This window comes from Accipiter gentilis, chromosome 2 (assembly GCF_929443795.1).
Source record: "Accipiter gentilis chromosome 2, bAccGen1.1, whole genome shotgun sequence".
Classification (NCBI taxonomy): Eukaryota; Metazoa; Chordata; class Aves; order Accipitriformes; family Accipitridae; genus Astur; species Astur gentilis.
Window position 1 is genome coordinate 16853231 of NC_064881.1, and position 246582 is coordinate 17099812.

Here is a 246582-nt window from a genome sequence, read left to right on the forward strand (position 1 = left end):
TCCTGGGCCGTGTCTGATCCTGGTTCCCCTCACCAGGCCTGAGGCTGGGCTGACATCCTGTCCCGGCCTCAACCCGTCCCCAGGGATGTGCCTGACGCCCAGGGCTGCTCCAGTGCCCCCCAGCTGCCCAGTTTCTGGCTGTGGTGGCGGGACCCTGGCTGGTTCCCCACTGCTTGGCCCCACACAGTCATTCTGACTTTGACCCGCAGCAGGGCGTGCAATGGCATTTTAGGCTCAGGTTGCATAGAAAAACACACAGGTTCAAGGCAAACGAACGTCAGGCCCTGCATGAAAGATTCACCTCAACTGATTTTAAGGGCAGAATCCGGCTGCCTGAGTGTGAGCACCTGGTGCCACAATGAGGTCCCTTAGGCTCTGCCACCACCCGGCCTCCAGCGCTGCTCCAGCAAGGCACAGGTTTCCCACCACTCCTGCAGTCTATCCTCCAGCCTTGCCACGAGGTGGGGCATCTCTGAACGCCTATGCTGGGGAAACTGAACTGAGCCCTGACTGTCTATATGGTAAAAGCGAAATTCTTCTTCTATTTAAGACACCCAAATTTAGCTATGACAGATGTTGCCATGGGAGACAAGCGTCTAAGCTCCCAACACTGTCAGTGGAGCTCTAATCAATACAGTCAAGGGAGGTGAAGAGTTGCCCAGCCAGAAGTTGTTTACTTTTTGGTGGGCTAAATCACTACCTTGAGCGTCAGGGAGCAGCAAGAGTGGGTCTGCTTTGGAAGGGGAGCTGGGAGCTGAGGGTGGCAGCAGGGCAGGCAGGGTGGTGGTCTCGCTGCCCCTGGGCACTTTCCTGGAGCATCCGGGCAAGAAGAGCTGAGCAGACGTGGCAATGGGAACCAGCATTAGCCAAGAGCCCTGTGATCCCCCAGCGAGTCTGTAGTGGCAAGGCAGACCTGAGGCCAGGCCAGAAAGGCAAGTCAGGGAGCCAGGGTCAGGCTCAGGGAGCTGCAAGACCAGGCAGGGACACCCCCCCTTGCACTGCAGCTCTCTTAGAGACCGAGGGAAAGATCTCCCAAGTGAAGGAGGAGCAAAAGCCTGCTGAGGATCCTCAAGGCCAGACAGCTGCACCACATCTAAGCTGGTCTTGAGACTAGGCTCCCAAACCGCCAGGATTCAGGGGGATTTGCACAGGTGCCTGACAGCAAGCTTAATTGCCTGCACTGAATAGGGGTTTGATTCCTCTGTCCGAGGACAGGCATCTTGTGCCTTTGGGATGTCCTAGTGTACCCCTCCTGACCTCCAGCTGCTGCTTCAGAAGGGCTGGTGTCTCCTGTAGGTCCTATGGCATATCTGCCAGCTCTGAGTAAGTGCATTAGATTCTCTGAGGGATTTCAAGGGGCTATATACAGGAGCTTAGACACCAGTCCACACCACAGAGGGTCAACACCTAGTTGTAATCTGCAGCTAAATCCCACTCCACGTGTCCTGCCTCAGCTAACTGCCAGCAGCACTGAGAGAGAAGCAGCTCCAGAGGAAGTTCAGCTCAATTTTAGGTAAGTTGGACAAATCTCTCTTTAGAGGTGCCTTCCTCTCTTTGTGTAGAGGAACCTAGGTGATTGATTAGATAAGATAGCTATCCAATAACCAGCTAAAGTTGAATGAGATGTGTCCCACTCTTTGTTTTTAAAGATGTGGCTGTGCAAGAGATACTGACTGAAGACTACAGCCCATGATCCTAATGCAAGTTCCTAGTGCAAGGACTCACTAACACTGAGGGCAGCTACACTGCACGTACACCTACACTGTAAAATTCTGCACCTGGGTCTTCTCAGAAGTACCCCAGCCCTGGCAACATCAACTTCTAGCTCCTTGCCTCCTGTCTGCATCCTCTCAGGATCTACAAACTGAAAGCTCTCTGTTTTGTCTGCAGCACTTGAATCACAGAAGAGGCAAAGCTGTGTGTGCCCTAATACATCAAGGAGCACACAAAAAAAGCAAGGAGGGGCAATTTCCTCATTTTAATCCAGTAACTCAGTTGAAGCAACACTCAGTCAGCAGGTGAGAGACCAGGGTTCAGTGACCTGCCCTCAGCCCTACATACCACTTCTCCAGAGCCCTTTCCAAAGGCAGAGAGAAGAAACTGTAGACAGAAAGAATACATGAGAGCATCTAATCAGATGTGTAAAGCACTCATCTGAGAGAGGAGAAATCAGCACTTCAGTTTCTGCATCAGCTATTATTTATTTCATCAAATGGCTGCCTGATATAAACCACAAACATTAATTGGCACAGAGGGTTGTGGTATCAAAGTTCTTTGTTCTTTTTCTTATACCCCAAGTAACTATGGATTCCAGTGAAAAATGAGTAAAAATTACATAATTCATTTGCCTCTTTATACATCAACTCATCAAAAGCCTATTGAAATATTTCTTCCTGCTCCCTGCATCACACACCCCCACTAACGAGGGCTGGAAGTTTGTTAAGGTAATTAATACAGCAACACAGTCTTTCGGCATGGAGTAATATAAAGGTGGAGAGTGTAATGAGGACAGAGCCAGGCTCTTTTGAGTGTTGCCCAGTGACACGACCAGAGGCAATGGGCACAAACTGAAACACAGGAGGTTCTCTCTGAACATCAGGAAACACTTTTTCCCTGTGAGGGTGATGGAGCACTGGCACAGGTTGCCCAGGGAGTCTGTGGAGTCTCCATCCTTGGAGACACTCAAGAGCCATCTGGACATGGTCCTGGGCTATGGGATCTGGGCGGCCCTCTTTAAGCAGAGGGTTTGGGCCAGGTGCCCTCCAGAGGTCCCTTCCCACCTCAGCCGCTCTGTGAGCCTGTGCTTATTTCCCTCACTGAGCCTGGTGGAGCGCCAGTTGCTTTGTGTCAGTACAGTTATCTAAGTGCTTCAAGGCTGTCTCGCAAGCTGTGACCAGCAGCACTCAGGCACCAAAGTTTGGAGACTGCTGAAAACCCCCGCAGAAGAGAGAACCTTGTAAAAAGAAAATAGATTACTCAGGCACATGACACATTCTGCTCTGCCCCAGGGAAAACTACTGGAAAAGGTCACTGATTCAATTTATTTTTGATCCACTTTAAACTTTGTTTAAAAGGACATGATTTGGTGAGCTCATTTACACTAGGCTGAACAGCACAGTTAATATGCCTTGGGTGCTAATCATTTCAATTAACAAAAACTAATAATTTTGACTGAAAAATGTAAGCAGACTCATATTCTTCCTCACAGCCAAATGCACAGGGTCTCTATTAATTTCCGTCAATCCATGAAGTGCAGTTAGGATTGTCTCCTCTCTTTGAGGCCAAATTCAATATTTGGCTGCAACCTGCCCTCTTACAAAGTCTCACCTGTCACTCAGTGGGAAATCCACAGTCCTGGTAGTTGTTTCAGGACATAGTTCGTCCTTCCAACAAAGGGCATCCTGTTTTTCTTTGTTAGCTGGTCTTCCTTTCCTCAAAAACACCAACAAAAGCCTTACATAATTAAAACTGTAGCTCTTTTTTAATGTGTTTTTAAAGACAATCTGAAGGAATGCATTAACAGCAATGCACACAGCAACGTAAGTATAAAATCGTGCACAGATTCTCCCTTAAACAGTAGAAATGGTGAGAAACAAATTGTTGTGCTATGAAAACTGACTGTGCATCAGAAGCAAATTAAAGCAATCATTCTGAGAGCAAAAATGTCATTTTTTTCTGGAAAATTAGAAATATAATTAGTAGCATAAGTATTAGAAACAGTTAATAGCAGAACTCCGTTTAAAAGGTTTGCAGCCTTATTTTTCTGTAGCTCCCTATAGCTTAGTAGCTGGACCAAAATATTTCTAAGTTTAGACCCATGAAGATGCAGACTAAATATAGGATATAAAACAACACTTTATGAAAACAAAAATCCAAAATTTTCAGCTGTGGGTGTCTTTGGTAAGAGGTTCACTCTTAGGTGACTGGATGCAGATCTTACTCATTTCAGTGGGAGTTGTGGGACCAGGCATTTCTGAGCTCAAGGACACTTTTATCCAGCTGTGTCAATGTACATGAAGGAGTTTTGAACCTGCTCTTCATTTTCCCAGACCATTTCTTTTCAGCTTCTTTCTTCTCTCTGCTTCTCTGTCTAAACCTTTTCTTCTCCCACTCTCATTTAACAAAGACCTCACTCTATTGAATCCCACACATCCCCAGTCTGGAAACTGGCTCTCCTTGCTATACCATCAAACTTCCTAACTTTCATGAGACCAGGAGGAATGATATTCCCCTCTAGTAACAGTAGGAAATACCACAAGATGTTGCTCAGTGAAGTATTGGCTTTTTTCATTTCATGTCATCTTTCAGTAACATATGGAATGTAAATTCACAAGTTGTAATGACAAAACAGGAGGCAACAAGCACTGCAGACGCAGACTCCTTCAAAAAGTTGAGTAAGTTTTCATACTGCTCTGCCCTCACAAGCCCCCCAGGAGAAAAAGGGCTAGCCTAGCTATTACCGGGTATGGTCTGCACATCTTTGAAGATATTCCCCTTCTCCAGCTGCAGCAGTTAAGAACGTCCTGCAGAATTTAAATGTCGTTATTGGGGACAGTCTGCTTAAAGTTATCTAGTAAAGAGAAGACACTTCTCTTCAGTATTTCCATAAAGAACAAAACTCCAATAAAATTAATTGGGATCATTTTACTGTCATGGCCAAAGTCAACCTTAAGTGCAGAAAGTAACAGTAATCACAGAATAAACATCAGGCAACAATATTGTTTCTAGCTCAAATCAAGAAAGTTCATTTCAAAGTTGGAGCAGTTACTCTTTTCCATCTAAACTCTAACACTTCTTCCATGAAACTTGACCCACTGGAAGCAGAATAAGAGCTATCCTCCTTCAAGAAAACAACATATGACTACTCTTTCCTCCTATCTATGACTAATCCCAATTAGAATTTACTCTTTTTATAAATATTCAGGCATCATTTGACGCACTGTTGAAGGAAGATAAATCTGAAACCATTTCTGGATGAGGAAGAATCACAAAGATCATTCACAGGAGGCAAATGCACTCATCTGTGAGAAATGGGAAGTGAAAGCTCTACAAGGATGGAGCACTCTCAAACTATCTGAAGCCCTTGATGGATCTTTTCCCACCCTCTGTGATTAATAGAATGCATAAGCTATTCAGTCTCCAAGCATTTTGCTTGAGGAAGCTTTGATTTGAAAAATGAGACAAGTGCTTCCAATGCTGTCATTGATAGGAAATTAGGTGATAAAAGAGAGCACACTTAAGCAGCTCTTACATATTCATAATTAGAGCTGTCAAACCGCTATACTATCCTCTCTCTCTCCTTGCATTTACCCAAACGTTCTGTCAGGAGTAATGAAAACAGCAAAGCCAGGGGGATGTGACAGTACTAAAGTGCTTCAGAAGTAATCACAGGAGAACAAACTGGGGTGGTGGGTTTTTTTGGTCCAGACCACAGTACGGATATAATTATCAAGTCAGATGTATCTAATAGTTAATTTTCTATGCTGTGAGGTTTTGAGTTCCTTTTCTTTTAATGAATGGTACCATCAGAGGTTTCTCCTTCTGCTACTTGCCCTCTGTTTGGTGCAGTAACAGAGCATTTGACTTAACAACTTTTGACTGTTTTCCTAGAAATACATTCCAGGATGATTTTTCTCATGACTCTGAAAAAAAGGAGAAAACTATTTAATGCAAAATTATAATAATAAGCAAAAAAATAGGTAATTTATTTAAATATTATGAAAAGAACAGATATTTATATAGATCTTTTGTTTCCAAAGCCCCATACTGACAGAAGGGGCTCTCAAACCAGGATATCCCAAATGTGAAAGTAGGTATACCCCAAAAATGAGGGATTCATATTGTTATGAACTTCATTTACTTTTGTTCTAGTACTCTATTAGTTTAGAAGAACTCCAACTCAGCTCTGCTTTTTTTTGTCAGTCTTGTGCACAGTGTGGCAAGAAACTGCAGAACATCACCAGCAGCTGTGAGATGTGCTTGAACAGGTAGTTGCACAAGCAAAGCAGCATTTCAGGTTGCTCCTGACTGGACCAAATCTCTGCCACAAACATTTTCAGAAGAGCAGTATCTGCTCAGGGTGCAAATTCTCACCATTTGGTTCATCGCTACAAAAACATCTTCTGTGAGCACAGCTGCTCCTACAGAAGACAATCTTTGCTTCATTTATGTTTTTCCATACACCGTCTAAAGGTATGAGTCCCTCCTGTGCTGGAAGGTCATGCAAGCAAGCTATAGCTGCAGGAGCTCCAGTGCAGCCGAGGCCTTAACCTGATGTAAACCATGGTGCAGTGACTTCCAGCTGCCTTCAGTGCCCATTAGGTTGGCCCTTAAGGACCAGCAAGGGCAGATTACAATTTGTCACCTAGCATGTATAACTACTGCTGGGACCATTTCTAAATTGGAACAGAGTTATAAGGTTGACTTGAAACCCACCTGAGAGGTAGAGAGCATAACAAGGCAGTAATTGGTACACAGTAATGTTGGCCTCTGCTCTTGGTACAGGAAATGAAGACAAATGGCTTTTGCAATTGATACTTCAGGAGGATGTATGCATGAAGAATGGGATTTCTTCCAAAGACTTTTGCATAGGTCCATATCCCTACGCTAAAGAAACGAGACTAGCTTGTAAAAATTCAAGGGGTTGGCATCTCAGTTTCATATATCTTCTGAGAGGTATCACACGATTAGGGCTAGGGAAAAATAACTGATTCACAAATTATATTGATCATATGGAAATTGATTTTATAATAGTAAGGAATGGAAAAATCCCACACGCATGCAATTCTTCAGGAAGGGAACAGAGTCCAGGACAGACTGTCCGCGTGGTGGATGCTGAATGCCCCAGCGTGTCCGGCGATGACAGCGCCTGAATGTCAGACTGGCTCACAGCTGCACATCCCAGACATGTGCAATGGAAGATCTGGCAGACTAAAAGAAAGCAGCCCCCACTGGGGAACTAAGTCCCTTGATCTTTATCCCTAAATGTGTGCACCCAGATCATGTCAGAAACTGGGCAGATAGAAAGGGGGTTTACAATGAAAGACAGGGCATGCTGAATGCATAGCCTGTGTTCATCCATACCTGCAAACAGGTTGATTGAATGTGCATGCAGGTTTTGTTATAATGTACAAGAAATTTACTGTTTAACCAGACAAGTATAATATAATTTTCCCACATATTTGTGATAGTCCGCTTCTGCAAAGGTTTTGTGCTCAATCCACCATCCCAAAAGGCTTTCTTTAGAGTCAGAGAGAGGCAGGAACCACCGTGTTTTCCCTTCAGACTGGCCTGACTGGCACCACCTTGCATCCTTTACAACTGTAGGAAAAAACAACCATTTTGACTTGCAAAACTGTAAAGGGCTCTAAGGAGGACTGGACTTCACGGCTTGTTAGGCTGGATCACTATGATAGTCTTTCTGGGACAAGCAAGACACTATTCCTCATTCCCTTGTGCAAGTGGTGGGTGGATACTGAAACATTTCTGCTGTCACTTTTTGATTTTATATTATGTGGCTTCATGTTGAGCCTTAGTTTGCTGCTTTTTATAGCTCAAGTTAAGCAATACAGTTGAACAAATGTTACTACCCCCCTCCCCCCCCCCCCAAAAAAAAAAAACCTGCTGTGAATATTGATTTGCATTTTTGAACAAATTCACTGGGATTACACTCCTAGTTCATCTCCGACAAGTAATCCAGTGAATTCTCTAATGAGAATCAACCGCAACTGTAAGCAGGGAGCTCTGTGCTTTGAGCGTGGGGCAGGCTCAGGTCTACCAGGGAGAAGTGAAGGGGCTTTGGCCAACCACCTTAATACTGGTCACCCCTTCTCACATAACAGGACCCAGCTTTGGCTATGAAGACAATGACACAATCTGGCTTCCCCCTACACGCAGGTCGGGACACTACTTGTCCTCACACCTCAGCAGCACAACAGCGCTCAGGGAGGCCACGCTGAATTTCTGCCTCAAGAGTTGCAAGAGGAGGACACAAAAGATATTGCAGACCCTTTTGGTTTTTCTCATTCCCTTCATGGCTGGATCCACAGAGTTGACCTACAGATGTTTTGGGAATCACTCCTGATTTTCAGTAGCGTGAGCAGGAGCAGAGTGCAGCTTGGTGTTAACAACAATACATAAAGCATAGCTGTATAAGTGCTTTCCAGCACAGGGAGCCCCCTCGGTTTAATGTTATACTGAAATATATACAGTCTTTGACCACGCAGAATAAGCAGGAGAATATTGACAGCAACACAGCAGCGAGCAAGCAGAGTTAAATCCTGAGCCACTGAAGCCAACAGGAAATTTCTGAGGGAGCTGGACTGGATCGTTGTGTATTACCTCTTCACAGACATTTTAAGGACGTTTATACTGCTTTTATACTGTACCCCAGAGCACAGTGCTGCTGTACCTGAAAGCCTGCAGCTTCAAAGACAACAAAGCACAGAACTGTCTGCCTCTCCTCTTTCCCTCGCGTGAAAAACTCATTCATTTTTAATGTGATTTTCTGCCAGTCCATCCCCTGAGCTGACTCACTCCGAGGTCAGGTGAGCACCGGTGACACGTGGGAAATGGCAGGGTTCCACAGCCAGGGAGGTGGGGGCAGAAAATGGGACCACCACCCTCTTTCAGCAGCGCCCAGCCCCTAAACCCTAAAGTTATTGGGTGAAATACATCAAGCTGCCATGAAAGGCTCCAGGTAGGACAGAAGATTGCTTGGAGTAGCCTCTGTGAGCACAGGGTCCACTGGTCAACACCAGTCTCCCTGCCATGCACAACCCCTTCTCCAGATTACAGGTCGGATGACTGGCTGCATCTGGTACCTCAGGTCAAGGACTGAAAGTGGGTGAGACACAGGTGGGGCAAGAAGGGAGTGATCAGCAAGTCTGTGAGTTGACTGGCCTGCTTTCCACCTTTAGCCCTCAAGAGATGAGTAAAGATTTTCAAGGAATTCCTTAAGTAGTTTGATTGCCAAACCCATTTGTATAGAATCATCATCATCTCAAAGCACCGAAGTATAGAAGAAAAATAGACTATGAGTAAAAATGTAGCAAGGGAAGAAAAGAAACAGGAGAGTGGAGGAGAAAAAATAGCTTCTTCAGAGGAGATAAAAAGAAGGAAACAAGAAGAAAATACCACTCTGAATAGGGAATATATACATAGTACCTTGAACAGTCTCTAGCTGTCAAGGTCCCACACAAGAAAGATAGGATCATCCCTCCTACCTGTGACACCTACATAATGAGGGCTATACTTGAGTTACTCAAATTGCCACTAAGCTTACTGAAGAGAAACAAACACTTCCAGGGCAAGCTTTGTCTTGTCTCAAAGAAGTTATCCAGAATATCTCAGTATTTCTTCTCTCCACTGGCTCTAAACAGAGCCTAAACAACCAGCTCTATGTGGACACCTATAGTACAGACACCTAAAGCTAGTTGTATTTAATACCACAGTGACATCCCACACACTCCTGCATGGTCTCTTCTGCTTCTTGATGTTTGCTGGGACTCTTGAACATCATGTTGCCCACTTCTCAGAGAGAGATGCCCATCACAGACAAAAGCTGTCACACTGCCAAGCTGGAGATCAGCTGAATGCTTGGGAAACCAGGACCTGGCACATCACAACACAGAAGAAAGTAAGCTGAGATGTCTTGGGACATCACTGACACGCATTGCCAGTTTCTAGCCATAAAGCCAATGTCTGGGCAAGTAAGAGCCAGTGTATTCCTCCCACTGTGAAGACTGTGATAAATCATGTAGAAACAGCAACTATGTCCACTTCAACTTAGTCAAATACAACTGCCTGTGGTAATCTGTCCTTCACAGGCTGGGTTCAGCTCTTGTGTAAATCCACTGAAGTCAGGGAGAAGTCATAAAAGGAACAGAGCACAAGTCCTGGTAGAAAGACAATAGCAGGCATATTCAGTAGCATACTAATTCAGTTCACTAAATTGGGCACTTTCCCACTTTATTTAAATAATTATAGTGAAAGAGACATTTATAGAATGAAAAGTTTGGAACAAAGTTCGATTTAAACAAAACTGAATGAAATAAAAAGGTACATTTTCAATTGGCAGAAAGAAATGGGCTATATTTGGATTTTGGTCAGAAATTCAAGGACTGTTTTTATCGCCTCTAAATATGGCAGCAGAATTCTGAGGTCCCTGGTACTGGAAGTGATTCTGGAGGCTCATCTTCTTCGGAAGAAGATTAGGGTAATTTTCCACACATTTATGTTTATTAATAGAGGGGGGAAGAAAGATTTAACTGTCTCAGAATTGATGGAAACTTGTAAAAGCCTCAGTGCCCAGAAAAGCTTCTGTCCAGAGCTTGTACTTGCCACTCTAAGCGGCATCTTGCATCAAAGCATTGCTGTCTTCAGTCATCCACCTCTTCATCCCAAGAGAAGTTGAAAAGTTACCAGGAATTCCTGATCCATTCAAGAATGCACCTTTGAATCTGTTTTCGGGCAGGTATTCCAGTAAAATGATGCTGAGTTCAATTCACATGGATGAGCCAGGCCATGAACGGTGATGGTCCCAGTTTATGTCCATGGTGGCCTTCCAAACGGGGCTAGCAGAATCTGCACATCCTTGCTGAACAATGACATGGCTCAGCTATTTCCTTTTTTGGGGGCTGCCGGCCTGACTAATTGCTGGCATTCAGTATTTTTGGATGGATTTGGGCCAACAGCCAAGTGACCTTGAGCTCATCATGTTCTGCCAGCTGCTCTGTGATGTTGTCTGCCTACTTCTCAACCCCCTCCCAGTTCTCACCTGCAGAGCGCAGGGGTGTCAGCTCATCCTGACAGGACAACTTCCCTTGCCCCCTTCTGCCCAGCAAAGAATGGTCTTCAGACAGACAAGGTCACATTTCCCAAACTTGTTGACTTCAGTGGAATAACTTCAGGTTTTAACTGCAAAACAGACAGAGTGGGGATGTGCAGTGAGGACCACTGATGTGCTAGTGGGGAGCTCTGGGGCAACGTAGCTCTTTTAACACTTTTGTACAATCTCGTGCCCTCCACAACACCTCTGACCTGCAGTTTCAGCAGGAGACACTTGACAGGGCCGAAGAAGCAGTGAAAATGGGAACACTGCCATGATCCAGAGGTGCAGCTGCAGCTCTTCTAGGCACACTTGAGTCACCTTCAGCTCCCAGCTCTGGTGCTGACAGCAAGCATTTCTGCACAGACTGTGCAACTCTGCCCAGGACGCGAGGTGAGCACTTGGCTGCAGATGTCCTCAACGTCACAGCTCCCTTGTTATCTGTACTCGAGCCAGGAAATTTCAGGTGAGCTCAGGATGGAAAGGCAAGCCACAGTCCGCCTCTTGAACTGCACAACAGCAAAGGTGTAAATCAAAATGCTGAGTACATGGGACCTCTTGGTACTTTGGAAATGCAAGTGCAGTTGTTGGCACAATGGATGGACGGGATGTAAACAGAGTACACATCCCTCCTGAAAACCTCCTGTATATCTACACATGCACCAATCTCCCTGTGAAACAGCATCAGGTTAACTACCTGCATTCATAGAATCATAGAATCATTCAGAGGCTTTTAAACCTTGTGATCTTACTGGAAGAGGAAAGCTGAAAGCAGGGCACTTATTTATAATGAAGGCATTTACAGAAGCAAGACTCTTTTATCTCTTTACCGCATGGTACCGAATAGAGCATTCTGTGAGCATGCGTATCAGATAATTGTGAAAAATGTATCTATCTGCATTATCTTCATTAAATATCTCACTACTGTGAAAGAAAGACTAAAGGTCATCTGTCAAATGCAGTTGTGAGGCAGGAAAAAAAATCTCTCATGTTGGATTTCTTGAAACCTTTAGGCTCATGATATTTTTGTTGAACAGAGAAAATGTGATCAATGAATCATTAGGAGTCCTGTGCCTGATAATGGAGGTCAAGAGTACCCTTTGATGATGAGTTTAAGACGCTTTTATCAACCTGTCTCAAGATGGTTGATTGCTTTCTAATGTGATGAGACCCTCTCCAGCACTTGAATTTTAAATATTTAGAGATCTTCATTGTCAAATGCTTCTCAATAATGCTCCACAAAAAATGAATTATGGTGCAAATGAAACACAAGGTAGTTTTTAGTAAAACCAGAGAGATTTCAGTATTCTGTAAAGTCTAATCATGTTTTACAAAGTACTTGCTAAAATAAAGGTAATTAATAGGAAGAGACCTGGAAATTAATGAGGAACTAGGTGGATCTCATTTTCTTTTCACACTAAGTTTCTGAGTATGTAAATATACTAATTTCTAATTCTAACTGCCTCCAGTTAAATTCTGGCTCATTGTAACAGTGCATATGTGAGAAGAAATTAATTCATCTACGCTCAGGTCCTAAGGAGCAAAGCCATTTTCAGCCTTGATGCTTTCTGATACAAAATCTATTTTGCATCTCATTGGCTATATAGATTACATTCACATTTGTTTCACAATTCTGTTACACAGTTAGAGAAGTGCAACGTGATGTCTGACTAAATGAGAATCAGGCCATCGCACATACATTTTCACTCCTTTTTCAGGATCCCAATTCCCATTTCATTTACACCAAAGACAATCACAAGTAAATCTATTTAAATCCACTGGACTGTACAAATGAGAAAACAGAGTAAGGAAGATCTTAATTAGAGGAGATGAGCAGCAGTGTTTCATATTTAAATGGCTGCCTGCTTTGTAGAGTTAGAATAGATAAGATTTTGTTCATGCACCCTTTTCAAAATTCTGACAACTTAGGCCTTCTTCTTGAAAGACATTTCCAGTATCAGTTCTGAATTTATAACAAGGAGCAGAGCACAGTTTTGCATTAGGTCCTGCCAGCCCCAACTACTCATGGTATATGAGTTTCCTGTACCCTGTTTTCACCTGGTGATAGAAGACAAATTATTAAGTCACTAATTAGGCTAGTAGCTGTTCAAATTCATATGACTTCACTTTATTGTACAGCTATGTGACATAATGCTCAATTGTCTCATCTGCCATCTGCTTTGGTGTCAAGATGTGCTTTTTTCCGAGTGACATTCTGTTGTCAATTGCAGCATTCTTGACATTTCTAAATGTCTTTGTTCAGAAGTTTGTGGTCTACTTCGTGTTTCTACAAGAAAGTGTTGTTGATCACCATCAGTACTATGAGACTTGCTGTTTGTGGCAGCCAGAGGGATCACTCACCCTGCCATTTCTAGGGAGCACTCTAGAAACTTCTGAAGCTCTCCAGTCATTTTTCCCAATTCCCTGCCAGTTTCACTTCTGTGTGAAGGATTCAGAAGGCTTCACTTGCTCTGTTTGCTATTTTGCTCTTCACTTGCTCTACACGTTCAATATTCTTCTGACATTACATGCAACTATGACATCAGAAAAATTAACATTGGTCACGAGGCCACAGTCATCTCATACAGGTCAGGACTGCAAAGAGTTAATATGTTATTGAGATGCTCAGCTTACTGTTCTCAATTTTATTTAATATGGACTGGCTGTGTACTGTACTATATTATACTATGTACTGTATTGTATTCTATAAGGGGGAACCTCTCATTAGGAAGCAGTTGTGCACAAAACTATGTTATACTGGCTCATGAGCTGAATATGAATCAAGTGTGTGATGCTGGAAAAAAAAAAAAGCCAGTCTTATTCTTTGGGGTACTAAAAGGATGGGTGTTGGCAAGACCTGGGAAGTATGTGACTGAATTTCATTAGAGTATCAAAGCCTAAGAAAGATGTAGGCATATTTGCAAGCTTTCAGGGGAGATCAACAAGAATAAAAAGTCTGGAGAACCAACAACAGACAAGGATGGGTTAGAGGCACAATTATCATCACTGCGATTTCTGGAGGTCCTTCCCATTTGCAGTGCTGCAAGCATCTGATTTTTAAATTCTCAGCTCAATCCTTCCAGCCCATGAACACCGTGTTCTCTGGGGCAAACTTCTAAAGATTCCAGGGAACTGTAGGGAATAGGCGGGAAAAGCTGCCTTGCTGAGGGCTCATTCACAGTGCCCATGTGGGTATGTAATACAAGTTACAAGGATGTTAATAACTGTCTGAGTATCTGCAAGACTTTTTTAGCCATTACACATCCTTTTCAACAACTTAGCCTGACTGTACCCTCTGAGGGTACCTAACTGTATCTTGCAGATACTTAGACAATTATGAACATCTTGAACCTAACTAACTGTGCTATAACTGTACCCTCAGAAACAAACAACAGAGCAACTCTTTGGTCTGATGCTGTAAAGCTGTGGCTCTCTAATTAGTCCCACTGACAGTCTGTGCACAAAAGCGGGCTCGGATATCTGGCAAAGCTGATGCAACCCAAGGCAATGCCAAGTCACACCTGTCAAGGATCAGGCTGTAGACCTGTACTGCAGCAATGACAGAATTTGGTTCGTAAAAGCTTTCAGGATCAGGCCCTGCGTAGCTTTCATAATGTATTTAAATAACTTCTCTTAGACACTGCAAAAAAAAGTAGTTTGTACCATACAGAAAAAGGTCACAACAGCACTTACACTTCAACAAGAGGTAATTAACATATTATTTGGCCTTTCATTTGTCAGTTCTTATAAAGTGATGTACATGGCCAGCAGTTACACAAGGACTCAGTTGTACTAATGTTAGCAGAGAAAAATTTCATTAAGAAACTCTAAAAAGTTGCATGGAGAGGTTATTAAGTAACATAGAAGGTATTTGCAGGCTTCCACTTTTTTGCTTTAAGGTTCATGCTGAGAATGAATACACAAAGTTTCTTTGTGGGGCACTTGCCATAAGACACGTACATTTAAACAAAATATACATAAAATAATCTGTGTTCTATTCTATTGGCATATACGCTCCTTCATTTTGATACCTCAGTGAGATACACTATTGGAGGATCTTGCATTCAAAACCTGCAGTTAAATACATACCTTGCTTCAAACGCCAAAATCAGTAGGGCTTTTCATGTGCCTGAATACCTTCCTGAATCAGGCTGCAAACAACAGTTTTCCTGCCTAGTTTAGCTAAAGATGAAGCTGAGAGATGAAGCAAGGTAGCAGCTAACACAAGTTCTTTGTCCAAACAGCTCTCATCTAGCATTAGCTCTTACTACCTTGGCACGCCCCACTCACTGCCCACAACATATGGAAAACCTGACTCAATTTTGCTCTTCTCTGTCCTAACTAAAACAGTAATGTAATGGCATGATTTTAGTGCTGCTACAATGAAAGTTTGCTAAGGATTTAAAGTTAAAATGCGTCTTCTGGACTCTGAAAGCTCTATCATCCCATTCGTTTTTAGACAGAAGCATAACCTGAAAGCAACTTCTTAAAAATTGTCATGCTATCACCCTGAAAGACAGCAGAACAAAGAAGTATTTCAAGTGATTTTTGGGGACTTGTACATCTGGGCATCTTGCAAAGAGCAAATTTGCAACAATCTGTTGAATTTTCCGAAATTATAATGAAACCAACTCAGAATCATAGTCTGTATCCTGTTTGATCACATCTCAGCAAAGCTGTATGCAAAAAAAATTGGTGGTTTTCTAAAAGGAAGGGATCAAAGCTCTAGTTCATAAGGTTCTTAAATTCAAGCTTAATTTTATCTGCCTGGGTTTAAACTTCAAAATCCAAACAAAGGAAAATGCAGGCAGTTAGCTTGCAAAACAAACGTACCTAGCTGAAGGTAGGTAGGAAGGCAGGTTTACAAGCATATTTTAGTTCTATATGTATGCAATGTTTAAATAGCGTAATTTACGTGGAAAATGCAAACTCAAATGTGAAGGTATAAAAGCAAGATTAATTTTTTTTCCAAAGGACAGCAATCAATATCACAGTCAAAGTGCATTTTTCCTACAGATAAAACAAAGATCTCATGCCACCTTGAAGACTACTGCTGAATCCATTGAGATGATGAACACAAATCTTTGAATTTCTGATCCAAAACCAGTCTTTTTAGTAACAAAGATATTTGATAGAATCCATCTACTTTTCTTTTTGTTCAAATTGTTTGTTTAGAGGGTTTATTTAGAAGACACAGGCGTAGTGTCAGATGTTTCCATCATAATAACTCATAGCCTGAACAAGAGCATCTCCCAAGACCTGTGAATATCCTCAGTCCAGTCCTAAACCATCTACAGGGGTTTTTTTTCTTTCTCTAATCAGCGAAAACATAATGAGAATACGCTTTGTCTAGAGCTGTTTTGCACAGCTTGAGTAAATTGGAGTGAAGGAAAAGCTGCAATCATTCAAATCATTCATTTAAAGAGATGTTGCTCTCCTCCTTCTTCCCTACTGATCCTCTAAAACTCATTTATGAAGTACTTTTCCACTTAGCTTTCCTCTTCTATCCTCTACTCTCTCCAATTGTAGATGTCTGTATTTTCATTGATGTAGGACACAAAGCCCAGTAAAGGCCTTACCAAGTGAGTGAAAAGCAATTGCTTTCCAATACGTAACACTGCCCACACCAAATGTACAGCTGGGATTTTCCATGATCCTCTAATTGATGGGTAACATCAATAATGGTTGAGTCATAAGCTTAATTCACAACTCAACTATTTCTCAAACTTACCATCAACTCTTTCTCAAACTTACCATCAACTATTTCTCAAACTTACCACCACCTGTTTCTCCCACTTACCACACCATTCAAACTTATCGCACCATTTATATCAGTGCATTATAGAAAAGTTAAGCCTGGCTTACTCATGCAATTTAGTAGGTACTTTTTCCAGGTGCCCAGGAGTGCTCTGTAGACCTGCAAGAGAAATTCATGCTCTGACACGCCTCAGCACAGCACACGGCTGTTCTGTCCACTGACAAACTAATCCAGAGACGGGCGTGGACTAGACTATGGTTGCCCCACAAATCAGGGGAATTCAAGCTCAGGACATCACAGAAATAATTAGAAATACTAATGGACATGATCAGGGTAGAGCAGGGACTATGAAGAACAGCTTCAAATACAGGAGCAATTAAGTAAACACAGTAGAAATAATAGGCCTTGGAGATGTAGCTGAAATGTCTGCATTAACACTGTGAAGAAGGAGGAAGAGCTGAAGGGAATGAAAAGGGATGAGAGGAAAACAAGACTCCAGGTGACGGGTTACGTGGAGCACCTCCGAGGCGCTCCAGGTTGGGTCTATAGGGAGCAAGGCAAGTGCTAGGAAGCCCAGAGAGGAGGCTGGTGTAGGATCATTCTCAAGAGAAAAGGAAGGTGTCCTTTCTCAGAATTTAGAATATTTGGACAGCTAAAGAATGCAAATGCCTGGCCCTGTAAATACTGTAGAGAAAGGAGCAACAGCACAGCACAGCAAACGTTCCTATTTCCATAAAGCAACTTGCGCTAACAGGTAGTCCCAGTGGCAAAGACTGAACATGAGTTGTATGAGACATCTGCAGGTTTTAAACCAAGAGTTAACAGTACTGTAAGATTAAGTCATTCATGCACCCTTGGCTAAAGAAGCACATCTTTTCTTTTGTCCCTTTCATTCATTACGTGAAAATATTTATTTATTTTCATTTTATTGCTCCTAATTACTGCTACACACGGAATTGCCTCATCCCTGCCTTAAAATTTCCTCAGTAACTGAGGAAAATCACAGACTGAGCAGTTCCCACAGTCCTGTAGAAGGATTCTGGGAACTGAGATTCTATTCTATCTTACAGGTGTGTCCCTTTTCCTGTAGTGCAGCAGCTGATGAACAGAGGCATGCTGCAGAAAAGTAAAAGAATAAGGATGCACTGTGCAGAACAGCTGATTTGGTTTTGTGGCAGCATGAGAGAGGCTCTGAACAGCTCAGAGGATCTCATCCCCTCCAAGGACCCAAGAGATCTGACTGCAGATTAGGACGGGGAATTTCCTGCCCCAGCTCTGAGGGCTCTGATTCAGCAGCAGCAGGGAGGTTTCCTTGGGACAGCCAACATCATTCCTGCTCCCACTTATCCCCACCACCACCCCTCTGAGATGCTCCCAAAACCTTTGTGGGAATGACTGAGTGACCTATGTAGCAACTGCTTTAGTTCATAGTATATTATGATAAAGTAACACCAAAGTGCTGCCCATTTCCCTTAATGCACCAGGCTGAGCGCTCTGGTTGCTACAGGGGCAGTTATGGGAGATCTCTGCTGCTACATGAGCAGTTATTCCACCTTTACAAGACAGACTTTTCCAAGAAGAGGTTTGGTAGGCTGCTGTAGGCATGAACCACGATTGCTCCTCCAAGGGAAGCCATCCCTGCTTGTGAGTCAAGCTGTGGCTAATTCCCTCAGGGACAAAGCCAGTTTGAGAGATTGCTGTTCCCTCTCAAACACCCAGCCATGCATTCACACTCCCACCCCACCCCAGCAGCTACCTCCCTCAGCTATGCTGATTCAGCTACCTTGTGAGCATGGTCTAAAACCTGTGAATTCACTGTGTCAATCTCTAGGACTTCTTTTTCAGTGCAAGAACTATTTTAAACGAATCTGTTGTCACTGGGTAATGATGTAGAGTCACACCCTTAGGCTGTATGACATTCAAAATGAAAAATATTTGTTTAACAGAAATTCCCCTAATTTACTCTGAACCACAGCATACATCCTAGGTACAAGCTCATACAAGTTTACAGATGATTCTTGTCTTACGTGAGTCACCTGTGGTTACATGTGGTTGAAAACCTCCCTAATATCTTGGACTGAACCTATAAAGTGCCATATTCCTTTGTACAAAAAGATCTAAACCAAGACTTTTTTCCCCTTTCATTGATAACTGTCAATTGAAAATGCATTAGCAAGACCTTGAAGTGACTGCAACCGACGTAACTGAAACATCAAATTTGAAGTGCAGCACTTACTTGGACACCTACAGCGTACATTATCAAAGCAGCTTGTGGGAGGCACAGTTGCACACACAAACACTTTTGCTGCTTCGTGGCAGGACCTACATGTACATTCCCCATTCCTCATCACACCACCTTCAACATGTATTTCATCACGTTGGTGTTAAAGGTAGCTTTAAGAACAAAATAGTCTGAAAACACATTGAGGACAAAATTCTATCCTGACTCATCAGCCTCGCTGATGAATGGAAATGTGGAGAATGAAAGGTTACAAACCGTGTTTGGGGAGCCGTTTTCTTGCTGGCTGTCAAGTAGTGCCGAGGCTTTGAGGACACCTTCAGCAAGCAGCACTTCGGCATACATCTCCACATCACCCAGCAAGGGTTGGGAGAAGATCCAGGCAGTTGCGGTCCGTGAAATGGTTGTGGTGTGTGTATGAAATGATGCTTGGATCTATGCCTAGCCTCAGGTCGAAAGTTCTGCAAGAATTCACGGAAGAATCATGATTCTAAATGCATTGCATTGTCTTGCTTTGAAACCAGGTCTCATCCTTTTTCCTTTAGCAAAAATCAACATTCAGATCACTCTTGCACATATGAATGCTGCATAGGCTGAAACACATGCATGCAGTATTTGTACATGCACATAAAAGACACAAATTTTCTATTGAAAACATGTCCCAAGAAGCCTTTTCTAAGGCCACTGCTGGAAACTGGATCGTTTCTGATTCACAAAAGCATTACAATACAGGAGCTGGCACGGTCACGGCCAGCAGACTACAGAGATTTACCCTACTCTCAGATTTGTAGTATTGAACCTCTTGCTCCATTTGATTTGTCTTGTGTCCTTCTGTCAACAAAAATCAATAGTGACTATGGCACACCTTTTGTGTCATGGATGAAGACTTACATGTTCCGTCTTGCTCCCAATGTCGAAGACATTTCCAAGCATGAACTCAACCCAAGAACAAAGGAACCATTTTTGTTCTTCTGGTTGCAAGTGTAGACTTAATCAAGGGCAAATCTCTGTGCATGACAGATTTCTTCTAAAAGAAGGAAATGTGTTCATTGGCTTTTTTTTAAACTTGTAGAAGTAATCTTCTGTCAAAAAGTAGGTCTACTCTAGACAGGTGATAAGAAGGACTGACCCTGGAAAAAGAACACATTACTATGTTGCCATTCTTTCCATCACTGTCTGATAGTTCTCACTCTGTTATTTAAATTCTCCTAAAAAACACCTAACAAAGCCAAGCCACACCATTGCTGGTATTTCTAGTATTAAGACCATGCTACAAGAAAACTTTCTCAGAGAAATCAGGTCACTGTAAAGCTCATAAAAAAGCAAACCACATCACAATCTGTTTTCAGCCTGATTCCCTAATGCATAGCAAGATAGGCATCAAGCAGTTGGGAAGGCCTCAAATTAGCTTAGCTTTGTTTTGTTTACCCAAAATCAGTTCAGTGAAACCACACACTCACAGCCAGTCAACTGATCAAAATAGATTATGGTCTACCAATCACTTTCCACAATGCCTGCAGTCATCCAAATCTCCCTGTTATCTCAGCAGCTATCTAGGTTCTGGCTTCTGAACCAAAAATCAGGCTCTACTCAGTATCCACTTGTACCTGCATCCCCAACTACCCAGCCTTAGGTTTTGGGACCACAGCTACAGCCTCCTGAGTTCCACCTTCACAGTTTTTCACAAATATAGCATTCTGCTAAAATCACATTAAATCTTTGGACAGGAAATCCTGCTAAAATCACATTAAATCTTTGGACAGTAAATCTAATCCTGCTCATTTACAAACCAACCAGCAACATTTTTAAGCATGTGAGCACAGATAGTATCATCAACATCAATAGGACTTGCTTAGAATTAAGCATGTCCCTTAGCATATTTCAAGTAAGGCCTTACATTGGTGAAACCATAAGAAGGAACTACCCATTGCCTGTAATCAGTAATTTAACTCTTTCTTGAATAGTAAAAACTGTGACTACCAGGTGTATTTTTGTTACACTGCTGAAGTCAACCCTGATATTCGATAAAAGATGGTGACTCAGGTCTTTGCAATTTTTTTATTCCTTACAAACAGTTTTTTCACATTATATGGACTAGTGAATACGAAAGAGTCTTTGTTGAGCCAAATTTTCATGCCTGTACTTCATTATTTGGACGGCAAAAGCACTTACATGCCCCAGCAAATAACATACATGCTGAAATACATGAAATACTTTTTACAGTCGTAAAAAAAAAGTATTGGGAAACAGAATTTGGTCCACAAATGGTTGCCCTTAATTTAGCTCCAGTGAGCAAACAACTTCTCCCTTATAGGAAGAAATCCTACAACATAGATTTTTACTTCAAAGTGTACTGAACAAAGTCAGTGGAAAGGAATGATTCGGAGACAGTGCGGGTATTTTAAGGGCACTTTCTACTATTTGCCAAAATTACCACCACTTTGGGTTTTCCTGATGAAAGTGTTCTTCACAATGATCCTCACAGCAGGCTTAGGAATCAGTTGAATCATCTTGTAACTACATCTACTGCCATCCAGAGGTAATTGGCAAAAGTTTGAAGAGTAAATCTAAGTTAATGGTATCGCTAACAGAGAGGCACAAATACTGTACATAAGAGCAGTTCCTACCAAACACAAACTTCAAGCTGTAGCCCAACTGAACAGAAACTACAAAAATAAAAGTTAGGTAGGATAATTGTTTATTCTTTTCCAACAGAAAAACAAAACCAACAGCGTATCACACTGATGTTTTAGTTCTTTTGGTGCATCACATATATTCTACATTATGCTTTCTATTAACCTTTCAGACAAGTGTTTCTGCAAATTATACTCTGCCATCCTATGTTTTTCATGCAGACCTCAACTGTGGTTAAAAAAAAACACAACCCAAAACCCTGCAGCCTTCTTCACCCCAAAGAAAGCCTGCACTTTGACACAGCATCCAACTTCTGCCTGATCATCTCACAGTAAAGAAAATAAGCAAACGCTAAGGAATTAAGCACATACACACACACCCTGCAGCAATGAAACACACAACAAAGATCAGTAAAAGGAGGAAAAAGGCCATTAAAAAAATTCACTTTTGAACTCCATCTGAGACCAAGTACAGAATTTCCTGTTACCAATCCATAATCATAAGTGTGCCCCTATTAAACTACTATCACAGAGTAACATGGAAACAATTGAGTAAAAGAGCAGTCCCTTTTACCACACGGGGACCACTCATACAGTAAACAACAATTTCTGGAATACATACAAAGGCTGGAATTCAGTTCTACACAGCGGTTGCCAGGAAGTAATTTTTAGCTTCTGAGATTCTTTTTTCCCTTCCTTAGCAGGTTCACACTATCAGGTAAAACCAGAAGACCAATTCCTGGCACGCACTCCTTCTGCTATTCCAGTGATACACATCATTCATGCTTAAAGCAACTTTGGAAGTGCAAGAGGTATTACCAGTTATGTCCTCTCAGTCCCAGACATTTACCTGAAGGCTCCTGGGCTTTGTACAAATATAGACCAAAAGAACTCAAAGGGTTAGCTGCATAAGGATAAAACAAGAGGGTACAGGGATTAGTGTAAAGGTATTGACCAGGCTGCTGAAACAGTGGACCTTGCAGTTCAAAAGTATAAATGTATGCCTAAACCTAACGTTAAATAGTGCATGTGTATCTTTTCAAAGAACTGTCTTTAAAGTTAATTAATTTATCTGTAATTCCAGGTGAAAGTATGAGCTGTCCGAGACCGGGAACAAAATCTTATCCAATGCAATGCCACCTTGTGGTAAACGGGAAAACTGCCTGTGCCGTCCGGCCTGGGTTTAAATGCATAGGGACTCTCTCTGCTGCTCCATAGTATACAAATCACGCTCAGAACCGCCGACTTGAAAAGAAAAGAAAAAAAGATTTTATCACAGTTAGACTTACAAAGTACGACTTGTGATATGCTAGGCATTAGAATTTGAGAATCAGCTATTTGTCTTCATTTTACGAGGCTGGCGCTTTTATTTTCATTCCAACAATACTGCTGTGGCAATATACTCGGAATAATTTCCGTCACTCCGAATATAATGTAAAGGCAGAGACGTGACATAGCTTAGTAGAGAACCGTATCTAGTACAAAAACTCCCACCGCTTTCCTTGGCTGCAGTTAAGTGCTATCATGAGCTATCATGGGTTTAGGGCACCAGGATCAGCTCAAAATGTCAGGGCCGTACAAGCCAAATCGCTGTGTAGCTATAAAAGGATTCCTCCGTAGCCCATTTGTTTAAAGATAGCACGGAGGTATCTTTGACCCAGCCGACCTTTGGCTGCACGCAGTATCGCCCGATGACCTCACTTATCATCACGCCTGGTGAGACACCTGCCCGCTGATTCTGCTTTCCAAAAGCTGTTCCTCCCCTCCCTTCCCTGCGGGGAGACCCGCCCGCAAGACCTGCGGCGCTGCGGTACGCTACTTGGAATTTTGGTCCTGCGGTACACTACTTCAGGTTCGGTCCTGCGGCGGGCACCTGGAGGCACTGCCCTACAGCAGCGACTCTCTTCCCACACGCTTCCCGCCTCAGCACCGCTCGTTCGGGGCGGCCCCCGCCGGGGGGTCGCTGGGGGTGTCATCGGCATCATCGGAGGCGCCTGCCCGTAGGTCACGGCCGCAGGCGGCCCCTGACAGGAGCCGAGAGGCATTAACGGGCGGTGGCGCTCCAGCAGCCGGCAGAAGGCCCGGGGAGGGTCTGTCGGGAGTCAGGGCCCTCCCTGGGGCGGGGGCTGCGGCCCCCAGCGCCCTCCGGCTGCCCCGCGGGCCGGCGGCAGACAGGACTACAGCTCCCGGCAGGCAGTGCGCCGAGCCCGCCCCGGGGCCTCCCGGGCGCCGCTCTTCCGGCGCGCTGGGGCGGAAGTGCTTTGCTGCGCTTCCGGGGGCGACCGGCGGGAGCTGCCGGCACGTGTGGGAGCGGCGCGGCGCGCCGCGGCCCGGCCCGTCTGCCGCCGCCATGGCGGCCGTGCGGGTGGAGGAGGTGCTGGCGGCCGCCGAGGAGCAGGAGGCGGAGAAGCGGCGGAGCGTCACGGTGGAGAAGGAGCTGGACCTGGAGTTCGACCTGGGCAACCTGCTGGCCGTGGACCGCAACCCCCCGCCGGCGGCGGGGCTCCGCGGGGCCGGCCCGCGGCGGGAGGCGCTGCTGCGGGCGCTGGCCCGCGACAACGCGCAGCTGCTGGTGGCCCGGCTCTGGGAGCTGCCGGCCGAGCGCGCCGGCGGGGCGGGGGGGGCCGCTGGTGGCGCGGCTGCCCGAGCCGGCCTTCCGCCTGCCGCGGGAGAAGCCGCCGCCGCGGCCGCGGCCGCCGACGCGCTGGGAGCAGTTCGCGCGGCTGAAGGGCATCCGCCGCCGCAAGCGGACCTCGTTGGTGTGGGACGAGCAGGCCAAGGAGTGGCGGCGGCGCTGGGGCTACCGGCGGGCGGGCGGCGACCCGGCCCGCGCCTGGCTGGCGGAGGTGCCGGAGGGCGCCGACCCGCAGGAGGACCAGTTCGCCCGGCTGCGGCGGGAGAAGCGGGAGCGGGTGGCGCGCAACGAGCTCAACCGCCTGCGCAACCTGGCCCGCGCCCACCGGGCCGGCACCGCCGCCCCCGCCGCGCCCCTCCACCCCACCGGCCACCAGAGCCGGGAGGAGCTGGGCCACGTCGCCCGCGTCGCCCGCGTCTCCACCGCCTCGCTCGGCCGCTTCCAGCCCCGGCTGCCCAAGGAGCCGGCCGAGCCGCCGTCCCGCAGCGGCGGCAGGAAGCGCCGCTTCGACCCGCTGCTGGGCAACCTGGCGGCCGAGCGCAGCCGGCAGCTGGAGCTGCTGCGGGACATGGGCAGCAAGAGGCCGGTCCTCGACATCACCCGGGCCGTCAACAAGCAGCTGCGCCAGGAGGAAGCCGAGGCCGCCGCCGCCAAGGGCAAGAAGCAGTCGCAGCGGGGGAAGCGTGGCCGCCGGCAGCAGCGAGCTGGCCGCAGCGCCAAGAAGAGCGGAGCCCGGCGGCAACAGCAGCAGCAGCGGCCTGTAGGCAGTGGCACCGGCGGTGGTGGCGGCAAGAGAAAGAAGGCGTGAGGGACAGAGGGGCTTCGTGTAGCACGGGGCTGGGGATGCTCGCCAAGACGCAGGAAGGGACTGTCACTGCCGGCCTCCTGCCCGGTGCTCTATTCCCACACCTATTTGTCAATAAATACGTTCTGGCCTTTCTAAAATGTCCTGCGTTTGGCTCTTAGCTGGCAGTCAAGGAGGGCTGTCTTCTCCATCCAAGGGAAACTGGTGCTGAATGGCAGGGGGTCAGGAGCCCCGGTTCCCCCTGGGCTGGGGCTTTTACAGGGACAGCCAGGTAATGTCACTTTACAGCTGGCCGTGGCTGCAGCATATCCAGGCAGGACTGAAGCTGAGCAAAGCTGTCCCTTGCTTAGGTAGCTGGGATCGGGCGGGGGGGCATGGACCGCAGCCGTGACCTGTATTTTGATCGAGTAAACGGGCCTGCTCAAATACAAAGGACGAGGCTGCTGCTGTCTGGTCTGGGCAAATGGCCTGACGGTGGAGCTCTTGTGCTGTAAGTCAACTTCTGCTCAGCTCTGTAGTACTCCGGCTCGGTTACAAAAGGAACATGAAAACAACCGTAAGATTTTTTTGCGAGACCTAAGAAACAGTACAGATTTACTAGAGGGGTCTGTTGATTAAAAAAAGAAGTCAAAGCTGGTGATCAGCCATTGAATTTGACAAAAAAAATGTTTGTATGGAACAGCAGGTTAAAACCTAAATTTCTCCCTGTATTAATGTTAATCCATCATTTCATAGGAATAGTTTCACAGTGTTTTTCTTTACCAAGCAGTTTGAGAGTAGATAATGGAAATTATCTTAGACTTATGCTTATTATTCTTTTGAACTTTCTAGTGTCTCCTGTACACTTGAAATAAATTAAAAAAAAAAAATAATTTGCTGTCCCAGTGTGTGGCTTAGCTACAGGAAGGATGCTGTTCCCTGGTAAGAGCGGGAGTAAAACAAGTTCCAGCAATCTCAAGCAAATTAAGTTCTCAAACTTTCAAGTAGTAGACTTGTGAGTGATTAATGATAACATAATGTTTTGCTGCAAATGAGTTTTTGAAAAAGCTAGGTGACTCTGCAGCAGTTCTGTTGTCTCATTCTGTAGCAGTTTGGTAGGATGGCAGCTTGAGCACGATCAAAAAGCAAAACCTTTGTCTGTAAGGCGGCTGCTGGGGGCAGAAGGGGTACGTAAGCCTTGGAGCTGAAAGGATTTGGGTGGTATTGATGGACTGACTATAGTGCTTAAGCAACAGGCTTTGTATCAGATGTGTTCTTTGCCTCTCAAATGTTTCTCGCCACTGGGCTGAGCAGTCTGCACTGCTGCCGGCTGCTTTGGAATTGCCGGTGGCCAGGAATGATCTCATGGGCACAACCCATTGATACCAAGCTGTCAGTGTAAGTAGCTAGGCCAAGCAGGGGCAAAAAGCACTTGGGAACGTGGAGAAAAAGTTGCTCTGAGATACGTTCCAGACCGCAGATCTTCCTGCGGTTTCCACAGGGCATGTCTTGCACCTGCTCAACCAGAGAGCGCAGCTTTTCTTCCCCAGGTGCACACACACACCCACACACCCCCGTAAGTACTTTACGCTGCTGACAACGTTACCGGTGAACTTTCCCCACTAAAATCCTGGGCAGTCTGTGCATTTCCACCAGCCGTGAGGCAACTCGAGCGGAGGCGCGGGCGCCCCGGGGGTGCTGCCGCTCTCCGGCTCTTCCCGGAGGCCGGCGATTTCACAGCCCCCGGCGGGGCCCTGGCAGGCCATGAGCAGCGGCGCGGCGATAGCTCTTACTTCAGCAGTGCAAAGTCCTCGCTTTTGGTCAACTGCGTGACCGACAGGGGCGTCGGGAAGCGGGTGGGAGCCCGCGCTGACCCCGGCGGCCTGCCCTGGGAGGAGGCGCTGCCGCTGGCTCGGCCCCCGGCCCGGCCGACCTCCCCAGAGCCGGGGCGATGGCGGCCGGGCGGGAGCGGGCAGCCGGCCTCCTGCGGCAGCTGCAGCGGGCCGCGTGAGTGCGGCCGGGCCGGGCCGGGCCGGGCTGGGCTGGGCTGGGGCGGCTGAGGGCAGCCGCTGCCGCTGCCTCGTCGCGGGGAGGGCGGCGGGGGCCGGCCTCCTCGCCTGCGGCCGTCCCGGAGCCCGGCAGGGCCGCCCGTGAGGCCGCTGGTTTTCCTCCTTTCATCGGCAGGTGCCGGCAGCGGGGCGGGCGGCGAGGCCGGGCGGTCGCCGACGCGTTTTGAACGTGAAAAGCAGCGGCCGCTCCCTCCCGGGGGTCTCCTAATGCCCCCTCCCTAGCGCTGACACACACACACACACACCCCGCCTCGTAGGGGCAGCCAGCCGGCTGAGGGCTGGCTACCGGCACCCACCCGTGTTCTGCCGTAGGTGGGACCCCCCCCCCCCGCTCCCGGCCTGCCGCTCCCCTGGGCCCCGGGGGTGGGCCGGGCCTCCTCCACACCCAGGCTCCGCTACCAGGCCTCTGGGGGGTAGGGCGCGGTGAACGGGTGCCGACAGGAGACTTTGGGGCAAGGACAGATTCGGTTTTCTGCTTTAGCTTTTCCTTTTAACAACGCTCTTTTTTTCGTCTTTTTTTTTTTTTTTTTTTTTTTTACCTTTTCATTAGATGTCGGTGCCCGAGCCATTGCCACACCTATTCCCAAGGTAAGACTTAATTCATGTCTCCAAATTAATCTGTAGGAGACCATGACCCCAGAGAGCTGTACACATCAGTGTAACCTGGGCAGAGGGTGCAGGTGACAGGTAGGAAGGAGAACAGTTTAAAGCATAAGGTAAGCAGTCTGTTGTTTTGCAGCTGTACAACGATAGTGGTCGTTGTCAGAGAGATTCACTGTTTCCATGTAAGCCACAACTAATGCATCCTCTCCCTCCCTCCCCTTGCCATGAGGCAAGCTGCTCAGAAATTTGCTATGGCTGCTACTACTGCTGTCATCACCTGAGCCATCTCAACTTTATATCTGCTTTCAAGGGGAAAAATATGCATCTGTTACATTAGAAAAGAAACAGGAAGCAGTATGAATAACAAGGAGCTATTCACAAAGGTCTGCTTTGGCTTAGGGAATGTAATCTCCATAGGCTTTTTATACAGCCAGTCCCAAGAACACAGCTCACTTAGGCCAGGTTGTTGCTCGCCTAATAAGAGCAGGTGAGCTGCGCCAAGTGACCGAATCACCCCGGGAGGAATTTCTGTTTGCATTGACTGTAGGGAGTCTATTGGAATAGCTATCTGTGTGCTGGTCAGTGTCCAGGTCCAATAAAAATGTGTATCTTGGGCCATAATTTCAGCAATGTGTAATTCTGAGAGGCTTAGTTTCACATGCTTTACTTAAGACACTTTTTAAAGAATTACCGTTGCCATTTTACATATGGAAAAGCTAATATATGTTCAGATACATATTTTGCCCAAGGCCATCGTACAGCAAGACCATAATAGCGCAGCTGAGAAGCAGAATCTCTTTCTTCTGCTTGTCTGCTTGATGACCTACACAGTCAATTCAAACTAAGCCCTTGTTAAATAGAGGTCTTAATTAAGAATCCTCTCTGTAAGTTTTAGGCAGCAATTGAGTCTGTATGTAGCGAGATAGTATCAGTCCCGTAGGTCTCTAAATAGTGGGAATTGATGTAACAGTAACTGTAGCAGAAAAATGTTCATTGTGTTTCTTGACTGTTTGAAGAAATAGTGCAATTTTTGAACTCGGTAAAATTCTTCCTGGAAGTTAAGTTTGGCTCAAGAATATAACAGCAGGGCACCTATTATACTATCAGAAAGCAAGAGAGTAAATGGCTTGGACATGTTCTTAGCCTGTCAAATTAATGACTGGGAGTACAGCAGACTCAAACTCAGGAGAGGTCAAACATGTACAGCCTGGCAAGACATGGCAATGAAAGACCTGATAGCAGCTGGCCTGGGCTTGAATAGAAAGTGCATAAAGGATTTTAATACATCTATCTGTTACTGTCGTGGGTCAGTGCTTCAGTGCACCCCAGAGTGTCTGTAAGACTCATTATCATGGCCTCACTCATTGGATCTGAATCCAAATCACATATTTTCAATTAATGTAGCAGACAGAAGGCATGACTTCAGCAGGAAGAGCAGAATGCCTCATCTGATCTTTTCTTGGAGAAGAATGGGCTGTTTCAGTTGATGCAGTTTGCCTCACTGTGTGGCAAAATCAGGATATGCAAGAAATAGAGAGTTCTGTAGAAATTCATGCAAGAATGACATTGCAGAGAGAGGATGTGACTGAAATCATTTATGAATATCTTCTGTCTTCTACTAAATAAAGTTGATAGTGACACACTGATTCTTATTAAAATTCTGTTTATTATTAGCAATGCATGCAATTTCTTAATTTTCAAGCAAGCAATTCAGTTTCACCTGCAAGTTTAGGACTAGGCAGAAGTAAGAAGAAGTGCAAACACCTGTTAGTGTAACTCTCACACGTACAAAAGATGCTCTCTATCCGGACGCACGGAGGATGTCTCATGAATTTGTCTTAAAAGTTGTTCTGAAGGTTATCATGTAGCCCCTATACATTTGTAACACCTCTCAACCTGTACGTAGCAGCCTGTATGCTCTGCAGATACTCCATTCGACTTATCATGTGCTGTTCTAGTCTTGGCAGACTGCAAACAAATTCTCATGCAAACTTCCTGCTAACTTAGTTTTTATAAGAAGGATTTATCCTTGAAAGAAGGAGAAAACACACTTGTTTTGCTGAATTGTATAAATCAAATCAAGTACTTGGATCACTTAATCTCACAAACTACAAGGGATGAAATGGGTAACCTATACACAGACAAGCCAAGATGACCTGTGCAAAGTATTAGTGATTTTAAAAGCAAAGTAATCTGTCAACTCTAGTATGGAGATACAGATATAAGTCACTTTTTGATCCCTAATTTTACTGTTTCATTTCTATTCCAGTCCCTGAACGGCCTACCCTGGGAAATACAGACTATGCATTTGAGGTAGATTTAATAATAAAATACATCTGATTTAAAAGTAGTATTTTATATACTTACAAATATGGCATTTAACAAATATTTACATTAGTAAATATCTATATTTCACTTTGCTTGGAACTAGATGCCATTTCTCCATTTTTCCAGAAAAAATACGTTCTTTTTTCTGTAGATGGCTATTTCGAACATCCGATATGGAGAAGGAGTTACTAAAGAGATTGGCATGGTAAGCCTCTGTAGTGTAAGTCTGTCACTGGTGAAAAGTTATTTTCTAAAGGGCTGCTGGTGCTATCAATCCATTTTATAAAGGAAAGCTTATATATGGTGCATCTGAATCTCCATTGCTTTGCAGTGTGTGTAGCCATGTATACCAGTGTAAAAAGGTCGGAAAATACTGCTGGGTAAAGAACAGAAGCATGTTACATCAATGTTGCTGTGGTATAAGTGAGTACAGGAAATGAAGCTTAGTGGGTCATTAGATTGTTGATGATTTGCCAGGATTATGCAACAATATTTTTCTCTGACAGGGGATGTAATTCAAGAAGTTTTGAGTCCTGGTGACTCACCAGGATTTTCTCAAGATCACTTTCATCTCTTCTAGTGTTCATTAAAATGAATCAGAGACTTTCCATTAAATTAGGTGGATATTCGTTCAGCTCTTGAGTTTGCACTGTGAAAGCGTAGAATTTTTGTTTCAGCAGTGTGAGATGATTCACCCGAGTACATTGTTCCAGTTTGCCTTTATCATTGCATTTTCTTCATTTATCATTTTTTCCTCTCTTCTTGTCATTTATGGCATTAACAGTTCTCTCTTTCATTTGCAAATTTGTAAAGTAAATTAATAGTCAGATAGTAAATGAAGTTAGACAGAACTTCTGTCTTTAAACAGCATTAGGATTATTTAGAATTGCATGTATTGATTGTGTAGCTATTGTGACAATTAATTTAGCAAAGATTAGGAAGCAGTATTATTTTTCTTCTTTCTGCCACCTTATTTGATTTTTCATCAGTAAATTGATATTCTGTATTAAATTTTCAAGATTTTAATGCCATGCTTTGGTAGTCAGTTAGGGGAGAGCTAACCTTTGGAAGAGCCTTTTTATGTCACAGGAATTGTGTAGGAAAAAAATATTTCAAAAAAATATTTTACAATTTACTGAAGTCTTAAGTGGTTACACATGGTTTTCACTTGTTCAACATTTTTATCATTAGTTGTCTTCTATCATAAGACTTCAACTATATGTTTGGCAGCTTTGTACTTTATTCTGTTTTCTGCATCCTACTATGTATGTGGTTAATCCTCTTTTCCTTTAGCTGATACTGTTTCAAAGATTGTACAATAACCAACTATTTTGAGGTTGGGGTTTTTATTATTATTAAATGGTTCAGTTGATTTGGATTAGTTTTTAAGTAGTTCAGTGTATGATTTTATACCAGTTGATTGTTTTTTAATTTCATTGTTATCGTAGGACCTGCAGAATCTTGGTGCTAGAAGAGTTTGTTTGATGACAGATAAAAACCTCTCCCAACTCCCTCCTGTAAATGCAGTATTGAATTCCCTGGCAAAATATAGTATAAACTTTCAGATGTATGATAACGTCCGGGTGGAACCAACAGACCAAAGGTACTACTTCTGACAGTGTGCTTCTCCAGCTAGTGCCTAGGCTCTTGCAGCATGCCATACAGCTGTTTAAACACCTCCTTGTGACCTGTACGCTGGTCTTAATGGTTATTTTCTCTATGTGCTGCTTTTCTCCTAATTGGAAAGCTTTTCTTGTTTTCCAAGTTTCCTGGATGCCATTAAATTTGCTAAAAAGGGAGAGTTTGATGCCTATGTTGCTGTTGGAGGTGGGTCTGTAATAGACACTTGTAAAGCTGCCAACCTGTATGCGTCCAGCCCTACATCAGACTTCCTGGATTACGTCAATGCTCCTATTGGGAAAGGGAAGCCTGTCACTGTGCCCCTCAAGCCACTCATTGCAGGTAAAGCAGGAGGGGGTGGAGAGTGAGAGCTAGGAGAAGGGGACTCGTTCTACACTCTGTATGATATTTCTACTGAAATCAGTTTACCACAACTCATTCACTTTCCTGTGGGCTTACTTGTCCTCTAGTATGTAGTCAGCAGCAATTTTGCTGTTTACTTCAGTGGAAGTAAAATCACAGTTTTTGTCGTTAGTTAGTCTCGTTTAGCTGAGTTTGACTCCTTTTACTGAGAAAAGAGATCAAAGTGGCAGTTTCTCTTTGACCTGTTGGCTCCGGATTAGGGATACCTCTGAGATTTCCTGGATCTTCTATTTTTGGTGGCATTACTATTATGTTTTTATTTAGTTAGTTTGCAATATTATGCATTACTTACTATTTGTTGTTATCCCCATTCTTCCTTTTAAGTTCCTACGACAGCTGGAACTGGAAGTGAAACCACTGGTGTTGCCATTTTTGACTTCAAAGAACTAAAAGTAAAAACTGGTGAGGTGGTTTGGTTTTTTTTGTCTGCTATTCAAGACAATTGCTTTTCCAATATCTTCATTATTTCCCTGCCTTGAAAGAAGGGGATACTGCATGTCATTTCAGGTGTCATTTTGTTTGATTCAACTGCCACAGGCGAATTTGAAGAGCTTAAAGGTTTCCTCCTTAAATTAAATTTATGGCATATTAACATAATGAAATACCTATGTAATACAGTGGATTATAGTTTGAAGACAAAACAGGAAACTAAAATCTTTCAAGTCCTTAAATGGCAGAAAATGTTAATTGCAAAGGAAATTTCTACTTGCATTCAGGGTCAACCAACTGTTCCTTATTTCCGTTGGATTTTTCTTTCTGCTTTTAAGACTTCTGTTTCTTTGTTGTGTAATTGCAACCATATGTTCCTTTTCCTGACTTTTGAAACCTCAGGCCTGAGATGCTGTGCAAGTGAGGGGCACTGTCTTCCTTTGGCCTTTTCATCCCTGGCAAATAAAGATTAAGGCTAAAATGTCATCTTAAGCTTCATAGCTGTTTTGAGGTTTTACTTCTAAATAATGTGGATTTGATACGCTACACAGTCTACAGTACTTGGGACCCAAAAGGTGTGCTAAGGGGTTCTGACCATAGCTCAAGAGTTTTCTAGTCTCTACGTAGTCAATCAGTCTGTGTCTGTCTGTCTGTCTGTTTGTCTGTCTGTCTCTCTCAAAGCTACATCTGTGTCCCCTTAACCAAAATTTGAAGGCATGGTTATTACAGATGCTGAAGCAGCAATTAGCAATAGCAATTGATTGTAGACACAAATCAGTCTTGCCCTTCGATTGTTCACAAAAGGTACAAATCTAAGAATACTGTTGCAGATGCCATTCAGCACAGAAATTTCAAAAGTATAGGCTGCTCAGGGAGGCTTACAGGTGGAGAGAGAACATTGTCTGGTATGATGCACTTCAGGCAAAAGTCTCAAATCATGTAACTCTCTTACAGGGACTTCGTCATCAATAAGACTTGCATTCATAGATACTTCTTACTCTTCTTTCTCTCTCTGCTTTTATCTTCATAGTTTCGAATCATTTCCCCTCATTATTGTTATGTTTTGAACATTAAGCTTGTCTTGTCCTATTTTGTTGCAAAAAATCTTTAACTCATTTTCCTCATTTACATATTGCAGGTATTGCTTCAAGAGCCATTAAGCCAACATTAGGCATCATTGATCCTTTACACACACTGTCTATGCCTGAGCGAATAGTGGCCAACAGTGGCTTTGATGTGCTTTGGTGAGTTTTCTGTGTAGGTTGCTGCTTGAATTTATTACAATTTTGTGTCCTTACTATGATGACTGCAGAAAAAATGTATTTTAGGAGCAGGAAAGGATGATCTTTTTTCTTCCTTTCCTGTTGTTAAGGTGGTCTCTGTTATACTTTCCTCTTACTTAATTTCACTACCTCCCTGAGAATGTATGGAAACAAATCACTCGTTTGCAGAAATTGTAATGTTTTTGCAGTGCACTGGAGAAACCATTTACTTCCAGGATGGTTGTTGTCAGGGAAGACAGTCCAGGTGTCCTTTTTTAAGAAATCATATAGATGATTAATCACAATTGTGACAGCATTTAGCATGTCTCACTGACATGGCAGGGAATAGAGAACAAGGATTTTCTAATAAAAGCCATGATGTGTCAACAAAAATTTGTGAAGGCTTGTGGGATGCTGGCAGGTCTCAGCCCAATTACGACCATCCTCAGAACCTCTCTCATAATTTGCTTTTCACTTGGCACAAAATTTTCTTCATCTTAAACCCACAGCTTTTAACTGCACAAAACGCATGGAAGTTTCTATTTGGAGGGCCAGAGCTTACTTTGCTTTTGGGTGCTGTGTATATTGAAGTAATAGATGTATAATGAAACTGTGATTTCTCAAGCTTGGTGAAGTGTCTTGAACTGCCATGTCTGTAATGGAATTGAGGCATTTTTTCATAAATGGAAATGGTTTGTCTGTAGTTTTGTACATCTAAATGTTGCAATGTAGGTGGTGCCCCTTTCTTTATGTTGTCAGATTCACGAGTATCTGGGAGATGCAACTGTTGGCAGTTCTGCTTAGCTTAAATATACTCCTCATTTTTTAAAGGTCAATACTTCTAAAAGAAAGGTAGCTTACAATGCTTCCAGTGCTAAAGCCTCTTACTGTTCCTGTCCTACAGAAAGGAAGTGCACCCATTGCAGATGTACAGTGCTCTTCAGTGAAAACCATTACACCCTAGGATGGCAGTTCATCCAATCTAACTTTAAGCAAGGTGTGAGCTGATAGATTGTGGATGTGTTTGGATTGCCTTCTATGTGTTTGTTGGAAAGTGAAGGGCTCTGGAGGTGCCCGCCCACCATTCTCCCAGTTGTGTATGAGATTGTGTTTCTATTTTTGGCAACTGTTAAACACCGGAAGTAAATAAGAAGAACCTGCATTCAAGGGACAGCAGGGCAGTAAAATGGAGCTCTCCCACTTAAATAATGCATTTTTAAATCTTTCTTTTAGCCATGCTCTAGAATCGTACACGGCTCTTCCTTACAACATGCGCAGTCCCTGCCCTTCAAATCCAATCAACCGACCAGCTTACCAAGGCAGCAATCCCATCAGTGATGTCTGGGCTGTTCATGCTCTGCGCATTGTGGCTAAATATTTGAAAAGGTAATGGGTTTAACAGGCACCTCCCTCACAGTATGTTCAGTCTTCAGTGCCCAAAAAGGGATGCTTAGAAGAATTTGAATTTTAGGGAAATAAAATAAGGGAAACTACTACATTAAACCTTCATTTTCTACCCTGGATTTCTCTTAAATAAAGCAAAAAATTTTTCAAATAAAATTGAAAGTAAAATTAGGGTTACTAGGTTGTCTTGAGGAGGTAGCTTTTTAGTGCCTCTGTGAATCTTATAAAATAAGTCCTCAGTAAAAGGTATTTCAAGCTGCTCAGTTAATATTATGGGAGCAGCATTCACATATTTTTTCAAGAATCCTCTTTCTGTGACAGTATAAGGGAAATACGTAACAATATGAACAAAATACTGCCGGTGTAATTTCTATGACCTTGAGTGTAAATTAAGATACTTATACATCCATCAAGAAGGTAACCACATGCACTTATGAATGTGCAAAATTATGCATTTACTGAAAACTAGTTCATACTTATAACAGCTTCAATTTAGATTAAGTTTTGACTTAACTAGGAGTGCATTTTGATCCCTACCAATAAAGTTTTAGCCTGTATATAGCTTTTGTATACCATGTGCACTTCTATTAAAGATCAATGTGGGGGTTTTTGTAAAAGACTCTTTACAGTACCTAGCTAGTCAAAGTAGTTGTTTATTGTTCCTGTGGAATCTGTTCATGAGACTTTTTCTCCATGTTGTCAAACTACACAAGCAGTCTGATGGATAGGAAGGCAAGGAACCCTGTCCTCTTCCCACACAGATGATGGAATCCAGACCACTAATGAGATGGTGAGAAAGCTGGAGTGATCTTGGAGCCATACATAGGATTGCCAAAGCTCCTAAGTAGAATTGTTTAAACCACCACTGAGGTGAATATGGCCAAATTCACTCTGTTTATTCAGGTTTTAGAAAAGTGAAAGGAAACTTGCCCTTCACTCAACTGGTTTGGTCTACTTGCCGATCCAGAAGCAGGATTACTCTCTGACTGAAGTGTGAATTGATCCTATTTCTAGCATTTTTATCTCAGCTCATCTTAGAGGTTTTTATATATCTGTCCATAAAGAAGCCCTCTCTCCCTTTTCTATCCTGAATTACCAATCCACTTGTGAAGTCACTGATACTGTTGTCTCCATGGTGCACAGAGCCATCAGAAACCCTGAAGACTGTGAAGCAAGAGCCAACATGCACCTAGCAAGTGCTTTTGCTGGTATTGGCTTTGGCAATGCTGGTGTCCATCTCTGGTGAGTACAGGAACATATTAACCTCATCTGAGGTCAGCTTCTAGCCAGTCTTTGTTTCAGGTTGTCAAAGACATCACTGCCTTTGTTGCTGAATATATAGTAAGACATTGTAGCCTGGCCTGTGATGCAGGGGGAGCCGTGTGTTGTGAGAAATTGATGGGGTCTTGGCATTTATATGTATGAGGATTGTGTATTCTGGCTTGTGATACTCAAATCCAGTCATGTGAAAAATACAAATCATGACCTGCTTTACCTTCTTTAATAGTAAAAACTACAGTTTGAAAAAAAAAAAAAAAACAACATCAATGGCATTTAAAATGTTGGATTTCATGCCAGCTGTTCTGCAGTGAGACAGCAATGAGGTAATCTTGTGCTATTCCTGAACTGATGCAATTGTCTGTAAGTTTGTCTGTGGGGTAGGCATTCAGCAGGCTGAAATGAGCTGTGATTAATATTGCAAGGCAATGTAGTTTCATATGGGTGAAAATCTCAGAGAAGCAAAGTCTAAGCCTGATTTGTGTGGATAAGTTCTTAGCCATCATTCTCTTTGGAGAACTTCCTTTCATTCCTGTTGTTTGAGCAAATCCACTCTTTAATTATGCTGTAAAAATAATGTTTATTTTTCTCAGGCAGTGTGATTAGTTAGGGATGCAGATTATGCTATTTTTGGTATATCTCTATTACTTCAGTAACTGAGCATCTTTCAGTCTATTCAGTGGAGTAATATAACTTCACACTCACAAAGTAAGGAAGTACTGTTTTTTACAGCTAGATCCCTAAGGTGCAGAGGGGTGAGGGTTGTCTGTACCTAATATCCATACCATACCCATACCTAAATACCTTTGGAGTATCTGTACCTAAGAGACTTGCATTCAGAAGACTGACTGCACAAGGGACTGAACACAAATTTTCCAAATACCAGGAGAGCTGCCCTAACCGCTTTCTCTCTACTCTGTTCCAGCCATGGAATGTCTTACCCTATTTCTGGTTTGGTGAAAACTTATAAACCAAAGGATTATAATGTGGATCACTCTTTAGTGGTAAAACTTGGTTTATCTTTGTTTTTGTATTATACATTTCAATTCTCTGTTATCTCACATTAATGAGCATTAAAGCACATTGAAGTTGGAAGTACATGTCCTGTTGATGTGATTTTATTCTTTTTTCTTTTTTTTTTCCCCAGCCACATGGCCTTTCTGTGGTTCTGACATCCCCAGCAGTGTTTGCTTTCACAGCACAGATACATCCTGAGCGGCACTTGGAAGCTGCAGAGATACTAGGTAGGAATGTCTATGGGTACAACTTACTCATACAAATGGAATTGTTTCCAAAATGTCTTTTTGGGAGGGAAAAAAAATGTGTGCAAGCAATTGTAGTTGGTTGTTGTGGGGGAGGGTTAAGTTTTAAAAAAAAAGATTCTAGAGTCTGACTGAGTTATACATAATGCAAACTTAGGTAGAATAATGCTAAATTTTTATACCAGATGATGTAGTTAGAGAAGCAAGCTGGAGAAATCTGCTTCTTGGCTAGAAAACTGGACAGTTCTGAACTGACAAGTTCCCTGCTGTGGCAATGAATTAGGACAGAGTGATGTTCTGAATCACTCCTGCTCTTTTTTCCATGGCACACAGCTGTAGGTTTTGGTCTTTCTAATGTAGGCCTAAGTTTGTTTATAGGTGTTGGAATTTCTCAGTGGACGATGTCAAGGGAAAGCGTGGAGTAGCTATTCTGTGGACACATCTGTGATGCCTGAGAAGTGGGTTAATGAACAAAGTGGCCTTTTCTGCTTCTTAGCAGGATAAAAGCAAATGCTGCAAGCTGACAGCTCATTTAAAGGTTACCTTTTCATACACTGCTTTGTTATCTGTGCAGCCCATCACCAGAAGGCGTCCTAGAGAAAGGATACCTCTTCATTGCACCCTCAGCATGGCTGAGTGTAATAAACTAGCTTTCAGTGATGTAATCTTGGAGCTGTTAGCAGTCTAGCTGTGACAGCATGGTTCTGTGATGGGCTAATTTATTTATATCTAATGTCAGGGTTTTTTGTCTGCAGTAGACTTTGTGTTGTGGCTAAACTGCTGCTAATACCTATGCTCACTAATAAGCAATCACATTCACATGCACAGCACTATAAAGAGTAGAGAGAAAGTGGTTAGGGCAACTTTTCTGGTATTGGGAAAATTTGTGTTCAGTCCCTTGTATGGTCAGCCTTCTGTATGCAAGTCACAGCAATCCAGTCACATGTATGACTTCCTTGTATAAGTAATCGGAAAGCATTGTGGGTTTCAAGAAAGAGTGGGACTTTTATATAGACAATGAAAATATCACAATATTTTAAAGAGAATGTAAAACAACATGGTCAGAAAAACTACACTGGGGGAAAATTCTGTTTATTTTATAAATGTTGTCTATGAGGTTGTTCAGCCTTCCTCTGAAGTATGCAGTCCTACCTACGGTCAAAACCAGAACACAAACCTGGCTGGAATCACATACTAAGGTACAAAATGTCTGTGTTCCTACAGCAATAACACACAACTCAAAGTAGACTAAGAAAATGTTTCTGGATAACTGGCCAGCACAGCATATCAGAGAATTTGAATTCTGGCTCCTTGATTTTAAAACAAGTGGTTGAAAAGCAGTTCCTTTAGGGTTTGCGGTATGAACTGCTGCCATAAATTCTGTTTCTAAAAGCTCTGTTAATTTTCTCAGTAGAAATTTAAACTACGTTATTGTCTGCCTTGCTGTAAAGGGACTCTGCCGAAAACATGTCACGTGGAGTTGAATTTGTTAATTCCCACCTGGGGTGTTTACTTCTGATTCCAGTCCAGAGTCCAACTGACTACAGTAGCTGATTCAAATCTGTCATGTTGCCAAATGCAATGACTAAGAAGGTATTTTTTGACATGAAGCAGGTTACTAAATAGTTATTTTGTGTGTATGTACAGCTGTGAATTTGGGTACAGCCTGAAAAAGCTTAATACCTCCCTGGTTGGATTCTTAAACAGTTGAAATAGGTGTGCATGTAGCCAGAAATTTTCAAAGTGCAATCAAAGACTGAGGTATGCTTTAAGTTGAGCAAAAAGAAAGTACTCGAACTACAGCAATATTTTAAAACTGCCCTTCACATTTACCATAATTTTTTTCCCCTCCTCCCTTTCCCTTTTACTTTAATATCTGAAGATACTAGATTTATGTCCCAGTTACTCTTCTACAGCAAAACCCAGGATAAACTCAGACTGCATGGCATAATCACAATAGCATAAGACTTTGTACAAGACTTGTCATACATTGTTTATCAATTTCTCCCAGGCATTATCTACTACAGTACTGCCAGTCTTACTACCCAAATATCTGAGCTCCTCAAATGAGCTGGTTGGTTTCCTGTTCACTTAACCCCCTTTCAATGTTGCAGTGAACTGCATGAGGATCACAGAAAATCTTTTTCCTCTAGCTATGTTGTGCTCTTACTCATCTCTCAGTATGATGCTTAGACCTAACATAGTTCTGGTGTAACATCATTGATGTTACACAGAGAACAAATTTAGCTCAGCTTATGTGGAAAAGAAATCATGTGGAGGAACCTTCTATCTGGACATGTTTTTATTACTACTTTTAAGTAAGTCCTGAGCATTCATTGAAGAAGGGGAAGCAAGCTATTCTGTAAGAAATATTGGTAATCTTTCATTTTATATTGATGCTGTCATTACTGTGCAGTAGATGTTTCAAAGATACCAGTTCCTCCTCTTTAGTTCTACATTGTCCTACACAAGTCAGCACATACTCAAATAACATTAAGTTTAAGATTTACTTAACCCCTTGAACACTGCCCTGCCATCTCCTGTCTTTCGCAGCCTGCACGCTCTAGTCCTCTCTTTGAATGTGTAATTGAACAGAATAGTCGGTGGTTTCCATGTCCTCTAGATGTCAGCAAACTCAAGGCCTTAAAATAAAGTTAGCATTTGGCACACTGTCCATAAAAATAAATACCATTGACGTTCATGCGTTAGCGTCCGTCTTCCCAGCAGTTAGTCAGACTGAAAATGTTTCTCCCTGTAGGCACAGAGGGAAAGGAAGTTAACCTCATGTGGCGGTTAGTCTTTCTGGCAGCAGTTACCTACTTCTCCTGATCTTGTTTTATTTCACCTTTTACAAACTCTTCCAACTGTAAAGTGAAGACTGATTCCTCTTCTTGCTTCATGCTGCTTTTAGGGCAGTGACTGTTATGTATGGATATGTATTCAGCTGATATTATGATTAAATTAAGTCCAGAACAGGCTTCCTCCGCTCTCTCCACCCTACAGTCAAGGCATTATGTCTTATTTTAGGAGCTGACATCCGCACTGCCAGAATCAAAGATGCAGGGTTTATTTTGGCAGACACGCTCCGGAAATTCCTATTTGATCTGAATGTTGATGATGGCTTGGCTGCAATTGGTTATTCTAAAGCAGACATCCCTGCATTAGTCAAAGGCACTCTGCCTCAGGTAAGACAAAGCAAAACAGTTTTTCTTGTCAAATAAAATAGAACAGATTTTTGAAACAAGAGAATTGTTTCTTTTCAAGGAAATGTTATTTCTAGGTTTACATGAAAACAATTAAAGTGGAGAAAATTATGAATAGTCAACTGGTATTTTGTTTCTCTGCACAGTTTAGGTTTTTCTTTTCAGTGAGATGGAGTGCATGCTGCAGTCTGTTCTTCACATGGGTTCAGAAAGAATGGCTAGGTGTTTGGTTGGGGTTTTTTAAATGTTACATTTTTTTAAAAGGAGGATGTTTTTCATAGACCTTTGATCTTTGTAGAAGATACTGCTTTTTCATAACTATCTCTGTTAATTATGTGTGTGGGATGGGTTATAGATAAAGCCTTAATACCATGTGCTATCTGATAAGAATGATCGAGTTCACTTTGCATTAAACTTTCCCATATTGAGAAGTTGCACTTTTCTTCCCAGATGGCTTTTTTGTTCCGTTGGCCCCCATCAGAATTTGAAATAAGATCCCCTGGGATGATATAGATTAAACTTGTAATACCCTTTATTGTTTCAGTGCTCACAAAGACACTGCAAAAAGTAACACACCACTCCAAAAGCAAAATCCAGTGTCTTCCTTGTAAAAAGACAGTTTGGTTCATGTGCTATGGACTGTTCTGTCTACTTAGGATTTATTTCCACCAAGTAGCAAGGGAAGTAAACGCTACGGAGAAAATGAAAATTTTGTAGTTATTCACTTTTTACAGCAGTATTTCTTACCATGTCTAGTTCTTCTCATTCATAAATCCAGAGCAACTTAAAACAGAGGGTAAATATTAATATTCCTGGTTTATACTTGAGAAAAGGACACAAAGGTGCAACTATTTAGGATCACACACAACAGAGCAGTGGCAAAGCCAGGAAGAAAACTAAGGTCTCTGAGCACCCATCAAATGGGCTATGCATGTAAATTGTTACAGGGCATTTTGGAGGTTTGTTTTGATAAATATCTTCCTTTAAAACAATTTGGTTTGAATCATCACAACCACATCTCATTGAAGGCATGTTTTGCACAGCTGGGGGAGGCAGAAGTTTCTTCACCAAAAGATGTTGAAGGGGTTTTTTGTTTGTTTGTTAACTTAGCTCAAATTGACTTTTAATTCATTTACTGTCGTCTCATGGCATTGATGATTAATTGTACTGTGTAAAATGAGATGACCTCATACTTTCTCAAACCTCAGTTTTGTGTATGAGATGTAACATGATGAAAATGTATTGTTGTTCCTTAGTAGTCCAGTCCATTATTACCCACAGAGGTAGTCCATACAGTTTAGTCTTCAGTATATTTTTTCTTTTCATCTTGCAGTAGGCTGTCTCTGGAATACAGCACTGACCCATTCATGTCAGCAAGGCAGTATGGTGCAGTGGTGATACCACTAATAAGTGTGCAGAGTGTATTCCACACTGCAAAGTGCAGGCTGCAGGAGAACAAAACTAGTTTACTCTAACTGCCAGGATTTAGGGTGGGAACTCTGTGGTAACAAACATTTATGCTTGAAGTTAAAACAGAATTTTATTTTCCTTTCTAAGTGAGTCTATTGAAATTGATCCTATTTACAGACAGCAGTGAGTCTAGCAAAGAAGATGCTGTCCCAAGGTCTAAGGTGGCCAGCCCTGTAATGGTGTTTGAGGGGAGATGGGGAGGACTGAAAATGAGAGATGGCGGAAGGTTGTTCTTTAGCCCACCCACCCCCTGCAGACATCCAAGAGGCGTCTACAATGGGGCTGAACCACCGATGAGCCTGAAGCTGCTCATGTTTGGCACTAGACCAGTATGCGCTGAGTCAGACTGAGAGAGCTGGGGCTTTGCTGTCTGGGCACCAGCAAATGTCAGCAGGCTTGTGCAGAGGGAGTGCTGGTGCCTCTGTGTCAAGGCATACAGGAGGAGCATCCATTTGCAGCCTTCTGTCGATATAGCTGGGAAATGCTACAGTCTGTCAGGGTGATCGACTCCTGTCACCCTGTGTGACTTTACAGATAACTCTGTCCATGTTGGTGCACAGGGCTGCAAAACTGTAATTTGGCCCAGAGTGTCCTAATATAAGCCTGATTAATTTACTGAGTACTTGAGCACTGAGTCGTTATATTTTGCATATTGTGAATCTGAAAAAAAACAACATACTTTTGCCCTAGTGCTGTTTGAATTTTCCATTTTGTTTCAAAACTGCATGGAAGAATCTTAGCCTTTTCTTTGGCTGGATCTGTGTTTGTAGCAGCGCTGGTCAGGGATGGGGAAAGAGGTATCATTTGATTGCTACTGCTGCACCACCAAGGCTTCTCGTGTAGGTAAAGTTATGCACACAAAGCTGCGCTTTTCAGACTCGTCACAAGCCATGCTAACCATGCTGATCATGATTATGAACTGTGAATATCTCACAGCTGACTTCCTCACCATGCTAGACCAATATTTCACATGTTAAGTTCACAGTGCGGTGGCCTCTTGCTGTGTAACCACATCCAGCCTGTCCACAAATCGCAGCCCCGTGGATTGAGAGGGAAGTGGAGCGGCTGCAGCATTGCACTGCGGTATTGCCCTGGGTGGTGGTGTGTGCTCCGCTCAGGAGGCCGTCTGAGCCTCGCCTCACCCCAAGGCAGGGGGCTGGAGGAGCCCCTTCCCCAGCATCCTACCTGGTGCATGAGGCAAGGCCCTAGCAAGTGACATCCACTGTCTCACATGTGAAAAAGGGCAGGGGCAAATTTAGAGCTTTTACTGGGACAGCCTCTTCCATGAGGGAGATGTTGAAACAGGTTGTAGCAGAAGAAACCCCATCTTGCCAAAATACACCGCATTCACCTAAAGATAACATGTTCCTAGTGTAGGCCTGGCCTTTGTCTTTGCAGATGTTTAACTCTCCCCAATCTTTCAATAAATGTTAAAATGTTGAAAGCATAAAAGTACTAGTTAACGTACTCATACTGGTTATGATGTTAGGCCCTTTCAGCTGAGTGTTTCTGCAGTAACTGAATACCTACACTAATACAGCTCCTCATCCTCAGTAGCATGGGGCTTTTCTGAATTGCCATCCCTGCCTTTGTGGTTATTTTGTCAAGCAGAGCAGTGAAGCATATACCTGAGTTTCATTTCAGTCAGTGGGACTTCAGCACCCGAAAATTCTGTTGAATGACCATCCAAATGAAGACCAACCACAACTGGTTTGTATTCTGATTCCAAAGTGTCAGGCTTTTTATTAAGCCGTTTCACTATCATCCCTTGCTGTGTCTTTCTTGGAGTCTGAGTTGCAAGCACTGTTTGCTCTCCTCATCTACAGCAGTTCCTGGGCTTTCAGAGATGATGTATTTTGAAAATCTTGGTCCCTAAAAACTGAACTCCTAGTTCCAATGCTGGCAAATGAATTTTAATACGGACTGTATTCCTAGGATGATATCCTCCAGTGTACTGACATCTGTGAGTGACAAGACCTATGTTTGAAGTACTTGACTTTGCAACTGAACTGCATTCTAATGTTGCTTCTGTGTATTTAATTATGGGCAATTTTAACTAATATATTTCTGAAAGTACTGTACAGTTGATGATGCTTCAGCCTTAACTACTTGATTACTTATTTGCAAAACCCTGTTATTCTCTGTGCAGGGCATTAGTACAAAGGCACATAGTTCAGCTACTGTTTGACTAATTTTATTGTAAATTCTGTAATCCAGTTTTTCTTTAATCTTGCAGGAGAGAGTGACTAAACTATCACCACGTCCCCAAACAGAAGAAGACTTATCTGCCCTCTTCGAGGCTTCCATGAAGCTTTATTAGCTTAAACATTTTGTTCTGAAAAGTGTGCTCTAATCTAACACAAAGGTAATTTCTTATTAGATATGGGGCTGACTGTTTAGAGAATGGAAGAACTTGGGTGCCTCTGACTTCTTTTCCATTGTACACTGCCAAAAGGTCAAGTAATTCATCTTTAACTAAATAGTGCTTCGAAGTGAAGGCTTGACTGGGTTTTTTTCTTGCTCAGTAGTCAGTGGTATTAACTTGCATAAAAGTTGGAGCAGATTTCTCATTTTACTGAAGGCTTTAGAGGTGGTCAAAGGTGGAAAAATGTTTTAAGGGATGTTCTAAACCTTTTAGCAAGTTATGGCTTTTATTTAAATTGTCCATTTTTTTTTTTTTTAAAGGTCATGCTATTTGGGAAATAATTGAGGTAATTTTTAATTAGGGAGGGGGAGTCCCCTGCAGAAGATGTCAGCTTACTGTATTCTGTTCCACTTTATCATCTTTTTACCATCTGGCTTCGCTAAGAAGGCTGTTGAACTGGGGTACTTTTTTGTTGTTTGGTTAAGAAAAAAACTACACACTTAATACATGTTTGGAAAAGGCGTCCTGAAAGTTTGCTTTGTGTTAAGATTCTGACATGTATTGTCAGATATTTATCTTTCCTTTTAAGATATATGTGAAGAGTTCATTGGCAGAGTAAAACCAGAGTAAAGCATGGTCACATGCTCAACACGAGCCACGTAACAGCAGGACATCAACCATCACAGTCATTTTGTCTCTGTGGAGGCAACAGCTCCCTTTTCCTGCTGCATTCTGTGGAAAGAAGTTATCAACTGTATCGTCCTTCTCTGTGAAGCAATTGCTTCTGCTGAGCTCCTGCAGGTGCTGTCACTCAGAGTGCAGCCACAAGCTTAAGGAAGTGGCAATGTGCTGTGGTTCAATATTAGAACGTGGTGGTGTAGCATATGGCTGCACAGTGCCCCGCTGGGAACGCTGGTTAAACGTGGGAATGAGTGTGCATGTTCAGAGCAGTTAACCAGCTGGTTGACTGTCAACTGAGAAAGGGAAGTGGGAGAGGGAGAAATGAAACTAAAATTTTAATACTATTTTTCTTTTTTTAAAAAGCACACATGGTTGTGTGTACAGTTCATTTAAATCAGATTCTGCTTCATGTTGGACCCTTTCAGCATCTAATTCATGCAGCTACCACAGCACAAGACAAACACAAGAAGAACCCCATAACCTCTGGTGTGCTTATTTCTTTCTGCTAGGGAGGGAGCACTTTTCAGTCACCCCGTTGAAGTAGAAGGCTCTATACTTACACCTTTGCATTCTTGTGTTTGTCTGATAAAGCTAGTGCTGTCCTAGAATCTGAGTACAGACGCGTACTGAATATTGACATTGGATCTGTTATCATGCTGTTAAAATAGGTGGATGGATACTGGTTGAAGACTGGAGATTTTGTTTTTAACCACAGAACAGGTTTAGTGGCCGCAGGGACTGCACTGCCAGTATTCCTCAGCCTGTGCTGGGATACACATTTGATTTCCCCGTCCTTCTGAATCTTGTCCTCTGCTGAAATTGCTCACAAGAACCTCTGTCACGAAGGCTGATGTTGTAATAGCAAGGGACGAGGGATTCACTTTATTGTACTGTGCAAAGTTGCCATGTTTGAAAAAAACCTTTTTGTCAAACTCTTTTGTGTATACTCTTTTGGCCCGTTTCATCTCTCTACTCCTGTATTTTTCCAGGCTTTGGTAGCACTAGAGAGTCCTGAAGAGAGAATCTTTTCTTCCAGGAGCTTAAATCGTAGTAGCCCTGATTTGTTTGGGGAGAATATACTTTCTGGGGAACTGAACAGCACGTGGGTTGTATCACTGCAGCAGAACACTTTGGACTAGTTAGGAAGGTAGGGTATTTCCTTCCAGCACACTTCTTGTTTGCCATTTATGCCAGTATGGCAGTTATTAGCAGGCTGCGTTTTCAACTGACAGAACCTCGCAATTAATTTCCTATACCAGGTAACCCAGAGCTCTTGCTAGTTTTTAAATTAAGCCTCATCCCCCCCCTCTGATATAGTACATTTTATCCATATTTTATAGATAAGACAAAGGGTTTGATATAATACCTAACCCAACATAAGCAGGTGGTGCTGTAAGAAGGGCCATTTCTGTTTCCCACACCCCTTTGGCAGCATCAGGGTCTTCGACTGGCTTAAACTGGTTGTGAAGTCTCACTCACAGACATCAGCTACACACGTGTTTTCCCACTACCGATTATTAGTTACTAGTAGAAATTTTCTGAGGAAAAATGAAGGGATCTCATCGCCCCACAGTGCTGTCTTTCAAATAGTGATGGTGTGAGAGAGTCATGCCCTGGCTCCTGGGCAATGGTAGTTTTATTCACAGCTGAAGAGTTACTGGGATTTTTTGTGCATTGTCTTACTAAATGACTCTGTACTGAGACAACCTAGTTGGTCAAATATATCTGTATCTTTGAACATACCTATTTTGTGCATGAGCCTGGCATTTGTATGGGGAGCTAGGCTGACACTGTAACTGTGAACGCCTGGTGGTGTTGGGCATGTGTGTGAAATCTGGGCAGTGTGTTCTTGTGGCTCCTGTTACTGCTCTGTTACTCAAGCCCTCCATGACAGACCTGTTATTGCCTTTAGATGATAATGAAATGCAAATAACAAATAATATTGTACTTCCTATAAATACAAGCTTGTTTAAAAGTGTTTGAGAGCAGTGTTTAACTCTGTCATGTTAACTTCAATCCTATAAGGTAACTATGAACCAAAACCATTCAGAGAAAGTTGGTTTTCACTAGCTTCATGGACCATAATGATTCCTCCTGCAAAGTCATTTGCCTGCTGAGCTTGGCACTGTGCAGACAAAACCATTGTATCATGGATGACAACCGAGAGCAATGGTAGAGACATTCTAGAAATAAAAGCATCAGAACTGCCGCACAGTATTTCTGTGAATATTTAAGACGATTTCTGCATGTCTCTGTGTAATAAGTACATAGTTAGAAGTATCATTACATATTTCATGACAACACTATTGATCTTTGTATGTCATATTTGTTAGCAGTAGGGCTTGATTGAGTCCCTTTTCTTCTTTGTGGAGTCAGAGACTTACTTTCTCCCTTAAACAGCTGTAACTATATAAAAGGATTTGTCAGTCTTTTTATAAAGAAGAACAAATGCCCAGTTTATCTAGACCATGGTTTTTGAATAGGTTTTACATAAGCATAAATGGCAGCTATTCAGTCATGACAGAAGAATGGTTTGAAGAGGCTTTAGGGACTCCTATTAGAGTAGGAGTTACCACCTTCATGATTCTTGCTGTGGACAGTGACCTGCTACTTCTCTCCCCTAGTCCTGTATTCTCTGACTTCTGTGCAGGCAAACACAAATCCTTGCCCATCTGGTTACTCGTTCAATCCACCTACAGTGATAAGGTTAGCTTTGGGGAGCAAGTATGACTAAGCACATGTGCAGTGGTGGTGAAAATAGTTTACCGGTGGGTATGTTTTTACCTGGACTACAAAATGGAAAGTCTGACTCCTCTCATAAGGTACTGGGAGCTCACTGGGTTGCTGCTTGGCATCAATAGAAATGAGGGCAGCTGGTACAATAGTTTGTCCAGCACCTCTTTTCCTTTGCCTCTTGCCATTCCAGTGCTGATTTTCCCAGCAGTTAAAGCAAGAAGAGAATGAAGCAAAAACTGTGTAACCAATGTGCCTACATCTGCAAAAACTCTCACCATCACCTTGTTTGAATAAACTTGGAAGAAACCACAGGTAGGTTAGTGTGTATGCTCATTTCTCGTTGCACCACTGTCTTAACTTTAAGGCAATGTGCCAAAGCTGTCATGTGGTTCTGTCTTCTGTCTTGTGGTTGGCTTTCCATCCCTTGAGACCTGAAAAATGGATGAGAAAGAGTGATTTCTCTCTTAAGAAAGAAGAGACACAGCCAAGCTATGTCTAGGCACTTTCCATAACCCCTGAGTAAATCTGCTTAAGCATCACAGTGCTCCAGGACATGTACAGTATGCTTGGGGTTCAACAGCTCCAACCTCATAAGTACGTCACTGCATTAAGCGTGCCTCTGTGCAGAAGGGACAACGGCAACCTGATGCAATGCGGCAGGAGGCCTAAAGGTATGGTCTCTGTTTTTTCTCAAACCATCCCTGTGTGCTTCCTAAATAAAATGGAATCTAATTTAAATTCAAACACCAGCTAGCGAATACAGAAAGTGATGCGACTGTTTTCCTGATCTCTCCACGAGCTGTAGCTCACGTGGCAGTATGCAGACTGCTTGTTTGCCAGTGTCAGCCCTGGGCAGTGAGAAGAGGGTCTTCCATGCCTACCCACCCCTGCTAATCCTGCCTCGACACCTGGTTCCATCTTTGACTCATCATCAGGCCACCTGCAGAAGAAGAGATTCCTCTTTGAGCAATAGTGTGGCAGTAATGTCAGTGACTGAATTTGCAGAGGTCTCATCTCTCTTTGCACATGGGTTTTTTCTGCAGGCAGTTACCTTTGTACTTACCTTCAGTGTACGTGTGAGAAATCATGCAGGCTCAGTTTGTTACAAAATGTTTAGTGCGTATTTTTTATGTGTAGTTGTCCATGAAAATAAGCAGAAGCTTCTACTGCTGCTCTGAATTTCTCAGTGAAACTGAGACCAAAAAAAACCCCCAAAACCTGGGCTATCATTAGGAAGGCTCCAATTCCCTTAGATGCGACATTTCTGAATGCAGTTTTATATTTTACCAGTTCTAGGCTGCCATTAAATAACCCACTAAAATGCCATTCGTTTTCTTTTTTCCCCATTGTACTGAAACAGCTGCCACGAGTGAGATGGTAGAAAACATTGTACAGCCAAATAATAACAATAAGAGGAAGAACCATTTGACACAGCTCAATGGAATGTTAATCAGGGTCTTAAGTTAACTACTTTCCTAGTAATAGGAGAGGGGATGAAAAAAAATACTTTGTCTTTGGTTTCTTTTGAATAATTATATATACTCAGTTTTCAGAGAACTCTAAATACAACAAATGGCAGCAGATACTGTCCTTATTTCTCTGAACATGAGAATCGAAGGGGGAAAAGTTATCGCACATCCATGAGGTGGCATGGTTAAGTGAAAGCAGAGGAAATGTGATGTATCCTTTGGAGAGCCATGTTAATTCACATCACACTGTGGAGCCACAGAGCTTGGTTCTGCAGCCATGTATGCTTGCAGCACGTACGCCACCAGAGTCAACTGAGCGGCAACAGAATGATGGCTGTGCGTACACTGTAGTCTGAGCTCCTGTTAAATGTATAATTTAATACTACTGTATCATGAAATATATATATGATAGCACAAACACTGGTTTATTGATGTGGAACTTCTCCTCTGCGTTCCCTGACTTGTGGTGACTTTGACCTACTTTAACAATGCGCTTGTGCTTTTCCTGGGGTATGCTATTTGGATGTTTGACCGTACAGCCTTAAATTAGCAACTTGACATTGAAATGCTGATTTACACCTGCAGTCAAATGGATAACACATGTTAAAGACTGATTGTCAGCAGCTCCAATATGTTATCGCTTCATTCTGTGGTGTTGTCGCTTGCCTTTATGGGATTTAAGGACACCATTGTGTGGCATTGTTGGTATGGCTATGGACACAGCTGTGGGGGGCTGATGCTGTGTGTGGACTTTGTCATCTATCTAAAAGCTGACATCACTTTCAAAAAATCACTGTGAAAGTTTGGATGTTTAAGTGTTGCTGTATATTTCAAGACAGCATTGAAAATAAAGAAGCTTTTTTGCTGGCATAAAAAAACAGTTAACATTGAATAACCTGCTCTTCTGACCTTTTCACCTTGAGGAAGATTAATGGTCATTTAGATCAGAACTTCCCCCCTGATCAGGGGTCTGAATGCTTCAGGGATTCAGACGGACAAAGAAAGTCATTTCACCTCCAGGTCACCAGCACAGACCTCTGGTGTCTCTCTAGTGACCGTTAGATGATTGCTTAGTAGTTTATGTGCGAGAGTTGGTGGTCATAATCCATTTTCCAATGGACAGGTCCCTGCCTCATGAAAGCTGTTACTACGTGCTTCATCTGAGCAGCGAGAAATGGGAATTAACGTGAACAGAGCCTGAACTGCATTTGCCTTGCACGAATAAAGCCTCAGAGTCTCTGTAACACTTGTTTCAGTGGATCAGTCCTTCTCCAGGGTTGTCTTTCCAAGCCGGGAAGGTTTGAAGCTATGTCAGTGCTGGGCTGTGAGCAGTGGCACTTTCATGTTCCCTCCTGGAGGGCTGCAGCCTCCGCTTTCACTTCTGGAGCGCACAGGTCCTGTTCAGACACACTTGCAGTGGCACCGCTTGCATTTCTGGCAGTTAGGACATCCTAGAATAGCATGTCCCACAGCCTTCATGTAGCCATCTCCCAAGTTTAGCTCCTGGTGTGGTGAAGCTGTTGTACTTCATACCTACTGTATTTGTGTTTTAGATGGAAGTCCTAAAATTGAGACTACTCAGCTGGTAAAACAGCACAGAGCTAGGGGGCAGATTTTGATAGTAAAGTAACCATTTGTGACTTCCCACGTCAGAAGCGATACTGTCACCAACTGTAAAGCGCAATTCAGGGACCTACCCAACAGAGCTGAGCTAAAAACGCCAACGCACTGAGCAAAGGCAGCGCAGGGTCGGGTGATGGGTGCTAAAGGTCTAAGCATGCCCTTCTCTGGAGGCATCTGCATGTGCATAGCAAACAAGGCTTTGGTAAAAAACCTGCCATGTGTGCAGACATAAGCATGCAGCTGCTTACAGCTGAGATGTTGAGCCTTAATATAGAACATGGTTACAGGCTAGAGAGTATAAAAAGTTGAAGAGCTAGGATCTAGGAGTCTACCTCTCTCTGGCTGACCAAGTTGAGAGGGTATAGAAATGTCAGACTTTGGGGGAACATCTAAAATGGGAATATGCATTTTACAAAACATTTTAAAAACCCGAAGGATGTAGAATCTAAAACTGTGCAGTTATTAAGGAGAATGTGCCACATCTATTACAAAGCCCCCCAAAACTCTTTCCTGTTCCCTTTTGGTTTTCTTTCTCCCAGGCTTACCTCTGTACGGTATGTGTCATGTAGTGAACAGAGCAACTGAACAGATTACAACCAGAACTGAATTAATAAAGGTAAGTGTTTAAGTGTAAAGGCTAACAGGACAGAGGGAAAAGATAAGTAAAGATCATCAGTTCTGCGAAAAATCAAAGATCTCAGGGACTGCATGACTTGAAAAGGACTGACCTCTATGTAGCTTATGAGCTTGAAAATCCTCTCCTGTGTATTTGCAGCATTAACTCCTCTTGTTATCTGAGGTGATCTACTTTAATCAGATTCCTAGAAACAAGTCAGGTACTTAAAGCAGAAGATCTTTTGACACCCCTGCTGGCAGCATCAGTAGAGAGGCCAAGGACCAAACCAGCAGCAACACAAGATAACCCATTTCATCTCTCCAAAACCCTTTTTAGGATAATTGGCATCAGAGGGCGTCCCTCAGTTTCCCCTTCCAGACTCATAGCCGTACCGTGTATGGCCATTTAACGTGCTTGTCACACAAAAAAATACCTTGAAAGTCTCCCATTTCCAAGACCCAGCAATTCTGTATTGGTGCTCCCACTCTGTTCTAAAACCTCCTCTGTCACGGTGCCATCTCCTGTGCTGACATGCTGCTTCACGCAGGCACCATAACTTAAATCTGGATCAAAAGGAGAGTCATAAATTTGATCCTCCTTCTGTGCCTTTAGTGCAGCTTCTCTTACTTCCTATTGCTATTTTCTCAGTTTCTAGCACTGGGGTCTCTGAGTGCCAATAATGACGATCCTTGTTTTAAATTTAATCTCATTTTCACACAGAACTTAAGCCAGAGGAGGCAATGCCATCTGATACCCTCCAAAGCCCTTCATCCCACAGAGCACATGCGTTGCACGCGGCAAAAGGAGCTTGATGGCTGCGTGAGGACACGCTAGAGACAAGTAAGGTGACAGCTCAGGTTGCCTCATTCTTTGGACTTATCCATGGGAGAAATCCTAAGCAGTTTGTGCCTGGTTACCCAAGCAGTGGATTTTCCTCCGTATGGTGTGAGGCGTAGTATACAGTTAGAGCAAGAGGGCTACTGCTGCACAAATCCAGGAACCACGGGACAAGCTTTAATTAATGTGCTTGTTTGTCCAAAAATGGTTGTGTTCATATCAGGATCCAATAGCCAAAATAATCTTAAAATGTTTTAAAGGAAAAAATTGGGAGTGAAAAAGCCCCATCCAAAAATTGTTGTGCTTTGTCAGGGGAATAAAGACCTCACTGATCAATTAACTTGAAAAATTAACAAATCGAGGACAAATGTAATTAAAATCTTAATAAGCTATTGTTGTAGTCACCCAGTTTGGACATATCGCTCTTTTGTTGACATTTTTAATGCTTTCTGTGGATTACCAGTATATGAAAGCTTGTTAAGCCTCCACGTGCTCAGCCTGGCCCTAGCTTTAATGCTGGCTCCGTGCAATCCCTGCTGCTGGCACAAGCTCTGCGGGACTTGAACCTTGCAGTGCTGGGCATTGTGCTTCTCGCTAATCATTGTATAGACTTACTCAAGCGTGTTTTACAAGCTTAGGGCAAATTTGTGAATGTCCAATTATCTATATGTAACTTTTTTAAGAGAGGCCAACCAGGTTTGGGGTTGTTTTTCCTCAGGATCCTGCAGTATCTTTCAGTAACTAGTGGGAGGCTTTCAGCCTGGCTTCCAGGTCTGGCTGGTTATTTCCTTTCCCGATTAGCAGAGAAGTCTGTGCACTAACCCTTTCAAACTGCACAACTCTTGCATCCCTCTCTCCTGGTCCACTATAGTGAATTAAAAGTTCAAAATGTTATTTATGCCTTGATCTTATTCCCATTTGGGTAAAATCTGTTACAGCAGCTTCCAGCCAGCTGCAAATTAAAATGTTACTTTTGAAAATTCTTCACTTATTCACTGACCTTTCAGCCCTGCAGTGCTACTTTAATTTTGAACTAGTTTTGCAGACTGCTGTCAGGTGAAGTTGTTGATAACATAACTGTCCCTCCCTTTCATTTAGAGAAAAATAACAGATTATGTATGAGAAGCTCACTTTATATTTTGCTTTTTTTGTTGGTTTTCCTTTTCAGTCATTGGCAGTTGCAATTCTGTGGCCCTGAAATGAAACAAAGCGATTTTCCTTCCACAAAAAAATGCTGCTTGCATTGCATCACGCAGAAGTGTTTTAGAGTAAATGTCTGCAGCATGTGTGTGCAGTTTTATCCCATCTTATTTTTAAATGGTTAATTGCGCATACCTCTGGTTCACAATCCTATTCCAAAAATACCTGTGGCTTATCCTTATCATATTGCCCAGCTAACGGTAAGAAATAGGCTCAAGTGGCTCAGTACGGATTTGCTTTGCCTCTTACGCAACAGGGTACAAGATCCAGGGAGAAGCCAGAGACCTGCCTTGGGAAGAGCTCTGTCCTCTGCGGGCCAGGGAATCCCTTGGCGATATCCCTTGCATATGATGAGACTACTGGGATGCTTCCCACCAAATTCACTGGAATAATGCTGTGCTGGAAAGGCATTCATTTGTTTACAAAGGCCATGATAAACAAGGTCTAGAGGTTTCTGATACTTAGCTGAAATCACTCAAAGTTTTAATTACAGTTTTTGTAACCATAAATAATCTTTTTTTAATTTGACTTCTTTTAAATTTACCAACTCTGGCATACTTGGCAAACAGGACAAGCGTTTACACTTGTTTCTTCCAAATGTGGCTGAACAGATCCAGACCATGGGAAAAGCACCCTTGCCACCTCCCCAGAGGGACATTTCACCAGTTTATGGGATTTTCTGCCATGTTGACAAGGTTTGTTGAGCCTTCTGCGGTTTTCACCAGTTGTTTTTCCCTCAGCCTCAGTATACGTCTCTTCCCCTTCTCCACCCTTCCCTCCTTTCTGCCCACATTCTCCAAAATCAAATACCTTCCCTGTCCCAGACATGCAGATCAGGTTAGATGGATGTTTTGTCAGACACCATACATCTGTTCCTGTGTCTTGAGTTCTCCACCTCAGTTGTCCCTGTTCACCTTTTGTCGCCAAGTTCTTGCACCAGCAAATGTTTTGATCCTTTACTGATAACACTGGGAGTTCAGGTGTTTGGTAAACAGTTATATCACAGCCCACAGCAAGGAATCTGGATTCCGCATGTTGGCTTGGGAGTCTTCAGTCAAAGATATACCCTGGTGCAAAAACTTTTCTGGGTCTTCTCATGGCTGCAGTGGCACCACATGAATTAAATTAATAGTTTACTAACCGTGTTTAGCAGTGAGGAAAAAATTGAGCCTCCTTTCTAATATTTTATGTAATTTGGGGAACAAAAAATTATTCATAAAATCAATAACTGTTTGGTTTCCTGCTCCCACCACAGACTGGACTCTTGCTAGGTCAGTAAGAAGCCAGAGGGAGATACCATTTGAAGTCATCTGATGTGGCTCTGCCAGCAGTTCCTAGGTTGGACACTGTGGAGAGTATCTTCCTCAAGTCTAAAATTACTGCCTGCTGTTCTTCAGCAGGTTGCATGCAGCTGAGCTTTGTAGTACACTTCCTTGGCAGGTGTTATCACACCTATTTTGTACTAGATAAACCAGGACATTTGTCCAAAATAACTCACAGATGGGCAGAAAAAAAGTAGCCCGATATGTGCAGTCCTTCTCTTGAAGCCACATCAAGAGTTCCTTCAAAACCCTGGGCGTTCATAGTGCTCGACTGCCCTGTAAGATCTGGGCAAAATGAAGCAGCAAACTCTCTTTATGAACAGGGGAAGATTCATTCCCAGATGAGAATCCCAGATGCAACATATTATATTGGGCCTCCTGAGCCGTATTTTTCTCTCTGGAAGTGATGTGAGAGCCTTTTATCAGCACTCTGCACAGAGTGACTCATTCCCAGAGCATCGGGTACCTTGTAAAGATAGGTGTTCAAAGCCTACCTGCTCAAAACCTAACCTATAATGCAGTGAATGCCAGCTGGTAACCAGCTCTTAAGTCTCACTCAGTTTACACATTCCCACCACCCCCAACATGATGAAACACCAAATACTTGTTCTAATGTTAAACTCCAGCTATGATTTAAAAATATCTTTACATCATACCTATAATCAGGAAAATAATTACTCAGATGCAAAAGTGCCTCTTCTCATAGGACTTGGAATAACCAAAGGTGAAATAAAGGGTGGGTTAGATTGGTTATAGCCTTTTTTTTTTTTTTGGGGGGGGGGGGGGGAACTATTCAGTGTTGCTCTTCATTATTTTTTTTTATCCTTTTGAAAGCTTTAAAGCCTCCCTGCGTAACCGCCTCTGCTTCATTCACCACTGAATGGACGGTGCGCTGATCTTTTTCTCGGTGGGTAATGGATTTGGTTTGATTACTTGACACAGGAACAATAGGGGGATAAACAATTGCATTCGCGCCCGTGCAGCTCCCCATCTGTTGAGTGTGTGTGCCTTCAGAGGGAGCCGGGCAGGGACAGATGAACACGCCAGCCAAGCCTGATGTTAATGGCATCAGTCGTACAAGCAGAACATGTGGCGCAATAAATCAAAAACTAATTGAACTTTTGCTTGATTATATTGCCGTCCCACCTCCCGTTTCAAACACAGCACGGTTTCCTGGGACAATGCCCCCAGCCCCATAATGGCTTTGCTGCCCTTGGACAGCCCTCCCAGGCTGCCCTGGGAGGTGACAAGTAATACAGCTTCTCTTCCCTCATTTCTTTCTTGAAACAGTGACACCTTCCACTCAACCAAAATGCTTCCAGGCTCTGGATGCGTTGACCAATATTTATTATTTTAAAGAAGAAATATTACATTAATAGGACAGTGACAGCCCATGTTTGCTGGCATTTTCCATCCAGAACTGTTGGTGACTGTCCTGGTTTTGGCTGGGATAGAGTTAATGTTCTTTCTAGTAGCTGGTATAGTCTTAATGTTTTGGATGTAGTATGAGAAGAATGTTGATAACACACTGATGTTTTCAGTTGTTGCTAAGTAATGTTTAGATTAAGTCAAGGATTTTTCAGCTTCTCATGCCCAGCCAGCAAGAAGGCTGGAGGGGCACAAGAAGTTGGGAGGGGACACAGCCAGGGCAGCTGGCCCAAACTGGCCAAAGGGGTATTCCATACCGTGTGATGTCATCGCCAGTGTATAAACTGGGGTGAGTTGGCCGGAGAGGGATCGCTGCTCGGGAACTAACTGGGCATCGGTCAGCAGGTGGTGAGCAATTCCATTGTGCATCACTTGTTTTGTACATTCCAATTCTTTTGTTAATATTATTGTCATTTTATTATTATTATCATTATTATTTTCTTCCTTTCTGTTCTATTAAACTATTCTTATCTCAACCCACAAGTTTTACCTTTTTCCTTCTGATTCTGTCCTCCATCCCACTGGATGGGGGGGAGTGAGTGAGCGGCTGCGTGGTGCTTGGTTGCTGGCTGGGGTTAAACCACAGCAGTGGCAGATGTCAACAGGACAAGACAGGACTAGTTTTTGTGTTAATTACACACATGTGCTAGTAATGAAGGCTATTCATTAGACTGATACAATTTAATATCATTATTCACACTTGAAAGTGTTTCTGCTACATCAGTTGCTAGAGCCTGCAAGCCAAAATTTTTGAGCTTAGGTGTCCATGGCAGCAGTAAGTCACCAGAAGTTGAGGGGGCTGATTTTCATAGATGTAGAAAGGAACAATTTCTGATGGGAGCATTAAGGAATGAAAAGCTTTGGCAAGAAGACCCTTTACTGAAGTGCTGAAGTATGGAATTAGGCCCCGGAACCATCAAGTCATGTAGGAACCCCTCTACGACTGAGTCACCTGCCCTCCCTCTGCAACTACTGAAGTGTAGGGTGCATATAGACCTAGGTATGCCTGTGTGACATGCCCTTCTTTAGACATCTGCATTTGAAAATTTTACACTGAAGTCCCCAGGATTCAGGTACTAGTTTATGAACTTAAAAGGTAAAGCAGAAAATGTTTTTCTTAATACACCTAGAATCAGCTCCTCATTATATGGGAGGAGCAAATTTTTACGATAAATGTGTTAAAGTACACAAAGTATTAACCAACTCATTTTAACAATCCTTGCAGTACTTCTATAAACGTTTATTTGTCTATACATTGGCTGCACAGAACAGACTTTAATTTTTTGCCATTTATTGCAGAGGATTCTCCAAACTGCTAAAAGGAGACGTAAAGTAAAATGTTCCTATCTGAGTGGAGGCTTAAGTAACAGCTAAATTAAATCTTTGCATTAATAGTATTCATAGAAAGGCAGATGGGAGCAGAAAATGTTGCAATGAAGAATATGGAATGAGATGAGATCACAGCATCAGTCTGTCCTTTGTAGATCTGGACAATGATCACAGAGCCAGATTGGATTAGTGAAACCTATTTACCAGAAGTTCAGAGCGGTTGCATGAAGCTGAAAGGCAGTCAGGAGGGAGAGGTGGAAAATGCACCAGATTTACAGCTGCAGCGACGAAAATTTAGAAGTTTTCACCACTGTGATTTCATCCAAATGTGAGTACATCTAAACTGTAAACAACCGCTACAGTGTTGTCTTTTAGATGGATGGGGTGTTTAGCATCAGCAAAATCTTTGAAGTGAGCAGCTCATCTGTTCTGCCGAGCCGTGCCGTGTTCTGCTTGCAGTCCAGCACTTGCTGCTTGTTTCTGGAGCTAATCCATGCAGGTGCTTCAATATTGTGGCTGTGTAAAATCTTTGTGCTGGCAAAATTCGGAGATCTGGAATCGGTGTTGATATACCTATGAGGTAATTGCTAAAGTGACAGCTTGCAACTGTGTGGCTATTCTGCATAATAGAAAAGAAAAATGAAGTTCTGCAAGCAGTTAGCAGCTCAGATGAACTGGGTGAACTGCATGAATGTTGAATTTAAGTCTGCTGGCTCAATAAGTGGAACATTTCCAAAGCCATGCCCTGGAAATGAATGCATGATTAACATTAATTGCTTGTAATGAAGAGTAAGAACCGGACAAAGCCCAGTCTGCATTTGATTGAACAAATTAGTTTAAACTCAATGGCTGCATATTTCAGCAACAAGAAAGCAGGTAAAAGCAGGGAAAACAAATTGTGGGGCCAGATCAGATCTTTACTTGCAAGCTACGAGCATAAGCTCCCAGCTGCTTGATTTCAGAATATACGTGGAAATGGCAAAGTGAACCATCACTGTAATTGTTTTTGTTGCCCAAAAGCTGGGCTGTACATACAGACGTCCTTTTGCAGGCAAATCCAGAAACATCATCTGCAAGGATTCATTCTTCCCTTCCTGCTCCCACTCCCTGCAGAAAATCGTGTTTGCAGAGAGAGCCCTGCAGCCCCACTGTTTGCATTGCTGCCATTGTATTCCTGGGCGAGTGGGTCGCTTCTGGCTACCTCCGTGATTCACTCTGCTTTCAATGGCTATTCAAGTAATTGCATGTTTGCTGGTGCTGTGACTTCCCTTTCATGCCTTGCCTTTCTTCAGCCCCTGTAAGCCATTTGCCACTCGCTCTGGCAGACGACAGGCAGTGAGTTGGACTGTGGATGACAAGCACTCTGAAAATATGCAAATTTATTACTGTTAGGCACATTTATGTGTTGTTCCTTGTGCACCAGCCTGGGTGCCAATAACAACATAACAGTACTTGCTTCTGGTAGAAATCTATGTAAACTGTGCTCCTCACATTGTCCAGTAAAATACATAAATACCAGAGAGACAAGAAGATAATTCCTTGCATCAATAAACTTCTCGGCACTTGAGTGTTTTGTGTCTGAGCAATTAGTTTAGTCCTCACATGATGAAATCCCAGAGGTAAAGGTGACTGCAGCAGCTTCAAAACCAACTTAAAAGATGTTCCTAAGAAAAAACCCCACCTTCGTTATGTTTGTCTGGTTTTCATCCCACATTCACCATGGTTTAAAATATAAAACGTATCCTGCAGGAGAAGGCAGTAGGGATCCCTGAGGATATCACGCCATGCAAAACAGACCATAATTGAACTGACAGTTTAGCACGCTCTCAAGCTCTGTACAGGCAGATAACTTGGTTGTGATGAGCTCAGTGTGGAAGTACCCTGCGCTCCAACATGTCGCTGGCAGGGACCCTGGGCAAGACGGATCACCTCCCGTGTTACCGTCCTGTTTCACTGCGGGCAGAGCGTAGGCCAAAACTTTATTTCTGTCCAGTGAGGTCCTAATGCTCAGCGCTTAGATCCTCACTGGGCTATCGAGGGGTGGCTTATTAGACAAACACAAGCTGTCTAGGAAGAGTGACTTTGGTCCCGCTGCCAGCTCTGCTTGTATCGGAGCCCGGGAAAGCCCGGTCACTTGTTATTCCTGCTGTCAGAGGAGAGGAGTTTGGCTGCAGTAACGAGAAGCCTTGGATGACCTCCAGCTGCTTCCACAGCTTCAAAACTCTTTGCAAACATTAATGCATAGCAGCGATAAGCACTGCAACTCCTGGAGTTGAATGTATGCCAAAGATGTAAAGGAAAGCTCACCTGCTGAGTAAGAGTCACCTGTCAACCTATAACAAACCTTTCTGGCTCTTCAAAGCCTGTGGATTATACATGGAGCCTGAATAGGAAACCCCCATTCACATGCCTTGCCCTCAGGGTCAGCCTTTAGAATTGGAGTTAATTCTCTGAATTTGGCAGGTTTTTGCAGGCCTGTTTCTGTCACTGGCTGCTAAATCCTATAGCTCCTGTAGCCTGAACACAGGGGAGGATAATATTTTTAAAGAGCAAAGGGTAAGACGTGATGAGAGGGAGAGCTGGGAGTATCACAGAGATTTTCAGGCCAGTTTCAAGTCAAACCGAAACAGTGAGTGTTTAAACAATCTTCACTTTGTCCAGAAAAACCCTCATGCAAAACCAATCACTTCAGTCCAGTCAAAAGCCTGGCTTATGGTCCTGGCATCTTGTGGGTCTAGTGGCTAGTGATTCTGGTTTGCCTATGATTTTGGTGTCTTCATGGCTCTAAGAAATAAAATTGAGAAACAGACTTTAAGCAAAATGCCCCAAGTTAAAGAACCGAAAGGGTCATTTTGAGGATTGAAAAGAAAAGGCTAGGCTTAGTGCAAATGTTGTGCTTTGGACATCATGCAGTAAAAGTGAAATGATGTCACAGAGGTGTTTGAGCTTATTGAAAAAGTCCCTTTCTAGATAAAATGATAGGCCTCTCCAAAGTTAACGTATACACTAGTCATGTTTGAAGGTGACTGGATGGAAGGAGAAGCTCATTTCCTTCTGAAACATTGGCAGGTGGGAGGCCAGATCAAAACTCAGGAAGGAAAAGGATGGTTCCTCCTGGAAGCCTGTGGGAGAGGTGCAGAAACTTGGGGAAGGCTGTTGCCCTGTGCCCACAGATGTCTGTATTGTATAGCTAGAGCATGGTCTCTGAGGTGACATTAAAAAGGACTTTCTTCTGGGTTGTTTCAGCTGGAATCCTCCTCCTTAAACCCTTTCTTCTTCCCCCTCTCCCCACCGTGCCCTCAGTGTATTCTCATAGAGGACTTTCAAAGGCACATGTAACCTCATCTTGTCAACCTCCGCTGCACCCTGACTGTGTTCCCGTTCTTCTTTTCACAGCATGTAGTCCTGCCCGAAGACGAGCCAAAACTACACCGCACATCCTAACAAAGAGTGTAAGAAAAACCTCCCTTTCTCTCCCTCTTTTTATTTTTTTTCTTTTTTTTTTAATTCCAGTTGTCTACACTTATCCTTAAAAATGCCATGGATAAATGGAAAGCAGATCTTTCAGGGCAAAGAAGTGCATCGGTGTCCGATGCAGGGAGTGGGGTGGGAAACAGAAAGGGGAGTTTCTGTAAAGCCAAAGTTTATTTATAGAAGCACATTGAACTTCAAAAAATACAGTGTGTCTGTGCAGAGCCAGTCAAAATCAGTTCTTATCAACATGGGTCATCTGAGGGAATCACAGACTTAATTCTTATCCATAAAGCCTTAATAATAGTGCTGGAGGGACAGGCAGGAATGAAAAGCAAACAAATCATATCAATACATATACGCATTCATTAAGGAGCCAGTATCCTATTCCCCGGGGAACTGGGGAGAAAAACACCAAGCAATGGGCTGTAACCTTGACTCAAAAAGGAGGCTCTGAGCGAGCCACAGGAGGATGCTTGTCCCTGGATCCCAGTGGTGCTTGCCTGTCCTCTGCTCACCCTCGCTGCACGGGCACGGCCGGAGCTTATCCCCCTCCCTGCAGGTGAGATACACCCCCAAATTCAAATAACTGAACATTTTTCATGCTCTGAGAAAATGTTTTCCAAGCTGGGCCACTTTGACACATGGGCATCAGGCTTCTTGTCTTCAGGGCCTGTTTTCCCCCCTTAAATCCATTTGGCCCATTCACAACCCCTTCCACAACCTTTTCATTGCAGTTCTCACTTGCAGCAATGATGGTGTCTTTCTCTTGTGCGTATCAAAGCACTTTTTTCACACTTTGAGACTCTTCTGACAAAGTATTTCTTCTCACTACAGACCTGCCTCTTCTCTAGCACTTCATTGAAATATATATGGCCTTTCCTTTTTCCATGCCCTATCCTACTTCCCAGTCCCATCCTCATTTGTAAATAGCCTCCTCTTCGTATTCCTGATTCCCTGATCTCCCCACAGCACCGTAAGTCCCCCCTGCTTACCACACATACCCATGCACTGGAAAAAAACCTTGCTACATTCACTCCCATCCCCTCTCTTGGTTATTGAAGCGGATCACAGGATCCCAATACTTCACAGGATGCCTGAAGTGGTCTCCAGGAAGGGTCAATAACACACCTTTCATGTTTGGGTAGGAACTATGTATGTGTGTGTGTTTCCTCAAATTGTGAAAAATCTTATTTTTGTCCCATAACTCAGGCTGAAGTTTCAAAATGACTCTTCCTTCCAAATGAGGATGAAAGTCAGAGTGCTAGAGTGTTGCTCAAAATAAGCCATTTTGAGATACCCCTTTTTTAGACAGATACTTTTCCAACAAAATGCCCAGATTTCTAACCAGAATTTTCTCATAAAACCATTCAGCAAAAAATTTTCAGCTAGCTCTTACCAAAATCTAGGGCAATCGTATGTCTGTTATCATGTTCCGAATCTCAGCAGTTAAATAGTTGTTGTTTCTGCTGAACGGAAGCCTCTAATATTTAATTTGGATTGGATCAGCTGCTGTAGCAGCACTATACTCATAAAGGTCTAAGAAAATAAGATAAGAAAGTCCCTGGTTTGTTGCTGTATTTTTAGAGGATTTTTGTTTTCCTTTGGGGCTTTCCTGACCCCAATTAAAGATGTGCTTTGATTGGCCCTTAGTCATGATGCAGGCAGCATCATATTAGTAGTGGGAGCACCAAGCCTGAGGAATGGTCTGCAGCTCCAGCTAAAAAAACAAGCAAGGCTCTCAAACCAAAGCAGCTGGCACAGTCATCTCTTAGACTTGTGCATTCCCCTTCCGCAGGGTGATGCAGCTGCTTACAGCTCATGCACAAGCATTCAAATAAATGGCACGTACTGTAATATACGTGCCTGTGAGGAAGTTGTGATTGCCAATTTCTAGACCCACAGAAAAGTAGCAGAATGATTATTTATTTTTCACTTTTGCCTCTGCACCTGCAGTCAGTGCTGTAGAAATGCTTCAGCTAACATGAAATCTTCTGCTCTGGTGATTGCAGTGGATGCACAACTTTAATCCTCAGCAAGGGCAAAAATAGCAAGCAACATGGACATCTGCCAGACCTGTTTTTTTGTGGCAGAAATACTCAAGCAGTGTAGCATTAAGTAAGTGATTTAACATTCAAATGACTGACCCTAGGGGAGTAAATTCCATCACATTCAAGAACCCATCCCAAAAGCATGATCATGACTGTAGAAGGGTGAGAGAAAGGGGGAAACGCCTTCTTTTTTTTTAATTGGGTGTTTCACCAATATGCTTATTTGCAGTTCCTATTGCCCTAATGTTAGTTATTTCCAGTGATAGTAGGTCCCTCCCTTCTCTTCCCTTGCTCTTCTAGCTCCAAAATCTTTTAGGTAAAACTGTCCGGACACCAGTACCAGGCTACTTTTCAGAAAAATGGTAAATCCCTCTGTGCATGCTAGTGCTACCACATTAAAAATTAGATTGGCATTAGACCATCAAAAAGATCTTAACTCTACAAATCTGGCATTTCCCCCACTAACAAGCACATTGTTGTTCAACCTCTAAGCTTCAAAGTTTTATCCAAAGCCAGATGTTTAATTGTCACCTTTTCTGGCTGGTTGTCGGTTTGGCAGTGGGATTTGGGTCCAGGAGCAGGGTTGTTGGAACAACCCCTGCGCTGCTCTGCAACCCTCCTGGGTCCTCCATGCCCCCCACTTAACACAACTAATTCCAACAGTGGGTATGCCAGGCCTCAGTGCTCTCATGTGCATGGTAACGTCCACAAAAAAGAGACTTTGCTGAGCTCTGAATTCAGAGTTGGCATCCTGCAAACAGATTGAGCAGGTCAAAGGACTTACAGTTTCTAAAAACAGTAGGTTTTTAGAGAGCAGTTTCCTAGTTCTGCATAGTTTGGCTGACTCTGCTAGTCACACAGATTTAAATTTCCTGGTATGTCTAGAAACGAAAAGTGACTTCCAGCTGATCCTTCTGCCTTACCCTAGGTACCCTAGAGAAATGTCAGCTCCAGTTTAGATCAAAACTGCACTACAGCAGGTTTAGTTTCCTGACCTAGATAAGTCTTTACATATTACAGTAATGGGTGAGGTAGACAAAGTCACTGTGAAAACTTGAATTAGGAGATAAGGAACTCCAAAAGTGTCCTACAGCCAAATGCTGCAAAGATATTCACTGAAGATGTGCTATAGAGATTGCACTGTTGTCTCCAGCTGTAATGGAAAATGGCACTGTAACTTATTTATACAGATTCTGCTGCTTGAAGGCGTTTTGGCACTACTGATACGACATGTAACAAGGAATCTCAAAAACATAGACAATGTGTCTAAATAATTTCTGCTATTAATGGCGTTTAAAATCCTGCTTCCTTTCCCCAAACTAAATTTCATCCTTTGCAACACATAGGCAGATTGTTAAGTTTCAAGTCCACGGCGGTTTACACTGATCAAATAAGCCACTTTCAGGATTAGAGATGACTGCAGCCAGCATCCTACTTACCAAAAATGCTCTTTCCATGACCATGCAAAAGAAGTGACCTCAGGTGTCTCAGTAGCAGAGGGTTGATGACATTTTCTGTCACACACCAAAGAAGACCGAGTGTGACCAAGAGCACTGAGCATATTTCCAGAGCTGGTGGGAAAAGCTGAGCTTTGTGGCATCCCTTGGAAGCTGGAAGAGCTCGGTTCATGCAAGGCAGGGTCCAAGGGCTGTCACGAGAGACTCCATCAGCCGTAGCCTCGTCACATTTGAGATACAGACGGGTGTCTCCACCACTGTCACGGTGGTGATGGGGGTAATGCAGCTCACAAGGTTCGGGTGGTCAGGGCGTGCGTGGACACGGGAGCCCGCAGCCCGCGAGGAGCTGCTGCAGAGGGACGGCGAGGTCCTGGGACTGGTCCAGGGGCAGCTGGGAGAGAGCCAACACCAACTGCTTAAGCAGCAACAGGAGGCCTCAAACCACCAGCATCACTCTCGTTTCTGAATTATCGGAGCAATGCTGAGGCTCGGCTCTGTCCCGCGGCGCCAGATTCGTGGTCAGTACTGCTGGGCCCTGGCTGCAGCCTCCTTTTAGCACGTGCTTGCCTTCAAGGACACCGGTAGCCGCTTGGACTTTACCTTAACACTGGCCACATCCTTAAGTAGCTTACGGAGCAGCGACTGTGTTAGGCTGAGTGCCAAAATCCACAGAACTAAGAGAAAACCCCTCTTAGGTCTTGGATTAGGCTTTGGTTGTCTCGCCAGCCCTTTCCAGCAGTTTTTTTGCCTGCCGTTGGGCTGTTTCTGCTCCTTGTCCTGCTGGTCAGTAGTTTCTAGGTCATGTAGCCTTCTCCAGACTCCTGAGGGTACCTGGAATCAAAAGAGTAAAAAGTGGTCAGGTTGGGGTTTTTCTTTTTTCCTGTTTTGGAAAACATTGGTTTGCATGTGCTTTTTTATCTGTGTAAAAATTCACGTACACAGAATATTGCAGATTAATGGCAAACTGAATTAAAACTTACTTAAAGAAAATGGACAATTGTGTGTGAGGGGACATGCTTGAATGCGGTCTTGTTTTTATCTTGAGTGAATGTTAGAAGGCAGAGCAATAGATGGAATTAAGGCTTTTCTATGCCAAGAGCGGGCTGGTCAGTTGCTGGTCTCTGTCTTGAGACCAAATAACTGTATTTATATATAAGACATGTAGATGGCAACTATCAGTCATCAGTTAGATGCAAGTAACTGCTTTTCTCCTGGTCTCCTAACATAAGATCAACCTGAGTCTAATGGGAAACAGTTGGAATAGTTGCTACGTTTCTTGTTTCCTTGCTGGTTTGGATCTTCGCCCTATTTACCTTGTTCTCTGTATGACTGTAGCAAGTCTTCGGGGAAGAATAAAAGAAACCAAAGCATGAAACACTCTTTCCCTGCTGTCGGGACTTTAATCTTCTTGAGAAGATTGTTTCCACACCATCCTGGATATCAGTCCTGATGGATCCACATGCTTGGAGCCTATTCCTGTTTTTTTAAGCTCACATTAGCTCTGGCCTCCCCAGTTTCCTGTGGCAGCACAGTGAGTGCCATGACTTAGTCATGATTGATGTAGAAAAGAACTTGATGTTGTTCACTCTTGTTTTCAGGGACTCTGTTTAAGATACAGGGGGCCTAATGTTTGAAGGTGCAGCTCTCAGTGAGTTTTGTATGTGTGAGCTAACGTTTGTGAAATTTAATCTCTGCGAGCACAATTACTCACCGCCTTGTATACTCTGTAGTCATTTGCCAGGTATAAAATGTAAATAATTCCAAAAGACAGGAGAGGCCATGAAGAAATAGCATTCATAACTTAATTGCCTAAGTTTAACTGGTTGCCCAAGATATGATGCAGTAAGAAATTAAATTTGAGCTTGTCTCAGTAGATCTTGAAAAGGACCCCATTTCGGTCTCCTGAAGAGAATACAGAAAGGTGCAACTAAGTAGCTGGGTGCCAGAGAGACCCCACATGATTTTCCCATACATCTCATGCACGGAGGCAGGAGCCAAACAAAACAAACCCCACAAATCCCCCCACAGTCCCCACCCGACAAAATCCCCTTGGGATGACAGTAAAGCAGTGGGAAGAGCAAGCGCCATGCTGCTCCCCTGTGACCTTGCCAGACCACCTAACCTCCAAGACCGGGTGTAACGGGATGGTTTTGCCTCTTCCCCGTAGGTGGTAGCCATATCCGATCGTCGGCCCCATGGGGCAGAGAAGCTGCAGCCCTACCAGGGTGACCTCCTCCAGGTGCTGTACAGCGAAGACGAGGTGCGGGGCTTGGGCCGCCTGCAGAGCAGGCAGCGGGGACCCTGTCCCGCCAAGGGCACTGCCCAGCATGGTAAGTCCCCAGAAGTGGCTTTATTCCTCTGTGGCTTCAGAACATTTTTGGGTATTGCAGTCTTCCTGTTTGCAGCAAAGCAGGCACTTTGTTATGTACCTGAAGGATACTTCCATGCTTAAAATGTCCGCTGGAATTAATGAGATATAATGACTGTGGCATTGCAGAGTTCTCGCTTTAATCAGAGTCATAAATTCACTTTATTCAGAGTCGTAAATGCTCCCTTTCCAAAGGCTGACAATATTTTAGAGATGATAGATTGCGAATCACTGAGTTTGCTTGAGTCATCTTATTATATAGGATCCCTGCTCAGTTGCTCAGAACTTGCCAGCACACAATTGTTTGGGATGGAATTTTAGATTCTGGATGTCAGCCACAGACCTGATTTTGTTTTTTCAACCAAGACTTGTTCAGCATATTTGTGAGAACCCGTGAAGGAAAAATAGAGTTTGCCAAGGCAAAACCAAGGAAATGAGTAAACATAAACAGACCGGTCATTCAGCTCCTTCAGCGCTGGTGTGTTATGTTTGGAAGGGCGAAAATGGAGCAGGTCCATGCAGTTTGGCAAGGGGTGGCCTTTTAATCAAAAATGCATCTTTTGCTGCTCTCCCTTGAAAAACCACCCACATGCAGTCAAGTCATAAGCCTTTGAAAAAATCCCATATGGCACGTGTTAGGTAGAGACATTGGACATTTAGCTGTTAAAAGGTGCTAAATCTGTAAAGCAGATATTACCATGAAGGTGCATGTTCTTCACACCACCGCTCCGCAACTACACTGCTCATAAGCCATCCCATTTAAACACAGACCAGCCAAGAGCGGGACCTGGGAAACTGGGAAGGAACAAACTGAGCTTGGGACCATAGGGAAAGATCTCAAACCGGGCCCGGAGCCAAGAAATGGCTGAACAAAGAGCTGGGGCTTTGGGGCTGGAGCAGGGAGAGGTGGAGGAGTGGCTGGCACCAGCTGTAGGGTAGTGGGGGGCAGAGTGTCAGCAGGAGAGAAAGGAGGGACTGCTGGTCTCTGGTGTTAGGGGCAGCAAGAGGTAAAGGGTGACAGATAGGTGTGAACTGGAGAAAAAATGTAGGAATCCAAAAAGAAGAGCAGAAAAGGGGGAAATGGTTCTCATAGGGGGAGAAAGGGAGGCGATCGGGCAAAGAAACTGGGATGCTGAACGGGGAAGAGGGAGAAACTAAGTTGAAATTAGAACAAAAATAAAACAAAAAGGAATGACTGAGTGGAAGGAGGGCACGAGAACAGGACAGGACAAACTCACCAGGAGCGTCTGGACAAGACAAGACAGCTGCTGCAGGGCTGCCTAAGCTTGTGCAGCATGGCAAGGTTGTTTATCGGATCCCTGTTCCTCAAAGCACAGAAGGCGTGTCCTGCAGTAGCTCCCTACGGTCTGTCCATCACTGCCAGCAGACTCGTCAGTGATGCTCATCACCTCACACAGCCGATGGATCCCCCTTTTCTGGGTGCCTGCTTCACACCTCCGACTGCAGCACCTGGGAAGGCTCAGTTCCTGCTGCTGCACAAAAACCTCTGCCTTGACTATGAACAGTGCTGCATCCTCCTCAAGCCTCAGAAAAATTGGATCCCAGGAACTTCTGATCTTAAACTCAGTACCTACCTCTGTTTGCCTGGCGTAAGTCCTTGTCCTTCAAGAGGTGATGAAGCTGTTTTTTTAAAACATTTGTGCAGATGATGACCACAGTGATCACGATACAGAAGAGCTCGTGAAAACATGAATAGTTCTGCCCTCAGAGGATTCACTGGTTGGGAAATTAAGTATAGGACTGTGCACTGAGAAATGAAAGCTAAGGATGAACAACAGCTTTCTGAATGAACAATGTCTATATGAGTGAAGCAGAAAGACTGTGTAAAAATGGTTTCTGGTCACAAATTAGAGACAGAATCTCAATGTCTAGATCCTTGGGGGCGATGAAATAACTTTGATCCAATTCTGGTGTTTCATAGCTTTTGAGTGCCTGACTTTACAGATTTAGCATTTTAAGAGGAGGAAGGTAGAAGCGTTTGCAAATATTTGTATGAAAATAAAAACAGCTCTTTATAATTACATGCTGCAGTGTCTGGTTTCAGTATGCACTCTATTAATAATACCTACTCTGAGAATAGGGATCCATGAGAGAGTCCAGAAAGGTTTTTCCAGCTGTTTCTCAACAGCTGGAAAGCCAACATTGTGTGATATGAAGTGAGGTATATATATGGATATGTATCATCTGTTTTCATTAATCTCTGTACCAATGTGACCTCCACATAAATTTCACCCTTTGAAAACATCCTTCAACTTTCTTACTGGAAGTAGTTGTGCCTGTAGAGTTTTCCATGCTTATTCTGTAGACAAGTACTGTTAAATATTGAAGAGACTTCAGATTTGGTAAAAAACAACTTGAAATCAGGGTAATAGAATGAACAGTTTGGTTTCCAGAGTAAGTGAATAATGTGTAAACAAGAGCATAGATGAGACCATCAGCACATTTATTAACTCAGTTTTGTACCAAGTTTTTGTACAAGCACTCATCTTGGAAACATAGGGCAAGTCAGAATAACAGATGTGGAGCAACCCTTGTCCCAGGCTTGGGCATCCGTAGCACCTTCTGGAAATGGAATTCACACCACACCCAGCCACCACTGTCCTGAGGAGCACTTAGGAACCTGAAGCCATGAGGACTTACTTTTGCTTAGATATTTTGCTAAAAGTTTGCCAGAACATTTTCTATATCTAATAAGAAGAGGGATAGGCTGAAGGGAAGAATCAGAAAATATAAGAGAAAATAAAATAAAATAAAATAAAATAAAATAAAATAAAAGAAAAGAAAAGAAAAGAAAAGAAGAGAAAAGAAAAGAAAAGAAAAGAAGAGAAAAGAAAAGAAAAGAAAAGAAAAGAAAAGAAAAGAAAAGAAAAGAAAAGAAAAGAAAAGAAAAGAAAAGAAAAGAAAAGAAACAACAACAAAAAAATTATGGACAGTAGCCGAAGCACTGATGCCTGCAGCCACTTGCTGAATACTGTTAGTACCTAATATGCAAGATGAGAGGAGGTAATTGAATTAAACTTTGACGTGAGATATACAGTTAGGTACCTAATGGAATTACTGGCAGGGGCGGTAGTGGGAAGAGAGAGGCTGGTTAAGATATTTATCATGGCCAAATATTGCCCCCAGAAGGAGAAGGCAGTTCTGATTGCTAACTCATGCCTGAGACAGCACTATAAGCAGCACCTTGGCTATTTCTGATGTTTGCTGTCATTATTTATATTCCATTGGTCACAGCTGTTGTGAATCATATTCTATCCTCTGTCTTGGTGAATCTTAATGTTTCTGTAGATCCTTGCTCTTCACTTACCTGAATATCCTTTCAAAAAAACAGCAGACAACCAAAAATGGCAAGGAACAGAAAGAAAGGGGGGAAAAAAAAAAAAGAGATCTCCACATTCCCACAGCCAAATGGGAGAATTTGGGTCCATGAAAAAAATCTGTCATTCCTCACTCATTTATTTCCTTGGTACAACTAGCAGGAATGTCAGTAAGCATTTATCCATAGATAAGTTACTGGCTGAGCGCTCACGTGTAAATGAAAGGTAACCTGCAGGTTTGCGGACAGCAGAGAGAGGTGCCACTCAGCCCCAGGCAGACAGAAAGGTTGAAATCCCTCCCTGTGATGGGGTGGATGTAGCACACATCTCTGCCCAGGTAAGAATAACTCCCCAGGGCAGTGCAGAAAGGAGAATGATCTCCTAGGCAGGACAGACCGGGCAGCGGGGGCTCCAAGACACACAAAAACTGCATTACCCAACCTCTGCAGAGGAGTAGCAGATGGGACCGCTTTTTGTATATACATACACAGGAGTGTTCACAGAGGGGGAAGGGCTCCCACTTAGTCTGGTCTGCTAAGGACGGTTCACAATCTCATTTGAAAATCTAGGAGCAAGCAGTTGAGTGGCTTTCCAGAATGAATGACTTAAGCTATTCCAAAAATCACTTATTTTGACATCATAGTAGATGATCATAATAAAGAAACTTCTGCACTTTTGGCTATAATCAAATCTAGAGGGACTATAACCTGAATCTGGGCTCTCTTCATGTCTGGGTTTAATTGCATGGAAGGAGGCTTTTAATACAAGCTTTGCCAATGGGATAATTACCGATAATGCCATGTTTCTTATGCTTTGCAGTGGGAATTACTGAACAAGAGTCATCCAAGTCCTGTAACCGCCTGTTGGATGGAAAATCTTTGGTAAGTAAATACTTACTTACCAAAGTAAGCAAGACCAACTACCACTGTCTGATGCATCTTAAAACCTAGTACCTGTCAGCATGTCCCGCATTAACAGCATGTCAGTCTGTCACAGTAAGTGCAGATTTCACAGTCTTTGTTAAGGCTTTGAGACAGGATTTATGCCTGAGGATCCTTAGCTGGGAGCAGGGACTGGCACAGGACAGCTGCCCCTCAGGGAACCGGGAAGGGTTGTGGGATGGAAACAGGCAGGCTCCCATTCTGAATGCTCAGCCACCTGCAAGAGCTGAGAGGAATTAGCCTCTTGTTTCTCAAGGAATTTCACAAATTGGGAAGAAATTAATTTCTAAAGTGGAACAAGCATTAAATAATTCATATTCTCCAGAATGCCAACCTGACATGATAATCAGATCAATCAAAAATGTCAATGAATAGTTGATGGGAAAATCATCATACAAAACCTCAAAATTTGTTCTGTAATAGACAGAAAACATGTTTTGGTTAAAAATGGCTCAGCTTTACTAAAACATTTTGCCTCCCTTCTTTTTCTTACCAAAAAATGTTTTATAAAAACCAGATTTTCAAACAGAAAATAGTCCTTTGAAAAGTTTCTGACCAACACCAGACCATTCTATAGAAACTTCATGGCTTCAGATGCTCTTCTGGATGGCTGCAACGTACTTGCTAGCTGGTAGCTGGGCTACACTTGAGAAAAATGACTATACAATATTGAAGGATGGTCAATATTAATGGTATTCAGTGTAATGAAGCTAGTTGCATGTACCAATAGTTAATACAGTTAAGTTTCAAAGGATGCTTGCAAGAGTGATTTCAAACTTCTTTAAGTCTTGGGATACTTGCAGAGCACACCTAAACATGTCCAGTCTCAGATTAATCCCAGGGGAAATGGCCCTAGACAGCTTAAGACCAGTTACAGTAGTGACAATAACATAAAGAAATTTTTCAGTATTGCCAGTAAAATCAGTAAGTGTGTTTATTGCCTGAAATGATGAGAGCATGTCACAATTTTTTACTTTTTTTTTGTATTTCTGGGCAACCCACACTTTAGCTTACCATCTTGGAGGATATGCCAGTCTCAGCAGCCTGTTTATGTGAAAATGTGCCTCTGCTCTGGCTGGCAACTTATAATCAAATAAGACAAGGAGGAAGTCAATGATTAGGCACTTGTGCTGTCATGGCAGAACTGGGGCATGAATCAGGGCCCCCCACACCACAGAGCAGCACCCAGCAAAACAGGGAAGCATTTCTGAATGCTCAAGAAATGGAGATGGCTGGGACAGCTCCTTCCCAGCCAGCAGTAGAGGCAGCCTGTGAAGAGCTGCAAGAGGCAGGCTGCTCAGACCGCACAAAGCCTCCTCTCCTCGGGAAGCCAGATGTAAAAACTAGGGAATAAAAAGATCTGCAAGCCTCTCTCCTTCGACAGGAGAAGTTGTTCTTGATCATACAAGCTCTGTGCTGAGCTCAGTGAGACCGTTCACGTGAGCAATTAATACTTTTGTGGCTAAGAGTTGGACAGTCAAATCCTCAACCTGCTTTCTCTTGTTAAGAGATTTACAGTATTTCTTGATTTTCCTAAAACAGCCTTTTTTCTCAGACAAACCTGGGGTCCCTACTCATCAGTGCCATTTCCTAACGATGTGCTTTTTCTTCCCGCAGATTCCACCATCGTCAGTTGCCCACATCACAGTGAAAGCGGTGGCTGTCACAGACTCACCCACAGGCAACAGCATTTCTACGGAAGAGTAAGTCCTTTCCCACCTCTCCAGCCAAGCCTGGGGGGCTGCACATGGGGAGCTTCCAGGCAGGGAAGGGGACAGGGCACCTCCACCACAGGTCACCCACTCACCAGAAACACAAAGAGGTGCTCAGCTGCAGATCTACTCTGAAGTGGAGCTGTAAAACCTCGGTGATTTACAGTAAAGCAATGCCGCTTGCTTCCCAAAGGCAGGGAGAGACCAGCTAAAGGACATGCTGATTATACTGTCACCCATAGCCATTTATACAGCTGCCCCGGTGCCAATTACAGCTGTGTTTTATCACTAGAAAAAAAAGTGTCTAAATTAAAAATTTAAGTATTTTCCCCCTAAGAAGTTGCGTGGTTTAACCCCAGCCAGCAACTAAGCACCACGCAGCCGCTCACTCCCTTCCCCCCACCCAGTGGGATGGGGGAGAGAACTGGGGGAAAAAAAAGTAAAACCCATGGGTTGAGATAAGAACAGTGTAATAGAACAGAAAGGAAGAAAATGATAATGATAATAATAACAATAATAAAATGACAATAATAATAAAAGGATTGGAATATACAAAACAAGTGATGCACAATGCAATTGCTCACCGCCCACCGACCGATGCCCAGTTAGTTCCCGAGCAGCGATCCGGACCCTCCAGCCAACTCCCCCCAGTTTATATACTGGACATGACGTCATATGGTATAGAATATTCCTTTGGCCAGTTTGGGTCAGCTGGCCTGGCTGCGTCCCCTCCCAACTTCTTGTGCCCCTCCAGCCTTCTTGCTGGCTGGGCATGAGAAGCTGAAAAATCCTTGACTTACTTAGTTGAAACATTACTTAGCAACAACTGAAAACATCAGTGTGTTATCAACATTCTTTTCATACCGAACCCAAAACATAGCACTGTACCAGCTACTAGAAAGAAAATTAACTCTATCCCAGCCAAAACCAGGACAGAGTCTATATTTGCCCTAAGGCAGCTTAGACAATGTAATTAAATATTTTTTTAAAAAGCTTTATTGCCTTTAAGTGTAATTACAGAACAGCTTGACCACAGTACAAACGCACTCATCAGTAGGCAGTTAACCCAGACGCAGATCTGGGTGATATCTGGGATGCCGCCACTGCCACCTGAGGGACAGTAACAAGCTCACTGTCACAGTGTCCTCGCACTGCGTACACAGAGACGTAAGTCCCCCTCGGTGGGTGTAAGCCAGCTCAGCCCCCTCGGCCAGGTGGAGCTCACCCCGCCTGGGCGCTGCCACATCGTCCCCGGGGCTTTGGCAGAAGAGCCCAGCTCTGCCCCTGGGCCACCCACCTGCTTCTCGTCTGGTGGCAAGTGCTACGGAGGATGCGCTTCGTAGCGGTCCCACTTGTAGCCCATCTCCTTGTGTGAGTGTTCGCTCTGACAGAAGAAGGGAAGGAGGGCACCAAGCAGAGCAGGGGCAGCTGTCGCGTCCAAGCCCACTGCCCCGCACAGCCCCTGCTCATCCCAGACTTGCCAGTCCCAGGCACAGGCGAGGCACGGACATACCTTTGCAACCAGGCGGCCCTTGGTTTTCAGCGGCCAGTCACCATAAGCAGGGAAGAAGGGCCACGGAGGCGAATGCTTTACTCATCTCTGCTCTATTTGCTAGCCACAGGCAGCGCTGGAGGAAGACGGCGGAGTACGACCTGGCCCTGCCACAGGGAGCAGAAGCTTCCCTACCGCTGACGGGAGGCAACCTGTGCGGGACACCCAGCCTCCTGAGGAAGATGTGGATGAAGCACAAGAAGAAGTCAGAGTACCTGGGGGCAACAAACAGTGCCTTTGAGGCGGACTGATAAGGCTCAGCAACACTTGGGAAGACCTTTAGCCAGGACAAGGTGCTCTAGGATCGATGAGGGAACAGACACAGCACGGCTCATCCAGGAAAACGATATCCTTTTTATTACTTGATGCCATTGCCTCAGAGCGGTGGGAGAAAGGCTAACTAGGGTAAAAATGGTGAACGTGATGCAACTCACTGGCCTTTCTTTGTTGCAATACACTAAAATCCCACTAGATTTATGTCTTGACTCGATGCTGAAACTGCTGCTGGCCCACTCACCATTTTACACGTCCTGTCTGAATCAGCTCGGACTTGCAACAAGAAAAGCCTACCATGCAGTTTGTATATTCCTGCAAGGCAACAGATCGATCAGAGTGCCATTAAATCCCAAGGGTCTGCTCATTGTGTACCACTGCTTGTCCTCTTCCCCCTCTCATATCATGAGATAAAAAACACAGCTTACAATATGCTTATTTGAGTGACATATGCTAAACATCTTTTATTCTTCAGTGTTCGTGTTTCAAGACAGGAGTAAAAGAAGCAAAAATTTTAAAAGAATGGGTCAGAAATGAGCAAGTTTGCAAACACCATTTACCAAACTTTGCTATGTGACAAGCGATTGGTGTTTCAAAGTGTCCTGCCAGATCAAACTATGAGCAACTGGATAACCTCAAGAAATACTTTCTTCCATAGAACCAGCTTATATGTTAAGTGGTAGTCAGCAACTTACTCTCTACCCATGTGGTACGGGATATTTCACTAAGCGCACAAAATGCTAGGAGGAAAGAAAATATGTAAATGGTTCAACTAGGTGACTAAACGTAAGATATTTGCATATAGGATACCTGTGCTTATGAATACATGGATTTAATGGAATTCACTCAAAATTTTTTTTCAATTTAGAAATTGCTGGTCATGGCCTCTTGGGTTTTCCTCTCAAAAAAAAAAAAAAAAAAAGGTTTTACAAAAAAGGTTTCACCAGTGTTGTAGACAATATTATATACTGTTGTGAACAGTACTTGCCTACTTGCCTCATATGAGTGCTCCCCTGGTTATTAGACTCTTGTTTGCCTAAATACAGAACTTGAAATATAAAATTGGAGAAAGTGTACCTCCTGTTGCTCATAGCAATGACAATCTTCTCTAATCTAACTGCCAGTGCTCTAAAACATAAATGAAAAATAAAGGTCTTACTCTATGGCAGAAGCAGAGGAAAGAAGCTCCCATCTGAAACTTGCTTGCCTGCAGCCAGTGTAGTAAAACGCACCGAGAGGCCGTCACACACAGTGCCACGGTACCGAGGTGAGGAGGCTCCAGAGCCGTGAACCCACCAAAGGGCTGAACCCTATGTTGGCAGCGTTAACGGCGGTTACAGCTCCTTCCCCTCCTACCACAACCTCCCAGGCAACTTCTGCACTTGGGGTACCTGCTGACTTCATCCACTGCTTGTGTTAAGGTCATCTTCAACCTGGACTTAGAAAAAAAGCATATTCAGAATTTGTCTTACAGCGCAGGAGTGAGGGAGCCTTGGATAACAGCCTGCGGAGCTGCAGGCTCGGGCAGTTATCCCCGGTCAGGGGTCACCAGCTCAGAAGTACCACCTAGTCAGGAGGGAAAGGCTGCTAAAGCAGCCAGGTCCTCTGGCTTTGGGGTGAGTGGGTTGGAGCAGCACACAGGAAAGCTTTGTGGCTTGACAACCTGAGCAACCAAAGTCTGTGGGATGGGAAAGCAGCTGGAAAAACCCAGTAGCTTTACAGAGCAAATGTCCCTGGTAGCTCCAAGGAGGACAGCAGAGGACACCTACCTGGGGCTGGATGTCCTGGGGAAGGCAGTAGGATAGGGATGGAAGTTCTCGTTTAAAAAGGGACTATGGCTTTTCATACGGCCAGGGCCAACTCAGTCCAGAGTCTGCCAAGGAGGGGAGAGGCACTAGACCGTCATAAAATACCTCTGTCAGCCCTCACGTTCAGTTGTCGATCACTGCTTCAGTCACAGGCTTCTCCTTCAGAGGTGCTCAACAACTCACAGAGGACAGCCTTGTAGCTAGAAGTCACACAGACTCTCCCTTCCTCCTTACCAACAGCAAAATTACTTCTCTGGCCCAGCAGCCTGACAGAGGGATGATTTGCTCTCCTGCTTTTCTTTCTTCCTCCTGGGAAAGAAGGAGAACATAGCTCCTTGTAACCATGGACTGAAAGGCCCCAGCTGCTGGCAAGGCAAGGAGAAGAGGTGATGGTGGCCCGGTATTGACCGATGCCTGCTGAAGGCTGCACACCTGAACAGCACCAGAGTGCGTTTCTCACAGGGGTCCACCCCACCTTTAAGTTAGAGCCTGACACATTGCCCCCGTGTGATAGTCTGGATGGACACTGTGACCATGCCAACATTAGGTCCTCCATGACTGAACCAAGCTGGAGCCTCGGCCAAGATTTTCCTGAAATGTCTTTTACAAATATCACCAACCACCCTATGCCCCCTTCCCCAGCCCATAGAAATCCTGCCAGAAGCCTTAGCCTTGTAGGCACATGCTATTTTTACGCATATAGGTAAACTTAGTAACTGCAGTGGGACTACTCTCTTGCACAGCAATGCATACACTCAAGGAGTAAGGAGAATAACAGTCACCTGTTCCCTTTTTTTGGTTTCATTCCCTAAACAAAGCAAAAATAAAGAAGATGGACAGACACTGGGAAAAGTCCACTTGCTGCATTTGGGGTAATTAAGACAGTGAGCATTTGTGGTACCTGTCCTTGTAGCTAATGTGACCCATAGAGCACCCAACATACAGTCCAGGGCAGCAAGAGTTTTGTCTGTTGAGAGAGCTGTATTGTAGTATTTCATTTGTTAATTAATAGCTTTAAGCTGTATGAGGGTGGAGGAGAAGAGATGATTAATGTTTCTACCTAATAATTGCTGTATCTTGAAATGTGTATTTATGGTTTTCTTATTTATCTAATTTATAATTTGGACCTACAAGAGAAGGAGACATTTACAAGAAGTGTATTTAATTTCTCTGTATTCCAGGAGCTGCTGTGGAGATTTCTTGTATTGTAGTAGATACTTATTTTATTCGTTCAAATAAAATATGTCCTATTCATATAAAACAATAAAAGAAACAAGTAGCATGTGGTAACGTATGGGTCTCAGTGACTTCAAAGCTTTTTGGAAACATTTAGTGGAAAGTAAAGGCAGGCTTTATGATGCTGAAGGACATGAACACCTGATGGCAAAGAACCGAAATTTTGCTCCCCACAGGGAGAGCCTGGAAGTGTATGGTTGTGAGCAGCTGCACTGTTTTATGGGTGGTAGGATGATTATTTATTGTCAGATATTCAGAGAAAAGCCCTGGCGCTGCCAGCAGTTAGACATTAGATACAGTTTTACACACCTGACCTCAAGCGCGTTATGGACACGATGTTTAGTCTCACTGTGTCCCTGGGAGGTGAGCAGCATCACCTCCTTCCCATCAAATAAAAGCACCAAGACAGAGACTCCTCAAGGGTAGTTAAGGCTCTGGTAGATAATAAAACCAAGTGCTTCCCATCTTCAGTCTTACCAGTTGACAGCAAAGTCACTTAGCTTACCTCAAACACAACACTGTCTTTGGAGACCCTGTGCTCAACCACGGCCCAACCTGAGGTGGGTCACACAGGGACGCAGGAGCCCAGGCTAGGGGAGCTGACTCACGACTGCAAGGGGAAAGACTTTAAGACACAAAGAAAGAAAACATATGGTGTTGGCATCCTTCACCAACCTGGGATTTGGAAAGCCCATCCGTTGGGGGATGGCTTGTCCTCATGCCTGCCGCACAGCCTGTACCCCACGCATCTCTGGTGAAAAGGTGCCACATTTCTGGTCTTTCCATTACAGACAGTGTCTACATTTAAAATGAGCAACCAGGGAGTGTCCTTTCAGTAAGTGTCCACACCGCAGTACTTGGCACAGATTTTTTCCGGGACGTGGGGTAACAGCCTAGCCTCTGCTGGGAACTCCTCTGTGAATACCCAACCCTTAGTGATGTGTTAAAAATATTGGCATTAGTATGGAAGAGGATGTGGATATGCAATACATTTTCCAGTTGAAAATGTACAGAAAGCAATACTGGGTTGACTCCAGGGCACTGTCAGAAAAATCTGAAATAGTAATTAAAAAAATAAGTGAACATTTTTCCATCAAAGACAGAAAAGAAGTTAACTGTGCAGCTGAAAGCATCATCTCTGGCAGTGCCTGATACATGCATATTGTCATACTTTATAACACCTGTGAGAAGATGCATTTTTCAGACGTGTTTCATGTCATTTTACAATTTTGGGTTCCCCGGAACTAGAGACTAGAGACCAGGCACCGACCTGACTGAAATAGACAGCACGATGACACTTCATCACACTTACCATAATTTACATTTCATTTCCAAAAAAGGTTTCTAATTTCTTCTCACCATTTCAAAACATCTTTGTGATAGAGCTACTCATTAAAATATCCATCATTACTTTGCATACCACTTCATTTAAATAAACTGTAGTGAATTTAAAGCTAGGCTACTATATAAAATAATTCCTACTGATGCATGAAAAAAAAATCTCAGATATGCTTTGCCTGCCTTTCTTCCCCTTTTGCATTCACTTTACTAATCTTATAGCAAACAGGCTTGCCAGAAGAGTTAATCACAGACACATCGCTGTTTGGGGGAATACCACATACTTTTTACAGAAAACATTTTTACCTCGAACATTGGCATCTGCAGAATAATTTCACATCTGAGAGCTACCCAGCAAGAAAAGTTGCAGTGTCAAGACTTCCACACACAAAGAAAAAGGAAACAAGTCAGATTTATCAGCTGAAACTCTGTATGTGAACTCTACAAACAATGCAGGTGTCAAATACCCATCAGCATTTTATGAGAGATTTTTAAAATCTCAGCATTAACTCAATAGATTATTCACGAGTAAGCAGCTCGACCCTACGTGGTATTGAAAACCTCTTTTTTTTTTTTAAGTTGCCGAACTGTTATTTAAATGAATGGGCACACAGGTCACTAAAATAAAGAGTGAAGCATTTGGAAGGAAAAAAGAGTTGAATATTTAATAATGTTAGATGAAGGTCAAGAAAAACCAAGCAGCTGAGCTCCAAGGGACAGCTCAGGACGAAATGGAAGCATTTGTGAAAGATGTCCCCTCAGCCATTAAGCTGGATTCACTACAAAAAAAGGGCATAATTTTTAACGCCCTTATTAATAAGCCCCATGGAGCAGCCAAGGGCCCCACAGCTGACCCAAAGGCAGGAGATCAGCGCAGACACTGGCTGGCAGCCCCCAGTCCCAGGGGTTCCACCCCATCAGACCTCCCACCCTGCAGATTCACCTGCCCTAACAGTTCACTCTGCTTTATTTTAGACCAACATTTCCCTACTGCGCTGTCATGGTTTGCATAGCAGTGAAATAGCAAGAGGCAGCACAAAATCTATTTGCTTGATGCTCCCTTTTTTTGGGAGGGGGGTGTGCACCGGACCATAAAGCAGAAGAGACATGCAAAGGGCCCCGCAGAGTGCTCGGTCCTTCCCCCCACCACTGACGAGGCACTTTTCGGTGAAGCGAGCCCTGGTGCAGCCGTGCTGGGGGCTGACGCTGCGAAACCAGCCGCTCCGCCGAGGCGTTGTCTGCTGCGGCGCTGTGCCAGCAAAAGCAAGGGTGGGGTTCAGGAAGCAACAGCATCCCCATCAAAACAGTTGTCCGAGTAAGAAGGACCACTAAACACACAGCAAAAGCTTCAGAAGTTACAGGCCACCTTAGCCTGGGAGTGCAGTGACAAGCCGAGCAAGACTGTATTTAACTGCTAGACTGCACAAGAAGTCCTGCAAGTGATTTTTTTCTAATGAAGACATTAACCTTTCCCATGAAAACTGCAACCCTGTAGCTTCTTTATAACTCTGTCCCAGAGCCCTCATAATACTGGGTATCTGACACTTGTCCTTGTAAGTTAGGATGCAAGCAGCTTTTTCGATCCAATTTGAAGAAAGTTCGATAAAGATTATCTATAATGAGCCCTCATAAATGGGGTTCATCAACACTCAGAGTCTTGCAATGTCTATTCTTTCAATCAGGATGGTAACATCAAAAATCCAAGCTTGGCTAATCACTTCTTTAATTGTTTACATTATAAATAGAAATATCAAGTTATTTAGCTGACCACTATATGCTCGAGGTGGGTTAACCCATTAGTGGAAGAGATGCAAATATTCTAGGAAAAAAGAAAATAATACGAAATAAGCCTTTGATCATTTTCCTCCATGGACAGACCTTTTGACGCAGAAAGCACCCGCAGCGGGCACACGGGGCTCGTGTGCCTCAGTGCACTAGCCACACGCAGCAAAGGCAAAGGTCCATGAAAAGCTGCTGTGGGGTAGGCAAGGATGTGAACACACGATGCTATCGTCCAGCCTGGGGTTTTGCAAGGGAACCTTTATTTTGTGATGGTTGCACGCACCTCAGCTGACAGCCGACCGACACAGACTAAGGTAGTTTTTCCTTTTGCAGCCAGGCACAACTCCCTGACCAGCCATCGGGTCTCCAAGTGGAAAGCAGAGATGCTCAGTAACTATGTGGCGCCTCAGGTGATGCTCTTTCTTCCCTGACCTTTGCCACCTAAAGAAATGAGACAAACTCTACCAGTGTGACAGAGGTGTCACCCCACATGTGCAAAACAGCTACGGTCTGTTGGTATTGCCACCACTCTGGCACCTGTTTTGCCCCACGTCAGTCCCCCGTGCAGGCAAGGAGTGGGAACAAGCCACGGAGCAGCTTGCCGGGGACCCCAAGGACCGGGAGGGCTCAGCGCAGGCTGCCTTCCTCCCTGGCCGGCAGCATTCCCGGCCGTGCCGCAGCCAGCCCCACGTCCCTGCTCGTACCAGGGAGGACGTGCATGCGCAGCGCTCACGCGTCCATCGGTGCGAGCATGCAGAACAGGGTCTGGCCCAATTTGCATAGAGCCACGGCAGCTGGACACAGCAAGGGCCTCTCTGCAGACCATCGCCTCAGCTTCAGCTCCCAGCGTTAAAAATACCTTCTTACTGCGTGTGATCACTGCCGGGCTGGAGACACATGTGTAATGAAAGCTCAACCAGGGTATTCAGCAGAGATAGAAACCAGAAACCTTCTGAATCCAAAAAGCATGGGCGTCAGCAGCCTCAGCCCACACAGAGGGTCAACAAAACCCTTCCTCACCTGGTCCAGCCACTAAATCAGGTGCCAGCATCTCTGTGCAGATAGCACAGTAAGGAGGAAGACTGTTTGTTCAGGCTGATAATGACCTTTCTGCAAAAGCAAGAGAAATAGCTTGTTCACACAACTCTCGCTTTTCAGCGTGACCGGCTGGCTTACACCAGCCTTGCCACTGCACAACAGCCCCCAGCAAGTGTCCAAAGTATTGTATGAATTACCAGTGCAACCATTGCACACCAACATCGTACTGACACAGAGCACAGCTTTGAGACCAGGTCAGCTTCATGCAGATTTGCTCAGCTCTACGATATAACGTTACATTTCAGCAGGGAGAATAGGTCTCCACCTATAGCTGCTGACACCCACAGGAGCCTTCAGGTCACCCCACAGGGCTGCCCACATCCATACCAACTTTTGGGAGTGCATCACCCCCAGAAACCCTGCAAGGATGTGGGAGGGTGTTGGATGCTCTGCCCAGAGGGTGGGAAATCCCTGCCCTTCCTGGGTGTCCTCTAACAGAGAAGAGAGGCGAGCAACCACCCAGGTGTGCAGAGGTAAATGCTGCTTTACCCAGACAAGGGCTCCATCTTCACATCTCTGCCTATGTCACTGGTTAACCTGGCTGGCACCATCACCTTCTGCCTCATAGGTGGTTGCATTTTTATTAGGAGAGTGTTGGTATTAGCAGGCTTGCAAATTGCTGTTCTGCAAGACATTTAAAGGGTCAGCAAAAGCAGACTTCAACAAAATAAAAATATACTCCAGCTATTCCAAGTCCCTAAAAATAGGGTAGAAAAATTGCCGTGCTACAATAAACCTCCTTGCCTTTATACAGTCATAGGTATGAATTGCACCACAGCCACCAAGCTGAAACCTTCAACAACGATTATTAATAGAAGATGGGGAAAAGTAAGATTCAAAATTCAGACAAAACAGGTATAAATGTTTACACACAACTCCCGATGGCCCATTGACTGCTCAATTTTCAGTAGTTCACCTGAAATGCAAAGCCGGCACATGATGCAGTCATCGAAATGCTGAAGGAGGCTCTGGCCAGTCCAGACCTCCGGGACCGTGCCTTGCTGCTGTGTAAGCCTCCTCCGCAGGTTCCAGGGGAGGGGGGTCACCCTCCTGCCAAAGGAGAAGCCTTGCCATCACAAAGGGGGTCAACGGCGCAAACCTTGGCATAGTCTGCGTTTAGTTGCGCATGGTTTTGGAACTGGTACTTCTGGTACTTTCCATGAAGACACGTATTTTTGGAAGAACCTCAAGGTAGCTGGAATGCTTCCTTCCTCCAGGATCTGACAAATGCAAAAGAGCCAAACCCTCTGCCCTCTAATCTCCGATCTGATGCACCAGGATATACTATTTAACAGATGTTTGGGGTGAAGTTGGAGATAAACGAGGGTATGGAGTCAGTTTTATGCAAGAGTCAGATCAGCCAATTACAGTGGTCACTTTTGTCCCTAGAAATCACCAGGTCAACAGGAAAAACCCCTTGGCAGTTGTGCTGGTTTTGGCTGGGATAGTTAATTTTTTCCATAGTAGCTATTATGGGGCTATGTTTTGGATTTGTGCTGAAAACTGTGTTGATAACTCAGGGATGTTTTCATTCCTGCTGAGCAGTGCTTACACAGCATCAAGGCCTTTTCTGCTTCTCACCCACCCCACCAGCGAGGAGGCTGGGGGACACAAGGAGTTGGGAGGCGACACAGCTGGGACAGCTGACCCCAACAGACCTAAGGGATATTCCAGACCATATGACGTCATGCTCAGCATATAAAGCTGCGGGAAGGAGGAGGAAGGGGGGACATTCGGAGTGATGCCATTTGTCTTCCCCAGTAACCGTTACACATGACGGAGCCCTGCTTTCCTGAACGCCTGCCTGCCGATGGGAAGTGGTGAATGAATTCCTTGTTTTGCTTTGCTTGCATGCGGGGCTTTTGCCTATTAAACTGTCTTTATTTCAGCCCACTAGTTTTCTCACTTTCACCCTTCTGATTCTCTCCCTGATCCCACTGTGAGGGAGGTGAGTGAGCAGCTGCGTGGTGCTTAGTTGGCTAGGGTTAAACCACGACAGTGGTTCTCCCATACAGACCATGACAGATGACTCCCACATCATCTTCCTCGCATCCAGTTGTGCTTCCAGCTGGAGGGTTCTTAGCTGAACCAGAATATTTCAGAGAGAAAGTAGCACGCGCATGAAAACCCTGTAGTGGCCCTCTGTGACACAGGCCTTAGAGATGGATGCAGGCAGCACCTAAGAGAAACAACTTCACACGATGAAGGAAACCTTCTTGCCTCACTTGCCACACAGAGCAGTGCGTGCTGTGCGCAGCCACCCAGCGACGTGCACATTTCCTGCTGTGGCTTGACACCCGCTCCCAAAAGATGACGCAGGCAGGCCTGGGGGGCCAAGCCGGGGGGAGCCTGCCCTCACCCCCTCCTGGCCAGTGCTCAGAGCAACCCTGCCACCAAACCACTGTCAACCGCTGCAAAAAAAGTTGCTTTATTTCCTTTTATTTACCATGAGAAAACAGCACAAAGTCCATCTTATCAGGGCAAAGGCACGCACCTCTTATCAAGTTTTACCGCATTTGATAACCAGCACAGACATGGGGACCCAGCGGACACCATACATCCAGAAACGAAAGGACTTCCCTCATACTTTGGAAATGTGGTTATGTGAAGAGACGCCGTTGATGTTTCATAAATATCCTTACAGGATAGCGGGACACATGTCACCTTACGGCACACAAGGCTGAGTAAGAAGGTGCCCCTCACCACCACGATCACAGACGGACTGTGCAGCGACCCAGGGTCAGCACGATACCAGGGTCACTCATGTACCGCACGCTGCAGGAGGGAAAGCACACCAAACACCACCCCCACACCCCCCCCCGTGTCTGTGCCCACGTGAATAGCCAGTTCTGAGGCTTGGCTATGTTATTTTTAGGTGACACAAACCTCGGCTGGTTCTCGGTGCATGGTCTGGACATGGAAACGCCTAATGGGAAATGCCATTTCACACACCGAGGTGTGATGAGGAAAACATTCCCCTTCCCCCCTCATGTTTTAACACCTTCCAGTGCCATAAGGCATCCAGTTGTAGATTTAAACCACTTTACAAAGTAAAAACTAAATTTTTCGAGTTTCTCCTGCACAGGCTCTGGGCCATGTCTGGCAGCGCCCCTGCATGGCCCTGAGCACCACCAGGACAGGACAGGCAGCGCAGAACCAGGGCAGTGCCCATGCCCCTCAGCTCCCCAGTTCATTTCAACCCCTCACCAGCCTTATGAACTGAAACCCTCTTTTCTCACTTGCATCAAACCCAAGCAGAGTTTTTAACACCACTGCCTGACTGCTACTGGGTATAAGGTCACAGCAAGGCATCCTGACCAGGGCACAAGTCTGGCAACTAACCCGCCAAATGCAAGTCAGTGCTATAGAGTAAAGCCTTTGAGGTGGCTGGAGGTCATTCTTTCCAAGATCTATGTTCCACCTGCTTTGCAGCTGTCATATTGCTTAAGTAAATTAATAGCTGATAGCTTTATTCATGTTCAGTAAAGAGTCAGAAAGACTTTTTGTTCTCGGGTTTTTCATAGAAGAAAAACTGAGGTCCATAATCCTTGTGCTGCAATGTAATCACTTCTATCCTGCCATCACACACTTTGCAAATAAAAACATTGCAGCAAGCACTGCCTGAAAACATTCTGTCCATAGTCATTAGGCAAAAAAACTCCTACAACTCCCAAATGATCTCTCAGAGTTCCCAAATTAAAAAAAAAAAAAAAAAAAAAGTCAGAGGGAATGTCATGGTTTAACCCCAGCCAGCAACTAAGCACCATGCAGCCGCTCACTCATTTCCCCCCACCCAGTGGGATGGGGGGGAGAATTGGGGGGGAAAAAAAAAAGTAAAACTCATGGGTTGAGACAAAGACAGTTTAATAGGACAGAAAGGAAGAAAATAATAATTGTAATAATAACAATAATAAATGACAATATTAATAAAAGAATTGGAATATACAGAACAAGTGATGCACAATGCAGTTGCTCACTACTTGCTGATAGATGCCCAGTTAGTTCCCGAGCAGCAATCCGCCCCACAGGCCAACTCCCCCCATTTAGATACTGAGCATGACATCACACAGTATGGAATATCCCTTTGGCTAGTTTGGGTCAGCTGCCCTGGCTGTGTCCTGTGACAACTTCTTGTGCCTCTCCAGCCTTTTAGCTAACTGGGCATGAGAAGCTGAAAAATCCTTGACTTTAGACTAAAGACTACTTAGCAACAACTGAAAACATCAGTGTGTTATCAACATTCTTCTCATACTAAATCCAAGACATAACACTATACCAGCTACTAGAAAGAAAATTAACTCTATCCCAGCCGAAACCAGGACTGGGGAAAAAAAAAGTTACCAGGGTACAATGGCAAGTGCTTTGGTCCAGCCACCACCTGAACTTTAGGGGTCTGTGCATGTAGATTCAGCTTCAAACCTCATGACATCTCTCCTGAATAGGCATATCCACAGTCCTGCTGATATCAGCACTTGGTAGCCACACAGAGATGCTGGCACTTGAGAGTGTCAGTGGTCCTGCTCACTTAGCTCCAGAGATTTTAACTAAATTAGTATTACCTTTTCCTCCCATCCTACCAGACCTTGCACACTCACAATGAATTTTTCCAACGTTTTTAATTATTTGCATTTTCAACTGTTTAAGCAGGGCTTCCTCCAAGCACCTTTGCAGAACACATCTTTGCTATGAATGCAAGCAGTCTCTAGCAATAGAGCTTGAAGGAGGTAGAAGGACGGTGTAGACCAGGACTGCTGCCGACAGTTAGACCTGCTGCGGGCTTCTCCACCTGCAGAGCTGAGCTCCCACAGGGCAGGGAGGTGGGCTGGAAGGAGGGTGCTTGCACCACCCTTGTCGCAGACCCTGACATCGAACCGTGGGAAGTGAGAAGCTGAACAGGATCAGAGGCTGCAGGTGCTTCACCCCTGAAATTGCTCTTGCAACCACTAATACCCTTCAGGGCAACATTTCTTTTCTTTCTTTGCTGTGACCTGCTTATTTAAAGCTGGAAATAAGAGAAACATGTATGCTTACTCCCGCCTTCCCCGAGGGTAAAGAGTGCGATGCTGACCCATGCAGGGCCAGGCTGGGTTATAAACACAGACCTTGATGAGTCCTGGGCAAACCTTTACCAGCAGGAAACATTAGATGTAAAATTACTGACAGCATCTGTCATGAGCTGAAACTGAGGCTCTGAACCTAAAACCTCTTCTGAACATGATTTCCAGAGGCAGATTCAAACTCTGCAGCTATTTACAGACACGCTGCTGAGGGCCATTCGCTATATGCATGAGCTGGGAACACCCCAGGTGCAGAGAAATTCCCCCCACCGTGTATTTATATCCATGTTTACCACTGAGCCGCTGCTGAGGGAGGGAGTCGGATGCCACCCGCTGTCACCAAGCTCCTCAGGAGCTTTGCAGGGGGAGAAGCATCTGCTGCCAGCCAGCCCCGCGCCGCAGCCAGCCCCGGCTCTCCTCTCCGGGGTCAGTGCCGACGGAGCCCCTGCGCCTGCTCGGACCTTTGCCGTCTCCAGCTACGCCCCAAAAGCGCAACCTTGGGCAACCCAGGCCAAGCTTGCTGTTTTTCCCCAGCCAGCCGGACAAAAGCAATGGAAGATGTATTACATTTTACACATTTGCCCCACGCAATTAGAAACAGGCTCTCAGTCGAGGGGCTGTATTGTCACACTCAGCTGGAGCCAGCTAAGCTGATTTGTCCAGGCTTGCAAAACTCCCCTTTCACAGGCCAGTGACTACGGTCAAAGGACAAACCGACAAGGTCCCATCTTGGCCCCAGCTGCCAAAAAGTCCACCCCCTCCACCTGGCCCTACAGGGAGGTGGGAAGTCTTGAAGGGTGCTGGGTTTCTTTCTCCCTTGGGCTCCCTGTTGGACAACTAGGTCTGTGCTGGAGGAGTTTCCAGGCTCCCTCGTTCTCCTGTCCTGGGCTGGAGGTCTCCCACCCCAGTCTGGCTTGCCAAGTTGCTAAAACATCCGTGCCAGCACTGCAGGCCAGTATTTGCAAACTACACCACGTACAAATGCAAGTGTAACCATTGCTTACTGCTGGCCAAGGAAAAAAACACTTGCACTCTGGTAAGGGCACAAAAGGAGCATAAACTCAGCAAACACAGGATGCTCCATACCCGGTCACTGCAAGTTTGCTAAAGGAGAGGTTGTATTAACAACAACAACAAAAAAAGGGGGGGGGGGAGAAAAGAAAAAGCTCTCTCCTCTTCCCGCCAAAAATTATGCAGCAGCAGGTCCGCAGAGTGTCTGCCAGATGACCCGCTTGTCACACTCATAATTGCTTCCCATCTGGTGTCTGGAGCACACAAAGCCTGGCCGTTTGCCAGCGCAGGACGACGCACAAACTGGCCTACTTCTGGTGACACAGGCCCTCCAGACACCGCTGATCCGCTCGTTTCCGTATGGCTGAGGAGAACGTGGCATTCATTTGTAAATTGCCGGCGGCTGATTTATCCGGCTATTCGGGCCGCCACTCAGCCCAGCTAACACGCTTCCCCGTTGCTGCGTGGCACAGCCCAAGCCCCGGTGCTGGGGCAAGTCCTCCCTGGCACCACGTTGCCACAAGCGCACGCGTGCCAGCGTGAGAGGTAGGCAAACAAGGACGCCACTCAGCTTCAAGATGAGCACATCAAGCCAACTCATCCCTACAACTACATGCAAACACATACCCAACTGCTCTGATTTACAAAGGTGATTGCTTTTCCAAACTTTGTCTTTTCATCTAATGTATATGCATAGCTCATTTTGTTCATATAGTTCCTACAAAGACTTTTGAGGCACTTACTTTATGTCACTGCTTATGAGCATGGTCTTTCAATGGGCAGTTTTCTCTGGGTTTTCTTTGTCTGTTTTATGGGTTTGTTCTATTGATTTTTCTGTTGTTGTTTAAATTATTTCTTATTTAATGCCTACTGGTATAAGAACTTGATACCCTCAGAAAACTGAGCAAATATTTCTTAACCTATAGGATAAACCATTTTAAAGCAGAGCGCACAACACATGCTACAGCCTGCTCTAAAGTTCTGTTGGTTGTGCAACCACCAAACATCACTTTTACAAGGAGTGACCAAGATCCAGCAACTGGCCAATAGTCACTGAGGAAGTAAATGCTGAGTAACCAGAGTTCTCCCTCCCCAAAAGACAGAAGCACTCTTTCCCCTCAGACTATGACACAGGACAGTCACTGACGTACATCACTGCCAGCCAATACGCAGCCCATTCCCATCTTGCATGTGCTAAGGCCATTAACATCCATCTTCTCTGTAGTCAGACGGTGTGATGACACAGGAAATCAGAACTCAGGTAAATAATCCAAAGGACTCTCAAAAATAAACCCAGAGAAGAACCCCAAATTTCTGTAAAAGGTGGTAGCAGGTAGACAGAATTCCCTTTGCAACAGCAACTGTATCACTGGGATCACGCAGTCCAACAGCAGGCACCATCAGAGGACTCCTTTCGGTGCTGTACCTCACAAAAAACACACACACACCAATGAAGCAGAAGAGAAAATGGAATTAAAAAAGGAAACCAAACCACCAAGACAACTTGATACTGAAGAATGCCATAGTGCACATCTCTTACTCCAGATGGAAGCAGAAGCTGCACTACTGAGGTTTCTCCATAATCATTAAGGTGGAATACAGTCAGTACGAGCATTCGGATTTTTACTTTATACAAAAATGTAAGATTACGTATAAATGTCCAAAGCTTACCTGTTCTTCCAACACATCATGCTAGCAGAACTACAAGGATCCTATTGTTCCCTTCAGCTGCAGGGCAAGAATCCAACCCACTCAAGGGATAAGCTGGCTGTCTCCAGGGGAAGCCACACAGACCAGTATGCTGCAGCTTCAAGAGGGACCAATCTTTTGGCTCAGCTGGCACAGAAACAGTAATCTACAGCTTCCTCATGAAAGTAAGCATTTAAGCCTGCAAAGCTTCAGCTTATCCAAGGTCAAGGAAACTTATGCAAAAAAAAAAATAATTAAATGAGTGTAGCATTAGAAGACATTGGTGTATTTTCTGCCTAGGTACTGAACCTTTCTTTATCTGAATGTTTGTCACAAAACTAAATGCAAGACTCAGCTCGTTTCAGAATTTTTATTGTTTGCATCATGTTGGACCTCGATCACAAGTATGGTGCGTCTGTGGTCAGTTAATATCCAGTGTTAAAACCCTTATTTCATGAAGCTTGATTCTCTCACAACAATGCATCCGTTTTAGTTTGGTGCAACTCTAGTAAAGTTATTCTCATGTAAAACCACAATAATAGCAGTAGGAACTGGGCTTACTCTCACCAATTGGTTCCTAAAAGACCATTTCTTCCAAGTAAAAGGCAAGCCCATAAATAAAGCTTCCAGAGTCTTCGTATAATTAAACTTAGGGGTTGTAGTTCCTTCCAAGTTTGGCTTACTGACTCTCCATCTGCTCTACTTTCTTTCACTGCACAAAGTTGACAGAAAAATGAACTAGTTACATCATTAGACTTCACTTTCATCTACCTACACTTCGCTCCGATTTCAGACATCAGCAGCCAGCCACAAGAACAAATGCTCTACAGTCAGCCCACCTTGCTTGACCCAAGCGATGGAGAACCTCACACATGCAATAAACAAGCAGGTGTGCATGATTTTCATATAGTGGTGTGGTTATGACAGCCAGAACCCCAGCAAAGCCCCAGTAATGGACACAGTTTGCCTATACAGCTTAAAGCCAGGTGATACAAACTACCAGGATGTATTTCCAAAGAATTGGCTTGTGTTAGTCCCTCTTGTCCTTTTCCTTCAACAGATTATCTTATTTTAATTGCTTGTCGTTTATATTTTGTCACAAAATGGGGGAAAAGCAATAGATATTATCTATTGAATGCCCATGCTTCTAGCAAAATAAGAGTCAAAGTCTAACACTAATTCAGATTAATACATGTTTGTGAGTACTAGTTAGAGAAAAAAAAATAACACTGCACAGCTTACACTCGCATTACCTCCCAAGACCCAGGCACACACACTAAAATATCACTTCTACCCTATAAATGACAGGAAGGAATGTAAAAAACCTTTACACTAGCAGCACTCTTCATCCCTCAAATTGTCTCCTATACATAAATATTTGTGTTAAAGTTTTGAGAGACAAATACAAAGTGTTAACCAAATACACGTAAGGCTTACAAGTAGGTTGGGTTGAAGCATGTAATGTCAATGGACTCCATCCTGCAGTGTAACCCACTGAGTCCCATGATTGCTGTTTGTCTCTGCCCAGTCCAGAAAAGGTAGGTTTCTTGCCGTTTCACATGGACACATACATACATGTTGCTTTAACGAGCACCGAGTTTTTAAGTTCTCAAATAAAAGGCACTTACAGTAACCTGGTACATAGATGCTTTATTTCTGACATTAATATGGTCTGTATTGTATGTGAGATTCTCTTACATAAAAGAAAAGTTTGTAGTACAACAAAAACTAAGATAAACAAGGCATTTGTTGCACATTATGTCAAACCTTAAAACAAAAATATGGAGTAATATGTATTTAGGTTTCATGCAAGTTTGGCTGCTGCATGTACAATCTACTTATAAACTGAAAGAAATGCAAATGCACACAACATTCAAAAAGTAATAAAAGATGCCTGACATATGAAAGATTAAAACCTTCCTGCTAAAGCAACAAAGTGGGAGTTAACTAAACGATCCAACCAATACCAACACAAATTAATACTACTTACCATAAATCTATGCTTAAACTTGGTATAGGAAGTTTTGGTGATACCACTTCTACTGAAATATATCATCCAGATCCTAGATATTCATTCTCTCTTAATGTCTTATTTTATTTTTTATGAATTAAATGCTGTCTCCAGCGTTAAATGTTGCTGTTAAATCCATTCTGGTAATGCACACCTAAATCTAGTACTGCCAAGAATTCCAATTCCCTCCTCTCAATTTTCATAGGTGAGGAGTAATCCTGGCATGATGGGTATTTTCTGGTCCCTTGCTTATACAGGGTTCCTTCCCCCCCTTAAAATTTTGATGTGAATTAAAAACTGCTAAAAATGTTTATGCCTACTACTATCATAGCCAGGCAAATATTTAATATCAAAAAGCTCCTAAAAATAAGGATTGTATAAGCTTTGAGATGTTTAAAAAAGTTTAATAACCCATTACCTTCCTTGTGCCACTCAACATGTTAAAATTCTCCATTAATAAATTATTCTCTACCATCTTTGATATTAAAGTGATAGGAATACTTTCCACACCCTGCATAGTACTGGTTGATCTCATAAAGTTAACTAGAGAACCTGACATCATTTTTGTAATTTTACATACAGTGCATATGATGCTCGCTCTTTCCATCTCTCATAGCAGCAAGCCGATTCTGCCACTATCTGTAGCAGCACACCCGGGAGTGGAGAGGAAGAGTGTTTGAATTATAAATAACTAAAACTACAGTGTACAATTCTATTTACCTGTCAGTATTTGTTGGTAGCACACCATTATAACTTGCTCGAAATTAACCACATAAAAATCTCTACAACAAAAGCAAACCAAACATTCCTTCAAAAACAAACAAAAAAGAGACATAAAATAAGTGCAAATACCTAAAATAGGCAACTAAAGCAACTGTTGTGACCTGTATACCTTTAAATAAGGACAAAGATTTTTCATAAATAAAAGAATGATCTCTTTGCTCTTCAAACATTTAGTACGTATATAATGGTCAAACTTAAGTGCAGATACAATTGTTTTGAGAACCAAGGTGCCAAGTTTCTTTTCTTTTTTTTTTTTTTAAATATATTTAAAATGCATTAGTTTTTAGTTCCTATGCAGGACAAAGTACTCCTGGGTCACATATAGGACCCCACCATTCCTTTCTAAATATATTTAAACAAGGTACAGGAACAGTTTCTGTATAATACAGGTATACCTTGTAATTATTTTGTAGGCCAACATGATTTAAGGGTTATAGTGCAATCTTTATGCAGATGTAACATACAGTATAAATTTGTACACTTCACCGCTGTTAATTCTTCTGCTATTCCATACTTTATACTTGTCCTTTTTTCATTTTAGCTGTTTTAACAGGAAACAACGTTGGCTTCTAGACAACCTGCATACATATAAATATCTACATTTAAGCTTTAAAATGAAAATAAATTATAAAAACAGACTCCTTTCCGATTTACAAAATTTTCCCTGTTCCTACATACTGTACAATACATTCAACAATCATCTCATTTTGAGATTTATGAAGAAAATACTGATGCTTTACACTAAACCTAATTCACCCCCCTCTGCCTACTTCTAGTACCATTTGCAAATAAATATATTTAACACTGTAGTTAATTTCATTGTTTTGCAGCATACCAAAAAAATTAGTAGTGCAACTTTCTATCCTTCCTTTATACTCCTTTCCATTGTGTTTCGTTATATACTAGAAAAATGCTACATAAGCAAAAGCACATTCAGTCATGTATGTTGCTCATTTGGAAACCAGTAACAACCTATAAACCTACTCTATATTGAAAATGCACTAGCAGAAAAAAAAGCAATGCAAGTCAAAGGAATAAATATGAAAAATAGACCTAAAAACTGTATGTTGTCAGTACTGCAATGTATTTTACCATACTTTATCATATTTTAGGATGTTACTTTTTTAAATATTTAAGAAATTCATTGCAGAACTGTCTGTACTATCCCTTCGTAGAGAATACGAGAGCTTCATCTGTTCTTTGTCAGTCAAAAGAAGAAAGGAAGCTTTAAGGTAGCTTTAAGGTTTCCCTTGGCAGACTGTCTCAAAGTAAAGACTTAATTTACAAGTATTGTGCTGGAATAGCCTTCAACATTGTGTCAGTTTCAATGGAAAGAGATGGTTGTCAGTTGCAGTGACCATCACAGTATCAGAGCCCTTGAAGTGCTGTTGGTAGCTGTGTATGTGCTCAGATACCTTCTTGCTTGTTCAGTCATGATAAGCTGGTCTTCTGTTTTTCCATAAACAACTGCTTCCCATTCACAATTTGACTGCATAAAATAAAATTCAGTTAAAAAGATTATTTTAACTAAAATGCTTGAGCAATTCTCATACAACCTTTCAGAGTAATAATAAATTACCAAAGTCTAGCAATACTGTATTTTACTGAGAAGGATTCAGTTCTACAATACAATAACTAAAACCTGTGACAAAGCTCTCTCTCCACCCCTTAACCCAACTCCCCAGCAGTGCATCTGTGTTGCGCTTTTAAGTTCTAACACACAAAATGAAAAACGCTCTTATAAAGAGACCAGTTCAACAATTGATACATAAAAGGGAAGTTAATTAAGTCATCTTCTCTTTGGATATCTACCCCTTTAAATGTCCTAAGTTCAACAGGCAGAAAAATACATTATTGACAGTCGTCTGGAGACACCAAGGAAGGCAAAATGGTTTGGCAGCTATAAAAGAATACCGTGAAGGACTTCACTGAACCAAAGCAGCAGCTGTGGAAGAACGGTCAGATGTTTTGGAAATATATTAGAAACGGCAAAGGAATTAGGAATAAAATAATGAATGGAAGAATAATTGAGCCACTAGTCCTGCTTCTTCCATGGAGCAAAACCCGCACGTTTACATGATTTATTGAATCTCAGGCTGATTTGTAGCAGCCCTAAATTAGACCTGACACTAGCAGATTGTAGCATAATGAAAAATGCAAGATTCGCTCCCTCCCACACTGAGCTAGAAACTGATCCAAAGGATCAGTTCCACATATAGATGCATAGAGAAAATAAGCCATTTGAGTTTCTCTATAAATTTAGCAGGACTTGATTCATGGAAGGGACACAGGGTTAGAGAGGCCACTAAACTGAGAGGGAATTTCTCAGGGGAAAGAGCAAAAAGAGAAAGATGGTTCAATAAGAATATTTGTGAGTATAGTATGACTAAGCTCCCCTTTTAAGTATTCTTAAGAGCATAGTTCTGGGCCAGATAGATGTATTTGCCTTTGCTGCAATTCACAGCAGTTAATTCTTTTTTTTTTTTGAATATCCCAATTAAATGAGGCTTGTTCTTTCTTCTCATAAGAAAGGATCAGAAGGTAATACCATTATTTGTGTACTTAAAAACACATCATTGTTAAAGCAATTAAGCGGGGCATAGAAGATCAGGCTCCAGGTGCCCTGCTCTTTTTTTTTTTTTTTTAATTAACACAGAGCTGTAGATATTCTGAGAAGACACAAAAACTTGATAATTTAACTCCCTATGGGGCAAACTGGAACAGGTACCAAGTCGGATCAAAGAGAATCTCTCCCTAAACCTGGTGGTCAAGACAGAGGAAAAACTAGGTTACAGTTTTAACAGTATGGAAAATATACAGATGTATAAGAACAGGCACATTAGAAGAATAATTACCAAACAGAACCTGTGGATGAACTCTGCTTAATGAATCCCACTGGGCTTGTTATGAAGTAAGCACCTGCCATATTTGAGACACTTAGGTGCTATAGAGGTTTACTTTGCAACAAGTCAAGTCTTCTTACTGCTAGACTTGGATACCCAAACCTGTTTTGTTGGTCTGCTCTTATACTGATTGTCTTTCCCCATGTTTAAATCTTAGAGGCCACTCAGTGAAACATCAGGGCTGCATTTAAAGAACTCTGCTATGAATAAACACTTTATGGACAAATGACCAACTGGCAAGAAATAAGGATCATGGAAACACTGGCTGAAACTACATGACTGAATTGAACAATTCTAGACATTAGTACAAGACAGAAACAAACAAACAAAAACCTTCTTTGTTAACCTGCTAACAAAACTAACAGAATTCTTTGCATCCAGACCTGAAGAGCTTTCTCCATTTTGACATTTTTTGAAGCACATGCATTCATTTTCTTCTTAATTACTGCATTTGCTCTGTTTGCTGGATTTGTATCCTGTTTTTCTGATGTCGGGTTACATCTGTTGTCATGTATTTCCAACAATGGTATCATTAATAAAGATGTGGTATATGCATTTTCTGACTATTGACAAAACAGAGGGTAGGGAACAGGAATAACAATTAGTATTTAATAAAAGAAAAAGTTTTCAACTGCTGTGATCAGAGAAGCCAAAATGTAAACAAAGCAAATACTATCAGAAAGATCCTAGGAAAGAATCTGAAAAGAAAAAGTAATGAACAGCATATGAAGAACTAGCCTGGTCTATACTGGGATTCATAGTCAATACTGAGCACAGTAAAACATGTAGCTGCTAGCATGACTTAGGCATTACTGAATAGACATTTTCTTTCATATAAAGCCATGCTACAGCTGATTACGTTTTGTTAAGAACAAGACTTGATAAAGTGGTAACTACAGAACAGTTTTAAAGAAAAAAGCTTGTAATTCATTTCTAGTACAACTCTTGTGAAAGTAAGCACAAGGAGACTGCAGTAAAAAAAAATTAAGATCACATCAGTATCAGGGTGAGGAACTGCTTTAAGAACTGAAATAAGCACTGGATTGATCATTCCAGAAGAGTTTTATAAACTGATAGTGTTTATGGAAATAAAAAGAAATTAATCCAGCTTCACTATAGCAAAGCAGAAGAAAGGTATATGGCAACTATAGAGAGTGAAATTAGATGAGAGTAACAGTGGCGTATGTACTTGTTTACTTATAAAAACACCCCATTAAACTGCGTTAAACTACTTTTACATATTTATTCTACCTCAGACCTTACTCCTAACTTACTGTCACATGGACACACAATTTCTCCTTAAGGATTGGTACATTTTTGATTAAATCAGATACTACCACTGTGTCTCCTGCTAAGAGCAAATGTTCCTGTTGCACCAGCATCCCTCATTAAAACAGAGGAAAAGCAATTTTTTTCCCAGCTTGCTGCCTTTAATATACCACAACATCATAGTGTATCTTGGTTTTAGCTAATAACCTGAACATCAGTGATGCACAATATACCATGTCATAACAAGACATTACTAAAAGAACACCAGGCATTTTGTTTCTGCTTTGAGCTGCTGCAGCAATGCTGCTCCTCACAAGACAAGATGTTCTTGGGGAAGCTGGGAATTTCCACTAGGTGGCAGAGCACCTAACACCCAGCAGACAGACACCGAGTCTTGGCACAGAGCCTACCAGGCATTTGAGAAGGGAATTTAGAAAACCAGCTACAATAATCAGAAAGGGATATGACTTAAGCACCTGTTCTTTTTAAGGAATTTGGCTCCTACCTCTTGAATATAGCTTTATACCTGATCAAGAGTCACAGACATTTACTCTTTCAGAATTAAACACATAAATAAGTTAATTTAAGAACTAGATTAGAATAAAGTTTTCCTACAAACTACAAGACTAAAGATTAATCTATTCAATCACTCAACTGGAAAAATATTGGGCTACTTTTTAAAGGAATGAGGGAACAAAACAGCCCCATCTCTGAACTTTTGATGTCTTGGCTGTTGAGCCAGAAGCATTCAAATTCCTTCAGGCAGAGGAAGCCCACAAACCTCATCTTCTACGTGCTTGATACTTCTTAAAGTATTTTCCTACTATGTGAAATGGGAAAAGGAAAAAAACATGCTGGCTAATACGCAATTAGGCATCTTCAGAACACATCTGCCAGACTGTTAAGCATGCAAAACACAGGGGCAAATGCCATCTTCCTGGTCTCTTAAAGAACTTGATGATGCCATATATGCTAAAGTTTATAGGTAACCAGCATGGAAGCAGCTTTGCTGTAACAGCAAATCTGCAAAGCATCCACATTACTTTACCAATCCTGCTCTGAAGGCCTGCAAGGAAGAATTAATGCATTAGAGCCCAATGTTCAAGTATTGTTTAAGTACTTAAAGTAGTATTTCAAACTGAAGGTGACTTTCTAGATTTATGAATCTAGCCTCAATCCAAACACTTTATTTCAGTTGATAGAATGAAAGATACTCAGTTCTATATTAATATTGATGCCAGTGATGCTTTTCAGTAGTTTAATACTTACCTGTACATCTAAACTATTATCTTCTGTGAAGAGCTGGGCACCAACCTCTTCTTTTTCCCATGGATCTAGGACCAGTGATTTTCTGACTTTTTTAGAAGAGTTGTGCTGCAATAAACATTTTGCAGATAAAAACTGTAAAATATTATTTAAAAGCAGTTATTTCCTATTTGAAATTATTGTAATGTTACCTCCTGCTTGCAGCTTTTATACACAGTGTCATCTTCCTCCTTGAGAAATATATCTGTTCCAGTTTCCTCTTTCAAAACTTCCCTAATGTCTTCCTCCAAGAAGGCAAGTGGTTGTGACTAAGTTAATTAAAATTGGAGGAGAAAATACAGGAAGTCTATTAGTTTCTAGTTTTTACCATATTCTACTTTCAGCTAATGTAGGCCAGAAAAGAGATCTTGCAAAATATAGCAACAGATAAAAAGATTTAAGCTATCGTAGTTAACAACTACAGATCAACATTTCAAGGCTATGCAGATTTTTTAATTCATTTTACTCCACATTATTTCTAGCCAGATAAAACATATACATGCACACAGTGCCTCAAAAAATGCAAGGTAGCATTGAAGAAGACATACAAACTACTTGTTTGCATTTATTAGCAATGGTTATCCACTGACAAAAGGGATAGAAATACTTTATATATACACTAAACGCATACACGTATCTATACATGCATACAAACATACTAAAAAACTGTACTATAAAAGTATGACTTTCCCAAGTTGTTGGGAAAGGAATTTATATCAATCTTAACACAAATCTTTGAATAGGACATTGATAGTCTTAAGTACAGTACAGAATTTCACAGAAGCCATACAGATGGCTCCTTTGTGTACCAACAGGAGAAGAATTCCCTTAAGCCCTCAAAATTTGATTTTGAACAGGAGGTTAATAGTGGACAGAAACAGGAATGCCAAACCACTCCATTTGCATAGTGAGAGACTGTGAATCTATAGGGTAACACAGATGGTGCCAAGCCCTGTGGCAAAGTCTGAGCTACCTTCTGTGTTTGCAGAAAAGAAGTAGTCAATATATATTGGCTGGAATTTTTTCAAAACTTGAAAAGCATATGTCTACTGAATTCCAAAAGTTATTATGCATTAACATACCTTAGCTAGGCTAGGAGGAGAGCAAAAATTGAATTCATTTGGAACAAAAAGTAACATTATCCATAGTCAACCAAAAAAAAGTCTTCTGTGACAACCAGAAGAATCAGAGGAATCATGAATTGCTATATTAAGATTTTGGGGTTTAGGATGAAGAAAGTTGTAGACTTCACTAAACTAAGCCCCTAGGAAGGATAAAACACTCCCAAACATCTTCCCATAAAAAAATTCTCAGAATACTACCATGCTATGGTAAATATCTACCTTCAGTCCTAGCACTGTAGAGGAACCAAAACCAGAAAACAACTCAGCTCTTACATAGTCCAGAGGATTCAAAGATAATGCAGTTTTTCAAGTCAAATGTGAAAGTTATTTAAAGTAACAAAGTCACAATTACCTGCGCCAGTTTGCTCTTACTAGATTATACAGTTGGAGGACCCTTGCCCACTCACTCTCTTCACTTACAATTTTTCTTTTGAAAAACAGAATGTTTCAGTATTAAGATTAAAATCTCAGACAATGATGTTACCACCTCATAAGAGGTCCAGTGTTAGCACTTATGTAGCAAGGCTACACAAATTTAAAACAACTCACAAAAGCAGAACCAATGCATTTAAGATTACTATGAATCAAATACTATCCAAAAAGACAATGCCTCCATACTGCACTGAAGGATACTAGTCTAACAGGCAAAATCTGAAACATTTTGGATTCACATTCTAGCTGTTCTTTAGGATAATACGGAATGTCACTGAAGCAACAGCATTGTTAGAAAATGCTTTCTAAGCTCATGCTGGGACTTACAATATCTCAAAACAAGAGGGCATTTAGACTTTAACAAAGAAGAAAATAAACAATGTCATCACATACCGTAAGTTTGAGGGGACCATACTTTTTTTCCTGAGCAGCCAAAGCATTTTTAAAAGGAGTTGGCGTCCTTGGTGTTGAACCCAAAAGAGATCTTCTAATTGTGGGAGTTCTAAAACTATTCAAGCATAGAAAAGTGTTCATACATGCATTTTAATGTTTTACTTTTTCAACAGTAATGTAACAAAATGAATCTAAGAAGCATTTTAAATACCTCAATTTACACAACGGATATCACCACCATGAATCTGGAAGTATTAAGATCACCACAGCATTACCCCAGGTATATTAAACTTTAATTGGATTTTGTTCAGTGTTTTTAAAAAGGAAAAATTTAACTGAGTACAAGACAATTTATGTTAAGTTAAAAAAAGGAAGCCAGTTTGTTTGTACATAAGTATTTAAGTGTTAGGGGTTTTAAAACTCATTGACAGTATGCGTACAGGTAAACTAATTTCTCAATGTTTAGGAAAACTTGTTTTTATTTCAGCAACACCACCAGATGTTTAATGCAATAATCCTACCCCACATTTTCCTTTTGATCTTTTGGTGTCATTTCCTTGTGTAGAGGAGTCGTAATAAGAACTTTCTGCCCACAGATTGGAGTGGATGTAAATGCAGGATTTTCAAGGTTAAATTGTTCATTTCCAGAGCAAGTGTTGAAAAACTAAGTGTAAGAGAGAAAAAAGCCTAAGCAACTTTAAAGGACAGAACTTCACCACTGTACTGAGCAGTAAAAAAAAAAAAAAAAAAAAAAAAAATGTATATATCTGAAGGGCTTTTACTGACAAACCCCAATAAACGATCCTCGACTTATACTCCAAGATATCTGCAATATTTATTGCTGAAACCTTGATTTTCTCCTTAAAATCCCTGCTGCTTAATTAGGTCTCTATCAACAATTACTTGCATGAGAAAGTGTAAGCTGAGATATGAGTCCCTGCCCACTCCCCAGTTAGACTTCAAAACAGAGGAAATAGGTTATTTAACAATTTCTTTTTAATATATCTATACTTATGCAGATGTTTTAAGAAGTTTTTGGACATATTTGTTTAGGCTACAATGTATGACTAAGGAAAAAAGTACTTGTAATTTATAATCCACCCACTGCAATCTGTTTAGCTATATTTAAAAAGAAACTCACCTGTGATGGAGAAAATGGTAGTGTTTTCACTGGTGTATGCTTTAGTGCAACATTGACAGCATCATTACACAAGCCATCATTCAGTTCATTAACTGGTGACTGCCCAACACGCAATCTCTTCTTCTTTCTTAGGATAGCAGGTGGAGTGCTGAATTTTGTTACATTTGGGGTTGTTGGAAAAACTGCTTCTTCCTCACCACTGATGCTACCGTGTTTTTTGCCATCAAGCACAACGCTGACATTATACTGGCACTCAGTAGCCCCTTCATTGTGTTGAATCCGCATTAGTTTTACTGGAGCTGGCTTTACAGGAGATGCAACAGCCTCTGAAAGCTCAAAACTGGTGACATCACTCCACGCTACAGGATCCTATGAGGCAAGATACAAAACACTCGAACACTAGCAGGCTAATCCAAAATTATTTCACAACATCCAAGCCAATCTAGCAGCTCTCTACCTCCAGAAGCCATATACTGAATTATTCTCCCTGTATCTTTCACACAATCCTGAAACACTGAATATTTTAAAACACAATTCTTTTAAAACAGGCAATAAAACATCACTCAACATGGGTGAAACTACAGACAACTGCAGAATAAGGTAATTTTAAGAGTACACATATTGTGTAAGTTGATGTTCCTAAATAAACTTTTTTTTAGAATAAACACAGACTTACAGATTCGATAAGCTCTAGCGTCTCTGCAAATTCTGGAATGGTCTGTAGAGATGATAACATTGTATTTGCTTCCACAGCCAAATACTTAGGTGGTGAATTCTGCTGAACAGATGTGCCATGGGTCTCATCCATGCTGTAGAAGTCACTTGTTTGCTCCCCAAAGCTATTTAGTGTATTAGACACACAATCTTCCGTGACAAAACTTCCAGACCAACAAGGTAGGTTTCCAGCTTGCTAAAAAGTATGAAGAAACATGTTAATCTTATTCAGCTTAGAAGTTGAAGAGTCAATTATGTGACCACAGGGAAGAAAAAAAAAAATAGTATGTGGAAAGACTAAGCACAGCTACTGATTTTTGCTTTTTCAAACACTAATTATCTGTTTGCATTAATACAGTTAGTCTTCTCCTTACATTAACATACTCAACATTCTCAAATTGTGTAAGATTTTTATCTTCTCTCTCATTCATATCTTATACATGCCTGTAACTTAGGTAATTATGAGTTGTATTGGAAACCATCTCTGATGCAAGTTTCCTGTGTTCCTGAACATGAGTATATTACGAAGTCATCTTCACTACAGAACACAGGTACGTTTTAAGATCAGAAACCATTTCTAGAATGTGAAACACTTCTTGATTGATCTGATTATTATTTTTTTTAACACAGATTCTGCATTCATGGTTTACTTCTCAATGGTTATCCCATTTTAGTACACTGCCTAGTACTCAAGAATTAGATTTTTATTTTCACTGGAAATCTAAAAGCAAAGCAGATTCCACTAGATAAGCAGAACATTGCACTATTTCAAGAGAATGCCAGGAATAGCTCCACCACATAAAACTGGAAGTTCACCTGTAATCTAAATTAGTGACAAATATGGTTGGGTTGATTAGGTGTCTGATGTTCACAGCCCTCTGTCCCTGAGGAAATAGATGATTGTCATCTGCAAGTTTCCTAAATTCCACTGAAGTACATATAAGTTTGTACTGTACAAAATTTACATATTGTTTGTCATGTCCAAATGTGGATATCAAGTACTGCAAGCACCCACACAGAAGTTTGATAAAAATATAATCTACAGGATGTTTTGAAATCAAATAGGGCAAAATCTATGTATTTTTCACCTTTCTCTGTTGAACAGATGATTGACATTGCTGATCTATAAAACTGAATGGTGGTGATATCAACAGATGTGCTACCTCTTGAAGAGGATTAAAAACCTGGGTCTTAGGAACAACTGCCAAATTGCAGGTCATATTTCTGCTGTTTTCACAGTTTGGAAAACTGCACTAAAAATAATTTGCCTCTATTCTAATATATAGACTTTGTTTTACAATCCAGAAGCCATAGGTTTGATTTTCAGAAGGCTGGCTGAAAAAACACCACAAAAAACCCAAACATCCATTACTGAATTGCTGAGGATTAATCTCACTAAAGCATATTCAAATATTTACAGAAATTTACAGTCCTTACAGAAGACACTCGTTTTCTTCTGATTTCATTCTCTGCTGACATAAGTAGCAATTCAAGTTCTTTTATTTTCTTTTCTTTATCAGGATCATCATCAATAAATGACTGCTGAAAAATTTAAGAAAGAAGCCATTACTATTTTCCACCTTCATCACCCCTCCACAGTAAAGATTTTACATTATAACACAGCTAGATTTTAAATAGAAATCCACACATAGCGGGAACAGAGCTGTTCAAGCTGTATCATATTTTGTAATACAGTAGTCACTCAAGTAAAACAACTCTCGCAATTACCAGGAGATGGATCGGATGTTAAAGTGGTATACAAGCTAATATTTTAACAGGTTTCTAATATGGCCTGTAAATGCTCAGTGCGCTATAGCACTGCTTAACCAAAAGTCACTCAGTTCTATATCTAATAGAAGCAACAGCGTTGGCAGCTTGGTAGATGTGTTTGTGTTTTCATGCGCTTTCTAGAATTTTGAGTTATTTATCCTCACTAACGGTGCAAGAAAGTGTTTCAAATCAGCATTTTCTGACAGAGTGTCTACACAGGCAATCCTACCACTGCTATCAGAAAAGAAAATTAACTGATTGTTTTTGGTTGGTTGGTTCATTTTTTAACCTCCTTAAAACTTGCTATTATTGCTATAAATACAGGTAAGTGAGGATATATACCATGAGTTTCAAAACTAGTTATACTCCCCAGTTTAGGGAGGACTTCAAGGAACAGAAAATATCTTATACTTTTCTGTATAGGGCAATCCAGAGTGTCAAAGGTCATATGAGGCTTTGTTATGATTTGCATTCTTATACTGAGATGAGGGAAGAAAACACAACAGGAAACAGATGACCTGCACAGGGAAATTTAAGGTTAGGTACAGAGTTCTGCAGAATGCCTCTAACACATCTAGGACAAACAAAATACATATTATTCCCTTTGTTAAAATAATTCTTTTTACTAAATTCAAATTCACAAAAATTCTTCCAGGAAGTCACATTACAAACCAAGACCTACATTCAGACTGCAGCCCATAAGGAATTTCAGATATATTCTAAGTAAGCCCAAAGGAACAAAAGGAAATAAATATATCCAATTTTTTGTTGTTGTTTTAAAGTTTCTCAATACTTAGCATTTAGAATGTTGCAAAAGAGCATCTTCAGCCAATTGACAAAAGTTTATCAGTCAGAAAAAACTAAAACCTATTGAAAACAAAAAAGCACAGCCATAAGCGTAAGTCACAGTAAGTGCTTTGAACTGAGTCTTTCAGATAGGGTTATATTTATTACATATAAAGTAGTAAAATCTTGTCTTTAAATCTCTCAGAAGCTAGGTAATACTAACAGGTCATAATTTTAACCTAAAGATTCAACCAGTAGACTATGTTTTAAGCCATACTTCTGTCAGAAATAACCACAACTGTTGTGTTTCTGGGATGTGTAAAGACAGCTCATTTTTCCTACCTAGAACTACCAACTGAGTTAGTAAGCTTACTTACAGAGAAACACATAAATTTAAGTGAATGATAAAGACTTAAAGACATTTTGAATTTACAAGTTTTTAAACTCTTAATTTTACAGCATAATACATGGTACATTCTCTTAATTTACAATGCCTGTTAACAATTTACCTGAACTAAGTTGGAAGAAGCTGAAGCATGTTCTAGGCAGCTGCCTTCTGGTGAGGCATACTGGTAGGCTGGAATCTAAAAAGACATAAAACATTTTACAAACCCTAAAGAAAAGGAGACTATAAAATTATCTCTACTTTATTGTACATAAACAATTTGTTATGGTTTACAAATCCTAAATTAGCATAGTATCACAAAAATACTCAACAGATCTTCATTCTTTTCAACTTGTTTCTCGTTCCAGACCCAATAAATTATTTGAAATGGGGAAATACTAATTATTCTGGATTTTGAACTTACATGTGTCTGAACAGGTATATAAAATTGATTCTGAGTGTGCACGTGTTCCATAGTCAGACAAGGTTGGGGCTGAAGTTTAGATGAACTAGCTCTTTCAGACTTTATACCATCTTGTAAATATCCTTCCTGTTCCACCTTTCTTCGCATTGTTGAATTCCAGTGATTTTTAATTGAATTATCAGTCCTAAAATGAAAGTGTACAACAGTGACTGGTTTCCACATCTCAAAGTTTAATATATGGCATAATTATACAGGGTTTGTACAGTAGGTTAATCCGAACCCACAAATCCAGAAAGGTCCAGCAGCTTGGACTGAAAGTTCTATTATCAGTGGGGTTTTGGCATAATTACTAGAAAGCTACCCTTTTCAAAACTTCCTTCTACTAAACTTCAAGTCTGCAGGAAATTAAAAGTAGCAAAAGAGAAAGCCTTGGTTCTGGCTATTATCATTGTGGGCAAGAACCTTTTTTCTTGGATACTTGGAACAACTATGTGTTCTCTGTCACTGCATTATTTACCTTCTGCTACAAATTTGCAGAACACAAAGCTAAGGCTACATAGCACCCTGCTGTCCCACAGCATAATAAGGGCACTGTGGCTAGTGTTTGGCAGTGGAAGATACATCTAAAAAAAACAACAGCCTGCATTCCCAGCTCTGAGTTTTATGTGCAGCTTTGTGGAAGAACCTTCCACTACCTCTTGGTGTCCTTGATCTTGTATGGGGAAAGCAGGCATGGCAGAAGACCAGTACCCATTGTCACTCCCCTTGGAAAGAAAATGCCTTTGACAAGCAGGCTGAAAACACTTTTAACACTAGACAAGCATTAAGGCAAGAGTAGAGTATGAATGCATTACAGCCTAAAATACTAGCCTTAGAGAGGGGTACACAGAAATAAAGATTGCTTTAAGGCCCATTCTTCATTTAAGCTCAATTCCAAGAAGTATTCCTTTTTTCATCCCCACTAGTGTTAAACTCTTTACAAATCTTCTAGGTCTAGGATCCAATCTTTAGCTAAGTGTCTCATCTTGAAGTTACTTTCAGCAAGTAAGTTAGTGAATAAGGAATGCATCTGTCCTTGCAAACTCATCTTCCCCCTCTGAAATTCTATTAAGATGCAATCCATTCCCTTCCCATTCCTCCAAAGGGCTTCCTGTGATTCATGGATTGTGTACTTAATCAAAATGTCAAATTTTTAAACACACATCTCTAAGGACTCATTCTCCCAACATAACAAGTGCTGACATTCCTTAGACACAGCTAGACAGTCACGCCCTGAACACAAAGACTGAATTCAGAGAGGGACAGCTTAACATTGAATTTCAATTATCAGTACAAGGTAAAAAATTTCTTAAACTTTTCATACACTAAGATTTTGTTTTCCACAAGCATATAAGTTGGCAATCACACTTGAAACAAAGATAAGGAGAATAATGCATACAATTCATTCTTAGCTTAGAGAATACATGGTGACCAACTAGCTTTGCAATGCATGACTCCTAAGCCAGGACTTTTGAAGGTTACCAAGATGCTCTTTTTCGAGTGTCCTGTTTAAGAAGCAGTGTTCCACAAAAATAAATTTAAAAAGGATTTTTGATCTTAAACCAAAAAGAAAGTCACCCCAAATGCATATTTAATTATCAAGTCATAGGATGTTAAAGCATTCTTCCACTATTACTTATAGTTACTCTTCAGCTCTACTACAGTTTTTTTCTAAGTGATCAGGAGGATTTTTAAAGGAACCTGCAGAGTGTTAAAGGTCTTTTTATTGGTTTTATGGCTTTTAAAGAATACATAATCAAATGCAAAAGATCTTTAAAAATTTCATGATCTATCAAGATAAAGATGTTGTGACATAAGTTTCAACGGATGCTCTCTGATTAACAAATTACATTGGAAAGAGTTGTGCCATAACAGCTTTCCATATTCTAATATTTAACACAAATAGAGTTGAAAAGCACCTTCCAGGAAGAAGTTTTGCTATTTCAGCCCATCGGTTTCCCAAACGCTTGTGAGCTTCATAGATTATTCTGTCCTCCTCTTCTGTCCATGAAGACTTTTTTACTTCAGGATTGAGATGGTTATGCCATCTCTCTCTGCACTGCTTGCCTATTCTTCCTTTCAGGTGTTTTGCAATTAGAGACCAGCGCTTTGGACCATACTTCTGAACTAATTCAATAACCTGGAACACAGATGAAAGGATGTTATAATTCCAAAACCTAATTTTCCTAATCAGACTGAGAAGACCGATAAACTGCCATTTTAGAACAGGATTGTAATAGTCAACTTGATAAGATACTAGGCCTAAAGAGGCAGACAGTGACTTGGGATTTTAAAAATTATTTTTCAAGAAATCAAAAAATTGCTTATTAACTCTAAAGTCACAGTGTTTAGAATGTAAGTATATATTGATGAAAACTGTCATTTGGATTTTTCCTTTCTGTCACTCATTGCATAAGCTGACATTAGGAAAGACCAAAAAAAGAAGCTGGTAAAGATGCTTGGTTTGACTTTTTTCAACAACATGAGTATAAGGAAAAACCCCACACCTCTACTCCGAATCTCCATGCCATTTCTACGCGTTTTTATAAATTAGAAGTTTTTTCTTAAATGACTGATGAGAACCATAAAAAAAAAAAAAAGATTAGGAAGACCACATTCACAAGTTTACAAATACTAGTTTTAAACATCTTAAACAAGTTTTAAACAGTGGGAGTAAGCAGCTGATTTGAAATACTGTATGTGAAAGCTGTTATGTGCACCTCTCACCTCCCTAACAGGGCAGTCCAGGTTTTGCAGGCAAAAAGCTGCAGTGTGAATTAACAGAGATGGGGAAAAGGAGTCTAAAACACCATTGCTGGCTTCTTTAAAAGTAGAGTATGAAAGAATTTCCTTCATCCCCAACCCCTTTACGGCTAGTGGGTTTGAGGAACAACAGATGTAAATGAGACCTTTGATCTCTAGTGCTGTAAAGAGATCTCCTCTACTTGGTAAACTAGAGTAGTTCAGCTAGCAATCTAAGCAAAGGGAAATTAAATGCTTGAGCAGACCAGACATTCCATCTACTTAAGAACAGTTGCATATTTTTTTCTTCTCACACAGCATATTGTAATGTAATTATCTTTGTCACAAGATGCATCAGACATCATCTTTTTGGGTATGAAACCTAAGAAAAAGTACACATTCTTAGCAGTCATATGCTGTTTTTATTACAGTAAAAGAGTACAGTATCAATTAGTTTTTATTACCCTCTGATCTTCTTCTTTAGTCCAGGGACCTTTAATCAATTCTGGGTTTAGTACCTTCTGCCATCGATGCTGGCACTGAAAATCTGAACGATTCTGAAATAGTTTTAGAAGACCAGTATAGCTGTTAAACTCTTGAATACATAAAACTGTAAATATTAGCTAGCCAGAATTATTAGCTTACTCAAATTAAAAGACTCATTCAGACTTTTGTTCTAAGTACAATAGTTAAATTCTCCTTTATTATTTCTTCTTCCATTTGCTTATAAAAACTCTTCTCTAAAAAAAACAGCCTTGCACAAAGCTCTAATTACTTCAATGTTCTTGATAATCCAATTCAGAACTTATTCTAAGAAAAACTTAGAATTATTTTTGTCCTCATTACTGCACACCTTCTCTGAACTCTGTAATTGACATGCTTTTGATATTCTCTATAACGTATATAAGGAAAGAAATTTTTAAAGGAAATACTTTTTCTTTCAAATAAAATAAACCTTTTTCTAAGACTCAAATGAATATATTCTCAGCTCTTTACTAGAGTGTTAAGGAAAACAGATTTATATCAAGTTTAGCTAACACATACTAATTAAACAACATTGCTTTTTCTGCTCAGGACAGATGGTGCTTTTCTGTAGCTTTACTAAAGATCTTTTGAAATATTGTTCCCAGTTATGAAAGAGAGGTAAGCTTTCACTTAGCCTCCTAAAAGCTGTCTTTAGGAAAGTTCGGGACTCTCAGGGTAGTTGGTCCAATCCTTAGAAATATGCAGATAAGAGCCTGCCCCAGCACAACATACTAGTACGCCTTTTATAACACTGGGACATGACAATTTACTCTCTTCAGTGCAAGCTGCTGGATAGCAAGTACCGATTTCAAGGTTTTGCTGGACTTGTCTACCAAATAAAGGCATAACCATGCTAAGATGAAGTTAAACAAGAAGCAGTCTGCAAGACCAGAAAACACACCCAAAATGCTGTTACATCTAAAATTACATTGATCACAGTACCTTCAAGTTAATCGCAAATAAACATTGTATGACTAAAAGCACACTAGGGTTTGTTACAAAACATTACCATTTCCTGGTGGAGACAAGCTGTAAAAGACAGACTCAATACAGGATAGCTGTTCCCACTTTCGATGAAAGAAAAATTTTGAAATTGTGGCCTTTTAGTGTTTTTACCTTCCAGACATTTCTGAAATCATGACATATTTGGAGGAGAAGAGCAAAACAAATGATGGAATGAAACAAAATTGTTTCAGGTCTGCCTTAGCCGCAGTAAATTGAAAGAGAATACAAGCTGCATTCCCTCTCTTGAGGGTCACCTTTAAGCCATCGTCACTTTTTTTGGCAGAACAGAGGGAGGTTTACTTGTACACAGCCCAATAGTGAAATGGGGTTCTGAAAACACAGCAGTTTGAGTGCCTTTACATGCTAGTAACTCACGATATTGGTTTTCCTAGTAAAAGACCATCAGTAACAAGGCAAGTGCTAATTTTGCCAGCCTCTGTTATTTGGCTTTGAACACTGCAACAGGTTGCCCAGAGAGGCTGTGGAGTCTCCACCCATGAAGATATTCAAAACCCAACTGGACACTGTCCCAGGCAGCCTGCTACAGCTGACCTTGCTTGAGCAGGGGGCTCAGACTAGATGATCTTGAGAAGTTCCTTCCAACATCACCAGTTCTGCAGTGGGCAACCTGATCCTCCATGCATGTTTCCCATGATAGCTGGGGAGCCTTTTTTCAGCCTCACTTGGGCCCAGCTGAACAATAGCCTTCTGTCTCCAGAAACATTTGTTTTCAGCTGGAGAACTTTTTATTAAATTAAACTGTTAGATCTGTTAAATGTAACTCCATACTACACCTGCAAATCGGTATCATCAAATATTATATTTTTAAACAGTTTAATATAAAAACTTTTTGATATCTCTCTTTCCTCTGCCATTTGCTCATTTCACTGCTTTTTGGAAGAGGATAATGTACATGCAAGGAATAGTGATTTGCTTATGCAATCCTTAAATTTAGAAGCTTTGTGTTTGTTCCCTGATAGCTATACCTGGCCACCTAGGAAAAAAAAAAAAATCAGAAGCATCACAGTTGCACAAATATGATGAGAACAATGAAAAGTTACAGTTGTTAAGCATTTAGAATTCAAGTCTATTTTTACCTAGTTAGACAGGAATTTCATACAACCATATCATCCCACTCAATATCATAAGAACCACAAAGGCAGGGGCAGGGGGTGTAATTTTTTTATTTCTAACATTTGAATATTCAATACCACTTCCAGGTAGTGATTTCAGCCTTAGATTCTAGCCATGTTTTTATAGTAAGCATTTTATAACATTTAATTAGAAAAGAAACAAACATCATCTATTCTAGTTGTAGGTATTTTCTACCAGTGCAGCTCATACAGCTAAGGTGTCATTTAACATTTGAACCAAGATCTCTTTTACTCATTCCACCTGACCATTGGAACAGAAAAAGAAATTTTAAGGATCAGTAGGAAACTTCCAAGAAACCTGCTAAGGTTCCTTTTGTAGCAACCAAAGATATCATTGGGTGGAAAGATTTACATATGTTAGGAAAGCAGACATCACTGTAAAAAAAAAAAACCAAAACAAACAAAAAAAAACCCAACAAACACCAAATGAAAGCAAAAAAAACCAAACAAAAAAACAAAAACCACCCCACTCCCCTTTTCCTAAGGTGTTTAAGAAAACGATCCTGCTCCTTTCAAGCAGTCTTTCAGATGCAACCCCCTCCCCTAACTGCTTCAGAAGCAACCTGTGAACCGTAGATGTAACCACCACAAGTGATGCAAACAATAGGAAGCCAGAATACATTCCAGAATGAAAACAAATAGGAAGTGTGGACAGACAGAAGACATAAATTATTTTCAATCATTTCAAGACATTACTTGAGACCCAGCCTGAGCTGATAAGGTTCTCCAAGGCTAGATCTCAAGTCCAATTTACAAGCATCCTTTAAAATATTCTTTACTACTATGTGTTTCTGATTTCTATTTTTCCTTATTTCCAAACTAGATATATGACCAAAGTAAATAAATATTAAAAGGGAACTTAACTGAGAGATTCAACTTACCTGTAGATGACTAGCAATGAAAGCCCAATCATCTGTACCATTTTGTTCCACCAGCTTCTTTAGTCTTTCATCCTGTTAAGACATAACCTCAGCCAATAAATGTTACATCCTATCCCAATACAATACTTAATAATAACATATTTCATATGCTACCAATATCATATAGGAATGAAACTAAAGCCAAAAAAAGTATTACCTCATCACGTGTCCATTTCACCCTGTTACATATCTTCTTCAAACCTTTTTGCTGTGGTACTTCATAGTCATGATCCACATACTGAAGGTCATCATCTTCCTCACTGCAGAGTACAACAGAAGAGTGAAGAATATAGAAATAGAGTTTAAAATAACTCTAAATAACTTTTTTTCTAACTACTTGTAGCTTTTTTCCAATCTGTACGTATTGTTCTAAAATGACATACAGAATTTGCATGAATACAAGATCTGCCTCCAGCTGTAGCCTATATTCACCTTGTCAAAGGAACAGAATTAATTTTAACTTCAAGGCCACGTACCAGGATATAGACAGATAATTCATTCCAAGTCAAGACTTAAATTTGAAGCAAAAGCTGTTGTTTAAGACCATGTTTTTCTAACACATTCATGAATCTTTATTTTACACAAATGAGCTTATAAAGTGGTTTGCTAGCCTGCAAAATACATTCACGTTCCACCTCCATAACTCAAACAACACAAGAGTGCCCAATCATTTAGCGTCAACTTGAGGTTTTAAGTGGGCTCCTGCCTCGAATAAAAGCATTGCCTCAATGTTAAAGGAATGAGATACAAATCTTTGAAGACAGAAATATCCCTGTAAGTTAAGCGTCAGAGGGGAGGAAGCCAGGTAACCTCTGTGACTCCACGTAGATCACACTCCACCTACTGGAGAAATGCATACTTCACAGCCTTGATAAACAAAGCTTAACAACTAGCACAGGGAAATGTTTCATGGAAAGATCACTTAAACTTTTATGTCAGTGACTCACGTTAGCATAAATTCAAACACATGTGGAAACCTAGGCCTAACAACAAGATGAACAGTTTATCTGCATTAGTTATAGCAAAGCCACATCCAAATACACAGCTTTAAAAGCAGTTTCCACTGCAATCTTAATTTTTCTCCATTTTATTATCAGTATAAAGCACAATGTATCATAAATTCAAGTTCAAAACTAAATGTGTTAGTTCTGCTCAGCCTTGAAAATTACTTCCATTTTTCAACCAAAAGTGGAAAAAAAAAAAAAAAAAAAACCAAACACCTTTTCCAGTAATGGAATTAACTTGTGCTGGTGTCCTAAGAACTTATCAGATGGCAGATCTCTACATTATTTTCCGGAACATGCAATTCACCCACACAGCACGCTGATCAACCATTTTAAGTATATTTGTTATTTCCCATGAAGTATGTTCTCTGTGGCTAACATGAATATATGGTCATTCAAGAAGTGCACTACTTACTTGAAAGCATTACTACAGGATAGTATGTACCGAACTCTTGCAGACCAGGTGTACTTAACATTCCTTCTACACCCTACACCACATCTGGATTTGCCCTGCTTCACTTCATGATGCAGTAGAATTAGTAACTCGTAAGCATACTAAAACTTTGTGGAGCCAGTGAAACACAAAGCAGTAAGCTTGTCTAAAGGCCAGCTAAAGTTCTAAAGTTCTTCACAGTATTTAAAAAAAAAAAAAAAAAAAAGCTGCAAACACAATGATTGTAAGAGTTTTGCATTAAGCGGCTTAGGACTTAAGAAAATGGGACTTAAACTCACAGGTATGTAAGAGTTTTCTCTTCCCCCTCCCACAGGTTCTCAACAAACTTCAGCAGCATATCTTAGTATTATAAGGAGCATATCTTGGTATTATAATCCTGTTTCATACCAAGCAAGCCGTACAGTTTACTTATAACTAAAATTTGGCCTTGTGATTAAGCCCTTTGTCAAAATGATCTCCTCACCTACTGCACAGCAAACCAGTTCAAGAACAGCCATCAGTTACATGAAAAGTAGTGGGGTTTTTAAAAAAGAGGAAGGGTTCCACATACATGGCAGCAATGCTGACGAGAGCACTGGTACTGGATAACACAGGGTCCCCGCTGGCAGCAGCGGTTAAGAACCCTGCACCTGGAGTTCTCCAGCGGCACATGTGTCCTACAGCCAGACCGGCACAGCTGCCTGGCCACTGCCATACGCTTCACGGGTGCGAAGGCCAGCCAAGTGGGCACTAACCTCTCTTGCACCTTGATTCCACATGAATAGCTGTTTTCAGTTTTCAGTCTTGTTTAGACTAGTACACTAGTAGATTATAAATTAAATATACATGAATGGCTGGGACTACTAACTTAAGTAAGTTAAGTTTGATTAAAAAGAAAAGATTTTCAAACACATTGGGTTGTTATAGGTCATCTGACAATTCTTTTGCAGTTATGAAACTGTGCCAAAATACTGCGTGAAAGTGGAATGCAGCCACCAAATTTCATCAAATAACAAATCTGGAACAATGAAGCATTTCATGAGTTCTGTGCTGTCTTTGCAGCTCTGAGTTGAGAACGATTAAAGTAAAAAATTAAGCTTCCAAATGCAAAAACCAAGAGCAGTTCAACAAAATTAAACTTAATTCCATTTGGTGCAAAACAATTATACTTTCTCCTTACTCCACACCTAGGTTAACAACCTTGAAATCACCTTTATGTAAACTCCTAACTACAGCGATTTAATTTTGGAGATATCATCATCACATACTGACGCAGTATTCCTCTAAGACTACCAATCTCTAACCCAACATCCCTCTGCTATCCACAACCAGTTGTATTTTCAGTTATGACATCAAAGCACTCCATAGCCATGGGAGATAATACAAGCTAAAGCTTTGCAAAGATGCAACCATTGTTTGCAATACCACAGATGAAAGTCTCAAACTACTAAATGCCGATTAGCAGTAACAATAAACATTCTCCAAACTGATTCTTGCAGACAAGCTAAGTATAGACAGCTCCAGCTGTTAGCCTCTGGCGGCAAAGCTCCTTAATGAATCTTTGTTCCTTACACAACTAGAAACCCAAAGCACTGCTTTCTTGTTTTAGTTGCAGTTTTGCAGAAAAAGAATATTAATTTATGAACACTTTTCATGTCAGAGGAAAACGCAGAACCAGTTTTAATATCTGTAACTTTGAAACCATCCCCAATTCCATGAGAAGCATGCAATCACAGTAAACCCCAGATGCCACAGGTAACTCACGCATTAGTAGTACTCAATGAGCATTCTTTCCTCATCCTTTTATGTTTCTTTATCACTTTTCAGAAACCGATTTTCTATTTAGGACAAGAATAACTATAGCAATAAAACAGTTCTCCAGGACCCACCTTCTGAATACATAGTAAAGACACACCCATTTTCATATCAATAAAACAAAAGATGTATCAAAACCATCTGGGGCTGCTGCTGAAGCTCTCGAGGAAAACGTTCTCTCTCAGGAATATTTCAGGCTAGACTGCAACATGCTCAATCAAAGAACATGCCAAATCAGAGAAAGCAGGTGCACTTAAAACACTGGAAAAGTCAGCAGGCCTGAACATTAACTTTAACCGAACAACCCCAAACCTCGCATCGAGGCTGTGGCAAAGCCACTCGGGAGGAGAAAAGCAATAAGTATCGCTGCAGCATAAGGAAAGTAACCAGCAGGAAAAGCTACTGCGGAGACAACCTAGTCGTTGCTGACAGGCTCAGTGACCACAGAGAAGAAAAGCTAGGTAAGCTACAACAAAGACGGTCTGAGCGAAAGCACAGAAGCGAGAGCAGCCTCGAAGCGAGAGGCGAGATTTATACCCGAGAGCTGCTGCTCGTAAGCCGGAGGGAAGGCAGATACCTGTGCGGGTGCCGGGCGAGGGAGGAATCGGAGGGCGGCGGGAGGGAGGGAGGGAGGGAGGTGGGCCGTGACACCCGAGGCCCGGGAGGTGGAAGGAGCCCGAGAGCAGCGCCAGCACAGCTCGGCGGGGGGGGTGAGGGGCGGGGCGGGCCGGGCCGGCGGCGGCACCTGGCAGGGATCCCGGGGCGCGGGGGGGGGGGGGGGGTACCTGGGCGCGGGGCGGTGGGGTGGAAGGCAGCGGCCGCCCGGGAGGGGGCGGAGGGGGGGGCTGAAGGCGCAGCGATCCCCGGGCCGGGGCCGGAGCCACACTCACCTGCGCGGTCTCTTCGCCATCCTCGGGGCGCACCATAGGGGGGCCGCCACGGCAGCGGGGCGCAGCGCGAAGCCCCCAAGCCCCCGCCCGGGCTCCTTCTCTCACAGCCGGGCAGCGGGACAGGGCGGGCGGGGGACGGAGAGGGGCACTGGCGGCTCGGGAAAGCTGGAGACGGGCAGGGCTCCTCGGACGGCCCCCTCCTCCCCGCGGAGCTTCGCGATATCCGCAGCGCCCCGGCGGCCGCCCTCAGCCCCGGCCCGGCCCAGCCCCCGGCGCGTCAGACATGGCCCGGCCTGGCCCCTGCCCGCAAGGACGGAGCGCGCAGCGGCCCCTTTCTCGCCCGGCTGTGCCTCCCCCACTCCTGTCAGAGCCTCCGCGGGCTCCGGCGGCGCCTTTCCGCCCCGGGCTGCTGCGCTGCGGTGCGCTGCCCTGCCCTGCCTTGCCCTGCCCCGTCCCGTTCCGCCCCGCACGGCCACCCCCGTCCCCCGCTGCCGGCCGGCCCCCGCCGCCCAGGCTGCGCCGCCACCGCCGCGCTCGCGGCGGGCTTGGTCCGTGCCGCCGAATCTCGCGCCCAGCCTCCTTCCAGAGCCACCGTTTGAATCTGCGCAGGCGGACTGCCGCCCCATTGGCCGTCGCCGCCGCACGCGACCCGGGGGGGGCGGGGCCTCGCGCCAGCCGAGGGCGGGGAGGGGGGCGGGCGGCGGGGCATGACGGGGGAGCGAGTTTTCCCGGCTGGCTGGGCGGGGGGGGGGAGGGGAGGGGACCCCGGCTCCCCCTACCCCCTCCTCCCACCCCCTAACGCCCGGGCGCGAGCACCCGCGCGGCGCCAGCTGTAACGGGGAGCGGGGGCGGATCCTGACGGAAAAAAAAACGGTGGCCGCCCCGCGCGGCGGCGCAAAACCGAGCGTCTCCTTCGAGCCGGAATCGAACCAGCGACCTAAGGATTCCCGTGGGCCACGCCTCTACAGTCCTCCGCTCTACCAGCTGAGCTATCGAAGGGAGCTGGTCGGTACCGCCACTCCGCGGCACACAGCCCGTTCCGTCCGCCCTCGCGGCCATCGGCGCGCGCCACGGCCTGGGTCGGGGCCCCCTCCCCCGGGAACAGCCGGAGCGTAAAGAGCCGCTTTAGGCCGAGATCTGAAACCGCAGGCGGCCTGAGTCTGGCAGGGCGAGCGGCCCGCGAAGGGTTCCCGCACCCAGGGCCTCCTCCCTGCGGCCGGCGGGTCGGTTAGCGCTGGGGACGGGCACGGCGCCCTCAGCCCCTCACGCTGCCGCGCGGTGCGCGGTCTGTCTCGCGGTGCGAAGACAGCCCTTCCCCCCGCCCTCCCTCCCTCCCTCCCTTTGCTCGTCCGAAACAGCGGTGCCCGGTGGTTACAGGCGTGCCTGAGAAGTGTGGGTCTCCCCCCACCCCACCATCCCGCTTACCCCACCCGAGTGGCTGCTCTGCCCGCTACCCTGATTAAAAAAAGTCGCCCCAAACATCGCACCACATCCTCTCCTGGCTGCACTTACAGACACGTGAACTCGGCGGAGCGCTTAGGGAACGGGGTGCGAGCACCGGCCGTCAAGATGGGGGCTGGCACGTCAGAGAGCCGAAACGAGGAGGGCAAGGGCATCCTCCTGCAGCCCTCGGGAAGGCGCTCCAGGGTTAACGCTTAAAGGTGTTCACCCACAGCGTTCGCTCAGTTCTTGGGTGCTGATGTCTATTGCAGGGCCCATCCATCAGCTTTTTCCTTTATCAATTTTAATGTGATTTTTACTTTAACGGTCAAAACAAATCATCAGAACAGCATACGGCTTCTTATTCAGAATGCATTTTTTACATGGTTTACTTACGGAACACTATTTACCAGCACCACAGAGGACATAACCTCCTGAAGAGACAGGATCACCAGCCTGAAGTACAAGCGACGCTCAGGCATAAACTACGTACCTCCTAGGTACCCGCCCCCCCCCCCCCCCACCAACCCTCAGCTGGAAGCTACTGCTACAGACGACGCCCCGTGCGCCTGCAGTCCGTACATAGGCGCAAGCCCGTACGTGTTTCCACAGGCTCCTACCTGCGCAGGCCGCCCCTCTCCCCGCGAGCCCGCCGGGCGGCGCGGCGGGCGGGAAAGCTTGGCTCGCAGCGCCCCCTCCGCCGGCCGGCGGGGGCTCAGGCTCGGCGGGCGTGGGGAGGACAAAATAGCACCCCCAAAACCACAGAAAAAACCCAACCTACCTCCATTACAGACCTACTGTTACAAGGGCGAACTCGTATCGTTGCATCTTTCACAGAAAAAAAAAAAACCAACAAAACAACACGAACCCCATTCGCTGGGGTTTTGGTTCGTTTACTTACAAGTAGTCTTCGCCTTCTGCTTGCTGGTAGGCGTTGGGCACCAACCCGCATTCGCTGCGACTCACTTTTAGTACCCGGAGGTGACAACACCGCAGGTTTACCCCGCATCAGAGCTCTGACAGGAATCTTTGAACTACAAAAGCTGTAATCAAAAAGCATGCAGAATAAAAACCACCCTGAGACAGGATTTGTGTCGTCAGCCGCGTATATGAAATGTCGTCTTTTAGCATTCATTTATATTTAATTCAAAGTGAAAGGAGCCTGAAATAAAATATTTGTTGTTTAAATAAGTACCACCTTGTATATTCCCGTAGTAATACATGTCTTCTTATAATATGTAGGAAATAGATTCTGAAAGCATTAGCTGCGTCAAACTACTAAATAAGTACTGATGGGCCTGTTGTTAGGAAAAAAAAATAAAGATGCAGTTTGTTATGACATCCAGTAAACAGTCTCCCTGGAGTACACAGGAAGCACATAACTCACTTCTTTCTTTTTTAATCCTGTATGTATTACTGTCCTCTGTGACAAGGTCTAATGTTCCACGTTTCTTGTGCTCCTACGTGACAAAAAAAGGATGGAGAGCCATCCCACTCTCCATCTCTTCTCAGCTTCTAATAGTTTCACAAAACCAAGCCAGAGACCTAGCTACTTCACCCTTCAGAGACCCTACAAGAAGTTACTTTTCCCAACTGTTCATTTAAGAGCATCCCTAAGAAAGAAGGCACAAACTGGCATTCCATCTCTGTAGGAAGATATGGAATGTCTCCCCCAAGTGCCACCATTTTCAGGGACTGTCCCATCCCATCTGGGCTGTCATGGCCTACAAGCCATCAGGCTCAGCCTCAGTAGACTTGCATTAGAAGACTCACCAGCCTGCAACATCCGAGTCCCATTACACAAGAACTGCTTTCTGCCTTTGCTCGTCCTTCCTGAGACTCTGTTGTGACAAAGGAGAGCTCAATTCCAGCCTAGACCTGAAGAACACGGTCGGTTGCAAAGACACTGCTGCAGGTTCAGGGTGGCAGGGTGAGGCAAATGTCACCATCACTCCAAGCTCATGGACCTTGAGTCACAGTGAGCATACTTCCCATGGCATTTTGCCACTTCCCCATTGCCTTAGGACTGCTTAGTTGGGTGTCTCAAGAAATCAAAACCAAACATCACTAGAACTACCTGTTAGCATTTGGATCCTGCTTGGTTTTTGTAGTGTTCCCCAAGTGCTAACACCAGTGGGCATCCCGCTGCCAAAGACAGGACACCCACTCACAGTCTTACCCAGATGATTTGATAGGTGAAGTACCCTGGAAGAGACAGTGATGATCCTGTAACTTGCCCCATTATTTATTCCTTCTTGCTAAGTTTCCTGCTGATCTGCAGGGAAAAAAAATTCTATTAGGCATTCATCATGACCCTAACCAACAGCAGAACAGCAACGCTCTTCCTCCTGGAAAACAGGTCCCTTTCTGTGCAACGCCGGCGCTTCAGAAAATTCACCCAGCTGCAGTGGTATGAAGATACCACAATATTAGGCCATATGCTAAGTCCGTATGTGTTATTATCGGGCTCATTTGTTACTGCTCCAATTCTGTGAGAGTTCCATCTATTCCCTCGCAAAGCCTTTAATGAATAAAAAAATAGCAGTCATGATCCCATTTCATATTGTCACAGAGCTGAAATGATGGAAAAACTCTGAAGTCACATGCAGAAGTTTGTAATTCTTTGCTGCTATGCTCATCAGAATCTCATTCAGACAGCCAATTTGAAATCTATCAGGACAACTAAGCAATACAAGGGTATTCCCCAGAAGGCACAGAGCTTAACACCACTGACATGAAGTTAAGAATAATCAGTCTATCCTAAATGATCTCCCTGCAGGTTGTTCAGAAACCTTACAACTGCAGAATCCAGAGTCCCTGTGAAGCTGATTCTCAGCACCTACAATCAACAAGGCACACAACTGACTTCTTGCTACAAGAGCTTCAACCGTTGAATCTATCAAAATTCCTGCAAGGTAAACTTGGGAATTAGTTTTTTGAATTGTGGAAAACAAGTGGCTTATTTTCTCAGCAAACAATTTCCCAACTCAAAAGCAATTGCTGCCAGTCTCATAGGACTAAGGTCTATAAAGTAAAAGAAACACATGATTGCTAAAATAAAGACCAAGGTCAGTGTAGGTGAGCTTATAGTAAAAAAACTATACTTTCCTTTTAGTAGTCTTCAATGCCTTATCACCAGTTCCTCTAGTGACTATAATCCTGAGAGCTCTACACGGGCAGAAACACCAAATATGTCAATCAAAACCACATGCATTCATCAAGTCTTCAGCACAGCTACTTGACTTGGTCTAGGATTCAATGTCACAGAAACACTCATTCAGCACCCAACGTGATCTTGCTTGCATCAGCCCTGTGGGGGTTGAGCTTCCTCCCCATGTTTGGGGAAATTCCTGATGAAGACCACGAGGATACTCAACAGATACTCTTTTCAGTTAAAATAGTTCTCCATATCAACAGCACATTATTAACCGCATCTGCTCCATGTCTCAGTACTGAAGATAGCAGCTTGTCATTCGTACTTGAGTCATGTCACAGTCAGTTCAGTGAAGCTGCAGTTCAGAGCAATTTCAACTTGCTGTGTGCCTTCAGAGTCATACTTAGTCTTTTTTTTCTTCTTCTTTTTTTTAAACTTCTCAGTATCAAAGTTTCTGAAGGGCAATATTCTATTCATGGTTGTTGAAAATTATCTGCTTTTGCTGGAATTCTCTAAATGCTCCTTACAACATATTCCTGAGATGCTAAGTCTTACAGGATCAACCACTTCACCCAGCAGAGTTAGCAGGCTCTGTGCACTTTGAGTCAATCTACTTAAAAAGCCTTTCAGAGAACGGGAAAAGTGCTAATACCTCTGCCTAACTCAGTTAGCCTGTGTTCCGTTAACCATGACACAAAAGAATTGTACTTTGTGATTTCATGAATTTTGCTTTACTATATTGAGAGGTCTACATTATTCATGGTAGCGTAGGGAGGGTGGAAATGTAAGGCTTAAAGGCTACCTTATCACAAAAATATCAAAATAATTTAGTATATCTGGATGGCTTAGAATTTATATTAGTGTATTAACCTCTGTGACAGTTGTGCACAAAAAACATTCTCTTACACATTCCCAAAGCAGCCTATAGCAGCTTCTCAAGGAGGCTGCATGACTACTCAAAGAATTCTGAGGTGGCCTTTGGATCAAGCCTTGCACTAAAAAAAAACAACCACAGCTCCAAAGTTCAGGAGACCCATAAAGCAGTTCCAGGGATGTAGCCCTGCCAGGGACCTACACTAGGATCTGCTCAGGCATGTATACAAAGAACAAGTTACTTGCTGTAGAATAATTGTAGTTCTCAGGGATGAGATTATATTTCAGATCTCATGAGCTGCTCTGTATCGCTGCTTCTGGCAATCCTCAGCTGTCATTGGCTTGACAAGAAACTGAGGTCATGCTGAGCTCACACAGTCTCTTGCACAGAGTGTGAGGAAATGGTGTCAGTGCACAACTCTGATGGACACTGTCACTTAGAAGCCAAGTCCTAAGCCTCACCTCCTCTGCTTATGCAAGCACAGTGGCAGCTACACTGATCGTACTCATCTGAAGAGACAAATTTCTGGTTGGTAACCACTTCAGCTATGGTTCCAATGGCATGGGTATTAATTTATAGGAAGCATTATATAGAGAAACAGATTATTTTTTTAGGGGTTAAAAGTAGAGCAGCCTTGAATCAATCAAAGGGGGCAAAAAACATTCCCAAATCTACACCTGGACATTACCTATGATCTCACTATCAACTCTCCCTGTAAATAATAATGATACTGCTGCAAGATTAGATTATAATATTAATATCAGTTAACAAGCTTTACTAATTTCTCAAATGCCACTTGTTTATTTTGGGAATCATGGAGGAATACTTTTACTAATTCTGGTCAGGCATGCAAATGTTTTATAAAAATTATTTACTCCTTTCAGAAACATACATACAACTTTGGAGACTGAAGAGATCATTTAGAAGTCACCTGTTAATCAGGTACTAGCAATACATATTTTCCCATGTTGTTTTGGAATTATGCCCTAGAAAGTCATCATTATGAATGTAAGAGAAGTCAGCTTAATCCTTAGATTTTGCCAACCCCAGGAGTAAATAATTAGTGCTAATGCAAGGGCTTTGTAAAGCAGTCAGAGCCACGCTCAGCCAACTAAAAAGGTCAGGTGGGTAAGCAGTAGTCAGGCAGCAGTAACTGTCCCAGCAGCAGCCTGTGGTAGATTCAGGCAAACAAGCCTGTTCGATAGTATCCTGGTGATAAATGGAAAGCAGTGGCTTGACTTTCTACCCCCAAAATAAAAACCACTTAGTGTTCTGATCCCCTACTTTCCAAACAAGCAACAAGACTCTCTCCTTCCCACTCCTAACACTGATTACAGTAACAGGAATCGTGGTGACAAATCTTCCAGCATCACAACCAGCAATCCCAGAGACGCAGGCCTCTGCTTCTTGCACGACTGCAGTTTACCTCTTTTTCCAAGGCAGTGTTCCTCCCTTGCCCTGCAGAATTCCAGAAGGAGGAGAAGAATGAGAGCGGAGAGTGCTTAGAGATGCGAAAGACTGCCCACCCCCATCCTGGTTCCAGTTCTGCACTCAGCAATGAGTGTCCATGAAAGGTCCTTAGTTATTGCAAATGTATTTTCTGAGTTTGTGCAAGGATGAGAGTTTCAAACCTCATCCTTGAGGTTGAACCTCAGGGTTAGGGTTGAAAAGATCCAAAATGTTAAATAAAAAAAGACAACTTTCAGACTAGGCAATAGATAACTGGGCATTTTGGGGCTGCTGGCTTACTAGAGACCTGAGATAGTTCAAAGTTTCCAAACCAAGATGGGAATGGGCTAGCTCAGCTGACTTCAAATGCAGGGAAGAAAACAAACAAACAAAAGGTTAGTGAATATGGCAGGGTAAATAAGAAGTTAAGGTTAGGAGAAGCAGAAGGAGTAAAGAAATAAAGACTGGTATTTAGTTTTTTTCCATTGTACCATGCCTTGAATTTTCTTATGTTGAAAGCAAAAGGAAGCAGGTACTCTTGACCCTTATTTCCTGCATCCCTCCTGCTGTCTGCAAAAATAATTGCTATTTTCAGCATCTGTCTTCGGAAGCCAAGAAGGACCTTATTTTAAGAAAGACATAGTGGGGGGAAAAGTAGTATTCTTGTATGTGCAATGTTCAGATGTAGGACTTGGGTATGTACTGAGCAACACTTGAGCAGATTTGAACATACAAATAGTTAGAAATAGGAGTTACTTCATTCCCCACAATTTTAAGTTTGGCCCTTGCCTTTTCTGTGCGTTTTGGCTTTTTTTCTTGCTGCCACAAACCCTACGCCATCATGTGGCAAAAGTCTCACCCCTTCTTTCCCACTGGGTGGAAAAGTATATGTATTTGGCAGCTTCTGCTCCTAGAAGAAATGAAAGGTGGATCTCAGAGAAATCCCCAGATTTAGTGAGCCACTGCAGCTTCTAAAGCTCATCACCCTGGAGGTGGAACAACATGAAACATGGTTGCCCTACAGAACTACTAGGTGATTTTTAGAATCATTGATAAATCCTTATGTATTATCTTCTCTCTCCTGAATATGCCCACAAGTCTTCTGCTCTCTTAGGAATATCCCTTCATTCCTTTCTGTCCCATACATTCAGATCTCGGAAGAAGTCACACGAGGCTTTAATTTCTATCAGTCTAATTTGTGTGAAGTTGGATCATTTATCTATTGCCTCTTACTGTCTAAGAGCAGCAATATAAAAAGAGGACAGTAAGCTTACAAAAACGTCCATGGTAAAAATGATTCCGTATATAAGTCCAAATGGCAGATGAAAAGCAAACAGGAAAGCTAGCCCAATATCAGAAGAGACCTCTTTAGTATTTGCAGAGTCTGCACAAAGGCATGTGGGAGAGAAGAGAGAGGTTAGGATTAGGAGGTAGCATCCAGCAAGTATCTCTCTACAACAATGTGACAATCTGAAAGAAGCTTCATTTTAAAGAAAATCTTATATACTGAGTTGACAAAATAGCCTATAAAATCAAGTTTTCTTATTCCAAAAGAAGTTGCTTGAACCATGCCTTAAAGGTGTATAAGAAATGACTGTGCATTTCATGCAGCCAGGCTCCACAGATTATTGGCTAATAAGAACCACAGCACCTTCTAAACCTTCTAATTTCTGGTAACTTCCTTCCACCTGCCATCTTTCTTTTGATTTTTTACTTATTGAATACAAGTTTCCAAACAGCACAGACTCAGCCCAGATCTACAGGAACACTTTAGAAGTGAAATTAGATTTGCTGCCATCAAGAAAAGCCACTAGAAGTATTATTTCCATCAGAAAACAAAATTAGGTAGTAATTTAAAAAAACAGAGGTGGATAAAGTCCAAATACAAGTCTGTGCAGCTATCTCGTAATCATCAAATCAATGCCTTTCATTAACAGAACAGAGAATAATAGTCTCTTCTGAAGCCTCTTAAAGTCTCTGCAAGTTATTGCAACAGAGGTCATACTTACAGTGAAGCCTAATGGCTTGGACAATATTAACAAACATTCCGGATCACCCAACGTACATCAATTTAAGTAACTCAAATCAGAATAACCCATTTCAAATCAGTTGTGGCAACCTGGTTTCTGTAATGTCAGCTTAGCCATCAAGTCTACTATGGATCCAAACACTACTACTTTTCTTTACCTATCATTAAGCAGTAAATACTCAAAACATCACAAATCAGTGGAAGCCAACACATATTCAAGCCTCAATAAAATAATCTCCCCATCAAGCAAAGCGACACAGTTTCTATTAATTTTTGCAGTCAATATATGTGTTTGAATTGATCTTCATAATACCAAAAGCACCTTCCACAACTCACTACGCATGCTGATGAACATCCAAGGTTCACTCTCACCCTGATCCCAGGGAGAAAATTATGTCATAAGGGGTCTTGTTCTGGCAGGAAGCTGGGGTTTTGCAGGCACGTTAGAACAGATTTGCTATGTGGACATACCTAAGGAAAAAAAAACAAAACAAAAAAACCAACAAAAAACCAAACCCAACAACTCCAATCTAAAATTAAAAAAAAAAATTCAGACAGATACTAAGGCTGTACAATTAATAGCAGAAGAAAAATGAAAGCATTTTGAAAGAACTCTTAACTTGTTGCTTCATACATTCACTACTGGTTTTGGCTCAGATTATAAACACTGCATCAATAAAGATGAGTAAATTTCTAGCTTACCATTAACCATTTTAAGCCTTTGAAATACAAATCTTCCAAAGGATAATTTTCAATTCTTCATGATATGACATGCCATCAAAATTAACTCCGTATATTTATACCGATCAATTTAAAGAATGCTTTAATGCTAGCACACTTTGAATTAAAGCCTTTCAATAGAGGAAGAAGTAACACAGAGTTTTGCAGATGGGTTTTATGACTTTTTAGGCTCAAAAGTTATGAATACTGCCAGTTTTTGAAACAAAGTACCACATGTAGCTGGTGGAAAAAGCACAGAGATAATTTAAGTAGTTGTCAACATGTTCATCTTTGAGTATTGTGAAATTTTCAAAAGCCTAGTTCTTCCAAATTACACTATTCATACTAGCATATTACATGCATGTATTAAAACTTTGCTTTGAAAAACATTTTGACCAATGTTTCAAACCATGGATTGCAAGATATCTTAAATGTCATGTATGACTTGGTCAGTGCTTTTCTACACCTTCTTGGTAAGAACTTTGAAAAAAAGATTCAGATCTCAGGTTTTGGTCTCAAATATATAAAAACCTGTTTTAAAAATCTCTCAAATTCAAAGGTCCTATGTGCTTAATGAAATACTCAGAACAGGTATGAGGTCAAAAAAACCTTTTCCATAAAGAGTTTTTCTTTCAAAAAAGTTTCTTTTAAACAGAAACATAACTAAAGCGCGATGGATGACATCAGAGTTTACTTTTCTAAGATTCGTACCAGTTCTTCAACTTCTGTACTAGTATTCATGTATGCAATTATATTGCAATTTATATGTAGAATGCAAAAGTTAATATAATTACAACTAATTCATTTTGCAGCCCAGTCAGTGTTAATTAAACAGGCTAATGTGTGAAAGGCTAGACAAAAGTTGCACCTTATAAAACCAAAGCAGATGTTTTAACTTACAGTTTTAATATAGCAATCAAAGAAAATTCCAAATACTGTACAGTGAAGTGTAGTATAGTACACTATATACTGTTATAATACACTATTGTTACATTACAGATAAAAAAAATCAAATATAATTAGTACAGCAATCACAAATAAAACAAACCAAACTGTGCTGGATAACAGCCAGTACTGTGAAGATGATATAGTTTCTATGCTAATTTATTTTTAATTCAACATGTAAAGCACTTACTGTTTAAAAAGATTTGTTTTCTAAATATATACACTATTTTAATTCTTATTTATACATTTTAAATAGCATTCCCTCCTAAAAGTGCACTCTTTCATTTCTTGGCAATAATCCTCATTAAACATAAAATAATTCTGAAAATACCACTCATGTTTCAACCTCTTATTGCTCAACCGCAGGCATAAGGGCTCAGAGGGAATCCTGCATTCTAAAGATCTTAAGCAACTTCTTCAATTTTAAGAAGCTAATCTGATATCCACAAGCAAAACAAAGAAACCACTTACTGTTGTGGTTTTTTTAACGGAAGGATCAACTTCATATTATTATTATTTTACAAAAGCATGTAGATTCTGCTATTTGAAAATGGGAGCCAAACAAATGTAGAGATAACAGTGGCATCTTCTTAAATCATTCATTTTTCATACATTTCAGATTGAACATCGCTCTCCCAGTTGTAAGCATACTATGAATTTTATTACTTGGCATTTTCAGCGCATTGAAAAAGTAGCAAGCGGCTCTGCTAGCCTTGTGACAGTGACAGTAGATTCTACTTTTTGAAAGATTGTAGATTAAGCATTTTGGTCTTGAAAGTATGCCTATTGTACTGGGTTGTTAGCATACAGCCTTGTGGCACTGTGCCTCTGTGACGCTGCTAGAGCATTCTCTGAGAGGCAACCCCTGGCTCACATTTTGTATCTATCAGACGACTAGTAAACTATATGGGATTCACAAAATCAACAATATACATTGCTGGTTTGTGACTATAATAGTGAAGGCATCCCAAATATATTTATATGATCTCCTCTGAAAAGCTGCTATTTATTTCCCCTCACTGAAATGCAAGCAATTCACAGAGAAACAGCAGTATCAAAAAGTCAACCTTACTAAGCAGCCAGCCATTTGAAGTAGTAAAAATCTTGCATTTGCCCGGAAAACTGATCTGTTCTCCTGAGGTTTCCCATATGCTCATCAGCAATCTTGTTAATTGTCCCCCCCCCCCTTTTTTTTTTTGTACTGGGCCTATATTTTCAGTAATCATCTTTCATTTAGGTTATACATACTAAGCCATAGTAAAGTTTAGGATTTTCAAATAATTTAAGACTTCTTTGCCATGAGACACTGTGTAGAAGGTGATTGGCCCCCAGCCAAGCAAGTAATCAAGGCAAGTATGGGGGGGGGGGGGCGGGGAGGGGGTGAGAAAAGGGACACTCTTCACACCATTTCAGATGTCCTATTAGCACGGCTTCACATCCACGAGTCAAAGTCTTCCCTGCCCTTGTACCCCACCACCATTCTCCTGACTCTAACAGGGAAATCTAATAAGCACATGGGTGCTCTCAAGACAGGCACACAGATTTGCTTCAGCTTACATTTGCACCCACTGCTAGCAATCAAATGAAACATCTCTTCAAACTTACACTTCAGTGTTCTTTATTTCACTTCTCCTGTACAGTTACACATCTCACCAGCACGTAGATGAAGTTTAGCTTCACTTGAGAGTATCAAAAGCCATCTCTCTCAAGAACACTGGTATTTAAATGCGTGAGAAAGCTAGGTGAAATAAGAACACTGCAAAGAAATATGCACAATCCTGCTTTACACCAGAGGCATTCACATCAGCGGATCTTGTGATTTTGACACCATTTTACCATTCCTTTTTGAGACCATTTTGTTTTAGGAACTGGAAGGTTCTGGTCTAAGTGACTTGAGTGGACCTGAGATGACACTAAGGGCGAGTCAAACGGAGCTATTACCTGTGTCTATTTAGATAAGAAGGAAAATGTCAAATTACTGCTATAATGGGAAGTGTGTCAAAATTAAACCAAGTCTTTCCTCTTTCAGTAAAAGGCACACAAACTTCTGTAGTCTTACCAGAAAGGCATGAAAGAAGTAAGCATCTTCCCTTGAAATAAGGACGATGTGCAATAAATATTTCCATTTATTTCAAACTTAAAATTCTCTCATATACACTGCCCATATTTTTTCAGCCGAGGAAGACTTCTTTTGCTAAAGAAAAGGTTAAAAATGTCTAAGTGATGGTTACCTTGTCTAAATGCAAGAGATCCAGGAGATTCATCCCCCTCAGCCTCTCCTGACTCAAACTCCTTCCCAGGAACTTGCCACTGCTATACTCTTCTAAACCTCACACTGTGACAAAGCACAAGCCTCTACTCAACATTTTCTATATAGAAGTAGCCTTCAGACAGCTAGACTGATTCATGGGAGACTAAATGTTTTCAGAAGTCATGGCAGGCTTCCAGCTGCTGCATGTGCATCCTGTTTCTCATTGAATAAGCCCTGCCAGTTAATCAGTGCATCAGCAAGGTCAGTTCTGGTGAGCCAAACTACTTCATACATTCCAAGCTTCCAAATTGCTAACTAACAGATTAGCAATTTGAGATCTTAAAATTTTTCATTTATTTGTGAAAAGGTGATTCTTATTTTTAACCTGTAAGTTGTGTACTAAATCATAAAGTATTTATTCCCTCTACATAGAAAGTTAATCAACAGAGGCATTTTAATTCACTTTGACAAAATGGGGGCTTTTCTTTAAGTGACTTGCTTCAGTTAATTTTTACATACAAAAATAAATCCTCCCTCACGGGACATTCTATCATACTAATGCTTAGAACTGTTTAACTGGTTAGAAATGTAAAAAGTGAGGAGACTTTTCTGAGTACAAACATATACAATAGAAACAACATTTGTGAACTGGTAAAAACCCACATCTGCACAAACACAGACTTCAATATTTAAATGCTCTTAATTCCTTTGAAGCTGTATTAACATCTTTTATCCATTCAATGTTATTTTACCATTAGAGGAAGCAACAATAGTGCATTTAAATATGACTATGAAGACAGGAAGCAAAGTGCAGTATCAGATACACATTCCATTCTTAGGGAGGAAGCACAATAGCTGCTTCTTAAAAACTAGCACTGCAGGTCTGATGAACACGCTACTTAAGTGGATACCAGCTATATTATCACTGATGCAGGGAAACCTGCATCACAAACTGAAGTGAGGCTAATAGAGGTGGGTAGTCTTTATAGACACTGAAACAGCATGTATTCCTTGTTTCCATGGAGTAAACAGTGAGCTTCCAAAAGCTCAATTATCACTGAACACTTTAGGATAATGTATGTTAAGAGAACCATTTCCTTCCAATAAATTGTTAATTTGCTCTGAATAGGACAGCTGTTATTTAATTTTTGCCATTACTAAGCAATGTTAGCAATCAAAGTCTTTTAAAAGAAATGGATTTCCCATTGAACATTTGTTGTTTCTTGCAATTGCCAACTTCTCTCCTGTAGTTGTATTAAAAGTTGCACAACATCTGACCACCTTGGTATTTGAGAGGAAATAAAACATGCTATCCCTTACTAACTGAGCACCAAAATGGTTGTGTTGGCTCAGACAGCCATGCATAACCACACCACACTCACTTTATCTTCATCATACACTAAGTAGCCTTTTTTCTAACTTGCTTAAACTGACATACACAGAAATTAGAGAGTTTACTAAGTAACACTTATTCTAAGGTTTCTGAGAAGCGTATACAGCTGTATGAATGAAAAAGTTTTTAAACTGGAGGAAGTGCCAGCACAATGTAATTAAAGTACTGTATATGCTGCATTATCAAATTTAGCAGAAATTTAGTTCCAGTTGCTTTTTGAAATTTATGTATAATTCACATTTACAGTGTATTTTTGAGTGGAATTAAGTACCTGGGACAGGATTAACTTTGTCACGTTTCTAGTTTTGCCTGTTCTAGCCTTTTCAGTGACCTTAAACTAGCATGGTAAGAACCTTGCATGGGCTTAAATTTTAAGACTTTTAAGGAATTAAAAATTACAAAGAACTTTCAAGAACCCACATTTACAGCAGATATTCATCTCAGTGCATTTCCTAACAACTAATTTACAGGTAACAGAGCCAGCCTGGGCAGCAGTATGGTAATATTGAAAGCTATTGCCAATCACACGCTTATCATGCACTGAATAAGATGATATAATCTTTGACATACATACAAGATTTAATAACTAATCACTTTGTGTGGCCCAGCCAATAAACATTACATTTGAACAGTAATTTCGTCTACCCTTATTAGATTTTAACCTATCAAGAGTGATCCATTGGCTCAGTTGCACTAGTGATTCCTGCATCTTGACTATCCATCTCCTCAAGCTCCTCAACAGAATTTCCCTTTTGTGCTTTAGACCTTGCAGGGAATGTTGTTCCCACAGAATTCACCACGTTACCATCAGTTGATTCGGTATTCAAGTGTTCAGTACCACCTGGTGCAGAAAACGATTCGGGTAAGCCAGCCTGAAAGCTCCCAGTTTTAGCAGTTGAACTCACTGCCTCTACTTTTCTTTGAGCTAGATCAACTGATGCTGACTGCTCTGTATTCTGATCCCGCAAATGTCTATCCATTGAAGCCTGAATAGAAGAGACCATTTCCTGCAACTTTTTTCTCTGTGCCTCAATCAAAGTGGGGTCAAGCTGCCTGCTGTCTCTCATTGTCACAACTCCCGGCGCAATTCGGATAAGCTCACTGTTACCAGAAGCAGCTGTGAATACAGAAGGCTCAATTTTAGCAGAAGGACTGAAGTCCGTTTCTGTGCTATGCTTTCTTAAAAGTGGTGTTTCCCTGGCTCTTTGATCATGTTGTTGACTACTAGATGCAGTTCCTAGGGAGTGGCCCTTTCCTTGAAATGCAGTTATGTTATGTAGTTGTTCAGATTTCTTTTTCACTACTCCACCACTACCCAGCTTCAGCATTCCGTGTGAAGGACTTGCTTCCCTGCTTCTTGAAGTAGCTTCTGCTCGCACTTGACTTAAGGCCTCTTTAACCAACTCTTCAACATCAGGACCAATAGGAAAGTGCCCAGCAGCATCCACGCACAGCTCTAATCTGTCTTCTGCTGCATTGTACACAAAGTTTTTACCAGGCAGATGTGGAAAAGTACAGTGCTTGCCATCAGCCAAACCTATAAAGATAGAAAAAGTTATTCAACATACTAACATATTTTAAGGCATGCTCTGAATACACTGTAATTATTGTATTCAAACTTACTGCATCAAGTATGTAAAAACACACTGAAATTTACTACTGTGGGAGAAAAACAATTTAGGCTTGTATGCCATATGATAGCAATCACAGTATACCCCTAAGATGCTACTGCTTTCAATCGTGATTCTAATGAAGAGACAGGACTGTAGTATTACTAGTTAAAACAACCACCTTGTTGGGACTTGCAGTTCTAATACAACAGAAGTTAAAGAAATAGTATATGCTTTCAGTAACACAAAGCAAGACAAACCCCATCACTACCACCCCCCACCCCAAAACCACACAAAAAAAACAAACAGACAAAAAAAAAACCCAAACAAACAAAAAAACCCCCCCAAAACCAGAAAACTGCCAAAAAGCACATTTCAAATCACTGTCTATCTGGAGAAGTACTCTTTAAGACCTTTTCCACGCTAGTTAGAACTGCAAGAGGATTTCAGGGGGTACATCTGCTGCTAAGCCTGAGGAACTTCAAATTTGCTATTTGTCGTCTTCTCAGAGAGGAAGTGTTGCTAGATAAACAAAAGAGTTTCAAGCTTACTATGTTTAGTAGTCCTGGAGATTATAACTACTAACCTTTACAAAACAAATGAGGCATAATATTTTTTGATCTGCTGTTTGTTTCACTGTCCCACTTACAATTTGACCTATCTGCTAAAATTGAGAGTTCACTAATCAAATTTAAGTTCTGAAGCTGCTCTGTGTCAAAAACAGGCAACATTCGGTTTTCCAGCTCATCATTATAAAATACAAAATAACTTTTTCAACTCTGTCCCATACAGGCTGTGGTAAAAGCTGTAAGGTATCACTTCAGTGATGACAGCTTTCTGCGAGGTAAAAGCTATCTGCAGATGAAAACTTGGCTGCAACAACTCTCTTCAGTTCTGTAAGCTATGCAAGGAGAACTACAATAAAAAACCCACTTTTTTAAAAGTGCCAGGAACAGGTAAATTAACAGGATTTTTCCTTGCATTCTCTTACAATTCTTGAAGAAAAACTCCAGAAGTTATGCTGAAGGGAAGAAACACAACAAGAAAATCCTACTTCTGTGTTATCAAATACAACACAGTCAGAACAAGTATTCCAGGCATCAATGAAAAAGGTCACTCAAATAATGCGAAACGTTATTAAACTGGTTTTATACTGATGAACCAACTGACCGATCTCAGCCATCCTCCACAGCTTCTGATTCACACGCTTTTACAGTTGCAGAGAATCTACAGATGAGATTTTATTTTGAGAACTTCAGACACTTAGCTCCTTTCTTTTTATATCCATGGGAACCAATAACCAAACAGCCAAAACACACACAGAACAAAATTTAACCCCAAACATTTATCTGTCTAACTTAGCCTGAAGAACATATTTGGCTACATCATTTACCAGCAAAACCTTCACTTGCAAAAGCGAGCTGTAACAGCTTCTATGGTAGACCAAAACTGCCTCTGAAATTGCAATCCTGAAATCTCAAAATAAGATCTTAAACAAGATCTACTAAATCAAATTACAATTGACTAACAGTACCTACGCTTGATATAAATCTTTGTTCCAAATGTCCAGTATAATAGTTGCATTATTACATTAACTAAAATATCACAAATACTTAAGGAGCTTCTTTAAATGAAAAAAATAGATTGTTGCACACTGTAATTGTTTAATGTGGAAATTTAGTAGTTCATAAAATGTTGAGATCATACAAGTATGTTAATGCTAAAACGGTAATTCTACCTACCAGGGTAGTGTGAAATACCTGCACACACAGAAATCCAGTAATGTTCAAATACAGTATACCATCTCCCACAGCCTTAGTTCTTACATTGTCAGCTGGCAAAAATTACTTTTAAGTCAGGCATTTTTCATGAGTTTATGACCAGCTGGGTTAAAATCCCTTAGATTCATTTCAGGTTCTCAACTCTGGCTAGTCATTAATCCGTCCAAAATGTCCTTTTCATCAGGCACTGTTTAAGCTAATTCACTTACCACAAACAATACACCAGTCTTTACTGTACAAGAGTACTAAAAGAAAGAAAACTAAAAGGAAACAGATCTGCTATAAGACACTTGGATGCTAATTCTATTAGCCAGGCTAATAATTCAATGAGAGGTAGCAGGTATTGAGTATGCCACGCATTTTAATTACTGCAAACAGAACAGAAATTACGTGGCAAAATACCCGTTTCCAGAAATAACCAAGATTAAGTTAAGGTTGATAAAACTGCCTAAGAAGAAATCAAACAGTAAGAAAGCAACAAAGGAATCATTATTATAGATGAAATCACAAGAGCTGAACTATGAATGCAAAGACTTCAATAAGGAAATAAACTTTAACTGAGAGAAAATAACTGAATAATACTTTCTTCTCTAAAGAAACAGATGTCATTCTTTGTAGGCAGTATTTGTAAAGTCATCTGAAAATCAAATATACTCTAACTCCTTGCTTGGTTATTCTGTACATAGTCCATCCAAGATGCAACATTTATCAACGCAAGAAGAGATATAGATAGCTTTGCTTTTGAACAACAATCTTAGCAAGACAAATTTAACCAACCGTTTAGATTTAAAACATGCAGTACCACTGTATAAAATATCTACTAAGAAGCACACTAGAAAGATGACCTGCTTATCCAGTAAGTGTTTTAAAGTATAACAGGAGTACGTCCTATGATCGTCTTTGTTTGATCTTTCTGGGGGGAAGGGGGGCAGGAATCAGTTGACTTACTGAAGTTTTTTTGTACAATTCAGGAAGTTTAAATGGAGATGTATGGTTCTAGAGAAAACTTCAGAAAATGAAAGATTGAAATTGAATGAACTAGTCTTATTCAGATTCCCTAGTCTTAGGCTCTCTGAGGGAGCATAAGGAGTTCTACAATATTATGAAAATGAAAATGTACCATGGTACTAAAATAAAAATATATTTATGCTTACAGGTGACTCAATACCAATTTACAATTTTAAAGATTTGAAGACAGAGGAAGGAAGGAATAAAAACAAAACCAAAAAATACCTGTGGTTTTCTTCATTATGCTGTAGAATACTCCACCCTGCTGAAACAATTGAGGAAGCCCCTTTGCGTAAGACCAAACATCTTCTCCTGTAAAAATCAAACACAATCATTAAACAGTCTTATTTTAACATTATGGACAATGGCTGAAAATTTAACTCATTGAATTAAAAGCTGAATCCTCTCTTTCTTCTATGCAATTAAGGATTTGAATTTTTATTGCAAATGTATAGAACAGGATCCCAGGACATTGAGAAACTTTCAGGAAAACATATCACTGTCTGCAGTCAAATATCCTACGTGTTCTAGTACAAAGGTTCCCAAATTTGATTTGATCCAAGCTGCAGATCCTGGTTCTTTGCCAGGCCCTACACACAAGTCTCCATTCCCCTCCTACCCATGCTTTCAACATAAAACTAAGGAAATGACTAACACACTTCCAAAATTCAAGCACATACCCTTGCACATTAAAACCTCAATTCTATATCCCTACACCTGCACAAAAATCAGATCTCAATTTCACAGCTGCCATACAGCAGACTTTATACTGTAGCTGAGATACAAATGTCCACACAGGCAGCTGCGTAGAAGCTGTGTCTGTACCTCGCTTTTCTTGAGAGTTAGAAACAAAATACCAACTGTGAGGCCCCAGCAGTCCTGTGTAACTGGCATTTTTCAAAGATGCCAAAAATGGCATTTAAATGTGACAACTTTAAATGCCACTGAGAGGAAAAACAAAACAAAACAAAAAAACTAGACTATGTAAGGAAAGGAATATAAAGAACAGAAAAATTGGGTTACAGCGACAGAACATCAGTGACTTAATAGCACCTGCTAAATCAGTTCAGATCTGCATTTTTACCTATAGCCTTTTCCTCATTTTGCTAACCACTTACCTGCTTCAGAGAAGTGACATGTGATGTAACTGTGAAAATAGTGCAAACAAAACGTACCAATAAATTCCATCCTCCTGATGCAGAAACAACTACTGCGTGTATACCTTTTCAATGAAAATTGCTTTTTCTGCTTTGTACCAAACATTCAGAAAACATACTGAGATACTTTAAATAGAAATTGCACCCTTCTTTAGGCATCAAAATCTCAATAACCATGTCTCTCAATCTTCTAGTAAAATTGGAGAACGTAAATAATCACCTAAAGTTAACTGGATGCCCTTACTACTTAGACTACACGTAGCTGGAATGCGTGAGGCTGTAAAGTATTACCCACCAATGTTTCTTTGCTTGCCGTTAAGAGCAAAATAGAAGTAAGAAGTTATTTTTAATAGCTGCCACATACTGAATACAGAGCACATACAAATCCGTCCTTGCATTTCTTTACTGCACATCCCACAAGGTTTAACTGTGGCTACTCTCCTATCCCACCTGCCTCAGGTGAGAAAATGTTTCACACTTGCGACAGTGGCATTAAGTGCTTGAAACCTTTCAAGCCACTCTGACTTTCCCCTTTCCCTTCCCTGACAGGCATGGGACTCTGCACACTCCCCTGCTCATCTGTCCCCCCACCAGAAGGATTCTGTTGCTCACCTCTCCACTTCAGGTGTTATTCAAGCCCCCATTCACTCTAAAAAGGTACAGTGCATCTTCATCATGTTTTGTCTTTAGACATTTTAAAGCCAGGAGACCTACATAATCTGATTAATTTTAAATGCATTCCCTTGAACCATATATGCTCTGGTTCATTACATTCATTTGCACATCAAGCTCACAGATTTGGCCTTCACTTCCTAGCAAGAACATCCAGGTAACAAACAAACTACTCTTCTTTCTTATTTTCCATGATCTACTGAAGAAGGAGGTCTAGTCTTTTGGCTTTAGCCTGATAACTCCTGTCTACTGACTTGCTAACAAATTTGAAGCTCCTCTCCAGCTCTCACTGACTCCACTAAAACAAAAAACAAACAAACAAAATTTTAAAGGAGCATTCTCTTTTCATCCCCACTATTGCCACAGCTTTTCCTCTTCTTCAAACAGCTGTATGGAGGGACAACAATCACTACTGATAACGCTCTAATGTTTTTGCTATTTCAAAAGGGGTTCACTGCTACCCTGAATCCTTATTCTCATTTACATTTTGAAATGCACAGCCCTATACACAGTGGCTCCAGAGCATCACTGCCGTGGCTCTTCATTTTCCCCCAAGTCTTCCTGATGGTTTAAATACTGCCCACGGGAATCACAATAACCACTATATTGATAAGTAGCAGAACAGTCATCAGTCTACCAGAGGCCTGGGAAGGCCACAGCCAGCAGCCGCGCAGTGGCTGACTCCATACTAAGGACTCCTATACTGCTGCATCTAGCAATCCGTTATTTGAAGGACTCCCTTCCCTGCCACAAGACAACCACCAGACTTTTAGAAGCAGCCCAGTTTTACACATTAGTGGCATTCTCCAAGGAAAGATTCCCTGTTTGCTCTGGGCATGATTTTTCAAGCCTTGCACAAGAGAAGCATCACCGTTTAGATAGCCTTTTATGCAACATTAACAAGGACTACATGCAGAAAAGTATGGAGAGCAGGGGTCACAAAACAAAAGCATCAGCCACTGAAAGAAACACAAACTAATGATACTGTTTTGATAAAGAGCTCTCTGATTGGAACACAAAAAAAACCCACAATTACAGCTGGACTTTCCCAGATCAGAGGAACTAGTGTGTGTGATTCAACTGAACTATGTTGGAGGTTTGCACATTTTTGTTGCTAGTTGGGTTTTACTGTTTGTTTTGGTTTTGTTTAACACGGCAGTAAGATGCTTATAGGTCACAAATTAATTTGGGTGATCGTTTAGATTAAAAACTCCCTCAAGACACTAAATTTATGAAAGAGGTTATGTTCTCTGCACTGTTCCCACTCCAGTACACACTCCCTCAGACCAGACCTCAGGCCCACAACATTAAGGTATGGCAACAAATGAAGACTATCCTACCCACAAGCATGCCTCATCCACTGCAGAAAAAGAGCAGGTGCAGACTAACCTATGCCAGTGGAAGCCCAAGACCATCACTTCATACAGCAGAGGGGACACACAAAAGTGCAAAACAAACCAAAAGCTCAGTTGATAAACATAGGTTACAGGGAACTACAGCTGGCTTAAAAACAAGCTGTTTAAATCCAAGCAAATCATGGTATCAATTAATACTTTTAATGTAAACCTGGCTATTTTGATTTCTTGTGCACTGATGAATTCATCAATGCCAAACAAAATGATCAATATAGATTCATACTTGGCTTGCACATGTATCCAGAGTCCTTCTGCATGGGTGTAATTAAATCTGTTTAAAAATATAATGTTTTAACTATGTTAATGTAAAATTACAATTCCTTTAGTCATTTCCCTATAGAACTCTGTATTTTGAGCTAAACAAAAAAAAAGAGGAGAAAGCTTTATAAAAAAAATAATGCCTAGTATGTTAAGTGGTCCAGAAATTACAGTATCTAATTTCCCAGGGCTTATTTTTAAATTATATACAGAAGAATTAAAGAACATGGTCTAAAATTTTAATAAGTTAACTAGCCGAGACCAGAAAAGAAAAATTCTAGTAACTGAAATACAAAAGAAGCATCAATTCAGCCTTCAGGAGACTCTGTATGAAAGAAAAGCTTTTAAGCATCCAGGATGAATAGTTACAGATGTCTGAAGACACACTTTCACTATGGGCATTGGGGGGGGGGGGGGGGGGGGAAATTGTGCCTGGCCCAGCAAGCTATTTCAACAGCATCTCCCCTCTACACATTCTAATCTGACTGTATTAGATGAATGTTTTTAGCAGAACAAAGTTACAGCAAGAGCATGCAGGATAAGCTGACTCTCAGAACTTTGCAGCACTGTTTTTTAGCTGTACAGAAATGTCATTGAGAAACACTGAGACTTCTCATCCCAGAAAGGCTGAATATACTACCTTGAGGAACTGTCACCACAACACTCTTAAGAAAGTGCAAGGACTTAGGGATTTTCTTACGAGTTTGTTTCCCCATTGAAAAATCACAGTTGTAAATAGTCAACTATCTAGATTTTTTCCACAAGTATCTTTAAAGGAAAATGAAGCCCTGATGAGAAAAGTGATTATATAAAAATAGCACCTTATTCAGTAGCTGCATATGTTGTTATAATTGGCTGGTTTATCATTTGCTGCCACTCCTATTAGTAAGGCAAAATGGATGCAGTCAGAGAAGGGTGACGTGAATTCTATGCTAACCTGTGCTTTGAAAGCAGAATCTAACAAACAGCAGTGAGAGTCAAAGACAAAAATTGATTCTTGAATACAAGATCAGCTCAGTTTATGGATAAGTACCTGTAAAAAAATGACACACCTTAGTGCTGAAGTAACTGAGATACTTTTAAAGCACATCAGAGTTTTTTGTAAGCCAGTAACTATACTTTCAGCAGTATTTCCTGAAAACAGGAAAGCACTCTTTTAAGCTTCATCTCAAAATTAAGACAGCTTTTAAACCTAACCTATTCCTGCACTTTGGAACTGCGGTGTAAATGTCAGTGTGGCAAGGTGGCTAGTGATTCAGCACACTATCTTGCAAGAGACACAGGAGTAAACAATCAGGCTTGGAAAAGAATCAAAGTTCTGCTTGATGAACTTCTGACATACCACTCTGTGATTACGTAATTGTTTCGTTTCTAAAACATCACATGCTTTAGCCACACCAAATCCCTCCAGCAAAAAGAGAAGGCTCCCACAAAAAAACTGTAAACATTATTATTCAACTGGTTCGTAGAGCTAAATGTATAATTACTGTTCTACTTCCTGCCAGTAAGCAGCAAGAAAGGTGAAACCTAATGAAGAAAAGTACACAGACAAAGGTCCAAGTCTCCTGAGTCTAACTATGAAAAGAAAAACCACAGGCACCTGAGAAAAGTCCTTTCGTCTTAAATTATTCACAGTTAGTCAGACTTACATGACTGACAATTTATAGGCACAGCTTTGCAGCCTTATGTCCACCTTTGGGATTCAAATCTGTGTTTAGATTCTTTCAGTTTCTCCTCTGCTGACATTCCGAAATAATACTTTTCACAGCTCTTTAAAAAGACCAGATCATCACTTAAAATTAGCAGATTTAACTAAGGAGACAATGTTGTGTTGATTTGCTTAAACCAACGCAACTCCCTGTGAGGAGAAATGCCTAGACTTCATCCTACTACAAAGGTGAGAATTTGGTCCTCAAACTCCCAATGAGCAGACACTCACTGTCCCCTTCTCACCTCTGCTCTGAATTTATTTCCTGAAGCCTGAAGGAGATGTAGGAAAAAAGAGAGCATGTAGCTCACACACATACGCATCAGATGTGTGCCAAATGAGAGACAGGAAAAACAAACAGGGAGACAGACAGCAGAGGAAATGCAACAACTTCTAAACAGCAGTTTTTAAAAGAGGACTTTATAGCAAAGAAAGAAGTATCTTGTATACACATTTAAAAAACTCGCAACACTCAACAAATCACTGGCAGCATGTTAATGTTCTTCTAATAGAGGAATAAAAGAACTAACCTTCTCCATGGTTACAGAAAAGAAAAAAAAAAAGATATGTATGTAACTACAGTTTGTAATTATCTTCTACTTAAAAATACAATTTTAAAGTATAATTAGAAGTCAGCCTTACCCATTAGTGTTGCTAAAAGACAGAGAGAATACATCTCCTTATCGACTTGCTCTTGCAGTTCCTTCGATGAGATTTTACTAGTCACAGCAACATCTTCATGCTTCACAGCATGGGCCGAGTGTGCTGAAGCAGACTGCCTGCCTTCCTCCTTACCTTTCAGGATTTCTATTGCAATTCTGTCACCATGCTGCAAAGGAACAGGCTCGTTTTCCATGCCTTCTTTGGGAGGCAGAAGCTCTTTAGGAGGAAAGCCATAGCGAATACATTGCAAATATGGAGGAATATTAAATTCTCTCGCTATGCTTTCCTGTAGTTCCAAGAAGGTGGTAGTGCACTTTAGGGTAAGCATTGACTGCCTCCCATCATTTGTGGTTATTCGAATTTTCTTTTCTTTTGTAGATGTTGGAGAATACGGGGTCTTTGTTGGTGTAGCAGGTGCAGATGATGGCCCCTCACGAACAGCCCCAGGAGAAGCAGTCCTAGGTTGCCCTTTATGCTCTTGTTTCAGTTTTTCACTTTTCCGTTTCTGCATTACAGAAGCCTGGTCTGCAATGTTCTGCTGAATAGTTCTTTCAGCTTTGCTCATATTCAACTCCTCCTTGTGCAAAGTTTTTGTCTTCTGTCCAGTCAAAATAATTTTGGTTGGAAGTTGCGACTCTAACTCTTGTCCTTGCTGTACATCATCAGCTCTTTGGGCGTGAGCACCATCAATATTTACAGGGGTATAATCATCAGGGTTCTTTTTGGCAGTTTGATGCAATATTGTGTTGACAACTTTCTGAACAAGAATCTCACTACCGAATTCACCAGGGAAGTGCTTGGTAACAAGTTTCATGGCGACGTCATACACGTTGCTGTTCAGAGATGTGTCACTTTCATACTGGAACCAGTAGACTGTCTCTCTCACCACTCTTCCACCCCACTCTAGAGTAATGGGAAAAGCTTCAGGGAGATTATCATATTCTTTACCTTCCCAGTAGTGCTTGAATCCACAGCCACATTTGCCACCTGTAGACCTAGTATTAGTTCTGTCTCCATCCAAATACGAAACAGATCCATCTTCTCTGACACGACGCACTAAGTTACCATGACACCAGTTACAAGCAGTCAAACTACTCAGGCTATAGTCTGGTACCAGCACATCCTTTGCAGGGTTGTAAGAACACACCAAACTGTTCAGGGGAAAACTGTAATTTTTGTCAGGTCTTAGCTGGCCGTGGGTGCTTTTTGCCAGGTTATATAGTTTCCCCCCAGGAGCCAGCCACTCCGGAGGAACATGATGCTCTGAAAGGGCCCCGCAGATGAGGCACCTGTGAAGGCGGTTGTCCATCACTGCTTTTTTGGCAGCTGCAGTGACTTCTTCGGGCTGGACTCCTATTACACCAGTCCTTCTGTAGAAATACTGATGGACATCAGCTACAAGACTGGGATGGATACCATGTTTACTCATGAAAACCTCCTCCATTGCAGCAACGAGCCTCATCAAGTACTTATCTTGCAAACTTCTGTCTCCTCCAATAACACAACCACCGTCCTCCTCTAACTTGATGTATTTATTTATGAGGTCTTGAGGAACTCCCCAGGCTTTAGGAAGTAGCTTTCTAGGCAGCTTAGGTAAAGCAGCACCTTTTATTCCAACTAGAGGAATATAATGGTTACGTCCTGAGCTACTCCACGCAATGCAGATCGGCTTGTTCAACATACCATCTTTTCCCATGCATTTTTCTAGGGGTATCAGGCCAGGGAGGAATGTCGCTGAATAATCTCCAGAGCTTCGCATTCCACTCAAGGAGTCTAACAGGATGATCGGCCGGTGAAGCACGTTGGCCAGACCAAAGATGTGAATATTCCTGAGGCCCATTGGCACACCTTCTGGAGGAACAAACAAAGGGTCACATTCGTTGATGATGTCCTCCCACTCTGCTGCATCAATAAAGTCATGGAAAAGCGCCTTGTAGTGACTCAGATTCTCCTCAAAATGCTTCTTTAGATTCTCTCGCAGAGCATGCCAGAACAGTTCCCTGCCAACGAGGGCCCGCGAGACTGCGTGGACGAGGCAGTGGCCATCTCCATCCACGTGGACAGGAATGAGGCACTCCTGACTGTTGTTGGCCTTCTTGATGTCTTCCAGGGTGTCATGCAGGTAGATGAGGCTGCCAGAGCGGTCCTTTCCGTACCCGATGGTTTCGACGTGCTCCGGCTCAATGAGGAAGGCACGGTCACCCAAGAGGGAGCAGTCGAAGATGTCTCCCTGGTTCATCTCCGTGAGGAGCTTGGCTTTGCCGGTCTGCTTATCCATACCGTAGCGGGCCAGGATGGGGGCCAGGAGCTTGCAGTGGTAGTTGGAGAGGCCCATGACTTTGACGAGCTCGGTGTTCCTGCGGGGCGGGCCGGCACCGCTGACGCCCAGCAGCGCGTTTCGCAGCAGGTTGTGCAGCACCAGGTCGGGGTCCGTCACCTCCTCCACGGCCAGCAGCTGCCGCTGCTCGTGGCGCTGCCCGCAGTCCGTGCACTCGATGCTGCCGCCGCTCTGCGGCCCGTGGGCCGGGAAGAAGAGCCGCGCCTGGCATTTGGGGTCGGGGCAGGTGCCCGAGAAGATGCGCCGGTCCCGCTTCTTGGAGGCGGCCGGAGGCGGCGGCTGCGGCTGCTGCTGAGGAGACGGCGGCGGCGGCGGCGGCGGCTGTTGCTGCTGCTGAGGCTGGGACATCGCTCCGCTCTGGCCGGGCTTCACCCCCACCCGCGCTCCTCCGCCCTCACAGGCTCATCCCCTGCGCCCCGGCTAACGTCCGCCGCCTGACAGATGCCGCCGCCGGTGCCGCCCGCCAACCGCCCATCCACCGAGCGCCCGCCGGCTGCTGCTGCTGCTGCCGCCGCCGCCGCCGCCGCTCCTCGCCCCCACCCCGGCAAACGCGGAAGCCGCCGCCGCCGCTCACAGCCTCTTCGCTGCCTTAGCCGTTGCCCGCAACGCAACGGCCTCCGGCACTTCCACGCTAACGGCGCAGGCGCGGCGCCGCAAGGACTCTCGGGAGCGGTAGTCTTCTCGGCGGCCGAGGCCCGGCGCGCGGAAGGCAGCGGGAGCGCGCGAGGACTACAGGGACCGCGACACCAGGCGGCGGCGGGAGGGCGGGGGCGGGGCGAGCCGGGCCGGCCGCACCGCCCCGCGGGGTTTCTGGGGAGCGTAGTCTTCTGCCGGCCGGGCCGCGGAGGAGGGGGAGCCGGGAGGGACACGCTTAGGGCGCTTCGCGAGCGCTTGGGGCGCCGCCCGCGCTGGGCCGTGGGGGAAGGGCAGGGTGCTGTGTTTCAGGTGAGACTCCCGCATCCGTACTCCTCTTCCGTCTGTGTGTGTCCGTGTGTCCCACCCGCTGCCTGCCCCCCCCCCCAGCGCGAACGCGGAGGCAAGGCTCCCTCCCCCGTCCCCTGTCCCTCTGGGCAGGCGCCCGGGGAAGGAGGCCGCTCACGCTGCCTGAAGCCGAGGGGCTCGGTGCCGCCGCCGGGCCTCGTCCCCCGGCTTCGGCGCCCGTCTCCTCACAGCGCTGCCGCGCCGACCTCCAACAGGTTGCCGCCGACTAAAGGGCTGACGGAAAGGGGCCCGGCACGGCAGGCGGGCCGCGGGCCGCAGCTCGCCGCCGCTGCCCAGGCAGGGTCTGCGTGCCCGGGGGCGAGCCCCGAGGGGCTTCCCGGGAGCGCCGCGGGTCTCCGAGCCCCCGCCGCAAGCAGCGCGTCCTGCCGGGCGGCGGCGCCCTGCCGGCGCGGGCAGCGGGGCACTGGCCCCGAACGCCCGCCGGTGCGAGGCCTGGCCGGCGCCGGGCTGGCGGCGGCGGCGGCAGCGCCCTGCCTGCTGGCTGAACTCGCCCGGGACGGGCTCGGCGGGGTTTCGCTTCCCCAGCCAGCGACGCCGGGCCGGCTCCCTGGGAGGCGAGCCATCGAAAAGGAGGTGTTCCCCGGCTGCCAGCTGCTGATAGCGCCGAAAGAAGAGACGAGGGGACGCGGGAGCGGGCTGTTAACGCGAGCCATCCCTCCTGCTGGTGCTACGTACGGAGATAGTGAGGGAATGGAGCTGGCGCGGACGTTATCTCCGGTGGCCGTCTGAAATGATACTTCACGAAAACGAAAGGGAACACCGTTCGCAACTTCTAATTAGAGTGGGCTGGCAACGTGTTCGCGCGGAGGGCTCAAGGAGGGTTACTGACAGCGCGCCGGTCTTCTTAAGTTCTCTGGAAGCCGTTCCAGATAGAGATGTATCCTTTAATGCGGGAAGACAAAAGCTGAACTTCTGGAGGAGAAGGCAGCACCTCACTGGGTACTGCCCGGAGTGACCCAGCCCTACAAATGCAAGGGCAAAAATGACCGTTTCCTCCCTCCCTCGTCATCCCCGTTCCACCAAGCGAACGCCTGGCGTCTACGTCCCGAGGCCTTGCCTATTCTATAGTCACCCAAACGACTTAAAATTAGAATAAAAAGCATAGAATGTGTTGTGCTTGTACTTGACAATACAAAGAGCGTGATTCATTTTCATTAATCCATGAGAAGTAATTTATGCAGCTGACATTTAAATTATAAAGATTCAGGTGATTAATGCATACGGAAAAATTCTGTTCGTGTGCTTTATCACAGGCTTAGGGGAAAAAAATGGCTCCAGGCCTGGCCCTGTGACAGACTGAGCACTGCCACCTTCCAGTGACGGCAGCGGAGCTGTGCATGCTCATTCCCTCTCAGTTAGTTATTTGTCAAGCATAGAAAATATGTATGTGTGTGTAAATGTATGTATTCCACAGCAGAATCTTTTATCTGATCTTTCAAAATCTGGGACAGGTTTGAAGAGGAAAAGGTGAAAATTATGAGACAGATTTTCATTCTTGCCTGCTACTAATTCTTTTTTATGTGTATGACGGTATGGTAGCAGCATCACCAGCTCCATAATCCTGCCAATGTGCCTTGTGTTTGGGGATAAATCAGCAGTCTATGCCCATTCATTCCTTAGTCTTCCCTTCATAAGTAGCAGGAACACAGTAAAAATGCAAATAGGGAAGCCTCTGTCCTCTGTGAAACTGTGTGGCAGCAATTGAGAATGGGCACCATTCAGGGCATCGGACGGTGACAATCCTGTGCTAACCCAGCCTGTGTTTTGAAGGAATGTCAAGGAATTTTTCTGTAACATTGCCGGCCTCTGGAGCAATCCCTTTCTTTGCATATGGGAAATAAACGCTTCTGTCATGCTTTAACAGTACTTTGTAGTAAATAATAAGTAGCACCCTGGTTAAATAATTAGCTTTTACTGTCAAAGCCAATGGAAATATTTATGTTTTGTTTACTTCTCTAGCCAGATGTTTTTATGAAAACGCTTGTTAAACTATGACTGTAAACTCAAAAGCATTTCTCCTTCCTATTCCCTACATTCATTTCACTGATAAATGATATTCAGTAGAGGAACCTATCTTTTATGGTGGCTTGACCCTAATTAACATGAATTTTTTCGACAAATGATTTGTAAGTATTCCGGCTATATGCAGACTTATCATCGTGATTGATTGCCCCAGCAATTTCTGCAACAATAAACTTTCACTACAGAATCTTTGTTAAAAATAACAATTCTCTGGCAAGCTAATAATCTATGCAAGTTAAATGCATATTTATTTACAAGCTTTATACACTGTATCTGGCAAACAGGATAAGGAAGTTCTGTGTTACATCACTGAATACAGGTCACGCAAGAAACTAAACCTTTAAGCAGCCTTAAAGGGAAGTTCAGGAAATACGGCGTCTGCCTTGTTAGTAGATACCCTGCAGAAGTGTAGCAATGAGTCCTACCAAAGATCATGGCAGTAACCACGCTATTTTCACAGGCAATGTGAACGGCAACGTCACAGTCAGGCAAGTAGCATTACTTTCAAATCTACCAGGTACTTGGAGGCCACATTGATTACAAAATTGGTTCTATGTAGACTGGGTCAGAGTGATTAATTGTCAGCAACAGGATACATCTGAACTCATGCTACATTGTTGATGAGAACCAAGCACTGCCAGGCAAAATAACAGGCATTCATTTCAGACCCAGGATGCAAGGTCTAAAATTCTAAGTTTGATCTTCGCCCAGCGCTATTCCCTCTCTTCTTTGCCATTCACCCTCAGGAAATGGGTCATTCCCAGGTGAAAGCAATTATTTCTCAGAGGGACTTGTTTCTTTGAAAGAGCAATGACGGAATTTTCCAGCTAAACAGAAACAAAAGGCTTGTGCAGCGTGCCAAAGACCAGATCATGATGGACTAGAAGATGCTCTATTTTGTCAAGAAGTGAAAGTTATTATCAGCCTTCAGCTACAGCTCAGCATGCTCACCATGCCATGCATTCTGGAGAAAAAACAGCTAAAAGTCTGGTGTTCTCTTCATTGAATCCCTGGCAGAGTTGATCCTGCCTAGCCCGGAAGACTAGCATTTTTGCCTGACCTGGTCTTAAAAAAGCACTCTGTGTTTCAGCCTTAACACTCGAGAAAGAGGAGAGAGAAAACACAAGTGTGAGCTAGAGGGAAGACAGCAGTATCATCAACCCACAACAAATGCAACTTTTTTATATTTAGATATGACACTCTAGTGTCTAAAAATCATGGGTAGGCCCTCAGCTGGATAGTACTTCTGATATAAGTACTATTAGTAGTACCAACTATCTACAAGGAGTCAACAACAGTATGTGCTTCACTGCACAGAGCCGCTTCGAGTTCCAAGCAGTGTGGACTCTTGTATTTATCGCTCTTGTTAAACCAATCCTGCACTCGCTTCCAAATTGCTGCTGAACTGCATATATTTTGTTGCCCTTTGCTTGAGCAGGCATTATTAAAAGCCTGAGCACTAACCACCACGCTTACCGCGGTATGCTGAAGGGGTGTTGGTCACAGGCCTCCTTGCGTCCTTGTCCTCGGAGGCAGTGCACAGACGAGCACAGTGTTCTGGAAGGACAGGAATTGCCACTGAGCAGCTTAAGTTCAGCTTTCATAAACCTTTGGGTTAATTAATAGTTAGTCCATGGTGGTTAGAAAACAGCATCTAGCTTATTTTGAGGACCTGGACTGGAAAATCATCCTGGATACGTCCAGCTGAATAACTTCCATATCCCTCTTCTACTGCCTTCCAACAATATGCAAAATGCAAAAGTGTTTTCCTTTGGTGCTTTCAGAGAGTCGGAGCTTGAACTGCTGCCATTGCAACAGGTTCTGCATTTCACACCACTAATAGATGCACTTTGTTAACATTTGTGTCATTCCTACTCACAACCAAATTTGGGCTGCTCAAAACATGGTTATGTGTGTTAGCAAAACATAAGCACATTAGGAAAACAATATGGAAAGGGAAATACTGGGCAGAGGTTCTAATACTAATTACAACTATCCAAATAACCTGCTCAAAGGCTTTGCTGCTGCAAAGTCAATGTTCCCATTGTTTGCTCAGGTACAGCCTTGTCTGGTATGAGCAGCTCTACACCTGACTCCCATGCAGGGACAATCTCGGCATCCAAGACAAGCTGCTCAACAGGTACAGGGTGTTTTTTTTAACCTATCCTTTCCTTTCATTTCTTGGCTCAAAATCTGGTTCTGAGGCCCTATCTTGCAAGCAAATTAAATTGATTTCACATGCAAAGTCCTCTGCAAAATTAAGGCCCTGCATTTTTTATTCTGAGTATCTCTTTGAGAGTTGATGCCAGCACAGCTGGCAAATGAAATGGATTCATCAGGACTGTCAGTGTCCAGCAACTGTCAATAGAAAAATCAATCTTTAGGGCAGGAGACCATTAACAAAGAGGACAATGTAAGTGTTATTAGCTTAGATGTGTAACATGATTATATGGAACTCTCAATGGCAATTACTGTGAATATTTATCTGCTTTCCATAGTGCTCTGTCAAATACAAATTGAAGGAATGGTGCAATCCCATTTCACTAAAAGATAAATGCCTCAAAATAAAATAGGTTGAGCAACTAACATGCTCACTGCCGTATTGATTTATATGTTCACAGCGTGTGCACAGTCACTGATCTTGGCAGCTGTTAAAGGTTTACTTAAATCTGTATGACATTCATGTGTATTTAAGTGCCCTGATTTACTGTCTGGTCCTTACTGAAATTCTCTCTGCAAATACCCAATTTAGTAGAGAAGAATGAACAGCCATTTCCAGTACAGAAGAATTCCCAAGTCAAGGATGTAAATGGGAGACCAAGACAATGAATGCTTCTTACAGAGAACACATGATGCCTTGCTTGTGATTAGGCTTAAGTTTGGAAGTATTTGACAGGTTGAGAGCCTGTATTTTTCAAGAGCTGAAGACATGGGGAAGAACCTGGTACACAAATACGAAATGGTGAGAGTGGATTAATGGGCTAAAAAAAAAAGAAAAACAAAGCCAGTGTATCCTCAGATTTTCTCCTGGGGGTTTTAACCTAGATGTTATTACAGTTCAAATATAAACTAGATAAACCCTTCAAACTGGTTTCTTGCCCTGTCCTTTGGCAACCAAGCATAATATCTCTTCTTCCAAAATGCACAAACACCCTTACCACCAGTAGTCAGATGTTATAATAGTTTCTAGTTTTCTGATAGCTCAGAAGGTTCTTCTTTAGACCATAAAGGTCTGAACTACAGCTCTTGTGTGCATGAATTCATTGCAGTTCACTAAACCTAACAACCTTCCCTTAAGTGGGATCTTCTACCACACTTCTTTGTCCTGGATGTGATTTCTAGGTTTTGAAAAGAGTGAAAAGGAGGTTTGCAGAAACAAAGAAACAGGTCCGTACTACTGGGCAGGAATTGCTTTGAGGAGAAGCTTTTTTCTTGAATCCAATTTAAAACCATTTGCAGTAACAATGAAGATGTATCATATATATATATTTTTTTTAAAAAAAAAAAGGTTATATCTTTTTTGCCTTCTAGCCATAAACTCATTAGCTTCTATCATGGGAAATGCATAAAGTGACTTCCAATTAACTCTTGTCCTTCACTAATTTTACAAGAAAAACAGCAAAAACCCACCCAAATTTCTCCTGGAGACTTTGCCATTTCTGATCTGTGTTACTCTTATTTCCATAAAACTATGGGTGGTATTTATCTCTTTCAGTTCGGTAGTCCGAAGCCAAAGGTACAGACCATGAACCATGTGGGACAGTGTCCAAGCCCTCTCCTCTCTCTGCTGCGTTCAGCTCTGGCAGTAGGTGTCAGCAGAAGCTAACCAAGTGAACCTTCCCACTGCTGCCAGGAACTGCCACGCTACGCAGATGATAGATTAGTGCTATAAGGCACAACTACTTTGTCACTCTACTGCCTTTTATCTGACTAATCACATAAATAAAAACAGAGGGTCCAACTGCTGAACACCCTAGGTGATTGTATACTACTGAGCAAATAAGCAGGACAAGCTTTGCTTATGCACCAATATTTCATTAGCATAGCAAGCCTGGTAGGGTAGTTCACAAAACACATACTGATACAAGAGAACATTGCGTGCTGAAGTATGACGGCAAACCATGATTTGCACACTGAGAACATGAGTGCCTGTTCTGAGGTCCAGAACTCATCAGGAGATCTGCTCAAATAACTGCAACAAAATAGGGGTGAAGAGAATGCAGAGGAAAGATCCCACTGTGGTATGACCTTACTATAGAGCACTGCATGAGGAAGATTCGGGGGGTATAATTTTAAGGGGAGGATTTCAAATAAAATCATACTACAGTCCTTCATTACCACCAAGTTCACTACTCAAATTAACAGATATCTGCTGGCAAATGGGTACAGTGGGAGAAAGTTGGCTAACAGGTAGAAAGTTTGAGAGAGATTCTGTTGATATAGAAGATGTAAGACATCCTATAGGGAAGGCTTTCTAGATTTGAATCTAAGCAAATCTAGCTGAGTGAACAAAATTAGCAAACAAGTTGCACAACTGTTCATGAAATGACAAGAGAGAGAAAGAAAGAAAATGGACTTTAAAAAAAATCTTTGAAACTGTCCACATTGCTAGATAAGATTTCATGGGAAGAAAGTAAAAATCAAAAATAATTCTGAAAAAATCAGAGGTTACATGTGCCCAAACCACCCTGATCCAAGGAATAGTAAAGTGCAGAAAAATCAACTTGGTTAAACAATGACACTGACCCCCAAACTTGAAAAGAACCATACCAAAAATAAAAAACTAAATCAAATTGCCAAACAGAAAGCAATATGGTAAAAAAAAAATATAATGCAACTATGCCAAAGTGGAAAGCAAGACACAATTAAGGGGATATAAGGAGGACATACTGCAAACACGTTATTACAATGAGGAATGGTTGACAATGCCACCCCAATACGGTGACCTATTTTCTCTCAGTGAGAGCAGGCCACATATATGAGAAGAAGTGACAGCTGTCTTGTCTTGGCATTTGTGACTTTTGGTATCCTCTCACATTACACCTTACAATCAAGCTAGCAGAAAATGCGCTGATCGGATACTGCTGTGCTAGATAGAAAAGTCATGATTACAGCATACTTACATAACCATGGCATATGCAGAGCAGCTGGTCACTACCAAACTGGAAAAGCATACCAAAATGAGGTTATGCAGGCATCTGTCCTCAGTCTGTTCATTAATTACATGCAAGATTATACTTACTAAACTTGTGGGAAACACTAAGCTGGAAAGACTTGCAAGCACTTTGAGGGAGAAATTTATAGTTCAAAATTATGAAACTGATGAAATAAATAGGATTAGAAATCAGCATATATAATACTTTATTCCTACTTATAATCACAAGATAAGGGAGTAAATTTATTGGAAACATTCTTCAGAAAGGATCAGTGCACACAGTGAATCATAAGCTGATTGTGAGTCAGCCATGTCATATTGTTATGAAAAGCAAAGCCTTTTAAAGGATTCAGAGCATGAGTATCACAGGTAAGACAAAATGATCAACATGGCAACTTGCAGCAAGCGCAGTGTCTGTTGGTACCTCATTTCAAGAAGTATGTGAACCAACAGGGTAAAGTCCAAACTAGATGAACAAAAAATAATCGTAGTTGAGGAAAAAAAAAAAAAAAAAGATGTGAGAGAAAGAATGGATGTCCTCATTTAAGCATGCAAGTGCTAGGTAACTGAGGCTGGTATCACGCACAGACTGGAAGTAAGAGCCAAGATACCAGTAAAGAAAGAAGATACAAAATTAGAGGATATGAGAAAAAAATATGTCAAGAGATGATATTGCTTCATGATAAATAATTTGCTCTACTCCCAACCATTTCCTATCTTTCTATTTGTGTCTATGACAGCTAAGCCCACCCCTCTGACAGTTAAGTTTTGTTCGCCTCCTGTTGACACCATGAGCAGCCAGCCCAGCACTCAAGGTGAACTGTGAAACTTGGGGAATGTTCCTGACAAACAAAAACATGCTACTATGTTGAAAACTACAAAAAAGCAAAATGAGAATTTGAGAAAAAGAGACTGAGAGCTTACCTTCTTGTACGTGGGTTAGCAGACCTGAGAGTTTCAGCTAGTTTTATAACAATGTACGGATCAAAGCATATTTGACTGAAGCCATTACCCCTCCTAAGAGCATTATTCCCAACTCAGCTCTTCCAAAGCACTTCACTGGCTCTCTGACATGTTTCCTTCCATGAAGGAAAAATGAATTAAAGTATTGGGGGACTGAAGAGATTCAGTGAATAGATGGGGTAGCGGAGGGGGAAAGAAATGCACAGAGGACCTCTGGTATGGGGAGACAACATAAGCAGCCTCTGGCAGGGTGGGAAACCCCAGCTCTGCAGAAAGGGAGTCCCAGCAATCCCTCTTCCTTGTTGCACAATACCAGAGCACTGGAGGAAGGCCTCAGGCAGGTATTTTTACTACAGTTGTCTGAATAAGATGGAGAAGAACCTAGAGGATACATAACTGCACCCAAAACTTTGCCTTTCAAGTCTAGGAGTAGGAGAGAGAGTGGATAGTTTCCCCAAATAACTCTTTAGGAACAGATAGGATCTGAAAATATTCTGGAGTACATGGCACTGGTTTAACATTGGTTTAGGTTTATCTAATCCCTACTTTAAATATTGTGCCTCAGTCATTTCCTAGGACTGCAGACAGTTCCCAAATAGACAGACCTTTTGTGAGTAGCTATCTCCTATCATGTGTACAAAAGGATTTCTCGTAAACTTCCACCAGTTCCCACCAGCAGAGAAGCTACCTCAGATGCAGATAGCTGCCAGTGTTTGAAACATGCTCTACTGAGAGCAGATCCAGGTACCAGTTGGTTAGCACATCTGGGACACTCGCTCTATTCTTCTCTGCAAGAGTGGATTATGAAATAGATGCTTTTAGAACGGAGTTACAGCACGTTACAGACCCCAGGGCTTAGTAACACGGGTATCTCTCCTTCACTTGCCCAGTTCAGTTATCCTTCTGTTGTATGCTCATTGTATTTCACTATGCTTATTTCTGTGTGCAAGTTTATAAAAACAAGATGAGTAGCTTCAGGTCTTTCCCAGTTTACCCTACAGAAGAGATTTCATAGGTTTCCTTAATCTGGTAATGCATTGCATTGTATTGCATTACAATGCAAAAAAGGTCATAGAACAGAAGACAGTAAAGATGAGAAAGCAGAACAACAGAACTGAAGGAAAGCAAAAACTTTTTAAGTTGTACTCTTACTATCAGCAGGACTGAAAAGAGTGCCTGTGTTAATGAAGAGTAAGCATTAAGCAACAACACTTCTGATTTACACCTATATTAAAAAGACTTCACGTATATAAACTCTATTAGCCCCTCCACTTCACTTAGAAATGGGTAACTTAGCTTCCCTACAACCTTCTACTCTTGCCCACTGAAAAGGCTTATTCTCTTCTTTTAAAGACTTTACATCCCAACTCCTTTATTAAGACAAATAAGAACAGCTCCATGAATTTGTGGTAGGTTTTGAGATTTTATTTCTGGTAAAGCTGTTGCCTCATCTTTGGTACTTCCTGACAACTCATGGGAAACATCTGAGGCTGGGACTTTCTTGTTCCCCAAAACGCAACCACAGCTGGAATGAAAACGAAAAGAGAGAAGAAACAAAAACCCCACTTCATTAAATAAATCTAAGTGAGATGTTTTCTTACACTGAAATTTTGGTTAGTTAATTCAATTTCAACTTCTTGAAGACTTTTCTTGTTATATCATGATGTATTTGTTTCCTATACCACTAAGATTTAATCCCAATTCCCTCTTACAAAACTATCTTAAGAAGCAAAAGTAGAGTTAGGGTTTCACTTAGGGCCTCTAATTTATCATCTGCTTAATTATTACATGTTGCCGTGAGTAAGGTTTACTATATGTACTCTCATGTTTTCTTTGTTGTATCCTTTGGTTTTCCATTTGGAGGTATCTAAATATAATAATTATGTAGCACCTTTGTAATACATGCTGCACCCTTGTAATACATGCCATACTGCCTTTTTTTCTTGGGTCTTTTTGTAGAGAAATAGCTTCTAATTCTTGGCTGGATGTTTGAGAACTGTTATTTAATATATTAAAGATAAATAGTTTTATTATTTTTAAAGAAGTTCATTACAGATTTAAAGAATATACTCTCTTCCCTTATTTTAGTTAATTCTGCTTGCAGATGTTGACTGTTAGATGCTGTAGCCAATGTGACTGGTATTTCATATGACAAATAGTTCATAGCAGCAGGGATCCTGAATGCAAACGATGGGCTTGGCTTTGTATGCGAAAATTAAACAGGCTTATGGTGTGAATGGATGAACCTTACAATGTATCCAGTAACAAAAGCTGAAGGGCAGTGAACCTTCTGGTCTAATTAACCTTGAACTTTACAGAGAACATACTTAAAGGTAGCATAACATGCCATAGCAGTTGAGTAAGAGTATATGATAAAAGAATAACAAATTTACTTTTTGGAAGGAGGGAGAGAAAATGAAGTGTGCTTACTAGCTACCTAGATGGAGGATCCCATGCTTAATTGCTTACCTCTCACTGTTTCAAAAGAACTGTACTTACTGCGTTGAAAGCTGCTCATAGTTAGGGGCTAAGTAACAGTGCTTACATGTCCTGAAGTATCACCCACAAACTTGGCAATATCTTCTTCCTACTCAACTCATTGGTATTCGCCTTGTCTCAGGATTAGACTGCTAATGACCATTATTTAATAACAGCTAAGATGCGGAAACATGTCTCTCTCTACACTCTGGAGGTGGGCACCTCACCTGAATAGCCTTCTGTGGTGGACTCCATCCAATTCTGCAAAATTTGATCTAGATTTACTTATTACACTGATGAGTACAAACTAAAGTACAAAACTCAAGGCATCCAAAGGTGTAGGAAATATAACCAAGTGAAAACAACTTAAAATGCTGGCTACGAGAAGGGTGACCTGCACTCTTCTCTACCTGTTCTGATTTGGGTATTGGTATGAAAGTCTAATGGCAATGCTTTGGAGAAGATGATTTTTTTTTTCCTGGAGGCACAATGGGAGTTAGATAGAGATCCCCAGATGTGATTTGGCAACCAAGTTCCAGGAGCTTAATAAAGCACTTAAGTTTCTTTTTATTTAACATTTGTGTTGAACTTTCATCTTAATTGCTGTAGTCCATGTTTCAAATGTTCAATAAAACATGGACTAAATAAAACTAATAAAACTACCTTACTGGAGGAAAGTAAATTCAGTACGTATACCTTGTAAAGCTCTAAGCTTATTAGAAATATGAATAGTTAGCTAGCCCCCTGAAGGCAAACTTTATCATTCCTTCAGGAACTTGCTCTGAAAAAATGAGAATTTGTGTGCCTGAAGATAGGAACCTCTTCATGAACATGACTCAGTGGCAGATGAATGCCATGTCACAACAAGCCTTTCCCACGACACATAATCATTGATTTATTTCCTTGCTAGTATGTGGTTGTGGGGGAATCTAACTAGTCTGAGCGTGTACTGTCAGGTCTGCTGAACAGACAGTCCTAGGTGAAAGATCACCTTGTATAACTTTCTGCTCTCTACTTTAAAACTTTCTTAACTTCTTTTATTCCACTTGTCTTTAGTCTATTTCTTTTCTCCCTACTTTGGTTTATAGCCTATAGTGCTAGAAAGCTCACTACCAGGCCACATCAGCTAACGACCCTTCATCTTTGCAATTTTCCCTTCTAAAGTTCAGCCTGCACTATTAGGCAGCTTCTTGATGTGGGAGGAGGCAAAAGTAGGATGTATGGAGGCACAGTTGCTATGGGGAAGAAGTGCAAAGGGAAGAAAGGCAGAGACATGCAAATTGGTGAAGCAACAAAGAGAATGAAAGAAGGAATAGCAAGAAGGCAGAAGTAATGGTGACCTTGCAAAAGATGTTTCCCCCTTTCTTGGTGGTTTGATGTCTCACAATAAGGTGGAGAATACAGCATCTCCGCAAATACTCAGTGACTGCACAAAGGGTTTACTCTGACCTCAGTCTTTGCACCAGACTGCTGATGTTGATAGGAGTTTTGTTAAGCTTTAAAATCAGGATGTCATCATCATCTCTTTTTTTTTTCCCCATTTTCTCTTTCTGTGTTGCTGGTGCTTCTAGGTGAGCTATTCAGACATTGACCTCTGTGTAATTAAACAGATCAACCTGTCTGCGAGGATAGGTGTAAGAAAAGAAAACAAACAATGGAACAAACAGATGATGGAACAAATGAGGCACATCTACTAGCTTTGTTTGTTCATCAGCAGGACTGCGACTGACCTTTTAAAGATCTTCTAGGTTTAGTGCTTCCTATTGTGGATGACGTATTATTAGGAACCTTGAGTGTGTACTTATGTACTCACAGCAGAATGCCAGAGCAAAAGGAAAACATGCTGTTCTTACAGGGCAATTACAGTGGAAGAAAATAAAAGGTTGACTGTAGTGGCAAGTAATTTTTGTCTTTGTTCCTTTTTTTTTTTTTTTTTTTTAGAAGGATTTCACCTTAGGTGAAATTTGCTTATACTGAAGGGGGGGTGGTTGAGATTCTCACTGATACCTCGGTCTTGTGTTGTGGCTGTACGGGAGTGTGATAGCCTGAGTAGCCACAGAAGAGTCTCTGGTGCAGAGAACTTAACTTGGAAAGAGTGCGAATTTACAGTCACCCAGGAGCTCCACCACCACAGCAATGTCATGGAGGGGCCAGGGCTGCCTCTGCAGGTTGTGGTTCAGACTGGAATCTTTTTCCCAGGCTGTCAGCAAGCCAACCTATCACTTGCAGGAGGACCATGTCTTTCTCAAGCCACCTAGTTTGTGTCAAACTGCATGTAAAGCAGGAAAAATGGATTCTCTCAGGTCAAAGAAAGATTTGTAGTGGTTTTCACACATGCAAAAAAAAGGACTAGAAGAAACTGCCAGTTGTTCAGCCTCCCCAACTGATAAAAGCTGCTGTTTATGACTATCCTTTTGTTTTTCTTCCTGCTAGCTCTGTGTTCTTTTTAAGTGTCAGGAAAACTCTTGAATGAGTTGCATATTATTGTTGGATAACTGAGGTGGGTTTCAATTAAAATGGATTCTTTTTACAATTTTTAATTTCAGACAAGGAATAAACAATACAAGAGTACCTTGTTAGAGCTTTGGAAGTTGAAATCCTGGCGCTGGTATGGGATGAGCACCAACAAAACTAGGTACTTTATCCAGTGTTTTAGAAGTACAAGAATGTTGTGATGATACATCAGGTTATAGGCTACTCTGGGGTCGAACAGGTCTTTCCTTTTGGGAGAGGGGAAAAGAACATTTTTTGTTCTGTTTCTGGCTTTGTCCTGATACAGGAGAAAACCTTCCAAGACTTTTTCCTCATTGAGGTTCTTTGGGAGAGTAGGGAAAGGAGAGTGGATACATCTATTATTCAGTCTTGCCTCTACCAATTTAATCCAATGCAGAAATAGTGTTCTAATACTGAAAGATTAATTCCTGAAAATCTAGGCCTTACAGGAAAGGTTTAGTTGTGTTAATCAGACACTTTCTCCCAAGTACATAATATGGCAAGAATCCCTCTTGTCACTTTTTGGCGTTACTTCTGCATAACAGGGGTGAATCTCTTGAATGGGTCAAGCTGCATAACCTTTTTGTCTGGAGATTTGCCTTTTGGAAGTTGTACTGAAAAAAGTTCTCTGTGTGACTGTATTCTAAACAATTACACATGGAAGATGGATCAAGGACACCCGCATGGACATAGCGTCAAATGTATGCAAGACTTATGAGAAACAGAAGGTTACAAAGATCATAGAATAGTTTGGGTTGGAAGGGACCTTTAAATAGGTCATGTAGTCCAACCCCCCCCTGCAATAAGCAGGGACATCTTCAACTAGATCAGGTTGCTCGGAGCCCCATCCAACCTGCCCTTGAATGTCTTCAGGGATTGGGCATCTACACCCTCTCTGGGCAACCTGTTCCAGTGTTTCACCATCCTCATCGTAAAAAAAATCTCTTCCTTATACGTAGCCTGAATCTAGACTCTTTTAGTTTAAAACCATTGCTCCTTGTCCTACTGCGACAGGTCCTGCTAAAAAGTTTGTCCCCGTCTTTCTTATAAGCCCCCTTTAAGTATTGAAAGGCCACAATGACGTCTCCCCGGAGCCTTCTCTTCTCCAAGCTGAACAACCCCAACTCCCTCAGCCTGTCCTCATAGGAGAAGTGCTCCAGCCCCCTGATCATTTTTGTGGCCCTGTTCTGGACCCACTCCAACAGGTCCATGTCTTTCCTTTGATGGGCACCCTCGACCTGCTGGTCACGCTTCTTTTGATGCAGCTTGGGATACAGTTGGCTTTCTGGGCTGTGAGTGCACGTTGCCAGCTCATGTCCAGTTTTTCATCCACCAGTACCCCCAAGTCCTTCTCCGCAGGGCTGCTCTCAATCCCTTCATCCCTCAGCCTGTACTGATACCAGGGGTTGCCTCGACCTGGATGCAGGACCTTGCACTTGGCCTTGTTGAACCTCATGATGTTCACATGGGCCCACTTGTCAAGCTTGTCCAGGTCCCTTTGGATGGCATCCGGTCCCTCCGGTGTGCCAACTGCACCACCTGCAAACCTGCTGAGGGTGCACTCGATCCCACTATGTCATTGTTGAAGATATTAAACAGTACTCATCCCAGTACAGACCCCTGAGGGACACCACTTGTCACTGATCTCCATCTGGACATTGAGCCATTGACCACTACCCTCTGGATGCGACCATCCAAGCAATTCCTCATCCACCGAACAATCTGCCCATCAAATCCATCTCTCTCCAATTTAGAGAGAAGGATATTGTGGGAGACCGTGTCAAAGGCCTTACAGAAGTCCAGAAAGATGACATCCATAGCTCTTCCCTTGACCAGTGACGTAGTCATTCCATCATAGGAGGCCACTAGGTTCGTCAGGTGGGATTGCCCTTGGTGAAGCCATGCTGGCTGTCTTGAATCACCTCCCTGTCCTCCACATGCCTTAGCGTAGCTTCTAGGAGGATCTGTTCAGGCACAGAAGTGAAGCTGATGGGTCGGTAGTTCCCATGATGTTTAAATGTACTTCAGCTTTCTATGATAAATGATCTAAAAAAATCTGGCAATTTTCCAAGTTCATATTGTGGACCATCAGCGCAGTTTTAAAGAAGCTGTCAGTCAGAAAGAGAAATGTTCGACACAACAGTAATTGTTGCAGCAGCTCCAGTGGTGGAAGTGGTGGAAGGCTAAAGGAAAGACTGAGACCAGAAGTGAATTTATAGGTGCAGTCAAATGACTGGGCATAATGATGGGCTGAAACAGCATTCCCACTAAAAATGTGCTAGCAAAATCCTCAAATGAAGAGAGTAAAAGAGGAAGCTTGCATGAAATCCTACCATCTTGGCAAGAACTGCTTATTCCTACCTTTCCTCAAAGATGTGGCTTTTAGCTGTACCTTTTTGTCTCACTCCTTTGCTTAATTAGAAGTGGGGAAGGAAGGAACTACGCAAACTGTACTGAAGGGCCACTAATGTAGCGATCATTCTTTTAAGATATACTAGGACATCAGATTAACTATGCCAGACCGTCAGATCGAGCTCTTTGTCTAGGATTCACTTTTGCCCACTCTGTAGTCTCTGTTTTCTTTCTTGCTTCTCAGGATACAAGAGCTGTTTCCTTTCTCAGTAGCCTCTCGCCTTCCTCTTTTTGCCACTCAAAAATTTCACCCGTGCCCCATTTGTGCTTGGAACAACCTCCCTCGTCTCACATCCCGTCTCTAAGGCCTTCCTGAAATTCTCCTTTTTTTGGTGAAGCCTCCAAGCTGGTACCATCTTCTTAGGCGTGCCACAGGTGAACCTCATCTGGCCGTACTCGGAACCACGGATCTGATACACAGAAGTGTTTTGAGGCAGGATTGTGCAAATTAAAGGTGGGGTGGGCTTTTCTGTGCTGCATCTTGTGGAGAAGAAAGCGTGGCAGGAAGCACGGAAGGAGCCGCCAGAAGACAACAAATGTTCCTTGAGACAAACCGATAACTCTGTTTTTACCACATCCTGCAGTGAGAAATGAGCGCTGAAAGTGACGACTGAAGAAAAAAGGCAAAACAATACCTAGAAGAGAGAAGGGGGAGGACGCTTCTGCACCCCGTCTCCAACGTCTCTTTCCTCCTTCCAGCCCGATTAATTCATTTTTGCTGGCCAGATGAATGAAACGCTGGCATCGAAAATCCATCTTCGCTGCCCGTGCCAGGGCCCGACGGCTTTGCCGTTGACGGAGCGCCCCAGCATTGCGCAGGCGACGCGCACCAGTCCCCGCGAAGGGCTCAGCACCGCGGGCGCTGCTGCAGGGCACCGTCACCCGCACCCCGCGCCCCGAAACCGGCTCCCGCGGCGGAGCGCGCCCTGCCCGCTTGGTGCCGGGCGTGGGGAAGACCCCGTCGCCCTGGATTATCCGGGCGGTTTAACTGGAGGCCGGAGGAGCCCGGTAATCCGGCCTTGAATCCCACATCCCAGCGTGGGCCGGCCGCCGCAGGCTCTGCAAGGCAGCAGGCGCAGCTCTGCCCGCGCCTGTCCCTCGGGCGGCTGCAGCCTGCGGGCCCTCCGCGGCAGCGGGCCGGGGCCGGGGCCGGGGCCGGGGCCGGGGCAGGCCGCTGGCGGCCGGGGCCGGGGCCGGCCGCGAGTCCCCGCCTGACCCCGCGGCGGGCGCCGCTCGCCGCCGCCCGGGGAGGGAGGGGAGGGGAGGGGAGGCGAGGCGAGGCGAGGCGGGGGGCGGGAGCCCGTCCGCCGGCGGCTGCGGCAGGGGGAGGGCGGCTGACGCGGCGGGGGAGGCAGCGCGCGCCCCGCCGGGAAGGAGGAAGAGGCCAGCGCCGGCGGGCGGGCGGGCGGGCGGACGGACGGACACCCCGACACCCCCCGGCCCGCCCGGGCCGGCCGGCGGCAGGCAGGTACGCGGGGTGCAGCGGTGCAGATGCCGGTGGCCGCTGGCGGGCGGCAGGGGGCCGGGCGTTTTACAGAGGGGCCGTCCGGGGCCACGGAGGTCCAGCGGCAAGGGGGGTGGCGGGGGTGGCGTGGGGCCGTGTCGCCTCCCTGTTGTTGCAGCCCGAAAATGTATGCGTGCTTGTCTTACGTCCCCAGTCGTTTCATACGACCCCCCGAGTATGTTCACTGTGGCCCCCCCGGCCTTCTGCGGGGGGCGGTGTGGGGTGGGAGGGAGGGTGTGGAACGGGAACTGTTGGCGCAGGAAAACGCCGACCCGCGTGGGCGTGCGGCTCCCGTTGCAGGGATCCCGTCACGGGCTGGGGGCGAAGTGCGCGCAGGTAAATAAACAAACAAACAAACACGGAGAAACTTATGCCTTTTTTTTTTTTTTTTTTCGGCTGGTGTATCTTAGATACTGTATTTGCAAAGAAGTTGCAAAGCCGTTCGGCACTTCACGTTCTCCTCTCGTCTTTGTTTTTATTCCCACCCTTCTCCAGCAGTGCCACTTGCTCCTGCTAGTACCCTTGCCCTAATGTTTTTATGCGTTACTGTGTGTATGGATAGTTTTACGTATTATGCTTTATTTTGCGTGGCTAGCTGGGCGCGGGAGGCTTTGATTTCTGGGTCGCAACTACGGACACCACCAAACTCCATTTCAGCTCCGCTACTTAATTCCACATAGACTGTAATGCTAAGCTGGAAGCAGACATTTAAGACGTAAGGGATGGCTTGGCATTTATGTTTAGAACAGCTGAAAGAGCCCTTTTCCAGAGAGCCCTTTCCCCGTGCCCCAGGAGGATGGGAGACCCCGGTTCGCTTTGCTTTGTGCCTCGCAGGGGAAAAGCTGTTAATGCAGTTCAGGTCCGCCGTCTGTCTTTCTCGTGGTCTCTGTGCCAGAGAGGCAAGGGCTGGAATTGCCTCTTTACCCCTTTAAACACCTTCAATATGAGAGAAGGTTGGAGGCAGGGAGAAAATGAAAATAATGTTTTCTCCTCCTGCACAGAAGGAGTTGCAAAGTATCGGTACTTTCTGCACAGATCTTTTACAGGGAAGGCAAAATTCTGATGCGGACTTGGAGGATTTGCATTAGGGGGAGAACAACTGGAGCTCAAAAGAGTATCCCACAACATTCACCTGCGTGCCTTTGTATTTGCAGGACATCTTTGGCTCAGTTCTTCTGTGAGCATTGGTCAGTGCTCCTTGGCTTCCCCTTGCCAGGACTTACGTGCTCCTGCAGAGCTGTTTTTGTGTCTGAATTCTGCCATGCTCTTTCCCTTAATTTTTGGGAGTGTATGAAGAGCAGGAATATGCACTAGTTGGCAGCAAAAAAGTTAGCGGTCTCTGTATTTTGTTCTAGTAAGTGCTATAGCCTCTTTGTTATGTGCTCTGAGCATTGAAATAGTGTTGACATTTACATTGGACACTCAAAATAGATGCTGACAGCCCTTGCATTTAATTTCTTTCATGTTAATCTAATAAATTCAGTATCTATTGTTATCTTAAAAGAGGATTAAACATTTCCTGGGGAGAAGGAGAGTTAGGTGGGCTGGTGCATACACAGGCTGCATCCAGAGTACTGCAAGACTTGTAATTCATTGGTTATGTTGTTCTGAGGGGATCTTCATTCTGATAATCAGCAACTGATAGGAGCTGTTGCTTTTTAGTATTGCTCTCTGCATTTGCATTCTCTACGGACAGGTGTCTTTCTAAGAAGCCTGACAAAGCTGGATGTTCAAGTTTCATTGAACAGAAGTCTTCAAAGGACCTACGGGGGACATTAGTTGGGTGGTTCCTAGCCCACTCTGCTTCTAAAATGATGTATTGCAGGGAGCTAGCTAGTAGTTCAAGTTTTAAGATGTGGGCACTTTAAAATTACTACTCTGTTCATTTTTTGACTTGTTTAAAGTCAATCCACAAGTAGGTGGATAATTTGACTGTAATGGCATGTGTTTAAAATAGTGATTGCTGGTTTTTAATATGCAGAATTGTTTCAGCCTAGCTAGCTGGAGTAGCTGCAAGCCTCCAAAGCTGATTTGACCCAGCAACAAGATACTTCAATAGGGTATGCTGAGAGCCAAAAATAAAGTATATTAAATAAAACGTCACAGGTATTAGCAAATAAAAGTAGATGCAAAGCAACTCTTGTCTCTTCTGGGATCTAGGGTTTATGATGGAAATCATCTGTCATTTTATAATGCCATGCGTGCTAATTGCAGGTTCATGTTAATCATCACTGTATAAGAGGGTATGTCAAATCTTATTTTCCATCCCATCCATACAGGATAAGCTTCTAATAAGCTGTGATCCTTCAGCCACATCCACACATCAGCTCTCTCCTGGGTTATCCTGCATATATCCCAGATCATTTTCCAGATGGTTTCGGATTTATAATTTGCATGCAAGTACTGGGGCATTTTTGTCCCACGGCTACAAGCCATTTCATACACAAATGCCCTGCATTTCTGCATGTAAATTGAGATCAGATTACACATATTTGTAGTTGTAAATGAATATTTATTTTTGGCTGTCTAATTTGTCATTTAGAAAAATGTTATTTTTAAGGAGCGGGCACTTCCCAAAAGGCAAGTCACTATTTGTTGTTTTTGTGACTTCATTTTTGGACATTCCTAAGTCCTTGAAGACTTATACTGCTTTGAATTATTTTTTTCTGTAGAGTGAGGAACTAGAAACTAGCATAAGCTACCTATGTATTTATATAGACCGAGCTGTAGTAAATCGATATGTTGCTTTTATTTGAAGTTAACACTTTGAGTGTTTATATTGAAGGATTCGTTTTGTTCTAGTTTAAGTAGTATCCATATGCTAAAATAACCTGCAAAGCAAACAGTTACGCTTTCCAAAGTAGAACTGAAGGGCTTCAGCGTGCTGTGAGAACATTTTAAATTTTATTAATCGGGTTCCTGCTTGCATTCCTAATTCTCAAGTAGAATTTATCCCCCGCAAGTCTTGCAAACCACCTAACACAGTATCTTAAATGTATTGGATCTCCCTCTTTAAGCAGAAAGTTCTTAAGCGCCTTATGCAGAGCTGCCGTAGTTGAGCATCAAAGCCCTTAGGAGATGAAGAAACTAGGACACCTGGCAAGCACACTGTAAACACACACGCTGATAGGATTGGTTGTGTCTCAAAATACAGTTGTATAGGCTTTCTTTTTAAAACATTGCCAGAGGAGGAGCCAGTGCTCACCTTTCCCTGAGAGCTGGTGGTGGATGGACTTGTCTAAAGAGTAGACTGTGTTCTAGTAGTTGAAACCTGGGCGCCTGGTCCCTGTGCCCAAGGCGTTCAAGCCCACATCTTCCCCCACCTCTGCAGCTGTTGCATAGGCTGCAGTAAGTGAGTGGGAGGGCACGCCTCTCCCCTTGTGTTTAACCTGGGCCATCTCATGGAAGATGCAGCAGGTTGCCCGAGGCTGACATGAGGGAGCACCAGAACCTGACTGTTGCAGCAGTTTGTGTGTTCCCCTGGGAGGAGGGCTGGGACCTAGTGCTTGGTTGCTGATGATGAGACTGTTATCAGAGGTGAGAGTTTCCATGACATCCTCCACGTTTCAAGAGAGGACCAACACTTGGACTAGTTGCTGTAGGAGGAAACTGGGCTCAGGAGAAGAATGGGCTCAGGTCTGGAGTGGGAGGTGACAGCTGTTTGTAGCTTAGGAGCTACAAGTGGGGAGCTGTCACTTGGAGCTGAAGTGGGGAGAGCGTCCAGTGTTTCCTACCAGAAAGCCCCATTTCCAGTGCAGGAATCTCCCTCCTGGGCCACCTCTGTCTTGTGCTGTATTTGTGTGGCGACAGGCGTCAGCCTGGCAGTTTTGTATTTATTATGCAGCTTTTTAGGTGTTGTCATAACCGATCCAAACCACAGATTTGGGTGTCTGTGACCTGACCTGTAACTCCCATTCCCTCACCCAGTTCCGTGTTGAGAGTCTTCCTCCCTAGCCTTTAGCAAAGGAAGAAGTAAGGTTGTATCTTCACGTGATCTTTTCACTTGGGTCTCTCAGGCACCCTGTGAGCATCAACTGATGAGGAGAGGGAAATTCCTCATTCCCTCATATTTGACATGCTTAGCTGTGCAACTACAGCGTTTCGTCGTTTTAGGGGTGGGAAAGCACCTGGTTTGGGGGGGAGCGTGGATAAGCAAGATTGGTGTCTAAATTTATTTCAAAGCTCCTTTATTCAGAGAGATATCACATCTTATTTCTTGGCAGTCTTACTTGAAACTCTGAGGGCGACTGGCAAGCTGCTAGTGCTAAGTGCCTTGCCAAATACTATTGCAAAAGTACGCACTGCAGAAGTTGCATAACTTTATAGACTGTTACATTTCTCTTGGAGTAAACCAAAGGGCTACCAACTTCAGATCCTTTGCCTCCGCTGAGAAGCAAGACTGACACATTTCCACCTGCTTATGAGGCACCAGCATGCTGCTTTGCTGCTGCTGTCTCTTCCAGTTCTTGCAATCAGTTTTCCTTCAATGGTACTTCTCCATCTCTTGTTCACTGTTGTGAAATAACTGAGGAAACAGAACTATTTAAAATGTTTCCACGGTATTGTTAATTGCAAAATATTTTGGAACAGACATCAGACCAAGGAAGGCTTTGCCTCTGCTTCTGGACTTAATGTTGCTAATGTAGCAGGTGTATCAGAATAGATTTGCAGTGCCCCATGGAGTTATACCTCATATTTGAGTGTTTATTGAACAACTGTGGGATTGAAGTCACTCCCAAGTATTTGTCAATATAAATCTGATATCTAAATATATGCAAACCCTGTGCCAATTTTTGAGATCTCGTAACTTTTCTGTTTGCTGTTAAAACAAGGCACTCATTTTTCAGAAACTATCTTGATAGCTATTTCAGGGCTTTGCATCATTACTCTTGGCTCATATGGATATTTTAATGAGAAATTGCAGGCATTGGGGAATTGTGAGGATTATTGTCCTGTGATGTTGCATATAAGATTGCATTACAGGGACGTTTCTGGGTTCAGCGAGGACGATATGCTAAAGGGGTAAGTGCTGCTTAGTGCTAAACATCTTAAATTATGCAGTTATTCCAGCTAGAAGGAACCTTGGGAGGTGTCGAGTGCAACCTCCTGCTTGAAACAGGGTTAACCCTGAGTTCAGACAGGGTTGCTCAGGGCTTTGTCTAGCTGGGTGTTGAAAACCTCCGAAGACAGAGGCTCCACAGCTCCTCTGGGCAACCTGTCCCAGTGGTCAGTTACCCACATAGTGATTTCCCTTCTCGTGCAATGCAACGCAACGCAGCAAAGAGTCTGTCTTGTTAACCTTCTCAAGGACATTGGGAGGCTGCTGTTAGGTCCTCCTGAAGCCTCTTCTCAAGGCTAAGTGAGTCCGGTTGCTCCCACACACCTCCCAGAGCACGTGCTGCAGCCCTGGACAGTCTCTTTTCTGGCCTCTTCTGTGCCCTGTGTAGTTCCTGCTTAAGTGCAGGAATGTCAGACATATGTATTTAAATGCAAATGTACCCAGTCTGCAGGACTCTGTGACAGAACTACTGTGTATTTAGATTATGATAATTTAGGTTTGGACTTTTTTTTTTTTTTTTTGGCTTCTTAGTGTTAGGTATTTATAAACTGGGATCACTATCAAGCCCCCAAATAGGTTTCGTACTAAGTTTAGTAGATAAGTAAGGACTCAGCATTCAGAAAATGAATGCTTTTACTTAAGCGCTATGGAATTTCCAGTTTATGGTATGTGTTTTGCTTTAATGTTGGGAAGAGCATGGAAGAGGGATAAGAGGTAATTAAAGAAAAAAACAACTTTTATACTCCCTTTGGATGGGATTTAACCATACCTTGCAAAAGCAAGAAGCATTAAGTCTATGAGTTTGGAATGCTACCAAAAACTACAAAATGGAGAAAATTGGAACAGTTCAGAAACAAAGCTACCTGGCAAAAGTACCCAGACTGTCAAACGCCTGAAGACAAGTGCATCGAAGAAGTGAGAGACTTCTGCTTCCTTGATGCAGTAGTAATGATGCATCTTGATAATATTATAGAAAAAAAAAAAAAAAGAAAAGAAAAAAGCTATGTTTTTAAGTAAAAGAAGTATGTAGCATTAAAAAGCATATAGCAATGTTTTATGAGAGGTAAGAAATGAAACAGAAGGGGGTTATCTAGAGTCATAGTAGATGCTGACAGCCTAGAATCCAATTTGCCTCCTGATATTTTTTTTTTTTTTTCAAATACTAGGCCCTCCTGTTTCATTTAAGTATTTAATTTAAGTAATTAATATAATGGTGTTAATCTAATCTCCTGGTACTCGTGGTAAATTTTTTGTAAATAACTAATTTAGCTTGATCAGTTGCTCTTACAAGGGGTTCTGGATTTTCAGGCTAGCATGGAAATTGTTAGGCAGCATTTTTGTATTAAAACATCTAAATTTCACCCTCCCAAATCAGCTCCTGGTAAAAGAGTATCTGTTGTCTTTGGAATTGCTGGGTCTAACAACTCTTTCCTGACATCCGTCTGTTTTCAGAGCCCTGATTGAAAACATATGGGGTTTCTCTGTCAGGGGACCCCAAAGCTGTCCCTTGGTGGCGTCCCTTGAAAATCATGTGACACTTGCAGCAGTGACAGAAAACCGGAGCAATTAGATTGCTCTGGCGAGAGAACCAGGGTGGCCAGGGTGCTCCGAAATTTTCAGCTGTGTTAGTGTGAAGTGTTTGAATCAAGAACAAACTGTGCTGTTTCCAATGAGGTTTTACATCTTGTGTATGTGTCCACACATATTATATGTAACTCTGAAGGCATATGCCGGCTAGATCAGTTTAACTTCACTTTTCTTCAGAATTTTTTGGAGGTTGGCTGCCTCTTTGGTACTCTTTTCATGTTAACTAATACGTTATGTGGTGGATGAATAGGATTCTTTATAGAATTATCTAAAACCAGGCACTGGTTTATTTGAAAACAAAGGGTTTCTTTGGAGCTAAGTTTAAGCTGGCATTGCCATGAATCCTAGAATTATTCTACATTTAAATGAGAGAACAGTGATGCACTTGTACTTGGGCTTTGAACAGCAGAGAGCTGTTGACCAGAGACTCGGAGACCGCTGAGCAAATCTTTCTAGGTTCATTTACCAAAGTTTCCAAGCCTACTTTTCTCTCCTTACACAGATAATGAAAAGCAAAGCTAAAAAGATGCTCTAAGTTGCACGGATCAATTTGTTTGGAGGTATGCAAGTTGTTCTGTGGTGTGTGATCAAAAAATATATAAAAACCTGAGTGCTCTGTAGCAATCTGAATGCATACTTTTTCTCTGTTTTGGGCTGGGGTGTGTGGGGTATAGTGTGTAGCAGCTAAACAATACCTCACTTGTTTATAAAAAAACTTGGGAAGAAGGGGTGAGAAAGAAGAAAATATTTACCATAGTTTTCTACCCAATTAAAATCAGAAGGCAGACTGAAAAGGAAAGAGTTCATCTACCATCCAAGCCAATTAAAAGTAAGTTTTGCTGCTTGGATGTCAATTTACACATCCAGGGCAATGTAAATTTAAACTAGAGGCTTGACTTAACCTCACCAATTCAGATGAACTTCAAATTTATGATTCATTTCGGTCATAGCATCTGGGTGTTCAAGCACATTTTATGTGAATTGACAGAGGCTATTAGAAATTCATAAACCGCCTTAAAATGTTAAACTTGTGGAGTACTTCACCAGAATGTGTAAATAATGTCTGTCTTGCAAACATAGCTCTGCAACATGAGCTGGCTGGGATTCTCAGTTAAGATATTCTTATGTTTGATGCCCTCAGCCATTTTTCCTGTTGTTTAATTATCTGGGAATAAAACCAGAATTCTGTAGCGTCTCTCATGTATTAAAAGGTATCTAGAATTTCAACTGCAATTTCAATGCAAACATTTCAGTTGTATTTGTTGATATTAGTTGAGGTTGGTTGTGTTTTTTTCTCCCATGTTTCACGTGTTTGTTTATAAAGAATTAAAATAGAGATGAAAGGAGGAATCTCATAACACTTACAGGGGTTTACTCAGAAATGAAACTGTAAACTTGTCAATGTGTGCAAAAATCAGTTTGCTGTTTTACATAGGAGCATCGCTTGAAGTGACCTGAAAGAAATTTTATTATCAACCACCCGGTCAAAGCCCAGATTATTATTCAGGGAACCATGTTGGATGCGTGAAGTGCACAGAGTAAGAAACAAAAGAGTCCTTGACAAGGAATCCAGAGGTGCCGAGTATTTCAGAAGCTACAGAGCAATGGCCTCATAAGGAACAGAGGATGGCCTTGCAGCTCAGACTCTAAACAGGCATGCACACACAGACGTGCAAATTTGGCCCTTCTTTAGGAAGAGAAAGTTGCATCATGAAATGAAAATATGTTGATAAGAAATCAGGAACTGGCAATGAGAAACTGGAACATTCTTTGTCTTGGTTAGTGTTTTATGACTCTGCAGCTGGAAAAGATTGATGGCTTGGGTGCTTGGCCGTTTGTTTTGGTTCTGCTATTTTAATTTATATGAGTCAGAAAGTCCCTAGACATAGGTCCTCATTTAAAGAAAAGAAAGAAAAAAGACAGATTATTAGCAATGTTATTTTAAAGCACATGCAGTTGATATATGAAAACATTGTGATGGTTTGTTACAGTTTATTTGCAGACCTACCAAAGACATCCATATGTCACATCAGATGTCAGTTAAAATGGGCAATATGCTGTCTCGAAACAGTCAGTGCCTGGTGCCTAGACACTTAATGCTGTCGCTTCAGTCATGCTTGTTGCTGCAAAGTGTTCAGATCTATCTAACAGTTGAGGCAAGCAGTGTTGTTCTGGTCTGCTACAGTTGATCTGTCCTGCTTTGCTCTCTGCTACGTGGATGCCTCTGTTGGTCCCTGGATTCCTCTGGTTTGGCTTAGGGCGAGTCTGTGTTACCGTGTTAGTTCAGTTCAGGAGCCTGCTTTTGAAGTACGTCCCTCACCACGTTTTGGTTCACTTGGCCGCCGGCTGATCTTGGGGAGCATGAGCTGGCTTCCTTTCAGATGAAGCCAGACTGGAAGATATTCTGCAGGAGTGCTTTTAACACCTCCCGACCATGAACGGGTGTCCTGCCTTCAGGACCAGGCTAGAGCTGGCTTGAAGCAAAACATACAAATCCTGCCACGCCAGCATAGGTGGTGTGGATGCTGCATCCTCAACATCAACTGCTTTCCTCCCTGTGGATGTGCTTTTCTTGCACTGCGTTACTTGCTAAGGTAGACACTGGAACAAAAACTACAGCAAGGGCAGATGCCAATACCTGGAACCTGCCTTTACTCTTGACCAGGTACAACCTCGTAAGTAGTTGCTCTTGAAAGTGTAACACACCTTTGAAACAACTCTCCCTGCAAATGGAAGTCTCAATTTTCATCTTTCTTTTTCTCTGTTTCCTGCCGGTCACTTGACTTCCCTCAGCGCTTCTCCCCTCTGTGCTTTCAAACCACTTTTCGTTCCCCTCACTTCTTGTTTGCCACCATCTCTTTCCTAGAACATTACTCCCAGCCATAAGATCTCAGTCTCAAGAGGTCATTTAACTGTCTCTGCCCCAAAGGTGCGATCTGTCTTTTATGAGCAAGTGTTTGCCTCAGCTGTTTTTAAAGCTCTTTCCTGGTGGAACCTCTTCCAGTGCTTCACTATCCTTCCATTATTTTTTGTAACATTCTTGTCTCCCCTCCTCCAGTGTTCAGCTTGAACCTTTCCTGTGCTCATTTTAAGCTCATTAGGACTTGTCCTATCCATACCTGACTGAAGAGACAATTCCTTTCTCTTTGTGGTAGTGTTCCAATGTGACAGCTATCCCTTAAGTGGTTTTTTTGCCCCCCTGTACTAACAACTAGCTTGTCCATCCCACTTCTCCATAAGTCACATTTTCTAGACTACTTTGTATTCTCATTACTGTTCCCTAGACCCTCTCTGGTGGGTCCACATCTTTCCTAGGTATTCAGACATGAACAGAGTAAAGTAGAAGGATTTTTTTTTTAGTTCAGCAGATTATGCTCAGGCTTTGCACTCCAACACTTTTTTAAAATTTTATATCTCACAGCAATGTTTGTCTTTCTTACAACAGCATGATATTTGTCTCATGACCCACTGTAGTCTGCTGCCTTGTTGTTTCCCATCCTGTATTTCTATATTTGATGTTTCCTGCCTGTGGGCAGCATCTTGTACATAACCTGCTACATTTCGCTCCGTCTTTCCAGATCACTATCCTGACGATGATATATTTAACCTTTGTTTCTCACATCCTAAACTAATACTTACTCTTCCTGCAGCTGTAGCCTGATTGTTAAAATATCTCGAGACAGTTTCAAAGCCTTACTAAAGGAAAGATGCGACATCTGTGGTTTCTCGCCTACCTATCTGGAAGGCCTGTCAAAGGAAGTTAGCAACATGATTTAACAAATCTCTTTTGGCTGCTAGTTAAGATTATCTTCCAGGTGCTGCTAATCAATTTGTCCTGGATTGTTTTTCCAGGAATTTGGAATTAAACTGACTCATTGGGTCTCTAATTTCCTTACCTGTTGTTTTTTGTTGCTTTGTTTTGTTTACTTGTTTGTTGTTTTCCATCGTGCACATGGGCACACGCTTTCATTCACATTCTCTCTCTTTCTCTCCTTCCCCCTGAAATCTTACCTGTCATTGCTATTATTTATGCTAATCTCTGCTTGGATTTGACCCTCTTGGTGAAGACTGATGTCCTAAACAGGATAGCCTTCTGGATGTCATCTCTAATCAGTTTTTCTCTGTGTTGACTAGGGCAGCAAGGTTTTTCTTGCTCTTAAGCTATAAGCATATGATAATAAGGGGTTTTTTTGTTGCTAGCCAGGTTTTTTTATTTGCATTATAGTTCTGTCTTAACCATGCTGATTCTCATACCTATGTACTTACGCAGATTTTATACTTAACTGCTAGCAATTTGACCGTGTTTTCACATTCTATGTCTGTCTTGACAAATAAGTCTTGCGCTACAACTGCTGTTTATTTTTATAGGGCACAAACACAGATTATTGTGTTGTATTGTTTCTTGGAGGAACTGCTGCTTTCTTGTGTCTCCTCTTAGTAGTGTCTCTTGTGAGGTCTCCTCTTTACCTGAGTATGTTCACATTTGTCTTTGTTACCTTTATGAGCTCACTCTCCTCTCATTTTATGAGGGTTACTCAACTTGTCTTCTGAACTGGTTGCTCTCTATTTGTCTAGAAACAAAGCTAAAGGATCTGCTGCCTTCTGTATTTTCTCAATTTTTTAATTAAAAAATTGCTAATTTTGAAATACAAGAGTGTGAGTCTAAACAACAATAAAGCTTCATGTCAATTCCTGGGCCTTTGCCCCTTATACCACGTGGCTATCAAGATACCATGTGTTGTTAGATTCCCATTTCAGGCTTTTCTGTTTTATTTCCAAGTTGCTAGCTGTTTGATACATAGATTTGAGATATCAAACAAATAAACTGGGTGTTGCTAGATATTTTTTAATGGCTTCATCATCGTTTAAACTGATTAGCCCTGTTAGTGCAAATGGCTTGCTCTTGCAATGCTTCAGACTCTGCTGACTACCTACCGCATGTTGTTGTGCACAGTGCCAGTGGATCTACTATAGTGGGAAACATCAATTTAAAAAATAGAGGCTGTGCTTTCAGATTTACAGAATCATGGAATGGTTTGGGTTGGAAGGGACCTTAAAGATCATCTAGTCTAACCCCGTCTCCATTTCTGGTCTGTAATCTGAGCCCATCTGTGGTGGGTCCAGATTTCATTCCACAAGGTGTTGATACTGTACAAAGGTCAGATGCTGGATCCAAACTCTTCCAACCATGGATTTATTTCCACTGGTTGTTCCAGCAATGAAAGAGAAAAATTTTAACAGAACCGCTTCATCAGAATGAACGGTTGTATGACTTGAGTGACCTTGGCAATTTGCTGTAAATGCCTCCCCTTGCTGTTTTGAAAGGGGAATGCCATACTGCGTTCCACTCCTCAGCGAGAACTGAGCCTTTGCACATTCACCCTTGGTGACACGAATGATACTAAAAGCTTACCATTGACTTTCTTCAAATCCAGGGTGAGTCAAAAAGGCAGAAAGAGTGTTCCCACCCTGCTAAGGGAAGCCAATCCATGCGGTGTTTCCTTTGAATTAAAGCTGGGACGACATGTGCTGCTGCTCTTTCAAAAGAAAGGGATTTGGTTTTCCTGACCAGGGTCTTAAAAGCTAGGAACAGAAAGGTTTTGAAACTTTAAAGGATTACTGTGTAGTCCGTTGAGCATGATAAGAGGGGTGCGTGCAATAATACATATCTGTATGTATAAATTTACATCTTGGTCATTGGCAGCCACTAGGCTCTTGAAGCTGCATCAAGTCCACGTTATGCTAGACATCTTGCACAAAATTAATAAAGATGACCTCTTTTCCAAAGAACTGTGCTCTGGGTTTTATTCCTCCCTGGCAAGAGAAGACAAGTCACAGCTGCAGCGTGAAAAGGATCCTGAACAAGAGTGGGTGACAGTGGCATTCAAGTGTGGAGAGTGCAGGAAGAGAGGGGTTGTGAGCGAAGAGCTGCACCTCTTGCAGGTTGAAACCCTGTGGGTTTCCTCCGGTGAGGCTGAGCTACAGAGAACGGGGAGGTGGAGGGGCAGGATGTAACATGGTAGACAGAAATTATCCTCCCAGTGAAGGTAAACAAGAAGGATGATACAATAAAAAAATGGGAAGAGATTTTCTTAATTGCCTATTTGTTATTACTGTTTGCAGAGTGTGTTTAATTGCCTGCAAACTTTCATCTGTGCTGATGAAGGAGGTGCCCAAGATACAATGCTATTTAGGGTTTAATATAATAATTAAGCAGGCAAGGCTTTGCCAGTTTGTCCTGATCGCAAAATGCTTTTTTAGGCTTCTGTCTCCTTTTCTCCCATTTGCACTAACATATCCAGCCCAATAAAACTTACTGTGATTTCGATGATAATTTATTTGCAGCCCTTCCTATCCTGTACCTAATTAGAGATTAGCTTTAGCGAACTAATTTACTGAGCATATTGACACATGCACCCAGATACTCCTAGGGAGCTCTGATCTCACTGGGGTTGCCGAGTGGTCTTCCAAACATTTGCATGTAACCTGGGGGTTTTGCTGTTGCTCTGTACAGATGAGCAATCAATGTTACATGGTGCTACAGAATTAGGGCTGGGGTGCTTTTAGAAGAAAGTAAGAAATAGACTGTTTTCTCCTAGCTGAGTAAAAAGGCTGTCCTTTGCAAGTAATCTGCCTCCACTGTGGGATAATGAGTAAGATGCGCTAGGAGTTTGGAAGACTCAAGATCTCTTCCTTGTTCTACTGAAAAAACTTTCCACGTGCCTTGTTTGAATCTTTGAGTCTGTGTTGCAGGCACTTCTTATTACTGTTTCCATGTTTTACAATGTAGCAGGTCTTAATTTTATTGTTCATTGGAAGCTGAATAGTCTTGGCCAAGAAAATGCTGCTAATGGCAAAGAAAATATCACTTAATCTATTTATTGGGATTCAGACCTTGGTTTATTTATTTATTCTCCTTAGCCAATACCTGGGATTTTGTTTGTTTCTTTAATCTGACTTCCTTCCAAATTTGTGATACCTTCTGTGCCAACTTACGACAGAATTAACCACAGACCAGTGTCAGACCTATTTTCCTTTTAAGGCTCTTCAGTAAATTCACTGCTTAACTTTTCAGGTCTGGGCAGATTATCTAGCAGTATTTGAAGATTTTTGAAATGTAAGACAAATTCCACAATTTATGTGTTCAGAAGATACTGATAAGTATTCTCTGAAATAACTTTTTGTTAGTATCCAATTTACTTTCCTTCGTAGTAAATTTGCCCCCCTCCCCCCCCCTTATGCTTGTGTGTGTATATATATATATAGATATAGGGGGGTTTTGCCTTAAAAAATAAATTTGTTTTGTTTTTGTTAAAGGAGTGAGAGTTCTGCATGTTTTCCTGTCCCCTCCCCCAGACACTACAGGAAGTCATGGGCTCTGCTCTCAAATTTCCTGGACATGCAATAGAACAAAACTTCATATAAGTCCCTGTAAATTAAATAATCCCACCATCTTCCTGTTTTCATACTCCTGCATTTCTAGCATCTGCACAGGTATAGTTTGACTCCATACCTGCCCACCATGGTAGGCATATTAATGCTTTCAGGTTTGCATTTATATGAAATGTCCAAAATGTCTTTCTCTTTGGTGTTAGCTTAATGTTTTATTTGTTCTCTTTTTGTCTCCCTCAACCGCTGGTCCTTTGGTTAGTTGATAGAAACTCTACTGTCCCTCCATTATCCCATAAAAGTGCTAAGCTGCTCTGGCTTATATGACTTGAGACATCCTTCCCATAGACCAGATTTTAAAATGTGGTACTAGTTTAACTGTGCAGGTTCACAATGAATGCAATAAAATGTATATGAAAAGCTTTATTGAGCAATTATGCATGTAGGAATGCTGGGATCGGGAGTCAGCAGTGTAAACAGCCATCTTGCTTGCTCTGACTTTAAAAGAATTATGTACAAAAATGTTTTTGTCCTCAGTACTTCTGCATTTCTGTTCTCAAAATTAGGCATTATTCTCGTAAGAGTGAGAAATAAACAGTACTTATGTTTTCTGATTTTGATGATGCTTCTGAATCAATCAGTGGAGGCAGATGGGTGAAGGATGAAAATATCTGTAATTACCTTGACTTTAGTTTAACGGAGTTACGTGGTGAGGACCCCTTGGCTGGTCATCTGCCTGCCACCCCAGGCTCCCTAGGGGAGGTGACCGTGCCAGCAGCACAGGCGTTCCCTGCGGTTCTGGTGTGCTAACAACTGTGTGCGGGTAGGCGTAAATTGGTGGCAAACAAAGAAAAAAAATGAGCGGCGTAGGCCTGGGAGAACCGCAGTTATATAAAGGTGAATGATGAAACATTATTTCTGAAGTGGGTATTTTGAAGGGCTGTTACCGCAACACTTTTTATATAAATGAAAGGTACATTTGAATCGGAAGCAATTTGGTGTAGAAACCTGCTAGTGACTCATTCCAAACCTGAGGGGAAACAGAGCTAGTGCAGCCCAGAGAGACTTTTGAGTGCTTGCATGGTATCTGCTCCAGATTGAGGTTAAATTTTCATCATTTAATACAAGCGTGGAAGATACCAGCTCCTGCCTCCAACACTGCTTCTATTAGCATCCATTAGTGTGGTGCATATTCCAGTTTCGGAATCCTCATCACCATTGCAATTGCATCCAAACAGAGGTTGATTATTGGTAGTTTCCTGAACATTGTACAGATTCTGCACAGCTCCCATATTTTACTACCAATGCAGTAACAACATATTTATCAAGTGCTTCAGTTCATGAGATGTACAACATCTTGACTTCTCATGGTTTTACAAAATTCTTTATCTTCTTTCTACAACAAAATTTTTTCTTTGCTTAATTTGAAGATTTATAAAAACATTTAATGAATCAGGTTGACACAAAGATTGCCATGTAATTACAAAACTTTGGCATTTTGCTCTTTTGTGTTCTTATGCAAGCTTAAACTTGCACTGTCATCTACAAAAATTACTTTAATTTGTACAGCATTGTTGGAGAAAACTGTAGTTGAGTAAGACTTATTCTTGATTTTGTGCCTTATAGAAGGAGAACAGTAGCTTGGATTTGTGTGCAGGAACATTTTCGTATGAAACATTTGACTAATTTGAACAATGACTGCAAGAAAAGAGCATGTCTTTTAAACAATCTGGTTATTACTATGCCTTTAAAATGGCTGTATGTACATCAAAGCTAAATGTCAATAGATAGAATTTTGTCGTAACTTCTAGGTAGTATTCATGTTCCATGCTGTAACCTACAATATCTTTCCTTTTTCCCTGTTGTCCCTACCACCCAACACCATGACAGCTAGCATCAAAAAATTGCTGACCTGAAAGATTAAATACTGCCATGTTCCTTTTTAAAATTGCATAATGCAGCAATGGTCTTGAGTTAATACTGAGATAACAGGGATTTATTTAATTGTTGCTTATGCTTCATACTCAGATTTACAATATTCCATTAAGTGGCTTGTGCTAGATTGCCATAGTATACAAGGAAGGATATGTTAAAGAAAAATTTAGTTTAGTAGAGTTCAAAAGTTGATCATCTGTCCTCTCTCTCTGCTTGTTCTTGGACATCCTATGTTGTATTGGTATTTCCTGGTATAAGAGGACAGGATGTATCATTATATAAATTTATTGCTGATGTATCTTTATATAAATCTATTGCTGAAACTCAATAGTTCAGACCCACTGACACTTAAAACACTGACCAACAGCTCCCAGGACTGAAAATGAGAGTATTTGTGCTTGGAGAACAAAACCCAGACTCAGTAGATGGACATACATCTTCTCTGTGGGTCAGGAATAGGTTGGGCATCTGGCAAACATGAGGAGGCAGCTAGATAAACAAGTAAACAAAGTAAGGACAGCAAATAATAAACTCTTACAACATTTTGCTTAAATCTCTGTCCATTTTGGATTATGAGATACAGCTTCTTGCTTTGGTAGTGGGTTTTTTTAATTGTTGCTACCTTTTTCTACTCCAAGTTGGTGCGTCATAGTGCTGTAGTGGAATGCATGCGTCTTTTGACATAAATTGTTAGAAGTATTAGTAGAGTAGCAAACACACATCTGATCTATTCTGTAGATCTTAGGCTGCCTTTAAAATGATGATATTTTGGAAAAAGGCTGCGAGCCTTTTGTGAGGGGGACACCCCCCCCAAACCAACACCCTTGTTTAGTTTTATTTGAATAGAATACCAGTAAATAGCTTAAAAATGCAAACGTGGTGCTGTGTTCTTGCTCATCTCTGCAATTTGAGGAAGAACTCCTGACATTCTGGGTAGACCCCACCTACATAACATTGTGTGCCAGAGCACTTGTTTACCAAAGCATGTTTGTTCACCCCAGCCTGTATTTGCAATTCTAGTAGAACGTGCTGTAGCTGGGATTCAGGAGGCTGAATTAAGAAACATCCATACAGAATTACTACTTAGAGAGCTTTTTTTATTTTATACTTAGCTTAGCTTTGGTATACCTTCCTGCACAAACTGCTCAGATCTCCTGCAAACTCAGATACTTGACCTGTTTTATAGAACTTTATTTATAAACTGAAAACTTTTGTCTTTGTTAAGAGCAAAATGCAGCTGGGAGGTTTTTTAGCACAGTTGGGAGGTTTTTTAGCAACTTAGACCTTATGAGCTATATTGGATAACTTCAGCTTCACAATGTTTAACAGTGCAGTAATTTATTACTGTGTCGTATGCATGTCTGCTGAAACTAGTCCCAGCACGTTAGCATATACCTGTAAGTGGTATATTTGACATGTCAAGCACATATGTTGCTATATATCTATCAAGCAGCCAGTTACTTTGTCCTTTTGTTATTTATGTATTCACCTTTGTAGGACTTGGTGATAAGTCAAGTCCAATGAACTTGGTTTTCCTCATATTCTTGGAACCCATGTAAATCTTCTATGCTTCCGTGTAAGCAAGGGGAGGTGGCTTGAGGCTGCATGTACACTGTGCATCTCTAAGATAAGTGAAAACTCAAGTAAACTAGGCTATCTGGACTTAAGCCTTCATACTATTATTCTGCTTCTGGTAGCTGAAGTAGTTTGTGGAGATTTTGCTTGGGTACCTGCTCCAGACTGCACACTTGCAGTGCGTGAGGGTAGGTGGAAGGCAAAAAGAAATCTGGGCCCAGTGGGCAGTGAATAATGGTGTATGTCCATGTTCTCTCAGTTAGTGGTGCTTCTCCTACCGACATGGCTATAGCTGGACCACATGTCCTGGTGGAACCCTGCCAGCTATTGCACCAGTAAGTGAGCAGGATGTAAACAGCAGGGTTTGGGTCAGAAGTGAGCTTTGTCAGGCAGTTCATGTGCACTTCACCATTCACTTTAAATGCCTTGCATGATAAGTAATTTTTAGAAACTAATCTTACGTTGTTTGCTTTGTAGCAAAATACAGTGTTCAACTTGCCCTAACTGAAAAAATACTCCAAAATGACTGATATGGCAGTAACAATACATTTTGGTGGATGCATGAGGGAAATAATGAACTTGAGGAGGATGAAGTGAGGAAAATAGAGATGCATGTATTGAAAATGCAGATAATGGTACTGCTTTTTTATCTTGAAATTCCATCATGCATTTATTCATTTTCTACCAAAAATTGCTTGTCTCTATCAAATTACCCAGGGGGTTGTTAGTTACAACATAGTCTTGCACAAAAGGAATGAATTTTCCTAAATACATTTATGAAAATACACAGAGGCTTCAAGTAATCACAAAACATAAACAAACAAAACTCTTGCATTAAAGGTAAAAAGGGTAACTCATGGCCTTGTCTTCATGTTTTCAATTTGTTTTCCATCTTTTAAAAGTCTGTCTAATGCTTGTGACAGTAAATTGGTTTGCATGTTTATGTGTTCTCTAATACGCATGTATTTGGTTAAAATGTGAAACTGGATGGATTATAAGTCAATATCAAGCTGTTGGGGGATGTCTGTGCTATGTCTGAGGTACATACAGCTTTTCTACAGGAATGAATCACTCACGTTTCCTCCCCACTACCACTCGGCCCATTATGCTCCATTTGCTACCTCCAGATCTTTATGCATATCAAGTACTTTCCCACAATGAGGTGATCGCCAGGTCCATGGTTTGTCCATAGTTGTTGCTTGAAACAGATTTCTTCTCATTGTAAAAGACCATATGCAACGTAACCAAACATAAAGTATATGAAGTACAGCCAGAAACCCCTGGCTTGTAAGAAAGCAGCTCAGAATATAGTGATCCCTGCATCTCAGGGAATGAAAATTCTTTGAAGTGGAGTAAAATCTGGAATATGAAAGTGGCCTTTGTGAGGGGACAGGGAGGCATCCCTAGGCAAAGTCTCTGGTACTGTGTGAGGAATGAGGGCTATGCTTGCACTGAGGTGGGATCTGTAATATCTGCCCTATGTCTAATTTTCCTCAGAGATGCCTCCTGTCTCCTGCCTGGAGGTGGTACCAGGACAGAACTTGAACTGTTTGCATTTGTTTTGGAGCTCTGGATACCCAGCAGACAAGCAAGAGTTGCTGTTCAGCCCAGACCGTAGTATGTTAAGAAGTCCCATATAGGTCTGCTGAACGTTCAGAGTGCAGATACTGCTTCTGGGAAGGACCAGATATACATGCTGTAGCATTAACCAGTGTAAATGTGAATGCACTTAAGACAGAGGTGCCACTGAACTCCTTCTTAGTGGGACTTTTCCATGTGACTGAGAGTATTTGCTGTTTACTACAGTTATTCTTGCACAGAGAAACTCTCAGCCATTGGCTTCATCATCCCAGTGTGTAAATGCATTGCTGAATAGACTGAAAGCTTAATCTATTTTTAACAAAAAACATAATTGCTCTGAAGAGCACTGGCAGGGAATCTTCATTTCCAAGGTACGCAACAATGTACTTGGCATACGTGTTCCCCTAGGTAGGGATAAACTCACTTTTTTAATCTTTCAGTTTATCTATTTTTCCTTAATTCCCTGTGACACTGCTGGTTTTGGCACAATGCTTGCCTCTGTACTAGCGTTCATCTTCAGTTGATTTAAACCAGTTTTCTTCTTAGGTTCTGTGAAGAATTTCTTTGATGTGGTGCTGTTGTCATTGTTCTGGTTCATGTTATGCATACTCTGATGTTTGTGAAATAATGCAATTTATTACAGTTTTTCTATAGTTTTCCATTATTTTGGTTTGTGGTGTTTGCTATGCTAAGTGTGAGCCTGTGTAGTGTTGTTGCAGATAACTGGTTTTGATCTTCACCAGCCTCTGTGTGCCAGGACATTCTTCTTGTAATACATGGATAGTAGTCTTTGTGTCTGGAGTGCTGGAAAACTGTCAGTTGACTGTGAATGTCTTTCAAGGTTGGGAAGCCTCCTTTTACTTACCAGGTTCTTCTGCTTTGTCAAGAAATAATACTGAATCTTTCGGTCGTACTTGTTTAGGTGGCTTGTGGTAGTTTCGGGTAGGTTGGTTGGTTTGTTTGGGAGAATGGGTTGAAGTATATGTTCACAACAAATCAGTCTTTTAAGTATTCATTTCATACCTTCAAATTGAAAGACTGTCTCTGTAATCCAAAGACATTTTGTGGTTGATCTAGTGTACAAAAAGATAGTAGGGAAGAAAACATTTCCCCTGCGCAGCTCGTGTAAAACTGAACCATTATTCAGACTTCTTTAATAAGCACAGGCAAGCAACTATGAAAATTACTTAAATGAAAGCTATTAATATGCATACATGCATTAAGTGTTACAAAACCAGCTTTGGTAAAGAACAGTTACCTGGTGACACTGTTGCTTGCATGTACACTGTGAGGTTTAAATCTCGTCCAGCTGACATTTCTTCCACAGTTTTAACTCTCAGGCTTTCAGCTTGATTACTTTCCCACTGAGGGCCTTCTCTTATTTGATTTTGTCCTCAATAGCCCACATTTTCCGGTAATCTCATGTGTCCAGGGAGTCTATCGGAAGACTGTTTTCTCCAGTACATGACTCTTGGGTATCATGCTTTGCAGTGCTGAATGCCTGGTCCCAACTGGCCCATTCCCAAGCCTTTTCAATGTCCTGTTCCTAAGCAGGCAGTGGGGTATGAACGTGGATTAATTAGCCTCCAAACAAGAGGCTGGGAAGCAGTGTAAGAGTAATTGATAGAAAAGGGCATATCTATCTTCATACATTTTATGGTGTCTTTGCGGCTGCCAGAATCCCAGGTGTTAAGACAATTTTTGCTCTGAATTACTGTGCCTGCATCATTGTGAGGCCCATCCATTGCAGCCTGAGGCTTTCCAAAGGGTGATGTCCTCAGACTGTTCAATGCTGTGTAGGTGGATACAACCTGCTTGGAGTTGGGTTCTTTGATTAAAACAATTGGCATATGCAAAGTTAACTACAATAGCCATCAGTTGTTTCCTGAGTGAAGTCTAAGTTTTGGGCTTCATAGGCTAAAGGCTAACAATAATTACTTAAAAGATCACTTCATATCTATTGCAGTGTCGCATCGATGCCTTTTGGAGGGTTTTAAACAGACATGCATTTGGTTTAACCAGAGCTGCTGGTATGCGAGATACTGTCATAGAGTGGTTTTTGATTCCAAGCACAATCTCATCTTAGTGTCCAAACCTGATGACTCTATTAATGGTCTGTTCTGGAGCAAGGAGGTTGTGTTGTCCCTGAGCGTGAGGAGTAGGATAGAAAGCTTGGTGTTAAAAGTGATAGGCTGAGATACTCCTTTGAAATGCAGGAACTGAAACAGAAAGCCGTGGTGTTGGTGTTTGAAGCTGACAGTGAGGTAATGATTTTGAGGTGCTACTCAGTTGACCCACCGTGTTTTAGCAGTAACTAAAAATACTGGACTATGCTCATCACATGGTTTGAGCTGTGCTTGTTGTGTGAATATCTGAATATATACTAACGTATCACAGAATATACATACAGAACAGTGTTCACTAACAAAGCTCCTGGCTACGTTTAAACAAGTCGTCTGCATTCCTGCTTGTCTTTGTCTTTTACAATGTTTTTATACTGTATTTTTGTCTGTATGGTTCTCTTGATGTTGTAGACCTTTGATCTTTGGTCAGGGACAAGGTTTTCATACTATTTTAAGGACATTTTCAGTAAAAGCAGAACATAATAGTTCAGATTGTTGCTACCTGCTCATACTGTGCTTGGAGAAACATGTTGAAGGTACCCTGCATTTCTGTGACCTCTTGCATTTGCAATGGGTTGAGATGGGCCCTTCGTTTCTCTTCTCTTTTTCTTCTTTTCCACCCCCGCCACCCAGTCACTGGTATTCTTCAGCAAAGACTTTAAATAGTTGGGATGACAGCACAGTACATGGATTTGTAACATTCTTTAGAAGTGAAGTACTGCAAAGCAGTGGAAGCGAGATTCTTAGTGTGTATTCCTTGCCCAGGAAACATAAATGGGGAATGCAAGGGAGTTCCCAGGGTCAAAAATGTCAGAGCGAATGCTGACCTTTAGCTTCACTTAGCAGGCAAGTTGAGTTCCATGTGTTTCTGTGTGTGCTACGGAGTTAACCACCAGGTATCCACATTGACTTGAGAATATTAGCCTTTAAAACTCATCAAGCAAATCTGTAAATTAGGATTTATTTAAATTCTCGGACCTTAACGGTGTTTTGCATAGTATGATGCAGTAGACGGCTGAACATGCTGTGGAATTCATTCAGGCAAATTGCAATTTAAGGATATGTACCATGTTGCTGCTCTGTAATTACTTAAGGTAGAGCACAGGTGCAGAATAGTGAGAACTACATAAAATTAACCAGTTGACAGCCCAGTCTTCAAGAGTTTCTAGCTGTGAGAAAGGACAAATAGCCATTCTTTAGTCAAAGGTTTAGGGCTTAGACTGTGTGGCCAGGTAGACAGAGTTAAATTATCTCTAGGCCAGGGTCGTCATCTCTGCTTTCCTGGCTTGAGGCCTTTCTACTTACTGTAAATCAGTCCAGTGGCTCTGTTCAACTGATCTGCTGACAAGTGAATGATTAACTGAAAACTATCAACCAGACAGAAGATGAACACTGCTAAACAAGTGTAGAGTAAAATAACTCTTAAATACAGATTACCTGATTAAATTATTTGCCAATAATCCAATATTCTAACCGACGGAAGTTCAAAAGTGTTCTCCTCTGGGGTTCACAACGAGAAGTGCTAACGAAGTTTCTTTAATAGCTATCTATGAATGTAAGGCAAATACCTCACCCAATCCGAACAAGCAAGAGAAGGCTGTTGCTACGATGCAGAGTATCTGGATCTAGCAGTGCCCACCCAAAAATACGAAACTCCAAAATCAGGAAAGGGCAGGTTAGGATGGGAAAATTCCTCATTTCTTCCTGTGTGGACTCTACTGAAAGGGAAACTTGTAATCCAGTTGACTTGTAGCTTGTATGTACACAGTTACAACACGCTAATCCAAACACTGATGTATTTTAAATAATGCCAGGCTGCTTCTCTGGTTTGTTTTTGGAGAGTGCTTGGATGACTGTCAGTGTCTGACACATGAGTGTAGTATTATGCAGGAATACTTCTGCAGCAGGAATGTTCAGAAACAGGATCTCCCGAATCACTACTTGCCAGATGCTTGCCAATACCTGTGACTGTTGAAATGAGCATCATCATGTCTCGTCAGGCCCAAATACAAGTCTTGTGAAGACACGCTTGTAGAACGTGGGGCTTCTCCATAATCAATAGAACAACTTCCTGATGAGAACCTGTGGGGGTTTTGTGGCACCTAGGTGTTAACATCAGTTAAGACAGTGAAACGGGCTGTGGTATTTTCACACTTGCTCATTCTTTACACACAGGTTGAAATCCTGGGAATCATTTCAGGTATTCATATGGAGGAAGCTAAAATGGCATTGGCTTTTACCTCATCCCGAGTGTTACCATTTGCATTAGGTATTCTTTGCCTCTTAAGCCTTGTCTGAATGATGAACATACACGTTTAGAGACCACAGCAGATCCTCAATGAACAGGAGCTTTTAACTTAATGGGTGCGGTGGTCTGTTCTGTTAAACAGAATCCATGCTGACTCCTGGTAGTCCTAGACTTTTACATCTATTTAAAAAAAAAAAGCAGAAGTGATACTGCTATTGAAAGAGCTTTTTTCTGGAATTTATATTTTTGTAACTGTTCTGTGGCCTCAGTCTGCTCAGGAAAAACTTACCAAGTTAGTTATACTTTGTTTTAAGAGGTCTAGTTGAATTTTAACTGGGGTATTGAAACTTACCCTCTAATTTCAGAGGGTGCAGAAACAGTTCTCTAAACAGTGCTGGATATTTTACAAACCTACCTCATTTTTCTGTGTTATTCCTTTGGCACATACAGAAGGGGGAGAGCTTTCATTACAGGCAGCTGGTTGGTTTAACGATGGCCTTGCCAGGGGATTGTGGGCACCCCTAAACGCACTGAGGAGTTAAACTGAAACCCCTCTTGCGAGCAGGTTTGTTTGGGTTTTTTTTAAGATTATTCTTACCAGAGTGGCGGCTTTGCCGACGCTGCTGATTTTCCAGAGTTTCTGTGGGGAGCCGCCCAGCAAAAGCGGGAACATCCCCCGGGAGCTGCGGGGCGGAGGACGGAACTTTTTTTTTTTTTTTTTTTTTTTTTTAATTTTTTTTCTAAAAAGGGGGTGGGGAAGGAAACCTGCCCTCTCGGCCCGGGACGGGGTCCGGGCCCCGCCGAGGGCCCGGGGGTGGCGGCGGGGCAGCGGCCGGCGGAGGGCCGTGCCGTGCCACGCCACGCCCGGGCCGCAGCCTGGCTCCGCGGGGGCGGAGGGGCGCGGGAGGGCGGCCGCGGCCGGGCGCCGGCCCCGCGGGCGCGTCCGTGGGTGGGCCGGGGCGGCTCGCTCGCCTCCGCACGCCACAGGCGGGGTCGGCGCCGCGCTCGCTGTCCCGCGGAGGAAGGCAATGGGGGGTTAACGTTCCTCCCGCCCCCCTCCGGAGCGGCGGCCGCACGTGCGGGGTGGGTGCGTCCGTGCGGGGGCGGGCGGAGGGAGGGAGGGAGCAGAGCCGCGTGCGCCGCCGTTGCCGCTCGGCGGGGCGGTGAGGTGAGGCGAGGCGACCCGACCCACCCGTCCGCCGGGCGCCCATCCCGCGGCGGCGCTGGCCTCCTCTCCTCGGCGGCGCCGCCGCCTTTCGCCTTTTCTCGCCGTTGGGGCCGCGTGTGCGTCAGCCTGCGGGGTTCCGGGGGCGGGCGCGGGGCGGCGGGGCGCCGCCGGGCAGGGGGTGGCCGCGCGGGGGAGCGGCGGCGGGGGCAGCCGCGGGGCGCCGCTGGAGCGGGCGTGTGAGGCGTTTGTAACTTCCTAGAAATAAGGGAGCGGGGAAATGGTTGTTGGGGTGAAGGTGAGCGGCGTGGTTTCGTTCCCGAGCTACGGGAGGTGCAGCGGAGCCGCTGGCCTCGGTTGTGAGGGAGGGAGGCGGGCGGGCGCGGGTCCGTTGTACGTGCTGCGCTTCTCTGCCCGTCGTTCGGCGAGGGCTGTATGCCCGGGGGCGTTACCTGCGCCGTGTTCGCTCTCCGTTCTCCCAGGGGTTCGCAGCCAGCGCGTAGCTGGTGTTCTGGAAGGGCGCAGCGAGCCTGAGGGAGGATACCACTGAGGTCCTGTCTAGAAAAACTAAAGCTTTTTAGGCAATGCTGTCTTGCAGGGATTCGGGTACCCTTGAGGAATTGAATTTTGTGGAGGTTGGTTAAAAGGCAAGTAGTAAAGTATCAAGGCTAAAGCTGTTTTGACAGCTCGTCTTTTTTTCATATTGATAGGAATTTTCCTTCTCTAGCAGCTCTTAAAGGTGTAACTGTTCCGCCTCTAGATGTGCGGTGCTTTTGCAGTATGGAATGTTCATTTCTTAATCCCCTTTAAACTTCAGATATGTTTTCGTGCTGGTACTGCATTTCGTTTCAACACGGTAATGTCACTTGAATGCCGTTATGGTTCTTCCAGTTACTTGGCGCTGAAGACTTCGATGAATATCACTTGCTACAGTACTCTTGTAGCTAAGTTTTGGGTGTGTTGGTTTTTTTAATGCCTTTCAATCATATATGAAGTTTGTTTAATAGCCTTATGCAGAATGAATCTGTATTTTTAAAGGCTGCTGTTATTCCATTTTGGGTTCTTTTGATGTTAGTGCTGTTTCACTCTGAGTGTCTGAATACAATTCTGATACTTTATTTTTTTTTTGTCTTCACCTGCACACCAGTCTCTTCAATGACTGTAATATGAACTAATGATAAAAAAGGAAAGTGTGTATGGAGGAGTGTTTTCCTGAAGGCTTTAAGATACTTTAGATTTCAGGAAAAAATGTTATTAGCTTTTGGAAGGCATTTTGGAAAATTCACTGTTAATGTTGCCAAGGTAGTCTCCATGCATGGTATTTCTAATAAAGCTAGAAAACTGACCTATTTTTTAAAAGATATTTTGAGATGCTCATTTAGGTCAGAAATACAGCATGTTTAACTTGCACACGTCACTAAGAAGTACTGGTTGTTTTAACAACCTTAACAATTTTAAAGCTGAAGAAGTAGTCACTAGTGGTTACGTGATGATGAGGAATTGTGTTAAAACTGCTTTCCGACCTTAATTCCCACCTTTGATTGTAAATTACAGCCTCACCACATCTGATGTTACTGCGCCAAATTCTGTTACGCGTGCATAAAACAACCGTTCTCTGAATCCTTGTAGAATTGAAACACCACCTTATTCTCTGTGGAGCACTGAAATATGTGAGAGGTCAACGTATGCTGTTACCTGCAAGCGTTTGTAAACTTGAAGAACGGACATAAAATACTAGCTGTCATTGTACTGATGTAACATGAGGAATCGAGTGCTGGTGAACTGGGCATGCAATTTGGATATTGCTAAAGGCCATTTCTCTTACTTGCCTTTTATGCTCCAATATTTAAGTTGTAGCCTTTTCATTATCCGACAGCCTTGTGGTTCTACGCAGCTGTGAATTCAGTAGAGCACAGACTTCAAAAGTGTGTTTTCTGGATTGTGAACTGTAGCTTGGATTTGCATATTTCATTATTCTAAAATCCAGATATATTCTGTTGTATGGATTTTACCCTTTTGCCAATTATAGTACATATAATCCAGTAACTTTCTCCATGTTTGATGAATTAGCAATAACATCAGTCTTAAGTAGATGAGAATTCTTTTAATGAAGTGAAACAGGGAAAACAGTCGGTGACTTTTGTTGAAGGCCATGTAAAAAGATGGGCAGTATATCTGGAATTGAAATTTGGGGTTCTCTAGCTTAATTTTTGTCAAGAAGGACAAAATGAGGCTGGGATTATTTGCTTTGTGTTCACTGACGTCTGACTGCCCTCTTATGTAGAACTGACTATGTTGCAAGTGACTGGTATCAGCTGTCTGTAAGGCCTCTTGAAAATAGCTCACAGTCCTGTTCCTACGACTTTTGATCTGTGCTATCCTGAGGCATCTACATTTAACTTTAATTGGACCTGGTGTGTAGGAAGGCTGAGGATGCACGCCAAGAGATGTGCACATAGCAGGTGTAATGCAAAGTAGATATTTTCTTATGTGCTCTGCTGTTTGTGTAAGTCATACCAGCTGAGGCACATAGTGACCTTTCCAGATACTGAGGACACAGGCTAAAGATGAAATTGTTATGGACCTGTGTTCAGGATTAAAAGACATCTGCCTCTTGTTCGCAGTATCTGTTCTTCAGACCCATTTTATTACTCAGGGTTTGCTTACCACAGCAAAGAAGCTGTATTCAGTCATGTAATAAACATGAATGCAAATAGATCCAGTCCAAGCCGTGAATTTTCTTATATGCCGGTTAGAGTAATTTATTGGAGCTTATTTTGGGCAGTGGGGCAGAAGGGATGTTCTTGGGTGCAGTAGAATCATGGGAGGGAAATGTTTGCCTCTATCAAATTTACTTTGGAAAAGTCAGGCAAAACACCAGTTACTTATTTCTTTCCCTTGGTTGAGTTTTCACTTTATCTGCAATCCTTTTCTACAAGTAGAAAGAATCAGTTGAATTGGACTTTGCCCACATTGCTGCAGAGTAGTGGTTTGCTTTCCATAGTGATGCTAGTAGAGATTTTTTTAAAAAAAAAAAAAAAAAAAAAAGCAAGGTAGTGGGTGGGTGTGTGAACAAGGAACAGGCTTTTTTGTTTATACCAATGGGTGAATTCTCAATTCTCAAATTGTAATTAGAAGGGAGTGTGGAGATAAGCCAAGGATTGGCCAGCGTATTTTGGTTAGCCATCTCCTTTTTCTTCATCAGGAGTATTTGTAGAGGTCTACACTGGTATTTAGTGTTCCTGTATTAAAAATCATATGTATGTGGTATTTAAAAGGATGGCCTATGTGAAACCTGTTTTCTTCAGAACCTAGTTATTCAACAGCTTCTGGCCATCCATCTCTCTTTACAGATTCGGTGATCTGTGTTATGCTTTTGACTCTGAAGCACGTGACTTCTACAGTCCCTGGCTCTCCTTATCCTTTGTTTCTGTCGCATTGGATTATGAATATCTTGTCTCCCATTTCCTGTGTGCCAGCAGCCTGTCTGGTAACGAGAGTGGGATGCTCTATTTCGTAATACAGCATTTGAGAAAAAGCTGACTTTCTGGGCTTTCTCAAAGATTGTGTAATGTCCAGTGACATGTTGAGTCATTATCAGGATATTTGTGGAGAAGACTGAGGAAGTGATGAAAAGCATGCCAAAGATGATACTTTCTCTCAAGTAAGAGGAAATAGAGTAATCTTTATAGTGAATAATAGATTGTCTCCTGTGTGTTGCTTTCTGTTTCTGCATATGCTGGCTCTTTCTGTAATTGGAATCACACTCAGGTGAGATTTTCAGCAGCTGGTTTTGCTGGTGACTCAGTCCTAGAGTAAGTCTTTCTAGGTAGATGATTAGTGTGTAGGGAAATGCCTGTTCTGTTCCAATGGGTGAGTATGGATCCTGGTGATTCTTCCAAGCGTGCTTGAAGGGAGACTGACTTTGGGGGTTTTTGACTGTTCTTGTCTCTGCTTCCCTTGTATTACTCAAAGAGTCGGAGTGAGTATTGATAGCTGATTTGCACTGGCCTTAGAGGCATTTAAGGCAGTTTGGCCACAGCTGGAGAATACTCACCCAGTAGGTGAGTACATAGGTTCCTAGTCTAGTTTTGAACATTCTTGGCAGAGAGAGACTCCTAAGCACCCAGAATGAGGGTCTTTGGTTATACAGTGGTATCATCTTCAGGCCATTATCATTTAAAAAAAAAGAAAAGAAAGTGTTTCAGTACAAAGTAAAACAATCTGATTAAAATTCAGAAACCTTTTCCAGCACAGTTTGAGCCTAGCTTATATAGAAAGGAGTAAAAGGAGGTTGCCACATGTCACTAAACTGCATAATGTTTGCCTGTTCTGTGTCGCTATTGCTACATGTTGCATAAAATACTTTATTGTAACGCATTCAGAAAATTCTTCATTTGTGGGTATAGTAGATCTATGTATGTTCTCATAGTGTCAGGGTTCTGTTATTGTCATGCTCTTACTTCACCAGAGGCAAATGTCAGCCTGAAATTTGACATTGTTATGGCTTCCTGCAGGAAACAGTGAAAATACTGCTTGCTTTTTGACAGCCACCGTGGAGAGAATGGACAGTGTAGCTGCTGATAGGCTTGAAACTTTGCCAGAAAGGTGCCTGACTTCTGTTCTCTTCTGACACATTTGTCTGTGCCTTCCCCTGTTCCAGGCCTAGATACTGTAGCAACTTAGAAGTTTTAGCTGTTTCTGGACAACACTGGTCTCAGTGTTACCCTGTCTTGCATTATCTACATATTCTTTCACTAGGGCATAAGTACGATTTAAGGGGATTTATTTTGCTACCTGGTTTTCTAAAGTTCCTTTTCCTTTCTGCCTGTTATCAAAGTTGAGGCCAGGGGCTACTTTTTCTTAGTTACAGGAAAAGCTATAACCAGAGGCAGAGACTTCTCAGCTGACAGTGTCTGTTAAATTCACTTGTATGTGGCAACCCTCAAGACCCTGCAGTTTGCACTTTTGAAGCTGTGGATGAATGTATCTCTACTGTTTGCTCTCTGTTATTATTACTTCATGTAGTTACCACAGCATTAGTGGTTTTACCTGCTACTAAAACTACATCTGTGTTCTTAAACTACAGCATGGCAAACATTAAGGCAAATTTATCCCTATTTACAGTTCAGCTATGAGAAGCTCTCAAGAGCTGATATGCTCATGGCAAATAGAAATTGAAAGAAAGCTCTGATCCTCTGGAGCTTAGTGGCAAATTGAAAATGCATTTCTCCCAAGTTTGTCGGTTCAGTTTACTGTTGGTGACCCAGGCACAACTCAGAGGAGATGCCTCAGGTAAAGAAAATAATCACAGCCAGTGATCTTCCAGGCAGCTTGAAGAAAGATACACGAACACTGTAGTTTCAGCTTCTCAGATGATTTCTTCTTCTTCTTCCCAGTAAGATGAATAAACTCTTCCTGAATTAATCTGGGTGACGCTTCCTCCTTTTGTTTTCCTTAGATCTTTCAATTTCAGATCTGGAATAAAGCTCAGTCTTCCAAGTGATATACTTTGGACTACAGCTTTTAATCCATACTGCTCCTGTACTGGTATTTAAAAGTATGACACGAAGAGTAACAAAATGAAAGGGTCGAGAGAAGTACCGCCTATATTGTCAGACTCAGTGCAAGCACGTTAGGAACCTTTGTAATGAATGTCAGTTTACAAGAGGAGAAAGACGGTGCGTGATATTAGTCAGGGAACACCTAATCTGTTTTAAAGCTTTACTTGTTTTTCTGTGACAAGCAGGAAGACAGATAAATGCAGGGACTTGTGCTCAGTTTCTAGCACTGGACCTGAAGTGGCTAAAGATTGACATAAGTGCTTAGTAAAGTCTAAGCTTAGTGAAACACTTACTGAAAGTGGTGCCTATTGACTGTTTTAGTGGACCTCTTATGATGGAGAAGAGCACAGTTAACCTTTAGATCTTAATTTTAGTGTGTGGCAATGGGTGAAGAACAGTCTTAATCCCATGCCAGTGTAAAATTGTGGAAAATGGAAACTGTGCCTTGTAATAAAGCTTTTAACAGTGGCTTGCTAAAGGGAAAGAGAAACCAATTTGAAACTCAAAGTCGGTGTAACTGGCTTAGATGAGCTGTGTTATAGTCAAATAAGGGGGGGGGGGGTGTGGAGCTTAACCCTGCTCAACCCTGTAATTACCTAATCAGTGAAGTAGAGAACAAATTAAGGTAAATGCAGATGTAACTAAAAATAATTCTCTGAATATGTTGCAGTATGGATGATCTATCACTTAGCTGTGGTTACAGTGGTTTCAAACACTCCTTTTTGTTTGAAGTCATCAGATAGATCTTTGAAAATTACTTGATTTTAAATGGCTACAGGAGGAATAATAACATGAAGTTTGAACCAGAGAGATGATTTGGCTTTTGAGAACAAGAAAAATAGTCAACTGACTGACTGAGTCTAGTTGGGTATCAAGCACAAGTCTTTTCAGTGGATTCCAGGGGCTTTGGCCTTCATGCCAACATAAATATGGGCGTCTCTCTAATAGCAGAATTGCACTGGATTAGTTTGTGCTTTTTGGAAATTTATGATATGAAATATACAGCTCACTTTTATACTTCCCTGTTTTAAGAAAATAGGGAGTTAAATGTTGGACTGGGCGCTCCTTTTTCCTCCGGGTGTTTTGAAGAGAACTGAAGTCTCCTCTTCCTAAAATTTTTTCTCATGTTTGTAAGTTGGTCAGACACATAGTGTTCTAAAAGCTGAGCTGCATTCACTAAAACACTTCACATGGCTGTGCAGGCCTGAACAGAGGGTTGTAGCTACGTAGCCTTAATTTCAGCTGCAGTGCTGAAGTTCTTGTTGTTTGCAGTGGGGTCCAGTAAACAATTTGCTTGTGCTCAAGACGGGTGTGGAGGATACTGTCCCTTAGCGAGTGAAGAGGCATCTAGTTAATGCTAAGCTTTCTGCCTTTTTTGATGTCTTTATCCTCTCTCTTGTCTTGTGCCCTTCTCAAGTTCTGCAAGGAAGCTAACTGTTCTACTGAAGGGTATGGACAACCTTACTGTTCTGCTAAACACAAAGTATATCAATCATGGGGGAAGAGGGGGCAGAGAAGGTAAATATTCAGGCAGACACATGATGCTACCCATGTCACTCTCAAATTCACGTGAAAAATTACTTTTTCTCATGTTGTCTTTCATCTCTGATGTATGCACTCAGCATGTTCTGACAAATCTGAAATGCCTTCTGGTACAGATTCATGCAGTTGAAAACCCTTGTTTTTGAAATTAACTGTTCCAAATGTACATGTTAGTGGCTTTTCTCAGGTGTCTGATACCAGGTTGTCATCTTTATTATTTCTCCGTGCTCTATCTTTGTTCCTTCAAAGTATTGTCTGTAGTGGGCCCAAGTCTGTTTCCAGTATGTCCACACAACTCAGCAAATTTTGGGTGCACTTGTGTCCTTAGCGAATGTGAGTGATTTCAGTGAAACAACGAAGGACCACAAGTATGAAACAGTGTGCAAAATTGTAATGATTATGGCTGTATGTGCGCATATTAAAGTGCATTTCCTGCCAGGAAAAGTTCTTGTCACACAGGTTTTAACACTGTGAGTTAAGTGTTCCTGTACTTAATTTTCCTTTTATGTTCACTTTAAGATTACATGATGGAATTCACATTTTCTCAAGAAAAGCTTCGTATCTTGGATCAATACCGTTGAAGAGATCTTCTGATTGCAAGACCCGAAGCAGGGTCCTGTAACAAATTTGTCAAAAGGACGCATACAATGGATCTCAAAGAAAGCTGCCCAAGTGTTAGCATTCCCAGCTCTGATGAACACAGAGAGAAGAAAAAAAGATTTACTGTAAGTATGTAAGAGTGAGCACTGTAGGCAAATGCATAAGCTATTAGTGCCTAGAACTGCTAGTTTCTTTTTCTTACTAGTAAGCTTGGTATTATTTTCAACAGGTTTATGGAAATCTGTTCACTTGCTCTTGTGAGTACTGGCCATAGTCCAGTGTGAGAAGTTGTGAATGTTTTACAGTGTTTAACTGTGTTGCTTTCTGCAAAAACAATTTGGCTTTACAAATTTCTGGTATTTTTACCCCAAATAGCAGCATTTTTTTCATATAAAATACATAAGTGTCCAAATGTAGGGATAATGTTTTGATACTGAATCAGATGAAGATTTGTCATCCTACATGACTTTTTGTAAAAACATTTATTTTGTAAAGGAGTAAAGTGTGGGTTTGGTTTTGGTTGGTTTTTTGTTTTGATTTTTTTAATGGCCATTTTTTCATAGATATCCTATTATACTTTATATTTTTTTGTGTAAAAGAAAAAATAATACAAACTATCAAATTTCTGAAAGACCTTTTTTCTGCCTGCCTTCCTACTTTCTGATTCTAACGCCTATGAGTTTTTTTCCTGTCCTGTTCCCATTACCACTCATTGTCATTCCCCTTCCTTTTTTGGCCTCCCAATTTGACTTGCTTTCTAGAAATAAAGTCTTACCATTCTGTGGGGAAACTCTTTGCATTGCATACTGAAAAATAAAGTAGCATGGCATGGATTTTTGTTTTGCTTATTGTATGCTAGGGTATAAAGACAGCATCATAATACTTCCTTTAAAAAAAGCTCAAACTATTTCATTGGTCTTGTGCAACTTCCTCTAAGCTGCTGGTTTTTGTTTGGGGTTTTGGGGGTTTTGTTTGTTTTTTGGGGGTTTTTTGAGTGAATTAGTCACTCTTCAGATGTGGAATGCGAACACCCTTAGACTGAGTTGCTGTCTGAAGAATACAACAAAACACAGATTTGAATTACATATCTACCTTTCCTCTTCACCTCTCTTCATTGGAGAACAACAACGCTGTTTGATTCTACAAGTGTATCATGATGTAATTTGGGGAAGGAATGTGCTGGTAAAGGGAACAAGCAAAAGAGAACTTTACTAATACTTTAAACTGCTGCATGCATGTGAAACTCAAATGAGCAGGAAAAACTTCCTGAAAGTCTAAACTTCAGCAAAACAGGTTTGTTTTATTGCCTCAGTGCTGGCAGTTCTGCTGTTAAAATGTGCCAATGTGGTACATTTATGTTACATACTAGTGTTGTGATTTCCAGGTCATTTTACCTAAAGATCTGTGTGACAACCTTAGCAACTTAAAGGCACTTTCTTTGGGTGTGCCCTTTGGAAAGCTGTACAAGCAAGAGTGTAGGAAACTTCAGAAATTGGGCATTGAGCAGGGGGAAGAAGGAATGTAACCCAGCTTGTGCTGTGTGGAGGTACACTTTTGTCTTGGTAGCTTCTGCTTTCTGCATCAGGGAGTAATTAGCAACTTGACAAGAACTGCTTTTCACAACCAAGCTTTTGAGCATTATTGCATTTATTTTAGGATTTGATAACAGAAGTGAGGATCACACTAAACTTCATGGTAGGAACTGGAATTTCAGCATGTGTCTGTCAGTGCTTTTATTCTGTCTCCTCTTCTGTAGCTGTGTTGTAATGACTGGAGCCTGTTAGTACTGCTTTTGGAGGGGAGTGAGAGAGGGGTGTAGGGAGAAACAGTTCTTAACAAACCTGTGGTAGTTACAGCTATCTGTTTCTGATGGCAGTATTAGTGCCATTTCCATAAACAGCAGTAAGAACCTTGGGGTGAAAGGAAAGGTTAAAGTGATAAAGGCTGGGAAAGACTTCAGGTGACTGTTTTGTATAACCTGCACCTTACTGTCACTTACAGCATATATCACTACTGCTTCTGAGACTATTCTAGAATCTTACTGGTCTGAATAGAAACTGAATTCCAGCTCAAACCTTAGAGTGGCTCACTTAATGCTGGCATGGAAACAAGATGAGTATGTTCAACTTAGCTTTTACTAGCTTTTCTTTTTCCCCTCACACTTGCCATGATGAAGCATTTTTAAAAATAATCATGTATCTGTGCATTCCTCATTCTGATAAGTCAAACTTTTCAGTTTTGTCTTTGGAGATGAAATCTTTATGCCTCCTGAGCATTTTCATAACCTTTTATTGAATATTTGATTTGATTTTGTTAATATATCAAATTTATGCAGTATTTTATTACCAGTATTTTTTTCTTGACAAATAATTTTGTGTTTGAATTTTCCATGCATTCTGGTAGGGAAGTTTTTTTGTTTCCACTTAATTCATGGTAACCAGCCTGTATGTATATCCACTCTAGTTCTCTGTCCTCCCTTTTTCTGAAGATTGAGCATTCACTTTCTTTATAAAAATAGCAAAATACTTGCTTGTTTTGGACCATATCTAGGCTATATTAATTTCTATTCTGTCCTTGTGTATAGTGAGCCATTCTTTTGCCTGTTTTGTCAAATAGCTTTGTTTTGGATTTCTCACTTTGCAGTTTAATGTCTGAGGCTTAATCTTCTCTTCTGACCTGTCCTTTTCTCCCTTCACACCCCCATCATATACAGGCTTATTAAGAAATCTCTTTCAAGGGTGCTGTTTGTCTGATTAAATTTGGAAACCTTGTCTCAGACCTGTGACGTGTAATACTAGTCCCCAGCCCTGTGGAATTTGTGGAGGTTTTTTTTTTTATTTTGTTGACACTTAATAGTTTCCTTACTTTCTTAATGGTTGTTCTCTTGAAATTGGAAAACAGCCTACCTTTTTATTTATCTTTGTTTAATACAAATTGAATGTTTAATCCAGGAGCATGAGCTACCAAAACAGAGTTGAAGCCTTTTAATTGCAGTGACATTTGTGAAGAAATTTATCACATCCAGAAATAGCTGGGCCCTATCCTGTCTGTATCTGGGAAGATAGTTTATGGTGATGATTGTGATTGTGATGGTGATGTTTCAGGAATTCTGTTTCTTCCTTTTTCCTTTCTCAAAGCTTTGCGTTATTTATCCACATGTTACAAGGTATGGATGCATCTTGCCTATGTTGTTGTAGGAGTTTTCATCATAGAATCATAGAATGGTTTGGGTTGGAAGGGACCTTAAAGATCATCTAGTTCCAACCCCCCTGTCATAGGCAGGGACACCTTCCACTAGATCAGGTTGCTCAAAGCCCCATCCAGCCTGGCCTGGAACACTTGAGGCATGGGACATCCACAACCTCTCTGGACAACCTGTTCCAGTGCCTCACCACCCTCACAGTGAAGAACTTCTTCCTTACATCCAATCTAAATCTCCCCACTTTCAGTTTAAAGCCATTACCCCTTGTCCTGTGACAGTCCCTCTCCGACTTTCTTGTAGACCACCTTTAGGTACTGGAAGACTGCTATAAGGTGTTCTTGGAGCCTTCTCTTCTCCAGGCTGAACAACCCCAATTCTTTCTACCTGTCTTCGTATGAGAGGTGTTCCATCCCTCTGATCATTTTTGTGGCCCTCCTCTGGACCTGCTCCAACAGGTCCATGTCCTTCTTATGCTGGGGGCCTCACAGCTGAACGCAGTACTCCAGGTAGGGTCTCATGAGAGCAAAGGGGCAGAATCACTTCCCTCAACCTGCTGGTTAGGTTTCTTTCCTTGCAGCCCAGGATACAGTTGGCTTTCTAGGCTGCAAGCACGCATTGCCAAGTCACGTTGAGCTTCTGGTCAACCAATGCCCCCAAGTCCTTCTCTACAGGACTGCTCTCAGTCCATTCTCTGCCCAGCCTGTGTTTGTGCTTGGGATTGCTGCAATCCATGTGCAGGACCTTGCATTTGGCCTTGTTGAACTTGATGCAGTTCGCACAGGCCCACCTCTCAAGCCTGTCAAGGTCCCTCTGGATGGCACCCCTTCCCTCCAGTGTGTTGACTGTGCCACACAGCTTGGTGTCATTGGCAAACTTGCTGAGGGTGCGCTCAATCCCACTGTCCGTGTCACCAGCAAAGATGTTAAACAGCGCTGGTCCCAACACTGATCCCTGAGGAAAACCACTTGTCACTGGTCTCCACTTGGACATCGAGCCATTGACCCCAGCTCTTTGAGTGCAACCATCCAGCCAATTCCTTAGCCACTGAGTGGTCCATCTATCAAATCCATGTCTCTCCAATTTAGAGACAAGGATGTTTTGCAGGACAGTGTCAAATGCTTTGCACAAGTACAGGCAGATGAGGTGTGTTGCTCTTCCCTTGTCCACCAACACTGTAACCCCCTTGTAGAAGACCACCATGTTTGTCAGGCACAGTTTGCCCTTAGTGAAGCCATGTTGGCTGTCACCAATCACCTCCTTATTTTCCATGTGCCTTAGCGTAGTTTACAGGAGGATCTGCTCCATGATCTGGCTGAGCGCAGACTTGAGACTGACTGGCCTGTAGTGCCCCGGGTCTTCCTTTTTTCCCTTTTTAAAAATGGGGGTTATGTTTCCCCTTTTCCAGTCAGTGGGAACTTCCCCGGTCTGCCACGACTTCTCAAACATGATGGATAGTGGTTTAAACACTTCATCTGCTAGTTCCCTCAGGACCCGTGGATGCATCTCATCAGGTTGCATGGACTTGTGCACCTTCAGGTTCCTTAGATGGTCTTGAACCTGATCTTCTCCTACGGTGGTCAGTTCTTCATTTTCCCAGTCCCTGCCTTTGCCTTCTGTGACTTGAGCAGTGTGGCTGGAGCACTTGCAAGTGAAGACTGAGGCAAAAAGGTCATGGAGTACCTCAGCCTTCTCCACATCCTGGGTAACCAGGTCTCCCATTTCCTTCCAGAGAGTGCCCACGTTTTGCTAGTCTTCCTTTTATCAGCGACTAGTTTTGGTTTAGATTTAGAGTAATTTGATTTAAAAAAGTTATTATCTGAGTAAGGCTAGATTCCTTCCCCCACCTTTCTAGAGACAGGCATTGCACATATGTCTAAATTATTACATAGGTGTAGCTGAGACTAGCAATACAGCACAAAGACATGTTATGTTTTGGGTTTTACAAATTTCTTTATAAATATCATATGTGTTCTTACCTGTCAGTGTTTCCATAACTGTTGAACTTGCAGTTTCTCCTTTGTTGGGTATGCAAGAGCTTTGGTGATGGTGTGAACAGGATGACCTCATATGGGGTTTTGTGCTGTCTCATATAAAAAAATGTTGACTGTGTCATTGTTCTGCAGCTAGCTGCTGCGAGAGCAAAACTGTTTTAACTTTGAGGTTGCCAAGGAGGTAAATTGTCATCTTGAATCCTAAGTTATGCTTGCCTCTGCACTTTGCAGTCTATGCATTTTGTCCTGCTAATTTAAGTTGTTGTCCATGGCCTGCTTCTTAAGCTTGTTGGCATTGATCTGCCATGCATTCATGGGGAGTGAATTCATTGCTGTATAAGATACCTAGTTCAGGAGAACAGTACTGAAGTCTTTGCAGCTGAAGCTTTTGCTGTTTACAGACTAGGGGGGCTCTAGAAGGTCTGTAGCTAGGTTTTATTCTAATGCTTGTTTAGCAGTATAAGGGAAAGCTAATTTTCTAAGAAGAGTCTCATGAGCATCCTACTGGATGCCTCTCTTACAGCCTCCTGTGTTCACCAAAGAAGACCGAGAGCTTATTCGAACAGTTAACGTAGCATGAATGCAGATCTCACGCTAAGGAACTAATGGTGGTGGCTGCCACTTCCACTGAGGGAGTTAAAAAGAGGGAAGTTGCTGTTGCAGGACAGAGGGACACTGGGGCATTGGTCCAGTTTTCTACATCAGGAGTTAGCAGCCTCCTGCACTTCCTTGCTGTGCCCATCCTCTCCCCTGAAGGAATAGCCAGCCTCCTTCTGGAAATACAAGAAGGTGGAGAAGTGGGGTCAACTAGTTGCAGGAGAGACAGGAGAAGCCTGCTGGACACTCAGCTGTCAACCAGATTTATGAAGCCAGGGACTGACAATCTGTGTAGTTACTGGAGTCTTCTGCTGCCATGGGATTTGAATGGCCAGAACTGGGCAGCAGGCTCCAGCTACGCCTCCCTTGATCCCAATGCTGTGTATTATGTAACCAGTGATGTATTTCAGCCACAGCAGCATTTTTTTTTCTCCCCTGAACAGTTGTCATCTGCCAGGATCCTGACTATAATATGTATTCAAGATGTTGCAAAGAACAGTTATCTTTATAACTACCTTCCATATGTGCTTTCTCTTCAGGTTTTCATGAAGTCACTCTTCAGTGTTTAAATGCTTTACTTCCTTAATATTAGTCTTCATTATGGATTATTGAGTTGTTAAATTTCATAGCAAATTTTTGTAGACTGCTGTCTGATGGCCAGATGTTCTTGTTGGCTATGAACTAATTTATGAAACTTCATTAAATTAGCTTTGGTGTTAGTTTTTGCTTACCAGGTGTTTAAAAAAAAAATTCTGTGAAATACCAGACTCTTCTAATTGTTCTTTTCATCATTTGTGTTGCTGTCTATGTGATTAGCTGTAAGAAATACATAGCTCAACAAGTACATTTACACAATACATTTAACAGCCTGCCCTTATTTCCACTACAAGATTTTAGTAGTAGTTTTTAATAAAACCTAGGAGGTTTTATTAAACTTTGCTGTTGGCAATAACTTTGTCTTTGTTGCTACAGGTTTACAAAGTGTTGGTCTCAGTTGGCAGAAATGAATGGTTTGTCTTCAGACGGTATGCAGAGTTTGATAAACTTTACAATACGGTAAGCAAAAGGCAAGCTACGAAATCATGCCAGAATAGCACAGAGTAACACTTGTTTGCAGTGTTATGATTTAATTCCCTCTTGAGGAGTTTGAGTCAACAGTCAATAGCCATAGGAGCCTGTTTAAAGAAAATGACAGGATGGGTTTTTTAAGCTTTGGTTTGCTTGAATTTCAAATTCAAAATCCACTTATTTGTCACTTTTTTTTTTAATTGTTGCTTGGGATCCTAGTGTAATGAGAGAAACTTCAAATTTACTGGTTGTCAAAACATCTGAAATGTGCATTTGTTCGTGATGGTAAAAATCACTGCAAAACTTAAAGCATCTAGATAGATGAGTGTTAAAATAAGTTTAAATAAGTGTTTTACTTTGAAGTACTGAAAGCAATGAACAAATCCTTGTTTCTTAATACAAACTTTCTGGTGAGTCAGCCATGGGAATTCCTACCTGCAGTTTCCTAGGTAGCTTTTGTGGCAGTGGTCCAAATAAAATAGGAATATTCAGCAACTTAAGTATGGATTTCTTGAGTTTGTTGCTAGAAGAGGATTTTGCCCTTTTCACGTAGTGGGCAAGCAGGGCAAATACTTGCTCAGATGTGCAGTCTATTACGTGTCCTGTATCCATGCTTTTTGCCAGTACTTCATGTTTAGAGCCCACAGTTTTTGCTTTAATGAAAGAAGAAATAATTCCTCTGTGATCCCCATAAGAAAAGATTACCAGCTGCATACCTGTGCCTCCATTTCCCTTCCATTGCCCCTATGGGAAGTAGTCAGGCTTTTCTCCCTTCTACCTCACTATACATGGATTTATATGTGGCAGAGGTATATAAATGCAGAGAGTGAGCTTGGAGCTGTCTTAGATGGTCTGAGCTGAAGTCAGCCTGGATACAACATGCTATGCTTTTCCTGCATCTTGGGATAGACTTGTAAGTGATGTGAAAAAGTATCCCCTTTTTGATACCTGCAGAGTGAATATTGGTGATCCTGTTCCTTTGCCACATTTCCTTGCTATTCAGATTAGCATTGCTCTGCTGAAGTTTGTTCAACACTGGCCTTTCTAATGCGTGCAAAGGCGGAGGTCCTGGGGAAGCATAACCAGGAGCATGTTTAGTCCAGTTTCTATTCAGTGTAATCCATGTACTGTTGTACACCAAGAAGAACTTATGCTGCTAAACTGGAAGAGATACTGATGTTTCTAAGGAAAGAAAAATTACCAGCTACTGTATTGGGAAACTACTCTCTTAAAGAGGATGAGAGTAAGATTGCTTTTCTGGAGCACTTGGAAGATGAAGCAAATGTAATCAAGGCTTGGCTTGTGTCAGTGTTGGTTTTTTTATAAATTCAGTGCTGCTGTTTATGAGCTGGTCAGTTCATCGAGTGTAGAATATAATCAAATTATCAAATGCAGCATCATAAAAAAGGCTGTTCATCTGTTTATAATTTTGACCTTGGGGTAGACCACCTGCGGTTCCTAAAGCTTTAAGAATGTTGTTTGGGCAAAACCCAGAGGCTTGTATCCCCAGCCCATCTTAAACCTCATGCATACACCCCTGTGCAAGCAAGCAAAAAAAAAAACAAACCTGAGAGAGAGAGAATTGATGGAGGAAGGAAGAGGAGAATAAAACTAGCATTGAAATTGTAGCCTATGTATGTTTTTTAATCTGGGGCAAGTGGAAAATCATTTTGGCAATATTGCAGAAGATAGCTACAAGTCCATAGCTTTCTGAAGTGAGATGGCCTTTGAATTTAAGAGGGTATGACTGGTGCAAACAAGCTGAGCACAGATTCTTTGGGGTTTGTTTTTTTTCCCCCAAGTATATGAGTAGAGAAGATTCCAGAGAGGAGCAGAATTACTAATAATCAGATGTTCAAACTGTTCACCAGAAAACAAAAAAAAAGCAATTATTTCTGGGTACTTTGATGTCTAAGCACAATCCCATTTTATGTGTTTTGTTTTCAGCTAAAGAAGCAATTTCCCACTATGAACCTCAAGATTCCAGCTAAAAGAATATTTGGAGATAATTTTGATCCTGGTAAGTTATTATCTTGTTACTCATTTTGTCAGTTTCTTTATATGAACATTGATCTATTCCAGCCTACAAGAAGCTATCTTGGATGAGTTTTACACCAGTCCTCAAAACAGTGACTAAATGAAAGTTTAGTCATGCTTCAGTCAAGAACAGGAACTAGCGTAGGTAGGTATTCTGCCTTGTGATGATGAGCAAAGAATTGCTTAGTGGCCCAGTGCCTCCCTTGCACTGAAGCATATACTTCTTCCCAACCCTCTCATGTTCAGGATTGTGAGAGACTCTGAACTGTCAGGTGTAATCTCTCTTCTACAAAAGTAAAAGCCAAAACTCATTCTTCTAAACGTACACCTAGTCAATTTTAAACTTTGTGTGACTCCCCACCTCCACCAAATGAAGTAACTAAAGGATTTGTCTTTTGAAGGCTTCTGAACTCTGTATCTAAATGTGCTTCCTTGTACAGTTTAGATGAAAATTAACCTCTTTCTTTTGTTCCACTAGCAGAAGCCTGTCTGATGTGAACATAATGTGATCCAGTTAGCAGTGATATGTCCCAATTAAGCTTGCTCTGTCCACATCAAAATACTAATGAAAAATCACTTGTAAAGTGCACTGAATTAACCTAGGTGGCACCACTGATGAATAATAAAGGCAAATAGGAAGGCCAGGCCTTTGCTCTGTGTCTTTATACCCTTCATTCAGGCCATTTTTACTTAAGGGTTTTCCTCATGGTCATTGGGAACTTCCCACCCTCCCCTGGCTTGCTGATGTGATCAGGCTGTGTTTGTAGTTTCACCGCCTCCTGCACCTGTTTCAAGCATTTAATTTTCTCCTTTGCTGAAGAACAAATGCATCTAAAGGTGTTGAACTCCTGGGATGTGTTGGTTTGGGTTTTTTAGAGTTCTTTCAAACAAATTATTTTTTGGCAGTTACAGTTAATCATCACATTCCTGACGTGAAACTCCCTTTTATTTTTTATTAAAATAATCAAATGCAAGTATCCCAAGTTCTGATGTCTTCTGATGAAGATGTAAATGATTGCCTTCTGCATGTATTGTGTCTACAGGGTCTTCTTGGTTTGGTCTGGTTTCTTTCCTTTTCTCTGACTTGGGGGTTTTCAGAGCTGGCTGAAGGCGTAGTAAATTATGCAGTCTGGTCTGCTGTACAGCGAAATGTACAGGTGGATTTCTTGGGAGTCAAATTTAGGAAACTGGAGTTCAAATGGATGGGAAAAAAACCAACTAAAACTTTTATTAGAACTATATATGTAAAACAAAGTCCTCAGACTTGTTTTAAATTTCCGTGAACTGTGCTGAAATCCTTGAAGCATGAGAAACTACACAGCGCTCAAGATGTTTCTTGCTGGGGGGGCAGGGTGGAGATGGAGCCATAATGCTCATTTAAATAATTCTTTATCTTAACACTGATATATTGAAGCTTTGATGTAATGGTTCTGCTGGCTTCTGAAATAAGTTGCATGTTTTACAAATGTTGAAAAGGTATTTTACTTCCATCAATCCATGCTTAGGTATGTGGCATTGTATTATTGCATTCGAGTGCAGTAGAGTGAAACTTACATATCCTTTTTCCCAAAATCTGCCAAAAATACTGTCATAACTTACATTGTCAACTAAATGCTCATTTTTATTGTCGCTTAGGTTATTTCAAAATTAATCGTGTTTTAACTTCAAAAATGGGGCAGAGGGAAATTGTAGAACCAGTCAGAATACAGAACTAGAAAATTACAGAATACATTTGAGCTGACGTGATGCAGGTGTTTAACAGCATGGATAGCTCTGTGGGCTTAGAGTGGTCGATGACCTTGTGCCTCCACAATACTGATACTGCTGATGTTGTTGACTACTGTAACATCCTTATGCAAATTTACCTTCCTGTTTGATGTCAGTAGTTTGGGATTATTAAGTACACTAACAAGGGTTTAGGGATTATATCCCTGAAACAATGTGAACTGTTTTCTTAATATTTAAAATACAGCTTTTAATTGAAATTTAATTTGAATTTAAAATTTTAATAGTTGTCAGTAGTCTATATGTGACAGAGCCCTTGGAATGGCTTAAAAGTTAATACACAAGTTAAATATTCTTTTTCATTAAAATTATTGTTGATGTAAGTAATGAAAACAAGATTATTCTGTTTTACACTTTATTTCATGTTAGAGCTCTCTTTCTGTTTGAAATCCCTTGCGTATCTTTCCATATTGCTAAAGAAAAGTTACATGTCTTAAGCTTTGGGTGAGGGTGAAGATTCTGAGCATGTTTTTTTTGTGTGTTAGAGATGATGTCCAAAACAAAAAGGAAAGCATTTTATTTAGTTATCTTTAATGGTTATATCTGAGTGCCTGCTGGCAGGATGAATTGTGCAACTTTCACACTGCCATACATATATTATGGAAATATGCTGCTTGGTGGGACTGTGCATGTAAAGACTTGTGCAACTGATGTCAAGTTTTGCCTGTGGTTTGGGTTTTTTTTGAGTGGAATCAGGTCCTGAAGGGCTCACTTGTGCAATGAAGGTTGCACAGGTTAGTCCACTGTGGTTACACACTGTTCTTGAAACACTTCAGTGCACTTTTAATCCACCTGGTTTTCTACATTTTCAAGTAGTGTTGCAGAGAAACTGAAATTTGTTCTCTCACCTCACTTGAATATTTTAAGCTTACGATTTTCATAGGTAGAACCAATCCTGTACTGAACCAGTTGTGAACCAGTCTCTTTAACTGCTGTTTAAGTCCTAAAAAAACCCTAAATTTGAAAATAAGTCTTTTTCACAAGCTGACTGATCATTCTAATAAATCTCTTTCTTTTTTTTTCTTTCAGATTTTATTAAACAGAGAAGAGCAGGACTAAATGAATTCATTCAAAATCTAGTTAGACAGCCAGAGCTATGCAACCAGTAAGTAGTTTCATTTCTATTTTATAAGGACTATTTAAAAGACATGAGATGTCAAATACAAAATTGCAAATTGAGTGCTTTTCACCAAAAAATGTATTCTACCTGTACAGTGCTCTTAAGTATAATAAATAAACTTTAATATGGCTGTTCATTCCTACAGGAAAAATCTACAGACTGATGAACAATATAAAAACGTTTTTGTTTTCTGAAAACTGATCTACAAATGAACTTGCAGGCAATTAACTGATCTTAATTCAAGGGGTGCAGATTCCATTGTAAACTGTTGCTGTGGGGCAGGTGTTTGTTTTGCTGGTTGCTATACTGTTTGAGAACTCTGCTGTCACTTGCTACTACATTGCAGGGAGTAAGTAACTGTCTGCATCCTTTTGTTAGAGCAGTTCATGTGTGTACTCCAGAACTTATTTTAAGCATGTTAACCAAGTAGCTTAATCAGCTTGCTTAGGTGGTTTGTGATAACCAAGCTGACCTGCCTAAAGGAAATGAATAAGCTTTCACATAAACTATTCTGTCAGAAGAACTGAAGGTTTGTTAACCTCTGCCAGTGGGACAGTGATGAATGAGAGATGGTGATATGCTAGTCAGCTCCAGTGAAATCTGGAGGATAGCACTTCTGTGTGTGAACTGATTTGGAGGGTAAACTGCATTCTTTCAGTTTAAAACTATATCTAATCAGTTTAAAATAAATCCATGCAGCTTTCTATGTTGCTTGAACTGGTAAAATGGTAAAGCTCTATGTTTGGCTTTAGTGTTGAGTAAATGTCTTTAGTACATATGCTTTGTTTAATTAGATTATCTGTACAACCTGTGAAACTGCCAGTTTCCTACAGGAAAAAAAGAGTCTTAACAGAATATTACTGCAGTCTGCAGCGTGCAGTCAGATTATACTTTTTTTCCAGCAAATGAATATTTAATGTCCTATGAACCTGAAATATGTACTTCCTTTTCTTTTTTGGAAAAAAAGAGCATTTTATATATACTTCTTCATGACAAGTGGAAAAAATTTCAAAACAAAGTCTTTAAGGTAGAATAGTTTTCCAATAGAACAAATAGTATGAGGTTTGTGGTCATAGTGGTGTTCTTTTCTGGAAAAGAATAGAAAGCACTTTAAAATAACTAATTATTGAAAGCTGATCTCTTCTGTTACGTTAGGAAAGGACACTGGTTTTATTTAGCACAATCCTCTCCTCTATTTGGTTCTCAGTATGTTCAAGTACCAAATATTTTGTCTCAAAACATACTATATTTGTTCTCTGAAGGTAAAATGGTACTTCTGGGGTTTTTTTATGCACATCACAAAATTGTGTGCATAAAAAAAGAAAGCCAAACCTCAAATCCACTTGCCTTCTTAAATTTTTGTGAACTTTTAAAATTGTTTTACACTAAAATGCATCTATAGCTGATCTGTGTTCTTTAACATGGTACTTAGCCTGTCTGATCCATTAAAACTAACTTAAACCAGTTTTAATAAGTAAGTCTTATAAAGTGTTTTGGTGTTCTTGGAAGTGTGTTAAATAAAAAACTTATTAGGCATAGTTCTACGATAAAAACAAAATACAAGACTGAAGTTTGTCTTGTGCTGTTCTCTTCCTCCCCACCCTTAAAATAACAGTGATTTATGTGGGAGAAGCAAGCCTTTAATTCACAATTCAGTGCAAAAGCGTTTAATTTTATTGTCATTTCTGTGTTGTTTTTCTTTTAATAACTGCAAGGTGCTTTGTTTTTCTGGATTGAGCTTTTGCTTTCTGCAGTGCTCCATTGCAAAAAATCATATTAATAATTACATAATCTGTCACCTTTTCTATGTGCCAATGAATGTTATTAGTTAAGAAATACCAAAACTTTATGACCTTGGTTGGGTTGGGTTTTTTTGTAAAATCTGCTAGAAACTACTCAAGGAGTATGTGGTAACTTGAGTCTTCACACAAAGTCCATGTCCTTGCTTTCTTAGACTGTTTTGCTTTAATGTGATAATTAAATTTTATATGAGGTAAAATAACTTATGTAAAGTTAGTAGTGTACATGGAAGACTTAGGGGGTTATGCATTCTCATGGAACTTTAAGGAATTCCACCTTCCACTGTATCTTTTAAGCATTAAAACCAGTATCAAGATGTCATATTTTTAAGTCCTACCTACGAAAACTGTTTCACTGAAAGCTTAAGGATAGTTCATTATGAATGTCCTCATTTCTGGATGGGAAGGCACCTGAACATCTGAATTGAAAAGCACAAATGTCAGATTCAGTGTGTCCAAGATGGTAATATTTACATTATTCTCTGAAAACATGCAGCACTGTGTTCGTTTTTATTTTCTTTTAATTTTTTTCCTTTTTCAGGGGACTTTGTTATTGGGACTGACATATTTGTTTAATATTCTGCTCAATAATAAGCTCAACAAAAACCTAAAGTGTGTTAGAGTGATTAGAGAGACCCTGTAATGGTTGGTAATGGTTTTCCTGCAATCACTGTCAGGTGGAATACAGGGCAAGATCGATCATTGGCTTAGACCGAATTAAGTGGAGTAGCTTCAAGCTGCATTTACTCAGCTAACTGTATTTGATAGAGAACTTCCTCTCACAGATAGAATACAGATGTTGCAAAAAAAATGTCAGAAGGGATAGAGATCTGATAATGTGTCCCCCTTGCTGACTGAAGTCCTGAATAGAAGCTGGGAGTTTGTTACTTGTGAGCACTGTGAGGCCCCCTAAATCACTGAGCAACTATTCAAATTGGGCTGCTCACCCCCTCAAATGTAGGTCTTCACTGAAAAATTAATACATTTAATTGTCTGTCAGAACATGTCCAAAGAAAATCTGTTTGAATCCAAATGTGTAATAGAGGATGCATTAAAGATGTAATGTAGTTATTTTTAAATAGTCCAAAGTAGCTCCTTAATGAAAATGAGAACATTTGCATAACACTTGAAGAACTCAAGGATGACAATACTCTGCAGCCTCTGTGGGGAAATGAGTTATCAGTTCTTTGAGTGAAAAGCAGGGGTCTGCATTTGTTCCCTAGAAGAAAATCAGAGTGACTAGATCATTTCGGTTTCAAAATCTGATGAATATAAAAATGAATGTGAAACCCCTAGATTGTAAGATTTTGCAGTCCATGTTGGGGAAAGCAAACCTTGCATTACATTAGTTGTGGTCTTTTAAAATATTACTGGACAATTATGGGTTTTTGAGCCTTTGCTTTCTGTACGAAAGACAGCAGTGGGGTTTATTTTTTCTTTTTTGGTGGGTGGGGTTTTTTATGTGTGTAGAGAAGAGGGAGGAGCTGGGCACTATTATTTAAATAAAGTGTGTCTTAAATGGTAAGGTTCTGTCACTGGCAATTAAATTTACCATTTTGTTTCAAAATTTGTGTGACTTTTTGGGCTTGTTCATATTTCTCTGTGTGTCCAAAATTTTTGTGTGGCTTTGTATGTTTCTGCAGGGAGACTAATGCAGAACGAGTACCACAGAAGGAACTGTGTTTAGGCAGAGCTTGACACCCGTTTGTGAATTTCAGAGATAATCCATAAACTAAATTTATCCAGTTGATCCTAAAAATCCAGACAAAACCAACTTTTGCTCTTAGTATATGTACAATGTAAATCGAGCATGCCTTTTTTAAACTGTTTTCTTGATCCTTTTAATTTCATATGTGAGGTTATTTTAGGAATAGTTTCAGTATATTTTAAAATACATTGAGTTAATACATGTGAGCTAATACAGCATAGAAGTACTACCAATCTATATAGAATTTTGCAAAATGTGCTGCAGTCTTGGCTACGAAACTGGTGTATTAAACATTTTATTCTTAATCACTACTTCTTTGCAGTGCTTTTAAAATTACAAATCTGAACAATGTAACATCGATCAGTTATGCTTCTGGCTGCTGTGTATTGTGGAGATTGTTGAATACCCTGCAACTGTACAGCAGCCTTTAACTGAACGGATTTTTTTAATTATTATTTTTTTCCTGCTGTGAATTCAGTCATGGACAAAGTTACTATAGTAACTATTTGAGATGTATTACAACATGCTCTATTTAATCAGCCAGTTGTCCAGAATAATTAATGCTGAAAGGTAATTAAGGTCTGGTTCTGTTGTTCTGTCTAGTGAAAAGCATTAATCATAGCTTTTCATTCTTGATTTTATGATATTCAAAGATTCTGAAACTTAAATTGTTGCATCATGAGCCAATACTACTACACTATTCAAACCACAGTGATTTTTGTCTTCCTGGGACTCAGGATACAAGATAGACCCTGACATAGATCAGAATTCGGAGTTCATGTAAGATGGGAAGAACTAAACTGAAATGATGGTGGGGAAATTGTGTAAACAATCTTGTTGCTGTACTTCAAACCTGAAAGGCTGAAGGTAACTGAAACAGATTTCAAACAGGGTTTAGGAATACAGGATGTAAGCGATGGAGACTAGGAGCCCTGGATAGCATAGGACATGAGTTAGGTTCAGTAATGTTAATATGAAGTACAGGAGCTGGAGAAATGTCAGAAAGAGCTCATCTCTTACTTCTGATCCTCACTTTACAGAAGTGTGGAGGGTGAAATGGATTGAAAACAGCAAAGCAAGTTTATCTGCTTCTTATATAAAACTACCCAATTTTATATATACTAGGGATAAAATAAAAGAGCAGCTCCATAGTAAGTTAGTGCTTTTCTTGTACTGAATGGCTCATGCAGAGTTTCCTGTCAGTGGTTGCCCTGACACCTTCTGAATGAACTTTATCTCTGAAATTTAGGTAAGATTTCTTCCTTGATAAGCAGGCTGCCTTTTAGTGAACTGAAGGAATTGAAAGATTCAATTAATCTCTTCAAGTGTTATGTAGGCTATATGTGGTACCCATTTGTTTAGGAATTAATTTTGCCTCACTTGTATTACGTTATTTTTTACTTGCTCACTGTGCTGTGGTTAAGAAAGGTGTTACCCAACAGTAAGTTCAAAAGAATGTAAGCCTTGGTTCCTATGAGTGGGTTCTTGAAATTCTCTTTACTTTCCCTCTTTTTTCCCAGTCCTCTTCCCACAGCATCCACCAAGACAAAAGCTAGGAACCAGTGCTGAAGTTAAAACGCATCTCCTTAGGTACTGTGGGAAGCCTGTGGTCTCTCTTGCCGGTTCCTGAAGGATAACATTTGTGTCCTGGAGCTGACTGAAAGGATTTCTTAATGTTGTGTTTTCAGTGCCCAGCCAGAATGCATTCTGAATGCAAAATCACCATATTCCGCTTTAAAGCGAATGGGGACAGGAATGTTACTACCATGAACCTCTTGGGACATGCATCTCTCTTTGGGATACAGACCATGTATTTCATTCTGTGTTGTGTTGGACTATTGAATTGATTTTGGAAAACTAAAGATGTTTTTAAAGTCTTCAGTTTTTTGAAAGAAAGTTGGTTTCCTGGTTGCTAGCCAGTTAGAACTCATGCTTTCATCTAATAATTACCTCTTAATGCAGTTCTGCAAAGCATTTCCTTATGAAGTCTTCACATACATATACTTTAACATGTCAGATTTTTGCAAGCAGAAAATCTTACGCACTGTAACACATTCAGTAGTTGAATTATGTTGCTATAAAAGCATTACTTGTATGCAGTCCTTAATTACCAGAACTTAAATATAAAACTTTGTGATGAGTAACTTCTCTGTACGCTGCTGTTTAATCCTATACTTCCTATGGTTGTGGCTGAAAACATGCAAATTATCAGTGTGCTAATAGTCAACCGTGTTGTTTCTAGCCCAGATGTCAGAGCATTTCTTCAAATGGATAACCCAAAACACCAGTCGGATCCATCTGAAGATGAAGATGAAAGGAGCAGTCGGAAGGTAGTAAAACAGGAGTAGAACAGTCTTCTAAATTTTAGTTACTTGAGGGCAATCTTAGGTGTATTATTTACTGAAAATTACTGGTTGGTTTTGCAATAACTCCCCTCCGTGCTCTTTTAAACAAATCTGTTCCACTGTGGGCTGTAAGGTATTTTTGTCAGATGTGAACTGCAGAGAGGGGTAAAAGTGATTGCTAGCTTTGTCTTTCTTCTTTCCCACTTGCTATATGGCTTAAGGACACAGAGCTTTAGTTATATTTTAGCTGTGACAGTTTTTGCGATCTTTTCAAAGATTCTTGCTAAGAACATCTGGCAAGGAGCAGGGGAGATTGAATGTTTAATTGTCTTTTTGTTTGCTTGTGTGTTGTTTTTTTTTAAAGAGAGGAAGAAATATGATTCTCTCAGGGGAAAAAAATGCAGTCTTTCTAAAAGTCACTCAGGAGCAAGGATGGATTTTATTTCATTTCACATATAACACTGTGTGAGGTCTCAAGCCTCTTTTGTCACAAAAGCTGCTACATGGCTAGATGGATTCTCTGAAAATTAGTTCACAGCCTCCAGAAAAAGCACTGTTTGAAAAAAGGAGTATTTCTATGAAGGCAGAAGTGCCATATTTAAGCTGTGGCTTACTTCCTGGCATACAGATGTGATCCTAGTACTTCTCCTCTTAGTCAACCCCTGTTAAAGATGTAAGAGATGTTATTTTGGTTTGTGGGTGATCCACAGCAGATTTGTGTTTTCTGAAAGTTTCTCTTACAAAGATGCCAGGTTTTGCTACTTTTTTTTTTAAGTGCTTGACAGCACTGTGAGCATACAGCAAAATTCTAATTTAAAATACCAGTTTCCTCCTCCTTTGAAAGGTATTTTAAGTAACGTGGAATGATCTAAACCTTCTATGGAAAATTAATGATGTGTCATGCCACAACAAATTCCAAAATCGGAAGAGAGCTAAAGCACAGCGGCCTGGACCATACTTTTTGATAGAAAATTCACCTTCTCATAGTTACTGTAAACTATGAAGCTGAACAATAAGGAACAAAACCAAGCCTTAAAAAAATATAATATTTTGTATAGTAGCTTTTTAAAAACTGTGCAGTACTATTGCGTGATTGGCTTTTATTAGTGAATAGTAGCATCCAGTGCTGCTGTCAGGGTGTTCTTTGCTTCTGTAGGTGTACTGGTTTTGTGATGCCTGCTAGCCTGTCCCCAGGTAACTTGTATTTGAATACAGTTTATTCTTCTCTGATAAGGTCCAAAACCACAATAAGGGTGCAAATACTGCTTTTTAAATCAAAACCAAAATGGAGAAAATTACCTAGATGACAGTGCCTTCCTCCTCTCCCTGTAATTGACAAGTTCTGTCTGGGTGTATACTGCAAGATTCATGCCATCCTTGGAATTGGGTTAGTTAACCTTTAATGTCAGGATAGAAAAGGTTGGTAATGTTTTTCTTGGAGTGGGGAGAATTTTCACTTTTTTTTTTTTTTTTTTTTTTAAAGCACCATGTCTTTCATTAATTACTCTTGCATAAACAGTATGGGTTAAAAATTATTTTATTGGTAAGATGTTGGAAAATTTAGAATAAAAGGTAGAAAATATATTCCTAGAGCAAATACAGAAAGGATTAAGTTCTGGATAAGGAACTAGTTTGTTGAAATGCTTTTAAATTTTTATTCCTAATCTTGTCCTCTATGTCTGGACACAATTATTTTATTACCTTCATCCTTGAATGTGATAGATGTAGAAATAATTAGTGACAGGGTGATGATGGCCATGTATTTCAATATCAAAAGTTCCCAATCTGGATGTTAGATCTCTTTAAAAATCTAATGTAAGAAGTGTAAAGGTATGGATTGAGCAAATTAGTAGAGTATTTTGAAATTAATATTGGTTGAAATATAAAAGAGAATTTTAAAAAGTACTAAAAATAAACGTCTTTGTCTCTCCCAACAGTTAAACTCTACCTCACAGAATATCAACTTGGGACCATCTGGAAATCCTCAGTAGGTTTCAATTAAATTGAATTTAAAAGTAATTCAATTTAATGTAAATTTTTTATTTTAATGAGATTTTATTAAAATTAATTTTAAAACCTGAAAAGTTAGACTGAGTGTAATTGTTAATAATACGAAAAGTTCTTTGGATATATGCCTGTATTTGTTGATTTGCACTGCTTGGGAGGAAGCAAAAGACTGAATTCTGTGCTAAATAAACAAGCACTTTTAAAGCTTTTTTTTTTTTCCTTTTCACCTTCAGATTTTGTTAGTCTGCTATCTTTTTACTTAAGGATGCTATAGCAAAGATGACCTCTTTGTCTTGGGAGTTGTGCCACGACTCTGAAGAATGTGAACAGTGAACAGTTTCTGAAAACAAGGGGTTTTTTAATGCATGGCAAAGGAGCAGCTTGCCTTGTTGATACTACAAACCTAGTTATTGCAGTCATAACTTGCTTCTGTTCGGTGTCTTCTGTAGGGTTTCTGTTCTCAGTTCTGTGTGAATCTGTGCTTTTCTCATCCAAGAGATGACAGCTATTTTGGTTTTGCTTTCCTCACAGATTTGTTCTGGGCTAACAGGAGAAAATGCTTAATAGATTACAGTAAGAAATGAAATTTAAGAGTACTTCCCTTCAGGGGCAGTAAATGGAGAGGTGTATGGTGATGTAACTGTTGTTTTGGAATTTGAAAACGTGGATAATTGTTCTGCTGACAAAAATACCTCTGAATTGTATTTAGGAAAAAGTAAGGGAAATCTGGGATGAACTGAAAGTAGTGGTGATGTGGGAACTGGAAGAACTGAGAGTGAATTCATACATACTCACACAGAAGAGGAAGGTGTAAGGGCCTCCTTCCTCTCACTGTAATTTAAAATGAGGGAGGAATGGATGGAGGGAAGGATGGGATAAGGAAAGGGAGAATAGATAACAAACTTGTCCCTTCCTTCCTTCTGTCATGTAAGCTTGAGAATCCATTTGGCCCTCTGGAAGTGGGAAATAAACTCTAAGAAAAGTCATAGAAATGGAGACTTAAAAATTACAAGAAACTAGACTATGGAGAATAAAAGAATAGTCTTGCTCCTCCTTTACATCTTAACCTTAAACTTATAAAATAAAAGAAACTCAAAGTATGCAACTTGAACACTTTCCCTGGAGGAAAATGGAATTGCAAAATGAAGGGGAGTCATTGTCTCCAAGGGAAGGTCTGCAGAAGTCTAGATGTTGGGTGGAATGAAGAATAAAGGAGGGTGCTAACAGACCATTCTTCTCGCATTACAACTCAAGTGCTACACTAGACTGCTGTACCGCTATAAAGCTTGTAATTTCTACCCAGATGACCTGTCTCCTTCCTAAATATCTTTCAGTGCTAAACCAACAGACTTTGATTTCCTGAAAGTTATTGGGAAAGGCAGCTTTGGCAAGGTGAGCTTTCTTAATGCTGTGTCTTATCCTGGTGCAAGAATGCTAGCGGGTGTCTTGTGCATAGTGACTGTTGTCTAGAGACTTGGCCAGAGGTTTTGGAAGTGGTATCAGCCTAGAGTGGCATATAAAATGTCACGTTGGATCTGTGTTGCTGCTTCTTTATAGCCCTGCCTTTTTTTCCCTGGTGTGGCAGTTGTTGGCTGCCTTGGCCTGTTACTTGTTGGGAGTAACAAAAGGGAGTGTTTCCCTTTCTCGTTAAGAGCAATAGGGATCCTCTGTTTCCCCCTGAGAGGAAGGGAGGTACCCCTGTGCTTATGCAGCAGCTGGTGTACAAATCGTGCATTTCCCTTTGCTGGCATGGGCTGTTTTGCCAAACCTGTAATGCTATGGAGCAGCGTGAGGAACGGCCCATTGAAAAGTGACTTAAATTTTGATATTCTATGAAGATGCAACAGAGAATCCATCTTGAAATCTTTGGGTTTGGATTATTTTTCAAGTTGTTGTTTTTCATAAAATTATCTTTAAAACTTACAAAAACAACTGAAATTGATCTTGATAGAGATTCAGCAGGTCCTGGAAAATAAATGTTATACTCAGTCTTTCATGATAACACTATCATGGCAGATTTTTACTGAACTGTGTGCTTGCTCTGGTGACTATGCTGCTGATTGGCTATATTAGAAGCAAAGAATCTATTGTAAAAAAAATAGCATGAATACTTTCCAGTTATGCTGAAATTATGGAATTATTACTAATAGAATGTGAACTGCAACAATCACATTTCTTCATTTGTTTTGAATTTCACAGGTTCTTCTTGCAAAACGAAAACTGGATGGGAAATACTATGCTGTCAAAGTGCTGCAGAAAAAGATTGTTCTTAATAGGAAAGAGGTGAAGAGAAATAGTCTTTCTCCACCCACCTCACTTCCTTTTTCCCTTAATTACAAAATCATTCCTGTTTACTTATTGATCTTCTACTTTCTTATAGCAAAAACATATTATGGCTGAACGTAATGTGCTTTTGAAAAATGTGAAACATCCATTTTTGGTTGGATTACATTACTCATTCCAAACAACGGAAAAGCTTTACTTTGTCCTGGATTTTGTTAATGGAGGAGAGGTATGTGGTGGTTGTGTTTGGATTTGAGTGTCTCTATTCTGCTAATTCTAGGTGGGAGGAATTAAATGTTCCTTTACATTGGGCTCTGATCAGCATTCTCCCAATTTTGAAAATCCTGTTGTTACCTGCTGTTAGTACAGACTTCTATAGCTATATGGACCCTGTTCCTCTTCTTACTGATAACTTTAATCCCAAATTTATTCATGGTTGTCAGATAAAAATACTGTATTTTACAGGTACATAAATCTAGCTTTATTATGAATTAATCTTATGTTGACATTTTTCACCATGTAAAACTGTCTTTTCCTCTTGCATCTGCATTGCCTGAGATGCTAGTATTTGGAAAGTGGAAGGAAGGAAACTGGCAACTGAATTTACTACATTGGGAACCTTGGGATTCTGTAGCTTTGCGTGGTCTAATTACTTATTGCCAAATAGCCTTATCCTCAGGACTCTTTTCCTTGAAGCGATGCTATTAAATCTGAAGAGCAATTAAGTAACTTGGGGGGAAACTTGTGAAAGAAATGGATAAAGTCTGTATATGTTTAAATAAGATGTTCTGGAGCAGTTTTTATTCAGCTAGGGACCTGTTGCTTTTCAAAGTACCCGCTACTTCCAGGAGTGCTCAAGAAACTCATGTGTAAGCTGGTTGAATAGCCAATATACATGGAAAGGGTATAAAATGTTGCTTCTGTTCCTTCAAAAGGTTTTGTAGAAAATCAGGCATTTTCTAGACTGATAATACCCAGATCTTTCTAGGAAATTAGTTGTGATTGAAGAAAACAGTGTAGTGAAAAACTATTGTGTGAATGGAACTATCCAACATACATGTTTTAAAGAAGATCTGTATGTTTTGTCACTTGTTGTGTTTTCAATTTGGTAATCTATTGGTGTAAAACATACATTTCAGAAGGTCCAAGAGGTACCTAAAGCAGGACAGGAAAGAAGGATAGGACGGGATACTGTTGCAGATGATAAAACTCTGGTAGCTGAAAGAGCACAGGAGAAGGGGTAGAATTTAAGTAGTTTGTTTCAGGGTATCTCAAGGTTTCCTATTACTATGTCGCTGCAGCTGGATATACACAGACAAGTATAAAGTACGCTGAATAAACCAGGATGAAATACAAATTGGGGAATACATTAGTTCATATTCATGTGGCCTACTATCAGTATTTATGATGCTCCTAGAGGTGGTGTTCTGACCCCTTTGTGTCAGAGTTGGGACAAGATGGGCCTTTGTCTTGTCTAATGTACTGTCATCTTATTTAGACTGTATTAGCAAACTCCTGATTTGCTCTAGTCTGAATTCCTGGCCACAGCTTAGTTTGGCATTCTTCCAGGCAAACTAAAATACAGTTCAAAACAGCTTTCAAACTTGAATGACATGCTTAGAAAGCTCTGATGCCCCCCCCCCGCCCCCCTTTGTAGGCAGAAAACAAAATTTCTGTTTTCTTAAAATCTTTAGAAGTTGAATGGGTAGTATAATCTAATCTGTATGTTTATGATTTAATCTTTGGCTAGACTTCTGTATCTGCTCAAACTATTTGAAGCCAGACAGCGCTCTGTAGTTGAGAGAATTTGTGGATCAGCTTGGAATATACATCTCCCAAAGTGATCTACACCTGGGTGATTTCAGAATACAGTTCTATAAATACTTACTTATATGCTTGTGTTCAAAGTTTTGTATATGCAGAAATGGAAAATTACTTATTTGACACCAGGTTGTATTTTGTTAGGAGGCTATCTTGCAAGATTTAATCTTGCCAACTTCTGTTCACAGCTTAGTGGTTTGCTCTAGTTCCTTTTTACTAGTCTTGGTTTTAGGGGAATGTCCTTATGTGTTTGAGTTACCTATCCATCTCTGAGCTACAAAAGAGAAGAAAGGAAGATAGTAAAGGAATGACAAAGTCATGCAGCAAAACCAATTTTATTTAATTTTATGTTTTTTAAAAAAAAAAGTGGACACCTAAAAAAAAATATTACTTTTTACCATTAAAATTGCACATTATTAACCTGTTTTTTGTGTATAATGTTCTTATTTACTATTTGCGTATTTACAGCTGTTCTTTCACTTACAAAGAGAACGTTCCTTTCCTGAGCACAGAGCCAGATTTTATGCTGCTGAAATAGCCAGTGCACTGGGCTACTTACACTCCATAAATATAGTGTACAGGTAAGTTTCTGAAATGTATCCTTGTCCCACAGAAGTTCAAAACAAAATACTCAATAAAAACTACTACATGAAATCATCTTATGGGAAACTTGAACATAACAATTTCACCAAAACTTGATGCTTTCAGGTGAAGAATAAAAGTCCTTGCTTCTGAAGCTCTTGTGTTAGTTGCTGCCGTTTTGAATTAATACAATTATATTTTTTTTTAATAGGGATTTAAAACCAGAAAACATTCTTCTAGATTCACTAGTAAGTATACAACACTATTTTAGGTTTTCTGTGTTCTCTCACAAAATTGACACTCATGTATGCACATGTTAAGCGTGTTCTTTTTTTAAAATACCACTCTTTCTCAAACAGGGTCATGTTGTGTTGACAGACTTTGGACTTTGTAAAGAAGGGATTGCAAGTTCTGATACCACTGCAACTTTTTGTGGGACCCCAGAAGTATGTTGACAACTTTCATGGGTTTTTTTGGCTAGTAATTAATGACTCTTGACTATTATGAATATTTGTGTAACTGGATGATCAAATACTCTGCTTTGTGTTTTCAGAGATTTGCATTCTTTTAACAAGCTCTTCAATGAAACCAAACCAAAGACAAGCTTCCTGCAGATCTGTTTTGTCCTTTTTACTATATGCAGTGTCTCCTACTTACTACCCACATCCCCATAACTCATCTCTTCCTTCCTTCCTTCCGTTTTCCAGCCCTTTTCAAACATTGTTTCCTCCCATGTCTCCTAGACACAGGACAGTTAGCTTGTCTAACAGCTGCAACAGATTTGCCAATATGAATCTACTTACCGTATTCTGCCACTGATTTTTAGTAAGTTTATAGGGAGTTAATATCTGTGAGTCTTGAGCAAATTTTGCATATGCATGAAACTTTGAACTTGCTGACCAAGTTTATTGAATTCTGTTGGGTTTTTTTCCAGTGTAGTTTTCTCAGTAAACTTAGAATCTGGAAGTCTTGGAACACTTACGAGGAATTCACTGAAATGCCAGGATTAGTGGCTTTGATAATTTGATAAACATATTTTAAATTACAGAAAAGACCTTTGAAGGCAGTGAAGGATGAGTGAGGAGTAGTATTTAGCTGAAACATTTGAACTATAAAAAAAAAAAGGCAGGTGGCAACATGTGACAACTTATCCTAGTTATGATCAGAGTAGGAATCCATAAAGCTGAGTAGTAAATGTGAGCTGAAACAATATTTGTTGAATATTTTGGAAAGTTCTAAGGACACTATATAGAACACTGATAACTCTAAATCTGTTTGAGAAAATCTGTGGGGTTTTTTCTTCATGTTCAGAGGCTTAGTCTTCACACTTACCTTGGACTTGCATGAACTGCAACATAAGAGGCTGCTAGTGCTGTTGCTTCATATGACTTCTTAAAAATATCAAGACTAAACATAGCACTTGTGTATTAGCCCTTCTAATCCAAGATTTAGATTCCAGTCTTTCATAATCTTGCTAAAAGTGTAATGATCTTCCCAGTGTTTCTAAACACTGAGTTGAATGACTTGGTGAGTTCCAACACCTAAAAACCTCAAAGCAGGTTGTGAAAGATTAGAAAAAGCGTGAAGTAGTTGAGTTCAAATAATTCAGCTGCTTTTCATGTTTTTGCAGGGTCATCTATAGACAAATGAGTTACAGGGCACTTCCACATGCAGAAAATTTGAGAAATACTGATTTAATTAAACTGTGAGTTTCAGTCTGTGCCTTGTCTGACAATGCTATCATCTACTTGTAAATTAAATTTTAGAATTTGGATGCTAGAATGATAGAAGTGAGCATCTTCTTGTTCTGAGCGTTTAGAAGCTGTGTGTGCTGTAGATGAGGACTGAGATTATGATGATCCAGCAATAGTAATTTTATATTACATATTCACAAAGAATAGTCTCATATTACGAAGTGGCTGTCCTTGTGCTGTAGTGTTAGTAAGCTCTGTGATGCTGGGTAGATTTCTTGCAAGGCAGGTGGAAGCCAGTTACCATTGTCATTCAGTGTTTGATGGTATCGGGTGTTTATCACAAATCAGTCAGGTGATACTTATTTGCCCAGAATCTCTAATTTAGCAACTCACCACTCGTGCCCTCATTGAGATTTACAGTGAAACTTAATATAGGTCATACAGTTTCTCAATAATGATAGATTTGAGGCAGAACTAGTATCTTCTTTCATTTTTATGTACTGGATGGGGAGCATATGGGCTTAGGATGGCAGAATAGGCATGGCTAGTAGCCAGCTTGCTGAGAGATGTAGCCTCTGCAACAGTGCAGCAGCCTATCTGAAATGTAAAGTTTCACAATAGAGGTGGCAAAGTAGTTTGGCAAAACAATAGTGTGTGGAAAGTATTGTTTCAGTTCGTGTCATGGTTTAACCCCAGCCAGTAACTAAGCACCATGCAGCTGCTCAGTCACTCCCCCCATCCAGTGGGATGGAGGAGAGAATCGTAAGGAAAAAAAGTGAAACTCATGGGTTCAGATAAGAACAGTTTAATAGAACAGAAAGGAAGAAACTAACAATTATAATAATAATAATAAAATTAAAACAATAATAAAAGGATTGAAATATACAAAACAAGTGATGCACAATGCAGTTGCTCACCACTCACCAACCGATGCCCAGTTAGTTCCTGAGCGGTGATCTCCCCCCAGCCCCCAGGCCAAATCCTCCCAGTTTATATACTGGGCATGACATCACATGGTATGGAATACCCCTTTGGCCAGTTTGGGTCAGCTGTCCTGGCTGTGCCCCCTCCCAACTTCTTGTGCCCCTCCAGTTTTCTTGCTGTCTGGGCGTGAGAAGCTGAAAAATCCTTGACCTAGTATAAACACTACTTAGCAACAACTGAAAAATTTAGTGTGTTATCAACATTCTTCTCCCACTAAATCCAGAACATAACACTATACCAGGTACTAGAAAGAAAATTAACTCTATCCCAGCCAAAACCAGGACAGTTGGGAAAACAACTTTTCTGCTTGGTAAATGACCAGATGGTGACAAAGTATTTGCCAGGTTTGTTGAAGGACAAGATAAATACTTAGCAGTCTTACAATTGCTATGAAGCAACTTTTCCTGAAGGTGTTTACTGTGATGTGACTAAAACCTAGGTTTTATTCTTGCTAGCCTAACGCTCTAAAATACCTTTTTTTATTTTTTTTATTTTAGTATCTTGCACCAGAAGTCATTAAAAAGCAGCCCTATGACAACACAGTAGACTGGTGGTGCCTTGGTGCAGTTCTTTATGAAATGCTTTATGGGCTGGTATGTACTTAATATGTGGGGGGCAAGGGTTGCTTCCCTCCCCTCTCCCCCTTTATGTGAAGTAACCCTGGAGTGTTGTTAAAGATGCTAACTTTTGCAAAATATTTAAATACTCCACTTAAATGGATGAACAGTTTGTCTTACACATAACATAGCACCTGTTTCTCTCTTTTGGATTTTGCATTGCTTCTTGATGTCTAAAATTTTGCTTTCCAGTGAACTGCTGGACATCAACTCCAATGAAGACAAATGCTCATCACTTTGAGGGAATGTGAGAATAAACTGAATCAACAGTGATAACACCCAATTAAAAAAAAAAACAACACACAACTTATGAGTAAAATTTTGCCAAATACTAGAATAAATAAAATTAAAAGACTTCTTACTTAGGTCTCCCAGGTTTTCTCCTAGCTTTTTCACTTCTTGATGCAGCATTATAACAAAAAAATCTTACTATGCTTCTAGTCATATGTAATTCGTAACAATCTGTTCTGCTAGTTTTCTTGAGTTTTATCTCTTCCTGTAGGACCTTAAATAGGAAGATAGATTTGTTTTTCCACTCTCATGTTCTTTTCAGGCAAGTTCAATGGGAGCTTTGAAGCTGGATGGCATCTGTGGCTACTTACAAGTGTGAGAACTTGTTAGGAGAAGAGGAGGTGGGTGGGGAAGCTATCAAGTGTAAAGAGCTGGCAGTGGTGATGACTGAATTAGAAGTTAGTGCATAAGAAGAGGTAGTCTTCTTCACTGCTGGCAGTTTGTACTTCTTATAGAATCATTTACTGATCATACACATGAAAGAAAATGTTGCATGTGGCTTGAAATTCATGTACAATTTTTATTTTTTAGCCTCCTTTTTACTGCCGTGATGTTGCCGAGATGTACGAGAATATTCTTCATAAACCCCTAGTTTTGCGCCCAGGAATCAGTCTTACAGCCTGGTCTATTCTGGAAGAACTTTTGGAGAAGGATCGGCAAAGTAGACTTGGAGCAAGGGAAGATTTTGTATGTAATGTCTTAACTTATCAAGCCTTACTTCACTTAAAAGGCCATCACCAAATCTATGTGCACAGCACAGGTTTAATAGTTGGAGACAGGTTGCTGTGTTATGTCTGTTTCTGTTTTCTTCCTTTTTATTTCTTCATTAAAGACACCAGTGTGGTTCAATCCCTGAAAGTTGTTGGGAGTTGTCATGGGATATAAACATTTTGAGCTTGGTTGCTGCTGTACCTCCCAGCAAAGGAAACCATTCCTGGTGTAGTAGTCACTAAGGTAGGTTTCACTGTTCATAGTGAAACTGGGAAATAATCGGAAGAAAAGTTATTTTTCTGGTAAGGTCACTTCAACTACATGAAAAACAGTCTTCAGATAAAGAGGAACTCTAGTACTGTGCAAACAGCAGCTTTTTTTTTTTAGCCTTAAAATCATGGCAGATGTTTTCCCAGTGTAGCAACAAAAACTTTGTTTGCAAGAAGGTGATGTGAGAAAGTATAGAAGTCTTCAGAACTGTGTGATGAGGAATGATCTAGAAGGACTTCTTCCATCCATTAATTGAGATCTTCATAGTCTTCTGTTTGCAGCCCTAACGTTAGGTAGTCTGTTGACCTTGTAACACAGCATTTAGACTATGATGTTGTACTTTCTCATAGTGTGGAGCAAGATGAAAGGGTGGAAGCATTTAGTGTAGCTGTTTTCTGCTTTCATAACTAGTAAGCATATTACAGAGTTGTTGAAGTACCTGCTTCTCAGACAATGATCTGCTTTACAAAAACTAACAAAACTTTAAGGCAAGAGCAGAGATACTAACAGAAAACATTCTTGCTCTGTGGTAGACTTCAAGATGGTTGATTTTAAGGCTTAAAAGCAGAAAATATGATCTTAAAACGAAACCAGCTTGTAGAGGCAGGCTAACAAATTTTAATTGCTTTTTTTACCAACTATAGCTGTTATTGCAAAGTAGCCTGCGAATAAATAAACCAATGAAGGACTTGACTTCCTTATGTGCATGCAGTCTGAAGTAGTATTTACTATGATGCACGGGATAGATCTCTGGAATATCTAAAATACTTATTCCTTACTGCAGCTTGAAATTCAAAAGCACCCATTCTTTGAATCTCTCAGCTGGACTGACCTTCTTCAGAAGAAGATTCCGCCACCATTTAATCCTAATGTGGTAGGTGCCTGGTGCTGTTTTAGTTCATACCTGCCAAATTTCTGCCTTTGAGGGCTCATCTGTTTGCAAAGAATGTTTGTTTCAGAATGGTGAAGAATGGGAACCTCCCAGTGCTGACTGGCCTTTTGAGCAGTCACACTTCGGAGCAGTGATGCTGTCTTTTTTTACTTAAAACTCAGTTTGACATATCGCTGTTCCCTCTGCTCATTTGTGTCAAAGTACTGTCAATCTTTGTGAGGTCTGAAGATCACAGAAGAAAATACAGTTAGTCTCTTTATTTGAAGACTTTCGAAAAAATTATTTCTTGCTTTTTTTTGTAGTTATTAAGCCTTAGTTGCAGCTTTTCGTTATCCTCCCATCAGTTTAAACTGTGTCAACCTGTGACTGCTTGTCCAAAAACTCAGGGGGGAGGAGGTGGGACAGTGGGGAGGAAGTACTTCTTAAAGTCGCATCAGAGCATCCCCTTTTATTGAGTCTGTGTCTGGTGAAGAAGCCTTAGCTGTCTTGTCTTTTCCCTCTGTGGCTAAATATTACTATGCCTTAGTTCTTAGGTGTGTTACTGGGAAGCTGATCTATCATAACACTAGTACTGTTGCTAGAATTTAACACTTAAAGTATTATTGATGGAAAAGGGAGAAAGAGAATTTGGTGTGGATTGGATTTTTTTTTTTTTTTTTTAGTTTGGTTTGGGGTTTTTTTGTGGGAGGTGTTTTTTTATTTGGTTGGTTTGAGGTTTTGTTGTTTGGGTTTTGGGGGGGTGCATGTTAGTTTTTGCATCTCCCTGACAGTCATTTAAGAAAGAGACATTTCTTCAGATTTCTTAGCTTTATCAGATCATCAACGTATGTAGGCTTTGGCCTGAACCCCAGCCTAAAAGAAACAAGGAGGCTTTTAATAGCTGTTTTCAGGGATGCTGTGGTGCGCTTCATTAAATTTCCTGTACTTAAATAGGAAAGAACAACATAAAGTAGAAAGCCTCAAGAGTTAAATTTGAAATCTAAAGGACAAGCACAAGTTTAAAACACATTATTAATATGACAACTGATAGATCTTTCTGTTTTCTAGGTTGGACCAGATGATATTGGGAATTTTGATGCAGTGTTTACAGAAGAAATGGTCCCATACTCAGTTTGCGTTTCTTCTGATTACAGCATTGTTAACGCCAGTGTCCTAGAGGCGGATGATGCATTTGTTGGATTTTCTTATGCACCACCTTCTGAAGATATGTTTTGCTAGGAAGTTAGAAGCCAACAGTGTTTTGGAACTCTTGGGGGGAACTGAAACATTAGGATTGTGGACACATTCCAAAATAGCATAACTAGTGCCTCGTTTTGTATGTAGGTTTGAAACCTATGAACAAACTTTCTCTGCTGTATAGGAGGAGCATTTTGGGCATTTTGGATGGCTTTCTTTGGGGTTTGAACTGTTTGTTCCTGCTGCAGAAAATATTTTTTAAAACCATTAAAAAGTGTTCTCTACCTATTTTTTAAGCAAAACCACTGACTGTTCTCCTCAATCCCTTCAAGTTTACATTCATACCTGTCTAAGATTTGGCTGGCACAAACAGCAGCAAATTTAGTAAATTTATAAATGCTTTTGTACCTATTTACAGTGACCTTGTGCTTGAATTGTAACTATGCAAATTGTCTTTTGTATATCCTGGTTTAAAAAAGGTAAATGTTTTCCCTGTTATATCAGTTTGAAATATATGTTAATTTACCTGTCAGCACTTAAATGAGGGGTTAATATTAAGACCAAGATTCTTAAAGGACTTCTGCAGATGGAAAGTTGGTCATGTAAAACTGGATTGTTGCTCTTGCGCTTGCTGAAGTAGCCATTCACTCAACTGGATTATCTGAGGTATAGGGGATTGCTCAAAGCAAGGATGGGACAAATTAACTGGATTGATTTGATAACATTACTGATCATGTGTTCTACTTATTTTTCCTCCCTGAGATAAACATGTCTACTACATGAAAAATATTTTTGGTTAAAACTCTGCTTTTCCAAAGATACAATATGCAATAATCACTGTTACTTTAAAAGGTTATCTTGCTTTGACCTTTTGGGGGTGGGCGGTGAGGGGATCATGCCAAATATTAGGGATTTTTCTCATGGAATTATAGTTTGAAACACTAATACATTCCAAATTGATTGCATTTCAATGTTCATAGCTACTTGTCTTTGTGTTCCAGTTTGCACCAATCTTCACTTGATATTGGGAGGGAAAAAAATGTAAATTACGCTGATAATTTTAAAAATGTGAAAAGCTGTTGTATTTCTCATAACATACACGTGTATGGACAAACTGATAATTCTGAACAATTTCTGTTTAAGGAAATTTTTTTAAACAATGCAAAAATTGACTGCAGTTACAGTGTATAAAGGCCTATCATGGTAGTAGTTTTATATATATTACTTGTAAATAACAACTTATTTTTGTCTGTTACTTCAAAAATGTTCTGTGTTTTTTGTTCATAAATACATTCAGTTAAATGCCTTGATTTGAGAGAGTTCTGATAAGACACTGATGAGTAGCCAGAGTTAAATGTTACATAAATTTCAGTATCTAAATAATCTCATTTTTGACAAAATAAGAACTAGCCAAGAGAAATGCTATCTATATTGCATCAAGATCAGTTAAAAATTGAGAACATTGGGGAAAAGAGCATATCAAATTATAATTCTTTTGAAATTAATGTTGTGTCAACAGTGAAACGTTAGACCAGTGGAAACTAAAACAAGATTGCCTGCTTATCTCAACAAGTATCTCCTATAGCACTATCTCCTGCAGAATGCTGAAGTGATGCTGAGCAGTTGCTATGTGAGGTGTTAGAAGGAGTGGTTGGGTAAAAGGGGTAAGAATTGACATTGGGATGGAAGGAAGGAACTGTATCATTTGTGGGAGCAGAGTGGTGGCTTGGCGCTCATTTTCCATAGTGCTGCTCTGTGAAATTTTGAGAGGTTGGGAAATAGCTATGCAGCTGTTCAGGACCACCACAAACTACATGAACCCTGTTCTTGCAGTTATAATGACTTGCAAGCAACAGCCTTACCTTTTTTTTTTTTTTTTTTTTTTTTAAACGTAAGAAAGGAAGTATCCATTCTCATACTGAATTTTTACTCTGTATGCTCCTGAAATTATTGTGGGCTACTGTAACTACCTTCTCTTTACGGCAAGGAAGTACAGTACTGTAGAGAGATGGGAAGGAGAGGGCATACTTCAGCAGTTGTTGCTGTGGGAGCTAGCGCCCCTTTTAGTTTTGTTGTCTTATATTTCCAAGATGTCTGTATCTAGCTGCCTGACTGGGTGAGGAGTTTTGTTTTTTCTTGTCACAAATTTGGGGGTTCTTTCCCTTTCTTTTTAATTAAAAAAAATGGCAGTGGTAGTGGACGTTATTTCTGGGAGAGCAGCTTAATAATTGCTTATTAAGCTTTTTCCTTCAGCAGGCTCTGCCTTTTTGGCGACGTGCGAGTGTGTTAAACATACCACTTGCAATACGTAAGTTTGCTTTGTTTCTTTGAGTGTAACTTCATGTTGTAAAATGCCTTGGTCAGATCAGGATTTCTAAAGATAACAGACTGTGTACAATATCAGGCAATAAAGCCTCACAATACTTCTGTATCTAGTGCTCTTGTTCTGCATCTCTCTGCATTTCCTGATGACAGTTTTCGAAGTAAGATGGCATAGTTCAGAGTGTAGTAATCCCTTCACCCAGCGCTGAGCTGAAAAGGGAAATCTGAAGCACTAGTTGTGGCAAAGCCTAGACAGGAGATAGTGGAAGAACCTACACAGGAATCACCTGTGGTACTCTCTTCCTGTTTTGGCAGATACATAATAAAGGGAGGTAAAATCTGTCACTTTGTGACTAATGCAGGGGTTTTTGCCTGTCCATAGCAAAAGGAGATTGTTCCTCCCCTTCCAGAGAGGTGCATCTGAGCCCTGTGAGGAGTAGGCTGCCTCTCCTGGTGCTGTGGAAGCAAAGGAACAGTGCTGCCTTTGTGCTCTTTAGTCTTTTGGCCTGGGAGGAGAGAGAGGGAGAGAGACAACAAGAGGGACTGACTGAACTGCATGGCAGTTGTATTTCAGTCCATGCTTTTACAACAGAAAGAGAGTTTAAAGGTGCTGTCCTGGGAGGTAAGCTTGCAGACAGCTGGCATGCTAAAGGCAGCAGTTAAATCTGCAATGTTTTACAAATATGTCCTCTTTTAGTCCTTGTTACGCTGCCTGTACATGACCCTTTTCTAGTGACGCAACTCAGACTGTGGCCACAGTAAAGGCAGCGCACCCCGCAGTAGCTCTGTGCTTAGCAGGGCAGTCATGAAGAGGTGGTGGCTGATGCGCTTGTGCGGCTGTGGGTAATGGGGGGGGGTGTTGGGTGTTAGGGTTTCTCTTTACTCCCGGGGAAAAAGGAGCGGGTTTAGCGCTGCTGCTGCCTTTCAGGGGCCTGGTAATGGCGACCCTGAGAGGCTGAGTCCGCTGGGGCAGGCGGCTGCCGGGCGGAGGGGAGCTGTGGCGCCTTTCCCGCCCGCGCCACAGGCTAACGGCTGTCCCCGAGCCCGCCGGCGGGCGGCGGCGGGTGGCGGCTGAGGGGGTGAGGGAGCGGCACCGGTAGCCCCGTCCGGCGGCTGGCGAGCCCCTCGCTGCCGCCTCGTAGCTGGTCCCGTTCATCTCTCCTGCGGGCACACCAGGGTCCTCGGGGGGGTAGAAGGCGTCACGGCCCCTCTCCCGCTGTGGCGTGGGCAGCCTGGTCGCCCTCGCCGCCCATGGCTGCCGACGCAGCAGTGTTGAAGAGGGGGGCATAGGAAGCCTGGAGAATATTCTGGGGAGAGCGCCGGTGGGGTTTGTGGGGAAGGGGTGCTGATGGCAGGAGCTTGAAGCCAGGGGGCGGCTTTGGGCATCGTGCAGTGTCCGACGGTGGAGTGCAGCTGAGTGGGGTTAGCTGTCTTGGGGGGGGGGGGGGGGCACTGATGAAGGCAGTCACACTGGTAGTGGGACTGGTCAGACTTTTTTTTTTCCCGAAGCTTAGGCGATAACAGTGTTTAGTGCACAGTGACCTGGGCCATAGCTTAGTCCTTCCTAGTCATGTTTGGTGTCCTTTCGTTCTAGCCAGGGGAATGCGGGGACCAGGGAGATGGGGTGGGGGGTGTTGCTCTCACCCCTTCTTGCTGAAGATTTCAAGGGATGGAGCAGTAATTGTGTAGGATTAATCTGAAAGAAACTGGGAAAAAAAAATCCATACTATAAATTCACTTTCAACTTGCACTTAAAATTTGATACTTCAGGCCACTAAACACCACTACCAGCACATGGCATACCGTTCTCACGTGATAGGGTTTACACTGCTGCCACACTGGTGTTGTGCTGGTATCCAGTTACTCCTCTCTCAGATGTTGATCTGTTCGTCCTCCTGAACCCAGTTCTGTGAACTCCTGCAGGGGGTCCTTCATATGCTATGAGCTGTGCTTCCTTGTCAGCCCAATAATTCTATGTCTTGTCCTTTACTAGGTAGCTAAGTCTATTTTTGAAGATTTAAGTGGCATTTCATATTGGTCACCTACAGAGAGGACAAAGGACACTTTATAGAAGAAAATCTGTAAGACAGTAAAACAGATGTGTATATGCAAAATACCATATTTTGGCCTTAGTAATTCTTTGTCTAAATTCAGTGAAGTAGTGCTTCATGGTATGAGATTTTACTTAAAAAAAAAAAAAAAGCAGAGATGTGGATAAATACATAATGAAAATGGCACTGAAGAGCACCATCAGCCTCCAAACCAAAACTGTAGTTGTGAAAGTTTTGTCTTCTGTATACATGGATGGAAACAAGTGTTTGCAAGATCAACACCTTAAGTGGGTACTACAGGAGGTAACAGCAGAGCAGGAAAGTCAGACTGAAAAAAAGGGAAAAGATGTTGCCCAGTTTTACACTTTTAACAGCTATGACAGACTTCTCAGATAAGAGAGAGATTAAAGTTTTGCTTTTGCTAGGCTGATGAGACCTATAAAATACATAGGGGAGGTTAAATTAAATGCAAGCTTTAATTTCATGGGTTAGGGAATTGGTAAGTGAAATAATTCACTGAGAAAACACTAGAGCATTCTTCAGCAATTTACTTTGGTAATGTAGTATGCTTCAGTCATTGGAAAGAACTTCCCATTGAATGGTGGTATTTAAAAAAATCCTTAAAGACTTGCATAGCTTGAAAAAGAGACTATTTATTTTAATTTTGTATGGTTTTGTTAATATATACTTTCATTATTATTGTAGCATGGCCAGTTCTAATGTCATTTCTTCACAGCTTATTCCAACATTTTGATAAAGAGTGCAAAGATCTTTTTTGGAAGATGCATCGTGAAATACAAAAAATGAGGGAAATTGCCCTTGTTTACCTTGACAGAAGTGGTGGCCTTCAGAAATTCGTGCACGATTGCAAAAAATATAATGGTATTACTCACTCAATAGCTATTCTGTTAAATGGATATGTAATGTTACACAAATCTCTGTGATTTTTATTTAAGATGCTTTTTGCTCCTGCAGACTCAAAACAAAGTTACGCTGTTTATCGTTTTGTTATTTCAATAAATCCTTCTGATATTGCTGAATTAGATGCAACTCTTGGAAACTACATTCTTCATAATCCCATACAAGCTGCACAGATTTTTCAAACAGTAAGTTATATATTTATAGACAAGAGTAGACAAAAGTACATCTTCTATATTTTAACTAGATTTTCCTTTTTAAACTGAAGCTATTTTTCAATCGCAGGTGTGTTTCATAGCTATTAAGACATTATCATTAATTGAACAATTGCAGACAGAGGCCCAGGTGAGTCTGAATTGTTTTCCTCCGTTTAGGTCTTAAATCTTTTAAGTATGGTGAAGTATTAACAAATATTAATTTTGTATTAACTTTCCAGTTTTCATTTTCCCTTTGGTTGTAGCATTATTTGTAACTAAAAATAGCTGGAAGTCCCAACCATATTGCAAGAATTTTGAGATAATTAATATGAAACCTAATTATTCTTACACTTCATGGGTTTCTGAACTTTTTTTCTAATAGCTATATATCACATTGTGTGTTTTTCCATCTAAGTAAAGCAGTTTTTAATAAAAAATATTTTTACAGTGTTAATGTAATTGTGTCTCTTCTTAGATCAGTATACTGCTGAAACCAACGCATTTGCCACCTTTACCAAGTTATGTTCTGAGTCTTTCTGCATTTCCCTTTAATTATACATCTCAAAGATTTTATATGTCTGAAGGAATAGCAATTGCAATGGGAACTGTAACAAAATATACACAAGGAGCAAGATTTCTTTGTACTGAGGAAACCTGTCCATTTTCTGAAGGTAGTTGAAAAAAAATGAGAGCAGTACTATTTCAAAAGCTTTTTAATAAATCTGGTAACAGAGTTTAAAAACCTAGCGCGAAAAAGGCATTTTCCTATGCAGTCTTATTATGCAGACATTTTTGTAATGAGCACAGCATGATTTTTATTAATTGAAAGTAGTGGACCTTGCCAGTGGTTGCTCAGCATTATTTAATGTTTTGGGAGCATAGCTATGCCAGCAATCCATTTTCCTAATGCTGAAGATAGTTTATATGAGAAAAGATGTCTCACCAATATATTTTAATAAATTATCTGAAATTAAAAAAGCTAAACTAGAATACCTCCCCCCCACACCCCGCCTTGGAAACTGTGTTTCTGTTTATATAAAAATACCGCAGAACAGTATGCTTAAGTGACTGACAAAAGCTTCTAGCATAGAAAAAGTTTGCATTGATGAGTAGCTGACTTCTGTGGAACTACTCCTTTGAGTAATCTTACTGAAGTGCTTTTATTGTTGCAGGATTAGGCCTTAAGTACTTTTAAGCCTGTTTTGTTTGCTTCTTCCTGTAACAGAAACCATAAAATTATAAGAGAGAAGGGAAATCCCAAAGCTAGGAGACTGCAGAATAAATCATAATGATGTCTTTATGAGGGCACGTACCTCTAAAAATGAATATCCATGCCCCATGTCATTTCCACGCCGGGCAGAAGCGGCAGTCGCTGGCTCCTGCTGCTCAGAAACCCAGGCCAAGCTATCGTGTCTGGGAATGTGCAATAGGGAATTCTGCCATCTTGTGGTCGACATATAATAAATTATACAGATCATTTTAGTGGCAACACATGATAAATTTGGAATTTCACTGTCCAGCATTTTAATCACTTCTGTTCTTAATGGGAAATTTAAAATGAGAGCCATGTCTTCATTTTAAATGTCTGGTAATTTTTTGTTGTCATTTTTTTTTGTTAAGGATTTAGGTACATAAGAGTACATCTGCCCGGAGCTACAGAATCTGCCACAGTGAGGAATGATTTTGTGTGTAGTTTGTGTTCTTCACCACTGCAGGAAGACATTAAATTTAGAGTACTTGGTGGTAGGACCTATGTAGTTTTATTTTTAGATCTGTTACTTTCCTACTTCTGTTAAAAAATAAGTAAACAAAATGGTTAAGAGGAAAAAGCCCTAAAATACACCACTCATTAAAAAAAAAAGAAAAAGAAAAAAAAAAGCTGTACTGTTTTCAAGAGAACTAACTTTTATTTGCCTTTATTTTGAAAGATAAACAAATAGTTGAAATGATTGATGCAAAAGTTCTTAATGCTTTGAAAGGATATTCCAATGATAAATCACATTTTAGGATTCAGACATTTACAGTTTTCTTGAGAGGTAAGCTGAGTTTTGGAGTTTTGTCAAAAATATTTTAGACTTGAACTGTAATAATCCCTTGCATTTTCCTTGTAAGTCCATTTCTCTGGATAAAATAGTAAAAGTCATAATTTATATTGCAGTTCTTTAACAAAACCGGGGGGGGGGGGGGGAATACATAAAATTAGCTAGGTGACTAAACAATATGCACAGATGATTGAAGACTGCACATGGCAAAACTGTGGTGTTCACTTTTATACCTTCATTTAAATAAAATCCCCTGGCCAGCTCTGCAGTATCCCACTCGAACTGTAGCTTGTTTTTTCACCCTTGCTACTTCCTTTTGTTATACTGTTTTGTACAATTTCACGGGTCTTTAACATCCTTCCTCAATCTAGCTGTTTTCCGCATTCCATCAGGATTTTTGGCTTCTACTACCACTACCTTCCACTGCAAACATTAAATGATTTCTAATGAGAATATCCAACTAGAATCACAACTCACCAATATACCTCCATTAATTCTCTTAAGAAAAAAACCCAAACCCTGCCATTCCAAGTCTATGGAATTATATGGTTCATTTCTTGAAAACTAAATAGAAAAAACTACTACTACTACTAAAGTTATAAAAATAATATTATAAAACAGAATGTATGGGTGAGATAGTGCATTGTGCATGCATTAAATTTCCACTCGCTTCAGTGATCAGTGAGGTTAGATAGGGTATCACAGCTGAGATGCATATTTGGTTGGACCTAACTCTCATTTTGAAAAAATAAATGTGATTTTTTTTCTCTTTTTTTTTTTTTTTAAGATGCACAGAAATACAAAGCTATTTTTGTCTTTTTGAAATCTGTTTAATTTGGATCTCCTTTTTATTGTGTTTTTTTTTCTCTGACATTTTATAGGACAGTAACTGACAATGGTGTCACCACAAGTTTCAGAGTAGAAATGTATATTTGTGAACAACTGTCAATTTTCTTTTCAATGCTGAAGGAAATGCATGATCTGTTTTCATTATCAGGAATCTACTTCTCCTCACCCCGTGTGCCTTCCTTACCTTTTGCATTAATTAATTAAATTGTATGCTTCATTTTATTCTAGTCCATTATGGTGAACCTGGCATCCAACTGTTGTTTTCTGCAATTAAATTGTAAAATAGAATTGTTCAGAATGTGAAGAAAGTTTTCTGACCATGTCTTTAAAACTGTTTTTTATGCTCTAACACATCTGCAGGTCGTCCCCCCCCTTTTTTTTTAATTCCTAGATGAACTAGCCAATAAAATGAAAATAGGAAACCACTACAAGATTATAGGAATTCCAGCTTGTGTACGAAATGGCTTACAAGCTACAGCATGTATAGAAGTCAATAGTGTACAGCTCTGTAAACCAAATGGTAAGAAAATTCCATTAAAAATTGACTTAAAAAGTTGGAAAGCCTTCTAGAACAAAATCTTGAGAATTGGTAGAGTTTTCTATTATCTAGAGGCCCAGATTACAAAACTACTCTGGACCTTTCCTCTTACAGTCTGAAATGTATGTTTATGGTTATTTGAGAGTATCTTCTTCTGCCTACTTTCCATGCACTGGGAAACTACATAATTATTTACTGCAGTTCGTCAACTTCTCTTTCCAACTTTTCCTATCCACTGGAAAGTATTTTGATACCATACATTAAATGAACCTGATATTTCAGTTTGTTATTCCTTTCTTATTCCATCAGTTTTAGCAGATCATGTCTGCTACCTTTTTAGCAGTAAAAGTGTCAGATGTTTACATTCTCAATTTGTGCTTAATACATAAGCACATTTGTTGTAAGTTTTGTATCAAGACTAGAATGGTGATTTGTTCTAATATATCTGCACAGCTCTCTTATCGTTTGTTAACCTGTACTTTGTTTTCATTAGGTCCTTCTTTTGTCAGTGACAATTTTAAGTATCTGCTCTCACTGACTTCAGGTTCATGCTGGAGGTTTACTGCCATCCTTGCCAATATCTTTGCTTCTCAAGTTGTTCCACCAGGCACTTACAATACTCTTAAACTTGCAATATTGCTGAGTCTAGTACAGACATGTGAAAAAGAAAATGCAGATTATCTGGATCTGTTGATTGTGACAAGCGACACGCTAGTAATTGATAGGTAAAGAGATTCCATATTTTACACGTAAGTTAGAATTAAAAACATTAATATTTTTAAAGATAATAGGATTGATCTTACATGAAAAGATAGAGACTATATTTTAAAAGGATATACAAGGCTCCAACTTAGTAACAGTACCCAATTTCTATCCCTCAGACACTTTTATTTATTTCAAGTGAAAAATCTGGATCAGAACTTCACTAATAATAAAATCCCTGAACACTCTTGTAATGATCTCAGTAAGATTTTAACACTAGCACTGTTTAGCAGACCTCAAACAAAATATTCTTCTCAAATCAAAACTAAAGACTGTCTCAGAAGCTGGTAATGATAAAAGCAAAGGGTTCTACTTTTCAAATCTTGTGTCACTTTAAGCCTTTTCATCACCACTTCCCAGCCATCAGCATTTTCAGTTAATAAGCAGTGTGTAAATACTTAGATTTTTATCACTCTTTTTCATAAAAACTATACTGATACGGTATCAAGTCATGTACATCTTTACACATAGATCATAAATCCAGCTGTTGTTGCCTTTAACAAAATGTTTTTCTGTATTTATGCATTTTATGTATTTACCCCTTCACACAACTACAAACTATTAACACAATTTCACATACACTACAGAAAAGTACAATATGCTCAGCTTTAAATTTACATTAATTTATACAAAATTACCTTCTCCTTCCCCAACTCAAAACAGGGCTTCATTTTTATTTTTGAAAAAGATCTTTTGAAAGTGGCATGAATTTTATTTTCATTTGAGAGTTCTTCAACAAATTCATTACTATTTTTTATTGTAGAAAAAAATAATTTCAAAATTTAGTGGTATAAATTAGTTCAAATTTGAAAAAAATGTGAGCTGCAGGATTTTTTTCCCCAGGTGAAGAGTAAGGTTTCATAAGAGAAATCATAGGAGCTCAGACCGTTTTAAGAATCAAAACACCTGGTTAATACTGAAACAGTTACACACTGTAAATCTTAGTCAGTACTGTCATTTGTACTGTCTTGCATGTGCACATAGTATTTTACTGTCAGTAGCCTGTCAAAGTAAGCATTTCCTACATCATATTTCGGTTGGTATGATAGCCTATTTACTAATACTTATTAATTTTAATTAATAATTTTCTCCCAGTTATTAATAGTAGGATAAATCATGCTCGACATCTTAAAATCCGTAGGAGCCTTTGATTGTGGAACCAGACAGGCAATTTGCAACCTCTTTGTGCCAAGGAACATAGCATAGGGGATGAAAAAGAAATTCTATACCTGCTTTCTCAAAAAGAATTACGGGGGGGGGGGGGGGGGTGGGGGGGTGGGTAGACCCCAGGCAGGCAGCGCTTGCAAGTTCCCAGTCTTTTCATTTTTTTCGCAGATGGCCAGGATTACTAATCCTCTACACTTTTAAATCACTGGAAAGGTTTCTCTAGAATAGGAATAGGAGTTAACAATATGGGGTTAAATTGTAAGACTTCTTTGACTTCCTAGCAATTACGTCTATTGCAAACCATGATTTGCCTCATGTTGAATCCCTAAGAAAAACAGTCCTCTTGGCAGCTGTTGGAGAGAAGGCTTGGACTTCTACCTTTGTATTCAGAGTTACTTTAGTTTTGACACGGGTTTTATGTTAAGTGGGGCTTTTTTTTGTTGTTTCTATGTGAGTCTTAATGAATAAATACTGTTATAAATTGTTTAAGTTTTGAAAAACTGAACAATAATTTAACAATTTATGACTGACAGAATTATTTAATCCTTTAGGCTTCTGAATTACAGCGTATGTCTTCTGCCTCGTGGCATACGACACCCACCTTCCAGTGAAATTTTTCCTTCTGTGTCCAAAGATAAACATGGAACTGGAACTGCTAGTATTCAAGCGTGCAGCGCTGTGCTGGCTAAGGGTGGTATCTGTTACATAGGAGACTTATCTTCATATAAAAAGGATAAACTTGAACTTCTACAGTCTGGTAATCTCACACCTACTAACAAATGAGGGGACAGAACAAAATAAACATGCAAATTCATGGCTAGGTTTGTTCCCCAGCTTATGGCCCTCAACTGCTGTGAAAATCTAGAACCTATTTTTAACGAGTCTGTGTAAGAAATAAGGGAGAGAAAAAAAGTCCTATAAGCTTATATTTGCTACATAGGATACACTACAGGGATCCATCCATTGATAGTGACAATTCAGTGAAATACATAATCGTGACTGGTTTCAGATAGTGTGTATGGGACTAGAATTTATCGTTAAACTAGATCAATTACATAACTGATGTATTTTGTCCTATCGTAGCGTTAGAGAGCAGAACAACAACAGTATTCATTCCTGGGAAGAAGTATGGAGAAGAGGCTGACCAACAAGTTACTATTTCAGTTCAGACCAATTTTTGGTCTTTTGTAGATGTGGATTCTTCATCAAAGAAACATATACAAAAGGATAACTTTTTAATTGGACAGATGGTAAAGCACATGCCTTGTTATGACAGTAACTGTACTACAGCACTATTATGTTTATGGTTATTATAACACTAATTGTGTTTATGGTTATTTCAACTTATATTAAAAACAATAACATTTGTTATTATTTTTTTCCCCAAAAGTCACAACTTAGGTCACTTTAAATCAAGTATGTTCTAAAATGAGCTAGCTTTCCCAAAAGTAGGTATCCTTTATTTTATTCAGAATAGCTTGACAACTACTATTGAAACACAATTTTATGGCATATATTATAGATAATTCATTAGATAATCTTGCAGGACTGAGTATATATGGACATTGAACATTTCAGACTGAAAAAACTGTGATGTTTCTACAAGTCAAAAGGCTCAAATAAAGTAATTGTTTTCTTTCTCTGTGTCTTCTCTTTAGGATGTGAGTTTGATTCCACCTAACCTTCTAGATGGTTTTGGGCTTCTGATACACAGTGAGTTTCCTTCATGCCGACCATCTTCTTCTCTTGTACATCATATCTTGGAAAAAGCCATTAATCCTGAAGTCATGCTGTACAAAGTCTCACAGCAGTTCAGAATGCAGGATTATGAGGAGGTAACAGATACTACCCAATAATTTAGAAATGCATTATATTTAGGAATATCATACTATTTCTGGAACCAGAAGGCTCTCTCTGCACATTCAGATTACTTATTTTTAAACCTGTTAATGCTAACTTTCTACCCTTTCCCCCCACCATATTCCCACTAGCACTAACAGGATCATTATAAAATTAGCTTCAGTTCTTCAAAAGGGCCAGCATAAATTGTTTGATATTGTTTCTGAAAAACATATTAGGTTAAACATTCATATGAGAACAGATCTCCAATACCTACTTTTGACCAAATAGTTCACCATCAGTAGTAAAAGTTAACATTCCATTCTAAATAAACTGGCAATATCTCTAGTATAACTAACAAATGATTCTGTTTAGTATCTGAGATCTATCCTTGTGCATAGCTGAATGGTGACAGCTGTCTTTTTATAAAAACTATTGGTGGAATATATTGTCCAAACTATATTACTATGCTACTGGTATGTTAAAAGGTGTGAAAAATGTAATTATTTATTTTCCAGTTAAATATTTAAAATTTATACCCTCTCTCTAGTTTATTTTCTTTGCTAGGAATCTTCATGTTGAACTGAGTTCAGAAGCAGAAAACCTCATTCAGGGCTACTATCTTGCAAGTCGCAGAGTGAGAAGAGATTCTTTTCATGGGTCAACATTATCACCATCTGCACTAAAAATTCTGTATGTCCTACCTTTCATAGTAAAGGAAACACATCTACATTCCAAATAGAAATTGTGCCAACCTGCTCAAGAGCTTGTTAAATAAAAATCTAGACAAGACTCTCAAGTTTGGAAAAGATCAAGTGTAAAGAATCTTATTTACCATTTATGAATACCATTTATTTTATATATTGATGCCAGGCAAAACCCCAGTGATTTAAGAAGCAATTATCACTATCAAAGCTGTCTAGAAAAAACAAAAATGGGATTTAAATTACTACAGCTTTGTATTATGCAAGCAAAAAAAGTATTAACAGTAGATAATATGCCAAGTTCCACTGCTTTCATAGCCCAAGGAAGTCATGCATAATAGTATGTATTTTGTGAGTGACAAATGTAACTGCACAGTATTTGTGGGAAGCTTACACAGCTTAAGTATGGAAAAAAACTAGTCCAGTGTTAACTTTTGATTTACAGAAGTGCTTGAAACAGGGCAATACATACTGCATTCATGTCTGCAATATTTTTCATTTCTGACATGCTTATATTAATCTCTTAGGATTTCACTGTCTAAGGCTCATACTAAACTAAGTTTAAGAAAGAAAGTACTTGAGGAAGATGCATTGATTGCCATCTTGTTACTTGAATCATCTCTTACTCTAAAACACGGTAAATAATGCAACTGTCTTTAGTCTTGGGTACATCATTTTCACATTTTGAGAGTCTGAAAAAAGTTTGTATCAATTGATCGCAGTAATAGTTAGTTAATTTCAAATAAAAGTCCAGAATTTCCACTGTTGAAGACTGATATCAGAAAAGTCTTTCAGTTGACTTTTCCGTAAAGAGTCTCAGTGCTGTATGTAAATAATGAGGCCCCAGGCCAGCACCAAGCCTCCATTCTTTTTGCTTGGCTTGAGGCATCAATCATCTAACATTCATCCAGGTTAAACTAAAGACAGGTTTACCTCCCTGGGGAAACAGAAGACATGGGTTGCATTTTTTGTTTATCTAGCATCACAGTCACATTTGTTCACACAAAGATTTATAACACACAAGATTGCATTACTAAGTAATGTGTCACAGCTTTTTTTTTTTCCTTCAAAGTCCTGGCAAGTTTATCAAGTCTTTTAGCATAAGTCTTGATTTCTTCTTTGCTTAGGCAAGTCTGCATTATGCATAGCACCAAATCCTGTATTTCCATTTGACCTCAGTGATGAAAACTCCCTGCAACAGAGAGATAGTTACCTCATGCAATGTCATGATCAACTGCTGAAGTTTATTGGTGCATATGGCCCAGGAATTCACATTAACACTAATGAAGAGTGAAAACTCCACTCTGTAAGTAAAGCCTGAAGCTTTATCTTTGAGAGGCTGCAGTTAGAAATATACAACTAATAAAGACTTTAGTATTTTTGTAAGATGTTTCAGTTGTATTTTGCTAAGGACTAAAGCATAGCTGACAAGATTTTATTACAACTTTTTTGACAGCATTGTTTGAAGGCAGGAGTGATATCTTTATCCTGGGAGGCCATGGCTTCAGAATAAAGCCACAACCTGAACTTTTCTTCCTGGCTCCCGCTGTTCATCCACAGTTAAGTGAGGAGTAAAGCAGGGTTTTTAATAAGATTACAACTAACAATTAAACCAGGAGTTTAGAATCTCATGTTTCATTTCAACTATGTGAACTCTCCAGTTTTTCTTGTTGCTTCTTTTCAAATGTATCACCCAATGAAGGGTAAGTAATTTTAAGTACATTAAAACTCTATTTTCCTAGTGTAAGCCAACTTTCTTAAATTACTCATGCTCTATAAATTTTAAAATCTATAGAAGTATCACCATACTGTTTGATGTTCTGTGTCTTAGTTTTACATTGCAGCAACAATATTAGACCAGGATGCCAGTGTGCTCCTGCAATCTGAAAAAAAAAATTTCCACATTACTTTATATAGACTGCAGGGCATAGTAGAACCCTACAGGAAAGTGGAAAAAAAAAGTTAGACAACGTGGTAGGTAGACAGCTCAATGAGTTCAACTCTACCTCACTGCAAAAACAAGTGTAAAGAATGGTGTGGTAGAAGATTAGGTGTCTGAGATACAGTATGCTTCTCTAACTACAAGCTTCCCTGTATCTTTGTCTTCCTAGTAAGGATATAGCAGTAGACATAATACTGACCAAGTTTTATATCCAAGAGGTCCATGTTAAAAAAAAAGTAGCAGAAAAATTGTACAGACTTCTTGTCAACACTGGACAAGCTGAATACCAAAGGCTTGGTGTGACTCCTACCCAGGATGTCATCCAGCAGGATCATGGTCCTACTGCTCACATAGCCTCAACAGAAAACTAGTCACTGAAAACAGAAATCCAACATTTTATTCATACACACACTGCCTTGGAGATAAGCAGAAAAGCTGCCACCACTAACACTTTAAACACTCCCATAACACAAGTTTCCCTACATGTTTTAACCCTTGATTTATTCAATTTTGGTCAATTTATTTGGTACATTTAAATAGTCATACTAAGTTCTAAGAGTGTCTGCAACACCACTCCCCTTTCTAGAGGGACACTCACCTGAACCTCACTCGAGGATTATTCACACATTTTCACTAAACAGCTACTCCCATGCCTTACTGTTGAATCAAGCAGTATTTTTGAGGAGCAGGAAGGGCCATGAAAGCATTTCCAAGTGCATTAGAACTCCACACTTCAGGCTGCTGTTTTCAATCTAACAACAAAACAAAACAGGCTATCAAAATAAGTCAGTTTTCTGTATCCTTAATCAATCTTACACAAAGTTATTAACTTCACTGGCATTTCAGATTCAAAGATACACATCAAAAACCAGTCAGATGGGTAAACGGCAAAGATTTCATCATTATGCCAGAAAAACAACTTCCAGAGTAGACCTAAACAGAATTCCTTTATAAATCACTATTTTTGACAAGCCATAGTAAAGAATGTATATCCTTAGAAAAAAAAATTCAGCAAAAAGAGCACAACTTTTTATCCTTACCTCTCCCCAGTTTCTCCTGTGATGTTACAAGCAAAAATTAGAAGACTAGTAGCCGTACCACAAGTAAAGGACAGCAAAGCCAGTCAGTAGTCCAAAAGTGTCTGTGACTAACAGGCCACACTTCAGCTGATACAAGCCAGCACAGGTCCAGACAGCAGCAAGCATGGCCAGTACAGGCCTTCACCAGCTAGCCACACAGCTTACTGGAGCCCAAGTACTGTAGTATCACAGTAAAAAAGCAACTTACCTTCTTGAACACCCACACTTCCAAAAGTGGATGGAGTCTACTGTTGGCTGTGTGTGCACACACATGCCTCAAATACAGTGGACAAGGTAGTTTGATCTCAATTGCACCTTTAAAATAATAAATAAAATCAGAAACAATGGTAGCAAATCACACTGGAAAAATCCTAATTAGCTGGCACATCAGATACAACATTGCTCATCACAAAATTCAGTTGGGTAAACGGCAAAGAGTCATCATCATTATGCCAGCAAACAGCTTCCTGCCTGGACAAAGACTGGTGTAATTTTTTCCAGGTATCAGGCACAGGGGATTTGTTGAGTTTGTCTCAAGAGACGCACTCCCATAAATTGAAGCAGAACCTTGTTTTTAACTGTTAAGCACAGAGTGGATGCACCATAGCCAGGAAGAAGAGAAAAAAAGCTCTCTCTGGGCACAAAAATGCAGGTCCCTCCCTGTCATTACCTTCAAGCCCCAGATGCCAATTATCTTTCTAGAGGCAAAAAGTTCACTGCCAGTCACCCTTCCCTTTGGAATATATTCCAACAGACTGATACAGTTAAGTGCCAGCAGGGATGGAGATTTGCACACTGTTCTTCACTTTATTCTGTCACTTGCAACTAGCATCTGTTAATTCTTCAAAGCAGAAGTCTTGTTTCTCTCCCCAGTTAAAAAAATAGATTCGCTGATGCTATTACAAACCTCTCCCCTCTGATCCCTTCAGGATTCCCGGATTGCACCTGCTTTGTTCTGGGGAGCAGGTCCTAGAGGTTTTATAGCTGTCGTAATGCCTTCTGTTGGAATTTCAACCTCTTAACCCTACATGCAGCCATATTCCTCCTTGTTCCATCAGTAAGAGAATTTACAAGCCATAAAACAGCTTCAGAACTCTAGATCTAGATTTCAGGAGGCTTCACTCAACATTTTTAAGTACAGTAAGAAATAATTACTTCTGTAGCTCCAGAATTCATGTGACATCTTTCTGCTTGCATGGTAACAGTGTGGCAGAGTCCAGACTGAAGATTCCCAAAGCCAGTAGCAAACTCATCTCTTAACTTCACTTGCTGCCTAAAACAAAAAAAGGAGATAAAAGCTGTTTTGATTCAGAGAACTCCACTGCTGAGCCAGCAGCAGAAAGCATCAGCACTTCCTTGGGGAAAGCCGGCCAGTCAAAGAAGCACCAGCATACTGGGCAACCTCGCTGCTGGTTTTATCATTACCTGGGGAGAAAGCTAGAGACAGCATTGGCCAGGATCAAGGTTAAACAGAGGTGTGACCATTTCACCTAAAGCAAGTTCCCATACAAAGAATGACTGATTGCAGGGCTATTACGCTGCTTCTAACAAACAGCCGTCACTGGGGAGAGGAGTACCCCAGCAGGGTAGTCTTTAACCCCAGCTCATGTGCCGTGCTCTGGGGAACCTACTGACACGCTTCCCTATCCGTGGAATCGAGGTCAGCACTGGCGCTATGTCCTGGCAGGAGAGCATGACTGCCGAGACCCCAGGGCCCTGCCCCTGCCAGAACCCAGCATTTTGGATCCCTGTTTACAACCCAAAAAGGGCATGGCCAGGGTCACCATACAACACTTGCCCGATTCCCCAAAGGAAAAAAAGGTAATTTATCTTTAGGACATGCGTTTGCTGATTAAAGTGATTTATCGGCAAAACCAAGTCTCTTTGGATATCCCATCTGTCATCCCTTTGAAGACTCGATGAGCTGAGAGAGAACTCGGAGTAACCAGCATGGCCTGCCAGTGGAGCAGCGCATACTAACGAGGGCCCTCCGAGCCTCAGCAGGCGTACGCAGCTCCCTGGGAAGCCGGCGTGGCTAGTGGGCCTCAGCTTGAGCACACGGCTGCAGCGCCCGCCCACAGCGCGACACCGGGCAGCCGGCACAACGGTGCAGCCACATCAGCGCGACGTCCCCATGACGGCTTGCGCGGTTTAGAAAACGGCGCCAGCAACCCATCCTTTCAGTCCTCGAGATTCCACTCGCTGTTTTCAGAACTGGATTTCTTACGTCAAACAGCAAGGGCTATTTCTAATTCCTCCGGGAAGAACAAATCAAGACACCACTCCTGCCGAGCGGAGGAGCTGCCCCAAGGCGGCAGCAAGCCAGGCGCTGCCCGGGCGGTTCGGCCGCTCCTGACGCCCCCGGGGAAGCGAAGCCGGAGGCTGCTGCTGCTGCTGCCGCCGCCGGAGGGTCCGCACGGCCGCCCCGCCCCGCCCCGGCGGGATTAGACCGGGCGGCCAAAGCTACCGCTCCGATACCGGGAGTACCCGCGGCGCGGACGGGACAGCTCGCAAGCCACGGGGCTACCGTGCGCCGGCAGCCCCCGCCACCGGGCCGGCGCAGTACCCGCGGCACCGCGCACACGGCCAGCCGGCCCCGCCGCCAGACGCGGCCGGGTCCCGCGGCACGTCGGCCTGAGCCGCCGCCGCCGCCGCCGCCCTCCCCTCCCCACCCCACCCCGAAACCCGGTACCCTGGTGCGGCCGCTGCGGTGCAGTACCGCCCTACCGCCCCCTCCTCAGGGCCGCAGGGCGCGCGGAAGGGGCGAGCCCGAGGCGGGATGCCGTTAAATAGGCCGCGCGCCAGGGGCGGGGCAGGCGCGCGGCACCGCGGCGCTTTCCGGAAAGGCGGTGCCTGCCGAGACGGTGGGCGCGGCTGTGTGCGCATGCGCGGTCCGGGAGGAGGCCGGGAGGAGGCCGTCCCGGCTGTGTCTTCGCAGCCCCCTGGGCGGCACAGGCCTCCCTGCGGCCGGGCTTCCCGCCCTCAGGCCGCGGCAGCCGCGCTCGTCCCCGGCCCTGGGAGCCTTGAGGGGCAGCCCGGCCCGGTCCGGTCCGGTTGGGCCGGCAGCCGCGGAAATCCTTTAAGAACCGCTGTAACGGCGCTTTCGCGGGCACTGGGCACCGTTCTCACTGAACAGTCGGTGTTCTAGAAGTCAAAGCCATGGAAAGTCGTCTCGTGGGAGTTGCCGTTCCTGAGTTGAGAGAAGCGCGGTGAGCGCTCCGTCCTGACGGTCTCCGAGGGAGGAGGGAGTGACCGGCAGGGAACGCGGTAAGAGAAAGCAGCGCTCGGCCGCAGGGCACAGCGTTGTAGTCGGAGCTGCGCGAATGAGGAGAGGAAGATGAGCGTGCGCCAGGCTTTGCATAGGCAGGTCGCCTGGTGTGGCCCTGTGTTTGCCCGTCCCATCCCTCTGAAGGAACAGCTCTGGCGACGGTAACAGGTTTTCTAAGATCTTTTAAGTTACTCCGTGAAAAACGGTTCCTTTCGACAGCAATGTGTGAACACTAGAGTTTTATTCCTAAACGCATGCGTATTTCCAGTGCCAAATACCAAACTGTTACATTTCAGTATACAAGGATACAAACAAACTTCCTACAAAATGCAACGTTCGATCCAAATACCGGGTTTGAAGCAAACAGCTTCAGAGGATCTTTTTGATCCCGGTGTGAATTTCTGGATGACAAGAGCTCTTGGCACTTGTCGAAGGAAGTGGGTTGCCTAACCTGGTGTCTTGGTTCTGGAAGAAAAGGCATAAAAATTTGCAGCTGATGAAGAATAATCTGTCTCGGGGGGGGGGGGGGGGGGGAAGCCAACTCATAAATATGGGGAGTTCTTCTCAAGTAAAAAACTGCTGTTGTAATTCTGCATATTCTTATTGAATATAAGAAATGCTGCTGAGGTCTTTGCATTGTCATGTATGTGGCCACAGCTTCTGCAAATGTGAGTATGAAGTAGCTTCAGTGTTTGCTACTCCAATTCTCCGGCTGTCTCCTGAGCATTGTAACTACTCCACCTTTATTGTAGTAAAAGTCTGAGTAGAAGTCTCTTCTCCATGCCATCCATTCATAACTTTCCCTGGTTTTTAACACTTACTCCTATCCATTTTTCATGTTTACTTCATGGATAAGCAGTCAGAATGTTTCAGTTACATTTAAGGGAAGAAGTCTTTAAAAATGGGGTGTTGGTGGGGCTGGGGATGTCTTTTTTGGGTTGGTTTTTTTTTTTTTCTTGAATTCTTTCCCTTCCAGATGTAGGTAAAAGCATGCAATTGATGCAAAACATCATCGCATTTTATGTTTTCCCCACGCCATTTTGTATGCATGATTCACATGTGATTTGTTTTTATTGTCAGACTGCTGCTACACAGCAGCAGCTCGAGGTTTGACGTTGACTTCTGGCTGAGATACCACTTGTTCTTTTTTCCCTGACATGATGCCATTCATTTAGATCTCAGTTACATACAAAACTAGACTGACTTCTCTGTGCTTTGACACATTGCTACTTGGCATTTTATCAGTCTGAATTGTAATCTGTGTCTTACGCCTTCATCGTGTACAGCAAAGTACTCCTGGAAACCCTCACTGTTCTGTCATTCTTTTATCTTACTTAACTATCATCACGCTTACAACTCCTTCACATCTCCCATTAGTAACTCCAAATACAAATAGCTGTCCCAATAAAATGAGGTTGGGCTAACCCACTTTTTACTACTATGGAACGTAAGTACAGTTCTTTACAAACTCAGACTCTTATTTACGAGTAGATACTTGTCTATGCAAAACTGCCCTTTTTTTTTTTTTTTTTTTTTTTTCCACAAAAAGCTGTAGCTCATGTGTTGAATGGTGCTCTGGCTATGTAATCACCGTCTTTTAATAAACCTCTTACAATTGTAAATAAGAAATATATGCCTAAAATAAATACATATATATATTAAATGTATTTAAAATAAAGTAAGTTTACTATTTAAAAGAATAATCTTGTTAAAAGCTCAAAATGCTGCAGGGGTGGTGGAGAGTTTTTTACTTTTATGGTAAAAAAAGTATTTTACCATACTTTACATCTCTCGCATATCCTAGATGGTTTGTCCAGCTCTTTCTAAATGACTCTTTTCTTTTCTGTGATACTGGACACCCAGCTTGCAATGACATGCTCAGCTCCTCTGAAAGGCGTCACAAGTTTGACTCAAGACTGAAAGCAATAAAGTGTTTTTTTTTAATAAAGGTTGTTCTTGTCAGTGTTTTTGTGTTCCTTTTTCCTAAATTTATGTTAAACTGTGAGGTCTTTAGGAAGAAGTTACTATAAATGCAGAATATTACTGTTTAGAAACTATCATCAGTCCTGTACAACAAGAAACTGATACAGATTTTGCACTCACTAAATACATAATGTCCACTGAATAATATTTAATAAGATGTTTACCTCAGCAATAACAAACTATATGAGAAGTACAGTGTTTTACAGAACAGATACGTTAGGTGGCATTTGTGCATTTAGTTGCAACTTTTCTTGCCTAAATATAGATGTTTAAGTGAAAAATGTGCTACGAACAAGCCAACTCTTCAGACTTATTTGCTTCAATGCATGAATGTGCGAAAAGACAAGATAAATGAACCTCAATATCTTGAGCAGACAAGTAGTTGTACTGGGGTAACACTTAAATACGTTTCAAACCCGCTCACATGCAACACAACCGTATGGATCAACGCAAGCAACACTTAACGCACAGAGCAGTTTGTGTCTGTTGTACGTAGCGCTGTCTGTACGCAGGGTAGATTTCAGCACGTCTTTACTCGAGGTGAGCATGCATCCACATTTTCAGGAATAGCTACAGACATTTGAGATTACCGGGAGGACAAAGCCCTGACCTGATGACTGCCGTCAGTGGGATTTCTGCCATCAGCTTCACACAGTGAGGAGAGCGCATGCGGGATGTCCATTGCTATTTTTAGAC

At 41.7% G+C, this 246582-nt stretch overlaps 7 protein-coding genes, 1 long non-coding RNA gene and 2 other non-coding genes across 28 annotated transcripts; 5 read left to right on the forward strand and 5 right to left on the reverse strand.

Moving 5' to 3' along the window:
* The first annotated feature begins 23727 nt into the window (after nucleotides 1–23727).
* RRS1 (ribosome biogenesis regulator 1 homolog) lies at nucleotides 23728–25275 on the forward strand. The gene is given in 2 exon segments (XM_049822551.1): nucleotides 23728–24075; nucleotides 24077–25275. Coding segments are annotated over 2 exon segments (1092 nt in total). The 5' UTR covers nucleotides 23728–23808; the 3' UTR covers nucleotides 24902–25275.
* Nucleotides 25276–26651: 1376 nt separating this feature from the next.
* On the forward strand, nucleotides 26652–58026 carry ADHFE1 (alcohol dehydrogenase iron containing 1). 5 transcript variants are annotated; one of them, XR_007508742.1, is made up of 17 exons: nucleotides 26654–26884; nucleotides 27497–27534; nucleotides 29819–29862; nucleotides 30029–30082; nucleotides 31326–31480; nucleotides 31643–31839; nucleotides 32245–32322; nucleotides 33488–33593; nucleotides 34845–34997; nucleotides 36159–36257; nucleotides 37219–37297; nucleotides 37441–37537; nucleotides 40583–40740; nucleotides 44465–44593; nucleotides 51642–51718; nucleotides 52439–52558; nucleotides 57990–58026. XR_007508742.1 is itself a non-coding variant. In XM_049822357.1 (14 exons), exons 1-14 carry the CDS (start codon nucleotides 26829–26831, stop codon nucleotides 44546–44548), a joined length of 1398 nt encoding a protein of 465 aa, XP_049678314.1. In that variant the 5' UTR covers nucleotides 26654–26828; the 3' UTR covers nucleotides 44549–50445. The 5 variants fall into 5 exon arrangements, 2 of the variants coding, with proteins under 2 accessions (XP_049678314.1, XP_049678335.1); XR_007508741.1 differs by lacking the exon at nucleotides 57990–58026 and having other exon boundaries at nucleotides 52439–52881; XR_007508743.1 differs by lacking the exons at nucleotides 51642–51718; nucleotides 52439–52558; nucleotides 57990–58026 and adding an exon at nucleotides 44055–44191 and having other exon boundaries at nucleotides 26652–26884; nucleotides 44465–44550.
* A 20-nt stretch (nucleotides 58027–58046) lies between these two features.
* Nucleotides 58047–78068, forward strand: VXN (vexin). The gene is made up of 6 exons (XM_049822389.1): nucleotides 58047–58162; nucleotides 61231–61286; nucleotides 66981–67143; nucleotides 71339–71400; nucleotides 73078–73163; nucleotides 74789–78068. Exons 1-6 carry the CDS (start codon nucleotides 58096–58098, stop codon nucleotides 74973–74975), a joined length of 621 nt encoding a protein of 206 aa, XP_049678346.1. The 5' UTR covers nucleotides 58047–58095; the 3' UTR covers nucleotides 74976–78068.
* A 15080-nt stretch (nucleotides 78069–93148) lies between these two features.
* MYBL1 (MYB proto-oncogene like 1) lies at nucleotides 93149–116003 on the reverse strand. The gene is made up of 17 exons (XM_049828500.1): nucleotides 115984–116003; nucleotides 115671–115838; nucleotides 111999–112101; nucleotides 111803–111874; nucleotides 108702–108794; nucleotides 107415–107635; nucleotides 105457–105640; nucleotides 105157–105231; nucleotides 103529–103633; nucleotides 102054–102287; nucleotides 101378–101746; nucleotides 100758–100900; nucleotides 100237–100351; nucleotides 98440–98556; nucleotides 98252–98356; nucleotides 96097–96276; nucleotides 93149–94299 (listed from the first exon to the last, which is right to left on the reverse strand). Exons 1-17 carry the CDS (start codon nucleotides 116001–116003, stop codon nucleotides 94171–94173), a joined length of 2433 nt encoding a protein of 810 aa, XP_049684457.1. The 3' UTR covers nucleotides 93149–94170.
* An 889-nt stretch (nucleotides 116004–116892) lies between these two features.
* TRNAY-GUA (transfer RNA tyrosine (anticodon GUA)) lies at nucleotides 116893–116982 on the reverse strand. The gene is given in 2 exon segments: nucleotides 116893–116928; nucleotides 116946–116982. It is a non-coding gene; the product is annotated as a tRNA-Tyr (tRNA).
* A 9554-nt stretch (nucleotides 116983–126536) lies between these two features.
* On the reverse strand, nucleotides 126537–143406 carry VCPIP1 (valosin containing protein interacting protein 1). Its single transcript, XM_049823733.1, has 3 exons — nucleotides 140490–143406; nucleotides 134863–134949; nucleotides 126537–131775 (listed from the first exon to the last, which is right to left on the reverse strand). The coding sequence occupies exons 1-3, from the start codon at nucleotides 143194–143196 to the stop codon at nucleotides 130904–130906; spliced, it is 3666 nt and encodes a 1221-aa protein (XP_049679690.1). The 5' UTR covers nucleotides 143197–143406; the 3' UTR covers nucleotides 126537–130903.
* Nucleotides 143407–143662: 256 nt separating this feature from the next.
* On the forward strand, nucleotides 143663–225489 carry SGK3 (serum/glucocorticoid regulated kinase family member 3). Of its 11 annotated transcripts, none has more exons than XM_049829749.1 (17): nucleotides 143663–143793; nucleotides 193165–193370; nucleotides 200008–200091; nucleotides 202051–202123; nucleotides 204955–205030; nucleotides 210795–210882; nucleotides 212835–212884; nucleotides 214239–214296; nucleotides 215104–215187; nucleotides 215285–215416; nucleotides 217477–217589; nucleotides 217802–217838; nucleotides 217950–218036; nucleotides 220766–220861; nucleotides 221708–221863; nucleotides 222942–223031; nucleotides 224097–225489. In XM_049829749.1, exons 2-17 carry the CDS (start codon nucleotides 193293–193295, stop codon nucleotides 224265–224267), a joined length of 1473 nt encoding a protein of 490 aa, XP_049685706.1. In that variant the 5' UTR covers nucleotides 143663–143793; nucleotides 193165–193292; the 3' UTR covers nucleotides 224268–225489. The 11 variants fall into 11 exon arrangements, 10 of the variants coding, with proteins under 10 accessions (XP_049685706.1, XP_049685747.1, XP_049685728.1 ...); XM_049829700.1 differs by lacking the exon at nucleotides 143663–143793 and adding an exon at nucleotides 160711–160841; XM_049829720.1 differs by lacking the exon at nucleotides 143663–143793 and adding an exon at nucleotides 164088–164225.
* A 3611-nt stretch (nucleotides 225490–229100) lies between these two features.
* Nucleotides 229101–238908, forward strand: MCMDC2 (minichromosome maintenance domain containing 2). The gene is made up of 14 exons (XM_049829815.1): nucleotides 229101–229480; nucleotides 229574–229704; nucleotides 229802–229861; nucleotides 230189–230384; nucleotides 231334–231456; nucleotides 231642–231749; nucleotides 232996–233124; nucleotides 233636–233867; nucleotides 235623–235828; nucleotides 236155–236321; nucleotides 236730–236906; nucleotides 237461–237603; nucleotides 238142–238251; nucleotides 238742–238908. The coding sequence occupies exons 1-14, from the start codon at nucleotides 229267–229269 to the stop codon at nucleotides 238906–238908; spliced, it is 2163 nt and encodes a 720-aa protein (XP_049685772.1). The 5' UTR covers nucleotides 229101–229266.
* Nucleotides 236304–243414, reverse strand: LOC126051093 (uncharacterized). Of its 5 annotated transcripts, none has more exons than XR_007509717.1 (5): nucleotides 243328–243414; nucleotides 241791–241908; nucleotides 240844–240950; nucleotides 240155–240308; nucleotides 236304–239497 (listed from the first exon to the last, which is right to left on the reverse strand). It is a non-coding gene; the product is annotated as an uncharacterized LOC126051093 (long non-coding RNA). The 5 variants fall into 5 exon arrangements; XR_007509716.1 differs by lacking the exon at nucleotides 243328–243414 and adding an exon at nucleotides 242863–243189; XR_007509713.1 differs by lacking the exon at nucleotides 243328–243414 and having other exon boundaries at nucleotides 236304–238806; nucleotides 239424–239497; nucleotides 241791–243189.
* Nucleotides 241014–241092, reverse strand: LOC126051283 (small nucleolar RNA SNORD87). Its single transcript, XR_007509772.1, has one exon. It is a non-coding gene; the product is annotated as a small nucleolar RNA SNORD87 (small nucleolar RNA).
* Nucleotides 243415–246582: the final 3168 nt, after the last annotated feature.

Excerpts from the sequence above, each read along its gene's own strand:
- ADHFE1 (XM_049822357.1), top strand. The coding sequence starts at position 26,829 with ATGGCGGCCGGGCGGGAGCGGGCAGCCGGCCTCCTGCGGCAGCTGCAG. Across the intron at positions 27,535-29,818 it reads TTGCCACACCTATTCCCAAG|TCCCTGAACGGCCTACCCTG; the intron begins GTAAGACTTAAT and ends TTTCTATTCCAG. Across the intron at positions 34,998-36,158 it reads GTGGCTAAATATTTGAAAAG|AGCCATCAGAAACCCTGAAG; the intron begins GTAATGGGTTTA and ends CATGGTGCACAG.
- VXN (XM_049822389.1), top strand. The coding sequence starts at position 58,096 with ATGCACCAGATTTACAGCTGCAGCGACGAAAATTTAGAAGTTTTCACC. Across the intron at positions 58,163-61,230 it reads CACTGTGATTTCATCCAAAT|CATGTAGTCCTGCCCGAAGA; the intron begins GTGAGTACATCT and ends TTCTTTTCACAG. Across the intron at positions 67,144-71,338 it reads CAAGGGCACTGCCCAGCATG|TGGGAATTACTGAACAAGAG; the intron begins GTAAGTCCCCAG and ends TATGCTTTGCAG.
- MYBL1 (XM_049828500.1), bottom strand. The coding sequence starts at position 116,003 with ATGGCGAAGAGACCGCGCAG. Across the intron at positions 108,795-111,802 it reads TCATTGCTAGTCATCTACAG|AATCGTTCAGATTTTCAGTG; the intron begins GTAAGTTGAATC and ends AAACTATTTCAG. Across the intron at positions 105,641-107,414 it reads GCAAAACTTCTTCCTGGAAG|GACTGATAATTCAATTAAAA; the intron begins GTGCTTTTCAAC and ends CTTTCATTTTAG.
- VCPIP1 (XM_049823733.1), bottom strand. The coding sequence starts at position 143,196 with ATGTCCCAGCCTCAGCAGCAGCAACAGCCGCCGCCGCCGCCGCCGCCG. Across the intron at positions 134,950-140,489 it reads TCTTTTAGCAACACTAATGG|GAGAAGATGTTTGGTCTTAC; the intron begins GTAAGGCTGACT and ends TGATTTTTACAG. Across the intron at positions 131,776-134,862 it reads CATAATGAAGAAAACCACAG|GTTTGGCTGATGGCAAGCAC; the intron begins GTATTTTTTGGT and ends CTATCTTTATAG.
- SGK3 (XM_049829749.1), top strand. The coding sequence starts at position 193,293 with ATGGATCTCAAAGAAAGCTGCCCAAGTGTTAGCATTCCCAGCTCTGAT. Across the intron at positions 202,124-204,954 it reads TGGAGATAATTTTGATCCTG|ATTTTATTAAACAGAGAAGA; the intron begins GTAAGTTATTAT and ends TTTTTCTTTCAG. Across the intron at positions 215,188-215,284 it reads TTGTTCTTAATAGGAAAGAG|CAAAAACATATTATGGCTGA; the intron begins GTGAAGAGAAAT and ends ACTTTCTTATAG.
- MCMDC2 (XM_049829815.1), top strand. The coding sequence starts at position 229,267 with ATGGTTTTGTTAATATATACTTTCATTATTATTGTAGCATGGCCAGTT. Across the intron at positions 235,829-236,154 it reads ACTTGAACTTCTACAGTCTG|CGTTAGAGAGCAGAACAACA; the intron begins GTAATCTCACAC and ends GTCCTATCGTAG. Across the intron at positions 236,322-236,729 it reads ACTTTTTAATTGGACAGATG|GATGTGAGTTTGATTCCACC; the intron begins GTAAAGCACATG and ends TCTTCTCTTTAG.